This window comes from Cydia splendana, chromosome 1, assembly GCF_910591565.1.
Source record: "Cydia splendana chromosome 1, ilCydSple1.2, whole genome shotgun sequence".
Classification (NCBI taxonomy): Eukaryota; Metazoa; Arthropoda; class Insecta; order Lepidoptera; family Tortricidae; genus Cydia; species Cydia splendana.
This window is the reverse complement of record NC_085960.1, coordinates 29,563,722-29,845,111: the sequence shown is the minus strand read 5'-3', so window position 1 is coordinate 29,845,111 and position 281,390 is coordinate 29,563,722. Positions and strand designations below refer to the sequence as shown.

Genomic DNA, 281,390 nt, shown 5'->3' with positions numbered 1-281,390 from the left:
ACAATTAGTCCGACACGCATTTGTCTGATTTTTTATTTGTTTAACAACGGGATACAGCTGTTGTTTAACCCCTCGTGCTAAGCCGTGTATACCTAAGCTAGCGAAACATTCCAAAATTAAACCATCAGCATACTTTGCTACCGAGTGAAACACAAAATTTTTCACCACGCCTTAAGGCGTGCTTTTCCCGTACGAGCTAAGCGAACCAGTTTTTTGAATCCATCGGAAATATAAGAAACAATGTTTTAAAATTGTGAAAAAAATATATCTTATACTTAAGGATCTGGCAGATATGTTTTGGATCTCAAAAACATGATTAGAAAAACTTTGCTCGATAGAAAAAAATTCCAAAGTTACGCCTTTTTTTAACAATAAATCAATCTCAGAGCTACAATACAAACTTTTTTGACTTGTTTTTTACATAAATGTATAGGTAATAAGATAATCTAGATGATTTGGATCACTTTGTCTCGGTAACATCATTAAAATAATTTCTATGTTTCAATACCTACTAAATCCGCAACCGCCATCACTCGCGAACGCACTTACGCCGCCTTCAGTCGCGCGGCAGCGCTTGTAGAGGACGGACCTGCGTCAGTATGTTCCGCGCGGTCACGTGATTTTACCATTTACAAACAATGGGAAACAAAGCATATGAAACGTAAGAAAAAGTCACTAAGTGCTATAAAAACACACTTTCTGATAACAGAAGCATCTAATACTTTACGAGGTGCTCGAAAGCGCCTAGCTTTCCTACATCAACAGTTAAAATATTTCAGTATTTTCACTAGGTCAGCAACCAATTTCAATGTAGGTAAATAATATTATATTCCTAGATAATATAATTGTGAGTATGTAAGTATGATATATTTACAGTATCTCACCTTTACTGATATACCTACGTCCGATCTGCAAAATGATTATATTCCTTCGTGCTCTTTGACTCCTTTGAAAATCAGAAATTATTTATTTGGATTGATACAGTATGGGGATGTTACAATATATGTATAGTGTTACGCTTTTAGTATGAGGGTGCCGAAGGCGCCCGGCTTTGGATCGCATGCAACGCGCCACGCCCGTCAAGCGTGCAAATTCATCATCATAATCATAAAGTTAAATAAATATAAAATGTCAAATTGAAATAATTGAAAAAATTACCCTAATAGGCATATCGCAATACAATTATTTAAGAACTAAATACATATCACTAATTTTAATATTTGACCACGGTCGACATGAATTAAATATAATTGAGAGTTCAAAGTGCCTACAGGCAGTTCATCTTGCGCTTGGTTGTATTAGTCTTGTTCGAGAAACTGAACACGGTGAAAAATAGAGATAATACTCCTAAAAATACGTGTGATACCTCATTAGATTCGTCATAATGCCTAGAAAAATGCATTCGAAGCGTGTAGTAGCACACACAAAATATCAAAAGTTATAAGCAAAAAAAGGGGGAAAAAGTAGAGATCTTTAATTTCCCCAATATCTCAAAAAGTATTCATATTACGGTGCGAGATGGGTGGGGGGTGCTCGACCAAATGTCATAGAGGGCCCCAAGACAAAACAAACTGCATTTAAAATTTTTCAAAATGGCCGACTTTATTTTTTATTTTTTTCAAGTTGGTCCGAGCGCGCTGAGATTTGGCATGGCGAAAGATAGAGGCCTCTAGAATCCTATGAAAATAATTTTTTTTCGAAAAAATCTAAGATGGCGGAAATAATGGTCATTTTAATTTTGTATGGCAACTTTTAAACGGTGCGAGATGGGTGGGGGGTGCTCGACCAAATGTCATAGAGGGCCCCAAGACAAAACAAACTGAATTTAAAAAATTTCAAACAGGCCGACTTTTTTTTTAATTTTTTTCAAGTTGGTCCGAGCGCGCTGAGATTTGACATGCGGCGAGCTTGGAGGCCCAAAATTACCATGTGAAAAAAATTTTTTGGAAAAATCCAAAATGGCGGCGGACACGGGCCAAATTCAAATTTCCAAGTAGGTTAGGCGAGCCCGAAGGGCGAGCTTCAGGCTGGGAGGCCGAAGGCCGACCCCGCGGAGGGCCGTCAGGCCCGGAGCTTTATCTCGAATGTCCAAGCATTCTGCCCCCCCAGTAATTTTGGGCGAGGCCGAAGGCCGAACTGCGGGAATGACGAACAAAGCAAAATCCTATACAAAAAGTGTGTTAAGCGAGCCCGAAGGGCGAGCTTCAGGCAGGGAGGCCAAAGGCCGACCCCAGTGGATGGCCGAAGGCCCGGAGCCTCCACCCCGACTCCCAAAACGCGAGGCCGAAGGCCGAGCTGCGTGAATGCAGTTCCTCCAAACGTCCTACAAAGTCAACTTTCTTGATGAGCGGAGCCGGCGGGCCGAAGGCCCGACGGCGAAGCGTCAAGGCTCGAGAAGGCCGAAGGCCGAGCTCCGCGTTGGGCCGAAGGCCCGAAGCGTCACACGTGAGGAGGAAGTTGGAGCTGAAACACGACCCAATAGGAAAAGTTACGATTTCCCAAGCACGCGAGGCCGAAGGCCGAGCTGCGGGAATGAAGTTCTCGCATGCGGATCTTTTCTTTCTATCAAAAGTACAACTTTATTTATTTCTCCCTTTGGAAAACAAACTACTACACAACAATAACAACAGCAGGAATGGACTGCTACCAACAATGTGGGTTAGGTTAGGTTAGACTGCGACCCTCACAGGAACAGACTGCTACCAGAAAAGTGGGTTAGGTTAGGTTAGAAATGCGACCCTCACAGAAACGGATTGCTACCAGAAAAGTGGGTTAGGTTAGGTTAGAACTGCGACCCTCACAGGAACGGACTGCTACCAGAAAAGTGGGTTAGGTTAGGTTAGAAATGCGACCCTCACAGAAACGGACTGCTACCAGAAAAGTGGGTTAGGTTAGGTTAGAACTGCGACCCTCACAGGAACGGACTGCTACCAGAAAAGTGGGTTAGGTTAGGTTAGAACTGAGAACCCGACAGAAACGGACTGCTACCAGAAAAGTGGGTTAGGTTAATAGTTACAACAGCACAAACAACAGCAACAACAACACGTCAACAACAGCACCAACAGCAAACAACACGCGTACGGCGGGGCCCTCGGGCCCCGCGCACAGGGCAAAATCTAGTTAATATTATTAAAGAGGAGGATATTTCCAATACAACATTATATACTTGCAGGACTGTATCTCCATTATTTATACTTTTTATTCAACGCTGAACACAGTCCTCCACTCCTCATTTTCGGCGTGAAAAAGCGATTACGTAACATTCAATATAATTTTAAAGGTGTATAAAAAAAAATATAAAAAAAAACATTTAGTAAACTTTACTAAATCAGATTATTTGTGAAGGGTGCGGAATACGGGGTGTGATTACAGGGAGTTCAAAATAAGGCGGGTATAAGACAATTTTTTTTAATATTTTGTGTTATTCAGTCAGTTACGTGGTCTTTCACTATCGGCCTCATCTGAGAATTCAAAGTCGCTCAACGAGCTATGGAGAGGGCTATGCTCGGAGTTTCTCTGCGTGATCAAATCAGAAATGAGGAGATCCGTAGACGAACTAAAGTCACCGACATATACTGTGTGCATATTTATTTGCGTTATTTGACATCTGTCACTCACAACAGCAATACAACGTAAAATGTCTCGCACATCGAAATCACAAAGGAAAACAATTGCACTACGAACGTTTACGTTTAATCTTTTTTTTTATTTTATGGCTAGCCGGACACCACCTTTATGAATCGGTAGTCGTCTAAGTAAATCGATATGAATTTTTCATTTTTCTTTTAATAAAAATAAGGAAAAGGTGGATAATCAACTGTAAATATGGATATATTTATCGTCACCTAACAGACATCAAATTTGACATAGAAATAACATAAATAAACTTTAAAATAGATCCCCAGTTCGTTTAGATTTTGACGATGGGTGCGACCTACTCGGTCGGTGTATTAAATGCCTTGCGCGAAAACCATATAATTCTAGCTTTATTTAAATCGCAAATAAAAATTAATTATACGTCACAATTCGATACCTCAGTCTACGTGCCATCCAATCGTAATCGCTTGCTGTGACTATCGATTTGGGTTAGTTACATCTCTATACAGGATGTCCAGTAATTAATGGACAACCTTCTAACCATCGACAGGGCAGCTTAGGCTGGTCCAGAAAATGCACTTATAGGTCTAGTAAAAGTTTCGTGGTTTTCGAGATAATCGCACTTTTGTCTTTTTTACTAGTTAGCACCATACTTCACTTTAAACACCATCTAGGCCATATCTTTATTTGTAGAAATGTAAATAGCATGTGTGATACCATTTTAGAATCAGTATTAGATAAACTATTTTTAAGAAAGTTGGCCACTCTGTTCTCCATACATTTTTTTTTCACCACAAGCGACCAGACTTCTTGAAAATGTTATATATATATGGGCAGGCCACATTGCGCGCAGAGAAGATGGCCGATGGTGTCGAAAAGTGCTCGAGTGGAGACCACGGACTAGCAAGCGCAGCGTAGGACGTCCACCCACAAGATGGACAGACGACCTTGTTAAGGCCGTCGGAAGACGCTGGATGCGGGTCGCTTCCGACCGGAATGGAGGTCCAAGGGGAAGGCCTATGTTCAGCAGTGGACGTCTTATGGCTGAGATGATGATGATGAGTCAGTTACAACTTAATTAAAAAAATATATATATAATGTACTTAATAAAATGTAGGTACCATCGGTGCGCGAGTTTGACTCGCACTTAATTGAATTATTTTCTTGAAAACATTGTTTCGTTAAAATTGTGTGATCATTAAAATAGGTATAAAGTCGATAGGTATTGTAAACAATAATTTATTAAGTTAGGCAACAAAAGTATTGGAAATTGTGATAATGAGACCCACCAAAAACATTTTCATGTAAAATGTTGCCAAGAAGAAACCATAAGGCTTGCACTGACAAAAAGTTATCAGAAATTTACTTTGAAACTGTTTTTTTTTTGTTTTTAGAGCTTATAAATAAGTACTATTGATCAGTAACAACGTTTTAATTTCACGGCAGCGTTATTGAGTTAAAGGAATCTGTAAAGTAAAATTATTGATTAAGGTTAATAACCTTTATAAATAGAACCCTTAATTGACCGTCTCCTTTAAAATTGTTACTTTCCTTGAGGTACTTTAACTCGAACACGCTGCCATGAAATTAAAACGTTCTTTACTGATCAATAATAAGTACACATGTCTATATAAAAATAATAATTCTACATAAAATGATCAGAAATACGTAATGCAAAAAATACATACGTACATATACAATAAAAACTCTAAAACGTGACCATTTCCCGGTCTAGTTAAAATACTGCCATCATAAGATCATTATACTGTGACCCGTCTGCTATGTTTACCGTGCGCGACGCGCGCTCACGATCTCGGCGAGCGGGTCGCGGGACGCGCGGGCGGGGCTTCACGGTTTGCCGCGCACCTCACCCCCTCAGATTCGTTGATGAGTCGAATCATATCGCCTTAACGAATTAAAGACTAAATGTAAAATATTACAAATCAAATCCAAATGAACGCTATTAAATATTTATAATTCTAAATCATCACTTAAATGTTAAGTATACGTCAAATAATATCGAATGTTGATTATATGTAGGTACAGTCAGCAGCAGTACCATTACCATGAGTTTACAGTGACGGTGCTCGCTAGCGACTGCGTAAATGATTTCTATGGAGAATAGTACAGCGCCGTCGGCGGTCACTTATAGAACTAAAAATCGGCAGTATGAGTTCAACGCTAGCGATTACTTTTCGATAGGTATTTTACCTAGCTCGCTAGCGAGTAACGTTTGTAGCTGTTGCCTATAGAAATTGGTACCATGAGTCACATTTTTGACATACGCTATCGAGCAATACGTTATCGACTGTAGTAATCTATTTCACTGGCATATTGGAGCGTGAAAACTTATTAGAATTCGTGTTATAGTATATTTTCTTATCATTATTTATGTAAATAATGTCAGCAAGGCATTATTTGGCATGGGATATGTTAGCGAAAGCTGCATATGAAGACGAACGACATGAACAAGGAAAATATCAAGCCGATATGAGAAAAATATTAAGAAACCCACTTCAACACATAAGTGAGAATAATTTTATTAAAGAATATAGGCTCAGCAAGGAAGCTTTTGAGGATTTGTGTGATTTGTTAATAAATCATGCGGATTTGAAATCCACTCAAAGAGTGTCAGTGGAATCAAAGTTAAGTATAAATTCTATAAAAGTGTTAAGAACTTATACATTTTATTTGACATTTATGAGTGTTATTTTGTAATTAACCAACAAACTAACTCTTGCAGGTTTTATGTGCATTACTATTTTATGCACAAGGTAGTTACCAACGCATGACTGGCAAGGCACACCATTTTTCGCAGGAAGCAATGAGTGTTTACATTGAAGAGGTAACAGCCGCGTTGAACCACCCCAATATTCTAAAAATGTTTATACATTTTCCAACCACACGCGAAGAAAGAGATGACATTAGACAAAGGTAAAAATAGACGAATCACAACTTAAACTAGGTACTGACCTAATTTACCTATCTGGGGGCACGGCAGTGTCCCCGACAAGTCGAGCAAAACAAAGAGGCACGGCCGTACCATCTCTTTTCTCGAAGCGATTCAGGCCATTTTCGACGTCCTGTAATATTGTGCTGGCTGAAGCTAGAACCCTGAATTTTCAGTAATATATAGGGCTTAACATGCTTAAGATATATTCTCAAATACATTCAATATGTTCATATAGTAGTTTAAGAATGATTGTGCATCAAAGTTCCTTATTTTCGACACTGAAGCACTCACTCACGTAATATTCTTTCCTCTTATGACCACAATACAATACTTACAAACATTGACGTATTATATCTATGGACTGGCCTTACGGGCACTAAAAACCGGACAACTGCGAGTCGGACTCCCCATTCTTATTGCCCGTAAGGCCAGTCCTGAGATTTAAAACGTCAATGCCTACAAACCAATCTTCACATTTTAGTTTTTTCAATAAATATGGAATCCCAGGGGTGATAGGAAGCATTGACTGCAGCCACTTCAAGATATTTACACCCAAAAAGGAAGAAGAACACTTATATTTCTGTAGAAAGCATTATCACTCAACGAATGTACAAATGGTAAGTAGGTCTGTTTTTATCTGTATAGGTACCTAACCTACTCCTTAATAAATTTAGATTGACATGTTTATCTAAAAGCGATTTACTTACTACTCGTAATATTATATACAATATTAATTTTTCAGATATGTGATAACGATTGTAAAATTTTATCCATTAATGCTAAGTTTGGAGGTGCAGCCCATGATTCTTTCATATGGGAAAATAGTAATGTTAACAATTATATACAGTCCTTACACAGGCGTAATGAAATTGTCTGGCTTTTAGGTAAGACAATATATTTTGAGTATAATTTAAATTATGTTTCATTTAAAACAGCATTTATTTTTGTCCTTAATAAAAAATATTCCTATTTTACAGGTGATTCTGGTTACCCTCAACGGCCATGGCTGATGACACCATATTTGAACCCAACTCCCAACTCTGTTGAAGAAAATTTCAATGCAGCCCACACTTCTGCAAGAGTTGTCATTGAAAACACTTTTGGGCGATTGAAGAACCGTTGGCGCTGTGTACACCGAGATAGGAATTTACATTATAGGCCAGAAAAGTGCTCACAAATTATTATAGCATGTTCTGTGCTACACAACATTGCCTTAAAGTACAATGTTCCGGATCCCGAAGAGATACGTGAACAAGATCAAGGTACCTATTATATAAGAAAACAGTACTAATAAAAAGGGCCTTCGGGAGGGGATATAGGCTATACATAACTATGTATAGCCAGTATAGCCTATATCCCATCCCGAAGGTCCTTTTTATTAGTTCACTAGCTTTTTCCCGCGACTTCATCTGCATGGAATCAGTAATTTAGGTAGGTATTATTTTATCCAATCTGCGTTTTGTTGATTCCCCATACAAACTTCCACCCCCTTAAAGGATGATTTCTGGGATAAAAACTATTCTATATCCTTCCCCACAACTCAAACTATCACCATACCAAATTTCATTTAAATCGGTTCAGCGGTTATTTATTGCCCATACAAATTTCCACCCCCTTAAGGGGTTCTGAGATAAAAAGTATCCTATGTCCTTCCCCGGGAGCCAAACTACCCCTATACCAAATTTCATCTAAACCGGTTCAGCGGTTTAAGCGTGAAGAGGTAACAGACAGACAGACAGACACGCTTTCGCATTTATAATATTACTGGCTTTTGCCCGCGACTTCGTCTGCGTGGAATTAGTAATTTTGTTAGCTATTATTTTGTCCAAACTGCGTTTTGTTGATTCTCCATACAAATTTCGACCCCCCTTTTCGCCCCCTTAAAGGGTGATTTTTTGAATGAAAACTACCTTTTGTCCTTCCCCGGGATTCAAACAATCTCTATACCAAATTTCATCTAAATCGGTTCAACGGTTTAAGCGTGAAGAGGTAACAGACAGACAGACAGACTTCCTTTTATAATATTCGTATGGATAGTATGGATATACCTACTGGTGAAAGAATTTATGAAATCGGATAGGAACCTAGTTTAGGATAACATACAAAACTTCAAAATTACATTTTTATAATATTAGTGTATAAAATAAATAATTACCTATAGAAGAGCTCACTTTTTTCAGAATTTCATCGAGCGGAAGTGGTGTTGGAAAATGGAGGTGCTAGCGATTTATTAATGGGGAGAGCACTACGGGATCAGTTAGAAGACTTGCATCAAGGCGGTCATAGTATAATTGTTTAAGAGTGTAATGTTTGCAAATAGGTACCAAGTATCATTTGTTAAATAGGTAAAAGAAAAAATATACATACACATTTATAACATTTTTATTTTTTTTCCCAATGACTTACAATTCTATTTCCCAATACTAACAATTGACTAAAACAATCTAACCACCTTTCTTGCATCCTTATCTGTAAATCTTTTAACCTATTCCTCTCCCGCTCTGCCTCCATTTGGAAATTTCGCCATTCACAGTCAGACCTGACGAAGGCTTGCCTTGCCAAATCGGACTGTGTCTGGGTACGAGTACGAGAGGAGAATGTTGGCGTCGGACGTGTTCGCCGCCGCCGCGGCGTAGGTGGTAAGGGCGTATGGCTCTGCGAACGTGCTGCCTGCCTCCAGCAGCCACCCGCGGGGCCCGAGTCGCAGGCTCCTGCGCCTGTGTCATGCCGGCCTCACTCCTGTCTAAAGATACAAAGTAATGATAAATCAGTATTTATTGCACATACATACATTCATACCTATTATAAATTGCAGGTTAAAAGAACACCTCTGCAAGATTAGGCTTTAAGTGTGTTGTGGGCAATGGGCTATAATATTACTGAGCAGTACTTACACCTATAAAATGTGTCAATAAATGCAAAATTTATTATCTGCTTCTAAATGAGGTTTAGTAAATAAAACTCTACCTGGGCTGTTAACTATTTCAGGCTGCTCTCTGCCCGCCAAGTCTTGGTTATTCCTGTCCACAGGTAAGAGTGGAAAAACTGGGGGTTGAGCCGATGTCCCTGGCCGATTCCAATCTTCAACATCTGCAATAAAAAATAAAAACAATAAAATAAATACTTGGTAACAAAATTACAGCCAAAGAAAGATTGGTCTGTACAGTCAGCTGCAGAGAAAAGGTACCACCCCTGCATAGAAATTTGTATGAAAAGGTGCTAACTGCTAAGCTAATAGTATTGCTGACTGTACATTGATACTGGGCAATAGTATTCATACAAAAATATATATCCAATAATTGTTACACATAAAATCATTGTCATCATAAATGAAGAAAATATATTTGTGCCGCTACCCTTTCCAGGATACCGAGTCGGGACAACCAGCTTTCTAGGCAGAATCAATATCAGCTAGGCTATGGTGACTGTTAACTATGTATGTTGTTAGAATTTTTCTCAGGACATGCATTAAATTAATTCCATTGATCTTATTTTCATAGTAACAATGATACGGAAACTCACTGGAACAAGTTTGTTGAGCTAACTCATCATGTAGTATAAAAATAGATGGGCTGTCATCATCATCAAGTGTCGGTAGTACAGTCAATTCAGTTACTTCTTCCTGTAAAATATTTTAATTTAGGTATGACCATAGAGTAAGATTAAATAAAGAATAACAAACTCCCATAGGACAGCATTCTCTGTGAAGAGGATTAAGTATGGGAGTTCTTACTCTTTATTTTATTCTTAGGGTAACATTCCATTTCTGACCGCAGCTGCACTACTGGTACTTAACGCGTCGCTGTTACTGTCAATTTCCATAGTAAAATGAACAGTAGTGCAGCTGCGGTTGGAAATGGACTGTCACCTTAAGTCTAAGGCCTGAGTGGACGCTCGAGTGGGGCGTGCAGCGGGGCGGGGTGTGCGGCGTGCATGTTAGGTAAACAATTGCAACCGTATAGGAGCGGCCTTAGTACACGCTGCTCAAATTACTTGTGAGCCCGATGCCACGCTGCACACCCCGCCGAAATTGTTATTAAGCATGAAGTACCCATTACCCTACCTCCAGGCCAACCTCCGGAATTTCTACAATGCCTGTAGCTGCCCGTGTGCCTGTTATAGCCAGCACCCTCTGCTCTAGGTCACTTAATTTTAATTTACAAGCAGGACCACCACCAGTTCCTGCTCCAGCTCTGAATATCCGAGCAGCCTTTTTCTTCGTATTGTTCTTCAGGTCACTCCACACCTTCACACCCAACACACACACACACACACACACACACACACACACACACACTAAAGCTAATGGGTTATACACAAAACTTCCGTGAGACACAGACATATTAAATATATTAAAAACCTGACATTGACATTACCCCAAACCCGATATTAGTGACCCGTTTTTAATATATTTAATATGTTATACACATACCTTTCTCCACTTATCTGTATTTTTAGTGACGCCTGTCGCATCCGCGTTCAAAAGTTGTGTGAGCTCGGCCCACCGTCGTGTATTAAGTTCCTTTCCGTGTGGCCCATCATTTGGTTTGCTAAGGTCACCATGCCTGTAACACATGAGATGAGAGGGACCTTAAAATACTTTGCTAACCACTTGAAACTAAAATATTTCATCTATTATAAACTAGGGAGACTGTATAACTCAAATTAAAGTTAAAGTACATAGATACTTACTTTTGCATGTAGTCAACTAGAAGTTGAAATTGTGACGTACTAGTACGCATTTTTTTGAAGTGAAAACTTCTTTAGCGGCGCTAGGCACTTTTTTATTCACAGGAACACAATCAAAAACACAATTTACAAAAGCAACAACAGTCAACGGACGTCAAGCCAGTCAACTCAAACTTAAGTAGAGAACTGTCACATTGACAAAGTAACCAACACAAATACAAGATCCCACTAACACTTTACATAATAATACTGTGCCATGACGCTTTAAATTAGCACGGTTATGTTTATATTTTTTAAACGAATGCTTGGATACTTAGGTTTTTGCCCAATATCGTCCTACTCTGTCGTTTCAGTATAGTCAAAAAGAGATAGCTTTCTTTGCAGTGAAGTTAGGCACGTCACTCCAAGGTAATTCCCTATCGTAACGTTAACTACACGATGAATCGAGCTTACGTTAGCGAGTATAGTAAACGAGTAATTGACTCATGGTACCAGTTGTTTCGAAATCTACACGAACCGCGTTTAGGCGCTAGCGATTGTAGTAACGTAATGTAAGTTCTCGATAGCAACTCATGGTAATGGTACTGAAGTCTCTAAGCGGGCGAGGTGTTCAAAATTACCTTGACACGCTCTTATTCTCGTAACAATAAAGTCGCGTCTAGATCATTTTGAACACCTCGCCCGCTTAGAGACTTCTGCTGCTGACTGTACATATAAATAGGGTTATCACCAAAGCAATCATAGGTTGGTTGCCACTAGAAAATACTGCGATTACCTTCGCGTGAGTCACGAAACCGCCAATCTAAAAGAATTATGACGAATGCACTTCGTATTTTTCTTTACGTCAACGTTTTAATAAGCGTTTATGGTGCAGTGTATAGGTACTTAAACGTCTCTATTAAACATGAAAAAACAGTGAAGTCGATTCAGTTTAAACCATTTGATAGAGTTTTCACCTGGTTTTGATACGACCGTGGGTCGTGTCATCGGGTATCGTACGCACAATAAGTGTGCAGTACAGTCAAGTGTAAAAATATAGGTGTTATAAGAGCTATGGGACATATTTTTGAGATTATTTGTGCAGCCATATTTTTACACTTGACTGTACCTAGGTACCACCAGTTTTGCACTGACATAACCGCTATCGAGAACGTAACTTTCTTTCTATGCATCACGCTCATACTCGCATATTAATGTGAGCGAGATGTATAGAAAGTAAAGGCTACAAATATAATGACCACCAAAAAATACTTTGGTACCCTAAATAAAAAAATCATGCTTACCAAAAAAAAATACTGAACACCAAAAAAATAAGGCCTAAAAATACAAAAGTACCACCACTTTAATTACGACTGCACTTCAAATTGTATTCAAATACCAAATATATTGAATGATCACCAAAAAGCATTAATGATCACCAAATCTTGAAGACCAAATTAATGCGATATTTTCACCTAAATAAACCACTATGATTACCAAAAAATGTATACATATTACCAAATAAAGTAAACTGATGCCAAAATTACTAGCTCCTCCCGCTCAACCCCCCGTAGCCCGCACCGCATACCTACCTAACCTAATCTACTTTTCTAGTAGCATTTCGTTATGCTACTAGAAAAGTAAGTTAAACTGCTATCAGTTAAGTGGGTTAGGTTAGGTTAGCACTGCGACCCTTACAGAAACGAAATGGTACTAGAAAAGTAGGTTAGGTTAAGTTTCAACTGCTACCCATACAGATACGAAACGCTACTAGAAAAGTGGGTTAGGTTAGGTTTGAATTGCGACCCATACAGAAACGAAATGCTACTAGAAAAGTGGGTTAGGTTAGGTTTGAACTGCGACCCTTGCAGAAAAGAAATGCTACTAGAAAAGTGGGTTAGGTTAGGTTTGAACTGCGACCCTTACAGAAACAAAATGCTACTAGAAAAGTGGGTTAGGTTAGGTTAAAACTGCGACTGTTACAGAAATAAAATGCTACTAGAAAAAGTTGACGAAGTGGATTAATTAATTTAATAGGATAACGATTTATTAAATGTTTGCACATTTTTAATTAAAATGTGGTTACAATTCTTGTGATCATTTACTATTTTTTTACATTAAAATGGAGTTCTAATTTTGGTGGTCATTTACTATTTTTGGGTTTACAATGATTATTTTGGTGTCATTTTCTTTAATAGGATAGCAAGATTTAAAAATTTGGTTATCATTTCACATTAAAATGGGGTTTGAAATTTGGTAATCATTGACTATTTTTGGGTTAATAATGATTAGTTTGGTGTCATTTCCTTTAAAAGGATAGTAAAATGTAATAAAATTGGTAATCATTTCACATTAAAATGGTGTTATAATTTTGGTGATCATTCATGATTTTAGGGTGGTAAAATAGATTTTTTTGGTATTAAATTTTACTAAATCTGGTGATCAGTTAAATAGCAGCCGAAAGTAAATAACGTAGACGTTAGCGTATATATCAGTCTTGACACTGTCACTGTCAGTGACATGGTACGGGTACTTATCCAATCAGCGTACGCGAATAACGCTGATTGTTGCTAGCTAAATTCAATCTAGGGGCCTAGCCGAGATAACAATCGTTTATAGAAAACGCCAATCGATACTTAAAAAGTTAAAATGATGTAAGGAAGTTTGTAACTTTTCGTAGCATCTGTCATCTCGATATTTTTTTTCTTTTCGTTGTTTGTCATTTGTCCTCTTGGCTAGAGGCCTCTAGCGGTCGTCTGGTTAGGCATCTCGCTCACACTTATTGGTGCGCGTGAGATACATATTAAAACGACTCAAAGTCGTATCAAAACAAAACTAAAATCATATACAACGGAATCAGCCTCAGTAAAAACAAAGATATTTCAACAGTAATGTTGGTTTAATATGATTAAAATTCAAATACGTTAGGAATTCTTTCACCCACGCTCTTCAAAAGTCATGTTACTCCTCCAGTTAAATAACAATCTCACTATGTATTGTTAATTGTTACAGGACTACTATTAGTACAATGCACATCACATCATTCTGTATTCTTATCCACGTTTTTAACCAGACAATAAGTTTTGTTGAAAATTTTAAGAAATAATTATTTTTCAATACCTACTCCATTCATATAATTACTTACCTCAACCAAGTATTTAAAAGCTGTAAGAGCTTTTAAATCGGTCAGAAAAACCCATTCCATATAAACTAAACCACATAGATATCCATACTTAATATTATAAATGCGAAAGTGTGTCTGTCTGTCTGTTACCTCTTCACGCTTAAACCGCTGAACGGATTTAATTGAAATTTGGCATACAGATAGTTTGAATTCCTGGGAAGGTCATACTGCCGTATCCGAATTTCAAGATATTCACCAGAGACGACACGTACTAGATCCATTTTAGATACGTTATCGTTTAGATTTCAACTAGTTCTCTTTTGCAGCTCAATTCGGGCAACCAGTGTCACTTTTACGTCAGATAGTGTTAGATATCTATTAGATGTGAATTAGATCTCTAAGTCATATCTTGTGGAAATCGTTCAAGAGTATCTCCAGAATCGCATAAATGTCAAATTTGACAGGTTAGATCTTAAACATATCGTTATCGTATCTTGGTGACGTCTACAAGATATTATCTAGTAGATGTCTATTTCAAAATCCGAATCGGGCCCATAGGATAGTTTTTATGTCGGAAATCATCCCTAAAGAGAATGCGAAGGGGGGTGGAATTGAAAGACTTAATGAATTGCCTTATAATTGATGTAAGCAATGTTCAAATTGAATGATTGCTATTAAATTTTATCCAGGCGCTATACTTACTGTACCTAACTGATGTTACTGATTCCACGCAGACGAAGTCGCGGGCAAAAGCTATTATACCTATAAGCCCATTTCCATTTGCGTAGAGGTAAACACTTAACCAACGTTTTCTACAGAATCCTTAAGCCGACATGTAAAATATGTTTATTCAATCTGTCTACTCCCGAACTCCCGAACCCGAACTCAAATAGGGGCACATCTCAAGGGCTAACAGCATGTCCCCGTTACTGACCATCATTACTCTCTTTAATGCCGCCATAAATTGCGCTATCACCTTATTGAACTTCTACTCGTGTTGCATTTCATTATTAAAAAGTAAACTTCTCCGTGTATACTTAACTTAGGGTTGTCACTTATCAAATTGTCACATCGATTATCTTTGCTCGATAATTTCCAAGGGGTTATAATTGTGAAAATTACGGTATTGGTTTCTGAAATGACCGCCGTTTTTGATGATCAGGGTATTTAAGTGCACCTGACGAAATCCACGTGAGTGAATATTAGATTATTTAAATGACGAGCGATTAATTGACGTGAATGTGTTATCTTTTAATAGAACAGGCCAATTCGAACGTACGCTGACATTAGAATGATATTTTAATCATGATATTTAGTTATCGTTCGTCTCGCCCGCGCCAAATCATGTACGGACAAGTACGAGCAAAATGCACGATAACATGATTTAAATATCATTCCGATATCAGTGTACGTTCGTTTTGGCCTGGAAGTCTATATTAACATTTGTTTTTTATTTAATTCATAATTTTAGAAGCTTAGTCGCTGAGCAATTATGGCGCTCCATACGTTCGCGAAAATACAGTAGCATTAGGTATAAGATAATTATTATTGTCAGAGCGTGACTCCAGGAGGACGTATTGCAGCGTTACAGTTCATAGTTTGACGCCTGTATAAAATCAATTAGCAATTTTGAGCTACGTATTACTTGGTTGTAACGAAATTCATAAAGTTGCGTAAAAAGTAATCGTAACGCCCTCTATTGGCGTATTGTTGAACTAAGATGATAGGTAGAAGGCTTTGGAACGTCAAGAGGTTTCTCTTGGGTGAAGGTAGGCACGAGTTGGCAGTTTTGTCGTTATGTTGGTAGACCGGTCGAGCAGGTTTGCCAACTTGACTTCGAGGCGGGAGCGGTGAGGCTCCGCCGGCAGACTTGATTGAGCCGCGCTAGAGATCGGACGTTAGCCAACCTCGTGCCTAATTCGCCACGTTCCTGAAGGCTTATACCTGAAGGATTATTCTGAAAGCTTATAGAATCCAACATTCTTTAACCATTTAACTAAGTGTTTTATTCCAAGTGTTATTTTGATTTCTTACGTGTGATTAGAAGCTTACCTTTGTAAAATAAAGAGAAGAAGTGTTGTTTTGAAAAGATGTGTCCCGCCGAGTTTGTTGCCGGTCCCATATTGGGATACCCTTCTCCAATTGAGAAGGAATTAAATCTTCTCGGGTCAGAGGTGTACGGTTGGAGCCGGCCTAGCTTGATTTGAATAAAGACTTGAACGATTTTATGCGATCCTTTTATTTGAGTTTAATCCAAATACATTCCTATAGTGATTAGTAGGCACTAGTATGGTTAACAAGTCCGAAGTTAGCTGTGAAGTAATACATTGAGATACTACGTCCACCCACCATCCTGTGTACAACCCATGCTGCCTCCGTCATTATAATACTTAGTTAATACACAATTTATAAGTCTTATACAGTAATTTTGCTTGCTCTGGCTCAGTATTAGCCAGCACGACATTGCATAATCCAGTGTTAAAAGTTGCACGAAGAGGCCCCCCTCGTACACATTCCATCAAAAATATATTAACATTATCTGACTTACTTATGTGTCTTTTTATTTTGACTATTTATTAGTTTAATAAGTGCAAACATAAATAAATATCTGCATCGTTTTTAAATAACTATAAATGCTAACACTAGTTAGGTAGATACCTAGATCAAAACTAGAACTTAAACCGCGAGATAAGAATAGACCCTCCTTTAGACAGTAGCTGGTCTAAGTGTCGCCAGAATTACATTTAGGTAGGACTGCCAACTGTTCAAATACAATTAGTGCCTACCTAGGTACAGTCAGTATGAAAAGTAACGTATTAGACGTCAAAAGTATCAACCATTCTCTAAGAGCTTAAAAAAATAGATATATCTCTTTATATAGAACAATTAAACTGCTGCAGATACTTTTAATTGCGAAATGTATTTTCTATTTGGAAAAGTATTCGAGGATGGTAGAAAGCTTTTGGCGCGTCGTTTCATATGTAGGTACTATGTATTAATGTTGACAGTATTTTACTACATAATTTATGTGAGCCTGAAAGTAACCTGTTAGTAATCATTTTTTAAACAATTAACACATTCATTGCCACGAAGTGCTACGGGTTACGCTCGTAGCGCGTAGCCACGTTTTCACCGTATGGAGCGCGTAGTCGACGAACAGTGTACCCGACTGTCGGGTTATTGGGCCTGAATGTGTTAAGAAGAGACAGCACCTGTGCATTCAATATCAAGGAAAGAGACGTAGACGGTCTTCATCAGGTATTTGACTAAAGGCGCCCACTGATTAACAGTCCGCCGGACGGTATCGGCCTGTCAGTTAAAACAAAATTTTGACAGTTCCGAACAACTGACAGGCCGATACCGTCCGGCGGCTGTTAATCAGTGGGCCCCTTTTACAGTTTTTTTCGTGTTACATTTTAAAATTTTGGTTTCTAATATTATGTTAAACATTTTTTTTCCTTTAGTTATCCATTCCGTCTGCTTGTCACTGCCAATATTTTTTCTTTTCTTATATTTGTATTTTATAATTAATGTTCACAAAAGCCTCTTTAATAATTTACATAATAAGTATCGGAGATAAGATTACAAAGAAACAATATAATAGGTAACAGCGGAGGTAAAAGCTTTAACTCAGGAACATTATAAGTACATAGAAGAAGACTAAGGTTTGTCAAATCCCTATAAATGTGTAGTTTTTTTTTGAAGCATTATCTTTATTTGTACAAGTTGTATTTTATGGTTAAATAGAGTACTTTACTGTTTTAGTTTACTCATCATAAATTACCTGTAGTTTGAGACATGCATTAACAGACAAATACAGTTTCATATTTCTTTATTTAAATAAGCTAGTTTGATCATAGCTTTCTCTTTTATTGTATTCCACAAATACCTAACTGTGCCATTAACCTCTTAGATGTATGGTTTATGTCTATGTCTTATTTATGTTTTCTTTTTATATTATGTATTGTCTCGATTGTTTGTGCTTACGAATAAAACTATTCTATTCTATTATATCTGTAATTAATATAAATAAAAATTGTTATTGTAAAGTAAAAAGCATGTTTATTTTTACAGATTGCGCTTTATTTATACGGAGACAAATTCGATTATATACCTGCAGAATTTCCCCACTGTAAATAACCCATACCCAGTTAAATACTAAACACATTATATTCATTATAAATTATAAGTATAACCTATGGTCACTGTTGTTGATAGAAAGGTGACACACACACACGTCACACGTCACGTGACACGTCAAACATTTCAATCGAATGCTTTTAGTTTTTTTTTGTATATTTTCCGTAAATAAACATAGTGTTCAACCCTACGGCTGCGGTGAGGGTCAGCGGCCGCTCGGTCGAACCTCGTCAAATATTTAAACGCAAACTGAAACGAATCCAAATTTTCTCCTCCATGCATCGGTCGTGGCACTATTTTGAGTTCTATGAACTACTCTAAATTTAATGTGATTGTGAATGTGTCTGTATTGTAGGTACATTCTTTTGAAGAAATATTTATTTTGCACTACGTTTTATATAAATATTTCTAAAGCTACCCGATACCTTCGGAATAAGTCAGCCGTGTAGAGGAAAGGCGGCGTAAAGGTTTCTTATAGCATCGTATTATGTAGTGAGCGTTATGAAATCTGGGAATACAAAGTCTACACATCATCATTATAATAATGTGTGTCAATTTTTTTTTTATATAGGTAACTGTATATTATATATATCGTCGTCTAGTACCCACAACACAAGCCATATTGAGCTTACTGTGAGACTAGGCCGATCTGTGTAAAATTGTCCTATAATATTTATTTAATATGTATTTGTACCAAACTTATTTGGAAACCGGACTCATCCCAATAAAGCCTAGTTTACCCCCTGGGTTGGAAGATCAGATGGCAGTCGCTTTCATAAAAACTAGTGCCTACGCCAATTCTTGGGATTAGTTGCCGAGCGGAACCCAGGCTCCGATGAGCCGTGGCAAAATGGGAAACGTGGGACAACGCGAGGAAGATGATGATGTATTTGTACCAAATTAATTTGTTTTAAAAGCAAAACTGCACAATAAGTACTAACTGCCAAGACGATAGTGCTAACTGCTAAGTACTGCCAATTACTAACTGCCAAGACGATTCTATATGCCCACTTCATACATGAGTTTTCTTACTTAATAATATTATTATTAAGTTGTATGGGAGGTATGGTTAAACATATTGCTAATAAGTTTCAAACTTGCTTATAGTTTAATACTTATTAAGCTTAAATCTTACTATAAATAAGTTTTCGCAAAGCTCGGGTAAGACTTCTTATAAATAGGTTTTTATCTTTGTACCGAGTGAGCACTCTTATGCTTATTTCTCTATGCCTTTACGAAGTTTACAGTAACGAAGAAGGTACTAGGTACTAAGAGTAGGTACTGTTCTCAGTTAACAAACAAAGCATTATCTTAGTAGACAACTTGTGATGAATACGAGTGAGCCGACTTAGTGGCCAGACAATACAGTTTGCCCGACAGTGCGCAAACTTATGTGGGAAGATTGATTGAACACATTAACTAAGTACCTAAACTTCGAATATGTTATACACCAACAATAGTGTGTGTTGTGAGAATAATCACCTAAAGTTATATGTATGTCTTGATGTCTATGTACCATGGTATTTTTAATCCTTTACCAGTCTTAAAGGATATATATTCCCCACATACAGCACTTCAAACGTGTTCTATTTTCGATGAGTAAGACTGAGATTCGATTGTCATTTTTGAAACGTCAGCCTGGTGAAAGGTTAAGAATGTAACGTTTTATACCGCGTTACACTATTTCCGAATAAAAAAAAATACTTTGGAATTATGATACTTATGGATTACGTACTTGTTAATGGAATAAAAAAAATTAAGAAAACTCATATCGAATGTAGAAAATGCTTGTTGAGTTGTACATGCTACTTACATTAAATTGATCTTACTAGTGGCCACAATAATGAAACATCCAAAACGCTCAAGTAATGATTCATAATTGGATATATAGGTACTCATAAGATATTCATAATATTATATAGGTACCTGTAGTCAGCATCAAAAGTAGCGTAGCAGACTATGCGTCAAAAATATCTGCATTCATTCATTCTGTGATAGCCTAACAAAAAGAGATATAAAGTACAATAATTAAACTGTCGCAGAAACGCGAACTGAAGAGTTTTATTTCTATTTGGAAGAATATTCCAGCATGGCAGATACTTTTGGCTCGTTATTCCATACCCTATTATAGATGCTGACTGTACCTACTATACATCGTATATAGGTAATTTTTTTTTTTTTTTTTTTTTTTATTTAACAGAACACAAAGTACAGTGTTACCTATAATTAAAGTTTCGCCAAACTGTAAAACAGTTTGTTGGTTTGAATTGAGATCTTGGGATCCATAACAGGTTCAGAGACAATCAGGTGCTTAAGTTATCGTTTATCTCAAAGTTAAGCTTTTATCAGTGACCTCAAGCTATTTTCATCTAGATAATTCTAGGGTCTACCGTCTGTGAACAGCTAACTGATAAAATAAGCTAGGCATTACCTAGCCCGAAGCTATCTGGAATAGGTATACTATCTGCCATCGTCCTCAAGTACGTTCAAAAGATCAAGTTCCTGCAGATACTATACGGAGGCGGTGAAGGGATATAATAGTTTCAGTTGGAAAATCTTCAGTTAAACACCGAAGGCTCATTCTTTAAGAATATGTCTGAGGTTGCGTCTAATTTCCACGACTCTTTTCATACATTTTCTACGAGTCGCGGCAATTAGACCGCAAATCCGCAAACACACTTTTTGAGAATAACCACGAAATATTTGGAGAGTACATTTTATTGGTTGAATCGCGGCAAGCGTGGCCTACTTAAATGCCGAAGCCTCCAAAGGAACTGACAAAATACAGTATAAATTAATTACATTGACTTTCAGCCACAAATTTAAAAGCGATGACAAAACAAACTGAACTGTAGAGGATTGTTATTACAACCGTACAATTGTTGTTATAAATAAAATACAAATTGTTGTACGTACCTATATATTTCAACAAATGGGGTACTTTTCAACGTTTTACCATAACAACGATAGCTTAAAAGGTGAATATGTAGATAATAGTGCATAATTGTACAATGGGAAATGTCTGTTCTTTAGAAAATAACGACATCTGATCACACGTAAATGTAGGATTCGCGTTTTGGTGTTAGTTCCATCGTAAAACCCACATTGTTAACCTCGCCTAATACGTACATTTAAAATATATCCAGTACACTTACATATCTTACAATGTATGTATTACTTCCTTTTGAAAATACTATACTTAAGTTTTTATAGCGCAAAATATGTTAGCAAATGAATCCTAAACACTTTCTATATTATGTACAATAAAGTGTTAAAATATGGGTGCACACATCATACTCAAAAATATGTCCAATAGTTCTTATGTCAGAGAATAAAGAACTAACTATGGGACATATTTTTGAGAAGTTATATGCACCCATATTTTTACGCTTGACTGTACATAGCCGCGTGACAACCTGTGCACGGGAATTTTCACTTAACTGTGTACCATTAACGGCCGGTTAGCAATATAGCAATCGTCACACAACTGACGGTCAGTGTCAAATCCAATACATTTTGTCAGTAATGTGACGGTTAGACGTTACTGAAACACGACTTAAGTCGCGCTTTAAAGTAAGTTAAAATAAAAATGCCCGCACGAGTAAATCGTTAGAAATTAAATATAAACACACAACCGAAGCCAGTAATTAATAACGCCATTTGCTTATAAAATAGTCATACTTCCCACTACCAATTTCCAAAGAGACTTGAAGTAATGACTAAAACTAATACTTTACCCGTCTGTCGCTGCAGCGGAGCCCTATACTCTACATAAATTATCAAACTGCTGCTTTGAAGGTATAATTTCCAGTGCAACGGCTATAATTATTGCAAATGCAGCAAGTCAGCCATTGCCTCGAATCTAAATATTCTGCTTAATTAATCTAATTATTCCCGTTGAGGTTTTAACGCTTAGTATGTGAACTTGTTCTATTCACATTGAGAACGCCACTTGTGTTAAACGAATAGCAGTTTATTGAACTCTTTGACATAGTTAGCAGAACAAAAGATCTGGTTCTATTGTAAATTGTGACCTAAGTAATTTCGTGAATAGGTACTCTGCTGGGGATACATATGTAATTCATACAATACAGCATATGAGGTAACAAAAAATATAAATTTTAGGGGAAGTTGGTGCCGCTTGAATCGTAATTTTTTACCGGTATAATAAATATGAGAACAATAACTCAATAAAACAATAACTCTAGCGCCAGATCGATTAATTATCGATGTATAAAAGAAGACATAAATTACCCCGAAGGCAAGCATTTTTTATATGACTTGTTTACCTTTATTTTGCCGTAAAATTTTCTGCAGATTTTCTTATTACTTATTAGATATTTACTTCAAATAATTTTAGTTTTGATTAGTTAAGTTTCACCAAAAATTTAAAACATTAGTTTTGTTTCAAGAACAATTTGTTCATGTAATTTCATTTCACAGAATCATCGATCTGTAGAAAAGTCACTTCTTATAAATACGGCTCACCAATATTGATATACAGAATAGTCATTTATAATAGACGAATTTTATTTATTTAGTCGTTAATTTATCGCAATCTGCTTCTCTGGAAGGAATTCGTTTTTAAGGGTTGCCGTTCTAACCTAACCCACTTTTCTGGTAATTCAAAACTACATTACATTATCTTAGGTAATTCAAAATGAATACCTTGACATGTATAATTTAATTTTAATATTTTTAATGTATTGAAATGTTTCTATTTTATGTAAGGAATGATTTTATTGTTATTATTTAAGATTGGCAATATTATTAATTAATTAATTTTTAATGTTTTTATTTTTACTATTTGTTTCTATTTGTTAGCTAAGTTATTTTATTATATAAATTATCCTAAGGACATGTTTTTGTACGCCAATAGGCAAAACATAGTGATACCAAATTTATAATTTTTGACACCACTGTAACAGTTTTACCTATGTTTTACAAATAAACACTTTGACTTTGACTTTGACTCTGGCAACAGTTCGTTTTCTTGGGGGTCGCAGTTCTAACCTAACCTAACCCACAAGGGTTCGTTTTCTTAGAGGTTGCAGCTCTAAAGTAACCTAAACTCCTTTTTTATCAATTTCAATGAATACTACGAGTATGTGAAAGGTAATTTAGTAAAATAATAATTGTTGAAATTAATATTCTGTGAATTGTAGTGTCGCACAAATAATATTCAATGAATAATAATTCTACAGTCAGTCTTTTATTTTATTAAAAAAATCTTTGAATAAATATTCAGAATTTCAATCAAGTTACAAAATATGTTTCTTTGAAATGAATAATCGAAGAAACAGAATTAATTGTAACAAAAATATGCGATTCGATTATTCTATGAATAATTTACTGCATAATAAAATTCTGCAAAAAATTTGGCGGTGAAATAAGGGTACACCGTTTCTGAATATAACACTTTTTAGTAAGATAGATGGCTCTGCGCGTAGGTTAGATGCCGCTATCGATGTGTCGACGTAGTTTGCGTGTGTTGTGCTTGAAACATGTTTTATGTACGAGTTGGTCTCCAGAATTTTGTTACATAATGTGAATTTTTGTACCAGTAAGGATGCTTATTTGATAGAGTGTATAGATTAAGTTACCTAAAAATTTGTTTCCCAATATTTTATGTTCCATTCGCGTTTTTCCCAATTCTGTTTTTAACCGCTGAATTGTTTTTTTATCCAACTACCTCTAATGTGTAGTACATTTGCCAACCTCTTTGAAAGAATTGTATTGTAAATGTATACCTTATCTATTGTATACAGGGTGTTTCATCTAAGTAGGGTCTTTGTTCTTAAAAATGAATAGTTAAGCGTATTAATAGCTCTATGTATATTTAAGGATTACCCTATACATAGGTAACTATTATATGTAAATGCTGAAAATAGTGGTTTAATTTTTTCAAGTCGGTATATGTTAATTACGTAATCCAATCACTCTAAAATTAATGTGGTTTCCAATTTGTGGTTAATTAATTAAACACATAGTTTGTCCAATTAGCGAAGTTTTGTTCGTCAGTATGAGTTATGATCCTAAATAAACAGGTGCAAGTTCCCTTTGAACTTAGCGCGGCGGTTTGGCCCGAGCACAACATAACAAATAGTAACTATAATACTGTTTAAGAGATTTGAAGACCAATAAGATTATCATTACTTAGTGCTTGATATAAATATCAAGCATTTAATGATTTGCGAGACCTTGAATGTTTGGAATTATAGACATATTTAGGTTCTGTTAGGATCTTCGAATAATGACACATCATATAACACATAAGAGAAAGAAAAAATGTTTTTTAATGATTGATTTTTTTAATGATGAATTTAAGGGAATTTTAGTAAGTGTAATTGATATAATAAATATTATCTGGATAAATCTATTTTTCCAATATATAGGTACAAAATTGTATGCAACAAACAATAAACAGCCATAAAATAGAAAATACAAACTAAAATTAAAAACTCAGCTTAAAAATAAACTATAAACAGAAACCCCATCTCACCGTCTATTGGTAGCGTGCCCAGGAGGCTGGCAGCAATTGCCACGTTGTATGGCAATGCTGATCCGCTGCGCTACCTAGTATGTCCCAGCCCTCTGGTCACGCGTCAATTCAACATATATCTTATTTAGATCTGTGCTGGACCATATGCACCATATATATACCAGAACTTCTTGTTCTCCTACAAATCATCATATGTATTGAACTATGTAGGTACAAAAAAATTAACTTTAATATAAATCTTAATTAAATGATTGGTGCAATAAAGAATAATATCTGGGAGACCGAGCTTTGCTGGTTTTCCCAGAGATAAAACCTAGCTAAATCGATTTATCGCCCCCGAAAATCCCCGTATAGCAAATTTTATCGAAATCGTTAGAGCCGTTTCCGAGATCCCTGAAATATATATAAGTATAAATAAATAAACAGGAATTGCTCGTTTAAAGGTATTAGATTTACTTACTTTACTTACTTACGAGTAAATGGTATCTTTTAAAAAACACAGCTTCAATAGATATGCTTCTGTAAAGGCTGTTCTATATCGGTTCGAGTATCAATGATGAGTTTAATTAAATAAGGCATTCATTTGTAAGCTTCTTAGTTCACTGAATCGGAGATCTCAAAGAAGCCAGCCTTTTACGAATTGCAAATTTAATAACTCCGCTATCTTGGGAATTGGAATAAACAAAGCGGGTGTTGTTCGAACTATTCATGCCGAAAATTGAACTAAAAACAAGTGAGAGTTAAGTCTTTATGACGACAGAATTAATCCTGCTAATATTATGACTATTTACCGACGTTAAGAAAAAAAGAGCCATATTATTCGAATGATGTCTATGTAAACTGTATGTTTTGGGAATATCCTGTCCCTCAGCTCAAATTATAGTTTGAAGAACTTGAATCCTTGGATTCGTAAAAAATCGTGTCGGCTTATCTTGGGTCCATCCCATCTTGTCTTGTTACTTTTTGTACAATAACTGAATGTACTCCTATAAGTATAAAAGCATCCTAACCACTAGGTTAATAGGGGCAATGAGACTAAAGCAGAACACAGCTATGTGCTAGAGTGTAAAGTAGTATAGGTAACTCACAATTCACAACTGCAAGTAGTGGGTAGGTACTGTTTTATCGACCTAATCTTAATAATTCGAAGATGAAGCCTTTACATTTCCTCAGATTTTAAGATAAACGTTTAAAAAGGGACAGTAGCAATAACAAAGGTCTTTAAATCCTCGCCCAGGGCAAAATAGAAAAGCGGTACCGAATCGAACCATTCGGGCCGGAAAAAATTTGAAGGCTGTAATTTAGCCCGATGTTAATTCGCAGCCGATTCAAAGGCAGTGGCAGCCATTATTAAAAGCGTAAATTGTCAAACAGATGTAGCGAACGACTTTGGTCGCGTCCCGGCTGTTTTAAAACGCAATGAAATTTACCGGCCTGGTTTGGCTCTGCCTTTGGGGCAATTTTGGAACACAACCGTTATAATTGGGTGTAGTTTCAGAAACGTATATTAAAATTAAATTTATTATTTTTCAGTAAAACGGGTAGATACCTACCTGCTTTTTGTACTTAAATATTTACATACTTGTTTACAAATACGTGTTGTGGGAAAAACCTAAATTCCGTGATTATAAGGGCTGTAATGAAAATAGTTTCCTGCTATGAAAATTTGAGCCCTAAGGGGATTAAAAGGGGGTTGAAACTTTGCATCGGGAATATATATATATTTAATAAGGGACTTGTAACTTTTTAGAAAAACATACGACATTAGGAAATAAGAAAAGTGATTGCTGCCTTTTTGAAAATTCATTCCTTAAGGAAGTTTGAATGGAGCTGAGAATATTTTTCATCAACTAACCTTGGTAAACGGGCATATTATTGAAAATGCTTCCTTTAGGGAGTCTAGGGGGTTGAGTACATGTTGAAAGTTTGTACCGAGATTAAATATTTATTTGAGTGAGGGATTTGATACTCCGCAGCAAGCCATTGGGACATTAGCCTAACTGTTTTTTTGCTGCACAACCTATAACAACACAATAATAATCCAAGCGATCGAAGTCGCGGGCAACAGCTAGTTTAAATATTATCCCTGTTACTGCCCACACTGTATCTACTTATATACTCACACAAATACGCACTATAGCCGCAAAGCGAAGCCTATTCAAGCGATATTCTTAGCCCACAAACAGGACGAGACATATGCTTTTAGATGCTCTATAAATAGAGGCCGGAGCCTCCAGCCGCCGCCCAAGGGACCTCTGGTAATGACTGCTGTTTCATCTCTCCTCACGCCTCTAAGACATCTTGAGATGTATTTGAGAACGCTTTTTAGAGCACAGGTAGGTACTTAGTTTGAAATAAATTTTTATTGTGTAATTTTTTAGCAATTTTAGGTTATTTTCACTTTGTATCTCGAACTATAAGTATTACTTATTGAAAATTAGAATGCGATTGTAATTGTAACAAATAATGATGTCCCTCCCAATAGTACCCTATACTCCCTGTACTATTTACTAGGTATTTTTTAATGATCGGAACGTAAAGGAAAAACATTTCTGAACACTCTTTATTATGATGAAAAAAACTCATTCTGATTAAAACAAGAATTTTGATAATGATTATTATTTTAATTGCAAATAAAGTCACTATATAAAGCTTGCATTTTTTAAAGAAATGCTCGGTTATATGTACCTAAGTCTAATCTAGGCTAGCTACAATTTTTTGACTAGTGACTAGGCTTAACCTTGTTTTATAAAACAACCTCACAAAAACTCTCATGAGACCGGATATCATCCATTAGGACCCCGAAAATTGCCGCACTTAGTATTATATTCTGAATTAACTAAATACAGTATCTATTTTAAGACACCTCAGTACACTGAAACCTTCCATATTTGCCTTGGAGGATAGATTTGCCCACTCAAAGGCGGACAATTAGATTTAACAAATAAGACAGACTATTCGCCGATATTAACCCTAATTTTAGATTTGATTAATATGTACAATGTGCTTGATGGATAGGTATTTGAAGAGTGACTACATTTATACTCTGGGCAAAGTTAAATCCTATGTAGAAATAGAAGGATCAATTCCGGAAGCTTCCTCGGCATTTCTCCTTCAGACCGATTTAAACGTATATTTTGATATCAAAATGATATCATTTTGTTATTCGCGCGTGTATTTCGCACGTACATACTGTATTGGTGCGAGCGAGTCGGGCGAATGACAGCTAACTGGCCTCGTAGCCAACATGCCAATCGCTTACGCTCCGTAGCGAACGAAACGCAACTGTCACTGTTCCACTTATATGGAAGAGTGATAGAGAGATACAAAGCGTTTCGCTGTCGTAGCGCAAGCGATTGTCACCTTGGCTAGGCCCACTGATATGAAAATATAGTTTGATCATTGATGTCAGGTGCACGTTCGAATTAACCTGGTAGTCTATTATTATTTTCTAATGACGCACGTGTTTCGAAAATAAACAGCAAATGTCTATTTTAAACTTAAAACGGCAAATGTCACGTTATCGAAACTTAGTTTAAGAATAATAAAGTTCTCCGTATGCTCGACGTTTTCGTCAGCCTTGTACGTGAAGTTATACAAAACTTATGTTAATAAGTTTCATGTTGAATTCTCTTTATTTTAAACACGGCTAGCTTGCGATCCCAAAATAATTTTATTCGTGATATCGCATTGAGCCGTGCCATGATGGTTACCTATTCTGGTTATAATAACATGAATTTGATCTCGATTTGTTATCCAGGATATGATCTGTCAGTGGCAGAAGTGACATTTCTGGTTAAAGTAACGTCTTCGTATCCATAGTAAGTCCACATCAAATTGGAAAAGTTGAGTCAAGGAGAGGGGGTGTACGAAGCCGCGTACTTTAAAGATTGTGTAACCGCTGTAAAAATTATTTTTGATCCTTAGAACGGAAAATAAATAGCTTCACTGGGCTTCCTCGACTTACAAGTTCTTAATTGGTTATGAATATAAATTAGACAACACGATGAAAATGGCTTGAAAAACTATATCAATTGTTATTTTATTATGACTAATATCCACCCCGTTATGTAATTATGAAGTGTCATAGTACCTCATAATAGAATTTAATTGTATTTTATTTGTATTGTGACTAATATCGATAATTATGAATTTAAAATTGTAACGCCGAAACTAGGTTTTTTAAAACTCCGTCAACTTTGGCACAGTTTATTGATTTATGTTTATTTTTCATCATCATCAGGTACCCATACTTCAATAACACGGGTATTATATTTAACTCGACCTAACAATTGAATGACATATCAATATCATTTCCAGCCCATCGACACCCCATACTATGATAAATTAGGAACCAACATTGAGGCATAGAAATAATCTTATCGAATTAAAATGACTGCTGTTGCATTTTGGTAGCACATACCATACTTGCTTTCAACTTAGACGTATTATACTTACTTTTCTTTAGGTTGGTATGATCGGCACTAAAACATCAATAACGTCATTTTAAATTGTCGTGAACGCGAAAATGCATGTTTATTTTTTATTGTGATTTAGACAAAATAACTTTAGCTGTTATTTAAATGGGGGCCAAATCTTTAAGGAAATGTGAAGTTTGTGGTGAGCGTGTAAGAAGACTAACTACTGTCGTGTTTTTGGCCAGATTCCCACTTGATCCGAACAGGTCGGTAAACTGATGTTTGTATGCGATATTTTCATTTTTTACTTTGAGTCGTTAACATTTACTAATTTAACTAGTTTGAATTAGTTTTAGGCGTGTACAATCCATGATTAAAACGAAAATATGCTGTGAATAAAGTCTTTTTAAGTAAAAAAACTAAGTAACCTAAGACACGAATAGTGTACGACCAATTTATCGATAATCTCTTTATTTCAGATGTCGATTATGGGCACAGCTAACAGGAAATGAGGGTTTGGCGTATTTACCTATTCTACCTAAAGCTGAATGGAAACAAGTTCATTTGTGGAAATCATTCTCCATCCAGTGCCTTCAATAAAAAGGGAAACAGATTAAAAAATATTGTAATATGCCTTCTTGAATAATAAACTATGTTATTTGTATATGTTTTTTTTATTAATCCACGTGATTCTCAGAATGTATTGTTAAAGTAGTACAGTAAATACAGTAGCACGTATCGCACATTAATCGATATCGATAAACAGTTACTGGAAGTGTCGAGCTCTAGGGTTGTTTTTTTTTTGTGTTGGTAGTATTGACATGTACATTCGGTTTAAGGCTTGTTCGAGAGTGCCGACTCTTAAAACGTAGTGATTTAATTCTCTTTGATCATTTCGAACATCGTTCATCTGAGATCTGAAGCGGTATCATGGTCACATTTTTATCAGCTGTCCTGTCATGCCATGCGTCACTTTCGCACTTAGGTACATATTTGTTAGAACGTGACAGGCATGGTGATAAATGATAAAGAGCCGACCATCTTAGCCCTACAGGATAAGTTTAGTGTCAATCATGCAAACCGTTTTTTGAAGTCAAAAATGTACTATGAGCTTCGTCTATATATATTCCGTCTCCGTCGCTGTTAAAATGAAATAATTGAAATTAAAATAGTGTCAGCGCGCTCTCTTGTACCGATATATCTGACAGTGACTGTACCTACATCCACACTTGTACGTTGGTAAAGTGGACCATGTTTCAATTTCCTCTTCCATCGTCGGTACAGTTAACGGCCATTCTAAGCCTTATTGCAATGAGATAAGATCAAGCAATGGTCGGTAAAATGTTTGCTGTTAGTAGGTACATGCTCTCAATTCTGTACAGGGTGGGCCCTGATATACGAACAAGAATTTCAACGGGGGATTTTAAATTAAATTAGCTATTTGCAAATATTTTTAGGGTTCCTTACCTACAGGGTAAAAACGGGAGCCTATTACTAAGACTCCATTATCCGTCTGTCTGTCTGTCACCAGGCTGTGTCTCATGAACCGTGAAAGAGACTGTTAAAATTTTCACAGATGATGTATTTCTGTTGCCGCTATAACAACAAATAAGTACTGAAAAGTACGGAACCCTCGGTGGGCGAGTCCGACTCGCATTTGTCTGGTTTGTTTTAAATTCTCTGTACTAAACAATATATAACTTGAGTGGCATCAGTATCACACAAACGTTAGTTTTGGGTAGGTACGGTCTTGAAAAAGGTCTAAACATAAAATGTATTGTGTTTGTTAGAAAGGGACAAAAATTAACAAAGGTTTGCCGAGTTTTATTAAAGGGGGTTTAAAGTTATTTGTTTAAATATTTACTCCTATTACAAGCATCATCCTGTATGGGTACTTTTGCTAAAGTGGAAAATGAGGTTCCCAATGAAGTTCGATCACGTTCGCCGTCCAAACAAATGCTTGGATTAAATGTTGTCTGCCAGAGCTCCATCTGAACAAACTCGTTTACACAAAATTACACAATACATGGTATGTGCTGGTATTTTCCATTTACTTTTATGTGTAATATAAATTCCGTATACGATGTGTCGATTTCGCTCAACTTTTGCCGCTAGTTTACAATAAAGAATTTCTATTATTTTTATGTATTTTGGGATATCTTTTCGATTCGGATTGAATGGTTGACAATACATACTATAATTTTTAACTATCGAGATGTTCTGATGTTAGAGTCAGTCAGGTGTATAGTGGAACTCTTCGGCAGCTACTTGTATGCTTCCCTGCGGCGCGATTCGGGAAATGAATTAGAGATTCACTAGATATTAAATAGTACAGATATGTGACGTTCCTCGGCAAAAGGTACCTTATGGCGGCTGGAGCTTACGCTATTATTAACGCCGCTCCAATATTCAGCCGGGGCAATGGTACCTTTTGCCGTGGAACGTCATTTCACGTATTTCATATCTACTGAATCTCTAATTCATTTCCCGAATCGCGCCGCTAGTCTTCTTCTCTTCTTAGGTAGGGATCATTCGATTTATTTTGGCTAGTTCATTCTTTAGGGGCGTAATACCTACAGTCAGTAATATTAGCGTTTGTTTTTGGAAGAAACTTATTAAATTAATTCATTTCTGAATAATTTACCTTACGGAATCCAACGACTATTATGAAATTCTCACTCGAAGAGGTAAGATGATAGCTTTTTAATGGCGATATAAATACAGTGTCCGGTAATTAATGGGCAACCTTCTAACCACCGACAAGGGCACTTTAGGCTAGTCCAGCCTATAAATGGACTTATCTAGATGGACTTATCTAGTGTACATAATCAAACTATCACACAAATAGGTACAATACGGTTAGTATTGCAGGAGAACAAAGCGAGCTACTGCAGTCTACCCAAGGCACAGCGCAGGGCTCGCTAATCGGACCAACCGAGTACTTAATTTATGTCAACGATATGTGCAACATATTCAGGGAGGCCGCTGTGTACCAATTTGCTGATGATACTTCTCTAATAACAGCTGATACGGACATCTTAGAGGCACAACGCAGGATGCAGCGCGAATTTGATGTATTATGCAAATGGTCCCATGATGCAGGGTTAACCATCAACTACCAAAAAACCAAAATACTGCATATAAGGTCTCCCTACATTAAAACTGACATAGTACCCAAGATTATAGCACACAAACACTCTTGTCTAGGTCAGGTTCGAGTTGCAACTGTGAGCCCCTAGATATAGTAGAACAGCATACATACCTTGGACTAATTATAGATAATAAATTTAACTGGAGTCCGCACATTGACCATGTATGTAAGAGACTAGTTAAGAGCCGTATTCAGTAATCTAACAATACTTAAAAACAAAATAATACACTCCGCCTAATATACATGGCTATGGCTGACTCTGTAATAAATTATGGGATATCTATATCTATGGTAGAACCCACAAAACTCACCTACAAAGAATATATAGCCTACAGGTAAGAATCCTTAAATCCATTGTACCACTAAAAATCAAATATAAATATAAATCAAACATAATTATGAAAAGTTATTTCAGCATTGTAAAATAATAAATGTATATGATAAAGTGAAGCTAGCGATAATATAAGAATATAGACATAAACTGGGAAGTCTGAATAGGTATGATAGGCCAAATAACCTTAGAGTACTGATAAACAAAAAACATTTCAATATACCAAGTAGTAACAACTTTTATGGGCAAAGAGTCTGGTCGAGTTCTTTGCCACACATCCTAAATAGTCTTCCTAAACATATAATAGATAACTTAGAAGATTAGCCTCATAAGCTGAAAGTAATGTTAAAAAAGTACTGCTTGAACTGATTAAGTAGTTAAGTCAAAAGCAAATTTAAAATAGATACACATTATATTACATAAATTAGATTAAAATATAGTAAAAATAACGTCAATGATGTAACTAAAAGAAAACCTCTCACTTAGCTAATAATCTATTATAGTGTAGATTAGGTTAAATAAGTCCATAAATATTGTAAATTTTATTTATAACAAACAGTTTATTTGTTTTTTAACGTTTTTTCTCTTTTTTACATACTTCGCTTTAATCACCATCTAGTTTTATGGTTCGCGGAGAACGATATGTAATACCCTAATACCGGTTACACTCGGCTCTTGAAGACCCTCGGTTAGTACATCTTCATACGATACTCTTATTTGTTCTATCTTGCTTCGATATTTTCAATTGAACCGGTTAATTTCGTTCCACAAAACCGAAATCAACGAAAACGGTTTGAAAAATAAAACGGTCTCTCCCTGGGTCCAGTCCAGAAGTACCTCGGGTGACAGTTAATTATATTTGCCTACTATTGCCCATACAATAACTAGGATTTGATGTTGACTACATTTTAGGTTGTATCCCTATCTTAGCTAGACAATTTACGCCGATCCCAAGAATGTCGTCCCAACGTAATAAATGTTTACACTTTACAGCTCCCACGGTAAAAAGTGTAATATATTTATAAATAGATGTGCCTACTATTAGGTATATTGGAAATCCATTTGGCGTTGCGTACAAAAAACTCCATTTCCCTTTTAAGTGCTTAAATGAGTCGCGAGAATTCCACGGGCTGTAGGTAATCATTTGCCAGATATTCGGCGAATCATTATCCCTAATGACAGATCTTTTATTAATTGTTGTTTGGGGTAAAACAAAAATAGGTCAAATGGTTTAAAGTGCATTTCCCCCGTGTTCAGTTAATACATAAATACATATATAAGTAGACACGCGGCAGCGTGTCAAACCAAGTTCAAAACAAGAGAACTGGCGACGCAGCGGTCACGCAGCGGCCGTGTGTTATAATTACACGAAATTAAAATATGCTTCAAAATATTAAAAAGGTATTTAACTACTTATTTTAGGGACCCGGTACTGTTTACACACTGAAGGATTCAAATTTATATATTTTTTCATATCTCATGCTCTGAAAGTGGGTCGTTGTTGTTCTAAAAAGTGCGCATAAAGTGATACGTTTCTGCTCTAGCGCAGAAAAGTGGTGTACTCCTCTGCGTCCCCGTCCCACGAGCAACTTGGTGGAAACAAAATGGAAAAATAGTGTCTTTATTTTCCCGCTTGAAACAATCGGTGATTGCTCAATTTTACTAATATTTACTAATATGATGTAAGTAAATTATTAAAATTAATTATTCTTGATTTCTTATGTTGAATTGCATTTACTCGATTAAGGCGGGAATACACCAAAAATATTTTTTTTAAACCTTACACTTGCGTAAATGAGCAAAGGCAGAATCTTAAACAGCCACAGTTAAACGTTTGTACGTTATTAAATGGGGTTTTGAAGTTATTTAGCACTAAGTATATTCGTGAAAATAAAATTAAAATACAAGATTAAAATTGCTTATTTCACTCATCAATTGTTATTTAAAAAATATTTACTCCTCTTAAAATATTTTTAGTGCGGTAGTCTGTTACGGCTTTTAGAACGAAAAAGTAATAAATTAAAAAGTATGAGGCAATCCCGCTGATTTTCATACTACATATTTATTAATAATGAACAAATCATTTTAAAATACTGCAGTTTGTTAAAATATGTTTTTTTTCGTAAATATTGCAATCTAAATGTTTTTCGCTAGGGGTTATTTATCTTCACACATGTAAAGTCTCCGATTGCAATTTGCAAGTACCTAAGTAAGTTCTAAGGAAAAAAAAACAACGGGTTGCACTCCAGGAGTGCCGACAGAAGTGAGAACTCAATAATTAGTCCAAAATGTTTGCAGCACTATGTATAATTGACCCATCCTCCTTTCTATTGAAAAACTTTAGTTCCGAAATTGCTGGCCAGTGAACTTAAATTTGTAGCGTTAATTGTTTAAAATTCGAATAGAAATTGTAAAGTTACCTTGCAGACCTCGCATCTAAATATATTTGGTCATGATATTTTGAGTTTTATTCACCAGTACTAGAGTTCACTTTTATTAGCGATTTCATCAAGATGAGACTTTATTGAATTATTGAATTATATTGGAGTGATATAAAGTTAGAATGTAACTGTGAGATCCTCGTATTTCAGCCCGTACAAGATTAGAACATTGAGCTTTATTGCTTAATATAAAAGTCCAGTTTTAAATAATTGACCTGATTATGATACGTTATGACTAAAGTTCTTTGGTGAATAACATTGTCCGTCACACATGACATAAGTCACGCAAGCGCCCTGCGCCGCCTACATGAAACAGCCGGCTCAGGCATACATTTTCGCCGTGCGGTAGAAAGAGAGGAGAGACGCCTTCGCGTTACGCGTTACGCTGTACCGAGTTTATCATTTTTTCCCCACCTCAAAAAGTGCTCAGCGCCGCTAAAGAAGTTTTCACTTCAAAAAAAATCATGACCGTTAGTCTATTAGGTAAGTAGTTGATTTTGCAAAATTGTCTTGTCTTGTTTGGTTTCCTCGCATTCGATATGAAAAGTAGAGTGTTTAACTCGGGTGAAAGGCACCATTTCCGTCTCGGACTATTGGCGCTCTCACTGCGTTCGAGCGCCAAACTACCTCGACAGAAATGGGTGCCTTTCAACCCTTGGTTAACAATCTACTATTAATGAACATCTGCATCTACTGCTGAATCTTATATGCAGGTACATTATTAGGTACCTATGGTACGAGTAGTACCTACTTTCACACTAAAGCATCGTCTCACTTTAAACAAAAAAACCGAAATACAAAAACGTTTGCATCATAGTTTATAATTATAATTATCTACTACCGCGAATACCTTAGGTCAGGCTTTGCTTAAAATTTCCCTATAATGCGTACATTTGATATATTTCGTGCAAAATTCTTTTACGTAGGTATACATTTAAATCAGTACCGCTGGACTGTACGTACTCGTGTGTACACCCGCCACCCTGATTCTCACGTTTTTATTACTACACAGTACAAAGTGATATGAGTTTATTAAAAAATGTTGCATGCAGCGAGAAATCGTTTCAAAGGAGCGTTATTGACAGTATAAAATCAAATATATTTTTACCCAGAAATATACCTACTTAAAACATTTTGCAACAGGGAGGAACCTATATATTTAAATGGGTCAAAGATTCTGTACCTATTGATTTTGTCATAGGTAAATGTACTTTGTGTTGCGAAATACGGCTCTCTATAGCCGAGACCGGCATAAAAAGGGAAATAAAATCACATCGTCAATTAGTAAAATTACCGCCAATTTTTAAATAGGTACATATAGTGTGTAAAGCCATTTCCGTCAGTAGAAATAAGCGGCAAATTTAAAAATTGTAGGCATGAAGGCTTATCGTCCAATAGAAAATTTTTTCGCGCCTTGTTCTACTGACAAAGTTGTTTGAAAGACTATAGTTAAAAATTGAAATAGATGTCAATTACGAACGAAAAGGTGACCTAGGCTATCCGTGCCTTGGGCTGGGAATGGGGCTCTACTTTTAAGAGTCACACGCATCTAGCCGCAGCCATACAATCAATGTTACGCTCTCATTTTAAAATGACAATGTGAAATTTGACACAAATATTCAACTAACATTTTCTATATAATGTTGCACATTACATGAACATTTGAACATAGGTAAGTACTTTATAAAATAAATTAACTAAAACTAAACCTAACAAAAAAATAAAAATCCCTGAAAGCTACCTTCTAAGCCTAGGCCCCTCGGCAAGGTGCCCATCGCGCAGGCAGCATTCCCGCGCTGTATAGCAATGGCAATCCTTTGCGCGAGAAAGCTGCCCGCGCGAGAGTCCCCTGTTGTCTCTCTTAACCGCTTACCAAGCTCCTTAAGGAGCCCACGCGCTCCTCTACCCCACGGTCCGCGTGTCTCGACGCCAAAAGCTACGAACACGTAGTTGGCGCCGAGACACAACTAACATAAGTGTATACGTCTGGTACTAGTTTTCGTTGCTAGAAATTGTAATACAAAGAAATTAAAGCTCTATAATCTTTAAAAAAACATTTTTTACCAACATTATTTATTTACATTATTGATAAAACAGACAAATTGGAGAAGAAATACCCTGCTCAGCCAAGCATTGTTATTTTTAGACAAAATTCATCCTGTTGCTACAATGCCCCTTTCTTATGCAAGTCAGATTTCATTCCGGCTTATTTTACAAAAATACCAACTCTCGGAACGATAACAGCCAAGCCGGGATGTTATTATCCATTGCCGAGCGCTCTACTCAACCCATTTAAGGATTACTCACGCTAGACCGGGCCGGAGCTTCCGGCGCTTCTTTTTCTATGGAAAGCACCACGTGATCACCGATCAGCCGTCATAGAAAATTACATGTCGGACGCCTCGGCCCGGGCTCGCCCCGGTCTAGCGTAGCTTTATTAAGCGTTACTTGCACCATCCCATTAACCCGGGGTTAACCGGTTAATCCGTTTTAACCCAGTGTCAAATTGTACTGGTAACCATGGTTACTCCAGGTTTAACCGGTTAACCCCGGGTTAGTGAATGGTGCAAGTGGCGCTGTGCATAATTAATTATTTTCCATCGTACTTTCACGGAAACTGATTTCACGAACGTGTCTTGCTATTTCAGTCAGTCTCGATACAAAAACTACTGCCATTGACCGAACTAGCATGATAAATACGAACGTTTCCGAGAAAATACGGTGGAAAACAATTATGCATTACATCTGTAACACTTATCTACTAAATAGGTACTTACTTAAGAGGGTGCTAACACTGCTAACGCAAAATTGTAGTTTTTATATTGATTTTTTACACATAGTTGACGTTTAAAATAACACTGGCACTGCGTGGGCTATCAAAATCGCTGCAGACTTTTCTTGGTCTAACTCTATTTTGATGGTTAATGCTTTATTCGCGATCAATGGCAAATGTCATGAAAAATCATACAGAAACTAGACTAAGTACTTAATTATAATTTAACTTACGTCTTCTCTTAGGAGAAAATACGCGAGAACACATTTTTATTAAGTAGACTCGATATGTTCCGACGAGTCACGTTTCCAAAGACTCAAAATTAGATACTCCACTCACCCGCGCTCGCGCGAAATATGGGAATACATGGCCTTATCACAACAGGACGTTTCTTCCACTTAATGAAAGGATAACAGATTTCCCGCATAATCAATGAGCGGTATGGGCTATTCCCACCTGTTAGGTACTACCAATTTCTTGCCACTAGAGAAAACTGGGAAACTAGTTTTCGCAAAGTGCCTTGGTGAGTACTGGTTATAAATTGTTCAAATTGTTCGCGCCCGAGCTAGCTTAGTAACCATGATCTCCAATTACACATAGTCGCTACGCATCCCGCGATCTGCAGTTCTGGTTAGCCTGAGACCTCGCGGCTGCGCTCGCGCATGGTAACTAATATAATGTTCTCGCGTACTTACTTGTGTACACAACTTGTGGGCACAATAAATAAAAAATGTATACCTACCTACATATATATTTATTATGCAAGAACTCAATAAATTTGCACTTAATATTATATAACAAATAAAAATGTACTCGTCAAGATAATTAATTCTTAGTATAAGTATGTTAACTCAAAATTTCTTTAAACCTAAATATACCTACAGTGTGGAAAAAAATTATGGGCACTGGAGGGAAAGTACCTTACAACCCTAAAGGGGTCCGCCGGACGGTATCGGCCTGTCAGTTGTTCGGAGCTGTCAAAATTTTGTTCTTACTGACAGGCCGATACCGTCCGGCGGACTGTTAATCAGTGGGCCCCTTAAGTTAGCTCAAGGAAACAATATTTTATTTGTAAAAATAAACAACACTGCATTCACGATTTTTTTTAATTCGCTTGTATCGCCTGGGAATCTGTCCGACTAAAAATTTAACTACCTACCTATTGCAATTTCACATTACATTTCACTCTAGTCGATACAGTTCATGTTAATGTTAAAATTTCTCCAAGAAACATTAGGCCTTACACTCATCTGTCGTACAAAATATCCATAAAACCGCATATTTAGTATTTTTGGAATTTTTTGTCGGTTCGATTCCCGGACGAAGGAAGCTAATTTAAAACAATATTTGAATGCAGTTTTGTTTCTTTTGAATAATAAAAGAATGACCCGTAAAATAAGCTAACTTAAAGTTTTGAGGTACTTTCCCTCCAGGGTCCTTTAATTTTTTCCGCACTGTAGGTATAGTTAAGTATTTCAGTGAAAACTGCTTTTGACTTGACGACATACATAACATTACATAACCCAAAAAAAGCTCTGTTTTCCAAGTGAACATTATAAAATATAAAACGTCGGTTCTGGCACTTCTGGCGCTCGCCGGCCGCTGGCTGAAAATGGGGTTGGCCGGTGGAAGTTTTTAGCAGATGGCGCCATCATAGCTTGCCCCGTCAATCCCTAGAATTGTGTCAAATTTTTGTTTTTTTAATACCCTGGATGCCAGCTCTCTAAGCCAAATCTCATAGAAAAAGGGGCAAGCTATGATGGCGCCATCTAGGCAAACCTTTGACAGTTGCCAACCCCATTAGTTTTAACTAAGGAAAATGCGTTTTTCACTGAAAACGGATTTTATACGGTAGCAAATATATATTTAACGACTGATAACCATTTTTGGTATCAAGCAGATACGTCTGGAAGCGATCATTACTGCAAATTATTAGAATAAGGAAAAATTAAAAAATCTACGCTTGGGGCAAGATTCGACCTTGCGACATTTAGGAACACGCAACCGCTCTTACCAAGTGAGCGCAAACTGAGGCGTGCGAATTTTTCCAATCGTTATTTTTGCCTTAAGAGGCGTGTACCTGCCGTATAATTGGAGTAACCTTTACAGTTAAATGTCGTAAGGTACTTACTAGCTTCGACAGTTCAGCAACCAAGAACGTGAGCAACGACACTTTCAAAACATCAGGACGAATGAATAATTCCTTCCTCTAAGCCCCATTTCGTTAAAATAATCAACTGCGGTTTGTTTCTTAAAACCCCGAAACCTTGAAAATTACCATAAAACATTAACGAGATTGCCTCGAAACCATTCCCTTGCTAATGGAAACAATTTGTAAAATTATGCATGACGTGATTTTTCCTGGTATTTTATACAAAAAGACGGAGAAATAAGACTTATTAGTTGATTACTGGACCAAATTATTATTGTGGGTGCGGGTGGGTGGGTGTAATGTTTTTCGATCAGGCGCATTAAGGTTGATAAAAAAGTTTAATTTAGTATGATTAGGGAAAAGGTCAATTATTAAATATTTAACGTAATTGTACACATTCATTCCGACGAATTTTTCAGTTCGTGAGGTAATGGTTTGTTAATTTGTTGATTTTTAGGGTTCCGTACCCAAAGGGTAAAACGGGACCCTATTACTAAGACTTCGCTGTCCGTCCGTCCGTCCGTCTGTCACCAGGCTGTATCTCACGAACCGTGATAGCTAGACAGTTGAAAATTTCACAGATGATGTATTTCTGTTGCCGCTATAACAACAAATACTAAAAACAGAATAAAATAAAGATTTAAATGGGGCTCCCATACAACAAACGGGATTTTTGACCAAAGTTAAGCAACGTCGGGAGTGGTCAGTACTTGGATGGGTGACCGTTTTTCCTTTTTTTTTTTGTTTTTTTTTGTATGGTACGGAACCCTTCGTGCGCGAGTCCGACTCGCACTTGCCCGATTTTTTTATTTTATATCAGTTTATATTATGTGTATTTATGTTGTCGTTATGTATTAGGGCTTCAAAGTAGCCCGTTTCGGGCGCAGTAGCTCGAGAGGACTGTAATAGGCTTTTCTTTTTCATAATACATAGAATAGAAGGTCTCGCTCGGCCTAAGCCTGCAAGGCATCTGCAAGGCAACCTGCAAAGTCCTTTTGTTTCAATGCACATCATTCATTTTGTTTTTTTTAATGGCAGGATCATCATCATCATCATCTCAGCCAAAAGACGTCCACTGCTAAACATAGCCCCCCCCCCCCCCCCCCCCCGCCCCCGCCCCTTTGGCAGGATGGTTAACACATTTACTGCCAGCACGAGCTATGCGCTACGTTCGTAGCGGGAAAACACATATGTAGCGAAAAGCGCCTACGAACAATTAAGGGGGTGATTTTTGAATTTCGATCGCTCAATTTCGTCACTCGAAAATCGCAGGAAAACGGCGAAATGCTAATTTTGAAATACGAGCGATAGAAATTTGGAATCGAGTGGTATTGACCACTCGTTTTCAATTCTATTAGTAGAATTTAAATGCCTAGTAGTGGAGATATTATTGAACGAAATACGCAAAATCGAGCGATCGAAATTCCAAAAATCGGCCCCCAGGAAACCCGCCTAGCGGATTAGACTTGCCGAAATTAATTTCTTTTGTTACACATACATACGAAAGGTTCGAAATAGCGAGCTGTTTTTCCAATTCTTAAATAATTGTAGGCATTCCAAAAAGTGTTTTTAATATTTGGGTTTTACTCAGAAAAAATATTTATAAATTGCGCTCATGTGGTAGTACGCCTTCGTGATAACAGGTAAACGACAATAAAACCAAGCGTTATTTCGACATAGTTTATTTTATTGTTTATCATTTATTACTCTTACAATGTTTAATTTGGAATGGTATTATTTATTAGCTTAAAAATAAATAAAAATTAACATTACCTGACTTTAATGCACATGCAAAATGGACACACTAAGAAATTAAGGAACATTACATAGAGTAGATAAACGCGACTCTTTGGTACGAATCATGTTTTCAGACCGGAGGGTAAGCCAGCGTTCGTGGGGCGGTCTGACTACTCTATATCAGAATCAAGGTGGCTACCATGGTAAGAATAATCCCTTTAAACACCAGCCATCTCTTTCACACTATACAAGTCAAACTGAGACAGACGATGCGAGGGAATAAACTTAACATGCTAGTGTATCATACTACTGCGGCTATTATAATTCTTACAGTTCAACACAGTACTTTCTTAAATCTAAGTAAGTTAATTTCTCATTAAAATTGTTATTTGTACATAAAAATAATACAGTGCCAACAACCACGATAAACTATAATCAAGTTATAAATATAAGTAATGAATACAAAACAATACAAAATGTTACAGCGTCGACAACAGCCCGGAAGATCCCGGGATAAATATTTTTACACCTTAACTTAAATAAATACAAACAATTATTGCGCCAATTTCAAGTATGAAGAATCGAAGGCAGGAACAGTAACTATACCGCTATAGGAGAAGAATTTGAGATTGAGATAGAATGGAGAAAGAAAACAAAGGTATGTGCTTGAAAACAGAGAAGAGAGAAGACGACAGTTTAAACGATACAAGGTATACTATAATTATTAGAGTTATATCTTGAACTCTACGGCAATAGTACAATTGTGATCAAGGTGCAAGACAATTTATAAATCGACGCAATTCACAGGTACAAAACACTACTCCGAAGCCCAATCAAATGTTTAACTTTTAAGACCAGAATTTGAAAGCAGTTACACACGTATTAATGTAATTACTATGCCCGGCGCGTATACTAAATACCAATATCAACGCATAACCAGGCTCTCTAAAATAATCGGTACTATCGATTACAATAAATATGTTAGATTTCCAAACAATCTTCTAACTACCAGAAATCTTATGTTATTAAGTAGGTACTATAAAGACATACCGGTCGGGTCCCACATTTTCGTTATAAAACTATGACTCCTCGAACGATACCGGCAAGAATATAACAAGTCCAATGCCAGCGTCATTCCTTCACAAGTACACTTCTGTTGACGATCGCGCACTTAACATTTGCTCCGTACATGAGATTTTAGTCCGTGTAATACTGTATTTGAAGCATAAGACAGCGATACGTCTGTACCACTTCGTGTTCCTCATATCATAAAAGCTCTGTTTCGGGTATATCTGAATCTGTCAGCGACACTTAAAAACCGACGGTTGCCGTACTCGAACCACCCACTATATTTACTGTAACGTAATGTAGCTCTGACAGTCGCCAGGTGCTTTTTTACAGTTCATATGTATACAAAATACTCTAAAAACTCTTCTCGAGACGGCTCGTTCATTGTGTCTGTGAGTTTATACAAAACATCGAAAGCGCTTCTTACGTCTTTGTCTGTAGCTTTTGATCTGACGAAGAGCAATACATTAGACCCATTTGCGTATATCCTATTTTTACTAGGTCATCATAAGGTATGTATAGGTAGGTATTTAAGCATCTCTGGATTAAACTTTAAAAGCTGTAACGTGTCATCGTGTTAACGATTTTACGGATTTCTTATTGCGTTTAGTACTGACTGTAAGCCTTGCATTGGTACAAAAACTTCACAAGCGCCAGGTAACAGTCGACTCTGACTTAGGCCTATAGTCGCGACATAGTTGCAGTATATCACATCGGTTCGAGCGCTTAATATAATCACGTAGATGACCCGCCGCGGATTCTTATTATCGGCAGCGGCGAGTCCACGTCACCGGGTCGAAACACGTTCAAGAGCTAGCCAGTAAAGCATCCGTATAGCGTATCGTACGCTCAGGGCTGATACTGCGATGAATATTCACAAAAGCGCCGTCGTCCGCTCAATACTGGCGGTCATCGTAGATGTAGATAGCCTCGCCGGCGGACTCCTTGAGCGGCGGCGGCGGCGGCGGGAAGTCCAGGTCGCCGGGCCGGAACAGCTTGGAGGCGTTGGGCGCGGGCGACGCGGGCGCCGGCCCGGGCGAGCCGCCCGGCGAGCCGCCGCCGCGACGCTTCACGCCCGACGACGACAGCGGCGACCCCATACTGCGGAACGACGAGCGCCGCGCCAGTCTACAAATAGAACAATAATATCAAATCGTGTTCCATTTGCGATTTGTTAAGGGCTTCACATGTCATAAGCTATAGTTTGGCGGTAATTTAATAAATCTGACAATATAATTACATACTAAGTTTCAATAATGTTCGGATACTGACAATCATTTTATTTTTTGTACTGAACCACCAAAATCCTTTAAAAAGTTACCATACCTTACTATCAGTCTGCTTGTGCGCTACCTTAGGACATGTTTAGATGGTGCCTTGTGAAACAACAAAGTCTAGTTACCTAGAAGCCACCTCCTCAGGCGTCTCCTCGATTTCCAGCACCCAGCTGACGGAGTCGTGTTTCTCGACGACGCCCTTGACGGCGGGCAGCGCCGGCGCCGCCGCGTCGGGCGCGGGCGACGCGGGCGACGGCGGCGACTCGGGCGACGCCGAGCGCAGCGACGAGCCCGACGACGTGCGCGCGCGCACGCGCTCCATGTAGCCGCCGCCGGCGAGCAAGGATACCACCTGGAAGAAAACATTTAAAACTTACAATCACGTAAGACTAAGGGCCAGTTGAACCAACCATATTTGACAGACTGATCAACGGCAGCCGGCGCCCCCAGGCACTTTACTATGAAACTTTCCATACATACAAATTTAGCGAACTCTTTAACGATACGAACAGTTTGGTGCAACCGAGCCTAAAGCGATCACTTAACACTTGGAAACATCGGGCGAAAGATCACAAACATTTAATTATAAGGGCCAGTTGCACCAACCACAGTTAACAGACTGATCAACGTCATGCAGCAGAGATCTATGAAACTTCTCATACAATAAATTTTACCGAACACTTTAACGCTGACAGACGGTTTGGTGCAACCGACCCTAAGTGTGTTTACTAGGTAACACTAACCGATTAAAGATGACCGTTTTATTAATTTATTCGAGGTCGAAAGATAGAGACTGTCTTGAAACACTATCTTAATCGTCGACATTTCCTTTCCTCTGGATCGGAAGATCCGACACTAGTAATAACATAATACTAAAGACATAATACGAAATCTCACCTGCGACTTCTGCCTGAGCTTGTACCGGAGCTCCTCATTGAGCGCCGCGATCCTCGAGGCCTGATCCCTGTCCCTCGCGGCGGCGTCCCTGAGCCTCCTGTTGTCGTCGCGGAGGCGGTCGGCCTCGCGCTGGCGGGCGGCGGCGCGCTCGCGCAGCTCCTCGGCGGCGTGCCGCGCGGCGCGCGCCTCGCGCTCGGCCGTCGCGCGCCGCTCGCGCTCAGCGCCGAGCGAGGTGCGCGCGTCGCGGAGGGACGCCATCTCGGCTTGCTTCAGCTCGATTACGGCGCGGAGCGAGCGGACCTGGAGGTAGATGAGATCGTTTATTATTTCGGTGTACCATACCGCGCTGCCTGAGATACTCACAAAAAATCGACAGATAAATTTAATAGAATTCAATTCCAATTGAATTCATCTTACCTCAGCTGCCAACTCGTTAGCATCAGTGCTTAACTCCTCATTAGCGCTCAGCCTGAGCTCGCACTCCTCCACCTCGCAGCAGACGGGGTCGCAGGCGGCGTCGGTGAGGTTGCACACGGTGTTGCAGGCCGTGTTGCAGACGGCGCGCAGCGTGTCGGCGCGCTCGATCTCCGCCCGCGCCGCCTCCAGCTGCGCGCGCAGGGTGCGCTCTATCTCGCTGTGCGCGTGGAGCCGCGCCCTGCTCTCGGCGACTTCGCGCTTTAGGGAATCAATTGTGTCCTGCAAGCAACAACATAAAATGATTAGCCACAAATTTATGACACAAATGCGTCATCGATGGAATATTAAAAAGTCACAACAAGCACAAATGGTCTAAGAGTATCTTGTTAAGGAACCCCATATCATACATCGCTTAAAAAAACATTCGTGTATTGGCCAACTAAGCATAAGTAAGTTTGATATGAATAGGTCTTCGAGCAACACCGGCATCCGACACATCGGAAGGGAGGGCCCCAAGCGATATCTCACCGTACAAATCTTTCTGCCATTTTTCGCGGGGGGAAAGGTGCACACAGTCGCACTTCTCACACACTTACATACAAAATCCAATCTGTAATGACGACACAAATACATAGAATATGACACACGTCAAAGACAAATCTTGCAAACCTCGATCTTTTTTTGTGTACGGACGAGTGACAAGTGTCACAACACGCACACTAACACATTTTCGTTGAAGTATGTTATTGTATTCTGAGAGATGAGAAGTCGGATTTGTCGCTCCACCGATCCGCAATTTGTACTGAGCGAGCAAAATCGATAAATCCAACAATTACATGAGACTAAAATATAATAATTGTGTTTGAATGTAATTAAACGTATGATATGTAAAAAAAAATATTACATGTGAAATGTAACACTTTCTTTTTGTAAATTTGATGTCCCCGACCTCTTTTTATAACAAAAAACCGAGCAAACAGGCATTTTTGTGCAGCAGTGTTCACGCGCGCATCTGGACTCGGTCTAGTGAAAAATCCAAGTGCAACTAGTTTTATTACCCGCGCTGGATTAGATTGACGCGCTAATCTTGTACCTCGGCAGAGGGGAAATAGTGCGAGTGCCGCCTCCCTTCCGTGTTGCTCGAAGGAATAGGTAGATTTTTTTATGTTTTGCAAATAAATACCCAACAAATAGGTAATAATTTACCAGTTATATTGTACCTAAATCACAAGTATAATCTTTAACGGAGGGAACTTTACAAGAACTTTCAGGGCACTTTGAGCTAGGCAAAACTAGCATCGACATGAAAATCACAGCTAGGGTCTCTGCTGGAGCGCGTCAGTCCCCATTGCCACGGTTGCAGTCTCTAACAGACTACTGTAGGCTTAGAACAAGAACCCCGCGACATAGTCTACCCGTCTATTTAGAACTGGATTAATTAGAGAGGGACGGGTAGTCTATCTCGAGATATTGTCGCGGCGCTCCTGTGCTAATCCTACTGTCGCCAGGCAGTCTATGACTCACCTTTAGGCCTTTGATGTCGTTGGCGAGCGAGGCGACCTGGTCCACGTGCGCGGCCTGCAGGCGCGCGTTCGCCTCCTCCTTCGACGACACCTCCATTTCTAGCTCCGATATCTTGCCCAGGCATTCAGCGACTGCAAATTGAAATTTCCAGTCATATTAAAATTCATCCGAAGAATTGCTAGCTTCGATACTCAATAGAGCCTTCTTAATGCGGAAAATTACCATCGGTTACAATATACCTTTCGAAGCTTAAAAAAAACCGGACAAGTGAGAGTCGGTTTCGCCCACCGAGGGTTCCGTACTTTTTAGTATTTGTTGTTATAGCGGCAACAGAAATACATCATCTGTGAAAATTTCAACTGTCTAGCTATCACGGTTCGTGAGATACAGCCTGGTGACAGACGGACGGACGGACGGACAGCGGAGTCTTAGTAATAGGGTCCCGTTTTACCCTTTGGGTACGGAACCCTAAAAACTGCAAACACATCAAAGATTGGGGATGAATACGCATGAGCGTATGACGCTGCAAGCGTTAGCGTCGAGCGAAATCTCTCGGAGCCTTTTCATCTTGGCCAGTGGTGGGCAAACTTTCTTCATGGGGGGCCACTAAGTTAAGAAAATTTAAGTGGAGGGCCAGAATTGTAGCCAAAATTTATTTTGATTTGTGATAAATTGATAATCGTGGGCCAATGCCACACACTAATTATTTCATAGGACCGGCGGCGGGCCGGATAAAATCCATTCGCGGGCCGCAGATGGCGCGGGCCGTACTTTGCCCACCACTGATCTTGGCCGTCCATAAAGACTACGTACTTGTGTCGAGGTCCTTCTGCGCCCGCTGCTGGCGGTCGTGGTCAGCCCGCTCGGCGCTCGTGCGCTCCGCTGCCGCCACGCCCCGCCACCGCTCGGCCTCGAGTCGCCACGAGCCGCCATTTAGTGCGTCCAACTGGAAATGTTACCAGTTAACATATTAGTTTCATATTTATGGTATCCATACACCATATATGTATATTGTTTATGCAAGTAGATGCTATATCTTTTGATGAACTATAACACTACAGAATTTTGACAAAAAGAAAGAAGACAAAAGCATTTATTACGAACATATTACATAATTACATATGGACCCTGCAGCGTCACGTTCTTCATTTTCTTCATCATGTTCTTTTGAATTTTTCTGTTCTCCCATAAAATGTGACAAAGGACACAACAATTCTGAACTTACCCGAAACACTAAATACTGGACCAGCACGCCGAGCGCCTCGACGCCCTTGGCGGCGTGCGCGAGCGCTGCGGCCTGAGTCTCGCGCGGCGCGAGTGCGGGCGTGGCGCGCGCCGGCGTCGGCGCCCGCTTGCTGCGGGGCCCCACCGCCGCTGTCACGCGGGGCGGTTCTGTTGACAATGGAAAAAAATGATTTAATTTATTGCAAAATATTTTTTTTTTTTCAGAACTGTCAATTAAGAATTAGAGTTCGATTAACCAAAATACGCAAACAACACCGGCAATGCGTATTGTTGCGTTGGGATGCTTATATATAAGTAAATTTTTAGAACCTGTCATTTGTTTATTATCAGGTTATATGTTATATGTTGAAAATCAGGTTTTCGAAATAAGGGGTCATCCATTAATTACATCAAACGTTTAGGGGGAGGGAGGGTCAAGAAAATGTGACATGTTGTGACAAGGGGGAGGGGGGAGTCATAAACTTTGTGACGTCACTTTAACTTCATCAGTAACCGAAAATGTATTTAAATTATTTTATACGCTAATTATATTTTAAATAACAAGGTTTTGAAACGATAATCGTTTTTATTCGTTTAATTTTATTTCTTAATCAGTTTTGGGTTATAAAATTACTAATATGTGACGTCCCACGGTCAAAGGTACCTTATGGCGGGTATGGAGTTATGCATACCCCAGTAATCTACAATAAATAAGCTATCGATAACACAAAAGATCAACCTTCTAGGTTGCGTAGTTACAGAGATATGATTTTTTGAAAATAATGTTGTGAAATGAGCAACTTTACGATAGAGAAGTTTTAAGTTTAGCCGCCTAAAAAACTATGTTCCTGAAGTAAGTTACATAGTTGACTACAAATAATAATACCTTATATATCTGAGATTAAAAAAATATTGCGACTTGTTCTGTAATGCAAATAGAAACTTTTGATATCGACTGATTTATGTGTATACTAACCAATCTCTTGAAAATAAAGTTTTATTTCATTTTCACGATTGATTGCAATGAGCTCTCAAGATTTAAATTTTATCTATTAGAAAACGACACTGACAGACAGTTTAAGCAACAAACAATACCGATTTAGAGGTGAAAATGTATTTTCTGACTTTTTCATATAAAATCACAAAATTGAATAATTTTACTTTTAATGTCACACACAATCAATTTTTCTGAGCACATATGAAAGAAATTCTGTCATTCAAATGAAATAAATCCTAAAACCCCAACTAAATACTATATTTAACCCCTTATGCCACTTTAAACTTACATAACAATAACAGTATTTGCTCCATACATTTACGAAAAGGTACCTTATGGAAATAAATCTAATAATACATCACTAGTAAATATCAATCATATTACAGTTTATCTTTTATGAATAGAAAATATTAATTTACATTAAACTGCCCCAAATTTAATTAGTTCTTCGTCATAATAATCTTAAAAAAGACCAATAATTTGTATGTAATGAAAAGGTACCTTGTGATTAAGTTACATGATGAGGCATGATGATGATGGAACAGTTAGGATAAACTAATAATATTTTGGTAATGGTATAAATCGTCTATTTCTTATCAATAATATATTTCGGTTTCTATTGAAGATAAGCGGCATTGAGGTTCAATGACCTCAGATATTCCATAAGGTAATGCGTCGGGTATTGGCATTTTTCAGCAAACCAATGGCTGATTTACTGCATGCGACCAAACCAAATGAAGATTATTCTAGTTAAGAAAGACTTGACGAGAGTAACTTTGGTATAATAGCAGACTACTTGGATTTGTGATGTCGGTCTATGTACGGTCATAATATTTGCGAGGCGCCCCAACCAGAACTGAAATTATCAAATTAGTTTTGCAGAATGCTAATACAGGAAATTGGTAGAGAACTACCAAACTTCTTTTCCCGTATTGACTAGTTTTTTTGGGAATTTTCAATCTTTTTTCCATAAGGTACCTTTTCTACTAAACTCTGAGACGACATTACTAGGCTTATAACTAACTTATAACAAAAATAAAAACAGGTAAACAAACGTTACGCATTAAGGTTTCAGATCACACAATAAAAAAAAATTTAGCATTTTTTCACCTCTTTACAAAACATTTCATATCTCCGAAACTAGAAACCCTCATAAGGTACCTTTTCCTGTGGAACGTCACATATTTCTTTTGTCAAAAATATTTTGATAAAATATTAAATAAATATTTGCCGATTTCGTTGAAGAAATGTGACGTCACACCAGGGGGGAGGGGTTTGCCAAATGTGACCAAGTGTGACAAGGAGGGGGGAGGGGTAAAAAAACCTAGGAATTCGTGTGACGTAATTAATGGATGACCCCTAAGTAAGTTATAATATTGGCATGTCAAATCGCAACATTGACTTGTGACTGACTACAATAATAAAACTGTCCATACCTGTCTATGAATGCTGTTAAAAATTAAAGATATTTGTGTTAAATGAACGATGTTGTTGGTTTCACAATTAATTATCCTTTGTATACTCTATTTCTGTGCCTAAACCCTGTGTGTTACTGTTAATGAATTCATACATCAGATGTCATGACAATGTCAAAAGAAACACTAACGACAGGAAACGATAACGAAACAAAATATTAACACTACAATCTAAACAACAGATTACATTAGACTACATAATACGTTTTTTCCCATTCAGTCGTATCATTTGTCTTGGCGTGGGAACCGTTGCGCAATTTTCTAATACAAAGGAAACTAGCTTCCATGTATCTATTAACAGAAAGTAGAAAACACTAGGTTTCTTTCAAACAGCTAAGTTCCGCCCCTTTTATTAATTCCAGTATTTCTACTCTGTGCCTACCAACGACTACAATATCCATTTTATTTAATTTTTTTCAAATTACCCTTTCATATGTAGGTAGAGTTAGACCAAGATAAGTCTGCAACGATTTAGATTGCACACGCAGTGCAAGTGTTATATTAAACGTCAAACTTCTATGAAATTATGACGTAAAAATAACACTTGCACTGCGTATGCTATCAAAATAGTTTCAGACTTTTCTTGGTCAAACTATATATATATATGTGTTGGTCAAATATTGTGGGCTAACCTAACCATCTTCGGTTGTGCTGTATAGGGCAGGAAAAATCGTTCTAAAAAATTCAGATCCACGCCGATTCGCACACTCGGTAATAATTTTGTAATTCCCCGTTTGTGCAACATTCATTACGAGTCTAACTTTCTTTTCGTACGAGTATTTCTGTTATCGCCCGCATGTTCGTATTAGGGACTAGTTGATAATGAAGACCGTCAACCTATACTATAACAAAAATTCGTGTTTCTTGTCATCATTGTAGATACTGATACTGCAAACCTCATCACTCTTTTCTTCTCAGACCGATTTATTTGTACCTACATATATCGTTTTGAGATCCTCTTAACACAAAAATATTAGTTGAGATGCCAGAATTAACGATGACTTCCTTTGCTTCGAAATCCGTAGTAAAAGAACTCAACTGGTTGAAAAGTTGAAAACCCAATGGTTCAAAGGATGCTCCGCTACTGTAAGGTACCAAAGTTAATTATCTAAAAAGTTAATAAAGGAAATGAAGACATATACCTAGTTAAAAATATGATATAAGTGCTAAAAGAATCTTGCAAAATGGACCCATGGAACTGATTACTGATAGGTACCTACTGTTAGCGTGCAGATTCTTTCTGAAACAATTATGACGGGCGCAGCTTTGTATGAACATTACCAGTTTGTATAATCAACTTGTCTTTGCTTGTATGGTTAAATGATCTCATGTTACGCTCTGGTGAGCTGTAGATTTCCCCTTTTAAGAATGTCTTAGTAAACGTATTTGTTGTTAACTTTAACAAATTGGCCCGTTTGTATGCAGCGTGTAAATCCAATACGGGCAATAAATCAAACCAAACAGCCTACACGGGTTTGGTTTGGTGAATTAAGAAGTTTTTTTAATTTATACTTAATAATGATGACCCCGTAATAAAATTTACCGAGCTGCAAATAGCAAACATTACGAGACATAACATGACATTACGAGATACGAACTTTTGTGTTGCTTTACATTGCACGATTTGCACGCCGAATTATTTTTATGGTTAAAATTTTCATTGTGTTTCTAAGCAAAAGCTATCTCAATATACTTCTTAGGTCCTATATTAACCACCGTTTAAACGTTTGCCCCGTATTGAATTTACACACTGGATAAAGTATAGATTCGATAAACGATTATTTGGGTACCACGAAGCACTCTTTCAATAATGTATAAAAGAGTAATTTAAATTTAATTACCCTAAAGGGTAAAAGCAATCTCAGTAGTAGGCAACAATTAATCCGTTTTTAATGGTTCTAAAGAAAATAATGGCTTATACCATGTTTTGTCCAAGTTTTATCTTACACTAGAATATAAATTAAATGTGGATGATAAATTAAAAAATCATTCTTAGGGTTTCATCATTCATAGGTAGAAGTCCGAAATGAGCTCATCCGAAAACGCACAAAAGTGGTCGACGTGGGTCACAGAGTCGGCAGGGCCGACTAAAATGGGCCTGGGCAGGGCATATGTGCCGACTTCACGACGAACGGTGGAGTAAGTGCGTTTTGGAGTGGAGACCCCGGCTAGGCAGAAGAAGTGTAGGCAGACCACCCGCCCGTTGGACCGATGATATTAAGTCCACCAGTCTGGATAAGAGAGACCAACAACCGCTCAAAATGGAGAGAGATTGGAGGCGTATGCCCAACGGTGGGCGAACACACGCTGGAGAAGAAGAAGGTAGTATATAGTAGCGGCAGGTATTATCTAATTAGACAAGCCCATGGGATTCGAATTGTATAGATATCCCACAGCCCCACAGCAGCTGATCGGTAAAGTCAGAATGTATCTAGTGTAATGTTCTTATAAAAAATAAGGTTACAGATAGTTTCATACATCCATTCACGCCTGAAACACAGGGAATCCTAGTTCAGGCACATGTAAACTATCACTATTTTTAAGTCTTTGTTTTACATAAATGTAACCATGAAATACGTGTTTTTTAAATAAATTATTATGTTTATGTTTATACTTTTAGTCAAAAATATCTCGATTTTTTTCTGTGATTTTGGGGTACCCTCCTCGAAAAGGGTTCAGAAACATTACCTGTAGGTATGTAAAGGTGATTAAAGTCAGATCATGAATCGATTTCCTAACCATGGAGGGACATAATTTGGACAACGGAAACCACTCAGAACGTCAGGCCCTTCTGCGTAACACCTACGCCCACGGACCTCAAAAGCAGCTACCAAACATTCGCCTGTCAACACTGCGCGTAGTACAGATCCTAGAATTGGTATCATTTATACACATTCCTAGGTCAAAATATACTGGACTATCAAAACAGTGCTAGTGAATAGCCAAAGTAGTGAAATCGATGACAACATTACCATGCAGACCACGTAATAGGTACGCACACCTGTTAACGTGCGAGGAAATGTAACACGTACAATTTGTACAATTATCGGGCTGCTAAGGTTTATCTTGGGCGAACGTGGGTCGGAACAATGAAGCGAATAGTATGATATATGATATAATACGGCCCATTGAGATAACTTTTAAAGCGAAGTAATTTAGACAATTGGCAACACTTACACTAGGTACTTACTGCAACGCTTACAGTAAAAGGTGCCTCTAGTTTAGTAGACATCTATTTGAAATTTTCAAAATTAACCCGCTTTCGAAATTACTCCAATGCACCAGATTATACTCGAAGTGAACCATATATAGCTGAAACCGATGCTAGAAAGAATATAAAACACTGAATTCAAATGATAAAATTTGTGCTTAATTTTATTTCAACGCCGACCACACATTAGTGAAAAACTTTGTGTGGAGAGTGAAGATTGTGGTTATGCGTATATTAGGTAGACTACTAACTTTTTCATTTCCTTTTTACTAACAAAAAAAAACTTATAAATAAGACAAATTTTACCAGATTCTGCATTAGATCAATTAATTAATGGTAACATTTTCTATTGCTTACTGCATTTTGTATTCTCTAGCAGTTTTTCCTTTTAGTAGTTTGTTTTGTTGCGTTTAACACAAAAAATTATGGTCATAAGAATCGGTATTTTAGTTAAGTACTACCTTATCTATTTAGACATAAAATTAAACGAAACCTAACCCGATTCAATGAAAGCAGAAACTCTATTGACAGAGTTTATTAATTCAATACAACGTCTGCATTCATCCCATTGACGTCCACTGAAACCGAACACCGTAGAACCTAAACAGCTTATAAATGCCCTTCTGTCTGTGGCGTTTACGACGTTTTAACAATGGAGGAAATCGAAGCCCATTCACCCTGGGGCCTTATTTCTCGTATTGCATTTTAGTTATTTTATTAGCTCCCGAGCGGAACATACAATTTTTCACCACAACGCAAGGAAATTAAATACTAACTGTAAAATATTAAAATATCAAATTCAAATTAACGTATAATAATATTTTTTATTCAAAATGTTCAGTTAAAAGTCAATTCAGAGCCAACATGAGGAAAGAAACAACTAAAATATTGCATCAGATTACTTTGCCACTCTTGTGGATAAAAAGCAACATTCTCATCAGTTTTTGAAGTAAATATAATGGCTCCTCTACACGATGGGCCAGCGCCGGCCACTCCAAAGGACGCAGCCATGCGGTAGAATGAGATAGCAACATCACTTGCTCCCTCTAACGCAATATTGCGTCCTTTGGAGTGGCCGGCGCTGGCCCATCGTGTAGAGGAGCAATAAAGAAAGATGTGGTGAAAATATATTGATTGCGTCCTCTCGCTTGCTTTGTAATACAACCTCCTGTGTAGGAAGCTCCTCTTCGCCAAGAATGATATCTCTATTTTATTGTTCTTTTATGTCCGGCGTGACTGACGTCTTTGTCTTAGAATCTATTTTTGCTACAACTAACTATTGAATAGTAGTTTGTTGACACCACGACCACGCTGTATTTTTTATTTAATCAATCAATTTGTTACCTCGTCTAAGATCTAAACACGCGCTTTGCCTTCACATATAGGACCACAGGGTTTGCCGTGAAAAACGGAATTCGAAATTTTGTTATCTTCCCCTCTGTCGCTCGAATATACAAGAGTGATTTTGATATCTCTATCAAATAACGAAATTGGGATTCACGATTTTCGCAGTAGACCCTCAGTTATTTTTTTTAACTCCAAGAACCCTTGGTTTCCACCGCGGACGCTATCAAAGTATTAATAAACGTCAAGTAACGTTTATATTTACTGACTTGTAACAATGTTTACGTGTGCCCAACATTTTTGAACAACATGACATTTAGCGATCAAAAGGTTAAATTAGCATTGACATAGAGTTTCGGTTTCTGAATACAGCCGTATGTCGCTCCACGGTCCATCGAGCGGTAGCCGCCCATTTCCGCGCCACACTAAATGCACCATACAGAGCAAATATACCGTAAACAATTTAATATCAACCACTAAACGGATTTTATACTTTTTGTAATGGAGCGAGCCGCTACGGTGGGTTTTTATGGTTTCGGGACGACTGTGAGTCGCGGGTGTTCCGAGATTGTTTTGTTTTATTAGTTGCGCTGCGCTGTTTTTATTTATGGGAAAGTGTGATGGCTCCTCTACACGATGGGCCAGCGCCGGCCACTCCAAGGGACGTATTTATGCGTTAGAGGGAGCAAGTGATATTGCTATCTCATTCTACCGCATGACTGCGTCCCTTGGAGTGACCGGCGCTGGCCCATCGTGTAGAGGAGCCATGAAGTTTCCGCAATAGGCAGAATTCGTTCTTTTGTACGAGATAGTATTTAACGGCATGAAAGTCTCGTTTTTTAAATAGTTCTATAATAGTACATTACGATACAAGTGCGAAAAGTAGGAAATACGCAACGAGTGACGATAAATTAAAAGTATAAAAACACGACCGAAAAGTGTGTTTAAAACCGACACACGAGTTGCTAATTACCGTTTCGCACGTGTATTGTAGGTAAAACGTTTTACAGTACATATGGCCCGTTAAATTTTCGACATACGCACGTATAGTGCTAGTTACCGCACTAGGGCGGTAAAGTAGCACCATATGTACGGTAAACTAATTTAAAAAGTACCTATCCAAGTAATATAAGATTTTAAAAGTGTGAAATTAAATCAATTGACTGCAAAATAAATAATTTTACGACTTACGAGTATCAATGTTATTTAAGATTTAAACGATTAATTAAAAATTAAAAAACGATAAATTAAAAGTATAAAAACACGACCGAAAAGTGTGTTTAAAACCGACACACGAGTTGCTAATTACCGTTTCGCACGTGTATTGTAGGTAAAACGTTTTACAGTACATATGGCCCGTTAAATTTTCGACATACGCACGTATAGTGCTAGTTACCGCACTAGGGCGGTAAAGTAGCACCATATGTACGGTAAACTAATTTAAAAAGTACCTATCCAAGTAATATAAGATTTTAAAAGTGTGAAATTAAATCAATTGACTGCAAAATAAATAATTTTACGACTTACGAGTATCAATGTTATTTAAGATTTAAACGATTAAAGGCATCAAATGGAATTCGTAATTCGTATTTATTACATTTTAATGAGAGTCTCACAGGTCTCGATTTTAATTATCTCAAATAATCATTAACATAATTATGATTAAAATATTAGACTAGGTTAATAAAGTAGACTCTAATCACTACAGTATTTAAAGACAACACACAATATAATTTATTTCAGTAGCAAAGTTTATCAACCCGTTAATATTAATGAACGCATGTAACCGCATAAATAACCAATCGAAACGCACAAGAATTAGAAAACAATCACATGTCAACTCACACTTGTTGATAAACAGAAGTTTTCATTTCAATATGATTAAGATAGGCTCATGCGTGCGGGAATGTAATATTGTAATATCACGATGTTACTGTCAGATCTTAGTCACTTGTTTTTAAACCTTGTGTCCTTTTCTATAAGGTATACATTCCCACAGAATTAAGCGAGCTTTACTGCTGGTACCTAATTAGTGTAGTAACGCGGTAGCCATAAAGATGTTTATGCATGTTCTTTCATTTAAGATGTGTTGAATTTATACTGGGCTGGGCTTTTACGACTTTCCTTATAATTAGTAGGTATATGTTGTAAGACTAGTCTAACGCATACAACAAAGACGATAATATTCTATGGGTCTCAAGGAAACATCAACCCAAATTTGCCCCGGCTTGTTTTGTAAAATTGATACGTATAGCATTATTAGGGTTTCTGGTTTCTCGACCTTTTTTATTTCTCGAGGCACGGGAATTCTCGACCACGATTTCTCGAGTTTCTCGAGTATCTCGAGAAATTTTGAAAGTTTAAAAAACACTATTTTTTTTTGCTTTATTGCAAGTTAAGTCGTAGGTTAGATAAAAAATCAAACAAATGGTAATTTTATTGTTACTACAAATGATCAAAAATTCAACAACAAACGCAGGCGTCCGCGCCGGCGCGGCGATGTGATATACTATAGTGTATTTCATTAGTTATTTTTATTTAACAAAATGTATACAAACCACAATATAGTATTTTATTAGGCAATTAATTTAACTCGATGTGATATACTTACAGAAGTTTTAAGTGAAAATAACGAAGTATAAAGTTATAAACCTAAAACGAGACGAATTAATTTACACATAATAGTAGTTCAAAAGTTTCAAAACATGAGAATCAGCTGAATTCAGAACGATAGGCGACGGATCAAGGCAGTTTCCTATTTAGTTGGTTAACTAATAAATATTTGAAGTACCGAAAAATTTAAAAAAACATTGTTTACATTTATTTAACTACCCAAAGAAATACACTATAGACACACATCAAGTGTTATACGCGTGTTTTCTTTTTACTTATGACAAGAGATTTATTTCTCGAGTTCTCGAGGCATTAAGTCTTTTTATCCCGCCTCGCCGAAAGACAAATTTCTCGAGAATTCTCGAGCAGAAACCCTAAGCATTATACTATACTTCACAAACTAAACCTATATTACAAGTAACTACGTAAGATTTTAGCCATTTGAGTTTATGAAATTTGAAAAAAATTACAAACATATGCTGTAATATATGCTGTAATGTTTTGCCCAAAAAAACGGGCTAGCGTTATGTTATAATTATTGATTTATTTATTTATTTATTACTATTCGGAGATCCAACAGCTGTTAACATGTTAATAGGTGACATATTCATAATTACTTATAACTTATAAGACACGCAATTATGGTTTTCCAAATAGGTAAGATTGAGTGGTTTTTTTTGTGTGCGTTATTATTATTGCAAATGAATACACGAAGAACATTCTTGAGTTCATTTGACGTTTATGATGGTGGCGCTTCCGCACTCTGTCGCCTGTAAAATCGGTGCATAGTAAACTTGGAGTAACTCTGACATCTCACACACATTTCTATGTGGAGATCCATGCATGAGATGGAAAGCCACATATTATTATGTTGAGTGAAGAAGGAAATAATCGCGGATGATGTCTCAATAGTAATTTCGTGAATGGGCGGTCAGAGGGTCAGCGCGCGCGCGGGCGGCGCGTGGGCACCAATTGGTGCCGTTTGAGCGCTGAAGAGACGAATTAACACATCGCAGGGCTGCTAGCGTAAGATGATGCAGTCATTGGTCGGCTAACCACTAATTAATATAACAATCACATCTTTAGATTGCTAAATAAGTGTAGGGCGCTACATTATTGCAAATAGTCTTTTTTTTTCAGAAGTCTCTTGTAATATCCGAGTCCTCAGCTACCGCTTCGGAGTTCAGGGGCCGCCATTTCGATTTTATCTCCACTTCTCACCATTTTCGGCATTCTCTTTTGCAAGACAATCGGTGCGAATGTCGTCCTTCGCAACAGTAAAGCCAGCAAGCACGTTTTGCAAAACTAAGGTAAGTAGGTAATGTAATTTTCTGGAGTGGGTTACGATTAGGTAAATATGTCGTGACGCGCAGCCGCAGTTGCAAAGTATTGCTGGTACAGCAAAAACAGGAACACTTATTTATTTACGTGGGTATCAAAGCGTGTCTCCTTTGGTCATATTAATTTGACAGCTGTGACGGGAAACCTAGTTTCCTGCAAGTATATAGATTGTGTAAATGACTCTATGTTGAAACATTGTTATTCGTGCTAATTCATGTTTTAATATCCTGCCAGCCCTATGCGACGTTGCGCTTGCAGTCTATTCAGGCTATTGTTAGCCCTTTTTTACGAATTAGGAAATGCATCATTTCCTTACACAAATTGAGTGTACAATGCGTCAACAAACTCACGCAATACCTACTGAATAAATGTTATTTATATAGCCATCAGTATCGAGAAGTTCATAGAACTCGCTTTCTACTAATTGAGTATTTTTCAAACAGTTGAGCAGTTTTCCTACAGCTCATGAAGAATAAAAGTTAAATTAAATAGCTTCAGTCCAGTCTGTCTATAGCTATACACGCATATATTCATTGTTAGCCATCGAGTGGCTATCAGGGATGGTGCATTAATAGAGTTTTACAACGATCTACTAACAGTACTAACGTGCTTCATAGATTGCCCATTGTGGAAAGACTTTATAACTGCCACGCCACAGAAATGCATGGTTGGATAATTTGGATATCATACAATCAGGGTTATAAGAGTGATCCAGGAGAATGTAACCATGGCAACAAGTGAAAAGAAAAAGTTGATTTACCCGCATATTCCTTCTAAAAACGTAAATCACAAACGGTAATTTAATCGTAAGTAGATAAGTAGTGTCAGTTTCTCTACTGAATCATCACTTAATCTCACGGGGACATCCACCACGTAATGTTGCTTCTCGACTTGCATTACCTACTCTGATGACTGCAGGTCGTTACCATTATTACATTTACAGAAGCAAAACGTCGTATGTGTATTAGTGTTTTAAGCTTATGGTGCGATGACACGACGACAGAAAAATCCTTTCAATGAGCTCAAATCCCTATTAAAATGTCCATGTTTTCTCTATTTTATATCTCCGACACGACGGCGTTATATTTAAATTTATCGCGTACCTCTGTTTTTGTTTGTCTGTGGCATCATAAGTGTAATGATGACTCCCAAACGGATGAACCGATTTATGAACGAAAAATATTATAATAATTGCGAAAGAATGCGATGTGCGCGGGCGACGCATTCGAATATGCCTTCTCGTATTCGGAAATTACGAGTTTGCACCTTGTCCCGTTGTAATAAGGCTAAAAATGCACAGTTGTCTTTTTCGTTAATTATACTGGATGTCATTGAGGATGCCACACGTCTTGGCGCTTACGATCTTCAGCTGTGAAGACTATTCAACTGTTGAGTAGGGTAACGGGCATCGGGCGTGCAGCGAATAGCCGCTGTTGGAATAAGTTATTAACCATGCATGGATACCGTTGGCTTTGTTGGCCGTGTCCACTGAGGCTCGGAAGTCGCTGGGTATAAGAGTTTTGTTACTTTATCGCAGTCTTCTTCAACCTAGCGTTTTCCCGGCCTAGCGCCAGGGCCGCTTTCCCGCCCAAACTTCTCCACATTGCCCGGCATCCTCAGGTGTGAGATTGTTTTTCTTCTTTGTTACTTTATCGTAGTAATGCATAATATATATGCTACAGCAAGTTGTACGCCAATCAATAATAAGGCATTAAATTGTCGAGATTGCCACTTTTTAAGTCCCGCGGACAGATAATGTTGGTAATTTTACAATTAAAATGCATTTGAAGATGAATATAAGGGATCGTTTCATAAATGAGATTCATACCCGTAGTTGAAAGGGGAAATACTTATCATAATTAAATGACGAACGTGAATAAATCTACGTCTATGTCTACTATAATTGTCACTAAAAGTGTAGCAGTTATGCTTGTCTAAAAGCGCCATTTTTCACTTTTCTAATGATAATGAAAGCACACATTCAGTCACATTTGCTAACGATAAAGAGCCATCAACGACTAATCCTTTTATCTCAGATCGGCCATAATTCAAGCCGAAACTGGGTTAACCGACGCGATACTGATGTGCGGCCCTTCGCATTTTTTAGTCTATTAATTCTGTTGGCATGCAACTAGTTCGTATTAGAAATAGGCACAGAATACCAGAACTCTTTGACGCTTTCGATCAGAAAGACACGCTCCCTGAGTAAAGTAAAGTTGTAACTGCTTTTAAAAATCAAAACCTTAGTAATTTTCATGATAATTATTAAGGGCAGTAACTACATAAGTAAAGTGCATTGGGGTTAACTTAGAAAGTAATTTTGATAATTGATAATATATATTAAACTAGAAGCACTTTCTATCGTAGCTTCAGTAAGCAAGATGCCATGATAAGCTTTACAGTAGCGTAAACGTAGCCTAAAGTATGAAATCTTGAAGTTACCCCAATGCACCTTATATATGTCATAACTATACAACGCTATTACATTACACTCATACCCAACTAATATAAGATTAAGTAAGTAATCGATTTCAATGATCGTTAGTTATCTACTATAAATCAACCGCAATAATTCTCGCTTAACTTTTGCACATTTGACGAAATAGACAACATTCACACCACCAATATAGTTATTTAGCTCACATATTGATTGACAAACAGAACAAACACTGCTTCCTATTCCGAGAAAATGGCGAAACCACATGTCGGCAATATTCGACTTCAACCTGCTAATTTTGCTCAGCCTATTAGAAAGTCAACTGTAATTCTAACACCAATAAGGTTTTATTTCAATAACGTAATAGAGTAATTTACGATGTTTGGAAAGTAAAGCAAAATTCAATGCAAGTAACTAGTTGAAGATTCTAATAGAAATGTGGTTGTGGCCAATGTACACTGGCGTTCAAAAGTGCATGGAGATGTTTCAACCGAAATATTAAGGCATTACGGTCGATATCTATCCATGCACTTTTGAACGCCACTGTACACTTATGATTGTGACTGATCAAGAGATTGGTTAAATAGATACCTAGAAAATTCGCATTAGAACGATAGTAAGCTGCAGAGATGCTTGACCAGAGAATCAGATAGCTGTATAGAAGTTTATATTCGTTCGTTCGTTCGTGCACAAAGTTGTACATACTAAAAGACCTGAATACCTATTTAAAATAATTGCATGGGCAAAAGATCAACACCATTTTAATACGCGTAGCAAAATATTAAACAAGGCAGTCATTCCGAAACACAAAACTAAAGGATGTAGAGGCGGATTTAAAGTCAGTGCAGCAAAAATATGGAACAACCTGCCCCCACCTCTTCGACTTAACATGTCCCAAACATCGTTGAAAAATAAATTGAGAGCCGTGTTGCTTAATAGGCAAATTGACTTTACTCCATATTCGGTGTACCGACCTATATAACCTTATCAATTTAACTAGTAATGTCCATAAATAATTAAAATACCTACTTATTATTCTCTCTTTTTAAGCTAAATTTGCTCTTTACTTTTGTTTCGGTTAAGTTATTTTTTAATTTTATAAATAAATAAAATATAGTAATTCATATAGTATAAGTTAGTACTTAGCAGTCGCCTTGTGTCACCGCCTCAATTTCGGGCAGGCTGAAAATCAGCGCTGAAACCACGCAGTAAAAGGCGGGGCTTCCAGCACATTAGCTGAGACTGTCCAATTGTCACGTAATTTGAGCTTAGTTATAAATATACTGTCTAGGTTAAGTATTATTAATAGTAAAATAGTAATTAGTAAAATAATTGTAACCTAAAATCCTTGTTGTGGCAATAAATGCTTTATCTATCTATCTATCTATATCCAGTTCAGGGGGGTCAGATATCTTGATCTTTATCTGCTACTGATTACTCTGATTAGGTATGCGTACAAAATATCAAATTTATACAACACTTAAGCGTTTGGCGCTAATTTTATTATTTTCTATGCGACTAATTTCACAAATGACATTGCATGAGTAGTTTTAAAATAATCTGTAGGTACCTACTCTTCCCGTACGGAAATAGACTAAAACACTCGCTATGTGTCACTGTAGTGTATCTATAAGTAAATTTACTTTTGCGTGAACCTAAATACTCAGCGATAACAATGCGAATTTAAACTCCAGGCTTGTTTTTATCATATGCTTGTTAACAATTATTTAAAAATACGGAACTAATACATAATACCGGCAAATGATATTGGGCCCGATTCGGATTTTGAAATAGACATCTATTAGACATCACCAAGATACGATAACGATATGTTTAAGATCTAACCTGTCAAATTTGACATTTGCGCGATTCTGGAGATACTGTTGAACGATTTCCACAGGATATGACTTAGAGGTCTAATTCACATCTAATAGATATCTTACTCTATCTAACGTAAAAGTGACATTGGTTGTCCGAATTGCGCTGCAAAAGAGAACTAGTTGATATCTAACCTATAACGTATCTAGAATGGATCTAGTAAGTGTCGTCTCTTGTGAATATCTTGAAGTTCGAATACGGCAGATTGTCCGATTTGAACACGCGTTATTAAATTAAAATTTATGAACTTGCGCTAAATAATATCTTAGAACATGTTTGTGCCTTTGCAACGAATAGATCATTGTTATGTAGAAGAAAGAAGCACAAAAATTCATTTTTTTCCTAAAAGCTCACGATATCGTTAATCAGAAGGCCTAAGATGGCCGGCTCTTTATCATTTGTCACCATGCCCGTCACGTTCTAACAAGTATGTAAGTGCGAAAGTGACGCATGACATGACAGGTGATAAAAACGCGACCATGATACCGCTGCAGGTGGCTACATGACATATTTTCATAATCTAAGTGCATTTAGAATCGCCCTGCATGCTGGTGACATTTCCACTGTTCATATACTACCCTAGTGTCATGACTTGCCGTTACCGTTAACACACATCAAATTTGCCTCAAATTACTCAGAAAGTGCGTTGGTTTGAAAACATTGTAGCGTTCCGTAACTGTACGACGTAACCACATTACTGCGTTGTTTACCTGCCATAAAATTATATTACCTGCCTACTGATTAGGAAAATGTCAAGTTTCTAGAGACACTTTCAAACAGCGATAGTTAGCACAAAGAGTGTAACCTACATCAGCTTCTATTTTTGCATTTATTTCCCACAATAGTAAAGTATATTACCAATTACCATTTTACCGAGCGAAGAGCGAATTTAGCAAATGGCCTTCAAGGTGTTCTTTATAAGTTGTTTTTTTTATTACCGTCAAAAATCAGCTAAAATGTTTGTATGGAAATCTGCAAGGATAACATTGTAACATGGGTAAATAGTCAAAAATAATCGATTCTGTCTGACAACTACTGAACGAAGAAGACGACACGGACCTCCAATGCCATCTTTTGTTTATATTACGTAATAACCGCAATCATAATAAGCTAACCACTACATCAACCAAATATCCTGGACTCTCGTTCTAATAATACGCCCTAGCGCATAGAGTCACATCTAAATTTAGTTTTGTTTGTATGTCAGGGGGCCGCCGCAAGCCGTCCTATAAGGGTCACCCGACAGCAGTCAATAAGAGGAATCTTGAATCTTAATGATTTCATTATAACAGATTCCTAATATGCATCGGTGGTGTCTCCTGGGATTGTATATAAAATCCACACTTTAGACTTCATTAGCATGGATTTTATATAGCGCAATATATAAAATCCATGCTAATGAAGTCTTAGATAAGATTCTAACATATAAAAACGGTAACTGTAAAGCATTACCAGTTTTCACGATATTATACCTACATCATTCTAATTTCACTACTACAGTTTTATTCCGATGAAGAGTGTGAGCGTGCGAGTCTCCCAACATTGTTTAATCATATCGGAGTGGATCTACCTTTGTAAACATAATACAAATGTTACAGAGCTCAGTGATACAGGTTTACCGTAAATTAACCTGTGATTTCATACTATACGAGGGTTGCACTGAAAGTTATTAAAATACCCATACATTTTTTTTATCATACAACGGGGTTATATATTTTTCACCTCAGCAGCTCGAACAAGGGTACTTTGCTTCTTCAAAACAGTGAGCAAAATGCGATTTTGCTCACTGATTCAAGTGACCTTTATAGTCAAATGTCATTTCAACATGCGGGGTCTAATACAAGTTCGATATACTTGGGTTCTATTATCTCTGTCCCTCTAGGTATGTTCTCACTGCTTAGGGTGAAAATTTTTGTGTACTACACGAGATCAAAGTTATTTACATCTCGTGCGCTTTTGAATCCCTTACTACGCTCTATCTATTATATCTATTATAGAATCTTTCGCTTGCACGGGACTCAAAATAAGCACTCGAAGAAATATCAAACTTTGATCTCTTGTTGTACAAATAACTATTATAAGATGATATTCATGATATGAATCGACCTAGCACAGGGCTAATTTGGTTTGGCGACTTGTAGGGATTTTCTTACTTGTATCCAAATCTTATGCAGCTGAAAGAACTGATCTACTTTTTGTCAGTACACAAACATAACACTTAATACCGCGCAACTTCAGACGTTGTTATTAAAAGCCGCCATACGGCGCAACAAACACGCACTACATGATACTTGATTATTTACTATTAAGTAAATGATCAAAGGACTAGGTCACATTATCTACATATTTAACCATAAAGTCAAGGGAACGTCCTCTCTGATAAAAAAAAACGGAAAAGCGAGTGATACATTCATTTGCTGCAATTGACCTCTGCAATCTCCTTTTACAATATAACACAATGTTGCATTGAGAGCAGACCTTGTTTTCCCATTGATAGCTATTCATATACAGGGTTCTCCGTTAACCAGCGACAAAACAGAGGCCGTACCGCGAAAAACGAAAATAGAAATTTCTTTATCTGCCCGACTATCATTCGAATATGCGAGAGCGATAGGCAGATGAAATTTCAATTATCGTTTTTAAATAAAAAATGTACGCAGATGACCTAGCTTTATTAGGGGAGAACCGTGAACAGGTAGCGGAGGCAGCTAGTGTCCTGGAACGAGAGGCCTCTAGTTTAGGTCTCAGGATCAACCAAGCAAAAACTGAATAGCTCCACATGAAACGTTACAAGAATACACGCATCCAGCGTGATAGTCTTCATGTTGGGGGTACCGTCTACCGTGGAGTTGAGAAGTTTCGGTACCTGGGATGCACTGTTACCGACACAAACACCAGAGAGGGGAAGATCAACATACGCATCCAAAACGCCCTGCGGTGCAGTGCAGCCCTCCACAAAGTGTTGGTGTCCGGGCTTCTCAGCAAACATACAAAGTTACGGATATATAAAACCGTTATACGGCCTATCCTAATGTATGGCTGTGAGGCCTGGTCCCTAACACTAAAAGAAGAAAGTCAGCTCCTGGTAGCAGAGAGAAAAGTTTTTCGCAAGATCCTGGGACCTATTCAGAGAGATGACGGCACCTGGAGGATCCGGAAAAATGCCGAGATCGAGGAGTTAGTGGCCGAACCCAATATCGTCGGCGAAACGAAAGCGCACAGACTTTGCTGGTTCGGTCACTTACTCAGAATGGGAGAGGATCGGGCTGTCAAGAGGGCGTTCTTGGGACGACCGACTGGTAGCCGTCCGGTGGGTCGGCCCAGGTATCGCTGGGAAGATAGTGTGGCGGCGAATCTGCTTCAGCTTCGCGTCAGTAACTGGCAGGAAGTTGCGCAGGATCGGGACAGGTGGCACGCTCTCATTTCGGAGGCCAAGATTCTCTTTGGATCACTGAGCCAAAATAGTTAGTTGGTTAGTTAAATAAAAAATACCCCAAGCACTATGCTCTTCTCTTAGTTAAATTAGGGCACAATTAGGGTAAGTAGTCCGTATAGAAATAAATCTGTCTGTTTACAGAAAAAGCTTGTTTACGTATGTTTTCAGTTGCATTTAACTCGGGGTCTCGGGCAGATTACCAGTGAGAGCAAACATTTTTATTTTGTACAAATTAAACCGGGTACAGAATTACAGATACAACACATCGCTGTATACGCTACGTCAAGCCCCATTGTAGCCGACTTTAATTAAAGCAAAGCTGTCCCCGCATTCGGCACAATTAGAAGATATGATTCACATTGTTGTTGTCAGTTCTTTATGTCAGTCCTCGCGTACAAACAGCCGTCATAAAAGCCGACACATTTTTCATCTTTCCCTGTATTGAACAAAGGGTGCGCAAATACAACCCATAATCTGATCACAAAAAACTGTTAAGCAAATAAGAGTCTTACATGTTATTTGTTAAGGTTAATATTGGCCTTGTAAACTGCTTGCAGTTGAAACATACTTATTTCCAGATATTTAGCGATGTAAGAATGTTCTTTTTTACTTTCAACACTCAAGTCATAATGAGTAAAATTTAATGTTGGTTGTTGAGTAAGAAATGGGTCGTTAATTTAATAAGGCATATGACTAAACTGCCATTTGAAAGTGAAATGCAGTAACAAAACATAGGACTTACCATACAGGATGTATCTGAATAAATGGTGCAAATCGAAAATTTCTAACAATAGAACACTACTGAATTATCAATGCTTATCGAATTAGTTGTCGTGGCCAAATACGATTATTTTACTAAATCGCATTATGGCTTATGTAACTTGATCAATTGGCATAACTTCTTTACCTAATAGCAATATCGTCCCTGTTCAACTTGACTATTATTTCCAGCGACAACGTGCATATTCTTACTGCTTTCCCAAAGCGTAATGAAAATAAGGCGAGGGTCACTAACTAGTGAACATTACAGCCGATTGGATAGTAATTAAGTACTAATTATTTAACTACCGAACATGAACTGTCGTTAAGTCTTAATTGTCAATGATTTTAGTGCTGTGACCTTAATGGCCCAGATTTAATGACGGACATGTTCTTTGATAAAATTGACCTCTTTGTTTTATGTTTATCAAATGCTCCAAACGACTGTTAGTAGTTTGAAGGGTTATGTTATTGAGCATATGTTTGTATTGCACGTTTTTTATTTCTTTGGAAAAGTCTGCAGCCCACACAGTTCGTTAAATTTATAACGAATGAAATGACATTAGTTTAAGCCGTTCTGTATAATTAATTAATTATTCATGTAACGTCTTTTTCGCGTCATTAAATTACTCAAGAAATTTGGTGGGCGGAATGTTTTGTTTATTGTAAGTAGACAATTACTTATTTTTTCGAATGAAAATTATATTTTATATTCTGCCATTTTCTTCACGGTAATTCCCTTGCATTTCTTGTTAGACTAACAATGTAGTGAACAGTTGAACACTATAGTTTTACAATAAACTAAGGTGTATTTTCCAAGGCAACGAAGATGATCGCATCACTGTGTACTTTCAAACTTTCTCTTATCTAATGTGCGTTACCACAATCGTTTCTAGATAGCTATCTTTACCGTACTTAAGTGTACTGCTCCATTCCCGTTGTTCCCTGTTTATTATGTATTAAGCTCTCCAATTAGGTACGATTTTGTTTACTCAGGATATTCAGCCTTACCTTTGGTACGTGATCAGGAACCTCTGACTTTATAACTACATACATAGTTGATCGCCTTTATTATAGTAATTACCTGAAAAAAGACAAAAATAATATTATTATTTTTCCGTCGCAATCACCAACATTCAGAAACACCTTATTACTATTGTTTACAAGTTTTTTTATCACGTTTCCAATGACACACTGTATGCATAAAAGAGTATTTCAACTTTTTATTCGAGAGGTTTTTTTCTCAAATTATATCAAACTATATGAGCTTATAATAAAACATATATAATAGGAAAGGCATTGAATTAATAAGAGCAAGTTACCAATCTGCATCATTTAATCCGACATCTATTTGATAGATTGTTCTCATACAACAAACAGAGGCGATTGTATGTCCATTGTTTTGTGATTTCGGTAACAATAAACCAGTGTTTGCCGTTGCCTAAGGTTTGAATTCAACTCGTCTTCTTTTGTTTTCCTTTATCAGATGTACGAACTGTACGAAACAAGACAATTGCCTAATCATAACGCGTTTGAAGCCCGCTTTTTTTTAAACAGTTACTTCAGCGTACAACAAATGGGCCTAGATAAACCGAGGAAACTCTTCCAATATGTATTGTAGGGTGATTTGTAGTAATTTTTTTATAGTGATTGGTAAATTTGCTCTCGGAAAATACAATATTAAAACTGGAAATGCTTATGAAGACCATAAAATTATGGCATTTTAAGATGTTTTTATGTAGCCATTTTTTTGCTAAAGGTTCCTATCTTTCCCGGGTTTATTCTTTTTGTTATACTAATTATCGTATAATTATTATCACGATTACTATGCAATAACAACCCTTAATTGAGAAACCGTGTAACTCGTCAGGATGTCCTCACCGCACCGTAAAACCGCTCAATAAGTGCAGTGAAAATGCACTCCCACGTTTAAGCGAATGTTCATTGCACTCAGAAGCGTGAGCCGGTACGGACTTGGCAAAAATATCTACACAATTTTGAAACCAATTCTCTCACACATAGGCATCATAATGTTTAACAAGTCGATAAGCAGCTCAGTAACCAGTATTAATAAGATAATTAATTGACGATTGGTAATTTTTTCACTTCCCTAATTGCTAAAATTATTATTGATAAGACTACCGGTCGTTAATTTTTACATTTAATTTAGAAGTTATTTTTCTGGGGCTCTTCATCTTAACGAACTCCAAACTATACCTATACTTATACTAAGTAGTGTAAATACGGCACGAAAATATTTCTCAAACTAAGCGAAATTAATGTGATAATAAATATGAACGTACACCAGAAAGTGAAATATGGTAATAGAATAAAACCAATGAACATCCATACAATGCAATTTATTTGCGCTCACCTATATGAGCCGATTATTGAAGGGACTTCCATTTTATTTTAAGACTAGTTTATAATAACTCTACTACCTATTCTCTGTATTAAATGTTATAGAGCATCCTGGACATTGTACAGGCGGCCTCGAGACTTATGCCGAATGGCAGTTGTACGTGTTGGCACATCGCCAATGTTAGCGTTAAAACAAAAAAATACGTCGCGATTTCGTTTGATTGTGCTGTTGACATCACTATCACATGTGACCTTTGCTTTTGGACAAAAGCTCAAATATTATATGTTTTTACTTGTCAGGTACCTACACATCTAATTGAGTTACTATAGGAATGCGTTATAATAATTATTTCTTAAATCTGATGTTTTTTTCTTATAGTAAATACTGCTCATTGTTAAAATAGGAACTTAGTACATTTACGAGTATAAGACAGCAAGACCCTAATCAACATAATAATACTCTTCAGGTTTGACCATAGACTAATAATTAATAAAATAAGGGACATCCTGTACATCGTCGATATTTTATAATATAAAATCGAAAATAGATAATATAAAATTATCATGTCTAATGACTGACTATCAACAAAATTTGAGTAAAAACTAAAAAAGGGACAATAATCACAAATGTAAATACAACTTCCAAAAACTTTTGGATAATTTCTCAAGAATTAAAAGAAGCTTAAAAATTTTTATTTTTGAAACTTTCCGTCGTTCATCAGTGTCTGAGACTGGACCCAAGATTGCAATAAGTAGTCAAGTTCTAGCTGTTCAACAGCAAAAACTGTTGACAGGACCTTTAACATTTGCATTCATCGGACGTTATTGTAGGACAATGCAACATACGTCAAATAACACTCCTTAGACACTCGGACGCTCGATTGAGTACTTACCTTTATGTACTGGGGTTAGAACGCAAATACATTAAGACGAAAAATTAACAAACCAAATCTACTGCAGGAGCCTGAGCGTATCGTTTTGAGTTTGTTTAATTATTACATAGTAAGTCATGTCACGATAAATACCAATGATTATTGTAAAATGAAATGAATTAACAATACGAGACTCTTTTGAAAGACTCATAAAAGCTATCGGGACGACTGCAGTGAGGGTTTTCTACATGAAAAATATTCCACTGTCACAAAAATATTAACTATCGGGACGAATGCAGGTGAGGTTTTCTAGGTATATAAGAATATTCCACTGACACAAAAATAAAGAGCAAAAGAGTACTTATCTCTACTTTTTGCAATTCTTGCAGCCCAATGGCTTGACAGATTTTAAAGTGGAAGCTGAGGTCGTTATATTTATCTCAGTTTTCAAAGTTACTTAGACAATGTTTTTAATCTAACGTGTGTATTATTTACATTTATTTTAACTAACACTTGTAACGCAATTACAGTTACATCAACAAGACATCATTACTAAATCGTGTATGTAACCAGGCATAATGTGCAAATTTCAAATGATTTGCATCAAGCGTGCTCCGAGTAAGAGTTTCCATGAACTGTTGGTAATCGATTGATTTCGTCACGCAGAAACAATGGGTCGGCCAGCAATGCGGCAATTCCCGGCCTTGGACAAGGCAAGGTCGACCGGAAATATTCAAGTACAAGAGCCCTTCGCGAAAGTAAGGGATCAACGAATCTTGAGTCACTAGTCACTACCGTGATTGGTGCGAACACGGAAAGCTGCAGGGGTCTTAATAAAGCCGATTTTGTGACATGACGGTGCGTGATATCACCGGCGTCCGTTGCAGCGTTTTGTAAAACATTTAAGCAAAAATCCATTGATTGTGTAAAGGGGCCCACTGATTATCAGTCCGCCGGACAATATCGGCTTGTCAGTTAAACACAAATCGCTCGGCGAACTGGTAATCTGTGGGACCCTTTAGATGTGTAAAAAGACAGGTACTTAATCAAAAATTCAATTTCAGAGAGAACAATATAGGTAACAGGCTTCTATTACATTGTGTCTATATTTTGTTCTGGTTACTGGTTCTAATATATTAAATACAGTAAAGACAAATGTATACCTAAATAAGATATGAGCCAAGTACAAGTGCGTCGTAGTTTAATAATTAATAGTCAAAGGAAGTGATGGGAGCCAATTTAGTTCAAAACATTGCCAAGAGATATTTCTACACATCAGAAGGGTCGCCATGTCGCCAATAGCCAAAATTTATCACATACCATCGTAATTTAATTTATCATTGTCCCCACACTGGCTCAGAGCGGGTTGGTAGTTAATCATTTCACATACTTCAATTTTTTTTCGAGAATGAGTTTATTTAATGTGTGTGGCTGGTTTTCTTCAAAATGATTAGTAAATGTAATAAACTGTTTATGTATAACTATGAGATGATAAACACATTATTTGATATTAGATTAATCAAGTAGTAACCACATATTTTTTGTCAAAATAAGGTCATATATACAAACTAAACCAAATTCTAAATTTATGCTACGCATCCCGCCGCGGGAATCCCGCGAAAACTTATATCTCGACTTGATTAAAAGAACCCTATTTAAAGTTTATTAAAGTTACAATATGATTGATCTAATCTAAAGTCTAGATTCTAAAAAAATATCCAACGTTAGTGCGACAGACACGAGCTCGACCAATGAATGATATAGGTAGAATAAATCAACCCTTCACAGTCTCAAAATGGTCAACATCCATTGAAAGTTGCATTTTACCCACAAGAGTGGCAAAGTAATTTATCGCAAAATTTTCAGTTGTTTTGTTCATGTTGGCTGATAGAAATGACTTTTAAGTGATGATTTTGAATGATAAATATTTAATAATGTTCATTTGGATTTCATTTGTAATGTTTAACAGGTATTTTCCTCTCGATGGTATGGTGAAAAATGATGTACCTAGTTCACATTTTGTGTGTGTGGTGAAGAACTATATTACCGAAGTGTTATCGATGGAATAAGAAAGTTTATTATTTGCTCTTACCCCCTAAATGGGCCTAATGTATAATTGTTCAACACAAACCTTTGTATTTTATTTTACGGTGATGTCAATGCAACACAGCTCATCTCATCAAAAACCTAATCCATCTTACCTCATCCCATCTTTTAAATTATTTGAATCAGTGTAGTATGTAATTAGTACCTAAGCAATGCATATATAAACTTGCTTATATGCTTGCCCAATTAGAGCAGAATAAATCATAATCTTCATCGAAGCTGTTGTTTCATTATCGCCGTCCATACATCAGCAGACATCGTAAATTTTATAGCATTTTCGGTGCAGCGGAGTTGGTGTTAACGGAATTGGTACAAACAATTTCAACCCTAATAATTAATTAGCGTTAATTACGTTAATATTAGCCTCAATTTATCATTTCAGTTGGAATTATCTATACCAATTTCTGATGATATCTATACCAAAATGTACTATGTCTGTACATCAGCATGTCAAACCTGAATTAGCCGTAGGTTTTCTCTACCTAACCCTTTTTATTTACTCATAATGATTAGCGTGAATGCACAGAACATACCAACTTTCAGCATAATTAATTTACTTATTAATGCCTTAAACGGAAATCTAATGAATATGAAAAGCACATACGTACAATAATGTATGGCATACTTGCTTGCACATTTCTACATGCGATTGCGGTTCGACACGCGACGTTATGTGATAGTTTTATGCTGCATCCCCATTTGAGCAACGTCATATTCAGTTAGGCTCGGATATTTCGCACTTCAAATGTTTTGTCAGGAGATTATCTTACCTATAAGTACATATTGTAATTAGCTATAGCTGCGAGATTTGACCTATACCTACGTTGCTTAGCACCGCACCTATGGTTGTTTTGAGAGTGCTCAAATAGTGATGTAACTATGACTTATTTAACTGCTATAACCTACGCAATGAAATCAGTAATAAAATACTTCTTTATGGTCAAATATGGCATAATTACAGCTATTTCGTAGATTGCAATAACATATTCACGCAACTCAATGCGGTTATGATTTCCGGGAACTACAATTTCGTTATCATTTTGACAATCATTATTTTCTTCGGTACTTTGGGATACCTACTTCTGAAAGCCAGAGGGGGGTGGGGGGGCTTTGGAATATGTTAACGAAATCGAGTGGTCATTCGCACCTATAAATCTGGTATTGCAAGCAGATTTTAAGCTTACAGTCAAAATTTTCAGTTATCCCAAGGAATCTGTCATTCGGAAAACTCTACCCCCTTAATCATAAGCGCGCTACAAACCTTAATTAGCTAATAATCGTTTATTCTTATCTGTCATTTTGACTTATATATTTGTAAGAAAGGGATAAAACATAATTTAACTAAATCAGGCCCGTAAAGTTTTATGAATAAGGGGGTACCCCCTTTCTTTTTTCGTTAATCTTTAACCGCTCTATCAAACTGCTGTTTGCAGTCGCCAAACACAAACTCACCTCGTCCGTCCACAAACATTTGTAAAGGTCACCACACTGTTTCATAACTCACAACACGCCATGGTCTTCGCCACATTCAAACACCACATCACTAACACTCATGTTGCGCCAACGTTGGTCCCAACTCGTGTAAATCCAGAACGGCGCGTGCGTTGCCGCGGCCGACGCGTGAGCAACTGCCGTGCGATATTCCAATTTCAAACGAATGGACTTCATCAGCTGAAAACTTGTGGGTTTATTGAGATGTCCAGTTCTGGGAGCATAGTTGTGTTCAATTGGGGGGAAAATGCGCATTCTTGAAGCGTAATGGTTGATTGATAAAAGAAATGCGTTTTACTACAAGAGTTCTCAGTTTGAGTTCGTTGTGCGATTGCGGTACGAGTCTACTTGAAATCAACATCACTCGGATTTAAGTTTTCGTATTGATCCAAATATGTACGATAAATAAAATTGCAAAATATCGGCACAATAATAATATCCAACACATTCAAATATTTCTGCGACATTTTGAATGACACGCTATTTAAGATATTGTATTACAGTTGGTAATTTTTACAGTTTTTATATTGACAATGAATGTAGCATTTCCTTCAACACCAATTTAATTAACTTAAACTGTGAAAACAGTGAAAACTATTACCTGCACCACGCATGCAGTCGCATGCAAGGCAAATGAAAATGACCGTAATTTACATCTCGTAGCCGCCTCGCCTTTTAGACCAACTACTCCGCCTTTAAATTCAGGACTCTACTGCAATGAAAAAAAAGTTTATTTTGTGCCAGTAAAAGTAAAAACAAGTGCACTCATAAGCGTAACTTTTCCCTTTTGAACTTGGTTCAATGTACTGTTTGCGATGAGGAAAGTTTAGGACGGGTATGACAAGTGTCCAGCTACTGTATTGCCATCAGTTACCGCTTACCGCGTGCGGGCGTTCCCCCAAGAAACCATTATAGGTCTGACCTCAAAATACGCACACTTTGTATAGATCAGGAGGTCTCGCCAAGATAAGCAATGTGAATACCAACCGAGGGTTTAAACCGAAGTCAATGTAATCACTATGAAACTCGTATGGAGGTATAATGTCAGCTACGGCACGGTAAGACTCCGGAACTTGTAAGGCTAGACGCTTGTTTTTCCAGCTTTCTTACTGTCTTTCCCTTTCAGGGCGTGTTATGTGTGCTTTAGCTAGTCGCTGTTTATAGACTAAATGAATGGGGTTTTCTAGATAAGGAAATAATTAGAAAAATAAATGGGTACCTACAGTTTCTACGATCAACTTGATCAACTTTTAGATTCTAAGCTTTTATGGGAACAGCATTGATAAATTAAATTATAAAAGAGACATTTATATAATTTATGGCAAAGACAGTCTCGAAAAGTTAAAGCTTTATCACTGCCATATATCTTTGGTACATGTGGAATAGAGGCGCATTATTGTTTCTTCGTTTTGATACTCTTGGTCGACATTCGAGCGATCAGTAATTACGCCGTAAAACGTAACAACCAACTACACATTTATTTTATTGCGAATGAAAGTAGGCATTGCGCAACATACCATGAATGCTTGAATCGTAAGAAATTAAGATTTTAAACGAATATTTCGGGTAAAAATGATATTGTTTTTGCGAAATGTGTTTGCAACTGCTTTGGTAGCAAGTCTAGTAAATGTATCTAATACTACATCAACAAGGTATTGGTTAAATGAACGACAGTAGTGCCGCTGTTTGTTTAATAATTAAATATGTATATGACAATAAATTCAATATTATCTCAACATGATCTCAACCCTGTTAATCTTAGTCAAGACATACGGCCCGATTTGAATAATGCTTATAATGGCTCCTCTACACGATGGGCCAGCGCCGGCCACTCCAAGGGACGCAGCCATGCGGTAGAATGAGATAGCAATATCACTTGCTCCCTCTAACGCATAAATGGAGGAGCCATAAGATGTCACACCGACCGATATGATACTGATCTGTCAGTGACAAAAGTGACGTTTTTGCTTTTATCTATTGCTGAAAATTTGCTGCAGTTGGACCTTTGGGGTATTATGTTGTTAATAAACCACAACACAACGAGGAACAGGACTCAAAAACCTCGTACCCAAGAAATGTTTGACTACTTGTCAAACTTGACCTTAAACAGTTTATATTGTAACACAGGCCCCAAACCGTCTGCTTAACGCTAGTTTTCATTTACTAAATTCAGTGAAACGCCAAACCAATTTACCCCTTATCTTACTTATAACAAGATACATTTTCGCGCGACCAGATCAGGTAGGTATATACCAACTTATTCAGCAAGCGCTCCTTATCGCGTGTCACTAATAAGGCGTTGTGTGTGACAATTAGTCCCGTACCGGATACTACGTGACAAAAAGCGCGAGCATCCGCTAGTTACGCGGTCGTTAACAATAGGACATAACTCTCCACCACGCGGGCCCATTTTATCTGCGGCCTGGCTATTCGCTCTTGCGGATCTTTCGTGCTTCATGGCTTCCTACAAATCTCTTAATCCTTTAATTAAGTTGCCGTTATTGTACAATATGAAACTGGTCGATTGTCCACTTTAAATTAAATGTCTGTCATTTACATTTGGAAAATCAACAATTCTACGTTTTAAGTCCCAAAACAAGCCACAACGTTGCTAAAACTGGTATTAAAACCAATCAAATTTGCCTCAGAACCTTAGTCCGGGAATCTAATGAGTACCTACTGTATCTTTAGATTAGTGGGCATGAAACTGCAAAAATCCGAAGGAACTCATGTGCAGACTACTTTCTTTACACGTGTACTTACAGTAAGTACTGTTCTAATCCACTCGCGCGCAACCAAGCGCGCCGCCTGGCATTGATAACACGGCTAAACCCAAAAGCGGCGTGATTAATGACGTGACGCGGTAATACTTTGTATAGACATAATTGGGCAGGTTAATAAACTTTAACGCGCATGATAACGTCACTATGGTAAAGTGACGTTTCAACTTATAAAAGTTATAAATCAGTTAAGGAATTTATTACTTTTATGAGTTTTATGACATGGGAATTGGATTTATATCAATTTAATTATAATATTTTTAATTATATTTTGTCGGGAGTTGTAAATTTGTAAGGTTATTGTGCCATGTTCCCATCATAAAATGTACTCCATCATTTAAAGCCTGACAGCTAAACTTCTCTATGCAAATGTTTAGAAACCGAATAAAGTCAATGGCCCATTGTATGGAGATCAAAAGCTACTGAATCGTTCCCATGCAGATAATCTAGACTAGGTCTACCTTTATCGTTCAGGGTTTTCGGAAGTCCGCACGGTAAATTTTTGAGGCTGAGATCTTCAATCATCCAAAAAAGTATTCCATGTAATAAGCCTGTTAGACTATAGACGAAGTAGGAATTAACCTGGGATCTGAACATAATACTTAAACGGCCTAAACAGGCAATATATGTATTGGAATCCGACAATCAATCCTAATGGCGCACTGTGATATGCGATGCGATGAAGATTAGGAATTACATATTTGTATTTGTACCACGAGACATTTAGTAACGAGATAGTTAGTGAATTCCAAGTTCAACATGCCACTGCGAATTTCCATCCAATCACAGCGATGCGATTTACGTCTTTATGCTCACCCAAATAAAGAGATTACTCGAGCCAAAGAAACTCATGTATTTCCTTTTCAAGCTATAGATTTGTATCTCGCGTGTCAGGAATTGCGAGTAGGTACACTTATCTTTTTGTATCTAGTAAACTTCTCATTACACGGAATTCCGTTGATGTTTTACATCCATAATCATTAACCATTAGGCACATTCCCGATATATCGGCAAAGAGTTGACGCGTTAGTAGGAGTGGCTTACTGAGTAATATATATTATATCGAATGAACGATGTTTTTCATTCAGTTCGGACTTATTACAAGCGGACTTTTGACGAAATATAGAGTCTGGCTAGCCAAATTTTGTTGACAGATATTTCCTTGTTGCATCACCAATTGTCTATGCTTTTAAAAAAAGTTCAAAGTCTCTTGTCAATTTATGTCATTCATTCAAATTGTTCGCGGTTTATAAGGGCGTTTATTTTAAATAATATTAATAATTACTATATCGAGTGACATCCGCAACCTATTATTTAAGCTCGTAAATAATTACGACAATGTGCGAAGTCGACGTGAAGCGTTTTATAACGAAAAACTGCAATGTTTACAAGTCGGAAACAATTTCGTAGGTTGGTGCTCTATTAATATTTTGATACTTTAAGTACTAGTTCTAAACTTCTAACATTTCCCTATAACTTTGATTAAGTATGTCAATTTATTAATACCTGAATTTCATAAACAGGACAAGTGTGTAAAAAAAAACGGATAAACTAGAAGTTCTGGAAAATATCAATAAAATCAAAACATTGGAACGTAATCATATGTGTTTGTCGTTGACTATACTTTACATAGTGGTAGAAATTAATGTGAGCTGACTTTGAGTGCAGTCAACGTATATTTAACTTATTTCCTTAGGTACCTTACGTGTGCACAGAAAATAAAAAATATTTTCTAGTATCAAAACTATAATTCCTACTACACACAGTGTGACCAGCCCAAGATTTTTTGAATTTCCCGCCAAAACTTTGGGTAATATTTCAGTAGCCAGACTCTACATTATTTATTAAGTAAGTTGACGCAGCCTGTGTTGCTGATCACAAACTATGGTTTCTTCATTTTTGTCATTTGAAATAAAGATTCTAAGTCGGTATTACATGTATCATGATTCATGTTATACTCGTACGTGATAGGTACAAGTTCGTCTATAGAACAGTGAAAATTAAATGTCGTCAACTATAACAAAGTATTTTTATTTAATTGTGTACAAATAGCAAAAAGATTGTAGCTATTCAGAGGACTTTTTTTTATCAAAAGCTTTTTTGGACGAAAATTTAAGTTTCATAAACAAAACTGATGAGTAACCGAAGTTTCATACAGTTTAAAAGTCTAATCAAGTTCAGACATCCATTGGCTGCTTATCAAAACAGCCATAAACCTTAATGTTTGTACGTTATAGTGGTTCCAATGACTACTACTCCTTGTCGAACTCAAGCAAGGCTTTATAGCCTCTGTTCAGCATTCTAGGCGTTCCTGCATACGTGAGCGCAATGGTTTATGTTTAATTATCAGCATTGTCAACATCAACATGTTAGATTTATAGTGTAGTGGCGAGAATCACTATAGTTAAGATTCTAGTAGGTATTGCTTACAAAGAAGCCTTCGGATTCTAAATATGTCTTACGATAACACCTCCTAAAACCAAAGGTCAGAAGCAATGACTTAAAATAAAACTAAACTGCAGATGTAGGTCGAACCAACGTCTAAATCTATTTCAATCAGTAGTTGCTGATTGTAATTTATTTTAAATGTCTATATTCCTGCAATGTTATCAGGACATTAATAGAATTGACAATTAAACTCAATGCGAATTTAACTACAAATTATAGCCACCATTGAAGAGCTAGTATAACCTATAATGCTTCCTCAGATTCCCGCTCGACCCACATACCCACTTGCAAGTTATTAAAGGAAGATGAATCATTCTGTAGGTATCAGTTGACAAGTCAAATGTCACTTTCGAGTTATCCAACATTTGGCGCGCACCTGAGTGCAAACTGAAAATACCACACAAATAATAGAACGTACCTACTTCGCAACGAGCGTGGGACGGGGCAGTAATAAAATAACCTAATGGCTAAATATAAAGGTAGTTAACTGGAAACTTTCCCGGCTCAACTAATAATATCCGACCAGATTTCAGTTAGCCTTGGGACGGCTAAAAGTAATAAATAAGTAGGTACTAAAACTGAATTAGCAACAAATATAAAAACATTGATAACATGTTTATAAACGTCTACTCATTTAGGCAAAGAAAAGACAATATTATAATAAGTCTTGTGATATAAATTTGAGTATCAGCAAGTATGTATTCGTTATTTTTAAAGAATGAATTATTAAACATTCACAGAATGAAAGATGTAATATACCTCTGGATCTTTTATATAAATGTTTGTAATCTTATCTTACTAACGGTGAGGTTATCCCTATCAATTTAAATTCAAAGACCATTGAAAATGCCGGAAGAGCTTCTATTCTAAAAGTATCAATAGTGCCAGACATTGTAGCATTGACTAAGAACTTATTTTTGGCTAATCTACTACGAAAACACCAATAAACAGTATACTCTATCTCTTCAGAAACAGCGCTAGGAACTACAGTAGTTTACAAGTAGTATATTTAACCAAACACGCTTTCTAAATGACTAGCAGTTGAAAGTCATCATATAGGTCATGTTATCACCACAGAATCTCGTCTTGTTATTTTAGCGACGACATAGCCGAGCCACGCCGAATATTCTCCTTGCATGCCTACTGCAAGTAAATCAAACCCTTAAACAATCCACTGTAGCCTTGACATCTGGATCGAAATTATGTATTCTTAATCGGAGTCCGCAGTTATACTGGATACTGTAAGAGTTCAACTCGCCTGCGCTATGTGAGCAATCGGAATCCCCCAGTTTCCACTGAACTGTATCAACGCTAATCTATTTCTTTATTTTTAACCGAAAGTTACATCATAAAGCTTAGAGCAAACTGCTTTATTTATTGCGTCTATTGGCATCATTCCCCGCTTTATCGTCCACTGGAGAATTGATGACTATAGTCTTCTGTTTCCGCCTTCGCGAAAGAGTTTGGACTATTCGTTTATTGTCTTTGGGAACCATGTTTGTAATCTGTGAAACTGTTACTCTATACTGTTCTCTTTTAAAATTATTTCATATTCAATTTACTACGATGTTTGGTCTGTTTAATACTTTTGGTTATTTCATTCATGTTCTATCCGTTGTACATATTTAGTCCTCACATCTAGAGTAAACTACCTATGTACTATGTTTCAATCTAAGTAAAGATCTCGTTTGTTTAGCTGTTTTTTAAGCATAACTGTATGGTTGTAAACTTAATGGATTTTCAGTGATACCTATCACCTATCCGCAGTGGATTATTTATAAGATGCCTCAACCTGTGGAAGCCTGTGCCCACCAGTGGAATATATAAGGGGCTAAACATCATTTCAGAATGATGTACTTCCTTTTCGTTATAAAGTTAAGACTTTCTTAGACTTATGAAGCAATCCCCTAAACACCTAGGTCTAAAATAAACGCTAACCAGTAATTTACAATTTACAAAGTTCGCACATTAATAATACGCACCGACTACACCAGCGGATGTGTACGAATACCTAACACGAATGGCCTCGTCGGGCCCGTAACTCAGCCCCCTCAAAACTGAATTAAGGAAACTGGTGTAAACAATACCAGCGAACACGGAGTGCGATTGATCCAAATTAGAACTCATAACATGCGGTTCTTAGGAATTTGCTTTAATTCTAATGTCGGAGTCTCGTGAAAGAAAACAGATTATTACTCAGCGCTAACATAGTAAATTTCTCCCGTAGTAGTCACAAATCCCTAACAATTAAATAAGAAGCAGGCCGGACATATAATGCAAAACCACACGAGCTAGAATTACCACACCAATACCATAGTCGGATAGAGTTGAGTGTCGGGGCAGACCCCGAAGGGGATGCCGGGTCGGTCTTGATTTGACACTTTTAGTTCGGTCCAAATGTTGGCCCTAACTAAAAGTGAAAGGCCTTTTTACCCAGCAGTGGGACAATCTGGGCTAATACAAAAATTATCCTGAGTTTTCGGAATTTTTGTTTACTAGATTAGTGAACTGCATTTTAGGACACTAAAAGACATTGCATTTATTTTAACTTTTTAAACAGCAACGCTGTTCAAGATTTGAAAACACACAACAGATGAACGGTACCGAAACAATAAGACTTCCACAAGAAAAGGACCACCCTACCGTCGACAATATACAAATGCAGAGCTTCATCATAACAGCAAAGCTATTTGTAATAACTGCACATCTAAACCGGGGCGCCCATCAACTTACATGACTGGACATGTGGCAAAGAAAGCAAAACGCCGGGGCTAAACGATGTTGACATTATAGCATCATTCATAGTTAATGACAGGTTAAGGCGCATGTCGGTTACTGATCTAGAACATAGATGTATTTTAAGTAGAGATTTATGCGTCACCTTTATGATTCAAACTTATCGTGGTATTCAGAATTAAGTACCTGACGTGACGTTAGTCTTCTATGAAAATTAGGTACACTATGTTAGGGCGGAATTTATTTATTGTCGTTCTACTTTTCTCATTATTTATTCAAGAAAATGTCTGAACTGAACAATATGATCATCGGATAAGTACATATGTACCTAACGTACCTATTTTCATTTCTAAACCTATTGAGACTTCGTGAATAACTAAATGTAACATTGGTGGTGAATAACTATATTATCTCAAAAGAAACTACATTTTAAATAGCTAGGCTTTTTTTTTTTCAATTTTATTTGAGTTTTTCTGTCTTATGGTAAATTCCAAGCGGTTTATTTAAATGTTCTAAGAAAAGCGGAGAACTTTAACAGGCCATACGCTACGCGCTGCCAAGAAAGATTATTTATGAGCTTCAAAGTCCCGCAAAAAGCTCCTGAACGCCGTAAAACGCTTCAAGTTCATCCCAGACAATTAAGTCTAATGTCAGCCAAAAAAGGAAGAGACCCGTTTCCGATACAAAAACCCTTCAGTTTCCTCGCTTTCGTGGAACTAATGAAAGGTACGCAAATAGCGGACGGACGGACGGACGGACGGACGGACGGAACCGCGCGTCGACGCCCAGTGATGGATCAGTCGCTGATTAGACGCACTGTGCTGCACTTTTTTAACTAAGTTATATTTAAACAATAAGTCTAAATGTGGAGCGTCGCCTAATTCCGGTATTAAAGGATGTGTCTTCATCAGTGCTTTTACATTCATATTCAGATTATAATTTTCAATTTGCCTATCACCAATTTGCATCACCTAATGGGCCCTACGGAAGACCCGCGATGGCCGTATAGTTAGCGTTATGCTGAATTGGGTCCATTTCGTGATGCACACTTAACGATTTGTTCTTTTCTGGCTGTTGTTGTCTGTACATATTCATACATGTTTTGTGATCGTCATGAATACATGTACATATTTTATCTTTATCTTTTATCTTATCTTTATCTAGCGCTAAGTGCAGGCCACTATATACCACTGGTAATTGGTTGCTGTATGTACATATAGTTCGTTTTTTTTAGCATTAAAAAAAAGGTAAACAATCTTGATATGTCTTTTAATGGAAAAACACGTTTTAAAAATAAGTCGCGGCAAATATGTAACAATTATGAATCCAATACGATCATTTATATTCTTCTGTTTTCTTAAGTAATAGTTACTGATTTTTAATAAGCGTTTTTCAATTAAAAGACATTCAAGATCGCTTACCTTCTTTCTAATGGTAAAAAAAACGAACTATAGACGTAGAGAATGGAGACACATGGAGATACTCGTAGAACTATACCAAAATTAAAACAGATCACTTTGTATGGGCATTTATATTCTGTGACGAAAACCAAAAAAGAGGTTGACTTGACAACTGACATTGACAAAAAAACCGTGTAACACCGAATGCGTGATCTTTAAACCAACTCACGACAGCGACTTAATCGCATTCTGAATTGAACCTTATCCTATTGTTTTTAAGCTACATGTTACAGTGTCGTGTAAAGATGCAGGTCGCGTAATGAAATTGGTGGTTTGCAACGGTTTAATCTACTTATGAGCGAAAAAAGGTTTCGAATCATTTGAATTTTAAATTAAAATGCAGGTGACCTTTTTACACACTAATAGGGAGTAGTGAAATTTGCTCTTTCGTCTGTATACACTGACAAAAGAGTAAATACATAGATCTCGACAGGAAAGAGCACACTGGGGCAATAATAACTGAAATGGTCTATGGTCACGTTGTAACTACTCAACAGACAACTGGCATCAGCTGCTGATCTGGGAGCCTAGACAAGATGACAATCGTTGATAGAAAACTTGAATTAAAACTTAAATAATTTATGGAAATTGGAAATTAGTCACGTGGCTTTTTGTAGCTGTCATCCCGATATATTTTTTCTTTTCGTTTGGCGTTTGTAGATGTACGATTGTAATCTTGGCTGGACCACCTAGTGCTTGTAATAAAAAAATCAAAACAAAAATCTGAGATTTATATGCTCCGGCTCACTACTAAAAGAAGGTAAAAGAAAGGACAACATTATTAGTGAGTTTTAGGCTTCATTTTCAGACCAATGTATTACTATGATAACTACAAATGATTCTAATTTTATAAAATTACACTCGCATTGCAGTGATCTCATAAGAATGACTAAGCTGCATAATCTAGCTTTTATTTCCATCATCACTCTAATTGGTCATGAATCCCCACAATTATCCGTACAGCGCCATCTATCCACGTCAATTAGTACACGAACAACATTCGTGACTAAGTTGACTACACTCGAGAGAAAACAATACTTATTACTCAACCCGGATTAAAACGATCGAATGAGTTAATCCGCTAAAATAGTAAAGCCGGTATATCATCAGTCAAATTGTATATGTACCTACATATTTTTATACCCTGTGGTCGCGTCCCACTTCTGAAATATAAGGCCCTCCCCCTCCCATATAACACGTGTATAAACGTATAAAATAGCTACTGATGAAAAACAAAAGATAACAATCATGAATTATTAAGAATTTATAAAATTATGATTTCGTTGGTTGCCGTAAACATATGACGATCAAGTTAAATAAAGTTTACGTGTTTATTGGTTTCATCACGTTTGTTAAAGTTTTAAAATTGACACGATTTTGAAGCATAACATTTATATTTACATTTAGGGTAAGTAATTAATTCCAAATTAATTTTCACCTGAGTAATTGAGACTATACATCTATAAACAGCCTAAGCTTTATAAATAATTGTATCCTTTCTACATTTCTTAAACATTCCTGCTTAAAAAAGAACTTTACAAAATATAAATTTATTCCTAGTTTTACTATTTCAGGAATAAATTATTGTCATTTTTGAAAATACTAATATAACTTCATATGTAGGCATTTGTTTTTATTGCATATATTTATATTATTAGAGTACGTTACAGCATTATATCGAATTAAGCTAACAATTCAATAAATAGTCAGTAATATCGCGTTTGTGCCTGGTTTCTCACAACCCACATAAAAAATGTTTTATTACCGTTCGAATAGTTTACATTTCGAAGTTAACCATCAATACTTTCCTAGGACAAGACGATCGATTGAGACAGGCTCATTATGTTTTACGAGAGCAGATTGGGGTAAATAACGTCTTTATTATACACAATGTTCATTCCGGGAGACTGTAGAATGATTCATAGGTTTAAAAAAGAAATCTTGCTTTAGAATTTCGATAGTGAACCACAAAAAGGAGAAAAACGATGTAATAATAGATTGTATATCCACTCACTTGCTTTTGGTAACTGTAGCTACCAGCTGTCACCCTTATTTTATTATAATAATAGAGGTCACTGAAAAATATCAAGCATGTGAGTGGATATGTGCCCAATGCAAGCTAATAAATAATTACGGCCCCATTCGAACTTTAAGATACGTCAGTTAATAGATCTAGAAACGATATGGATTAGATATGTCAGTGTCAAATGTGACGTTTCTTCAAACAAAAACGTCACTTTTGACACTGACACATCTAATCCATATCGTTTCTAGATATATTAATTGACGTACGTATCTTAAAGTTCAAATCGGACAGTTAATGTCATGGTTGTACAGTCACCTGCAATAATATGTTACGCAACGAAGGCCGCAAAAATATCTGACACGATCTTATTTGTAGGGTCATAAGAGCGTGTCACATATTTTTGCGGCCTTCGAAGCGTAACATATTATTGCAGGTGACTGTACACATAGCTTACACGTATCATAGAGTTTTAAAAAGTGAATATTTTTGAAAAAATATAGAAATACGCAAGTTTAAAATTGTAAATGGTGGACGCCATTTTTAAACGTCGGCAAAGCGAGTCGCGAATGGTAACATTGCAAAAATACACGTTATCAGCAGGATACGAATAACGCGAGTCTAATGGGGGCCACTCGAGAATCTTTGATAACCCGCATCTGGCCACTCGTGCGCATACAGTGATGTATGGCACGCTTTCATGTTCAAATACCAAATTGTACGGAAATTCAAGTATCCATTTCAGACTTTGTAGTACTCTACACTCGTAGTTGGGATTTGACGTGGTTGCAACGAGGGAGAGGATCGGCGAAAGAATCAATCGACATATAAGCACAGGCATGGTGAAGTAATAAAATAGGGTACCTACCTAAAATGTGTAGTAATAGAGACAGACATGTTATAATTATGCTGTATGGGACCCAATACATTCCATGACTCTTCTCTTTCCGAACAGACTACAAGAAAAGGGGTGATTACATTAAGATTTTTCTATTTTATCTGTACCCATTTTAAGGCTGTTAACTAATCATCTTGAATCCTATCAGGTAGACCCAGAGAGGCTCTACCGCGAAAATCGAGAATCGAAATTTCGTTTTATCTGCATCTCCATCGCTCGAATATGCAAGAGTGATAGAGCGGCAGATAATGAAATTTCGATCTTCTTGGTAGACCCTTAAGTTATTTTGGATTTCCTATATACGCGGGCAGATTAAATATTGACATATTCTCAAGGTTGTACTTACCAAGTTTACTGCCCCGCGTTCAATGTCAATGTGGTAATAATATTTGTATGTAAACATTGAAGCTTAACTGCCGAACCCGTAATTTTAAAGCGGATATACAAAGTTTTGATGCTTCATAACATACAACATAACTAAAATGTAAATAATTTGATTTATTACATTATTAAATAGTTTATCGAATCTTTCATAATTTGCAATGAATAAATTCTGTCAGTATCAATAAACCATAGACTATTACTGTCGTTTAAAAAATAATCATGTTGCTCAATACATCGCAGAGGATATTTCTATATCTGTTTTTTCTTGACCTCCAATCAGGTCTACTGAAATACCGAAGCAGATTTTTTCTTGACAAAACACATACTTACATTTCTTTCTGACATACCTTTCTGACTAAGCAAACATCAGTGACGTAGCAAAACCATTGTTGGTGGACCTTACCTGTAACAAAAAAGTCAAATAATTATTGAAAGCCAATGAACAAGTTGGAACTGAAGCAAAACATAGATAACGTATTAGACTTATTATAACAATAGCTCATGCCATCCCGGGCCCCTATTTCACCAACGTGACAGGTCCGGCAATTGTCGACATCACTGTTACTGACGTCACAGGCCTCCATAGGCTACGGTACGCACGTCCATCAGACGGGCGGTGTGGTTGTTTGCCACCAACATGTTAATTTAAAAAAAAACTCCACTATATCGCCAGTTAATAAGTACTTATTTTGCGAAGCTAATGACAATTGTCACAAGAAATACGACAATTGTCACGAAATTCCGACACAGAACTCATTTGCTGTCAAGAATTACCGAAAGTTCTTTGAAATCTTGTGACAATTGTCATCATTATCATCATAACATCGCAAGAGAAATGCCTGTTTTTTGCCGATATAATAAAGTTTTTTTTAAATAATACAATGATGGTGACAAACAGGAATACGGCCCATGGATGCCTGTGACGTCAGCAACAATGAGACTTGTCGAATTGTCGCACCTGTCACGTTGGTGAAATAGGGGCCATCACATATACGGGTACAGTTTTAAATAACAACGATGTTACCACAAAGTCAAATCTTTCTAGCACACGCCACGATACACGAGTTGTCAGTAAACCTGAACGTGAACATGGTCTCAGAGACCTCGCGCAGTTCATATTTGAACACGGCCGTTCCGACAGCCTAGCCAATTGTTTGGAAAGCCGTACTCGCAACGGCTAATAAAAGCATCACAGTTTTTTTAGAACTAGGGTTCAATAGACTTATTATAACAATAGCTCATGCCATCCTGATCACATATACGGGTACAGTTTTAAATAACAACGATGTTACCACAAAGTCAAGTCCTTCTAGCACACGCCACGATAGGTACACGAGTTGTCAGTAAATACCTGAACATGGCCTCAGAGACCTCGCGCAGTTCATATTTGAACACTTATTTGAAAAGCGGTGCTCGCCACGGCTAATAAATCTTAATATAGCATTGTTTGAATGTTCACATTGTCTCCGTTGATGTTCCGTCTTCAATGACGTCGCGGTACGAAAGTAACCTCTGATTTGACGGCTGGAGGCTGTTTTTAGTACATTTTTGAAGTCAAGACAATGACCATATATTTAAGTACTTATAGTCTGTCAATCCATTTCCGTCAGCAGAAAAAAGCGGCATATTTAAATAATGTAGGCGCGAAGGGTAATCGTCCCATAGAAAATTTGGATTTTGCGCCTTTTCCTACTGACAAAGTTGTTTGACCGTCTATATTGAGATTTGCATGTAGGCAGAAAATGCTCCGTTACATTAGAGAAAACGTTGAAGAATGTGCCTAAATACCTATGTCAAAATTAGTGAGCTGCGAGCCTCCAAGATTCCGCAATAGGCTGTGCGCCAGGGTTTCCTGTTTCACTTCGAGTCCCCCTACGTGACTAAACTTGCCTTCTTTCAATTTGGTAATTAATATTGCTAAGCTTTTCGCGTCTTGCCTTCCTCTCTGTAACTCTTATTGTAGACCAAACAATTGCAAGAGATCTTTCCTCTCAGTCAATCGAAATCGATTACCGTTTAGTACTTTTGTTATGAATGATTACAATCTTTTATACGGGTATCAACACAATAGCCATCTTTTGTATGGCTATGATAATTATCTTTTCAACATTTTGCATGCCGATCAAACGAGCTAATAGACACAAACTGACCACTTGACCAGTCTTGCATAACGACGGGTCTGGTTGACCTACTGTTTGTCCCGCGTGTATTGCAAAACATAGTGATTGACATTTGCACGTACATATACACTAGCTAGACGTTCGACAAATTATCGGTTAAACTGTTCCGGTCTTTGTAAATTACTTTGAAAACTTTACCGTTTTTAGGGTTCCATATCAGAATTCTTTTACGGTTCTACCGTCTGTCTGACTTTTAAAGTTATTGTTGACATTTTGATACATGCATCGTTATCAGTCTGATTAATAATAAAAATTGTAAATATATTATTTTGGAGGAACGGCAGAAGGATAGGAGAACAAAAATAAAATTTGTCATCGAGTGAGACTCGACGCAGAAATGTTGGGAACTACGGCATTACACGCTTTTTTTGTAGTAGTATTAGCATTTTATATTTTGTACTAGTTTATATTATATAGTATTATTCCAAGCTTAACAACGTAACGGCTTAATAAAACAATATGGCTAATACAGTGTACCAACGTACGATGATTGTAATATTAGTTCTAATGACAGTGCGTAGGGCTGATATATGTTATCTGTGACTCTTAGCTTTTGCCTGTCAACTTGCGGCTAAATGAGAAACCTCTTTGTAAAACGAATATTAATTATAAACCTGTCAAGAAGAACATCGTCTTTATATTTAAAAGCAGCATAATAATCCCCAGAAGAGGCTCACAGGGTGGGCTTTCAATTCAGAAGCCGGGATATGTTGGAGCAGGTTGCTTTGAAACCGACGCCCGCTAGTTGGAAAAGACGCTATTTCTATAAATTGGGAGCCAGAGGTCTGATAATTCCAATTATTTTCATCTGTTTTCACCGTGTTTTGGCAGTCAGAGAAGTGATTACTCACTAACAAATCTGGGAGTTGGAGAGAGTAATATCCGTTTAAGAAAAACTAACCTATTTGAACAAACTTTACACTACTTACTGACGTCCACATAATAAAAGAATAAGATAACATAGCGTGTTTTGTGTCGTGAATGTACTAACAAGAGCATGTTTCATGTGTTTGTTTAGCTTTTGTTCGTGTGCGTAATTTCTTTTTTTTGGTTATTGAAATTCTTACAGTAATAGCTGTAATAGTACCAAGCGATTAATAGTATGTGTTTGGCTTCTCGTGAGCGTATTGATTGTGAATGGAAATCAGTTTTAAGGAAATTCTGGTACATAATTGTTACTTTTGAATTTCACTCTGAATTACTGGTTGTAACTATCATGTTATGTGTATGTGGATTTGTTTTCATATTGTCAGTTTAAACAGTAAAAGTGAAAAATGGGAAGATTCCATGGTTGTAGTAGAAAGTGTGACAGAAAAAGTAAGGAAAAGTCAAGTGCAAGGCAAGGTAGTATTATATCAAATATCAGTATGCTCCATAATATAGACAAGTGAGTAGTAGGTCTCTGGATATGGATTGTTGTAATAGTCATTCATCTCATTCACATAGATGGTAGCGAGGCCTGCCATCAGATATTTTCACATGGCATAGAAAATTATTATCATGATAAAATGGCATTAGGTAATAAGTGAGATAAAAATAAGAACAAGAATAAATTTTATTATCAATAAAAACACACAACAGAATATGTCAGGGGTCTTCAGGTCTCCACACTAGGCTACGCCTGTATCGAGGGGAACCAGTTACAGTTAAAATGATTGAACTAGTTACACAATAAAGTTACAATTACAAATAACAAACTTAAAGTGAAGCACGAAGCTGCTATGTGATATGCAAGAAACGATTTCAATTTCAATTTCACTTAAATACAAGTGAGAGAAAATATACAATCTTATTGCAAGGTATGGAAACTAAACTTAAAGTATTTTAACTACAATATCTTCTGTCTCGGCATAAGTAAGTGAATGTAAAAATTTAAATAAGAGTATTTTAGCTTCTATAATGGTAAATATTTAAGGTTGCAGTGTTTAAGCAAAGCGTTGTAAGTAGTCACTCTGACTCTTTCCCCAAAACGTTTCCCAAAGGCGGAACGGACTTCTGGAATTGGTAAGTTAAAGATGTGTTTATTAATTAAAGAATTATAGCAAGACAACAATTTTGAGAATTTGTGTGTGTGTAAAGAGATTGCCATTAAAAATTGCTGACATACAGTTAAGACCTTGGCTTTGGCGTAGAGATCTATGGTTGGAAATCAAAAGGGTTTTTTAAGCATCACTTTTAAAACAGAGCGTTCAGCCCTTTCAATTTCCAGCATAGAGGTATTTTTGCCGCACTTCCCGAAACTGTGATGCAGTAGCTAATCACAGACCGACAGAGCGCGGTGTAAACGAATTTAAGCACAGAATCATCGGCAGTGTTACGAAGCTTTTTAAAAATAAATATGGATTTTCTTATTCTAGCAGAGAGTTTGTGAATGTGGTTTTTGAAATTCAGTTTTTCATCTACTAATAGACCAAGATATTTTATTACATCAGTATTCTGTATTGAATCACAGTTACAGGAGTTAGAAATAGGGTAGTCTGTGCATGAATGGAATTTTATAATGGGGTGAAAAGTAAGCACTTAAATGTCAAAAACACTTTGGTCACTGAATAATTAATAGTACTACCGTACAGAAAGGAAACTTCCTACAAAACCGAAGTTTGACAGTGGTTCAGGGTCGAATCATGCCGTCCCTTTCTAATATATGGCACTATCCCTTTCGGCTATTTAGGGTTGTCAAAAAAAAGTGATTATCTTATCTGTGGTCGTGCACGCAAAAGGAAGTCAAGTGGTGCCAACCCTTATAATTGCTCGGAGCAATGCTGAGCCGAGCGGAGCCGAGTCTGACCGAAGTCAGGAGTTTCGCACCCCTGCTTTGGTTCAGAAATCACAAGTTTCGGCAAGTTTATACCACAAATATCACGGGATTCACTATAATAACACTTGTGCATAAAGTTTCTTTGATAATAATTCACTGACGTTGATATTTCTTGATCGAAACATTGTAGTTTTTTTTATATCAAAGTAAAAATGCGAGACGTAATTTTGGATGATGGCGGTAGCAGAGCCACCTAGCGAAAAAAAAGATATTCAGTAAAAAGGCTGGTTCAGGTAACATATAAAAAAAAAAAGGTAATAATTTCAAGTAAATTTATATTAGCAGGGTACAATACTAGGCATAAGTTGATTTTGAAAGCCTGAGCTATCAAGCATCCTGAGAGAAAGAGAGAAAGAGAGAGAGAACTGATGTTTGAAAATTTACACAAGGACCCGGTCAGTCCATGTCACCTTAATAACTTTATTGTGGGGTTTATGCAATTTGTTAGTTAACCATGTAGGTAGGAAAGTAGTGACCATAGAAGTAGACAATGTCAGAATGATAATTAAAGTTTTATTTATTACTGTAGTATGTTATAGAAAGTCGTTAAAATGATTGATGACTTATGTTTGTATGAAATTAGTAAAAATGTTTTCCTGTTCAAGTCCTGTAATGTTTATGTATAGACTGCAGTGTTGTACACGGTTACTCCTGATGGATTATGTACAATAGGGATGTTTCATGTACTTAAAATAAATTATTTCAAACCATGCATGAAATAAAGCACCAGATAATTATTAGAAAAACATAGATAGCAGCTATTTTTAAACACAATTTGTATTTCATAAATCGGATTGAAATATAAAAAGTAGGTGAGTTTACCGTGACGTCACTATATTTGTTTTCATATAAATTCCATACAAAAAAAAATCGTTTTGACAGTTCTAAAAAAAGAAGCTGATTTGACTAGTAGGAATGTAGCCTATTCATTGGGCTCACAAGCTAGTGCAGGCACTTTAGTCGCAGTCAGTTAGCGCCTTATGAAAGTAAATTATACTCTACAAATTATTAAAACACTGACTGTTGTGTACTCTATGTGTATGTGTCCTTTAGGATGATTTAGGAATATATAAACTTTAACCTTAAAGTAATAAATGGTTGAATTGCCATTTGCAGCACAGTTAGTAAATATGATTTCATACCTAGAGTTGCGCAATGATATAATTTTATGTCTGGTACAAGCTGATGTAGAACTTAATAGAAAGGGTACTAAACTAATAAACAAGGTGTTAAGGCTTACAAGAAAATTTTTGTGGGAGATAAGTATACTAGTATACATACATAGTGATTCAGAGTGAAAGCAGAGGGTAAATATGTTTACTATCAAAACAATTGATATATGTTAACAGTGTTAAAGATGTTATTAAATAAAAAATAACGATGATATATGTGAAAAGTAAGCTTGAGTCAGTCATTAACTATAGGAACTAAAAGACCGAAATAGTTCTTTTGACCGAGAGCAGAGCACTCTCTGTAGTGAATGAGAAGGCACAAGCCTAGTGAAAAGGTGTGATCATGATCAATTTGAGGTTTATTAATCATAATTTAAAATAAAGTAGTATTCATAGCTGTTGCAAAATTGAAATGCTTAGCAAACTAATATTTGTGATAATAACTTGGAATTTGGAATACAAGAGAGTCAAGAGACTGAAAAACTTAAATTATGCATGTGACTGTTTAAAATATTACCTATTTATCTTTGTGTTGAAATTGTGATGAGATCACTACAAGAGTAACAGTAATATGAATATAATGAAACTGTGAAAGATATATTCAATTCAATACAACTGGTTATGAAGTGAAACAGAGAAACTTATATTATTAAGAGATAGTTAAGTAGCCCAAGCTCTCTCGCGCATGAGAGGAGGCCTGTGCCCAGCAGTGGGACGTATATAGGCTGAAATGATGATGAATGATGAGTTAAGTACCTGACCAGTGAAGATGTTCCCTAATATTTATTTATTTTATATATAGGTACTTATCCATGATCATTTAAAAAAAAAGTGAGTTAGTGAATTTTGTGACCTTAAAGAGAAAAAAGTATTGTATAATAATTTGTAACACAAGAGTAATTATAAGAGCGAATTTATAAAGAATAATACATTTTGTGTCGTTAAAGAGAAAAAGGTATTGTATAATAATTTGTAACACGAGTAATTATAAGAGCGAATTTATAAAGAATAATACATTTTGTGTTGTTAAAGAGAAAAAGGTATTGTATAATAATTTGTAACACAGGAGTTATAAGAGCGAATTTATAAAGAATAATATAGCAATTTGGTAATATGCCAAACAATAAAGAGTGATTCAGTATAAAAGACATGCAATTATTAAATTTGAGTGAGCTATATATGGTACATACATTAACAGTGAGGCATTGCAGGTGAAGAGCTGCAATGATGTAGTCAATGAATAATAGTGAATCAATGATATGTAAATCCATTTATTTTTGTATTTAATGAGTAACAGTGAGGCAATGGCATGTATTATGTACCTATTGATATAGTAAATGAGTAACAGTGAAACCAATGACATATTAGTCCATGTATTGATGTAACGAGTGACAGTGAGTTAATGATATATGTGAATCCATGTATTTTTGTATAAAATGAGTAACAGTGAGTAACTGACATGAGTCCATGTATTGATATAGTAAATGAGTAACCAAGTCAATGACATGTAAGTCAATGTATTGATCTATTAAGTGAGTATCAGTGAGACAATGACATGTTAGTCCATGTTCCATGTATTGATGTAACAAATAACAGTGAGTCAATGATAAATGTGAATCCATGTATTTTGTATTCAATGAGTAACAGTGAATCTATGTAATGATGCATTAAGTGATTAACAGTGAATGACATGTGAATCCATGTAATGATGTATTAAGTATCAGTAAGTCAGTGACTAGTGAACCTATGTATTGATGTATTATATGAGTAACAGTGAGTCCTTGTAATGATGTATTGATTTAAAGTGAGTCAATGACATGTGAGTCCATTTATTAAGTATCAGTGAGTCAATGACATGTGAACCCATGTATTGATGTATTCAGTGAGTAACAGTGAGTCCATGTAATGATGCATTAAGTGATTTAAAGTGAGTCAATGACATGTGAATCCATGTATTAAGTATCAGTGAGTCATTGACATGTGAACCCATGTATCGATGTATTAAATGAGTAACAGTGAGTCAATGACATGTGCATCTGAATCCATGTATTGATGTCGTTTATAAGTAACAGTGAGTCAATAACATGTGAATGTATGTATTGATGTAACAGTGAGTCAATGACATGTAAAAGCATGCATTGATGTAGTTTGTAAGAAACAGTGAGTCAATAACATGTGAAGGCATGTATTGATGTAGTTTATAAGAGTGAGTCGTTGCAGGCATTGGAGGAATGCCTGTAGTGATATAGTTCATAAGTTGAGTAATATTGATTCTATTGTTCTGTTGTGCATTAAGTATGTATAATGTGGATTACTTATGTTTAACTCTTTAAAACGCAGAGACGCGTTGTACTCCAGGATTGGCCGAATATTAGCATTTTATATTTTGTACTAGTTTATATTATATAGTATTATTCCAAGCTTAACAACGTAACGGCTTAATAAAACAATATGGCTAATACAGTGTACCAACGTACGATGATTGTAATATTAGTTCTAATGACAGTGCGTAGGGCTGATATATGTTATCTGTGACTCTTAGCTTTTGCCTGTCAACTTGCGGCTAAATGAGAAACCTCTTTGTAAAACGAATATTAATTATAAACCTGTCAAGAAGAACATCGTCTTTATATTTAAAAGCAGCATAATAATCCCCAGAAGAGGCTCACAGGGTGGGCTTTCAGTAGTAAATATGGAAGAAATAGAAAAAAACGACAACGACCCGAATTAAAAAAAAATAGGTAATATTACATACATACTGTATCTATGTAATCGTTAAAATCAATAACAGCCACAGATCTTTATTTTTTTCGTATTTCTTCCGAGTGTAAATCACGACCCAGATTGTGCAACTCAGACTTATGTGGAACAATAAAAATCGGTGAAAAGATAAAAATGTAAAGAACACGAGCGATTATCGGTAAATACTCACGATGTAGTTGGGTTACGTCATTTCGTGATCGATTGGGTTTGTTTGAATGTGGTTAAGCTAAATCCACTCACCTTTTTTCGCTTTCATTTAAGACGGCGATGGTAAGCGGTATTAGTAAGATGACTTGTGTTTCCTTTCGTCTAAGCTAACTCTGCACCAAAGGATCTTCGCGTCTAGTTATACCTACATAAATTTTCATCATTATCATTATCGCTTCAACTTACAGATTGCAAGAGTACAATATAAATGGACGTTGCATTCTAAAAAAATGCAATATAAAATATATTTAAAACTTTCGCGTTTTGAACACATATTAACTCACATTTATAGACGGATCTATCGCGAATTTATTTTATTACCTTTATTTACGAAGCGAAACGTCGGTAAATGTGAGTTAGTAAAATGCAATATGTTTAAATGTAATGTTTGGGAAACGCAACACCTACCAAATCAATCGTCATGATGTGATCTACAGTTTTAGCCTAAACAGTGATACTATAGATATACATTGCCAAACGCAACACGGTATAAAATGTAGACAAAAAAAAAGTTAGCTCATTTATCTAGCTAGAAGGTGCAAAGCTGTAAGCATTTAAATTGACACCAATAAATAAATACGGGAACATCAAAACCAGCGGACAAGGCGTCGAAGCCAGAGACAAAGAAACTACATTAAAATTGGCTTCTCTAATTGGTCGGCGTTTGGACGGGATGGATTTAAAACTCCATATATTTAAATAGGAATATCTGTCGGTTCAAAGCGGAACAGAAGCACAATATAATTACGAGAAACAGTAGATTGACTATATATAGAACCACAGATTTAAGCATTAACAAGTGAATATCATAAAAAGTAAGAAACAGGATTCACGGTAAAACCTCCCGGTAAACCCTTGTAATTTAAAATCCTTGCTGTGACAATAAATGACTAAGTATCTATCTCTCTATCTACCACTCTATCTATAGGGTCATTGCGTCAGTTTACCGTCCAGTGCCTGTTTCCGTCCACTTGGCTTAGTTGCCACAAAGAATTGCGAATTCAAAAATTGCGTATAATTTTAATAGGTACATACATACGGCGGGAAGAAGTTGATAACTCGAGATATTTTATTGAAGAAATTTGAACTTAAAATAAAATTACATAAAGTTCATATTTCTTCAATTTTTTCTCGCCATTTATCAACTTCTTCTCGCCATGTATGAATAATCATATTATACACAATTCTTTGAATTCATATTAAAATTATACACAATTCTTTGTGGCAACTACGCCAAGTGGACTGAAACAGGCACTGGACGGTGAACTGACGCAATGACCCTATATAAAAATCGGAATTTTTGGATAGCTAAATTCTAAAGAGATTATAAAAAAACCGGGCAAGTGCGAGTCGGACTCGCGCACGAAGGGTTCCGTACCATAATGCAAAAAAAACAAAAACAAAAAAAAGCAAAAAAAAAAAACGGTCACCCATCCAAATACTGACCACTCCCGACGTTGCTTAACTTTGGTCAAAAATCACGTTTGTTGTATGGGAGCCCCATTTAAATCTTTATTTTATTCTGTTTTTAGTATTTGTTGTTATAGCGGCAACAGAAATACATCATCTGTGAAAATTTCAACTGTCTAGCTATCACGGTTCGTGAGATACAGCCTGGTGACAGACGGACGGACGGACGGACGGACGGACGGACGGACGGACAGCGAAGTCTTAGTAATAGGGTCCCGTTTTACCCTTTGGGTACGGAACCCTAAAAACTACTTAGGTACCTACCTATACCATTGCCAACTACTATAGTTCGTTTTTTAGCATTAGAAATAAGGTAAACAATCTTGATGTGTCTTTTAATTGAAAAACACATTTTAAAAATAAGTTACGGCAAATATGTAACATTTATGAATCTAATACGATCATTTATATTCTTCTGCTTTCATAAGTAATAGTTATTGATTTTTAAAAAGCGTTTTTCAATTAAAAGACATGTCAAGATCGCTTACCTTCTTTCAAGTTCTTTCTAATGCTAAAAAAAAACGAACTATAAATTGTGACTTTTTAATTTAACGGATGATAATAAGTAAAGGTCCTCGTCGAGAACCACTCACAGTACTTTTTGTGTATTCTAAAATTATTACATAGACTGCTATAGAATTTATAAGTAATAGAAAAGTGGTTTCATGTATTTGTATTACGATAAAATGCAATGATATGAAATCATGAGTTTTATAATACTACAAAATTCAATAACAGCTGATCGAATTGAAGAAACGAACGGTCAATTCTTACGGCGGCTTTGTTTCCGTCGCTTACCCGAAGAGTCAAGGTACTGAAACTGATTACGATCTCTGCACCGCGTCCCAAAGCGTAACAGAACCGTTAATGGGCGAGGAATCCGTCGTAGATCGAGCTTCCGCGGTTAGTTAAGGTTACAACCTCGGCTCTAAACATGTATACAATTTACCACCTTATGCCATTGGAATAAAGCATAAATGATTACATGTTTGTGACCGTGTGTACATATCTTATGAGGCAAAATGACATGTTTTAGTAAATAATTAGTGACGGATACGACCTTAAACAACTGAGAAGTAATAGCTTCATGGTCGGAAAAGGTTTTAATTATTATCTTCCAAGACGAACACGTTTTTTTTACGGAAACGGAGATAAAATTTAACGGTTATTTCTCCGTTTGTAATACAATAGTAACTAAGCAACTATTTTTTTGCCTTTTGCGTTGCACGGTAAGTGCGCTGTCAGGTTCAGAGTTTGCTGTTAGATAACATGGAAACAACAAAACACATTATTTTGGACTGCAAGCAGGTAGAAGTATATAGGAAGGGAAAGGTCTCCGAGTACATTAAAGGAGTCAGTTGGCAACTTGAAAACCTTGATATATAGATTTAGTGGAAGAGCTAGGTTGGTTAGTGTAGCGCTTCCTCGTTTTTAACGCAAAATAGACACAATGGTTGTTGATTTGCGGAAAAATAAAAAAATGCCCGGTAAAACTAATTGACTACTGTTATATGTACCTATATAATAGTTATTAATGTTATTATTGATCTTTGAACATTTATTACTAATATATTTTTTTATTCCCTAATTCCTAGCATATTTAGGTAAGTACCTGATTCTGATAAGAGTGATAAGAAATGGCTTCAGATTCCGGTGTCACGACCATACAAATAAAAGAGGCCAAAAACGTGCCGATCCGGACCGGTTTTTTTTTTTCATTTACGGTATAGTGTTAAGTATTTGGAATAATATTATTTGCTAAAGCTTAAGATTTTATGTAAGAGAAACCAAAGAAATTTATCAAAAATTTCGCAACCGTTAAATGGCGTGGACCTAACCACAAGATAACCCACACACATAATTAAGACTTTCACTGACGAGAATTCTCAGAACAATGTACATACTTACGTAGTCAGGACGAAAGGAAGCCGTAAATAATGCCACGGCCCGGCCTTTTCCGGACGAGCTTTGACAATTTCGACAATTCTGACAACGATGACAACTTAACGAGACAAACTTCATAAAGCGTTTTTATTGACCGAATGAACGGCTACTTTGTTTTCTTGGGCACAAAGTTATTATTATGATAAGTCTAAATTTAGAGTTTCAGTGAAATGTACAAAGAGTACGTTTGAGTTGTGATATTTTGATTAATTTGGTGACTAAGCTTAAAGGTTTATTTAATATTTGGGTTAATTAATTTTCGGAACAAGTTATTTTACCTTTTAACGAAAGAGAAAACAGTGAACCACTTTATAAAACTCACACAATTATTTCTGGCTAAAGTGAACCATAATCCAGCAGAGCAAGATATATTTTTCAGTAACAGTACTGAGACAGATAAGAGGTGTGAAAAGGAATTGCAAGCGTAATTGTTTAAATGTGGTAACGACGGATCCGGTTATCTTCACATGGTGTTCATTAACGTAATTAAACTGAAATCGAATACGTAAACCATATATGGAATGAAAAGATAATGTGACACTTGTTTTTATAACTTTTTTTAGTAGGTAATATACCTACTGATGCTGCGGCAATCGTTTGACAAAAATCAGAGCAAACGCGGTAAATAACTGATTTTCATCGATAAGTTCGATCATTATTATACGATGCTCCTTGTCCAAAAAGCGATTACGAGTTATTCGCTTTGCCGCCTGGTATGCGCATGGTAGGCGCTATAACTTTTAACCACCTCTTGGACAAGGATACAAGTACAATTCCTTACTTATCAGGACTATTAACGCGAACATCGAAAATCGAAAATATTCGAATGATAAAGGGATAATATGGACGAGCCTTCAATTCATTCCCATCAAAAAGAGTCCCCGTTAAAAGCTTAATTAACCGTTAAGAGGTTAATTTTATTAATTAGGCACTGATTCCTTATTCATTTATTTAGATCAATGGTATTTAAGGTTTACGGTTCGGTTCTTTTCGTTTTATAGAACGCCAATTTGGTAAGTATATGTACTACCAAAGACATATGTAACTTCGTATAAGATGAATAAAAAACCATAGAGACTCACTTAGAGATAAATTTAAGGAAATTGACATAATGACAGTGCACTGTCAATACATTTATGAGAATATTCTGTATGTACATAAAAATATTGTAAATTTTAGGAAAAATTGTGAAATTCATAATATTAATACTAGAAATAAACATAAGCTCGCAGTGCCCTTCACTCGGCTCCATAAAATTAAAAAAATCATTCATGGGTAATTGTGTAAGATTTTATAATAAACTTCCAAACCATATTACTGAATTATCTATTAATAAATTTAAGAATTATGTAAAGCGTAAACTTATTTCTAAAGCTTATTATACCACACAAGACTACATGAATGATATTACAACGTGGGATTAATTGTTATTCGAAATGATTATTTATTTATTAGGTATATTTGATTATTGATGAGGAAATGGATATTCCGATGTAATACTATCTACTTCTTTTGTTACTTATGCTTTTTTTTGACATTTAGATTTTATTCTAGAAATTCTAGACTAGTATTTTTTTATACAATCTTTTTAATGTTTGACGATCCTTTTGTGAAATTCTTAGTGTTAAATTTGATATGTATAATAATCCAATTTTATTATGGAATAATATTAACATCAATAAATTGCTCTGATAATTAGATTAAGATTAATTACGATTCATAAGAGCTTGTTGCTAGGCCTACATGAATAAAGTATATTTTTGATTTTGATTTTGATTTTTGAAAGTCTAAGGAAAAAACGTACCTCGGAAATCAAGAAAAGGTCATTCTCGGATAGATGGCGCACACACCTTTGGCCTATGCTCGGCTAGATGGCGTGACGACACCGTTTCATATTTAACAATTTTAACACATAGGTGATTGAACATGGGTCAAAATCATATAAAAATTATAAAATCATTTATCCATATATACATTTTTTGATAATTGTATACGTTTTCATTTTGAGTTTTAGTCGTGTGTCGATAGATGGCAGTAAATTTACTGTGACTACAAAATTTACTATGACAGGACCCCTCTATACTATCTATTCTCTTTGGTACTACTAATTCTCCTTTCAAAATATTGTTGCGTTGTTGTAATCTCACGATAGGATGCAATTATGTAAATAAGCGTTTCACACATTCATTAACTTTTACGACGTCCATTTCAAAACAATAAAGTTCAAATTAAATTTATTATTTTCGATTGAGCACATTAAGGATGCAATTTCCCAATGATTGTGGGCACAGCCCACGGCTGGGCATAACACACTTTCTTCCATTGAAAGAACAAACCACCCACGACCATTGATTTGGCACAAATTACGATTGTCTGCATGAGTAACCAAGGAAGAGAGCTAGCCAAGTCGTTGCAAATCGGAAAGTAAGGCATAGAGCAAATTTCACTCAATTTCATTTCAGCAAACTAAAAGTGATGTTGCTTATCCATACTAATGTATTGTTTGAACATTTATTGCTTTAATATTGTGCCAATGTGTGCGGGCAATGGGCCAATAATTTTGGCAATAGATTTTAAACGGCAATAATGTAAGTATCTTCCATATCCACAATCGATATGTTGATATTGTTGATGATTAAATAACACTTAATAGAAGTTTACGCCTTACAAATATGAGGTTCGAAGAGCAGAACTTGGCAATTTTTTTACATTGGCTTCTTCTGTGTGATACCGGTTTCAAAAATTAAGGCGGAAACTTTGGAGCTTCTCGCATTATGTAACATTGCAAATAAATGTTCTGGCACACGACACGTTACAGGATAATTTGCATACGCACTAATATATAGACATACATACATGTCAGTCACACTAGATATACCTTTCTAATTACTTAATCCAATCAGGCGACTTGTGAAGCAATTTTACGAGGATTTTATGGTGATTTGAGACTTGGCTCTAGTTTTATTGAGGATGTAAACATGTTTTTGAGCAGTAATTAAGTCATTAATCTTTTGGTTTCGATAGGAAACTTTTGATTTTGAAACTGATTACCAGTTTAAAACAGAATTACATAATTTCAACGTCAACGGAGATGCAGGCAAATATGCAGCCTACAAACCGCAGCGCCGGTAGCGCAGACCAGTCAAAGATAATTTATGTAAAAGCTCAAATATGCGCTCACAAATAAACTATATTCATATAATCAAACCGTCAAAAGCTTCAAATGCTGAAGACTTACAAGTTTTTGATAGACATGCTCGATGTAAACTTGCTTTATTTTTCTACTTGTGGAGCTCTGGACATGTGACAAATCTACCCATATGTACATGTGTAGATGTTTAGCTAATTCTTAATCGCACACCAATCAATCTACCATCTGCTAGCAACTGTTCACACATTCTCAGAAGCGGACAAAGGATCTTACGCTTGCAGAAACAATATACAGACCATCCAGACCATCCCACGGGATATACGGTTAATTAGGCCAGAAACAAATAAAGGATCGATAATGGAGTCAACAGTCAATGGAAGGGCTATGCCACCCACCGCGCGTTTATAAATGGCAATGCATCCGTACTGAGCAAGTACAATTGTGATAGGACTCTATTTTAAGGGACGTAAGGGTTGAGTGGGAGTGCTGTGATTGTGGGTTACTGTACTGTTTTGATACCATAACGGATTCAGTCAGGACGTATGGTTTAAACTATCAGAGTGGCGACCTTTTCTTGCAAAAAGAGGCGACTTTTTCTTGCAAAAAAAAGTCTAACTAATTTACATTCGTGACACACAAAAAAATGTTTATTTATATGAAGTCATTGTGTATGTGTTTATTTACGATCAATTCCCGTCCTGTTATTACTGCGATAATACCGTCTGCCATATTTCTGTTCATCCGATCTGATCTATCATCGTTAAATCGTTCGAAAATTATTATATTATGGGAAGTTTCATAGTTATCTTTTGAATGAAGATCATCAGTCCATCAACTTTGGTGGCGTGGGACTCAGACTCTTAGTTAGGTACTAAGACAGATGGAATAGAACTACAGACCTACATATATACATTATGAATACGTGTTCAAACTTCTTAGACTACTAATTAAATACATGACGTACAACCCAAATAGTGTCAAGTGTCTTTGGAACTGTTTAATCCCGGCTCGTAACAATCAAGTTCTCGGATTTTATGTCCTTTATCTAACATTAGCCGGTGCTTCTTTGGTGAGACATAATATCATGGAAGAAAACTGTCTAACCACAAGAAAACTTCGCTTTCCATGTGCATTGGAAGTTCTTATGACAGGTGATTACAAAAAAAAAAAAACCTAGCTACCAACGTCAAGTTTTGCGCCTTAGCCGGAATAAGAAAATACAATTAATTGTCTTTGGACAAAATTCAAGACAAAGAAGGAAATAGTGTAAGTACGGTTTGGTTTTTACCTCTGATTCGTCGATTGACAGGACTGATGCCCCATTTCAGCTCCTCGATTTCAGTGCAAATATTAAGTTCACTGAAGAATATCTTCTGCTGTATCTTCCTCCGGTTGTCCGGTTGGAAGAAAGAGACGAATTTGTGCAACGGACTCATTCTTCAATTGTTTATTTTAACGCCGCGCAGATTCAGATTCGGTTTGAAAAGAGAACAGTTTCGTAACGGTTGTTTTGAGGTCAATGATCGTGCGCTATAAATACTGCTATAATACTTAAATTTTCAATTGTAGTTTTTTGTCAAACACATTAAATTTACATTATTCGGAGTTACGATTGAAAAGTCGTTAATACACTAGTCTTTAGTTTCATTTTAGTGATAATTATCATAAACTTCTAACACTTAGTGATATTATTTAATAAATTATTGCTATTATTTCCAAAAAAATACTAAGCATTTTAATCTAAATACAACATATTTTCAACTTCCATATTTTTAAATTCATATTTGTATTTTTCAACCATTTTTTGTTTAAATAGAGCTATTATTTACTAGATTATCGGCCAAGTGCAAGCAGGTAGCGGCGCGGGCCCGCAAGCTATATTTCTGTCGCCGACCTGCGCGTGCGACAGTCGCGTCACTTTTGAGTTTAACTGCGCGCGTACTTTCCTCGCCCGGCCGGCACTTTCGTGCGCGGTGCGCGCCAAATGTCAAGCCGATTATGAGCTAAACTGTGCGATTATGAAAAAAAAAACATTAGAAGCGGCCAAGTGTGAGTCGGTTACGAAATTAGGATTCCGTAATACATTTATAATAAGTACAAAACATTCAGAACGGAACCGAAGCGGTTGTAAACTTATTAGACTTTTTATGTATAATAAAACGTAATAGGTAATAGAATATTAATAATCTAACGTAACTAGATAACTGTTACATCAATTAACAACTTGTCCTGTGGAGGTTCTTATATGTATTATTTTTTATTATTAGCCTGGTTGAGTGGAGGAAGCGAAGGAAGGCCTTTGCCCAGCAGTGGGACACTTATATGTATTATTATAGATATATTAGGAACATAATATATCATGTTCCTCAAGTTATTGTAGACGGATCAACGAATTAAAAAAAATGTTTTTGTCGGAAAGATTATAATTCCTCAGTTTTTCATTAAATCAGGATCTGATGATGGTGTCATGAGCCAGAAGGAACTCTACAAGTACAGACACAGTGATTTAGAAATGTTTCACAGTAACTCGTACATAATAGCTCTTCGAAGTACCATTTGGGGAACACTGCACACTGCTGATGAAGGCTAGAAAGGAACTCCTCACCTCAACGAAACGTATTTCACGTTTGGCTAACAATAAGATCAATGTGGAGAAGACGCCATCTAACATTTTTGATCGGGAAGATAGGGTAAGAATTCTCGTATTTGAATACTTTTACTCATAAACAGTTAGAAAGAAAGAGCTTCACTCCTTCTTTCTCCTTCTTTATGTGGAAAATATTATAATACGGATCACCAAAAATACAGCGAAAACTAAAAACTCGCATTACTTGACAAATTCAACGTACCGGTCTACTCGGCGCGAAAGTACAGCGGCCGAGCAAAAAACAAAAGGCATACGAATGTTGAATTTACGACGACATATAAGACTATTCAGAATTTAACGGTGGAATAATCAGACCAAAACGAAGCACTCGCGTTATATTCAGGTTTCTAAAAGAGTTTTACGTCTGCAAAATAGTTAAGTTGTAAAAGAAGTTAATATTTATACGTGTTTTCTACGTGTATGTGAGGTGTGCAATAAAGAGTATTGTATTGTATTGTAATATTTATAACAGTGAAGCAAATTGATTAACCTCTACTCTATACTTACTACATTATACATATGTACCTACTTAATCGAGCGTCGTCTAAGGGAATTAGAATAATATTTTCACCGCACCAGCTCGTACAGGCCCTTTATCCTTCAAAAACTGCGAACTTTCTTGTCCTGACCTTTGGCAAAACACATTAAAAGAAAGCCCAAGTCAGCAAGAGACCAGACAAGTAAATTTTATGCGTTATTGCATTAATAACCTCGTTGGCGCCTCGCTCATGGTTTGTAAACGGGGACCAATTAACAATTCCAATTATGGACTATGACACAGTGCAACACAGTCAAGATTTGACTTTCGCAACTATCACTGGCTAACAGTATTTCATCGCGTTTTATTTATATACACACATGCAAATCGTTTGTTTTGCAAGGCCTTGCATGGCTTGAATTGTTATCACTAATGTACCTACCTACTTGTATAATGTATAGGTACGGCACAGCCGCCCTCTTGTTGCACAATTATGTTGAGGTATACATAATAGTTCCTACGTTAGGCCAATTGCGGACTATATAGGCATTAGGTATAGCCAAACAGTTATATCGTCAGGTGACAAGCAAAACTCACTAATTACCACCACAAGTTCATAGCCATAGTGAACCATATTAGTACTAAAAGAAGGTCGATTTTTGTTTAAATTTTTTTTAGTAATTAGTGACATGCTTGTCACCTGACGATATGATTGTAATAGAGAGGTACAGTCAATCTAAGAAATAAATAAACGTGCCCCCTAGTTTGACAGCCGTAAAAGATGGCTCTATATTGTATCCCACTGCTGGGCAAAGGCATCCCCAGTACATAGAACCCTGTAATATTGGGCCAGCGACTCGTCACGCAACTTGCCTTTTAATATCAGCGCCATCTACAATGGGCGGTCGGAACTACTAAATAAGCTCTGCAATCGTCTGAGAAGCGGTCTGAAAGCGAGCGCGATAGTTTACCGATAAAGCACTAGATGGCGGCACAAGGCCGGTTTAGCATAACTGTTGATTAAAATTGATCGTTTCTTTGCGTACGAAAGTAAACCAAGCAATCCAAGTCAACCATTATTTAGGTGAAGGGATAGAATGTTTAATGGGAGATATGAATTGGCTATTACGATACCCTGAGTTAGAACTTTAATTTCAATGGAATCGAGTCGTTTGTTGTTCCTCTCGTGCTTTTCGAGAGGCATATGTATTGTATGTATCGAAAATGATGGGCAGTTTTCTGTGTAATGCGGTGTCCTTAATAGGTGGACTGATTATACGCAGACACTAGACAACGCAATGTGGCAATGGACGATATTCGACAGAATTCGACTAAAACCTCTACTCTCATCCAGTTTGAATTCTTAGCATCCTCTTTCATAAGACGAATGGGGTTGGCCAGTCGGAGTTTTTTACAGATGACTCCTGCATAGGTTTCTGTTAATCCTAATACGCAAGGTGTCCAATTCTTGTTTTTTTTTTATGGCCTGGATGCCCTTTAAGCCAAATCCCTTAGAACAAAACTAGAAACAGTGGAATCCTATGCTGACACCATCTATCGAAACCTTTGACAGTTCCCCAATGACGTACCTTTGTTGTTAGTCGGCAATGTATTCGGCCTCTGCGCTGGAGTGCGCCTCGCCGCGGGCTTGCGCGGCGACGGCGGCGGCGCAAGAGACGTGCGCGCACGCACCGCAACCGGTGAAGATGACAGCTTCGGAACGACGCCATTTTTCTTCGCTGGAAGAGGAAACGTTGAATGTTAGAGTAGTATAAGAATGAGGAACCAGGGAGTTAAGTACTAAATCCGAATCTAGAATGTAATCAGATATTGTCTCTGTCCAGACTTAGAACCACGAGAGCTTGGCTAGATTGTAATTAAAAGATGCATTGGTGTCACTGTCATGCTCTGTCATGTCATAAAATAGAAATATTTTCTCTCAATAACGAATAACGGATATATCACAAGTCCACTGCGTCGGGTGATATTCGAAATCACGGCCCTGGGTCACGTGTTCACTGCTTTACCAACTAAGCTATACCGAAGACAAAGTTAAAATAAATAAGGCAATTTACACAAATTGCAGTTATAACAAATGAACGTCTAATGCATTCACTGTAGGCAGGTATATTACGACCTCCCTTTAACAAACATCGCAATCAGTCAAGCTCAGACTAAATGCACCTCCACAAACCTTACTATACAGATACACCTACGAAAGACATTGAAAGCAACACTATAAAACCTAATCTGCCGACCTTAACACAAAAGAAGTAAGTGCGTATGAAGACCGTACACACTTAGACCGTTATTAAATAAGCAAATCAGTAATGCCGCCGTGAATGGCCCCGTACGATAATCGAACCAGTTGTAAACATTTCTTGACATGCAATTTTGCATTGTAACAGCATATGAATAAGGTGCTCCAAAGTGAGATAGCATCAACGTTTGACACACTTTTAAAGGACAACCCGAGGCATTGTCTGTAGTTAACAGTTTGCGTAAGTTGTTGCAAAATTACAGCAGCTTAGCAGGAGTTTGTTATAAGACACTTGAACAATCTCTTGTAACCCTTTTTGCATTGAGATAAGGTATATTAAATGTCTGCTAAGTATAGTTTCTTTTATTTACACACCTGGTTACATACAGTCATGATGGATCGATTTGGATCGATCGACGCTAATATCCGTGGCATAGTTCGCATCGTTATGGTTGGCATGTAGCTTGTAATTTGCATGCATGGATCAGGTACATGCATTATACAATTATACAAATTGTATCTAATATTTAGTTTCATAATAAAATTATAATAAAACAGCTGGGAGAATTTGTTATACTATTCCTCGGATGTCATTTGTCTGTCATCATGACCATCATTTTTAACAAGTATAAAGCGAGATTGACATAATAGGTGATAAAACTGATAAAATATTGCACACGATTATATGATGGACGGCGTTATACACGTGATAAAACAAAATCCCACGCGATTAAAAAAGACTTAAGTTTGACCCAACTATCGTTAGCACGATGTTATGTTATTCGACTGTCACATCCAGACTTTTTTCGAAAATAGATACGTTATGATGTCTTAAAATCAAACTCCTGATTGTCGCTAAAGCGGAACATGTGAGGAACTAAATATAGAGAGTGAAGTAAAAGTGTCGACCAGTTAGCAAGTGATATAGTGATAGATATCATACTAGACTACACTTCCTGGTCAGACGGCCGTACATTCGCTACCAACAGGCGTATAGCCCTAGGGCAGGTTTGACACAGCTAACACCAGCTTTGTTCAAGTTCTAGTACGGTTATCTATTTGATGGTGACTGACAAAGTAGCAAAATATATCGCAATACATCATTATTTGTAAGGTAACAATTGTGTGGTACAACATATTTTGTCACTGTCTATTTCATGCTGACTTCATCGTCTGTATCATATGATAACATGTCTGCCAGAGGCGCTAATCAAACCATTAAAGCCAACGACAAATCTGGTGTGAAGGAACAGCTGATATTATTTCAAAATTAACCCAAACACTAGTCTCATCCCATCCGGCAGAAAGTATGAAAATTAGCATATGTAAATGTAGCTTATCCAGGAAAATGGAAATGAAAACAAGTCGACGGAATTACATCGAAATACCTACATAACTTTACAGTACGAACATGACTTGCAAATAACTAAGTAAAAATAGAATTTGCCTCTTGAACCACAAACGTTTCGTTTTGCGCAAGTTGGTTTGACACTGAGTGTACCGAACATATTGACAGGTTCCGATCGAACGGCACGGCAGCTATTACTGCGCCACTTCCTACGGCACACAGGTCTTTGACTTTTGTTTCCACTTTCGACGTATGTAGTATCTATACTGAAGTTAGTATAGATACTACATACTTACCTTTATGTAAAGGTCTTGAAATATAGAGAGTATGCAGGAGATAAGTATTGTATATTTAAAATGGCACTGACTGTTGTTGTGTGTGTGGTATGTGGTATCTACATACACATAAATGCACGATACCATTGGCAAACGAATTTCCCAGACAAATTTATTTTGGTTTGCCTTCACATATGCATATATATATACTCGTATGCACGTGCGCTACTATTTACTACTTGTAGCTAGGGATATTAGTAAAACAAATGACATTAGAGAAAAGTAAAGATATTTTTGTAATAACCGAGATATCGTATTATTGTAATTATGAGTCGATGGGTCCTATTGTTCCTCGATATATATTTTTTTATAAACATACTTACATACAACAAGTAAAAATTATTGCTGATTGGTCGTGAAATGGCATACAAAACTAACCATATTATTAGGGACGGTTCGTCAAAACGTGTCATTTCCTCTTGTGTTGTCAACTTTACGGCTACCACCAGTTTTGACATTGACATAACGCTCACGTTTACGTAACTTACTTTCTATGCATCTCGCTCGTACTCGCATATGCGAGCAATAGTGCAAGCGAGATGTACAGAAAGTAAATTACGTAGACGTGAGCGTTATGTCAATGTTAAAACTGATGGTAGAGGCTCTTGTTACTAACAACGTTAAAATAGAATAGGTTTAGGAAACTTGAACCACAGGATTTCTTTAAATAACACATCTATCATTTATTATATTCTAGTAGACACCAGGGGCCAATTGCATAATTAAATGCAAGCTAATACTATTAGTGATTTTGTACATAAAATCACTAATAGTATTAGCTTGTATTTTATTACGAAATCAAACCCAGAGTAGGTATTACTTACAAAATAGAAAAGAAATTACGCTTTATTAACATCTACTTCGCCTGAATGTAAATAAAATGTAATCATACCCTCAGCTTAGGGCTTTGACCGAATCAAAATTAAAAACATATCCCTGCGATATATGCAAAATGTATCAAGTTTCATGTGATATTAATAATATCGCTGCGTGGAGCTATTTAGAATTTTAGACTATTAGCCTTCAGGACTATTTGGATTTATGAAAACCCATAAGCGAAATTCATCGCCATAGTTACAACGCAGGTTCTCAATACTTTCTACAAAACATTTTAGTGGCAATTTCTTTGATGTCGAATGTTCACCCTTGAAAATGAATAGTACAATTTAACCTTGAAACGGGAACAAAAACAGTGCGTGTCCAAAGTTACTAATACCAAGTTACTACAGTTCGGCGACTCCCTATTCGCGACCCTCCCCAATGTGTTGAGTCATCTTTTACGTAGGGGTGACTCAACTTAAGTACCTTTAACGGGCATTTTACCCGTAGCTTCCGATGTTCAAAACGTTCTGCTTTTCGGGGAGCTAAGTAGCGTATCAGTAAAAGGTTACCGTTATAAAATTAGTTATAAAAACATAGAAGTCTATAAGTACTTATAGACTTCTATGTTTTCATATTAACACATTCACCGCTGAGCTACGGTCGTAGCCGATAACATGGGTTTACCGGTATGTAGCGACAACGTGCCGTGATTAGCACGGAACGGGTTAAGTAGGTTTGATTGAAAAACTTCCACTTTTTTACAATACAAATTTTATGATTAAAGCGTTATAATTGTATTCGAAGAAATACGCCCGTTTTCCCAAATGTTTTTGATCCGTCTAGTATATTTGAGTAAGTATATGAATATATGAATGAACTCACCGATGGCTATTCCGTACCTATGTAGTTCTCGAGTATTCCCAGCTAGGAAGCAAGGCTGATCGTAATATATTATCAATTTTGAAGTTTGTAAATTTTTTGAGTAAATAACAAAACAGGGAACGCAGATTTGTTTAAGTGGTCTAAACTTCTAAAGGGATGACTCACCCTGGGCGGGCGGCTGCGGCGGGGTCGGGGGCGGGCGGGCAGGCGGGGGCGTCGGCGCTGCAACGCTGTCCCGCTTCTTGCCGTTTCCTGGAAAGAGAGAGCATGAGATGAATGGGGTGTTGAGTGACGTAAGGCTGTATCTCAGATACGAGTAGATTCTCGTCGATTTTTCGTACGTTTTTGTCGATTGTCGCAAAAATAGGAGCCAGATTTTACTAGAGAGATTACAAGTGACGTGTCTCATAACTTCAGCAAAAATTGACGCCCGATTATAATCGAGTTATCAGGATACGTGGCTACTACAAATAGCTTTAAACCTACTGTGAAAAGTGACATCATAGCCACCCATTATAGTTGTCACATTAAGGGCCAGTTGCACCAACCACATTTGACAGACTGATCAACGTCAGCCGGCGCGCCCCGGCGCTTTACTATGAAACTTTTCATACATAAAAAATTTGCGAACTCTTTAACGATACGAACAGTTTGGTGCAACAGACCCTAAAGCATGTAGTTGACATGTAGCCAGGCAAGTTTTTTAAACTTTGGCTCTTCTAATCTAACACCAAATGTTATAGCGAAATAGCAATATGGAAGCCAACAGTCATATGTGTCTTCTCAAGTCAAATTGGCCCCCCAGCGTTTAAATAACTAAACTCTATTCATGGTAACAATAACGCCATTTCTTTGATTGTTTCGCTGACTCGCCAAAACAGTTTTTAGACTTCGACATTACATTTGTAATGAATAATTGAATGTTTCTATGTTACGTCTATTATGCATTAAATAATAACACCCACATCGTGAAAGTGTAACATTGCCTACAAAAAAGCATTGTATAATAGAACCAAGTTAAAAAACAGCTCGAACAAACAATTAAAAACCTTACTACGTTGGCATAACAGGTTATCTGTGTGAATAAGTTTTTGCGTTGTGACATTGCGACATACTTAGTCAAGTATCTCAAATGTCGTGAAGAAGATATCGTGGGAAGACTATAGTTGCGCAAAGATAAGACAAAAACTACATGAAAACTGAAAAGCGTTTATCCAATTGATCTTCGTCTTTAGCAGCCTTACCGCCACTTGCACCATCCCGCTAACCCGGGGTTAAGCGGTTAAACAACGGTTTAACGGTCTGTTAACGAACAAAGTGTCAAATTGTATTGGTAGCCATGGTAACACCAGGTTTAACCGGTTAACCCCGGGTTAGTGAGATGGTGCAAGTGGCCCTTAAGGGTTTATGCCAACGTTCACTATGCTGACATCTTATTTTATGAGTTTTGGCATGATTTCCCTTCACTATATTCAGTTATTTCCAAGTTATATCACTAAATCTCAAACAAGCCACGTGCCCTGCTGGGATTAGAACCCGTAGGGCTTCAAAGCAGGCATGTGGTCACAACATACGAGTACCTATGTGTATGTGTTTTAACATTATTGTCTTTCACATGTTTATAAATCTATGTTGTTATGATGATGTACGTTTTATGAGTAATTGCATAGTATAATGTGTGTTTACAAATAAATTATTATCAATAAATGGACATTCTGCCTACTGCTATTTCAGGAACAGATTATTGCGAAGGCAGCGGATACAGTTTTACAATAGGGCGTTTAAAATTTAAATACCCCACTAGCGGTTTTAACAGTAGCGGCCCGAACTACACCATCGAGTCCAGGATGTATGGCAGTAATAATGCCTAGCGGCCAATCAATTAGGTACTTACTTTTTCTTGATTCAAGTACTTGTAAGTAAATAATCCACAATATAAAATGACTATAATGAGCCACAAACCACAGCAGTTGATACTAGTTTTGGTCATCAAATTTCGAGTCTAATTCATAAATATTCTAATAGTTCACTGACATAAATTAGTTCATTGTTCTAGACTTTAACAGAAAGGTCACCGTGTGAAGTGTGGTTAACCTCCGGAATCAGAGCTCGTCCATAATTAGAAGCTTAATAATAAATTCGGTTCATATTTCACATACATTCATTGAACTATGATTACTAAGCTGTTACTGACTATAGGTACTGACAAACTATACCTCTATTGTTTTCTAACACGCGGTCGTAACGTAAAGTAAAATGGTTTTTTTGCTGCTTTTATTTAACACCTTATACCTAGGTACTGTATTTCAATTTCAGACGCAAATGTACAGTTAGCAGCAGAAGTTGCTAAGCGGGCGAGGTGTTCAAAATGATCTTGACGTGACTTTATTGTTAAGAGAATAAGAGCGTGTCAAGGTAATTTTGAACACCTCGCCCGCTTAGCAACTTCTGCTGCTGACTGTACCTACCTACTAAAGGGTCTATTATTAAAATGAAAATGTTATGTATTTTTCAATATTATTTGAGGATATAGAAGCATGTTTTTTCAGGATAACACATATAAATAATGCCCAATTAACTCAATGGTTCAATTGGTTTATAAAGTGACATTCGGTGTTTGTGTAAACTTTAAAAATAAATTTGCATCCCGAATTTCATAATGTTAAGGCTAAACATACTCGTAGTTTCTTACAAAATCAAATATATCTAACATACCCATTCTACCTATAATTTATTTTACGACATATATAATGTTACCTACGTAAACTACGTATGTTTCATTGCATCGTCCACGAAAATGAAACCACAATATCTCGTATCTCTACGTTACGGTAATATGCAGTTTTTCCTCTAAAGAATAAAGTTGTTTTAGTAGTGAAACAGAAAGATAATACGATAAGAAAGTAGCCGATAAATCGCGATATTTTACTAAAACCCAGCTTAAAACAAAAAGACCATATCTACGATATCTTTGCCGTGTCTCCAAGCTCTATAAGTCCTTTTAAGTAAAAAACCTACCGGTTTAAGACGAAACAGGAGCTGAGTTTTAAATATTTTAAGTAAATATACCCGTCTCGCTAACGGAAGCGGCACCTAAAAGTAGTGCGATTAGGACAAGGCGAAAAATCCTGCGTAAAAATCTCAAAAATCGAGGTTTCGTACTCCTCTGTTTCCTCCTCCAAAACTTAAACAATCGTAACCAAATTTGGAAATCTAAATGATTATGAAATTATCTGTGTCGGACCGTTTTGCTTTTTTGGCTAATTGATATCAGTTTTGAATGCCACGACTCTCATTGCGGCATAGTCAATTAGGCCATTTTTGAAGGGCTCTAGCGCCTTAAAAAACAAAAATATCAAAAAAAGCAAAACGGTCCGACACAGATATTGACAATATTAATCTGTGTTGAAAAAATCATGGCTCTAGCTTAAAAACCCACAGAGGAAAACGAGGAGTACGTTTGTATGGAGAAATGACCACTCCCGTTGGCTCTTAAGGTCGAGAACTCGAGGTCTTTCAACCCGCTTGCGGTACCTAGCAGACTAACGTTTCCACAGAAAACTAGTCTTTCACCGAATTTCGTACTTAAGGCGGCTCTCTTGTATTGAATTCGATAAAGATCAAACAAGGCTTGAAAAGACGAGTTTTTTGTGAGTTATTTATCCACGTCAACCTTAAAAAACTAGCGAAAAAAGGTGACTTTTTGACGGTGAAAAAGCATGACGCATTTTATGAGAAACATTAGTAAGCTCGCAAACACGTTTTAAGTCTTAAGAAAACTGTCAAATGATTATACACGATGATTTTTAATCGGTGATCAGGAACCAATTTTTTTTATTCAGTTATCGATGACGATCACATTTAACTATGAAACCAACTGCGAAATCGCGAAAAAAAAATTTACTCTCTCATAGAAAATATCAACATCGGACCAGCCCTACTGTATGAAACAGGCAATTTTTTTTTGTGATTTCGAGGTTGGTTCCATAGTTAAATGTGATCGCCATCGATGACTGAATTAGAAAAATTGGTTCCTGATCACCGATTACATTTCTTGGTGTATTATCAAAGATCTTTATATTGTCAGAAGGTTTTTAAAAACAATTATATAAAATAATTAAACTTTAATTGCAGAACAGAAAAGCGTTCTGACTATAAAACAATATAGATATAACAATCCACTTATTATGTTTAATCATCTGTGGTTTTAGTCTCACCTTGAAGGATGTTTTTCGTTTCTACGGACACATTAAAGTTAATTGTGTTTACTTCGCAATAATATGTATAAGAGCTAAGACATTAAAATCTTGTGAGCTGTCTTAATTCACCTTTCTACGCGAATTGGTAGTGATAACAATTTTGTTGTCATCGTCAAAATAATACTTAACTATTATACCTACGCTAGAAAACGTCACTAATCGTAATAGTAACAAATCGAATTTCTAATTGATTTCACTATTGTTGCAATATTACAAAAGATACAAGCTTGAAATGTAACGATGAAAATATCAGAAGAATGTTAAATCCTTCAATATTTGTACCTACAGTAAGGCTGTTTAGGCTGAATACTTTATTAATCTATGTCTATCTGTAAACGCTTTTAAAAGAAGAGCATATTATCTCATCGCTCTACCTTTGAAATAATACAAGTTCAGTCATATAATTCAATCTAGAAAATAAACTGAAAAGTAATAGCTAAAGTGAGAAAATATTTTGCCTACAGTTGTTACTTCAGTATTTCCTCGAAATAGGTATTATTAGTCATTCATTATTTGCACATCAAATACTCACCTCTAGCACCAAAGGACCCGAACCTCTCTCTATTGACGGCCACCTTGTATTTCTTGTCACTCGGCACCGGCAGCTTGGACGGGTACTTCTCAGAATTAGCCCTGTAGAGCTTCTCTTTAGACCCGTGTGCACCCATTTTAACTTCTTTATCAACTCAGCGTCATCAAGCAGCCTTTCATCTTCAAAATCAAGGATCTTTGGAGCGCATCCATCATGTTAAATATATTTGTGCATTTTAAACTTTGTTCCTATCTAAACACTTTCACGACACTATTTTAAAACACTAATCAGTCTTCATTATCACAATCCTTGGTCAGCTTGCTTCCATTCCTATATGATTTCGTTAAATTATCAACACTGTCGTGTTAGTCCTTGTGTGGTGTCATACTTTGAGTTTACAAGTTTATCAAAATACGCATGACGGCGTGTAGATTAATTTTAGAGGGTCGTAAAGCGCACACGTGTTAGGCTATGGTCAACATAGCTGATTTAATTATTGCACCGGATTAGCCTTCTATTTCTGAACCTGCCTCGCCATTTACGGACCAGAATAACCGAAGCTAATACCTAACTGCAGATTGTGTATGCAGTCGCAATAGTCTTTATTTTGTGGGCGCAAAATGCATTAAGTTTTCAAGTGTCAGTTTTAAGAGGTTGTCTATCGCGGTCCAGCGTGGCAACGCGGCGAGCGTGATGGGCACCTTTGCGTCTGGAAGGGCGCGGGACGGGTTGTTTGATTGAGTTCTTGGGTGTGGCTTTATTTAGCTTAGTTTTAATTGAGTTTAAGTTTTCTCAAACCAACTAAATTGCCATTTGTACAGTCAGGAGGCAATTCAACGGTCGGATTACACGTTTTTAGGGTTCCGTACCCAAAGGGTAAAACGGGACCCTATTACTAAGACTTCGCTGTCCGTCCGTCCGTCCGTCCGTCCGTCCGTCCGTCCGTCCGTCCGTCCGTCCGTCCGTCCGTCCGTCCGTCTGTCACCAGGCTGTATCTCACGAACCGTGATAGCTAGACAGTTGAAATTTTCACAGATGATGTATTTCTGTTGCCGCTATAACAACAAATACTAAAAACAGAATAAAATAAAGATTTAAATGGGGCTCCCATACAACAAACGTGATTTTTGACCAAAGTTAAGCAACGTCGGGAGTGGTCAGTACTTGGATGGGTGACCGTTTTTTTTTTGCTTTTTTTTTTCGTTTTTTTTTTTTTGCATTATGGTACGGAACCCTTTGTGCACGAGTCCGACTCGCACTTGCCCGGTTTTTTACTCTATGCGTTATTAATCATTTTCGCTTAAACATTCGCTTTCAACGGCCAACTTTTTGTATTAGAAAGTACGAGATCAAGCTGCGTGTATGAAATGATAAAACCTATCACGCTACGGCGCAACGTCGGTTACGATTGAAGAAGCCTTATTTTTTATCTCAGATTCGGTTCGGTAGACGGTCTTAGACAATTATTTCTTAGCTAGGAGTTTATTCCATTAGCTAGCCATTCTAAAAAGTATCACTGTGTTCTCTTTAGTGCCATATCCGCTGAAAAGCGTTATTTTAGTAAAACAAAATATTTCGTAACAATACTTATATTTCAATCGAATTTGAAGAAAACTATTGTAAGTACCAAAAAAAACTAGTTAACATAATAGGAACCCTGTTCAAAGTTAACGCTTTGTGTTATCTAAACAACAAGTGATAAATTAAAATACAACAATTTTGTTTTAGTCTTATGACAAAATATGAAACACATAACATTGAAATGCACAATTTATTTCATAATACTCGAGCTCAACCAATTAGGGTTGTCACACCACAAAATGGAAGGTCGAAATAAATCGCCGCTACCAACCCTCAGCAAAACAAACACAATTTATCTTCCAATTTTATCCGTAATAGTACGTATTAGTCACTGCGGCAAGTGTTACCAGTTCTCTGGTGCTATTTCAGTAAAGTTTCAGGGTTAAATAACTTAATACTGGCTCAGATGTCCTCTGCATTTGCCACATGATGCGCTAAACACAAATAGAACTGCAAACTGCATAAACGCACATGCGATAAACGCGTACACGAATGCACTTATAGAAGAACACGCCCTAGTTCTTATTATAAAATCATTTTTCTAAAAACAGTACCTTTTTCGGGTTCCGTGTCGTAGAAAAAAATATATACACTTTAGGTTGACTTATATATACAGAATTTAATAAGTAATTAAATATGTTTGTCGATACAATTGTAACACGCAATCGTGTACCGATATATTATGTAGTTGTAGGCAATAATTAGTTCCAGAACGTTGAGTTTTAATTATTTCAGCGTTAGGTTATTTGTTATAAATTTTAATAATATTAAAATAAAAAGATATTTTGACTCAACACCCCACCATATATTAAGACCTAAACAAAACTAGTTATTCTCAACATGACTCATTCGTTGAGATATACCTACTTGGCTAAAGGTTCTGAGAACTCAAACAAAGTTGGCCAATTAGAACGTCTCATTTGCTAAGTGGTACTTATGTACATAGGTACCAACTTCAGTTCAGGTAGCTTTGCAAACAGTGCCCTAGAACTCCTAGAGACCTACTACTGTAGATACATATAATGTAGAAATTGTAAAATAAAACTTATCGACAGAGATACGTCTCTAGAATATACAATAATAAATATAGGTAAATACGTATAGTTACTTATAGGGGCATTATCTATGAAAAGGGACCTTATTGTCGATAGCGCTTACGCCGCACAGCGGCGTCGCGCGGCATTGTATCGATAATAATGGCGTAAGCGCCATCGACAATAAGGTCCCTTTTCATAGATAACGTCACGTATGATTATATTGTGATAAATCACAGATTTATAAGTATAATAGGTATTACTGCCGAGACGAAGGCTAGATTCGTATAATTGGGTCTTATAAACTCTTATACATATTATATCATTTACTGCCTTCATGGCAGTTGTAGGTACTTCATAATATGATAAGTCTAAGTCTAACCCGGCTAGTTAACCCTTAACTTGCCGACTTCATTGGTTAAACAAAACCAGTATTGGAGGGATCTGCCACTACACATAATTCTTACGAATCTCGAGTTTAAGTGACATGCTCAGTCACAAATGGAATCAGCACGTGTTTTATGTACTTACAGTCGACATCAAAGATATGTTTACATTTTTCGCCTTATTACAAAGGAGTAAGGTACAAAAGTGTAAACATATCTTTGACGTCGACTGTACATATACACCATCTTGAAGTAGCAAAAAGCCAAATAAATAAGTGTAGTCCTTGACAAGCAACTCTGCCAGTTTTTCAACTAGGTGCGGAATTTTTCATTGCATTACGTACTGAATCTAAATATAGAGATAACCTCAGCACACGTAACGTTAGGTGCGATGTCATCAAACTTAATGACACAAAATGAGCATTCGCGAATGTATTTGAACGATTTGATGCAGGAAAACACGCAAATACGTTATCATGATAGGTATTGTTAAATTGTTGTAATATTTAAATGAAACAGTTAATTATATGTGAGTACCTATTCATTTTATATATTATGTAGTATCAATACTCAGTAGATTAATAAGCAGTTTAAAAATAAAGTGCAGTTTATGGAGTTAAATAAAAATGATTAGCCATTTTAGCAAATAGGCATCTATTTTGAGTTGGTAATCAACTCGGAACTGTGTCAACGTGACCAGATTTGCCTGTGCCGTGCCACGTTACATACTTAATTTTTTTTACCCTTTTCCTCTTGTCTGTATATAAATAAGAATCCTGACCTATTTTTTGGTCATCTTATTGCAGTTTTTTTCGAAAACGACTATTTCTGGATTTTTTTTGTTAGATATGCAACGGGAAATGGTGTATGTAACAAACACATATGAAAGGTTAATCGGAAATCGGCCTGGCAAAGACCTTTTTCGTCTTTATGCTACGATAGAACCAGACTAGCGTATACGGCTTGTCAGATGGTAAGCGAAAACCGTATGATAGTACCACGGGCCTCACCAACGCTTTGCAGGTACACCATACACAGATTCACTTTAAAGTCGACGTCACACACCTCACTCAATGTAATTCTGTATATTTTTTAAACCCAAATCGATTATGAACTGTTGCGATTATCGACTCACCCATAAATCGGACGATGGACGCGTCCTGTTAACCACGGGAAACGACACTACATCTGCTCTATGCTCTATGGTTCAAAATGGCTGCCTATTGGGACGGCAAGGGTAGCCATGCGCATCTTCGAAAGATTGCTGGAATTTAATAGACTTCTCTTATGTTGTGACAGTTGATAATGTAAGCCCTTTTACTCGCAGAACGTGGGTAAGGTTAATAGAGCACAAACATCTGTATTGTTTTACATGTACCTATTGCAATTATTAAAATATTATTTTCGCGAGCATAATATCACGTTGTTTTTTGATAGCTCTGACAAATACGTAATCAGTTTTTCAGCAAGATAAAGTCTATCAATGGTCAATTAGGTGTGTTGCTATAACTCTCGCGTCGAATGATCACCAATTGTCCACATGAAATAATAGAAAATTTTGCAGTCGTAACATTTAAGTAATTGGTTTACTCAGCAGTTTGGACTTGAATTCCAATAAATAAATTATTACAACAACCTATTCGACCGCTGTTAACCTTTTGATTTAGTTAATCAATAATCATTATAATCAAATAAATAAACACATTCCCAATTCAGCATAATAAACGGTATACGACGAATCTAAACCCGTTCCAATAAGTAGGTTTATAAGCTATCCGAATACATTTCCATGTAACTTTCACAAAATCTCATAATACCCACTAATGCACAAAATAAATTTTGACGTTCCGCTCCAGTCATAAAGTCCTTTATCCTTAAAAAGTTCCTGTGTAGAACACAGGATTGCAAAACATTAAAAACAGAGTAGTCCCTTTGATTTCTAAATCTCCTATTTAACTTTTGTTTACTTTTCATATTTGAGCTTTACTACATTCAAATCAATGTCTCTTTTACAAAGGCAGACGTGTGTGAGATACGAGCTTGGCGAAATAAAGTGGATGCGTTTTGCGGCGCGCGGCGCACCTAATAATGGACTATGTTAATTTTAGAAGCGGTCTTTGTTGTATGTGACGTCACGCGCTGGAACTACGAACAGTAGCTGATGTTGACAGAAATACGACTGCAATAATATCGACGTTAAATATGTATAATTTTGAAATGAACTAAAAATTAAATTAAAACCGACATCATATAGTACTTAACTTACATCATTTTCTTAAGTTTAGTTTTGTAAAATCATGGTTTTTCCCGGCCAGGCTAGGCATCATGTCAATAGCATTCAATCAATTCTATAATATTTATTTAAAACTTAAAAAATACCGAATTGGCCTACATATTACTTAAGGCCAGTAGGTAGTTAAGGACTTTGTATATTTTATTATTTATTTGAAGCTGATAACCTTATTTAAAATACAGGTCATGAAATTTTTACAAGCAAATTGAATTGGTAAATACATATAGTGTTGACGCCCTCATTTCGTAATCAACCGACAAAACTAAAAACCAAAAAATTAAACCCAATTGCTAACCGGAACAGATAAATTAATAAAACACATACATATTACATATTAAGCTCGTTTTGAATTTGCCTTCAGTACCATCGTCGACACATCCAATTGACTTATCGTATACCTTATTACAGCGAGATAAAGTCTACCATTGGTCAATTAGGTGTGTTACTATAACTCTCGCGTCGAATGATGGTCCCAATATGTAATTGAAGAAATATGATTTCAACGTATTTTTATTAAGTTACTTAACCGTTCCATTTCTAAATTTAGTGTGCTAGACTTTCAAAAATATGTATAAAGGGGCCCACTGATTAACAGTCCGCCGGACGGTATTGGCCTGTCAGTTAGAACAAAATTTTGACAGTTCCGAACAACTGACAGGCCGATACCGTCCGGCGGACTGTTAATCAGTGGGCCCCTTTATGAATTGTCATAGGGACATTAGGGACCACCATTCAATGTGAGAGGTACCTATAGTATATAAGTATACTAGGTGGTAAGGGTAAGGGCAATGACCTTGACATTCGAATGACTTGATTGCTGATTGAATACTTAATGCATTTCCTCACATTAACTGCCCATAAAGGCTGGGAAAGTTGAACGATTAAGACAGAACTATAACGAATCGCGAATCGTAAAGTAGTTGTATGTGCAATTACCTACTTAAAACTTTATTGACATACACATGTGTATGTATTTAAATAAAATATACTTCCCGTCAATTATATGAGCCTGTTTACGATTCCATTTCGTTATTGTTTAAAGACTAAAGTTTTAGTGGCCAGAATCTGAATGTATAAAAGGGTTTGAAAAATATTCCAGTGAAATTAAACTTCAGCTCGGTTCACATTTTCATTTCCATATTGTGAAACCAAAATTAATCTATTTTAAATCTCTATTTAATATCTTTGTCGATTTTAAAACAATCCACGTATTAAGTAGTCGTTATCAATGCGCCCGTTGTTTGCAACGTGACATGAATACATATAAAATCGAACTAACTAAAACAAATATTTGAAATAAACACAAATAATCACAGAGACAGACAGATATTGCTAATATGTATTTGCATATCAGTTTTGTCTTTCTAAAAATTCTGTTCCGTTGTAATGTAACGTACAGACGTGTACCAAACATGCAAAGTGTAGTTTACCTCGTGAATCTCGTGATCCTCACAGCGTAAGGGGACATAAGTTCATATGGTATGGATTCGATCTAAAGTCTAAATACTGCACCTATGTGACTCCACCGCTTCTGGTCTACAGAATTGGGTCATGCCAATGCAACATTTTTGGCCAAATTTCGTAATAAACAAAACATCACGCGGGCACGGCGCCAATCGACAAATCACACGTTTTCAACACAATTTGCACCGTAACCTCAATACAGTAAGGTAACATTTGATTTGTAAACCGAATGGACTTACAACGTTTTTTTCTTGAAATTTTCGATGCAGAAGCCGTAAACGGAACAGGTGCCTGATTCTATCAGAAACGGATAATCCTTTTTAAAGAAAACCCAAAGCGTATTTTCTGTTCTTTGAACTTTAGGGAAACGTATTAGTAACGTAGCTTTCAGCCGTGCTCTAATGTTATTTAAAATGCTTTCAGTAAAATAAGTCATTAGATTAAAGTAACCAACTATAGGTATTAGTAATTACGGAGTTACATACATTTTTACATGTAATTTTATCCTAAATATATTGGACCAATAGGGAAAACTATTTTTATTTTCATTTATCAGACTATACCTATTCGAAATGTTATTAGATATAGTAGGTAGTTACCAGAATGAAAAAATAGTTTAATGAAAATGCATAGACAAGCCATTGTGCTTTTCCATCACTAAAACTTCACAGTTCACAGATTGACGAGCTTAGTTATGATACTTATGATGTTATGAATAGTTATGATACAAATCGCGGTACATACATATACCATACAACGCCTCAATTTACGTAGGTACGTATACCTTACCTCCTGTCCGCAATACATAGATCCCGAGTACTAAGTCGTGATACAACATAAGTATGTCATGTATACCTACGTGTACTGTTTGTGTGTTTGTATACGGCACGACGGTCGTAGCTCAAATTGACATCCGGTACGAATGTCAATCCGTTCATCCTCTTTACAGCTGTATCGTAAATAAAACAACAAAGCGTGGGTGGGTCGTGCACGTCGTAGTCAGTTCAGTACCTTAGTTGCTAAGCCGCCAAAGTAATGTGGTGTTCAAAATCATCTACACAGGTATTCCATCTAATCACTTAGATTAGATGAATACCTGTGTAGATCTACATGTTACATCAGTCGGGAGTGTCGAAAATATTTGCCCTTAGAAATAAAGGTGCGTTTAGATCATTTTTTACACCTTGTCTGTATCTGTACACACCTTAGTCAAAATATGTTGCCGGACCTTGGCCGTTTCACTAGTCACACGGGTGTAAGGTGCAAAATTTATTAACTATTCATTACTTTTCTGTTACTTATACGATAGGTATATTTAGTTAAGAAATTATAAAATAATAAATATAGATTTAAGAAATTATGTTAATTTAATTGTTGCTATTCTAGTTCAACATGTCTTTTTGTTTGTTTTGCTTTTATCGTCTTTGTATTCAAGAGTATGTATGTGGCAATAAATTATTATTATTTTTATTCTAGTTCTTGTAGTAACGAAACAGCCAAGCCACATATTTTGACTAAGGTGTAGAGTTTGTAAAGTTAGGGCTTGTAGAGTTAGGGTGTAAAGAGTTAGAAGCTTGGCTCTACATGAGATCTGATAACTTTTTGGCAGCGCGAGCCAGGTGTCGTCTTGGCAATGCAAATGTTTTTGGTGGGATCCTTTGTTATGATATTTATTACGATTTAGGTAGAGTCACAACTCATTGCACTACAGCGTCTACAGCCTACAGTACTATGTAAATAGCAGTGTGCCTCTATACCAAGTTAACACCTAATGCATGAGAAGACGCTAATTCCTACCAATGATACTATATCACAGGAACAGAAATAGTTTACAAACGCGCCGATTTAAACCACAAACTAAAGGATATCCATCAGCGGCCGTCATGTCGCATCGGTGTCGATCTCTGTCGCACGAGCACAAGGGGTATCCATTCTGAACTCGTTTCGACATCACCCGTCTATGTCAGTTCTACAAATATATGAGCGGCTCAAAAATAGGTGATCTGGCGGCGGTGGAAAAACACCAAGTTGCAGGCATTGGAGCTAACATTTAGCTATAAGAGGCACAGACGTACATAAGTAAACGTCCAAATTAATACGAAGGAAATCAACGTAATAAAAGTAACTCTTCTAAGACAGGTATTGCGCCCACCTTAACAAATAAGCAAGTGATTCCTAAAAGCAATTAACTCACAGTAAAGGACGATAAATAAATAATCCTTGGTCCTCCGTGCGCTGTATATCATTCTAACCTACGAAAACCGTGCCAAGACTTACATACAGTCCAATGAAATTTACAGCTTATTGCTTTGAGTTAGACCTGCAAACTGCTCATCATCAGAGTGACGCATATGCTATTTTAGGTCGCAATCTCCAAACCAGTTACATAGTTCATTTTACTAGAAACCTAATTGTCATGCAAATAGGGTAGCAAAATGCTAATCACCGTAATGGTAGTTGAGATGTTTTGATGAAACATGAAAATATTCGCAAGTTGATTTGTATGTCGGCTTACGTTGTCAGCGTCACGAATTACCGAGAAACACGTAAGGGTTATAGGACTTAAATAAGTTGAGTAACAGCTAACACAGCCTATAAAGTTTGTAAGGTTTTAGTTGATATTAATTGTCTGTGACTACTGATTAATTAATTTTGTTACCTAGCCAAAGTTGTATGCAATCACACAGAACAAATAATTACACTCACCTTACCTCCTGACTTATAGCGTAATGGGTAGCTTTCCCATCGCTTTAACTTACCTACACAGTTGGTAAATGGTTGCCATAAGGAAATAAATTTCGATAACTACTTAGTACTTATCGAAAACCAAATTTATTGACGTCACGTAATGTAATATTACACAGTCAAGCCGCGTAGCTATTACGACTGGGCTGGCTAGGCCCAGTCTATAGGCTGCATCGGAATTCAGACAATAACCCAGCTGGAAAGAGTTATGCAATGTTGTTATTAAGGTCAGGTGGAGCAAGGACCCCCGGGGGGTAAGTGCAACAAGTCTAAGAATGGTCGTAGAAGGATTAAAGGCACTTCAAACACTATGCGTGTCATCTTCAGCACTTGTGTGTCTAGTAGTTCAAGCACTAATATAAAATATAAATCAGATGGAATGGAAGTGCTTTTCAGACAGAGCTCTAACGGCTAGCTAGACGTTAATATTTTGGAAAAACCCTAAATCAGCGTGATTTAGGAATTTAAGACGCACGGTACAACAACATCTAGCGGACATCAAATATTAAAATATTAGGTCCTTACCTATGAAATTGGCGTTTTTGTTCATAGATATAAGTCTGATCCTAGTTTTTTTTTTTTTACAAAAGTACATACACAATTACAATAAAACTACAATATGATTTCGCCAAACTGCTTGACAGCAATTAATTGTTATTTTTTATTGTTAAGTGTTCAGAATTAAGCCTTGAAAATAGGTCTTTTCATGTGCTGTCGGTTCGAGTATTAAAATTACTTATATTTTTCTAATGGTACCAATTTTCAAGAAATGGAGATATTGAAAACATACCTTAAAGGTGTCAAAAATTACTGGAAAAATTTTGTTTGGTTTGAATTAGCCATCAAAAAAATATCCGCAAAATTAATTGTATGGAAATTCGTGTTTCGTTGAAATTCTCCGAACAAAACGCCAATTTCATAGGTAATGACCTAATATCTAATAGAGCTATTCAAAGTAAACACAATGTTCATATGCATCATCTTATCAGGTAAGGTAACGGCAGTAACTTATATCGCGAGATTCGCGTGACTTCATCAATGTTCGAAAGCTGGAACATCGTGTGATATTGTCGCAACGCTCAATAAATACTCTATGAACTTTTCAAAGCACTGAATGCCAATCCTAATACGGAAAGCGAATAAATCTCAGGAGCGATACAGATCGAATTGCAACCAATTGGCAAGTTTTTCAAGCCGTTCGCAAAAGGCGAGAGCGCCTGCGGCAAAAACGGGTAACGGAACATTGCACAGTTAGGAACCACCACCACTATTTTGTTCAAATGGCATATCAGTATCCGCTCATTTGACTTTTTGATTTGATCAGCAGTTTAATTGATACTTTAACAATATTAAAGTGAGCAATTATTTTGCACTTAGTTACTTATTTATGAGCTACATTTATAACTTGCATTACATAATATGGAGTTATCTTAAAGACTGTAATGGCCAGTGGCCACATTTGTAAAATGTCCTAATTATGCGTAATCTAAATACGTATACTTCATATAGCATATAGGATAGCAAAGCAACGATCATTTACAAAAGATGGCAAAGTCACGAGTTCTCTCTCTCGGTATACTCCCTATCGGTATTTGTTTGGTGGTGACAATCGTAATTGCTTATAAGATAGTCAGGGAATCCCATTAGAAAGACGCGTAACATCATTAACGCGCTAATGAGCTTATCAGGTTTCTTAAGTCTGAGAAACTTTCAGCGGTCGACAATTAACCGATTTTACACCTTGTTTTAAAAAGTTTAAGTTTCATTTTTTATAGAGAGTAATGATACGTTACAGTACCTTATAAGGCGATCGTGGGACTGGAAGAAAGTATTAGCAACGTTGCGAAAGTGAAGTAATTGGTGGTGGGCTGTGTTCCCATTGCTTACCAAGAGCAGGCGAGATAAAGGCTCAAGCAATTCAGTGTAATTTGTGACCTCCAGATACAAATAAATAAGTATAATTGTATTGGACAACGCTTAGTGCGCTACTGTGTCCTGACGACGACAATCAGAACATTTTTATCCAAAAAGCTTTTCTCTGTTATCTATTACGTACTTAGTTATTTTGTGTCCGAAATGCAGGTTCTACAAACAACTTTTGCTGACTCTTGTAGTTTTGGACTTGCATTTGAATTGAAGACCTTGTACACTAGTTCGCCAGAGTTTAATTAGTTAGTCTAACCGCGCTGAGCGATTGGAACTATTCTAGCTTTTTGCTAACCGTACGTCGCGGTGCATTCTCATCTATTATACACAGGATTATGTACTTGCTGTTGATAAACAAAAACAATATCAATTAACGCTTTACGCGTTACGAAATAGGAACTAATTTAGCATGGTGGCACCTTTTGTGACGGCAAAGATAATGTGGTGAGAGAGTAATCTAACTGTCATGTTTTTGCTTCGTTTTAAAGCTGGAATTAGTCACGTCTTGTAGAAGATAGTGCATTGTAATTAACTACCTGTTGTTAGCGAACTTTCCATCGTTATCTATGCACGTTATGTTTTTATTAGCATTATTTTGTGAGGATTGAATTATTAATTACGCTAGTTTTACATACTGTCGTGGAGAGACATGTTAATATATTATATATATACATAAATTTGGTCTGCACGTAAAACATCCTACAAAAAGAGTAGGGTACAGTCACAGACACAAACAGAGCCCTGAAATCATTAAGTACGCTATTTTTTACGCAGTTTTGTATAAGGAGCTAATTAAATTAAGTTAGTTAAGTAAGTTAATTAATAATATTTTTTTATTAAAATTAATGCAAAAGATAACAACAATCAAGAGTCAACAAGTTGATAGCAAGAACTTGTGCCTTGTACAGATTATTTTGATCTTTTCGTCAGTATAGCCACTTCTGATGACTAGTTACCATGTAACAATGCTTCAGAGCCGGTTTGTACGGATTCACCTGCGGTGCGCCGACCGGTTTGCAGTCAAAACCACAACGCAGGGGTCAACTAGCATTATTGGTAGTTCAGCTGACATTCCCGTTTTAATATGCTATTCTGCCTATTCTGTAACGCTTAAATCGCCATTTATAGATCTTATTTCGCTTAAGTATTAAGTTTTAGGATTAGCCAGTTATATTTGACGAAATATTGCATCGATTCGCTCTACATAAAACTTATTCAAGCGATCGGCAGATTCGTCAACTATACCTGTGTTAGCAATACTCGTAGTATGAGCTTTATTTGTATAAATTAAATACGAAAGTAATCGGCCAACGTTACGTTAAACTCCATCCTTTATCACAAGCAACTTTGTTGTTAACAAGATAGAGTTCAATTTCAAATCAAGGTGATCGAATATATGTACTTATACGGTGCGGGCATTATGTCAGGTGACTGGAAGCCGTTTACTTCTTATTGGTGTGAGACTAACCGGTGCGGTGTCGATTGCGGCCGAACACAATGAAAGTTGAAAAACAGTATTGTAACAGAAATAACAGAATCGATTGTCGTATCCACTGCTCAAGAGCACGATCTCGAACAACGTTGGCCTAAAGAATATTTACCTGCAATATCCACCTGACCCACCATAATATTTGCTACATGAGAAACAAACTTCACATTTAACAAGCCTGAAGAAGCTGGTCTTATTTGATAGGAAGAAAAGCATAACGCGGTAGATTTTCACGGCAAATGGGTGACTGTGTGCCTGAAAGGCGCGACAATTTGAGACTCGAATAGGCCAAAGATAAATATTTTTCCTATACTAAGACTGAAATTTGTACATAAATAATAAAAAAAGATTCGATACCTATACTCTGTATCTTTAGGTATTTAAATAAAAGTAAACAAAATCTACCCTCAAATGGCTTGTTAAGCCAGTTGAGGGTAGATGAAAACATTACACGATCAAGAAATGTATGTTAAAGTCAGGGTCAGGTATTTCAGTGACTGATCCAGGCAGTTTTGTAATTGGTCGGTTAGCCAATAAATGTTATAACTACCCGAAAATGTACAAATTGTTTGTTTACTTTTATTTAAATACCTAAAGATGCAGACTATAGTTCACAAAAGGTACACTGTGTTCATTTGTATTCGGTACAGTTAAAGTACTGGTTGGTATCACTACCTACAACCGGCGACCAACAGTGAATGCTCTCTTACCCTAATTAGGTGTTGCTACACTTTCCGATTCGATCTCGTCGATTATGACTTGATTCTGCAGTGCGTTATTGCAGTGAGAACTGGGTCCGTTTAACGACTTGACATACTGATTAGCAGGCTTTTAAAAAGTTTTAAAAACCGGGCAAGTGCGAGTCGGACTCGCGCACGAAAGGTACTAATACCATAAGAAAAAAAATGGCAAAAAAAAAACGGTCACCCATCCAAGTACTGACCTCGCCCGACGTTGCTTAACTTCGGTCAAAAGTCACGTTTGTTGTATGGGAGCCCCACTCCAATCTTTATTTTATTCTGTTTTTAGTATTTGTTGTTATAGCGGCAACAGAAATACATCATCTGTGAAAATTTCAACTGTTACTAGTTACTAGCTATCACGGTTCGTGAGATACAGCCTGGTGACAGACGGACGGACGGACGGACAGACGGACGGACGGACGGACAGCGGAGTCTTAGTAATAGGGTCCCGTTTTACCCTTTGGGTACGGAACCCTAAAAAAGGTTTTTCAACGTCACTTCAAGAGGTTAAAAGGGGTGATATCCACTTTGAGCCTAAATAAGGAAACAAGTACCAAATAAAACTCGGCGCTATAAAAATAGTTGTGACTTATGTTCTACAATCTACATAATCAAGCAAACGAAAAAACAAAATCAAGACAACCAGTAGAGCGAAAACCGCGATTGATCGATTTAAACTAGAGCTGACTCATACAATTTTATCACTTCGTATGATACTTTCAGACACTTTTTTATAACCACGGTGGTGATCGATTCTGACCACCTGTTTGTAAGCGGCGCCATAGTCTATACTTAAGCATTTGCCAGTCTAAAGGTGTCACACATAGAGTACTGATGTGTGTGTAAGATTATGGAAAGTGAAGAAGTTCTTGGAAAGTTTACTTTGGTAATGGAAAAAATCGTTTCACAAAAAATATTTGAAAAAACTTTGAAAAATTTCCTTGTTGAAAAATTCGCAATACTTATCTTATTGGAAACTTTCCGACGTCAGACTAGTATCTCAGAGTAGTTGTTAAACTTATTGAAATGCATATTAACGAACATAAAAACCGGCCAAGTGCGAGTCGGACTCGCGCACGAAGGGCTCAGTACCATTACGCAAAAAACGGCAAAAAAATCACGTTTGTTGTTGGAGCCCCACTTAAATATTTAATCAGGTCAGGTGGTGTTGTGGTCTGGTGGCGGTACAGTGGCGTCTTAGTATATAATAGAGTCCCGTCTTTACCCTTTCGCAAAGTGCCAGGATAACGCGAGTAAGATGATGACGATTAACAAACATAAAAAAACAGTGAATACACATCTGATGCATCTGGCATACAGTCGTAAACATAACATTGTAAACCACATCATAAGCTATAAACTATCATGGAGAAATGTACCACATCAAACGAAACACCAGTTCACTTTATAAAACTTCACATCTTTCTTCCACTACGTTTTGCAAAATTGAATCTTACACAGCATCTACAAGATTGTATTTCCAATGCAGAGCTTGATTAGATTTTGTTTTGAAATAATTATTTGTTAAAACGGAAAGAGCATGATTTGTATGGAATGAGTGCAAACATACGACCTTTTTCGTTTGCGTTTGTGATATGTGCGTCAGGCCCACGTTCGTAGAAACTCCCGCGACGGTTAAACAAACTCGTGGGATGGGAACTATCGCAACAAACGCACTGGATAAGGTACCTACATAATATTAATGTTATATACCCTTTCATATGTGTGCGGTGACCAAAAATCATGGGGTGAAACCTCGGTTGTGCTGTAAGTATAGGTAAAGCCTCGGTAAAGCAGAAAAAATCGTTCTCGATAAATATGCAAAAAGATGACCAAAAATTTGGTCATAATGCTTATCATATACAAACAAGAAGTTAATTTATTTACTTAGTAAGTATATTTTTTATTGTATAAGTACAATGAAAAAATCCAATAGTAAGATCAAAATTACTTATTAACCGAGCTATAGTTCGTTTTTTTTATTAGACTTCATTTATTACCTTCTTTCAAGTTCTTGAAAGAAGGTAAGCGATCTTGACATGTCTTTTAATTGAAAAACGCTTTTTAAAAATCAGTAACTATTACTTATGAAAGCAGAAGTATATAAATGCTCGTATTAGATTCATAATTTGTTACATATTTGCCGTAACTTATCTTTAAAATGTGTTTTTTTAATTAAAAGACACATCAAGATTGTTTACCTTATTTCTAATGCTAAAAAAACGAACTATAGTAATTAAAATACATTTAGAATGCCTGATGTGAGTATACTATAAGTATAAAATTAATTTAAATTACTTATTAATGAAGTAATTAAATGACCATTTCAAAGCCTTTCAATAGACAACTTTACGCAACACTTCTAAAAATTCTAGATAGACCTACTAGCAGTCTAGCAGTTTTAAAAACGATATAATATATACTACATACCTACAGACACTTGAATATACTATACATTAATAGGTACACTCATTTTTTATTGCCCCTAGAATTTCATTTCCATAATATTTTATAGGTACAATTTACAGCCACGTTAATTATAATTGTTTCTTATCTAAGTAAATGTCCCCTAATTCTATATTAACCTAGCAACTAATTGCACACTCACTCGATACTTTATTCCGTAGCCCTATTCAGAAGCCCTAAAAACCTCGATCGGTGTAATCTAGGGCAAACATTAGAACCGAAACTATTACCTCACACAATGTTTCTGTTGTGTCACGTCTGCGACTCTGCGTCTGTCATGCTTTTCAGGGTGCAGACAAACATTGAAAGCATGTAGGTCAAACGGACGACCAGCGTGTTGACATCGACTTATAACGTCGGGTGAGAATACGTTTGTGCCATACGCCACTTACATGGTTTGCAGGAGAGCGAAAACAAGCAAAAAAAAAACTTTTCGAAAAGTTTTCCATTTAGGAAATATTGAACGTATTTATCATTTAGGCCCATAAGTCTACTATTTATAGTACCAAACAAATGTTGTGAATACAGTGGTAATCATGAAATAAAAGCATTTTTATTATTGCCATATCCGTTTCTGATGAGTAAATGTTAAACGTATAATGTATGATATGACACAAAAGTTGTGGACACTTTTGTCATAATTTTCTGTTAACAGAGTGTAATTATCCTATAGTAAAATGCGGATATGGCCCAACATTTTTCAATAATAGTTTTTTTCATAAACCGATTAGTGTCAATTATAGTTACCGCTGATTATTTGTTATTTTAGGAATCACTAAAAAACTATTTTCTCAAAAATGGATATGGCCCAAACGTATTCTCAACCGACGATAAGTGTATTCAAATTTGAATCTGTTACAACTTACCCAGTTTTAGGTAAGTGGTACCACTCATATTGGTACTGTTCATAATTCTTAGATTCCGTTATCTATAGTCACGGAAGAAAAAATGAGCGCGCCGATGTCTATGGTACAGTGGACATTCATATAAAATAAATTACATTGTTTTTTCCAAATATATATGATGGTGAAGGAATTTTGTTCGTGTTATTTTTTTATCTTATTAGCTATAACCTTACCCAGCTAAAGAATTTTAAATCGGTACTTCAAATTTCTACAGGATCTGACAGATTGTAAATGTTTTGTATTTAGTTAGTTGACAATTATGATGCTATTACGAACACTGACGGCGACGATTCCAGCTCTGGACACTGGAGGCTTTGGTAATTTTTTCCCTTCATAGTTATATGACATTTATTTTCGGTTTATGATATATGCTACGGATAGACCACTACACACTTAACCAAGAACTTTTAAGACAAGTGCCCAAGTCAAATAACATGACTACAATGTAGTTATGCTATTCTTTAACATCGATTCAATTCAGGGTGCACACGAAACTTCTAAAGTAGGTCAAACGTTCGAACCGATTCGTGTTATGTTAACATCGGAACACAGTAAATGTATTAAAATTGCAATAAATATACAATTTTATTACATTTGAATTGGGACAGAGAATTGGTGGAATCAAAGTGGATTAATCTTTGAAGTACTCTGTCAAAACAACCATTTGTTGTTTCATGTGTAAATTAATGTCGTTTTTAATCGAATGTTAAATGACGGATTCTGCCAAGTGTTAGGTAGGAACGCTCGAAATATATTTTTTTACGAACATTTTTTGTGACCTGAATATATTAAGTAGGTACCTATATACATAGTTATATTACATTTGGTAGATATCATACAGACGCAGATTTCAACACACCATAAATGTAAAAATCTATCGTTTCCATTGTGAAAATTGTGGAAAGAATATTCGTTGAAATTTACAAAATGGGAAATGTTATATTTTTAAATAAACTTGTTAGAAACATTATTAACATAAATGAATACTAAAGATAACCGTACAAGGTACCAGTATTTGTCAATAGCCTTTTCCGAGTCGTGACGGAGTAGGCGATATCTCCTGAATTGGAATCGTCGTGGGACAAGCGTACGAAACTTATACTATCATGTTTCTACCGTAGTCCGGTCAACAAGGATTGTTTCTGACTGGACCCTATACTAGCACCTATTTTAACATTAATGACGGGGCCGATATCTCGACTGATGTTCTAAATTACGGCATCGTGTTTCTAACCTAACGATAATCCAATCAACAAGGATTGTTTCTGACTGGAGACTATGTTACCGGCGTTGGTCAATAGCGCCTGTTGAGCTGTTGTAACATTCGTAACGGGGCGACCGATAAATATCTCCGGAATTAGATTCGAAGCGGTGAAACAAGCATTCTACACTGCGGCAACCATATTTCAAACTATGCGCCAATCAAGAGGAGGTTTTATGTCCGATAAGTATTTTCCAAAGTTTACTGTATCAACATTTTGGCACTTTATCCGTAGTTTGCCTATACAATTTTTGAGTGTGTAATATTTAGCCAGGCCCCTGAAGAAAAGTTATGTCAACTTTATCGACAAAGTTTTATGCCGCATGGCTAGTAAATAAAATATAAGTACAAAGCAAAACCCAATTGAGAAGATAACGATGTTACATAAGGTTCATTATTTACTATACACACAAGTTTAATCTAATCTTCTCGATGACTAGACTAACTACATTCCACGTGAAAAAAAAACTTTATCTCGCTTATCACCTGACAATAGAAATCAAATGTTATCTCTACGTAAATCTTGACATTTTTGATATAAAGTAATATAAACCGAACGAACCAAGTTAAACGTTTTTAGTTTTCGCATACATTTATTTTTACTTATTAAATACAGACTTGAACGCTTTTATGATCGTGATTGGTAATTAAGACAATGTTTATATTTTTTTAAGAATGAAGTTGATTCAAGTGTTTTATTAGAATCTAAAAACAATAAATAATAATAGAAATCGTGAAAACATTTAAGTATGATTATTAAATATGAAGTTATATTTAATCAAATCATTTTATACATATATGACATATGACTGTCTCCAATCCAGAAAGCAAGTCATTTCGTATACAAAGTTTTAAGACGAAACGGGAGCTGAGTTAAAAGTCAATTTTGAGATTTCAAGCTGAATATACCCGTCGCTCTGACGGGGCGTGAGAGACTGTATTTGTGTGTGTAATGCACGCACACAGATGCGTACGCTTGCACCCGCGCGCGCCTCATTGCCGACAATTTGCAATGTTATTTTTCGTGCGTTACTGCCACGAGGCGTTCACTTATTACTTACTGTGTTGCGATTGAATTTTTTGACCCGGCTTACGTTTACGGAACTCGATAATCTTTCTACTACTGTGACTTGGCTTTGTTTACTTGACTTTGCTGATCAGCTTATTGTTTTGGACTCCGTGAGTTGTGGTTACCTATTGGACCGCACGCAATTCATCTACCTTTATTCAAGTAATTAAGCGTAATTAGCCGAAACCTTTATAAGAGTGTAATTCATAAGAAGTACATAAGATATAATTTATGTACTGGTTTGCTGTTAGTTTTTAATTGTATCACTTTACATATATGTTACTCAAATAACTAACACGGTTACACTGTTGTAAGAACATTATTTTTCAGGTAGGCCTTATTATACCTACTATAGGCCTTATTACCTCCTAGTACCTTAGTAGTAGTAGTACTACTACGGAAATTGATTCAAAGACTCAAGACTGACTTAAGTGGCAGTAGGGTGTAGGGTTTTTTCTAGGCTTAATGAGTTCGCTGAAGCTTATTTTTTATACTTACCGCACAGAACCACTAGTTTAACAGTATCAGCTCTAACCACATGTCACCATTTTGTCCTTTACGTAACAAACTCAGGGGCCCAGAATATCCGATGTACCTATCAAATCAAGGTTCTGTACCAAATAAGGCCCGGTTATTATAGTTCGTTATTTTTTAGCATTAGAAAGAAGGTAAACAATCATGACGTGTCTTTTTATTAATAATTATTGAAAAACGCTTTCAAAAATTAGTTTATATTACTTATGAAAGCAAAAGAATATAAAAAAGTATATGATTAATACATACATACATACATACATACAATCACGCCTATTTCCCGGAGGGGTAGGCAGAGACCACGGATTTCCACTTGCTACGATCCTGACATACCACTTTCGCTTCCTTCACATTCATAACATTCCTCATACACGCTCGCCGGTTTAGGGTGCTCTTGCTCATTAATATGATTAATATGATTTATAATTCTAACATATTTGCTATGACTTATTTTTCAATGGTAATTTTTAATAAGACATGTCAAAATCTGTTACCTTAATGCAAAAAAAACGAACTTTAAGCGTGCTAACTTTCAAAATTTCATTTTTTATAAGATAGTATAAGTAGATGGGCAAAAATTTTGCGTCCATGTCCAACAGTGAGTAAGTGATTGAGATACCTAAACATTTAACTTTATAATGTAAAATGATATAATTTACTAACCTACTCGTTTAATTTCAGGTAGGTTGAATAAGGAACCAAGTAACCATGGGGAGGAGCAGTATTTACTAACATTTTCTTTTTGGGTCTTCAGAGTGTATCGTTTCCTTTTTTTTGCACATATTACACTTAAATATATATTCTCTGTGTAAACCCTTACGTCTTTCAATGACAAAGGCAAGATCAGCAAATGTACAATTTGTATGATCGTGCCTGATATTTGAGATCACAGAAAACAAATATTTTAAATCCACTATTCTGCGACCTTCTAAAATTTTGTTTTATCATGATTCATGATCAAAAAGCTCGGATTCAATAGTCATATCAAACGTCGATTATGCAGTTGATGATGAGCTTGCATTTTCTACCATTGGTGCTGCAAATGCATCAACCGGTGGCGATAAACTTTGCCCTCTTGTAAAACAAATTACTATTGTGATTGTGTCCAGCAAAAGGCCAAAATTCGGTTTACTTTCCTGTTTAAAATATTACTAATTTATTCATATTTCAGATTAGGTACATAGGTAACTGTCTGAATGTTACAATGCCAGCTGGCAAATTCTATCACATTTGTTTGTTTGGTAGTCATGGTAACATTCACTTACATTGATATCCTTATTAAGATCTGTATCTTATTATCCAGACCTTAAAATATTGCCACCGTTGCCCTTTAAAAAAATACTGTTTAAATAATTGGCTACTCAAACAATGCTTCTATAGTATAAATAATGACTACACAAAAATGGGTAGTATTGTATATAATGCACGAAATAAGGCCCGATTCTTAAGCGGGTTTAAATTTTGAGGCCATGTCCGCTAATACTATAGACAAAATATCAAGTTTAATAAACACAAAAAAAAAACATTGATGGGCCTTATTTTATAATTTAGGCCTTACTTTGTAATTTAAAGTAGAGTTAGGCCAAGAAAAATCTATAGCGATTTTGATAGAACACGCAGTGCAAGTATTATTTCAAACGTCGCTTCTATGAAATTATGACATATAAATAACACTTGCACTGCGTGTGCTATCAAAATTGCTGTAGACTTTTCTTGGTCTGACTCTAAAATATTCTTTATTACACCACAAACATAAAAACAAATTTAAAAAAAAACCGGCGAAGTGCAAGTCGGACTCGCACACGAAGGGTTCCGTACCATTATTTATAAAAACGGTCACCCATCCAAGTACTGACCCCGCCCGACGTTGCTTAACTTCGGTCAAAAATCACGTTTGTTGTATGGGAGGCCCCACTAAAATTTTTATTTTATCCTGTTTTTAGTATTTGTTGTTATAGCGGCAACAGAAATAAATCATCTGTGAAAATTTCAACTGTCTAGCTATCACGGTTCGTGAGATACAGCCTGGTGACAGACGGACGGACGGACAGCGGAATCTTAGTAATAGGGTCCCGTGTTTTACCCTTTGGGTACGGAACCCTAAAACCGATTTACAAAGGTAGCAACAGGCGGTCTTATCGCAGTTAGTTCTTATTCTTCGTTTGTTTAGCATTAGAGTGAAGGTGACGTGTCTTTTTTAAGCATGCAATCGTATAATTATTTAGCTTTTTTTGTAATAGTTATGTACTTAGTGGTTAATATTAGGTCCTTACCTATGAAATTGGCGTTTTTGTTCATAGATATAAGTCTGATCCTAGTTTTTTTTTTTTTACAAAAGTACATACACAATTACAATAAAACTACAATATGATTTCGCCAAACTGCTTGACAGCAATTAATTGTTATTTTTTATTGTTAAGTGTTCAGAATTAAGCCTTGAAAATAGGTCTTTTCATGTGCTGTCGGTTCGAGTATTAAAATTACTTATATTTTTCTAATGGTACCAATTTTCAAGAAATGGAGATATTGAAAACATACCTTAAAGGTGTCAAAAATTACTGGAAAAATTTTGTTTGGTTTGAATTAGCCATCAAAAAAATATCCGCAAAATTAATTGTATGGAAATTCGTGTTTCGTTGAAATTCTCCGAACAAAACGCCAATTTCATAGGTAATGACCTAATATTAGTATTTACTATTTTTTTTTTTCAATAATGCTTAAAAACGAAGTATAGACATGACAACCAAATATTAACGCCATTGTAGGGCAGGATATACAGAACATGAATCATTAGTACTGTCACGCTCCGTGATTGTTGAGCCATTTAGGGTTCTAGCTAAATTGGACATTCCATAGAGCACGAGTAAGTATGGAACAACCAATTCAGCTAGGACCCTAAATTGCTCGACAATTACGAAGCGTGCCTGTAGGTACCTAAAAATTTTGTTAACCCATTTTAACCATGCAATAAAATATTTTTGATTTTGATTTCTAATTTGAAATATTAGAATCAAAAAGTTCATAATAGATTGTATATCATAACTACAAAAATGTGTTCCCTACTCTTAACCCAAAACCCCTTGTATCTTAGGATCTAGATATTTTCACACAAGACGGTTTATCGATAACTTCTTACATCACTAGATTATCGACATTAAATGTCGACTATTGCCCATCACTTTTCTGGCTGTGTACGTATTTAGAAACTTGACTCCGCCCCTAAAATTAGTGCGATAGGGACAACTGCAGCTGAGGCGAAAAATCCTGCGTAAAAATGACAAAAATCGAGGTTTCGTAGTCCTCTTTTTCCTCCCCCAAAACTTAACCAATCGTAACCAAATTTGGAAATCTAAATGATTATGAAATTATCTGTGTCGGACCGTTTTGCTTTTTTGGCTAATTGATATCAGTTTTGAATACCACGCCTCTCATTGCGGCATAGTCTATTAGGCCATTTTGGCCGTTTTTGAAGGGCTCTAGCGCCTTAAAAAACAAAAATATCAAAAAAAGCAAAACGGTCCGACACAGATATTGACAATATTAATCTGTGTTGAAAAAATCATTGCTCTAGCTTCAAAAACCACGGAGGAAAACGAGGACTACGTTTGTATGGAGGAATGACCACTCCTGTTGGCTCTTAAGGTTTTTCCCAATCGAACTCAGGGAAATGGGTTGCAATTAATGTGAGGAAACCATCCCAGCTATGAATTAATGGCATGCAGATATCATTCCTTTCTTTAGAATTTGTTCACCTTCGTAAAAGGGTCGTGACTGTAACCTAAGCTAAAAGCACGGTTATGGCACGGTTGCGTAGGAGGCGATGGGATGTCATTGTCATCGCCTGGCGACTACGGGCGAGCGTTTTATACGTACGATTTTCACCTATCACTCCTATGAAGTGGTTCAGATCGCAGGGCTTTATATCGTATTTAATGTACCTAAAGCGTCTAACAAAGCGTATACATTTCGGCGTTTTGCTCAACGCTTGGCAAACTCTAAACAAACCATCCAAACTTAGCTTCAATCAAATACAAGACACCAACGCCGTACACTGTGTCTACAGCGTCACAATTTACGGGAACTGTCTTCCCATACAATGCGATACGGCTTTAGGACAAAAGTGATGCTGTCAGCGTCGGGGTAATAGCTCGGAGGGTTTTTTGCCAGCTTTCAGGTGAGTAAAGCGCTCTGTAAGCTATGCGAGTACATCGAATGCGCTAGCGCGGGGTCAACGCATCAGCGTGTCAAACAAATCCCGCCGAGAATAACCCGCGCGGTGACTGCGGCGCTCCGTCTAGCTGGACCACGTCTGGACAATACGGACTTTACAGAATTAGACAACTCCTGTGAGACTCAAAAATGTGACCCCTTGAGAGCCAGGAGTAGTTGTATTGATTTGGAATTTAGGTCCCTTAGTTACTTAACATAAGTTCAGAACAGATAGTGGAATTTGTGCAAAAATTTGTACGCAGGGATATCTATAGCTATATAGTTCTAGTATTTCGGGAGGTTATAGTTGCAGCGGAACACTCACGTAGGTAATTATAATTAAGTTAGAGAAAAAAGTAGATGAAGCTCTTATTAACGATCTTTGGTAGCGGATCAAAATATGTGGAGCCTACATACATGTGTGTTGCACAGTAGAAGATCTAGAAGTACTTACTCGTGGTTTTACTTGAAGTAAAAGCAGCCAAATATACGTTCTCGTCAACCCAACGGATATCTTCGGCTAATATTGCCCTAACTCCATTTCAAGCTCATGAAGTATAGCGAATAATTCATGCGCTTGAAATGGAGTCAGTCAACGTTTAGTCAACAATAACCTAAAGTTTGTAAATCTATTTACTCCTTTCGGAGGAGATAGGTACGTACGAGGTTTGCAACTTTAGCCGACGATGTGTTAACCCTTTTCCAGGCCGCACCAATCTACAAGGTTTTCCCGAAAAACCCAAATATATTCCAATTAATCCAGCTTTGATGATTCATTTGAAGACAAGTAAAATTTCCCAAAAGTGCAATCTAATTTGAATCTTTGTTTCACTCCTATTTATCAGATCGCCTATTTCAAGTTAAACAGGATGATGAGACCTCTAAGCTCTTAGAAATAAAAGCTGGAGTGCCCCAGGGCTCAGTGTTGGGACCGGTGCTCTACACGATATACACGGCTGACCTACCACAAGTGGATGGGATCACCACGGCCACTTTTGCTGATGATACTGCCATACTTGCAAGTAGCAGGGATCCTGGTATCGCATCACTTAAGTTACAAAACGCGCTAGAGGATATAACAAAATGGTTGCAAAAATGGAGGATAAGAGCAAGTGCATCAAAATCTGTTCAAGTTACTTTCACGCTCAGGAAAGGAAACTGCCCCCCAGTTACTCTGGAAAACTCCACACTGCCCCACCATGACAGTGTCCGATACCTCGGCTTACATCTAGATCGACGGCTTACATGGCAACAACACATCAAAACAAAAAGAGAAGAACTAAGATTTAGATTTCGCGATTATTACTGGTTACTTGGAAGAAACAGTAAACTCTCCATAGACAACAAACTCCTAATCTACAAAACTATTCTTAAGCCAGCATCGATGTACGGCATACAACTTTGGGGCAGTGCCAGCAACTCCAACAACTCCAACATCGCAATAATACAAAGAATGCAAAATAACATACTGCGGTCCATAAGCAACGCTCCGTGGTTCACAACCAACTCAGAAATACATAAATACCTACAAATCAATACTGTGAAGGAAGAAATCCTTCACGCAACTAAAGCATATCACCATAGATTAAGACACCACCCAAACGACCTGGCAGCAAAACTAACAGACAAGGGATATGATAAAAGACTACAGAAAAGACATCTTCCCTCATACATAGACAATCCAAAATTGTCAAAGCGAAATGAGTAGAAGCCCTCGCTGGAGGACTCGCTCGTCATGATATAAAGCACTCAACCAATCTGCTTATAGTCTGGCTGATTGCAGATAAAACTAGAGAAAAAAAAATGAATCTTAAATCGGAATGCTAAAGTTGAAATTCTAGTGGCGCGTATGTGGTCGATAAATCGTACTATGCCTGGAAAAGGGTTAAACTGCCACTGCTACTGTTCTCGTTACCTAACGATCTAACCAATTACTAAATTTTAAGGATGATAACTTGAAAGTTAATGTATCTTTATGTAAAGCTTTGTACTTTGCCTATGAAAATAATTTATTTCTTTAGTCTCTAATAATTATTTAGCATAAAATTTTAACCATCGCAATAAAAGTCATGTTAATTAAAATTTACTGGCTTTAAAACAGTTTCTATTAACAGCTTTTATGCAAGAATTGCTGGTTTAATGGCATAGGACTACTTCGTCCGGTCGGCGGCACTAAAATACGGAAATAGCTTTAGATTCTAGACCTAGAATCCGGTTCTATTGGGTTTCGCAAGTGTAAATCCTTGCACACATTTATATTTAGAATAATCTACCTTCAAAACAAGGATGGTATTCCGACTCTCTTATTCATAAATATAGTAACAAAGGTGTGTTGCAACACTGTGTCTGGCACTATTTTAATTGAGGCAGACTGTATATCTTAGTATTCTGTTTCGACATTTCAGCCAATCATATGTCGATGTTGTCTACAGGACAGCTCACCAAATTGAGGTTTTATGGGAAAGTGGAGTCCGCAAACGATTGGGAAATAAGAATTAATTTAAGTCCTAAACTCATCTAAAAAAAACCATCAACACGATTACTAATCAAACTGTCTGTGTTTCAGTTTCGATTTCGGAATAAATATCATGTTTCGGCCGATGATTCGGTTTCGTTTCGGCAAAAAACTGCCGAATATTTTCAGTAGTGTCTGGCCGAAGTATCGGTTTCGGCAGCTTTCAGCATAAAAATCATGTTTCCGCCGAAGGTTTGATTTTGGCCGAAACTATAGCAAAACGGAACCTTCGGTTTCGGTCGGACAATACTAATCAAGTAATCAAGCAATACCCGGCCGTTCCTCGAATCGAACATTATCGCATGTTCGCGTGTACCATGGTGAAAGTGCACCGTAACTCACCACCATAACGGAAGCAAGACTTATCTGTCAATTATAGCCTTACACTTACGCCCTTCTTGTATTGAAGCTTGCAATTTGATTCGCAACAAACTCGTTATTGGATTCGTTAATTGATTTTGAGTTCAGTGCCCTTAGGGTACTGACAGTAATTGGAAGATAACCGTCAGTATTTATTTCCGGAAGTAGGAAATGTAGAGGTAAACGAAGAGGGGTATTGACTGACAAGTCAAATCAGCTTATTTTTTCGAACCAAGCTAGCTCTGCTAGACATCGAATTTTAGGGGGAAAAATTACTAAAATTACCTTTTGACAACATTTGACAGGTAGGGAGTTCCTATATCGATAAACTCAATTATCGATGCTTTTCTCATGTAGGTACTAGTGATTACTCCAAATTTTGCTTGTAAAAATATAAATGTACTGACACTACTGACTAACTTGACCGTTTTCAGGACTTAGAATTGAACAAAATATTGTATTGTTCAGTATTCGGGGTATTAGGCAAATTAAACCACTCATTAAATATGCCATGGTTACTCTGTCATATCACGATCCTGTTGACCTTACAGCTACCTATTACTAAAAACATTAGGCTCGCGTAGACTCACCTGAGTATCTAATAAAACAACGAAACAAATCAGTACAATTGTCAAGTTACTTATTTTGTTATTCTGTTTCACAATATTTCAATTCCTTGAAAAGTGCTAAGTGATTTGTTTAAGTCAACGTTGAAGATGTTTTCGCTATTGCACCTTATTACCATTGTCTTTATGCGCAAAATGCATATCTTTGCCTTCAATTGTACACAACTGACACCTAGCTTATGTTAAAAGGCTGCTGTATTTGCAAATAAACTGAACGGTGTCAATTTTCGCAAATACGAGCAGAACAAATATGTATTTTCGAATGGAATAGGCTATCTCACTTGTATTATTGAAATAAGTTATCACCATGTTTTAGTACCTCGAAAATTTCCATTGATTGTATTGAATGTATTGAGGTTCGAAGAATTGTGAGTGAGGAAGGCCTAGGTGCTCAAAAATATCTGAACACACACTCTAGCCCCTCGACAGTAGAGGCGGGTTCAGAAGTAGGTATCTGTGAGCACATTGGCCGCTCCGATACAGTACCGTCTTTACCATAAGGGCACACGGGGCCCGTGCCCAGGGCCCCCATCCTCAGGGGGCCCCGAAGGTAACAGTATATTTGATTACCCATAATAAATAGAATGGGGTCGAAAAGTGCCCGATGGGGTCGAAAAGTGCTCGAGTGGAGACCACGGACTAGCAAGCGCAGCGTAGGACGTCCACCCACAAGATGGACAGACGACCTTGTTAAGGCCGCCGGAGGACGCTGGATGCGGGTCGCTTCCAACCGGTACGAATGGAGGTCCAAGGGGGAGGCCTATGTTCAGCAGTGGACGTCTTGGCTGAGATGATGATGGTGATGATGTGATGAATAAATAGAAGATCATAGTAGAAAAATGTTAGTTTAATTAGCTTTCTTTACTTTCCAAAAGGGCCCCAAATTCTTATGTGCCCAGGGGCCCCAGCATAGTTTAAGATGGCCCTGCTCCGATATATCTGGTGTCGACTGTACAAAGTCAAATACCTCCAGCCACCACATTAATCGTGATGAGGTAAATGAGGGCCCACAGCGTTGCACGTTTTAATTGCCGTACACTCTGTTGCACAAGAAACTGGCATGTATTATGCACTTTCTATTTTGGTGTATTATTTTCTTTGACCAGTAATTAGATCCACGTTACATGGGTTTATGTAAGTGTTAGTAACTTATTAAAGTAACCGCGAATTATCGGGTTAGCTGCGAGTTAAGTTGTCTATAGAACAGTGTGATTAATTTTCCAAAATCTTCTCTGGGCTCTTTTATTTATCTCCCGTGCTCTTATGCCCTATTGCAGTAACGTCACTAAATATTTCAAGAGCGCAATGATGCACTAACAATGAGATTGAATTTAAATTAAATTCGAATTTAATTGAGTGCTATTAATTACTTGCACGGATAATTAATGGACTCTGAGTTGACTCTGAGCATAAAGTCGAGAACACCACAGGGTGCCATATTTGAGCTGTCAGTTTTTTTTAAAGATTTTGGACAACAGTTAAAATTTGAGAAGACACAATTTCAGTTTCCGTGTGGATGTACGGTACCTAAATAATTATCCTGTATGGATTGGTGTAACAACCGCTTGATTGAAACCTACAATATGTCAGTGTAATGAATTTAAATTTTAAGTATTAAATTTTCCTTGAACGTGTATAGTCTATTTTTTTAACTATGAAGTACTGCCCAGAATAGTATGGAACGCATTTGTTTCTTGCATATAAAATGTATTGTATAGTACTATATCCAGTCTTAACCAGAAATGACTTCAGTTATCATTGTTATCAACACCACAGAAACACTGAACGCCAAAATGACTTCAGTTATCAAAGCTTTTGGGAAAAGCCGCTTATATTTTCCAGTGTCTGTGTACTCAATGTTGTACCAACATAACCTACATTTCGCCGTACGTACGTGCTATACGTAATGCTAGCAAGAGGGTCCCTTAATGACGTCTGTATCAGGCGCTCCATTTGTCAAACAATTTGTATTGACATACCTATTGTGTGTTCAGTTATTTATTACGCATGCTTTACTCTACCATTTTTGAAATCGAATTTAATAACATCCGTAATGATGTTTATTTACAGGTGCGTTATTGTATTTTCAAAACAATATACATCTGACGACATTCCAGGTGAACGTGTGTCTTCCAACTCGCAAGTAAGTAATTAAAGGGTCGTTTATATGCACCTGACTTGCGTCAGATGGTTAAGTAAACAATTGTAAACTTTATCACAATGACAAAAGATACACGAATCATCGTTAAAAGTAAAGTATTATGTAAATATTAAAAATATACGGTTTAATTACAAGATAAAAATCTGAAAACTAGACTGCGGTGTGCATTAAATCTATTTAAAGCATGCTATGCAGATTAATTTACCCATTAAGGTTCGGTAACTATAGACTATTAAATTTAAAATTCAAATTTAATACGTAAAACTCAAAATTAGTTTGAAAACCTACAACCAGTTTTTAAGGGATCTCAATAGCAATAAATACCGACAACAAACTTAATTATACTCGCGTTAAATATTGGAAATCCCGAATGTGAGAGATATGTATGAGATAAATCTTAGGTCACACGTCTGAAAAGAAAGTTACCAACAATGGTGCCTATTGTTAGAAAAACAATAAAAACCAGTCCGCTAGACAAGTGCACGCCTAGACGTAGGCGTCTGCGTGTTTACCTTCCCATGGCATCCGATAAAACCAAAAAAAATACTGAACCTTAACTGTTTAACCAGTTGCTGCTCTTGCTAACAAAAGGAGACCGACAACCTCAACCTTATTTTAAAGTAACCGGCGTTCATACAAACCAAAAACATCCTAAAACGTGTGCGCTTTCAGTTAATTCAAAAACCTTTGAAAATTCGCTCGAAACTTAAATTATGACACCACACAAGAAAACATGAAAGAACCGAAACGCGCGCGGGCTATAGACACTTCACTGGCATATGACACATTTTCATTGAGAAAATGCGGTATGCAGTTAACCTATTTGGGGAAGGGATCCATTGATTTTTCTTAGTAACGTCACGAGCGCGGCGAACGGCGGCGCGCGCCGGCGGCTAGTCGGCGACTGGCGAGGCGAGAGGAAATGGCATGCCAGTCGCCATGCGGTGAGACTTGTCTGCCAGTTGACCTTCCGCATCGATTCGTGCTTGAGATAGCACAGCTGATTTGAGGATGCTAGGGCCTGGAGAGGATTGATTAGCGCTGAGGGCGCTTTTCCGCAAGGGAACTCGAAAGCGGTCAATCATGCCCGACTGCCCCAGGAGATGGCTGTCAGATTACTTTTGATAAAGATAAGTACCTAACAATACTTTTATTAGTCAGCTTTTTGAATAAGTATTTTCTTGTTAAGTATAAGAAAGTGACTCGTCCTCACAAATACATGCATAATACTTAATAGTCTTACAAAATTTTAATATTCAGTTTGGGTTCGTTAAAATCGTCCTAGTGTTAATTAGCTGTCTAAAATACAGGCAGCAATAATTTCTAGTACCTATCAGTATTTAAAAGTTTGCTATACTTATTTAGGTTTCTTATTAGGATTAGGTATTTGCTGCATTTGGTTTGTCGCTATTTAATTTTCCTCATAAATAAGTTGGAAATGCGTTATAATAATATGTGCTGTGAGTGTGACGTGAATGACTGTTTACATATTATCGAAAGAAGTGATGTAAGTAATGAATAGACATACCTATACTGGCTACTGCCACGATTCAACTCCTGCAGCTGAACGCCTGTTGAATATGCATTAGCAACATTCTTCAAAGCACATTGCTATTAATAAAGTAGCAGGCAATTAATTTCCTACTTACATTACATGAAATAATCCCGTTTCGTTTCTACGTTCATTTAATTTCGTACTTTACAAACTTTAGTTGATTACACAGACAATCGTAGCCAACATCGATATTCCTATAGATTTCTGCAAATTATTTCCGTATAATCTATATAAACAGGGTCATTTTTGGACCGTTAGCCATATTGTGCGAGGTGATTAGGTAGACCATACTGAACAACTTTTTCTATGGGACCAACTCCGAAATCACAAAATTTTTTTGGCCGTTTCATACATTTTGGTCGACTGGATGTCGACGTTACCTATGGGAAGGCCAAATTTTTTTTTGGGATTTCGGGGTTGGTCCCATAGAAAAAGTTGTTCAGTATGGTCTACCTAATCACCTCGCACAGTATCGCTAACGGTCCAAAAATAACCCTGTATGTAGTGCAAAGTATACTTAGGTACAAATGCATCTTGCGGATGAAAATTCGTGAGCGTATAAAAATACAGAAAAGAACGACTGTACGAGTTGACAAGTAATTTGTTTGACCTACGTATTTACTTAGATGCTAGTTTATCCACTTCAGCTGGTTTGCCTCTACCAAAAAGTCTTGACTACAATACGACTTTACAGAGATTTATGACTTTTTGACTTTCAACTGCAAATTGACGATGACCTAAGCGTGAAATGCACCTCGCCTCGCGATCGTAAGGTTGAATTCATTGATTAATAAATTACACATGTGTCGTGAGATGATGGGCTATTATAGGGATCAGATTTGAAAGGGTATTTAAGATAATCTTTTCATAATTATGTTGATTACAACGTGGTATCTGAATATGCTGATGTTAAGAAACGTATTGAACACAAACGGGCTCCTAAGATCTCATATAAACTTGTGCGAAATCTAAATATATTTGTTAAAGCGGTAATGCATTACGTACTTGAATTATAGTTTCAATGCAAAAATAGATACCTACGTGAGTATACATCTCAGGCTAATTGATAAAATGGTAGGAAAGAAATTAGAGTCAGAACAAGCTAACTCTACTTGGCATTTGCAATGACGATAAAGTGTAGCAATGTCTTCATTAATGTCAAATTTATATGAAAAAATGACGTTAATAATGACACTCCTTCACTTTGTTATATTCAAGTCAGTGCAAAGTTAGCTTAGCCGGACTCTACCTTCATTTGAACCTTACTAAACGAGATTCAAGCTACAGACTGGCAGAAGTAAAATAAATCTTTTTACTTTTAAAAACCACCAACAAAATTTTAAAAGCGCCATCTAGTGAATTAAAACCTATCCAAGAACCATCGTAAGTACCTAATATCACATTTTTTTACCGAAAACTGCACTCAAAACGGTTTTCCTTTCGGAGCTATGATTCCCACTTCCCACACCCTGTAGCTATTTAAAACACACGGTAACCCCCTTTTATACGCCGGAGGTCAAAAAGTTAAACAGAAAAGTATATCGCGATTTAGTTGACTTAAAATACATCGTAATACTTGCATCAACGTTGTCATATAACTTAAGCGCCTATGAATAGTTGTTTCTCCAGAGCACATCGCGAGAGAAATAAAACCGCAGGCGCTTTAGAATGTTCACACAAGATATTTAGTAATATTTACAAACTCGAGCGCCTACATAAATTACACTAAGCAGAAAGCGGAATCAGCTCATGTAGATTCTTAGTAAATTCTAAGCATAATAATATGCCATGGAATAATTCACATAAAGGAACAGCTAGTTCGATTCCAGCGTGTTCTATTTGAACAAACGGGAATTTAGTGAAGATTGTAGTAGCAGTTTCGTTTGATTAAATTGCATGCAAGAGCATGTGAATGTTTCGGACAGTTCCGTTAAATGCTCCTATTAAACCTTCGAACGCCATGCCTATCGTCCGCGGCGCGTCATCGTGAATCATGTCGCTTGTCGGAATGCACGAAGGTTGATATTGGGCTGTAGGTTAAGGAATGTTGAACAGTACTCACTGATCAGAGGGAAGCGGCTGGCCGGGTGCTTCCCCAGCGGCGTGCTGGCGCTGAGGTCGCTCTGCGAGCTGTGGAGGCTGCTCTTGCCGCTGCCGGCGGCCGAGCCGAGCTCCATGCGCATACGCATGTGGCGGCTGTAAAAAACGAATGGTCTAGTTAGTTGTGTTATGATTTATTTCGTGTGAATCTTAAGTAGGTTCACCCAAGCATTAATTGTTAACAGATGTGATAGATTGTTCTAAATGTCTGATTGGCAATCTGCAATAAATAAAGTCAATATAATTTACTGTAGAGGAAAATCGCCACATAAGGTGCGATCTTGTGGAACAAGGTTTCGATCGAGGTTCAACCTTACCATGATCTTGAACGCTATGTTGTGTAGTATCACTTCTGTCTACAATTTTTAAGGTTAATAGGGCTAATACAGCAGGGGCGGCCGCGACAGTATCTCGCCCGCGAGATAGACTGCTAACTACCAAGTATTTTTCTATCTATACACTAAGTAATAGTAAAGTTTGCTACATAAAGAATCTAATCAAAATGCTACAAATCCACCTGATGGGCATAACACGCCGTAATTCACATAACCCCTATATTTAGGAAAAATATTTATTTAAAAATTTCAAGAACACTTCAAGGCTTATCAATATAACTACACACTATTTCATGGTATAAAATCTACTCAAACTTAATTGTTTAATAGTAAAACTTATTTCAATTGAACAAAGTTGAAATTTCAATACCGTTGAAAAAGCATTGAGTTGATACCCATCAGCAGCAAGTTTGTTTTGACGACTAAAACATTTGAGTTTGATTGCAACACAATACTTGAAACACTATAAAAAACAAACGCATTAAGAGCGCTCTTACAAGAAAAGTCGAAATAATGCAAAATTGATGATACTAGTCGACGAAATTCAGGACTTTGCGCTCATTATTAGAAACAATGAGTACTTGTTCCAGTAAAAGCGTCTTCTTATCTTTATAAATATCGTTGTAAATATTAGAAAAAGGACTTATTAAATTAGTAATGATTTTTTTTCTGATGGTCGTTTCCGAAAAACCCCGTGAAGCACTGAATGGCGAGCTCTTATTAGGAAATGTTGAGAATTTTACTCTGCTAAACCTGGCTATTTTGTATTACTAATACCCTGTACTTTAGGCATATCAAACTATATTTTTCCTACATACCTTTGAGAAAGAGAAAATCAAAGTAAAACGAACTCGATTTTCTCTCCGAAACAAGTGTCAATTCCTACGAAAATCTACTTAATATCGAAGTCATTTTCATACTCAAGCAATCTGCAACGTTTGCTTATACTGTTGGTATACATTAGTGTTTATGAAATTCTACTATAATTTTTTGGCAATTTTTTGAAAACTACTCTATATTACCGATGACGCGCGCTGCGCCAGCTCAGTGCCGCGGCAGAGCTTGTAGAGGCAGGACGTGTGTCGGTCGGCTCCGCACATTTTCAACGGCGACGACGAGGTTTTTTATCATTGTGTGCGGCGGGCGCCGTGTAAAACGCTATACTGTGTGCGTGTAAACCGCAACGAGAGACTTTGATCCTAGCACTGTTTTTATAGTATTATAATGGTACAGTTTAATAAACTACCGGACAGGATTAAAAATATTTGAAACGACCTGACATTCTATATGTATTTATTTGACTCAAGATAGTACTCAGGGTCTGATGATGGAGCCGGAAGGTGGTCACCGGTACCAATCAACCATGCAACTAAACCACTTCGTGTTTGGGCTCGTTTGATTCGGCTCAACAAGATCTTTGACTTAAGATAGTACTCAGGGTCTGATGATGGAGCCGGAAGGTGGTCACCAGTACCAATCAACAATGCAACTAAACCACTTCGTGTTTAGGCTCGTTTTATTCGTCTCAACAGGATCTTTGACTTAAGATAGTACTCAGGGTCTGATGATGGAGCCGGAAGGTGGTCACCGGTACCAATCAACCATGCAACTAAACCACTTCGTGTTTGGGCTCGCTTGATTCGTCTCAACAAGATCTTTGGCACAAGATAATACTCAGGGTCTGATGATGGAGCCGGAAGGTGGTCACCGGTACCAATCAACCATGCAACTAAACCACTTCGTGTTTAGGCTCGTTTGATTCGTCTCAACAAGACCTTTGACACAAGTTAGTACTCAGGGTCTGATGATGGAGCTGGACTGTGGCCACGGGTACCAGTCTACCATGTAACTGAACCACTTCGTGTTTGGGCTCGTTTGATTCGTCGCAATAAGATGTTTGACACAAGATACTACTCAGGGTCTGATGATGGAGCCGGAAGGTGGTCACCGGTACCAATCAACCATGCAACTAAACCACTTCGTGTTTGGGCTCGTTTGATTCGTCTCAACAAGATCTTTGGCACAAGATAATACTCAGGGTCTGATGATGGAGCCGGAAGGTGGTCACCGGTACCAATCAACCATGCAACTAAACCACTTCGTGTTTAGGCTCGTTTGATTCGTCTCAACAAGACCTTTGACACAAGTTAGTACTCAGGGTCTGATGATGGAGCTGGACTGTGGCCACGGGTACCAGTCTACCATGTAACTGAACCACTTCGTGTTTGGGCTCGTTTGATTCGTCGCAATAAGATGTTTGACACAAGATACTACTCAGGGTCTGATGATGGAGCTGATAGACAGGTACCCGTCGCCACCTTCGCGCTCCATCATCAGACCCTGAGTACTACCTTGTGTCAAAGATCTTGTTGAGATGAATAAAACGTGCCTAAACACGAAGTGGTTTAGTTGCATGGTTGATTGGTACCGGTGACCACCTTCCGGCTCCAACATCAGACCCTGAGTACTATCTTGTGTCAAAGATCTTGTTGAAACGAATAAAACGAGCCTAAACACGAAGTGGTTTAGTTGCATGGTTGATTGGTACCGGTGACCACCTTCCAGCTCCATCATCAGACTCTGAGTATCACCTAGTGTCAAAGATCTTGTTGAGACGAATCAAACGATCCTAAACACGATGTGGTTTAGTTGCATGGTTGAGTGGTAATGGTACCTTCCAGCTCCATCATCAGACCCTGAGTACTGTCTTGTGTCAAAGATCTTGTTGAGACGAATCAAACAAGCCCAAACACGAAGTTGTTTAGTTACATGATAGACTGGTACCCGTGGCCACCTTCCAGCTCCATCATCAGACCCTGTGTATCTTCAGTGTCAAAGATCTTGTTGAGACGAATCAAACGAGCCTAATCATGTTACTACATGGTTGATTGGTATCCGTGACCACCTTAATCATCATCAGATCCTCAGTACCAGTTCGTTTTTAAACCCTCGTTGATACAAACTTTACAACCTATAGGTACCAAATGCAATGACGAAACATGTAAATAAGCGAGTAGGTACCTATAATTTCTTTCGAGTAATATACCTTCATAAGTACGAGTATGGGGCTATTCATAAATTACGTCGTTTCAAATGGGAGAAGTCGAGGGGGGGGGGGGGGGTCTGGACTTCGGATGATGGTAACATGACGTAGGAGGAAACAGATTCATCCGAAGCTTGATTTTTGGATGATTTGAGGGGTGGGGGGGGTCAAAAATCGTCAAAAATAGATGACGTAATTTATGAACAGCCCCTATGCACATTTGCACTGCATTTAGTATTTTCGTACTTACCAAATAACAGTTTTAGAACTTTAAAAGTTAAGTACAGTTAGTGTTGTTATGGTTGATTTCAATATGCTTCGCGAAGGATCAAGAATGTTTAATCCATCATTGTAGTGCGAGTGTGGTAGAAGGGATCGGCATACTGAGCTCGCACGGCCTGCCGCAGCGCGTAAAATACCTAAACTCGCTCAACGCCGAAATGTAATAGCGCTCTTAATTGTACCTCTTTGAAATCTAATTTAAGTCTTATGTATGACGCATTACGTCTCTGAATCGAACGAACTATGTTTAGTTTCGTATTTAATGTATGTTAAATATGAAAAACATGATCACATAGCAAGGTAAGGCAGATATATCAGTTTACGTACGGTCAGCCAAGAAAGTGGTTTACCACTTTTCGACTCTATTATCTGATTGATAGAGTCGAACAGTGGTAAACCACTTTCTTGACTGACTATACCTACTTAGTTAATGCTTATGTGAACATTAGCGTAAAGATTAGTTTCCTATTACGGCATCAAATTATTGTGTCATATTATGTTTGTGAGTTGTAAATTAATCCTGCGTAAGTATATTATTATATGAAGGAACAATAGGAATATACAAATACACATTTAACTATACGCAACGCAGTCAGATGTATATAACTGTGTAGTAAGTATATGTAATAAAACTATTAAAGAATATTAAATAATAATTACCTCTTAGGCTTAATGTTCGTGTTTGTAGACTTGGAGCTCAACATCCTACTAACACTGCAAGCAGTTTGAGATCTTTGCAAGGAGAAAGAACAGTCTACCTTCGACTTGATGTCTTTGAAAGATTTCATCTTGTAATCCGTTTTTATATCCAAAGAATTCTTCTTGGTAAGGCTTTCTCGTCGGTCCATCTTTTTCACAGTCTTCGGGCTACTTTGGACACTGTTATCGGCGTCCGTATTCCGATTAGCTAACATTGTTTTTAATTTGCTTGGCACATCACGTTTAGGCATTTTGTACTTTTTAAGTGTAAAGCTCCTCTTTTCGTCCTTGCTTTTAGCGTTCGATCTAACATCTTTCTCGCTGTTCAGAGAATTACGCTTGCTAGAGTTCTTAGGAGTCTTATCTTCCTCTACAGTCGGATTAAATGAGTCTTCGTTCGTACACTCTTTAGGAGTGCAATAAATATTGCTTTCTCCTGAATTAATGTTCTTTTGACTTAATTCAGATTGTGTTGATGGTGTCGAGCCCTCAGGAGACATGTCGTCGATGACATTTAAAAACACAGGTGACTGACGATGATTCTCGAAATCTGTGTAAACACCACTTGACTCCATGCATGAATCATCATTCCTGTTCACCATCAGAGGCGGGTTACCGTTGCTATTTTTACCACCATATAGAGCTCCGTCTATCACTTGTGCCTTTCTATCTCCCCGGTGCATGTGATCGTCGAGGCCATCTGCGTCACTTTCAGTGAAGAAGTCTGAATCGGTCATAGGATCTGGCCGCCTGGTGACAGGAACATTTTGCCATTCCATTTCTATGACATCTTCACGGGGCTCTATAGAATGGTCCGCAGTTCTGCTGACTGGCCTCGACATTTCCCCGTCGCCTTGATAACCATCCAAGCTCGTTATACTAGTTATACTGGTAATAAAGCTATTGGAAACTTTGGATGTTTCCATTGATTTCTGGTAGTCGTTCTTGTTGTCAGAATATGTCTGTGAATCATGCAATGTTGAGTTGGAGAATTGGGAGTTATAACTAATTTCGCCGTTAATGTCAGAGTTGTCTAGAGGCAAATCTTCAGGTGACGGTGTTTGTTCTATCCTTTGAACTACCAGACGGTTTTCAAGTTTACAGTCTAATGGTAGTTCTAGATTTACTGTAGTCTCAGCTATGGAACTGACTGGCTCTAAAATACTGCTGTGAATAGAAGGCATGAACTCATCATCTATCACATTTGGGATTAACTCGTCTTTGGCAATGTCTATTTGTTCCGTTGTACTTTCTTTAACCATGCTTGTCACTGAGTTATTGATTTTAGTCGTTAAGCAGTTAGTGTTTTGAGCAGATAAATTATCACAAGATTTCGATAATTTCTCGGATTTTACCGATTCTATGTTTCTTGATATGGGAGCAGTGCAGTCATTTCTTTCAAACTCATCATTTTGTATCGTCGAAACTGCTGAATTGCTGTCAGTCTTATCAGTTGATGGAGTATCACTACAATCAGGCGACACTTTACTTTCATTGTTATCACAGAATATAGGAAGTCCTTCCACAGTTGGAGAAAAGGCATTTTCTAGGTAGCAAATATCATCCATCTGATCTGGAGTTAAGATTCCCAAACTATCATCGAGTGAGTTTTCTTCATTAGTCCTATTAAGTGAATTATCATTGGGGCTCAAATTCGTATCATATATTCGAGGGTTTATCTGCGATTTGAGTTGCAGACAGAGGTCAGACCTTGAGTGAGTATTAAACGTTTTCGTAACAGGGAAGGTAATTTGATTTTCGCATGAGTATTCGAATTCTCTCATCGGTTTTTCGTCGAAATTTATAACGTTGGGAAGTCTTTCGGCACTTTTGTTAATTGAAACAGTCGAGTTCTTTAAGCTTTGCGTATGCAGCAGATCTTTTTCAATACTTTCTTTGAACGTGGATGGTTGAAGATCGAACAAGAGGCTGTAAGGGCCAGATTCGTCTTGTTCCTTTTCATCGACTAGTTGGGTGATACCATTAATCAGTCCTTTAGTTTCTTTGTCCACGTTTCTGTCCTGCTTTTTAGTTATTTCGTTCAACTTTTCCCTTAAATCTAATATTCGGGGGTTTTTCTCCAGTCCTTTATCTAAGCTCAAGCTCATTTTTGGAACTAGGTTCAGGTAGTTACTACAGAATAGTTCTTTGTTGTCCGCTTTAGTCCCCGCATCGATGTTTTTGGTCTTATCTGCTGTGTCGGCTTGTTTGTCCTTGGAGGGATTGATGACATCAATACTCTTCATGGAGTAGATGCCTCGGATGCGCAGCTTGCCATTTCTGTCGATGGGGATCTGCAACAAACAACAGGAATATGAATAAAGTGTTTTTCCTTGTCTATATTTAGTTTGTTCCATCAGATTTTAATCTTTTTATTAGCATAGAATTTAAAATTGTACATTTAATTGCTGCAAGATACAACCAGCAACAGCATGAAAATTACTAATCGTTAAACACATTAATCGAGCAATTAATCCGTCGTACAAGCCTAGGCCTCAATGGGCACCTACTGCCTTATTTTCGTTATTCGTCGCTTATATGCTATTAGTGTACAATTGTACATAGTTCGACCTCTACCTCTTCTTAATTTGGGACCAGATCCACCTGGACAAGTTTTTCTCCAGAATTTTTATTAAGTAATAACTCAAATGAATTATATAGTACGTTTTTATTGCAGTCTTATTTTTCACAAGACTTCTTTGTAATGAAGAAGTCTTAAACAATGCAAGGTTTTGAACGCAAAAACACTGGTAATTGCAATGAATAAGATAACTATGTACATAGCGAAATAATAATTTAATTAAAACCGTATTCTGTAGATACATCATCGTAGTAGTTTCCATTATAGTATGATGTCATTACTATAATTCACAAACGTGCAGAGCATAAGCATAATTAACTATGCTATAATTAGCGATCAGGGTCGCGTATATTATTTTATAAGAACTAGAGAGTAACCGTTTGTTTTAGAAGAAGGTGTATTATTTCTCAATCAAGTTTAAAAAGAGTAGGTACGATTGCCAAAAACCTAACTTTGAAAATGCTGGGTCTATTCACGTTTTGAATGTTTGGGCTTATAGTGGGATAAATAGTCGTTTTGTCTCAGGCGAAGCAGCTTGGCACGATTGTCAAGCTAATTCAAACGTTTGTCCCCTGTAAAGGGAGGGGGAAGGATAGCTTCAGCAGTCATTAACTTTAGGACCCAACGACCTTTCGTAACTCGTAATTAAGTATAAATAAATTGACCACAATATAGGTAAGTATTTAAGAAATCCACCGAAATGACGACAGAATTTGATTTTCTAAATCTACCCAACGTCATTATTTTCCCGGCGATGGCATTGATGGCGTGATGACTGGTGATAATATTAATACTGTGCCTAATAAACTATGGCCATACTCTGACATGTGAAGTTGAACAATGATATACAGCATCAACACTGTACGAATGTAGTTATAAAGGCTTTGAATGCAGGCACGCAGCCAGCGTGACCAGTGTGTCGTCATACATCGCTTGCCACTCCGCTCAATGCATTATGTATGGCTAAACCTCTTATATGGATGGCGAACCGGCGGCCCAAGACCAATATTACACACAGTTTTTTAACACCATATTTTACAAGTTTACGGATATAATAGTCACGTTATCGACGCGATAATGACAGGGAAAAACAGTTGCAAAACTTGCAAATAGTGACGTTTGCTCTTTGGCAAAGCATGTCGTTATCAGTATCACATTGATTAGTGCTAGGAAATGCTCCTGGGACTGAATTTCTATAGCGAGAACCGGGAATTCCCTGTTCTGGAACTGATTTTGTATAGAAAAGCAGTACTGGGAGCATATCCTATCGTTCACGAAAACTACAGCCGCTGGTAGCCTGGTAGCAAAGAATGGAATGCATTTGGTTTTCTTACAAATATGTAAAATCCCTCACCTTTCCCCGAAGTGACTTTATTTGGTATTTGGAAATTTTGGTAACATGTCCTACTATAGCCCTAATCTGAGGTTTAGGGAAACAATTTCCTGTTGTTACTTACACAATGGAATTTGAAACTATAGCAAAAATATTCAATTCTTTCTTCTATAAAACGTATATTTATAAGTTAACGTACTGCTTGTAACTATATTGTGCAGGCGGTAAGGAACCAAAAGATAATTGCACATAATTATAAGAAGGCTATAACTAGATCACTATAGACCGCATAACTCAATGCTCGTGGTCAGTAGGTAAGTAATAATAATGTCGTTACTTTAGCTTGTTTAAGAGAATTATTTGCCAACAAGTCAAGATCTTAAAAATAAATGTTAAAACTGAATTTTATGAAACATAAGTAAAATTTTCCCCTTAACAATGTAACCGTTTTAAAGTACATATATACTTTATGTTTACACGACACACCTGTAAATCTATATTTTTGGCTTCAAATCAACTTTTTTTTATTTTTTGGGCAGATTCGTTATAGCAAAGGCCTCATCTATTCTTTGGAACAGCGTGAGCGTCAAATAGGGCGCCGAAGTCTGTAAGTGTCCCAAAATGTACGGCGCCGTCTGGACGTCATATACTCGTTTATTGTACAAGCAATATGAATTAAATATTAAGCAAACCTCAGTGCCAAGATGCCAAGCAAAGCTCCGTGCCAGAGAAATAAGGTGAATATTTAAATTATAAATAAGAAACCAGATACGAGTAGGTATACCTTGACTTTCCAAGTAAATTTGTTTTTAACAAGTGTTAAGTGTTACACATAAAACATGAAAGAAATGACCGCTATCGTGTCAATTGACATGTCACCTTCGACATATCGATAATTAGATATCGAATTACGCCACTGTGTTTAAAGCCGAGCTTGAACTTTACACGAAATAAAAAGAATTAAAGTAGGTAAGTATTATTTAAATTTCTTATTTTGTCTCGAGTATGTACCTACACTACCTACATTCAATTGCCGAGAAAAGTTTTAACAAATTTCTAAGAAGTTTCCTTCCACACTATTTTGCTGTAGATTAGTTCATAATCAGTCCTGTACTTAATCATAAAAAAAATGTGTTGATTTTTTCCTAATTTATACCTAACTATTAGTAACATTAATTTAACAGATTTAAATTAGGTAATAAAACTAATGCACTTAGTAATTATGTAAAATCCTTGCACATATTACAATCAATGATATATGATATAGGTAGAGGGACCTACTTAATAAAAGTTATTGTACCTACGTGCAGCAGGCTTCGATATTTCGATATAATTGCGTGATGAATTGATTCAATTGATGATACACTATCAATTACCATAATAATTGTTATTTTTCTGACTGTATTATCGTTTAATGTTGTTAACTTTTCTTTATTTCTCACGCTATCTGTACTTTAGTGTAGTTTCGTGTTAAGATAATTTGAAATGCCATTTCAAATTTATTCATGTATTTATAGGTATTAATAATTGCAACCAGTTATTGTCGACTATAAGGAAACGAATAAAGGAAGTGTATTCATTCACGATTATGAAAACCAGTTAATACCTTTAATAGGACTGAGGTTTGCGGTAACGGGGAAAATTGCAATTTCGTTCGAAATTCAATTAAAGAAATGAGCACAGTGAGACAGATATATAAAGCGTTTCGTTCGCTACGGTCAGTGGGAAGACACTCCTCACTTCGGGCAAACTCGGCTCCGTTCGGCTCAGCATTGCTCGGAGCCATTATTAGGGTTGGCACCACTAGACTTCCTTTTGCGTGCACGATCACAGATAAGATAATGACTCGATTTTGACAACCCTAAATAGCCGAAAGGGATAGTGCCATACAACTAGAAAGGGATAGCATGATTCGTGCCCGAATCGCTGTCAAACTTCGGTTTTGTAGGAAGTGTCCTTTCTGTACGGTAGCCAACGATTGGCATCTTGGCTAGGTCCCCTGTTGTCTAAAATTTTCGTCACGATGTGGCATCGGTGCAAAGATTTCGATTAGACAGGCAGTCGGTAAAAAGAGCACGGAGAATTAACTCGAATATCTTTGTTCAGGTGTTACTGTTACTTAAATTTCGTAATTCTATGGCAATGTATGTTTATAAATAAAAAAGAAGAAGAGAAGAAGTCAGACAAATCCAAAGGGACATTGATATTTATACTTAATTAAGTATTGAACTTGTGGACCAATATAGTAATCAGTACAGTCAGCGTCGTATAGTAGGTAGCATCCAAAGTACTTATTCAAATAGTTCGGTACGCCATACATATTATTTAATTAGAATACTATATGACGCTGACTGTACTATAGTTGGGTGGTTTTACGGTAAAAAATAATGCGGGTAACCCCCATGTACGGCCGATATGAGGGAAAAACTTCACTACAAGCGAATGATAATAGGGTTTACCTACTTGTTGCTAATTTAATTTGCTAATATCGTCGTTGCGCTTTTCAAAGCTGATATGTGTTCGAATTTTGATTGACAAATAGTTACCTAGCAACAAAATACATAAGGTATTAATTCATTTGATTAAGATCTCGCACATATAAGATTTGGTAAGCGCAACGACGATATATAATAGGTAGGTCGAAAGCTGGCGCAGATTTTATATGAAAATGTTGACAATTCAGTACAGAACTGCCTCGTGCTACCTATAAGGAAAAATTTACAAATTCACCGCTTCGGACAAGACCAGGCCCCAATTTCACCACGGTGACAGGTGCGACAATTGTAAAATCACTGTTGCTGACGTCACAGGCATCCATGGGCTACGGTTACCACTTACCATAGGGCGGGCCGTATTCCTGTTTGCCACCATCATTGTATTATTTAAAAGAACTTTATTATATCGGAAAAAAACAGATATTTCTTTTGCGAAGTTTCTGACAATTGTCAAGATTTAGAAGAATTGTAGGTAATTCTTGACAGGTAATGAGGTGTATGTCGGAATTTCGTGACAATTGTAGTGTTTCTTGTGACAATTGTCATAAACTTAGCAAAAGAAATATCTGTTTATTTCCGATATAATAAAGTTTTTTTAAATAAAACAATGATGGTGGCAAACAGGAATACGGCCCGCCCGATGCTAAGCGGTAACCGTAGCCCATGGATGCCTGTGACGTCAGCAACAGTGATGTTTTACAATTGTCGCACCTGTCACCGTGGTGAAATTGGAGCCAGAACTTCCGACCTTTTGGAACACCTGTCCAATCGTTTTAACCAATCATGTCAATCAGTTAAGAGCGATTAGACCGGTCTTGTCACTCTTGCGGTGCATTTTTAAATTTTTCCTGTAATTTTCACAACACAACTCAACTAATAGTGACTAGAGCCTATGGTAGAGTTTCGTGATTAGTTTGGTATAGTACGAAGCCGCTTACCACGGTTCAAGGAGCGGCGCGGTCACGGGTGGTGCGTGCGCGCATAGGCAGCGACACCGTTCTCCAAAACGTACGCCACACAAAACATACACAATAACACATGTTACGTTTTTAAATGCCACGGGTATTTGGAGGGTACCGCTACCGAACATCACGGCTTAGTAAAATTTCATAATTTAATTGGTGTAAGTTCACACTTTTCTACAATCTAGAGTTATTTCAAGCCCTTATAAATCTTATAATTGACTACCGAGGTATTAGGAAAATGCGTAATGCTAATGGAGGCATGAAGTTATTAAGGAAACTTTTTACAATACAGAAGAATCAGAAAAAAACACACCACACGAATTTTTTAGGGTTCCGTACCCAAAAGGTAAAACGGGACCCTATTACTAAGACTTCGCTGTCCGTCCGTCCGTCCGTCCGTCCGTCTGTCCGTCCGTCCGTCCGTCCGTCCGTCTGTCTGTCACCAGGCTGTATCTCACGAACCGTGATAGCTAGACAGTTGAAATTTTCACAGATGATGTATTTCTGTTGCCGCTATAACAACAAATACTAAAAACAGAATAAAATAAAGATTTAAATGGGGCTCCCATACAACAAACGTGATTTTTGACCAAAGTTAAGCAACGTCGGGCGTGGTCAGTACTTGGATGGGTGACCGTTTTTTTTTTGCTTTTTTTTTCCGTTTTTTTTTTCATTATGGTACGGAACCCTTCGTGCGCGAGTCCGACTCGCACTTGCCCGGTTTTTTTTACTTGCTTCTGCTGGATACTTCGTCTGCATGGAATGATGATGATTAATAAAAACTACCGTTTGTCCTTTCCCTGGCCTTAAACTATCTCCACACCAAATTTCAGAGAAAGACAGTTGTTATAATATGTACTGGTAACAAAAGAATATTAAAAATACATCCTGTACCTACATTCTAAAAGCTGGCGCTAAAATCTGAACGTGTAGCGTGGGTTTTGTTAAAATGTTAACCGTAGACTCCGCTATCGTAAATATCTTCTCGCGCCGGCATATTCGGCCTTGGAATAGACGCAGATAACGATAAGCTAGGAAAATGGCTACAAGGCAACATTGCAACATACGAAGACCATATCTTAACTTAGAAAATCTTAGATTGATGAATTATGTCCCAACCAAATAGATTATTCTGCTGTACCTGTAAAATAGCAGATACAGTATAAACCTGCCTTTTGATGAGGTGGAGACGAGATGAGAATGATGAGATGGTTGTAATTCAGCGAAGCGGGGAAAAGATGTGGAGTACAACCTATGCTATTGGTTGATTTTCTTTATCTCCGCTCGTCTTCGCTTCAGTGAAAAGGCAGACTAAGCAGCAGAAGTAACAAAGCGAGCCAGTGGACCTAGCCGAGATAACAATCGTCGATGACAGAAAACGAAACGAAACGCTATCATTTCCATACATTATTTACGTTTACCTTAGCCTTTCGTTTCGTTTTCTGCAAACGATTGTCATCTTGGCTAGCCCCCAAAGTTTTTAAAATTATCTAAACAAATAGGTACACCTCTAATAAGTTGAACATGTAGGTACAGGTAAAATTTGACACCTCATACGTTTAACAACTGACTGAAGACAGATCTCGATATAATGTTAACCGTTTTCAATGCTCTATTAATAAAAATATTTTTTTATAAAAATGAGCTCTGACAGTTTGCGGGAACGTAACTTTTTATGGAGGTTAGCAATCTTTATTCTTTATCGTCTCTGTTTAACAAGCAACGTCAACGAAGCGCAACGGAGTGTGATTGATTGTTAATTTCGAAACGGACGTATCGTTAACACTATACGCAATAGGACCGATATATCACTTTATTGGAAAGTATACTATTGCTGATATTATTTAAGGCATAGATAGTATAATGAGTGTGTTTACGCGTTACGCGCGTATGATGTTTGACTTAGGGCACATTCACATTGAGAGTCACACAAACCTAGCCGCTAGCGAAGAAATTAGAGCGAGATTTACATACACTACTAGGGCCCGATTTTTGAATTTCGACCGCTCAATTTCGTGTATTTCGTTTCATAATATCTCCACTTCTAGACATTTAAATTCTAATAGAATTGAAAACGAGTGGTCAATACCACTCGATTCCCAATTTCTGTCGCTCGTGTTTTATGAATTAGCATTTCTCCGTTTTCCGCCGATTTTCGAGTGCCGAAATCAAGCGGTCGGAATTCAAAAATCGGCACCCTACTGTATTTTATTAGTACCTAAATGTACCTAAATTATTAATTTACAAAACCCCAGGAATCAATTGGAACTGGAATGGAAGGAACTGGGCTTCACCAACTTCTGGATCACTGGTCCCCAAGTTAAAAGTGTTAAAACCATCTTCATATAAAAATTTCTGGGGTGTTTCCTTACTTCAATCGCTTCACCATCACGCACAACTCGAGGATAATAATGGCATTCAGTGAAAACAATTTTCACCCTTTAAAATTGTTTTAATATGTTCAAAACGCGGTAAATGTTATAAGTGTGTAATGTGCCTTATCGACCAAGTTTGCACAACAATCAGAGCGAGTAGGCACGATCTGCAATACGTGGAATCGGTGATATTACCGAATGAATGAACTCCTGAACGGAACTGACGGTTTGCAGCCTGATTCCTCCACTTTCCACACATTTATAGTTCATAACTTGAACTAATTGCTAAGAAAATGGACTGTTCGCCAATTGTAGCGTTAAAAAAAAGTAATTACTGTGCAATAATTAAGGTTTTGGCAGGTTACGGCATAAAAATCATGTTTGAGCCGAAGGTTCGGTTTTAGCCGAAACTAGAGCAAAACCGAACCTTCGGTTTCAGATGAATCTAATAGTATTTTAACTGGATAAGGCATGATGGGATTGATGGGTGGGGGAAATGAGCGAGTGAGGGATAGTTTTATGTATCTTTCAGTAGGAGTAGCAGCGAAAGCGCTATTATTGTTTGTCCTTGTCACAGTCTCACATTTTTTTTTATTCCCCACCATAAATTAGTATGGGTTAAGGTGGGCAACAAATAAATTCGACCAATCATAGTGTCGCATTGCCTATGTTTTGTCCCTCACGGAGGCACGCGTATACCACTTCTATAGGATTCTACCTTTTATGTGCAGTGATGGTGGCATGGTCCATGACATTAAGTTCATCTTGGAGCAATACCTACCAAATTTCATGACAAATTGAAAATGAAACAGGTGTACCTAATCATTGTACCCATAATAGTAGTTGTTTTAAAAGTATGTGTTTAACTTCACCGATATGTAATCAGTTAACTATTTGCCTAGTTCACGCCCTGCAGATTAGATATGTGTTGTAAAATCGCATATAAACCGTTATATGACACGTTTTCTTTCTAATTCTACTACCTACCTAATTCCATTTCCCTTCAAAAGTAAGCCCTCTTTTCTGTAAAATAAAGGTAACATTTGAACGCAGTGCTAAAAGACAGAAAATGTTAGATAAGTAGGTACTTCATTTTTAGAATAATTGCAGTGTTAATGTTATCTTTATTGATATTCAATAATAAGGTAGCAAAATGTGTCAAAGAACGTATACCTATACGAATATTATTTATAATATGTATCATGATAACTGCCGTATAAACCGGTTTTTATATATGTAGATTCTTGTCAAAAGAAGTTTGTTGTCCGCTACCTTTTATATTACATGTTTATCAACAAAAATCGGTAGTTAAGAAAACATTGCAAAAAAAATCATTTAATTATACCTCTACATACTCGTACTAATTAATAAAAGTATCCTGATCGTTATTAGACCTTACACCTTTGCAATAACAGTGAACATCAACACTCAATTAAAACCTAAACGTAATGTATTACTATTGGGGTCCCTTTGTTTCCCATAAAGTTTTAAGTCATAATTTAGTGTTTGTCATATTATCGTTAGTCATAAAACTGAAACCGTTAAGTTTTCAGGATTTTCGTAAGGTTATTCTATAGATAGGTTAGGTTAGGTTAGGTTTGTTTTATGGCAATCCTGAAAAGTTACGCGTTTCTGAGAAAAACCAATTATGACTAACGAAAATTCGGACAAACAATACATTATGACTTAAAAGTCTTAAAACTATTTGGGAAACAATAGAGACCCATTACTATTACTTACTCGAATACAGAATACCTACGCTTTTTGACGTAAGGCGACAATATCTCCAGTACGGTTACCATCAGTTTCTCACTGACATAAACGCCGTCGAGAACGTAATTTACTTTCTATACATCCCGTTTGCACTAATATGCGAGTGCGAGCGAGATGTATAGACAGTAAATTACGTTCTCGACGGCGTTTATGTCAGTGATAAACTGATGGTAACCGTACGGTTCATCATAACACTACGTTAACAACTAGTGACGAAATCTCAAGTAACCTCGTATTTATGCGAGTCAGTATTTGTATTAATACCTACACAATACCCTTAAACGAACACCATCAGGGGCTTGAACTCGGTTAAACTCGAGTCTAGTTCAATATTTGTCTTTAGTTCATTTTAGTCAAGAAGCCTTCTAACTTTAGAACCGTCTTCGAAACTAACTAAGACAACTAAAGTACTAAATTCTTCATATGATAGTACCTACACCTATGTGTAACCTATGTTTAGACTTTCCATTTCTATGTACTAAATTTAAACCGTTTAAGCTTCTTTCATTCTTTAGAAGAAGTGTTTGGTTAAGTAATTTTATTGATACATGCAAATTTCATAATACAAGTTTTATCTTAGATATGTCTACCTAGCTGATTATGAAATAAAGATTAAGTATGTTTAACATGCAGATAACATGAGAACAATGACGACATATAACTGCAACTTGAGGAACAAATCAAATCATTTAAATTAAGTAGTCATGTAGTCATAGTCACACTACTTTGTATATTTTATAAATTATAAACTGCCACGTGAGGGCTTGGTCACTTTTTTTTAGTACATCACATCTATTTCAGTTTATGACACGAGGCATGAGCACAGAATAAATAATAGTATGTACTAGGTACAGAAGACTCACTCTCGATCGTTACGATCAGCACAGATATGGCCGCTAGGTGGCGACAGCGCCACGCGCGGCTTATGGCTTTCCCCAAAATTGGGGCGGAACGGATGTACTTTTAGCTACCTGTAGCAAAGCGACGAAATCGCGGAGTGAGCCACGCCTGGCATGAGGCATTATACCTATCAAATGAATGTTTCGATTTAGCATTCCTACCATATTTATCAATTCACTAATCGCATAAGTCAATATTAGATGATTGTTTGTTTAATGATCTGATCGTCATCAAATCATCATCACATCCCACGTAGATATTTAGACTTATTAGAGCAATGACTTTAATATGAACGATAAATACATAGATGGGTATAGAAATCTGTTCTAAATTGCAGTAATAGTACATTGTAGGAGAGGACGGAAAACCGCTAAAAGATGGACGAGTCGTTTGAGATATCTCTCTAATATTACGTCTAATAATACCTCTAATAATACGAGTCCATCTTTAGCGTTTCCGGCCGAGGCATTACATAGTGCTTTTCACGACTACTGCGAGGAAATAAGAAAACATTTGCATAACTATAAGTGCTATCCCGCGATTTCTCTGGTAGCAAATTACTAGCCACTGCCTGTGCTGTCTCTTGAATTTCGGTAGGCGTCAGCGTAAGAATATCATTTTCTCCACTAACACATTTTTATATCGAGCGTAGATACGTGTTTCTTGTATTTTTTAATCAAACACAATTTACACTATCCAATTCAGTTCGAACACAGACTTGATGACTTCCAGCCTCCCGAACAAGCCGGTTTCCGAAAAGGCTATAGTACCATAGACCACATCCATACGCTGCGGCAAGTTATACAGAAGACCGAAGAGTATAACTTGCCATTATGCTTAGCGTTTGTGGACTATGAGAAAGCCTTCGATTCGGTGGAAACATGGGCGGTGCTTGAGTCTCTTCAGCGATGCCATATTGACTATCGGTACATCGAAGTGTTGAAGTGTTTGTATAGTAACGCCACCATGTCGGTCCGAGTACAGGAGCAGAGCACGAGGGCGATTCCATTGCGAAGAGGCGTAAGGCAGGGAGACGTTATCTCTCCGAAACTGTTTACTGCCGTAATGGAAGACGCCTTCAAGCTCCTGGAATGGGAAGGACTTGGCATCAACATCAACGGCGAATACATCACTCACCTTCGGTTTGCCGACGATATCGTAGTCATGGCAAAGTCGATGGAGGAACTCAGCATGATGCTCGATGACCTCAACCGAGTTTCACAACGGGTGGGCTTGAAAATGAACATGGACAAGACGAAACTTATGTCAAATGCCAATGTTGTGCCCATCCCAGTCTCTGTTGGGAACTCGGTACTCGAAGTTGTTGACTCGTACATCTACCTAGGACAAGTAGTCCAATTAGGTAGGTCCAACTTCGAGAAAGAGGTCAACCGCCGAATCCAACTCGGTTGGGCAGCGTTCGGGAAACTACGTAATGTCTTTTCGTCCGACATACCTCAGTGCCTCAAGACGAGAGTCTTTAATCAGTGTGTGTTACCAGTGATGACTTACGGCTCCGAAACGTGGTCTTTCACTATCGGCCTCATCTCAAAACTCAAAGTCGCTCAACGAGCTATGGAGAGGGCTATGCTCGGAGTTTCTCTACGTGATCGAATCAGAAATGAGGAGATCCGTAGACGAACTAAAGTCACCGACATAGCCCACCGGATTAGCAAGCTGAAGTGGCAATGGGCAGGCCACATTGCACGCAGAGAAGATGGCCGATGGGGTCGAAAAGTGCTCGAGTGGAGACCACGGACTAGCAAGCGCAGCGTAGGACGTCCACCCACAAGATGGACAGACGATCTTGTTAAGGTCGCCGGAAGACGCTGGATGCGGGTCGCTTCCAACCGGCACGTATGGAGGTCCCAGGGGGAGGCCTATGTTCAGCAGTGGACGTCTTATGGCTGAGATGATGATGATGAATTCAGTAAGTATTTTCAGATCCCGCCTTTTTTACTTTTTTTATCACTTTTAAGAGGCGTTTTTCTGTTATTTGCTTCAAACCGACTCTAAACTTACAAGCGTTTTTGTTAAAAAAAACTACAAACAGCTTCAAAAGTAAAAAACGCCTATACGTGAACTGAATGGATAATTGTTAAAAAAAATGAACTAAATGGTTTTGACATTTCTTTGTTTTTAAACAAGAAATTGGTCCTATAAATAACCTAATTTTATTTTTGAAGGAAAAAGTTGCGCCAAAAAAGACCTTTTATTGATTTTTATGTTTTAAATGATACTCATTGCTGTAGCGAACCGTCATCAATGACAGATGATGATAACAATGAAACATTGTAGTAGTGGTGGTCCAGGTGCTACAGCTATTGCCTACTTTCCAGCTTGGTTTTAGACCATCTATTGCCACATTTCCGAACAGTGGCGTGAAAAAAATATATAACGTGTTGAATCTTTGAGTCTTTGTTTTTATTTTTGTTCGTTAAAGTCGTATATTTGTTTCACTAACAACAACAAACACTACGCAGTCTATATGGTAATTCGCCAGTAACTGGCCACTTTTAGTAACTGGCCGCCCTAAACTAAAAATGAATTCCATTCACCTATAAACATAATTCATTTTAGTATAAGGTTTCAATAAATGGCCAGCTTTCAATAACTGGCCACCTTATACTAAAATGAATTATATTTATAGGTGAATATAATTCATTTTTAGTTTAGGGCGGCCAGTTACTGGTGAATTACCCTACTACATACATATTTATATTTATGCACAAAAGTTCTGATCAAATATTAAATTTATTAATATGAAGTAGAGGAAGTACGTTCATTCATGTTTTTAAAGCTTACAAATAAATAAAATAAATACTTACGCGAATGTTTCCGACAAGGCTTAAGATTATCATAAATGAATTGCGATGGAATTTAATTATTATACAATTAATACTGTAAACTGCCCAAAGGTGGCTCTTATATCTTTGTAATAAAGTTTACGGATTGTCAGCTAGGTAACCGAGTACAAGATGGCGACGAGTGGAGAGGCCGAGTCTGTTTTAACAATTTGATATGATTTTCACCTCATTTTGATACAACAAGTATCGCTATGATATTCGCTAGCGCCTGCGAAAGCTAACTTAGAATGCATCTGCCTCTACTGACATTGGTGCAAGCGAGATGCAATGCGTTGAAATTGACGCAGTCGCTAGCGTTTAAGACCCGTAAAACTCATAATGAGATGGTGAGGGTACGGAGGGTACTGAAGTCAGCCGCAGTCGCATTAGCCACTAGCGCTTACTGCATTACTTTAAGCATCTCGCTCGCACTTATTGGTGTCCGCAAGATGCCTGATGACACGACTCAAGCTCGTATCAAGACCAAGCACCTTATCAAATTGTAAAAACAGAATAGACCCCTGAGTCTCAGGCGCCATATATTTTTTGCGATGCGTATTTGACCTTTTACTTACCGATCACGATTATCACGTCTCGTTTTCCGGTTCTTGGAATAATTAAATTTTGCAAATGCAAATGGAGCGGAATTTTATTCATGTATGACCTTTTTGCCAATAACATTGGTGTTAAAATTAAGAAGGTATTGATAGCGAGTATTTTAAATTTGTTTTCTACCTGTATCGAATGATGTAAGGAAACTAAACTTATCGCTAAGGATCGTCTTTCAGAGGAAGATATCGAAATATTTAAACCGCATTTTTTATTCAGTTTTAGTAGGCGTAGACGTAGGACGCAGTTTTTTTTATTCACCTAGCGACCCGCCCCGGCTTCGCACGGGTTACACAAAACCTTAATAAATTATGTACCTAAACCTTCCTCAAGAATCACTCTATTAATAGGTGAAACAAGCATGAAAATCCGTTCAGTATTTTATTTTTGAGTTAAATCTCGAACATACATACACACAAATAGACAGACGCGGCGGGGTACTTTGTTTTATAAGGTGTGGTGATTATGATTAGCAATTAAACGAATAATCACCAGGCCAAATATAATATAATGAATATACAATGAAATTTATGAAAGGTTTGTGATACTATAGCTGATTACAGGTTTCAATATGTATAAATAACGTAGGTTACCTATACTTATGCTTTTAAGGGACAATAAAATTACTCTGACTACCCCTTGGCATTCCGATTTTTATTATAATACGGGAATGAAGTATCTATCTGCCAAAGTTGTATATACCTAATCTGTGTCTTGACGATGAAAAGTCGTGGTCAATCCATTAGCATGGCAGCAGCAGACCGAATAAAATCAATACGTGTACACGTACAAAATCTAGGCCGCACAGAGCAAAAGCCCAGACAAAGTGAATTACAATTGGAAACGGTTTATCAAAGACGTTGAGGATTTGGGGCTAACCGTAAAGTTACTTAATCCACCAGATTTACCATCTTAAAACACAATTATAACAAATTTTGTCTCATCAATGAAATACAGTGACATTTTCCTTAGATTACTCGGATTTGGACAGGTTTCCTAGCAATATTTTCCTCTACATGCAACTGGTAAAATCAATTTGACTCAAATTACATTTCATTCCGAAAACCTTAGGGGGATTGGAAAATATACAATTTGGATTGGAACCCACAACCTCCTTTATTTTTCTGCTTTGCTTGCATTTAAATGTCTAACATAGGACTTTCATTTATTTTCATTTTCATTAAATATATAATCACACCAAATTAAAGTCTCAGTTAAATTCATCGTCTGCGCAGACCCTAACTGCTGAATACCTTCAACTCCTTTATGCGCTGAACGAACGTGAGTGCTCACACAATCTCATTCGTGATCATTCGATTCATTCGTTCAATGCTTTCAGTTCAGGTTCCTTTGAACCACCGACCTAGTTCTATTTGCCTAATCGCCAGAGCGATTAACTAAATTAGGGTTAGATTTGGTTGATAGATTTCGATTGCTGGGCACTAAGTAGTTCGAAACAAACGGCCTAATGGCACAATCTTGAGCAAATAGGCAACTGTGCCTAAATTTTCCTACATCGCACGCACCTGAACGAACATAAACTGAATGAAAGAGGATCACTAAGCATTCCGTTATTTAATTTGTCGCAGTTTATTTTTTTAACGAAACGTGGTGTTCCTTTTGTATTTTTCAACCGACGAAAAAAAAAAACGGAGGAGGTTCTCAAGTCGACGCGTATATTTTTTTTTTTTTTTTTTTATGTATGACCACGCATAACTTTTTACAGAGGTGTTCGATTTTGATAATTATTTTTTTATTGGAAAGGGTATACCCCGAAGTTGGTCCCATATAAATTTGGAAAAAAAAATCCAACGTTAAGGGTAGGAAAATAGGGGATGATTGATTTTTTCACTCACCGATTGTAACGTATGACCACGCATAACCTTTTACAGAGTAGTCGTAATAATAATAAAAATTTGGAAAAAAATCCTACCCTAAGGGTGGGAAAATAGGGGTAATTAGGGCGAGCGAAGCGAGCCCTATCACTAATCGACGAACTATGCATTCTTGTGGTACACTTTACGGAAAAACTACTGCACTGTTAGGTTTGAAATTTAACATAGTAATTTAAATTCATGCCTAGATGTGTTATCAAACATAAAAATATCATTTTATAAACCTAAAAAAATAAAATAAAGTAATAACACTTTGTATTACTACTAGCGACATCTGTTGGCAAAATGATGAATTAACATTCGTGCTAATGTTAATTATTTCTTTCTCTAACAGATGGCGTTAGTAATAAATAAATAAATAAATATTGGACATTCTTATACAAATTGACTACTTAAGAAGGTTTGTGTTGTGGGTATTCAGACAATACGATACCAAAGACATATCTAACTTCGTATAAGACGAATAAAGTCTAAGGAAAAAACGTGCCTCGGAACTGAAGCAAAAGTCATTCTCGAATAGATGGCGCACACACCTTTAGCCTATCCTCGGCTAGATGGCGTGACGACACCGTTTCATATTTAACAATTTTAACACATAGATATTAGTTGAATGAACATGGATCAAAATGATATAAAAATAATAAAATCATTTATCCATATATATACATTTTTTGATAACTTTATACGTTTTCATTTTGAGTTTTAGTCGTGTGTCGATAGATGGCAGTAAATTTACTGTGACTACAAAATTTACAATGACAGGACCCCTCTATACTATCTATTCTTTTTGACGATACCTATGTGGTGTTTTCAAGTTCAATAATGTCGATGGCGCTTACGCCATTAACAACGATGAATACCAAAGTGGGTACAATTTTGGATACAACCCACCTCGCTTCACTTGGTTTGATTCCCATTTTAGCACTTAAGTTTTTGTGAATACCTACTAGAACAATCAATCTTGCTGTATATTTACTGCGGAGGTCAATTTACTCGTATGTTTTGTGACGCTGACGATGTGATGATCAGTCATGTTGTGTTAGCAAACTTAAATCGGGTATTTTCAGTTCGAGATACAGTTTTGGCGCCATTCATTTATTACGTAAGACGATTTTGGGGTGGAGGGGGGTCGAACATATCTTATTTTTTCTTACAAGGGGTGGGAGGGGGTTTTCATAGTTCTTAAGTAAGATCACAAAGATGCGATATTTTTTTTAATTTCTATGAAATTATGACGTTTAAAATAATACTTCCACACTCTATGCTATCAAACACGGTGCAGAGTTCGCTTAAACGAGCTCAAGTACCTTTGTACAGGTCCAAATAAACATTCATAAAAATATATTTTTGAAAATAAATTATATTGGTGGCTGGACGGGGTCAGCCTATTCTTATTATTTCTTACATAGGGGTTGGAGGGGGTCAAAAGCTGGCAAAAATTGTCTTACGTAATTAATGAATGGCGCCTTTAGTGTTACTATTGCTTGGAACTGCTAAAATTATAAATAAAGATAAGCATAATTAATACAAACTTCAGTGACTTAGGGCCGATACAGACGGACTACAACCCGACTGCAACTTGTATGGGAACTGCACGCCAATCGAAACGTCGGCGTGCAGTTCAGCAAAATGACCCAGTACCCTGGCAGTACCTAGTGGAACTCAGGTTTGGTGTAACAAAGGCACATTATGGTTTGGTCATCCGACTCATCTTGATGAGCACTTAGGAGAGTTGTACCCAAGATAGAGCCGATGCCGAACCCTGGCAGTACCTAGTGGAGCTCGGGTTTGATGCAACATACATAGACACACGCTGTTTTGGATATCCGACTCGTCATGATGATCACTGGGTAGATCAGTACTTTCAGTACCCAAGATAGCTGATGCTGAACCCTGACAGTGCCTAATGGAGCTCGGGTTTTATACAACATAGGCACACGCTGTTTTGGTCATGCAACTCGTCTTGATGAGAACTTAGGAAAGTAGTACCCAATATAGAGCTGATGCTGAACCCTGGCTGAACCTAGTGGAACTCGATCAGGTTTGATGCAACATAGACACACGCTATTTTGGACATCCGACTCGTCATGATGAGCACTTGGGAGAACAGTACCCAAGATAGAACTCATGCTGAACCCTGGCAGTACCTAGTGGAACTCAGGTTTGTTGCAACATAGGCACACGCTGTTTTGGCCATCCGACTCGTCTTGATGAGCACTTAGGAGATTAGTACCCAAGATAGAGCTGATGATAAACCCTGGCTGTACCTAGTGGAACTCAGGTTTGGTGCAACATAGGCACACGCTGTTTTGGTCATCTGACACGTCTTAATGAGAACTTGGAAGAGCAGTACCCAAGATAGAGCTGATGCTGGACCCTGGCTGTACCTAGTGGAACTGTGTGTGTTAGTTTATGTGCGGAGCAGCGTGATTACCGCCAGTAGGTGTCCAGACGGGATGTAGGAAAGCCAGTTGGGTTCCTTACAAAAAGTACTGGGCGACCGTGTAGGATGTAAAGCCCCCTCCAGACTATGCGCGTGAATCGCGGGCGAAGCCGCGAACGCGAGTGTGGAGTCTAGTTCGCTGATATGCGAAATCGACTCCAGACTCGCGTTCGCGGCTTCGCGCCACGATTCGCGCACGAGTGTGGAGCGGGCTTAATGCACTTATGAAATTGTATATTACGTGTGGATGATATTGGCAATTTGATTTTGTCGTCTGGACACGTTTTTAAAGGACAAAGTAAAAGCTGTAACAGACAGGCGTACCTACCGGACAGCAACCGGTTCGGTACGTTAAGGTAGAAAACCTCCGCGAGCCCTTACAAAGATCTGCTTTTTGCTAGTTTATTTATATTACAGAACATAATAGTTAAAGTAGGATTATTAATATAACAGTTAATAGCTAAAGCAAGGTAGGTAGCTATTTTATAAAAGTAATCAAAAATTAAGCATGTAATAATTTGTATAAATTATAGCCACAGAAAATTATAAAATAAAAACTTTTTAACAAAAAAAATAACCGCCGAAAAAAAACTAAAAGGAAATAAAAAACCGGCACTAACACGAAACGAGTCGACCAAACAATAGCACACTGAAAAGAAAAAAATAATTATTTTGTCTTCAATAACGCAAGTGAATACCTAATTATGAACTATGTATATACATACTTCTGAAATCAATCACACAAATCTGCGTATTTATATATTTACAATCTGTTATTTTTGGAGTCGGTGCCAGCCTCAAACAAACTTGAGCACCTTAGTGAAGCACCTGCACCGACTCCAAAAATAACAGATTGTAAATATATAAATACGCAGATTTGTGTGATTGATTTCAGAAGTATGTATATACATAGTTCATAGGTATTCACTTGCGTTATTGAAGACAAAATAATTATTTTTTTCTTTTCAGTGTGCTATTGTTTGGTCGACTCGTTTCGTGTTAGTGCCGGTTTTTTATTTCCTTTTAGTTTTTTTTCGGCGGTTAGTTTTTTTGTTAAAAAGTTTTATTAATTTTTAGTTCAGAAACTAAATAAAATATGTAGTTAAGTATCTACATATGTCGGCTATTATGCCTTGATAGTGGAAACATTGTTACGATGGGGCCACAGGATATTGATAAGTATTTATTGTTAACAAGGTTTTTTTCAAATAAATATTATTCTTATTCTTATGACATATAAGTACTGAGACCGCGACGGTGCTCATGTGCCCAAGGAGGGTAGGTACTATTTCATATTTGTGCAACGATTTTTTGTTTATTAATCGTACAAATAATATTGATTATAGTAGTATACCCTATAATGGACACGGAACCAGTAATGGGACAAAAAAACACAATTCCTCTAAAATAAGTATATAAAAGTAGTTTATAAACACTGGATATATTTTTATCGTAAATAAGAGTCCTAGAGCTGATTATGTTTGAATTTTTATTAAATTCGGTTATTTTTTAAGAAATGTGCGTCAACCCAAAAGTTGTCGTGCCACTGAAAAAAAATATCACTAAAAATTCTTAACAACTTCGCTAAGAGAGGTGAGTTAATTTATTAAATTTTAATTAATTAATACTTGATGAAAACTAGAATGTGTTTTGTTAATTGCATTTACCATGAGATTAGGTATACAACACACTATGTTGTGACTCCACAGATGTAAAAAAATAGTGGTATTTGGCCCAATCCCATTATAGGAGCTGTAAAACTGCATACCTCCTATGATGGGACAATTGACATAATGATGCTTGCCATGCCATAATTTCATGTTTTAAACAATACAGAAGTAAAATGTAGTTACGAAATATGTCAACCAGGAGGTATTCTCGGACTTAGGATAAATTAATATCGTTTTTCCAAACTTTTATTTAACTTGCCTTGTTAGTTAGTGTGGGTCAAATCTTGGTAGCTGAATTTGACCCACTTTTCGATTTCCGATTCAGTTAAAATTTAGTATAAGTACGTAATTACGTATGCAAATCGGATGATAATGCAACATTATGATAACATGGACTTGATCTGATGATGGAGATAGGAGGTGGCCATGGGAACTTTATCGCAATAAACCCTAACTAATTGTGTTTGGGTATATTAGAATTATCTCGATGAATCTAATACAATAATAATTGGCTGTGGAAAGAAAAATACATTCAGCGATAAAAGCTTATACCAAAAATTGATTTTTTTGCTATAACTTATTCCCCATTTCAATATTTTATACTGATAGAGCAATGTCCATTATAGGGGGCCCATTACTGGATCCACGTCCATTACCGGGGGCCCATTACTGGAGCTTTGGTGTCCATAACTGGAGAAAAAAAGCATAGTTTTAATTTGTTAATTATGTGGAAACTCATTGCAGTATCTTTGATACAACACGCCTAAAACATGAAAGGCGGATAGGACTTTCATCTTTTAACACGCTAAGCGGAAGACCATTTACATGTACAAGGGAAATATCATAAATACTCCAAATTTCCTCTTAAATGTCCCATGACTGGTGCTGTTACTATACAAGCATTTACTCAGATAACCCAAATAAAAAGTAAATCTCATAAACTTTCGCTTATACACAGACGGACAGTACTTACATGACGAGTCAATATTTATTACCTTAGAGTTTACCTAATCACTCCCACAAATAGAAAACCACGTCTTTAACCATCAGGTGTTAAGTACATATACAATATTACGTGACTCGGCTTACTGGTAATACCTACCAATACCTACTTAGAAATTTGGACACGATAATATAGTTACATAATATATATTATCATATTAATCATATATTACACTCCCGTTTGAAAATATCGATAGGGGCAAACACGCCTATTCGAATTTCGAGATAATCACAAGATCTTAAGACGATTTAGAGATCAACTAGATCTACATTAGATATCGACTAGAGTGACTTGGATATCTAAGTCATAACTTGTCGAAATCGTTCATGAGGACCTCCAGAATCGCGGAAACGTCAAATTTGACATATCTATCTTACAAATATCTTTAAATTATCCGTATCGTAACTTGTTGAAGTCTAGTAGAAGTCTAATTCATTTTCCGAATCGAGCCGAAAGGGCCAAAAGTATTTATACGCGATCTAATTGCCCATATATTAAGGTAGTGTAATACATATTTTTAGCACGTTGTCCGTATTGATATTTTCAGACATGACTGTACATGTTATTCTGGTACAAACGGCAATACTATTTTAACTTCAGAACGAGTAACGATTGTTTTTTTTTTCGCAAAGTATGTAGGTATATCGAAAGTGCTTATCATACCATAAGTACAAATCACAACAACATTTTAAACTACTATTAAAGATAGTCGTATCAATTTTCATAATAACGACTAAATATTTCAAATAATTTAACTGATTTCGTCTGCAATTGTAGATAAATTTTAATGAATCGATCTTATTTCTCTGTAAGTAATTAACTAAAGCTACAAACAACTAGGGGCAGTTCTATAAACGCCTTTCATTAGTGTCTGACCGGAGTTTCGGTTTAGGCAGGTTTCGGCCGAAACCAGGGCAAAACCGAACTTTCGGTTTTAGTTTCGATTTTGGCAAAAAGTCGGTCGGATTAATCACTTGCTAAGCTACTTCTGCTGCTGACTGTACAGAAGTCGAATAGCGGTTGTTATGTTACAAAGAAGGTGCAAGAGAACCAGTATCCTTTCTTCTGATAACCTACCTGCTTCGTAAAAATATGTATTATTAAATATCGTAATTAACTTACAACATCTAATAGGTTTAGTTGGTCTTATTATCAGATTCACGTGCTACCATAATAAAAACCAACTAGATTGCAACATAACGTAAGAACTGTATGTTTTTCCTTAATCTTTGTAAACCTGTGACTACATAAAAATGTGTAGCAATTAGTAAAATGATTGTTATTGTAATTCCAAGGCTCACACGTAATATGCGCGTTAGTTACATGAATTTTGCCACCTGTGTTAACTTTAATTTATCACTAACTTAGTCAACAAAGTTTTATTATCACATGTTAAAAGTTAGTAAACTTTATCTTGACTTTAGTATCCGTATAAAATCTGCCGTTTTTTAAATCGATTCAAAATGTGTCACCCAGAAATACCAATCGATTGACACTTCAGGGATCAAAATCGATTTAGAACTTTTGAGGCTACGCTACGATGGAAAACACGTAGGTAAATGATAAGGATTGAGCATTCTTAAAGGGGCCCACAGATTACCAGTTCGCCGGACGATATCAGCCTGTCAGTTAAACGCAAAAGGTGACAGTTCCGAATAACTGACAATGACTAAAGCCTTTGCCGAATTCGGCTAAAAAGACAATGGCGACCTTTTGTGTCACGATTTAAATAAAACTGAACGCAGGTGAATTATTTTAGGCACATGGATGTATTAATAAGCAATCATTACATATCAAGATGTAGATCGTAGTAGCAGTAGGTACTGGACTATATTCATGCGATTTTACGGTATCGGAATTGTTATTCTGAGAAAGACGACTAAATATTCTTCGCAGGCAAACGGAGAAAGTTCTAAGTGCATTGCATTGGGCTTTCTCGGGACTTAGCGCGTTGCATTTTAAGACCACACCTGCATTTTATGAACACACCAACAACACACAAAATATTTCTATTTAAAATGTTTTTTTTTTTTCATTCTTAAATCATCTTTGACATGCCTACGAGACATTCAATAACAGTATTCAGTAATTCAAGAACACGAGCATAGATCATTCAATTTTACCCTAGTCATCTCTCGTGTCCAATGATGCCTATGAAAGTTCGTTTTTATAAGGATTTGCTGTTAGGTAAAATGTTTGTAGACATTTTTAGGAAGTTTAGCAATATAACGATTAAGTAATAAAAATAGGATAAAAATATATTTCTTTATTTATTTTTTAAATTAAGCCCATCCAAAAGAGACTTGAAGCAACTGCCATAGGGGTCATGATATGATTCGACGAAACGAGTATAGGTAATTACCGATCGGAGCCGCGACGAAAAATGAAAAATAATAATGAGAGTTACACCACGTATTACAGTCATAACTATCATCCAGTATCCAGTAGAGAACTATCAATGTATACAAGCAATTTTTAACGAATGAAGTACGTAGTTTAGAATAGAGTAAAAAAAATGATGTTATGGCTACCTGGAATTAACGTATCATACGAATGCAAAACAAAATCTGTTATTTCAGTGCAAGTGCGTTGATTTGTTTACGCGAACACCGCCATGAAAGTTGCGTAAGCATCTGAGAGCTATTTCAGAGAACCACGAATATAAATATTTTGAAAACTATGCCTGCTTGTTATGTTAGCACGTTAAACTGTTTAAATGGTGGTAACAATGTTTCTTTTTCTTCAATTTACTCGTAGATACTTTTCTAAACATATGCGTGTATTTTAAAATATTAACCTGGTTAAATATTGTCCTCCTTTTAACTTTAAAACTCACTTAATATCAATATATGAGCTTATTGTGTTGTGTTATTGGTTATATGCTTTTTTGAATAGGTGACCATGCAAATTGCCAGTAAACACGAAACTGGCTAAAAATATAATAACATAAATTACCAACACTTATTAAAATCTTGACGATCCAAGTTAAAATCAAAGTACTTAATTTAAATTTAACTTTTAATCCGTTTCAGCAACGTTCAAAATCGAAATCAATTCAATTTTGCTTAAATTCTTATACGCGTGAAACTATAATTGGTATAAATGTTGTTACAAAATATCGATCGTGATGAAAGCCAGTTTGGGAACGAACGCCATGCAAAAAAACCTTGGGTCTGTGGATGCGGAAACCAGAAATAACCGGTTGCTATAAAACAAGCAGGACTCTATCCTGTTATTTCATTCGGCACATCTAAACTCGTATACACCTCATTCATCAAACTAGCGAATCCGAAGCAGGTAGGGTGTGTACTAGGGTTGCCAGATGGTCGGGATTTGGCGGGATTCTCCCGATTTTTAGCATGTGTTCCCGATTCCCGACAAAGTGAAAATTGTCCCGAAAAACAGCTTCACGTAATAAAACAATAATTTCAAGTTCAGAACTGTCGTCGAGCAAGCGAGCGACCCGCGTGGCGAGACACTGTGCGGTGAGGGGCGAGGGGCGGGAGCGCGTGCAGTACGGCTACCACCAGTTTTGACATTGACAGAACGCTCACGTTTACGTAATTTACTTTTTGTACATCTCGCTTGCACTAATATGCCAGTACGAGCGAGATGCATAGAAAGTAAGTTACGTAAACGTGAGCGTTATGTCAATGTCAAAACTGGTGGTAGCCGTACAGAGCAGCTGACGTAGTGCCAATAATGTAAAATATCGTTGTTTTTAATACAATTACCTTAATGGGCTGTGCTCTGAGGAACTATTTGACATGATGCCAACGGCCACTTTCTATCACCGCACCGCTCGTCGTCGGCAGGGTGTTCATCCTCACACCCTAGAACCCAAATAGTCGCGTACTGTGCGATTTAAGAGGAATTTCCTCCCGCGGACGCTCCGGCTGTGGAATGAGCTCCCTTCCGAGGTTTTCCCGAGGGTCTACAGTATGGGGTTCTTCAAAAAAGGAGTGTACAGGTTTTAAAAGGTCGGCAACGCGCATGTAACACCTCTGGAGTTGCAGGCGTCCATAGGCTACGGTGACTGCTTACCATCAGGCGGGCCGTATGCTTGTTTGCCACCGAAGTGGTATAAAAAAATAGAATGTTTTTTTTTCCCGACTTAGGTCCCAAAATCCCGAAAAATTGATATTTTTTCCCGATAATAGCGCCTTTCGATCTGGCAACCCTAGTGTGTACAGTCGCCATCAGATAGGTATATCGGAGCGGCCAAGGTGCTCACAAATATCTGAACACGCCTCTATTGTAAGGGCGTTAGAATGCGCGTTCAGATATTGTGAACACCTTGGCCGCTCCGATATATCTGATGGCGACTGTACCTATACACACGAAATAACGATACAGACGTACACAACTACTCATACTGCAATTGTACTTGTACGTTCTTCCTGCTACGGTAATTGCTGTACATAAAAAAGGGTACAGCAATTCACGTGTTTTCTCATCAAAACCACGGCATACGACAGCAGGTCCATTGCCGTATCTCCCAATTCTCCCATACATGTTTCCGCACATTTAGGCATTTTTTTGTTACGGCATTTTTTTTTGCAACTCCCAAAATTTGACAGGAACAACACTGAAGTCATATCACTCATATCATATTCCGTCTTTAGTCGGGAAAAGATGAATACAACCTATCTATCTATGCTACCATTGCTACCTCATCATTATGATACCTAGTTTTGATAACGCGGCCAACTTCAAGTAACTGTGCACTTTTTGCTCAGGCCGTTAGCTCGCAAACGAAATTAGTTCTTAGACATACGGCTATATACAGCTTCCTTTCAAGAAAGACATATCTCGAGTATTTCTTATACAATGATGCGACTTTTTGCGGTTCTTAAAGCTATTGTAAAGGCTTTCGCACGCTCTTATATCCCAAATACCGAGGCGTTTTGTACTTCTAACGATAATTGATACTCAATGTCATTGTGATTTAAATGAACCACGTAATTTCTCATCCTATTAACTCTGTGAGGGCAATAAAAAGTAATGCTAATTAATAATATAACGAGGTAATATTGAAGAATATCTTTAGTGGCAATTGCTCACTAATTAACATTTTATATGTTTTCCAGATCAGGTTTTTTTAGAAACGTTTCGTTTAACAGAACTCTATTTTTAGCAGCAACAACTTTTTGCATCATACGATTGTCAAGAAAAATATGTTCAACATAAAAACACACCACTATTGTAATGTAAGGAAGTGGCTTGTCTGAGAGCAATTCGCTCATAAATATCATACACTTAATCACTTGTTGATTTATCTAAGCATATTACCAAACCAATAATTCACACAGAAATCAACACTTTGCTTAACAGCAAGGCCCTAATGGCTAGCTAGCATTGCAATCGCAGAGTCATTCTTATCGATTGTCAAGTTGTTTACTCGTGTGAACCAGAGGGCCTCGTTCGACGTGTTGCCTCTCTGTCGCACTTGTAAATTCGTACGTAAGTGTGGCAGGGAAGCAACACGTCGAACGTCGTACTACACGGCACAGGACCCTTAGTACAGGAGCGCTGTACGATAACGCAATTTGTTACGAATCTCGTACCGTATCGCCCAACATTTCTCGTTCCCAGCGCTCGCGTAACCTAATGGAATACTCTAAACAATAGCTGACTATACCTTAACCTTATTACGACGAGATAAGATATATCTGTGGTCAGTTAAAGTGCTGCTTTTAACACGCGGTCAGAACCGGACAAATGGCGAAACGCATATGTCGCAGCCGCGATGGCTTTGCGAAACATTTAGTCTTGGAAAATTGAATCAAATCTATTCAATTAAGCGGCAACACTATCGAATCGGTGAAATTATTAATTACTTACTGACTGGGTAGGTACCAGGGATGTTACGGAGCTCCGGTTCCGTTTCCGTTAAGGCGGAACTTCCGTTTGGTATTACACATCCGTTTCTGTTCCGGTTCCGTTATGTTTCAAACGGAAGTTATAACGGATGTCAATGCTTCGCGCGGCGGCGGCGTACATCAAAAACAAACAGGTTCATACCAGTCATTCGCTCATCGCCCCGCTTGCCACGTGCTACGCTAATTTGTTGTTTGTTTGTATACTTTGTTTTATTCGTGTTATTAAAATTAAAATCGTATGTGTTCTGTTGTGTACTGACTACTGACTGTGTGTAGTGTGTGTGGTGAATGTTAGTGTGTAAAAAAACGCACAATGAAGCCGAAATCAAGTTCGATTTGGAACTGTTTTGATGAAGTTAGTGGGGACACGGCTAAGTGTAAACTGTGTCTGAAGGTTTATTCTAGAAAGGGGAAAACGACTACATCGTTAAAAAGTCAGGCTCCGATTCTGGTTCCGATTCCGTTTTCGGTTCCGTTTCCGTTTTCGGTTCCGTTAAACTAAATTGAAAACATCTGTTTCCGTTTTCGGTTCCGATAAAACCACATCCGTTACATCCCTGGTAGGTACCTATCGATCTTTAGTAAGGCACTTCCCAAAGCACTCAAGACTAGTCAAGACTTTTTTTTATGTTTGATACGAAAATCTTCAATTCACGTCCGCAGATAATCTGATGAGATGGTGTATTTTTTTTTTTAATTTTTCTGAGATTCATTTTAGACGACAAAACGTGACGTGACCTATCTCAGCCAGCATCTTTAAGTACACCTTCAAATTGCCAAATCAAAGATCACGGTAAGTACTTGAATATACTATTCGAAAAACCACTAACCAGTTTATTTGTAAAACTATGGATCAATTTGGGCGCGCTTAATTGCCTGGGAACGTCTGTTCTAAAATAACGATTCTACCAAGAATATGTAGGTATGTATAAGTAAGCAGTTAGCTAATTCCTAATTAGGGGTTTCCTATTAATTCCACTCCAAAGCCGTTAGAATACCTAGCATTTACTGGGACTGGCATCCGGCCATTACTTGCATGGCTCGTTTTTACATCCCGCCTGATGATTACGGTCCAGTGACATAAAGCGATTTTTTAATCACTATACAAGCGTTGGGCAAACTTTTGAAAAAAGAGCTAATCGCAGAAATCACCAATTTTTGGAGTCTCCAAGAGCCGCAAATGCTGTTTTCTTATTGGCCTAAGAAAGTACAGTCAATAAGTATTAGGTATTTCTTTTTATTTGGTTTCGTTGCGGTTGAAGCGTTTTCACATTATCCGTCCGTTGTGATATCGGATATGACATACAGTCTTTAGATCTTTACATCATTTTTCTTTTGAACATTAAACTTTTTTCAATAAATAAAAAGATTTAATACGACACTTTTTAGAATTTTCCTTTTTTGTGATCATATCCGATCTCGACTACCGTAAGCAATATTTACACACACGTTGATGCGTATAGGTATAATATCGTGCACACATATAAGACACTGAAACGTGTCTAAAATTTCCGTGCCATGGCGTGTCCGCCCTGTTAGCTGGGTTAGTCACACACACAGACAAAACATCCTCGTCACACACCTTAAATCTCCACAGCCATTTGTTTTATTTTTTAAGCTGCCAACAAAAAAGCGATTGCCCGATTGTCCGAAACGCAATAATCACGACTCCGTTCCGCGTGCTGCCCTATCTACGAAAGTTATTCACTAAACCGACTGCAAGTAACGTGAATATCCCAATGCTGGTCACTGTCCCAATACTTGCAATCCAACGTTCCATTTTAAGGTGCTGTCAACACCCAATGTCCTTGAAATTGATGTTACTTAAGCATTTTTTTTTAAGAAAAACGATTTGTTATAATAAAGCAAACAAAATTAATTAATATTCATTATATTTCAAAGACCGTGGCCAAAGTTATGCCTTAATTTCAAAATAACAATCATGCTGATGCTGAAATAACATGAAAATAGAGCGAGTGTAGATTTGCCGTTCTTGAGAACGTTCTCCGTTTTGTTTGGGGAATGTTCTCGCACGAGAAGTAGGTAGTAGTAGAAGATATAATTTCAGCCTATATACGTCCCACTGCTGGGCACAGGCCTCCTCTCATGCGCGAGAGGGCTTGGGCTATTAGTCCCCACACTTGCACAATTAGTGTAGTAAAGGTAGTGGACCCCGCAGTAATTCCTCTGCCAGAAAAAACTTAACAGTATGATAAAGTATCAATAAATAAAAAGTATTGTATAAATTTCCAAAGAATAATAATAATATAATTAAAGTAAATACTTAAAGTCTTGACTTAATATCTTTTTACGGAAAAATGCTCCGTTCAAACTTTCTTCACCGGACATATTCATGTAACGTATTGCAACAATATATGAAATATCAAAAAAAAATATCCCAGCAGAAATACCAATAATAACAAAATATAATTATTTGGCATGTCTTGGACCGGAAAATTACTCCGTCTAATTTTTCCACCGGAATGCCATTTTATTGCAGTTTTATACCTACAAAATGAAAATCTAAAAAAATTACCATGTAACTGTACTATTTTCAGAAATTGCCTTTTTACTCGCTGTGGAAAATTTCTCCATCCATTTTATTTATTGAATTAAGTTCACAGTTGTCTTTCTATTCAACTATAAAAACATCCAAAAAATAACGAGCGTATTAAAAACTAAACATATGGGGAGCAGTGTGTAGGGAGCGGGGTGATTAGATATGAGCGCCGCGCCGGCGCGCCGCCGCCGCCGACAAAATTTACGCGCCGCCGCCGCCGACGCTGCGCTATCGGCGTGGCATCGGCGTGACCTTGTTAGATGCTACTACTTTCAGAATCAGATAATATATATTTTATCTAGTTTAGATCTTTAACGGCGCCAGTCTGAATAGCTTATAGACATTCAAAAGGTATTTTAGGTCCATATAATTCTAAAATATCGATGGTAAATTCAAACTTTTCTGTTTGGTAACCGCGCTACTAGTGTTAGAGCAACGAAATGACTAATTTTGCCAGCTGGCTAGCTCATCCGTCATTCACCGCGAATTCAATTATTGCAAGCATGGTTTAAATGTCTTAAAAAGGTGTAAAAGGGGGTTAATTTCAGATATTAAGCGTTTTCACGCCCAAAGGCCCGGCCGTTGGCTTGGCACGGAAGGCATCGGAAACGGAATCAGGTCTCATTTTAAGCTTGGCCATTGTTCAACTTTCAAGCTTTGCTCTCTCGCAGACCAATCTTTGGCCTCGCATCGCTCGCATAGAAGTAAGCCGCTATCTGAACCTCCAAGTTTTCGGCCCTGTTTGGAGCGTAACTTTTGGCCTCGCTTTTAAAATGCTTGGTTCTTCTCCAATCTTAGCTCCACTGCAGCACGGCCTTTGGCCTCGCACGAATGCACCTACAGGAGAGCCCCAGAGGTCTTTAACACTATGGCCACGGTCTTTATCGGCCTTCGGTCTTGCTTACACTGGACCAATTCCAAGCTCTGCCCTCTTGCAGCTTGGCCTTCGGCCTCGCACAGAAGCGCGCCGTAATCGGCACTCCGCGCATTCGGCCGTCAGCCAAGCTCACACTTGGCGTTCGATTCTAAGCTGTATGCTTACCTGCAGCTCAGCCTCTGGCCTCGGATGGGAAGGCGTCGGAATCTGGTCTTCGGTGTTAGGTGGAGCTCGGCCTTGGGCCTCACTTTTTGACATAAACTGGTTTGTTGGGTCGATATTGGTTAATAACGGAGCTTGATTTTCCTCACTTCGGTTCTTTGGACAGTCGACCAGATGTTTCCCTGATACAGTCAATCCGCTACTTTTTACTTAGCACAATAGATAAGGGCCTCGCAAAGATCTTCCGGCCAGGGCCTCGCCAAGATTAAGACCGCCTCTGATGCCGCTCGATACCGTTTATACTATATAAAACTTTTTTCGTACCTTTAATCCAATAAATTTTGCTTGCAATTGAAAAATGCACTTATTTTATAACTTTCTTACAGCAAAAACGTGTAAATTCGGTAAAAATTTGGTTTGAATTCTTTTTTCATTAATCAAAGGTGTTTCAAGGCCACGCCGCCGATTCGCCGCCGCCGCCGACCGATTTTGACCGGCGCGCCGCCGCCGGCTAAATGCCTATCGGCGCTCATATCTACGGGGTGTACAAGGGATGATATTTATTTTGGATATTTTGGATTTAAGTGACTACGTGACTACTTAGTAGGTACATATTTAAAAAGAAATCAGGCTGAGAAATTTTCCACTCTCAGTTTTTTACATAAATTAGGGTATGCATTTTTTTTTTTATTTTCTTACCCACTACGCCAAATTATATTCTAAGATCATATAAGAAGAAAAAAATTACAGAGCAATTTTTCGATGAAAATGAGCGACAAAAAAAAGCTTTTAATTTAAAAAAATATTGTCATGTTTGACAAAGTTTTAGATTTTTTTCTAGTATTACAAACTGATACAAATAACTTATTTGGTAAAATAATTTTGGACGGAGGAATTACTCAGTTCAATATATAAACAGATTTGTATTTTTACGTATAAATACCTAACTTAGGAGTGTTTTTTTTTTATATTTATATGTTAGTTTCGGCTCATACTATACAATAACCAAGCAAAATTTCATCGACTGAGAAATTAATGCATGGGTCTCCATACAACAACTTGCTTCATTTACTACACTACAATGCGGATTGGGAACTTCACATACACCTTTGAATTTCTTCGCAGATGTATGCAGGTTTCCTCACGATGTTTTCCTTCACCGAAAAGGTAGTGGTAAATATCAAATGATATTTCGTACATAAGTTCCGAAAAACTCATTGGTACGAGCCAGGATTTGAACCCGCGGCCTCCGGATCGAAAGTCGCACGTCATATTCACTCGGCCACCACCGCTATGGTTGTAGAAGAAGTAGACGGAAATCGTTCTCGAGAACAGCACATCATTACCAAACTGAAATGGAATTGGGCGGGGCATGTTGCCAAAGTTGATGACAGGTGAACCAAAATGTTAACGGAATGGTAATGGCGGCTACCGTACTACCGTAACTCGTTGAGTGGACGACATGGAAGGTTGCGGGTCACTTCTGGATGAGATTAGCTCAGGGCCGTGACAAATGGCGTTCTCGAAGAGAGGCCTAAGCTCATCAGCAGTGGGCGATAAAAGATGAAAAATGAAAATGATGATAATTATTTTGTATTTCACGGGCCTATAAACCCCGGTCTTTTGATAGACTTGCGTGGGGATATAGATCACACGTAGAGGCCCTTTGGAGAGCTTTAATGTCATCAATATTATTGTTATAATTTATCACCAATTATTTGTAACTATGCCCTATCGAAGGCCAGATTTAAACTGGTGAGCCTTTAATAGACCAACGATGGGCTTTATGAATAGCCGTCATGGGAACGGTTTCTGCTTGACCTTTCCTTTTTTTGTGGTAGCATTTTACGTTAATTTTATTAGGAGTTGCCGTAAAAATTCTATTGACTTATGTGCGGGAAGTACCTATTAGGGTTTTTCCACGCAATCAGGAAATCGTTATAAGTTTTAATTCAGATACAAACCAGATCCAGTACTGTATTTGATAATACAGTTAATCTCCCTTACATCTTATCGTCAAAACTAGGAGGAAACCTTTCATTTCGTAACCTACATTCCTACCTTTCGGTTATGTCTGAGTTTAATCTTCTATTTATAAAAAAATGCCATAGAATTATAACTTTCAAATAATAGACACGACCCAAAGGATGATATTCGAGTTAATGTTGTACCAAGCATTTGGACAATTGTTGTGTGGTTTTACAGTACTTAGGACTAATTTAGACGATGCGATAACTCGCATGCGAGTTCGCACGCCGTCTAAGGGCTGATTTAGACGGCGCGCGAACTCGCATGCGATTTTAGTTACATTGCGGACTGTAATTACATCCAATTCAATCAACCAATCAAACCCCGCAATGGTATGAAACTCGCATGCGAGTCCTCGCTTCGCCTAAATCAGCCTATTCAGCCCTTACTAAATTATATACGAATACGAATACCGTCAACACAATATACCTCTACAGAACAAGCAATATAGAACGTTAATGTCTTCAACACAAAGTCGTAAACTTGTAAAACTTGTTATTGTTACCAGAAGTGTTTCTTAAGTGGGTATAAGATTTGGCCAAAAAGAGCAACTTTGCTTTCAATAATAACATCTTTGCCAAGTGAAGGCTCTAACATCAGGCTCGCAAAAAATGCTGCGAAGATCATTCACACCGTTCTGCAACAAAATAATACTAGCAAATATAACACTCGAAACCCGTCTCGTGTCCGAGTACTGGTTTAGAAGACGAATTGATCGCGTGTACTTCGCTAAGATTGAGGAAATTCTGTTCAGTAAATAGTTTGAAGAACATGACTTCTTTTCTGTTAAATCTTTCCAAAAACGTAATTAAATATATTTCATTGAAAAAGTCAGTAAAAAGACACATAAATAACTTATTATGAACTAAATACATCTAGGTATGAATAATACTAAATTAAAACTAAAAACCCTAAATATATCTAAAATAAAACAAGGAATATAAAAAATACTGAATGAGGCCTTCCCGCGCTACCCCCGGCGCAAAGGTGCCCATCACACTCGCTGCATTACCGTGTTGAATTGCGATGGACAGCCTTTGCACCAGGAAAAACCCCAAAAAGGGACCTACCATCCTTACTTTTGAAATCTTTTGATTCATATACCCACCGCGTCTCTTTTAACAACTATTACCGGTGTCAACCTTGAACAATTTAAAGTATCAACTGGATTTAACCGAAAATGTTGACAAACGTTAAAGAGCTTCTGGATTATGTCATATCGTAGGTACCTAGCCTACGATATGACATAATCCAGAAGCTAACAAGCAGGAAGACATTCACAACGCTTCCCGAGTGCATGCCTCGACCTAACCAGTGTTTAAATAATTGCTAATTATACCTATAACTAACCTCTTGTCTGTATCAATAAGGATCCTGAGCGAATTTTTAAGTATTTTTTATATATTTTTGGCAACAATTTTTTACAGTTTTATACTGCACAAGTAGGCACAACACAACGATTTTGGACCATCACACACATACCATGAAACGTTAAAATCTACATCGGATCTGCCGAAGATTCTGATCTGGCACTGTTATGTAAACTAAGTACTTACTTACATCTCAAAATTGACGGTGTATTAAAAGGCTAAACGCAAGTTTTCGCAAATTTATTCTAATCAGATATTAATTGACAACGCAAAGTTATTACAGATATACAGGACAAGTTTTAAGACTTTTAAGAAAACTTTTTCAAGTAACAACACTCTTGGCTGCACTGCCTTCTAACCATTGCCTAAACTGAACTAATAATAATAAAAATTGTTAGTCAACATAGAACAATATGTGATATAGCATTGTTAAATGTAGGTAGCTACGCCGATATCTACTTATTTAGGTAGGCAGCAGATAGGGTTGCCAGATCGAAAGGCGCTATTATCGGGAAAACATCAATTTTTCGGGATTTTGGGACTTAGGTAAGTCGTTTGGTAAGTCGGGAAAAAAAAAACATTCAAATTAAAGTAATTGTATTAAAAACAACGATATTTTACATTATTGGCACTACGTCAGCTGCTCTGCCCATAGACGTTTTTATATAAATATAGTATAAATTCTTTGAGATCTTGAACATACAAAAAAAAATCGCGGCAGCGAGCGGCTCGACGCGGGTCGCTCGCTCGCTCGACGACAGTTCGGAACTTGAAATTATTGTTTTATAACGTGAAGCTGTTTTTCGGGACAATTTTCACTTTGTCGGGAATCGGGAACACATGCTAAAAATCGGGAGAATCCCGCCAAATCCCGACCATCTGGCAACCCTAGCAGCAGAGCAGAGCTCTAATTCAATTGAGTCCTAATTGGTGTTAACGGTGTAGACGTGTTTTGCCAATTTATCAGCGAAAAAAGTTAACGAATTGCGAGATAGAGAAATTAGTCGCTTTAGGTTTTTAAACTCAACCAGAAATATTCATTCAAAATATGGGTGTAGCAAACTTACCTATTCAAAAATATGTCCCATAGTTCTTAATTCGCTGACTATGGGACATATTTTTGAGATGATTTGGGCACCCATAATTTTACGGTTTACTTCCCTACTAAAGTACCTACCAACCTACCTACTTATCCTAGGATTTATTCACCTCGTTGGGTGGGATTCTATTCTACCTAACATCTGAACTTAATAAAGACGACACACGAGCGAAGTCCTTTTAATATATAACACTTTAAACTCTCGCGTTTTGTACACATATTTAATTACACAAACGGGTCTACCGCGATATAATTTCATTGTTTTTACCTTTAATTCCGACGTTTCAGCTGAGTTGCACCAGCTGTGGTCACGGAAAGACCCTTTTAATATGCCAGGGTTCTATTTAGGTAGTTTCTAATTATCCATTCATGTCAATTTAATTTTATATTCAGTTCAGACCATGTAAAAATATAGCTAAAGTTTCCGATTCTTCTCAAAAACTAACAATTCAATAAACATTACTAGGGAATGCAAATCGGTTATTTTCGGTTATTTTTTGTATGGAAATTATCGGTTATTAACCGAAACCGCGGTTATTTCCATACAAAAAATAACCGATTTGCATTCCCTAAACATTACCAATTTGAAACTATCATGTACCTACCTATATCGTTTTAGTCATATTTTAGTAGGTACCGGTCTACTATTATTTTGAATTTTTGACGGTTACGTACTAGGTTTTTTTTATACCCTCTTCTTTTTATCCAAACAACTACAATAAAGCCACAGCCATAATGCCCATAATGTTTAATTGCAAAATAGAATGGCAGTTTTCTAGTTCCTTGATATATGTAGATCTGCAGCTAGCAAACATAGCTGCCTACCTAACTTTAATATGTCGTGTGTGTCGTCCATTCATAGTAGATATAGGTATTAACCTACCCTACAACCCCTGCATACATGATTCTATTAGGCGCAGTGAGCATAGATTGGGAAACTGTTTGGCTTCTCCGTTTGACCCGTTAATTATCATCAAATTAACAAGTGCTTCCTTCAATGCCGAGGCAACATCCGAATGACTCGAGGAAACCCTTCAATCAAAAACAATCAAGAAAGATCGTTAAAACGGCCTAAGTATACCCGCAGCAGGGCTGAGTCTTGCTACCAATTACTTTCCATAAAATTGTATACCATTTTATCTACAAATCCGATGTTTGAAAATCGCAACGAATGGAAAACCAAAACTTAGCGCGTATTTAAAATCTGTCCTTGACTTGACAGTGATTTCCACCGCGCTATGACTTTTTTCTAAACTACTGAAATAATGGCTTACTCACCTTCGACATGATGAACTATTAAGCACTTCACTCCATACTAAATAGTCTATTATTGTTATACACATTCGAAATCCGGAATCATTGTCGGTACTGTGTAATACCGTCAAACGCGCGATCAATACTGAAGCGCCGCTGCCGGTACACGAGCGTTCGTGTACGCATGCGCGGCGATGACTGACGATGGCAAGGCGCATGTTCCACCGAACGGAAACTTAATCTGACCTTTCTTGAACCTTAATGCAATGTGTTAGGGCGTAGTATATGACTGTGTATCATCGTTTATATTATGATGCTATGGTTGTACATACGGTGTATGTACGATGACCTGTGTTCCGAAGCCACGTAAAGCAGTAAAGCACAATGACAATTGTCAGACTAGCATTGCTTCTGGATTTACATAGGAATAAGCAATGGCATGCACCTTTAAAAAACCACCGGCGGCGATAAGTAGGTAGGTATCTTACTACTTGACCCACCGAACTGACCGAACCGAAGTCCGGTAGGTATCCGGTAATGCGCACAAACACACACTTGTCCGTATCATCATCACTATATTCGAGGTTTACGAGATTTTAAGAACCAAACCATGTTAACCATGAGGCATCAGATGTTTTAACTTCAGTTTCATAAATTTTCATAGGCTCTAATTTTTTTATTTATTTTCATGCAGTTTTCATAAAACGTAGTGATTATATGTGACGTCCCACGGTCAAAGGTACCTTATGGCGGGTATGGAGTTATGCATACCCCAGTAATCTACAATAAATAAGCTATCGATAACACAAAAGATCAACCTTCTAGGTTGCGTAGTTACAGAGATATGATTTTTTGAAAATAATGTTGTGAAATTAGCAACTTTACGATAGAGAAGTTTTAAGTTTAGCCGCCTAAAAAACTATGTTCCTGAAGTAAGTTACATAGTTGACTACAAATAATAATACCTTATATAAGTGAGATTAAAAAAATATTGCGACTTGTTCTGTAATGCAAATAGAAACTTTTGATATCGACTGATTTATGTGTATACTAGCCAATCTCTTGAAAATAAAGTTTTATTTCATTTTCACGATTGATTGCAATGAGCTCTCAAGATTTAAATTCTATCTATTAGAAAACGACACTGACAGACAGTTTAAGCAAAAAACAATACCGATTTAGAGGTGAAAATGTATTTTCTGACTTTTTCATATAAAATCACAAAATTGAATATTTTTACTTTTAATGTGACACACAATCAATTTTTCTGAGCACATATGAAAGAAATTCTGTCATTCAAATGAAATAAATCCTAAAACCCCAACTAAATACTATATTTAACCCCTTATGCCACTTTAAACTTACATAACAATAACAGTATTTGCTCCATACATTTACGAAAAGGTACCTTATGGAAATAAATCTAATAATACATCACTACAAAATATCAATCATATTACAGTTTATCTTTTATGAATAGAAAATATTAATTTACATTAAACTGCCCCAAATTTAATTAGTTCTTCGTCATAATAATCTTAAAAAAGACCAATAATTTGTATGTAATGAAAAGGTACCTTGTGATTAAGTTACATGATGAGGCATGATGATGATGGAACAGTTAGGATAAACTAATAATATTTTGGGGTTAAGATGGTATAAATCGTCTATTTCTTATCAATAATATATTTCGGTTGCTATTGAAGATAAGCGGCATTGAGGTTCAATGACCTCAGATATTCCATAAGGTAATGCGTCGGGTATTGGCATTTTTCAGCAAACCAATGGCTGATTTACTGCATGCGACCAAACCAAATGAAGATTATTCTAGTTAAGAAAGACTTGACGAGAGTAACTTTGGTATAATAGCAGGCTACTTGGATTTGTGATGTCGGTCTATGTACGGTTATAATATTTGCGAGGCGCCCCAACCAGAACTGAAATTATCAAATTAGTTTTGCAGAATGCTAATACAGTTCTCTACCAAACTTCTTTTCCCGTATTGACTAGTTTTTTTGGGAATTTTCAATCTTTTTTCCATAAGGTACCTTTTCTACTAAACTCTGAGACGACATTACTAGGCTTATAACTAACTTATAACAAAAATAAAAACAGGTAAACAAACGTTACGCATTAAGGTTTCAGATCACACAATAAAAAAAAATTGAGCATTTTTTCACCTCTTTACAAAACATTTCATATCTCCGAAACTAGAAACCCTCATAAGGTACCTTTTCCCGTGGAACGTCACATATAAGTACGTGAACCTATACTGTTGGAGAGTTCGCGTTAGAAAATGCCTGCAATCGTCTAGTGCGCGATCGTCCATTGTGTTGTGAAACAAAACAAAAACATAAACAAATATGTACTTAAATTCAATCCTTTGCTTTAAATAAATAATCGATCTACTGTCTGAAAAGAGATCTTGCAACAAATCGCATACAATTTTTGATACAATGTCGAATAAAGTAGATGCAATAATCAATCGAACAAACGCTGCTTTGTGTAATATATAACATATATACTCTGGAAAACCTACTTTGTCAGTAGAAAAAAACGCGAATTCAAATTTTGTATCTACATTTATTTTTCAAATCTGCTGGCTTTTCTTACTTTGTACCTTTTGCTTAAAAACGACACAAATGCATGCGATATGTTGTAAAGTGGGTGGAGCTTAGGGCTTCCAAATACCGTACTTCTTTCAATACAGGTATTAACACCGAAACTGTCTTCATCAATACAGGGATCCCGGGATCCCGGTATTGACTATGAATCGTTGATTTTTTTTGAGTTTTATTAAAAAAAGGCTACCAATTACTAACCAATTAAATCTAAAGCTTATGTTAAGACCATTAGGGTCCAATCTTAGTTTATTCTGTGTTTGAATCATTAGTTTAAATCTAAATGCAACTGTGTATTATTGAACATTGTCATAAGTGCTTACTTATTGCGTAACTTATAATTTTTAAGTTAACTATTTATAAGTAGTCTTATAAGTGAAATTCCTGTAATTTCTTAGACAAAAATAAAGTTTCTATAAACCGAAAGGCTCCCTGAAACACAAGATATGTATGTCCTTAGCTTAGGATATTAAACAATAATCGCCATCTGCAATAATTATCATTTCCCCCTCCAGGTTGCCAATCATTTTATCCGCCTTGTTGACTTCACCAGTCACATTTTTAGTTCAACCTAATAAACCAGCCAACTATAATCAAATTTGCCACCAAGAATTCGTTTGCCACACTACAATTCCTTGCTCATTTCTTTTTACTATTTGATATAATTTAAAGAACTAATTACTTATATTAATATCGTATCCTGAACATCAGAATTCATCACCAAATATTTATCTAACGCATATGCACAGATCTGTTTCAATTAAATGATCTTCTTTAATTAAATGGGCAAGTAATCTTCTTGATACAGCCGAATTTAATCATTGTATTGGATTTTAAACGGTATAATCGGCACATTTTCCTTGTTCTTGAAAATACCGGGATCCCGGGATTCCGGTATTGGAAGCCTTGAGCTCCGGGCTGTAACCGCGAAAATCGAAGTTCTCAAATTGCGGGCATCTTTCTCTGTCATTCTATTTAATTAAATTCACTGGAGTAAAAGAGAAAGATCCCCGCAATTTGCGAATTTCGGTTTCCCGGTTTTCTAGAACCCTCCGGTCTCCGGAAACTATCCTACAGTCAGCAGCAGAAGTTGCTAAGCGGGCGAGGTGTTCAAAATTACCTTGACACGCTCTTATTGTCTTAATAATAAAGTCGCGTTAAAATCATTTTGAACATCTCACCCGCTTAGCAACTTCTGCTGCTGACTGTACATATTTGGCAGCACTAAAAATAATCTTGATTTTTTTACGCTTGCAACACTGGACTAAACGTCACTGTCAACGTCAAATCAAAACATCAAGTTGTTGCTTCTCGGCTAAGCCAGACGGCGATGAGTAAATATTTGTTTTTGGAAATTACAAATTAACCACCACGTAACAAATACAATTCAAGTGTATTTAGTGAAGATCACACGCAGTATATGGTGGACATTCATATGTTGAATGGTGCTGACAGCAGAAAACATGGAAGATTTACTGTCATACGGAGCAAACAAAAGTAACAAAAAGAAAGTGGAAACGGATAAAATACTGCCGTTTGTTATCCTCCCGCTTTTGCTGCTTTTATCCGCGTGGTCACGGGCGATGACTATAATCGTCATGGTAGCTATAGGTATGGGAGCCCTCTATGTTCATTCTAGGCCACGTCAGAAAAATAGGTAAGTACAAATTAATTGTTTATGTATTTTTTATGATTTTTTCTTATAAATATTTTTGTAGTTAACATTGATGTATTACATCACATGTACTTTCAACCTCATATATATGCGAGCCAAAGTTATAGTATATGAAAGGAAAGTATGACATTGGGTTATTTTATAAGCTAATCAGTATACCCATTCTCCTCCCACTCAAGTGAACAAAATTGCAAGGTGAATTCATTAGTACACATTACCACAGAATGAATAATAGTACTGGGTACAGAAGACTCACTCTCGAACAAAACGCGTCTGTTACGATCAGCACAGATATGGCCGCTAGGTGAAGACAGCGTCACGCACGGCATATGGCTTTCCCCAAAATTGGGGTGGAACAGATGTACTTTTAGCTACCTGTAGCTAAGCGACGAAATCGCGGAGTGAGCCACGACTGACATTACCCATATAGTTACTTCTGGGTATGAAATTTAAAACAACTTATCAAACCAGTAAAGTTTTATATCTTGTCTGAAGTCAAAGCTATTTCAGTCAACGTATGAATAGAAAATAAATGGTTAATTAGATCAGATTAAACATTACACAATTAGCCTTTGATTAACTCAAAGGTTTATGAATTTCTATCTTAATCAATAAAATTAAAATAAGAACAATTTTATTGTAATGCTAAATTGTTAGTATGTATTTGTACATTTGTTACGACCCTTATTGAAAATGAAATATGCTACTAACAATTTAGCATTACAACTGAATTTAAGTTTTTCATCTATTTTATTTAACCCCTTAATGGATGAGATCAGAAAACAATCCACAAATTGAAGTGCTTTGCACAACAATGTAGCAAAACTAATAATGTGAAGTAATTGAAGTGACTTCAATTCCAGGTCACCATTCTTCCTCTCCTGGACTCTCTCTTCCGGGATATACCTGTTCCTGATCTTTGAGTTTGGGGTGATGCGGCTGCTGGAGATCACACAATTAGAGAATTTCGTGTTTCTTTTACTTGTGGCGTGCACTTGTTACTTCTTCTACAAGATGAAGGCAATAGCCGACTTCGAACTGGCAACTGGGTCATCTAAGGGAAAGGAATATAGGTAAGCTCAATTGCAACTGTGAAGAGAAACCTGTGTGTGTGCGAATCAAATAAAAACAGATTAATTCATGCATGATAAAATTGATAAACCTGTATTAATATATTATTTAGTATAATGGAATAATAAGATAATCTTTTAAAATTATGCTTCACAGCCACTAATAAACTATTTAATATTAATAGGTTTATAAAAATTTCTTGATGTATAACTGAAAGTCAAAATTCAATTTTTAAAAATCCTTAATGCTATATCAAAAAAAATGTATTTTATGCCAAAAATGGCATTGTTGGAGATCAATCCATTGGGCTAGAAATCGGTCTATTCATTGGAGAGCAGCAATGCCACAGACAGACATTGGTGTTAAACATATAACACCTCTATCTTTGTGTCGAGGGTACAAAATGTAAATACCTTTTTTACTTTTGATTCCAGTCCAGTTTTGACTTCAGACTCACATTATTGCCAGATATGTCAAATTGAAGTCAATGAAAGGTTCTTCCATTCAATATGGTAAGTGTTGTATTGTAATTTAAAAAAATTCTACATGGGTTGTTTTAACTTTGGGAACAAATCAAATAATTTTATTGAATACATAAAATCAATTTTTAAATTTATATAATTACCTACCTATATTGTTTTTTCAGGTGGGATTGCTGTGTGCTTCGACCAAACTATATGTGCTACCTAGCGGGTCAAATATTCGCGTTCGCAACACTACTGTTCGGCACCAACCTGGCCCTTACCTCCATCTGCCAGCCGTTCATACTGATCGGCTCTATCCTGCTGCCTGAAGACTGCCAGGATGTGTACTATCAGATGGAGTAAGTTTAGTCACCTTCTACTGTAAATTTTACGTACAGTACATATCAAATTACATAGAAACGGACAGATAGTAAACATTGATTTAAACTTTCACGATTATTAAACATTATCAAACTGCACAACAGGACTTAATCGCGTATTTAAGTTTTAAGATTTACCTACGACGTTTCGAGGACGGCGTTGTCCCCGTGGTCTCGGAAAAGACTGGCTCAAGTTGACATCAATATCTTCTAGCCGCGCGAGTTTTTCGAACTACCCACACTTGGTCTTGTTTGAGCAAGTCTTCTCCGAGACCACAACGCCGTCCTCTAAAAGTCGAGGTAAATCTTAAAACTTAAATACGCGATTAAGTCCCGTTATGCAGTTTGATAATAGATAGTAAACATATCAAATAGGTAGGTATAGTAACAGCTAAATAGTATAGTAAACTTACTCCATCTGACTGTTACAGTCAGATGGAGTAAGTTTAGCCATCTCCTTGTAAGCGTTACGTATAAGTAGTTACGGGTAAAGGCTCTCTTCATTGTTCAAGAACTGATAAGAAAGTTGCACTTTGAAAGTTGTTTCTTTATGTTGGCTATTAGATGTTTTTTTTTTCTGTTTTGAACTGCCATCAGTCGGTAACAACTATAATCAGTTTTGCAGTATATAGGCGTTAATTTTGGATTTTGGAGACCATCGTCTCACTTAACCACTAATTTCATATTGCACAATGTGCTTCCTTTTAAGTCTTTGCACTGTTTCAGTCTTGTCCAGTAATTTTGAAGCCAGTGGGTTAGGATGCTTTGCCAGGCGCTCAATGTAATTCTTAGTGAATTTTTTGATCTCTTCCTTTATGGTGGGCATATTGAGATAGTCGTGTACTTCATCGTTACGAGTGAACCAGGGTGCATTGGCAATCACACGAAGGATGGCGTTCTGTGCTCTTTGAAGACACATTATGTTACTGTCGCTAGCAGTTCCCCATAGTTGGATCCCATAGGTTCAGATGGGTTTAATGATTGCGTTGTATAGGAGTAATTTATTGTCCACTGAGAGGGTTGAGTTTCGTCCCATTAGCCAGTAAAGATTTTTGTATTTTAGAATCATTTCGTTGCGTTTGTGTTTTATGTGGGTTTTCCATGTAAGGCGTCTATCCTATCCAGATGAAAACCTAGATACTTGATACACTCGCAGTGTGGCAGGATATCATTTCCAAGTTTTACGGGAGGGCAATCTCCTCTTGTTAAGCTAAAGGTGATATGGTTTGACTTATGAGCACTTGCTCTTACGCGCCATTTGGTTAACCAGAATTAAATTTTAAATGATAAATATTTAATAACGTTCATTTAGATTTGATTTTGTTTGATATTTTACGGTTAGAATTTTCCTCAAATTGGTGTGGTGAAAAATTTTGGTTTTCACTCGGCGGCAAAATTGTTCGGGTATCAATATTAGCACGAGCGCGAGCGGTTAAACAACAACTTTGCCAACTTTGTAAAACAAATAACTATTATTGGTAGCTATTTAGTTGAGATAGTGATCTTTATTAACTTGTTTCCAGTCTGGCGATATGTTTCGCATCGTCGGTGTACGGAGTGGGATACCTGCTCATCATCACGTTCGTACTGCTGCATCAACTGCTGGTTTACATACCTAAATACAGTGGTAAGTTTGTAAACAGAAGTCGAATTATATAAATTAAGCAACCCTGACTCGGCTCCAAAGTCAGCTCAGGTTAATAGGGAATATTACTAGAGATGCCCGGAATAGTGAATTTGGCCGAATACCGAATATTCGGCCCCTCTCTCGGCCGAATACCGAATATTCGGCGTGACATGCGAACATTTTGAGTCACAATTATTATAAAAACTGTTCGCCAACAAAGCACAACGTTTGCTAAGATATATTTTTATGTTAAACAGAATTAGTTAGAGTCAATCAAATCAGACCCATTATAAAAATAAAAACATTTTGTAATCAACAAATGCGCATAAATAGTACATTGTAGGAGAGGACGGAAAACCGCTAAAAGATGGACGAGTCGTTTGAGGGCCGACACGTTAGTGGAGGCCCTCTAATAATACGAGTCCATCTTTAGCGTTTCCGGCCGAGGCATTACATAGTGCTTTTCACGACTACTGCGAGGAAATAAGAAAACATTTGCATAACTATAAGTACTATCCCGCGATTTTTCTGGTAGCAAATTACTAGCCACTGCCTGTGCTGTCTCTTGAATTTCGGTAGGCGTCAGCGTAAGAATATCATTTTCTTCACTAACTCATTTTTATAGCGAGCGTTGATACGTGTTTCTTGTATTTTGTAATCAAACACAATTTACACTATCCAATTCAGTAAGTATTTTCAGATCCCGCCTTTTTTACATTTTTTATCACTTTTAAGAGGCGTTTTTCTGTTATTTGCTTCAAACCGACTCTAAACTTAGAAGCGTTTTTGTTAAAAAAAAACCACAAACAGCTTCAAAAGTAAAAAACGCCGTAAGCGTGAACTGAATGGATAATTGTTAAAAAAATTAAATTAATGGTTTTGACATTTCTTTTTTTTTTAACAAGAAATTGGTCCTATAAATAACCTAATTTTATTTTTGAAGGTAAAAGTTGCACCATAAAAGACCTTTTATTGATTTTTATGTTTTAAATGTTACTCATTGCTGTAGCGAACCGTCATCAATGACAGATGATGATAACAATGAAACATTGTAGTAGTGGTGGTTCAGGTGCTACAGCTATTTCCTACTTTCCAGCTTGGTTTTAGACCATCTATTGCCACATTTCCGAACAGTGGCGTGAAAAGTCATAAACGTACCTTCGTATTTAACTACTTTCCAAGAATACATTTTAAATATTTTATCTACACACATATCATAAACTCTCTATGATACCTTCAAAATCCGTAAATAAGCCCACATTACGATAAACTGTTTTGTTACAGCAAATTTCTTATCTGTGAAAATGTGGTAATAGCTTCATTACTATATCAAAATCGATTTGGTAATGACATTCAAATTTCGAACATCTCTGGAAAAAAAGGCAATTTGATTTGACCCCTATTCTAATATCAGTCGAGATGACGTTTTATTCGAAATCAAATGACAATTGCATACAATATTGACAAATCTCGCTTGTAAGTTGGTATCGGACGATATGGTAATTGACCCCGACTCTAGTTTGTCTTTGAATTAAAAAAAAAACTACGGATGCGTGACATGCGTGAAAAAAGTTTTCATTTGCCGCCATTTGACGTACAGTTTATCTTTTAATTAGTTTGTAAAAAATAATTTGTTTTGTTGTTTTTAAAGTAACTATAACAAAAGTTTCGTGTAAAATGTACGATAAAGATATTTCGGAGACGCCATCTCATATCCGCGAGTTCCGCCAGAGAGGAAAGTGCCCCAATGTCGGCTGTAATATGAGGTTAGTGAATATATCATAGAAAGTTTATAATATGTGTTGTGTGTAGATAAAGCAGTGTATGTAACTGTACATAATTAGGCATTAAAACACTCGTGTGATACTATTATGAAACTCATTTCATTCGTTTCATAAACCCACACTCGTATTTTAATGCCTTTCATTATGTAGCAGTCACATAAACTACTAAAATATGCCTATTAGTTGTAGGTTATTTTTTGTGTAATTTTTCATTTTAGGTAGGTGCAACAGATATTCGGTATTAGGCCGAATAGTAGGCACATTCGGCCGAATACCGAATATTCGGCAAAGTGGCCGATTAGGCCGTATACCGAATAGTTGCCGAATATTCGTGGCATCTCTAAATATTACGCATCACTCTGCGTAGAGGGCGTCACTAGCACAATCACAGGGCCTGCCGCGAGTCACGTGGGTTGGGAGTTCGGTTTCTGCCTCTATCACTCTTGTCTATTCGATCGATAGAGAGGTAGATAACGAAGTTTTGATTTTCACATTTCGCAGTAGGCCTGTAAACAAACCGCCTTGATGCATCAATGTCATAGTGAAAACTTGTCAAAAAACTGTTTCAGGCGTAGTTTGTATGTATAAGTTACTCTATGGTTTACTATGTGCACTAGTGCTGCACTTTGGCGGCAGAACATTGCAGTAATACTTCCTATTATATGGATAAAGTGTGGCACACCGATAAATGACACCAAACGCAAATAGCAGGGTGCAAATGCACAAACTCGCAAAACAGACTAGTCAATGTGTAAACAGCCCCCAATGTGCAGGCCAACCACACGTTACCCGCATTCCCCACTTATCCGTATTGCCCATTTAGATTTAGAATTTAGATAGATTTAGGTTGTTAAGCTCTAGTGTTTGACAATTGAGTTATCAGATTATCACAAAACCATCTATGGCGCCGTACGCCGCTACTTTAGGGTGGTATTTCACATTTTGCTTAATGAGAAAGTAAGACGCAATGCACACTGGACCCGGACATTGGACAGGTGGAATACCACCCTTAGCTGCCTATCACATTTTTCCAAACCTTTTTTAGAACTAATGTTCTAATATTAATATATATGAGGTATTTTTTCTGATTTCAGAACCCCAATGGCGGAAGATAGTCAACGTGTTGAATGTGTGAAAAGAACATAATATAATATAACTGAGAAGCAATTTACGAGACTGAATCGTGTATTTTTAGTTTACTGTAGTGGTATTAATGAATTTAAGTGTTCATTTCTGACTTACAAACGCAGTTTTGTGTCAAGAGAGTCGAGTCTTACGGCTTTATACAACTAGGTACGCTTTCCATAAGGGGCTGTCCATAAATTACGTCATCGCTTTGTGTCGATCCCCCCCCCCCTAAAATCATCCAAAAATCATGCTTCGAATGACCCCGTTTCCTCCTAGGTCATGCTACCATCATCCGATGTCCAGACCCCCCCCCCCCCTAATTTGAAATGACGTAATTTATGAATAGTCCCTAAGCGCTGAGGAGGCTATCCCCCTTATTCATAAACGCGCTACAAACCTCAGTTAGCTAATAATCTTTGTGTATCTGTCATTTTGACTTATGTATTTGTAAGAAGGGGATAAAACATAATCTAACTAAATTCGCACGTGTATCGTACAACGTTGTACAGTACATATGGCCCTTTAAATTTTAGACGTAGTTACGTAATGTGCTTATTATAACACTTGGTGTCGTAATGTAATACACCCCGTTATCTAATGCTCAGTTTGGGGGCAAGTGATGGGGCAGTTGCGATAATCAATGTCTGGAATTAATGTCTAGAGCATTCACAAAATAAGAATTTTATTTTGACAAACAACCCTTTATAGATAAATATGAATCGACTAATAATGTGAAGCAACATCACTATTTGCCCCCAAACTGAGCATTAGATAACGGGGTGTATAATGTAGCACCAGATGTACTGTAAGAGTGTCTAATAGGGAAGTGTACCAACAGCAATATATTATGAGTGATTGTAATAGCGTTCGCTCAAAATAAGACTAGTATTTATTTATGGCATTGTTCATAACCGTCATATTGACATTTCTGATTGTCAGAAAGATACAAAATTGGACAAATGTTTGTGAGAGGTTGCTAAGCTTTATTAATAAGGGGGTAAGTAATGTTTTAATGCAATGTTTAAAATATTGTAAGAGCAATATCTATAGGTAAATTATTTTATTATTTTTCCAAAATAATAATAATATGAGGACTTGAGAAGCGAAACTTGAAGGAATTCGTTTTATTTTTGGAATATGTAATTAGTTTTATAGAGCAGAGCTCGATCATTTTAGACATTGTTTTTTTTTTAAACTTGGTTTAACGGTTTGTTTATGTCACTGATACACTATAAATAATGCTAAGTCAATATTTAATAATAGAATCATAATAAAAATAAGTAGTTTTAAATTAGTATAGTAAATTATTAGCGAAACTTGCCACATAATTATCTGTCGCCTAACATCATATCACAAAAACGAACCGAATAACCGTAAAGTTCTTACAATAAAAGCCTTGTCAATTATATGTATAAAAATTTATATCCACTAAATTGGTTGTGTGTGGCTTAACCTCCTGAGACTTATGGGGCCCACTGATTAACAGTCCGCCGGACGGTGTCGGTCTATCAGTTGTTCGGAACTGTCAAAATTTTGTTCTAACTGACAGGCCTATACCGTCCGGCGGACTGTTAATCAGTGGGCCCCTTAAGATCTCGAGACGTTTTTTGAACAATTTAGTCATTTACATTTCGGAGAAATTAATTACTTTTGGGTAATCATGTTTTAGTTCTAAATTAAGTACCTACATCATTTTACAGGTTTCTATTAATAAATAATGGTAATAAATAATAATATTCACACTTATTTTATAGATAATGTTATTACATATAATAATGTAACATAGAGAGTGATTTCATTTAACTTGATTGGGATATCTTTCTCAATTGTTCTAAATGACTTGTAAATAAGTATTTATTATTCTATAGTTAGATTTAGAACTTTAACTGGGGGCCTAGCCGAGATGACAATACTTGATAGAAAACCCCAAACCAAACTTAAAATAATGTTTGGAAATAGGTATAGTTAGACCAAGAAAAGTCTGCAGCGATTTTAATAGCCCACGCAGTGCAAGTGTTATTTTAAACGTCAAACTTCTATGACATTATGAAGTCTAACACTAGTCATGTGACTTTTCGTAGCATCTGTCATCCCGATACATTTTAACTTTTCGTTTGGCGTTTGTCGATCTAGATTGTCAACCTGGCTAGGCCCCCTGGTCTTTATACCAGCGCTTTACAGTTCAATTTAGGCTTTATGTTTATAATGAGATATTTAGGTTTAAATAAGTACTGTTTAATTTGAAATTCCATGGTTAATCGGTCTAACAACTGCCTAACAAGAATAAAAATGCATAATAAAAACAGACGAAATGTATATATTTCATCACTAGGTACTTCGAAAAAATCTCGTATCTCGCACCGCTACTCAAAGTTAAAACGCAGTAACTCTGTATGCACCCCATACATATTTATCACATTTTTCTTTTCATTAACAGATCAAGATACGAGTATTTTTCAAAGCGGTCACGATTTGTATATACATATATATTATAGTTGTATATCGAGGAACCTATTAAGTGACCGTAGTAATGCAAAAAAGCCACCATTTTTTTATTTTTTCAATGTATATTGACCAAATTCACAAATTTAATTACACAAACGGGTCTACCGCGATATAATTTCATTATTTTTACCTTTAATTCCGACGTTTCAGCTGAGTTGCACCAGCTGTGGTCACGGAAAGACTGAAATTAAAGGTAAAAATAATGAAATTATATCGCGGTAGACCCGTTTGTGTAATTAAATATGTGTACAAAACGCGAGAGTTTAAAGTGACAAATTCACAAAGTTTTAAATACAGAAATAATAATGTTTGCATCATTTTGACATACACACTATATAGAAATGAAGTGGTCGGACTTTCTGCAGAACTACGGTCAAATTGCGTTTTGGGGCTATCTTTAGCACGTAAAAGAACTCCGCAGAAGTAAACATGAAGTTATTTGATGATTTCTGCTTGTTGCTACTTATTGCTAAAAAATCAAAGTATAATATAATACAGTTACCCTAATTCTATTTATTTTAAAACTATTTGTTTTCCGTATCTTACCTATAGTTTGTCAAAGGACTGTCTCATTTCAATCATAGACAGAGAGAATCATACTATCTTTGTCCTACACTAGTACTAGCACCCAAAAAAAAAGGACGAGTATAGTTTTCCTGTTTTTTACTGACTGACAAATTGGTCTGACCAACTATATATTATATTTTAGTAAAAGGCCAACTATATATTATATTTTAGTAAAACCTATATCCGTACTATCTAAAGGTTACGTTGTAATTGTAACACAATAGGGGCACATTGCTCGACTAGTATTACAATAATGTCCTAATATAATTATTCCTTCAGCTGGAGTAGGGCTTCGAGAACCCATTTCGAATAATTTTCTATACCTACCTATCGAAAAAATAATTCCGCATAATAATCGAACCTACTTACCGAATTTTACAAGAACCGGTTAAGAAATGCGACCAGTATATTATGAGAACAGCGGACATGCCTGTACGAAATCAATTTTGACCATGCTGAAACGGACACCTTCGCTTTCGCTCGGTCAATAAGTCAGTGACCATTGACGGTGGGGTCGAAGTATAGTAGTAGACTTCATAAATTCGTATACAATTTTTTACCTTTTTCAATTAATTAAGTTGTGGGGTTGGAAACACATATTGATCGTGAATTAGATAATTAATATAATTATGTGTAAATTTCTACAAGGCTCTTATTAGAATACGGCTTCACGATTAATAAATATACTGCACAAATAAGTTTTCATTATGTTACCTATATTTTGGTAGTTCTTTATAGGTATAATAACTAGTACTAATACATAATAATATAATCAAATATCCTGTTCGATTAATTAATTTATGGTTGTATCTAATGAACTTTTACAAATAACTATTATAATATAATTACCTTATTTATAATTTAACTATAATAACTTGAGTCTGATGTCTGTTCTCATGACTGTACTTATTATTAATGATTAAAATATGATAAATTTATAAATCATGCCTATTATTTTCAGTGTCAGTAACTAATAGGCAGAACCTACTTACTTACTTAGAAAACATGGATTACTTATTGACTGTTTGTTATATTACAGTAACCGTCAAAGATATGTTTACATTTTTCGCCTTATTACAAAGGAGTAACATGCAAAAGTGTCACTTTCATTTGCCATACCACAGAAGAAATAATAGTACTACCGTACAGAAAGGACACTTCCTACAAACCCGAAGTTTGACAGCGATTCAGGGTCGAATCATGCTATCTCTTTCTAATATATAGCACTGTCCCTTTCGGCTATTTAGGGTTGTCAAAATTCAAGTGATTATCTTATCTGTGGTCGTGCACGCACAAGGAAGTCAAGTGGTGCCAACCCTAATAATGGCTCGGAGCAATGCTGAGCCGAACGGAGCCGAGTTCGACCGAAGTCAGGAGTGTCTCCCCACTGGCCATACCACGGGTGCGAAACTTCTTCCTTCGGGCAAACTCGGCTCCGTTCGGCTCAGCATTGCTCCGAGTAATTATTAGGGTTGACACAACTTGACGTCCCTTTGCGTGCACGACCACAGATAAGATAATGGCTTGAATTTTGACAACCCTAAACAGCCGAAAGGGATAGTGCCATATATTAGAAAGGGACAGCATGATTCGACCCTGAACCACTGTCAAACTTCTGTTTTGTAGGAAGTTTCCTTTCTGCTTAAGCTTAATTTTGGAAGCGCTGACGGTTTGCACATTTAGATTAGATGTAGGCAGAACAGAAAAAAAAACGAGCTTAAAATTTGAATAATTTATAAGCATAAACATAAATTTCTTATCCTAACTATTCTACAAATTGCTAGTGCCAGATTTCTCGACCAATTCCAGCAGCGTGTGTAGAGAAGTATCGAACAGTTCACAGCGAATGGGCATCTCTAGGGAGTAGAATGGGTTCTTGAGTGCATAGTCTGAATACAGCTCATAGATGCGCTTGAGTACCGCCTCGCTGCCTGTCATACTTGGCTCCGTAACCAGTATGAACTTCACACCTGTAACATTTTAAGGGCTAAAGTCAATAACCTTATAAAAACTGGGCAAGTGCGAGTCGGACTCGCGTACAAAGGGTTCCGTACCATAATGAAAAAAAAAAAACGGAAAAAAATGCAAAAAAAAACCGTCACCCATCCAAGTACTGACCACGCCCGACGTTGCTTAACTTTGGTCAAAAATCACGTTTGTTGTATGGGAGCCCCATTGAAATCTTTATTTTATTCTGTTTTTAGTATTTGTTGTTATAGCGGCAACAGAAATACATCATCTGTGAAAATTTCAACTGTCTAGCTATCACGGTTCGTGAGATACAGCCTGGTGACAGACAGACGGACGGACGGACGGACAGCGAAGTCTTAGTAATAGGGTCCCGTTTTACCTATTGGGTACGGAACCCTAAAAAAGGCCTTTGTCAAGAATTATACAAGCCTTCATTGGTAGCGAGGTTAGTTTTAGGTTTTGACCAAGTTTAAGTCATTCCAGTATTGACTAAAAACTAAGGATTCATTTTAAATGGCCTCTGGGAAAGGTTCCATTTTAAATCCCATGATGTAGGTAAACAAAGGTGTTGCCAGGAATATATTTGCAGCATGGTATAATAATATACTCCGCCTGGTACTCTATTCCGAGATTCGCGTATGACCTAACTGACACGGGCCTACGTCATCATGCTGTTTACAGGTTCTCAAACTTTAAAATGTGGGAGAATTTTAACCAACGGCGAAAATTATTTTAACGGCATTAATTTTAAGTTCTTCATGTAGAAACATAGTAAAATAAAACAAATCTAATGTATTAAATTAAACTTTATTTATCTATACAAGACAAACGTTTGAAAAACTAATTCACAGTTACACATTAATTACCAAGCTTACGACGTGAAAAGTTTGGAAAACACTGCGACTGCTGACACTGAGCGAGAAGGAAATAACGATTAACACGCGTTCGACAAGGATGACGGTCAGGGCATGAAGTTATCTAGATCCGAATTGTCAAAATGTGACAGCGCTATCCTGTGTTGCCAGTAATGTAAACAGAATTACCCGGACGTCTGAAATTTCTTTCGTGAATCGGAAGATATTGCTAACGAATAATTAAAAATGACGTGTTATTGTAAAATTTAAGATAAAATACATATAAATGAAAATTATAAAATTATAAAGAAATATTTTAACTTATTAACCATAGGTATAATGTACCCATGTAACATGTTATGTTGAAAGAAAGTGGCAATGTTATTGTGACGTAGGCCCGTGTCACTCTGGGAATAGAAAACCATGTTTTATTAGACCATGATTTGCAGTATTCAAGATATTTATACTCTCCACATTGATGAGTAATCTTTGTTTACAATAAAAAACCGGGCAAGTGCGAGTCGGACTCGCGCACGAAGGGTTCCGTACCATAATGAAAAAAAAAATAAAAAAAAGCAAAAAATAACGGTCACCCATCCAAGTACTGACCACGCCCAACGTTACTTAACGTTGGTCAAAAATCACGTTTCTTGTATGGGAGCCCCATTTAAATCTTTATTTTATTCTGTTTTTAGTATTTGTTGTTATAGCGGCAACAGAAATACATCATCTGTGAAAATTTCAACTGTCTAGCTATCACGGTTCGTGAGATACAGCCTGGTGACAGACAGACGGACGGACGGACGGACGGACGGACAGCGAAGTCTTAGTAATAGGGTCCCGTTTTACCTTTTGGGTACGGAACCCTAAAAAGAAACTTTAATCAGAATAATATTTTTTAAATAGAGTCAGACCAAGAAAAGTCTGCAGCGGATTTGATAGCCCACGCAGTGCAAGTGTTATTTTAAACGTCAAACTTCTATACTCTAAATCATAATTAGATTCCCAAAAAAAGTAAGACAATGTTGCCACTTTTTACTAGCGCGTCTTGTATTTATGTAAAAATAAGTAAATAAAAGTACTTTTTTAAATCGTAGGAGTAAAATTACCAATAAATAAATTATCTTAGCGTATTTATTTATAAAAAGGAATTTACTACTATTATTTATAAATAGGAATTTACTATTTTACAAACAAATTATTGCAGTGGCAACATTGTCTTACTTTTTTTGGAATCTAATTATGATTTAGAGTTTATGAAATTATGACGTATAAATAACACTTGCACTGCGTGGGCTATCAAATCCGCTGCAGACTTTTCTTGGTCTAACTCTAAATAAAAAATGTAATTTGTTGCTGGCAACCTTTATTTGCTATACTTGGTCAAGCAGATCTTGTCAGTAGAAAAAGGCGGCAAATTTGAAAAATTTTGGTGCGAAGGGATATTGTCTCATAGACAATTTGAATTTCGCGCCTTTTTCTACGGACAAGATTTGCTTGACCATCTATAGTTAAAAAAGATAGTTTTATTTTGTACTAAGCAGAAATAGAAAAAGTTCTTATTGCTAGCTAACCTGTGAGAGTCTGGAAGCAAGAAAGCTTGAATGAGTCAGCAGTGAGGGACTCTATGCCTGAGCACTTAGGAACAGGGCTTAGCTGGCTCGCCAGTGCAAACAGCGGGTAGAACATACTAGCCAGCACAATTTTTTCATTTGTGGTGGCGCGAGGGCGGCCAAATTTTAGGCTTAGTGGGTAGTTTTCCTGAAAATTTAATATAGTTATTCACTTGATGATTTGGTTTAGCTATGACTTCTTTAATATTGACTTATTGGAGCTTGGGAGAACTAAACATGAGAATTATATATTTTTTTAGGTGTGGATGCATTATGTAGACCCAGGGCTTTGAAGCAGCAGCTGAGGATTAAACTAGGATAAACACTAAGAGAAGAATAGGAGATTACGTATATTATCTGCGTTGTGGCAATGAATAGGAGAAGAATAGGAGATTACGTATATTATCTGCGTTGTGGCAATGGACAGGTTGGATTATATATTATAATTTATATGTATATATTTAAAACTTTAACTTAGTTGATATTACCTTAGTTTCTATAATAGTGAAGACATCCCTGCCATCTTCTGTCGTCCTGCCAGTCACTGGAGACCCGTTTACAGAGAGTAGTACGTGTCCAACTGCAAAAAATCGCAAGGAAACAATCAATATAAAGGATGCGTTTAAAGTAGTTTTTACTGGTTTCTAGCACTATGATTCGTGAGGAGAACAACTTTAGTATCTGTGTTAATGGAGTAGTATTTAGGCTTACCGTTTATTCCGTCTCTTTGCCCAAATACTACTACTACTTTCTTATTTTCGTACTGCAGTTTGATATCCAGTGGAAACCCAAAGGTTTTCTCAGTTTCCACTCGTGGAATGTTGTGGTCGTAATTGTATATAAGTCCCCCGGACTTGCTTACGATGAACACACCGTATATCACCATAATTAATGACTTTAATTTAACTAAAACTTGTAATAAAATGCATTTATCATCAAAACACAACACCCACAAATGACACTTGACAGTACTAATCTCTGCTCGTTCTGAAATCACAATATTATTGACACGATTTTACTTTTATCTTAATTTTTGTACTAAAATTCTTAAAATATTGCCATATAATATACTACGTTGAAATAGTTATTTAAAAAATCTTTCTTGATATATAAGCATTACTGGGTCTGGTGCAAGTCTGGTGTCTGGTTCATATCATGGATTACGAATAACGTAGGATAATAAAGTTTTTGAACGCGTCGTTTTGACACTTGGCGACACAGTATTGCTAGTGTAAAAAATAAAAGCATTGCCAAACACGAAATAAATTATTTAAAATGTAGCCAATAGATGGCGTAAATCGTTATCCCAGTAGAAGTTAGACCAAGAAAAGCGATTTTGATAGCCCACGCAATGCAAGTGTTATTTATAAGTCATAATTTCATAGAAATTTAAAGTTTAAAATGACCCCTGCACTCCGTGGGCTATCAAAATCACTGCAGTCTTTTCTCGGTCTGACTCTACTTAAACCGGATTTGATGTATAATTGGCGGCCAACGGCCAAAACTATACCTACTGTAAAAATAAGTTATCAAATCTCAGCAAAAGCCAAGCCCGTAAGCCCTGATTTTGTCAACCCCCTATTTCATATACATATTCCCTAACTAAAGTTGGTCAAGCAGATCTTGTCAGTAGAAAAAGGCGGCAAATTTGAAAAATGTAGGCGCGAAGGGATATCGTCTCATAGAAAATTTGAATTTCGCGCCTTTTTCTACTGACAAGATTTGCTTTACCATCTATACATCTTATCCTGTGAATTTAAGCTATTTCACCAGTGCGCTGTTTATCAAAAGCTTGTAACTTGTAATACAAGTGGACGTCCCTTTTTGACAGCTTTTGTTAGAAAGGGACTTCCACTTGTACTACAAGTTACAAGCTTTTAATAAACAGGGCACTGGTGAAGCTATGAGGAGTAAGAGGGTTCGAAAATGAGACGAAACAGTTTGTGAAAAGGAGGTAGGGGGCTATTCATAAATTACGTCATTTCAAATTAGGGGGGGGGGGTCTGGACATAGGATGACGGTAGCATGAAGTAGGAGGAAATGGGGTCATTTGAAGCATGATTTTTGGATGATTATAGGGGGGGGGGGTCAAAAATCGTCAAAAATCGATGACGTAATTTATGGACAGCCCCTAGGTAGGAGTTTATATACGTAGTTACCTAGTCTTGACGGGGTACTGCCGTGCCGTGCCTCCAGAGCAGTGACGTCAAACAGTTCGTGTACAAAACTCTATTTAGGAGTTAAGTAATATTGCCAACGGTGTGCATATACCGGAAGATGCTTCCGCTGATAAGATGTTGATATTAAGCATTTGATCTGGGGATCACAGAGAGTGAAGTGACTCATCGCGTCAATAAGCTGCAATCTTATCAGCGCAATCAAAACACCCAGACCCAAATTGACAACTAATAACTAGGTATCAACATTATTAATTTAACTAATCTAATCTTTGGCTTGTGCTTTTTAACTAAACTGTAGGTAGGTACATCTGTACTAGGCATTAGGTACGTACCAGGTGCGTAACAGTAACATATTACATATTACTATGTTCCTAAATAGCTACTTTTGGCGCGTCGTTCTAAACGCTACTTTTAATGCTTTGTGATTGTGACTAGGTCCGAGGGGAACCCTTTAATTTGTCGGGGTTACAATACAACCTATCCCATGTAAGGGAATGCCCTTACATGGGATAGGTTGTACTTATAGCTAATGAGCTGAATATAATGAGTTCTCTGCCTCAGAGCTCGGGACGATCGGCATTTTTAACCGTTTGCTAGTCTTGCCGCTGCCACTCGGCACGTGGCTACGCAAACTGTGCGAGCTCGCTCTTTGCGGTTGAATCAGTCACTGGCGAGCCCGGTAATATAATATGTATTATTTAGGTATACGATAATAGGTTATTTGCAAACAGTGTGCGTAGAAGGGAAATGGTATTCTTCCGCTGATATGATGATAATGACGATGCTGCTGGTGCTATCTGTGATGTATGCTGATTTTATCTGGGGATAGTAATGATGAGAGTAGTGACTCACCTGTAATCTTATCACTTTATATATCTAACACCTGAGTTGAAAACATAGGTAATTATTTAACCTTTGTCATGTCATTATAAAGTAGAACTTGCAACTTAGGTACCTACGCGGTTATCAGGTTATCACTCTGATGCGAATTCGTACGTCGCTGTAATTATTCATTGAGAACATTGCAATTCAGGAAGATATGATGAGTTGAGTAGGTATAGATGGTCAAGCAAATCTTGTCAGTAGCTAAACGCGAGAAATTCAAATTTTCTATGAGACGACATCCCTTCGCGCCTACATTTTTCAAATTTACCGCCTTTTTCTACTGACAAGATCTGCTTGACCAACTATATCTTGTAGATCTAAAACATCTACCTAAGACCTAAGGACTGTTGTTATCATATATATATCGGGACGGCCAATTAAGGTACGCAAGAAGATCAGACCGGAACGCCTCTATTGTTAAATCTAATGCTACAGTGCGTGTTCAGATATTTTTGAGTACCACGGCCGCTCAGATTATAACTCTGATGGCGACTGTACCTACTGTACCTAGTCATCCAAATAGTATAAACTTTGGGTTAAACCGTCCGCGTATGACGCAAGTAACAAGGCTGCGAGATCGACTTTTAAATTGGTGACCAAATACAGATTATTAATATGTCTGTTCCTCCGATTCTTGCGGTTTGTAACGTCTGTGTTTCCGACCTTATGGCCTTCTCGAAGAATATAAAACATGCACTTAGAAAAAAGTATCATTAAACCGTCATCGTCAACTGTTAAGAGTATCACGAACCCGCTGCGACAAAGCCGCTTCCATACAATCCAAGTTACGATCTCATCAACGCGCTTAAATTACTTAATTAATTTTATAGTATTAATCGTACTTAATTAATTTTCTAGTGACAAGAGTTCCACGGTAACAAATTTATATGTTAATAATTAATAATAATTTCAGCCTAATATACGTCCCACTGCTGGGCACAGGCCTCCTCTCATGCGCGAGAGGGCTTTCTCAAGTTTACAAAGGAAAGATTGTCATATTTTTAATAAGACTCAAGGTAATTTTTAAATAGTAGGTACCTAAAAAATCAAATTTGCATGATGTAAATGTACATTTGTTATAGTTTCTTTTATTTATTAAAAGTACATTTAAACTATAACTACTACCTACTATTAGTTATATTTTGTGTTTTCGACATGTTGGAACGCGGATCTTGGATGATGCGCGAAACGGTCGCAGTTTATGCTAATTCAATGCGCTTATTTGCATAATAAGTTGATAATTAATTTAGGCTGCTATTTAACTGATCACCAGATTTAATAAAATTTAATGCCAAAAAAATCTATTTTACCACCCTAAAATCATGAGTGATCACCAAAATTATAACACCATTTTAATGTGAAATGATTACCAATTTTATTACATTTTACTATCCTTTTAAAGGAAATGACACCAAAATAATCATTATTAACCCAAAAATAGTCAATGATTACCAAATTTCAATCCCCATTTTAATGTGAAATGATAACCAAATTTTTACATCTTGCTATCCTATTAAAGAAAATGACACCAAAATAATCATTGTAAACCCAAAAATAGTAAATGACCACCAAAATTAGAACTCCATTTTAATGTAAAATGATAACCAAATTTTTAAATCTTGCTATCCTATTAAAGCAAATGGCTCCAAAATAATCATTGTAAACGCAAAAATAGTAAATGATCACAAAATTGTAACCACATTTTAATTAAAAATGTGCAATCATTTAATATATCGTTATCCTATTAAATTAATTAATTCACTTCGTCACCTTTTTCTAGTAGCATTTTATTTCTGTAACAGTCGCAGTTCTAACCTAACCTAACCCACTTTTCTAGTAGCATTTTGTTTCTGTAAGGCTCGCAGTTCAAACCTAACCTAACCCACTTTTCTAGTAGCATTTCTTTTCTGCAAGGGTCGCAGTTCAAACCTAACCTAACCCACTTTTCTAGTAGCATTTCGTTTCTGTATGGGTCGCAGTTCAAACCTAACCTAACCCACTTTTCTAGTAGCATTTCTTTTCTGTAAGGGTCGCAGTTCAAACCTAACCTAACCCACTTTTCTAGTAGCGTTTCGTATCTATATGGGTAGCAGTTGAAACTTAACCTAACCTACTTTTCTAGTACCATTTCGTTTCTGTAAGGGTCGCAGTGCTAACCTAACCTAACCCACTTAACTGATAGCAGTTTAACTTACTTTTCTAGTAGCATAACGAAATGCTACTAGAAAAGTAGATTAGGTTAGGTAGGTATGCGGTGCGGGCTACGGGGGGTTGAGCGGGAGGGGCTAGTAATTTTGGCATCAGTTTACTTTATTTGGTAATATGTATAAATTTTTTGGTAATCATAGTGGTTTATTTAGGTGAAAATATCGCATTAATTTGGTCTTCAAGATTTGGTGATCATTAATGATTTTTGGTGATCATTCAATATATTTGGTATTTGAATACAATTTGAAGTGCAGTCGTAATTAAAGTGGTGGTACTTTTGTATTTTTAGGCCTTATTTTTTTGGTGTTCAGTAATTTTTTTTGGTAAGCATGATTTTTTTATTTAGGGTACCAAAGTATTTTTTGGTGGTCATTATATTTGTAGCCATTAATTTATATATTATGTTCTGTATATAATAAATTTATATAAGGAACATAAATCAATAGTCCAAGAAAAGGATACCTACAATAAAAATTGCAACCTGTGCCCTGTTTATCAAAAGCGGAATACAATACAAGTGGAAGTCCCTTTCTAACAAAAGCTGTCCAAAAGGGACTTCCACTTGTATTACAAGTTACAAGCTTTTGATAAACAGGGCACAGGTCCTTAAAATTAAATGAACAGTTGATCACTTGTAATAGGTGTAGGGTACCTAACTAACTATAAGCTCGGTCCTTTCTTCAGAGCGACTCTCTTGAAAGTTACTTGATTACGTAATTTCAAGATCACCTTCCCGGTTGCAAGGACTTCTCATACTTTTTTGTTCTCATTCAATCTCAAGCTTTTTGTTAAGTATTAACTTATTATTTAATACAGTAGGGTAGTACATACTTGTGTACTTTCCAAGACTACACAATAGCCTGACCCAGGATTCTAACCCACGATCTCCGGCTTACAAGCAGGAGGTACCTACCTATACCTATGCATTTATTATTTTTATAAATTTAAGGTAAACAAATTGAAACTGTCTTTGAATACATAATTAAACGTCACAACATTAACCTGCATTTCGATTTTTATCTCCACAGCGTAGAGTTCATTTTTGTTTGTTGTCACAAGCTTTATCATAAAACTGAACACTTTACGACAGGTAAATACAATATACAAGGTACTATTACTATGTATATTTTACAAGTGGTCCCTAAGTGTTTCTAAAATGTAGATAATACTGCTCCCGTATGTCAATTTTTTTTTTGCGCGCAGTGTAAGCTCGCGGTGCGCTCGCGCAGACGGACTGTAGATACAATAGTTCCAAGAAAACGTTTTCCTCACACGACGCACACTGGTTCTGTCGGCACTCGGCAGCGTGCCTGGCAAAAAGTTCGCTCTGTTTCATATCTTACGAGAATAATAGAGGATAGGTAGAAGATATCATACTTTTTATTGCATAACTCAATAAAAGATAGGTACGGAAATATATATGGGTATAAGTATACCCTATGTGATAATACCTATTTTTTATCATGATGCTCAGTGCTCACACAAACAGGCAAATGCGGCTCGCCTGATGAAATGCACCACACACACCGATCACCATAGCTAACGCCTTCAATCCCAGACCAGACACGTGTTGCCTACCTGTCCACTTTTTTAATTACAGTAAAATTCGTTTAAAAAGATTCTGGAGGGACCATAAGAGCGCTCTTACAAGAAAAGTCGAAATAATGCAAAATTGATGATACTAGTCGACGAAATTCAGGACTTTGCGCTCATTATTAGAAACAATGAGTACTGGTTCCAGTAAAAGCGTCTTCTTATCTTTATAAATATCGTTGTAAATATTAGAAAAAGGACTTATTAAATTAGTAATGATTTTTTTTCTGATGGTCGTTTCCGAAAAACCCCGTGAAGCACTGAATGGCGAGCTCTTATTTGGAAATGTTGAGAATTTTACTCTGCTAAACCTGGCTATTTTGTATTACTAATACCCTGTACTTTAGGCATATCAAACTATATTTTTCCTACATACCTTTGAGAAAGAGAAAATCAAAGTAAAACGAACTCGATTTTCTCTCCGAAACAAGTGTCAATTCCTACGAAAATCTACTTAATATCGAAGTCATTTTCATACTCAAGCAATCTGCAACGTTTGCTTATACTGTTGGTATACATTAGTGTTTATGAAATTCTACTATAATTTTTTGGCAATTTTTTGAAAACTACTCTATATTACCGATGACGCGCGCTGCGCCAGCTCAGTGCCGCGGCAGAGCTTGTAGAGGCAGGACGTGTGTCGGTCGGCTCCGCACATTTTCAACAGCGACGACGAGGTTTTTTATCATTGTGTGCGGCGGGCGCCGTGTAAAACGCTATACTGTGTGCGTGTAAACCGCAACGAGAGACTTTGATCCTAGCACTGTTTTTATAGTATTATAATTTATAATGGTACAGTTTAATAAACTACCGGACAGGATTAAAAATATTTGAAACGACCTGACATTCTATATGTATTTATTTGACTCAAGATAGTACTCAGGGTCTGATGATGGAGCCGGAAGGTGGTCACCGGTACCAATCAACCATGCAACTAAACCACTTCGTGTTTAGGCTCGTTTTATTCATCTCAACAAGATCTTTGACACAAGATAGTACTCAGGGTCTGACGATGGAGCCGGAAGGTGGTCACCGGTACCAATCAACCATGCAACTAAACCACTTCGTGTTTGGGCTCGTTTGATTCGGCTCAACACGATCTTTGACTTAAGATAGTACTCAGGGTCTGATGATGGAGCCGGAAGGTGGTCACCAGTACCAATCAACAATGCAACTAAACCACTTCGTGTTTAGGCTCGTTTTATTCGTCTCAACAAGATCTTTGGCACAAGATAATACTCAGGGTCTGATGATGGAGCCGAAAGGTGGTCACCGGTACCAATCAACCATGCAACTAAACCACTTCGTGTTTAGGCTCGTTTGATTCGTCTCAACAAGATCTTTGACACAAGATAGTACTCAGGGTCTGATGATGGAGCCGGCAGGTGGTCACCGGTACCAATCAACCATGCCACTAAACCACTTCGTGTTTAGGCTCGTTTTATTCGTTTCTATAAGATCTTTGACACAAGATAGTACTCAGGGTCTGATGTTGGAGCCGGAAGGTGGTCACCGGTACCAATCAACCATGCAACTAAACCACTTCGTGTTTAGGCTCGTTTGATTCGTCTCAACAAGACCTTGGACACAAGATAGTACTCAGGATCTGATGATGGAGCTGGAAGGTGGCCACGGGTACCAGTCTACCATGTAACTGAACCACTTCGTGTTTGGGCTCGTTTGATTTGTCGCAACAAGATCTTTGACACAAGGTAGTACTGAGGGTCTGATGATGGATCCGGAAGGTGGTGACCGGTACCAATCAACCATGCAACTAAACCACTTCGTGTTTGGCTTCGTTCGATTCGTCGCAACAAGATCTTTGACACAAGTTAGTACTCAGGGTCTGATGATGGAGCTGGACTGTGGCCACGGGTACCAGTCTACCATGTAACTGAACCACTTCGTGTTTGGGCTCGTTTGATTTGTCGCAACAAGATGTTTGACACAAGGTAGTACTGAGGGTCTGATGATGGAGCTGGAAGGTGGTCACCGGTACCAATCAACCATGCAACTAAACCACTTCGTGTTTAGGCTCGTTTTATTCGTTTCAACAAGATCTTTGACACAAGATAGTACTCAGGGTCTGATGTTGGAGCCGGAAGGTGGTCACCGGTACCAATCAACCATGCAACTAAACCACTTCGTGTTTAGGCACGTTTTATTCATCTCAACAAGATCTTTGACACAAGGTAGTACTCAGGGTCTGATGATGGAGCGCGAAGGTGGCGACGGGTACCTGTCTATCATCATCAGCTCCATCATCAGACCCTGAGTAGTATCTTGTGTCAAACATCTTATTGCGACGAATCAAACGAGCCCAAACACGAAGTAGTTCAGTTACATGGTAGACTGGTACCCGTGGCCACAGTCCAGCTCCATCATCAGACCCTGAGTACTATCTTGTGTCAAAGATCTTGTCGAAACGAATAAAACGAGCCTAAACACGAAGTGGTTTAGTTGCATGGTTGATTGGTACCGGTGACCACCTTCCAGCTCCATCATCAGACTCTGAGTATCACCCAGTGTCAAAGATCTTGTTGAGACGAATCAAACGAGCCTAATCATGTTACTACATGGTTGATTGGTATCCGTGACCACCTTAATCATCATCAGATCCTCAGTACCAGTTCGTTTTTAAACCCTCGTTGATACAAACTTTACAACCTATAGGTACCAAATGCAATGACGAAACATGTAAATAAGCGAGTAGGTACCTATAATTTCTTTCGAGTAATATACCTTCATAAGTACGAGTGTGGGGCTATTCATAAATTACGTCGTTTCAAATGGGAGGAGTGGGGGGGGGGGGGTCTGGACATCGGATGATGGTAACATGACGTAGGAGGAAACAGATTCATCCGAAGCTTGTTTTTTGGATGATTTGAGGGGTGGGGAAGGTCAAAAATCGTCAAAAATAGATGACGTAATTTATGAACAGCCCCTATGTACATTTGCACTGCATTTAGTATTTTCGTACTTACCAAATAACAGTTTTAGAACTTTAAAAGTTAAGTACAGTTAGTGTTGTTATGGTTGATTTCAATATGCTTCGCGAAGGATCAAGAATGTTTAATCCATCATTGTAGTGCGAGTGTGGTAGAAGGGATCGGCATACTGAGCTCGCACGGCCTGCCGCAGCGCGTAAAATACCTAAACTCGCTCAACGCCGAAATGTAATAGCGCTCTTAAGCGGAAAGTGTATTAACCGTGATAAAATGTATGAAAACAAGTTGCGGAGGCCCGTGTAAAACGCGTAAGTATTACGGCGGAAATCGTACTCAACATGATCGTCCGTATTTGCAATTTAACTAATGTTTGAGATCTTATCTCATGTACTATGTATGTACCTATTAGTCACCATTTTGGCTTACAATTTAACCGTATCGCGAATGCACCAGCGTGCGCGTACGTCACGACGATGACGCGTCAACGTTACGCTATACGTGTGCTATACATAAAGCGGCGCGTAGCGGGCGCGCGTCTAGTCCTCGGCTACCATCCGCGGCGACAGCACCCTGGCGCCCCGCGATGCCTGCATGGAGCCCGCGCCCCCTGCGCCTGGGCAGGCGCCCTCGCTGCCCGCTACCCCTGAGCACCCCTCCTCGCCGGCGAATGACGACGACGAGGTGCTGGTGCCTACTGGTATGACGCGCTCTTCAACCCTTTCGAAAATTGACCATACGTGATGAGATTGGCGAATGGTGCTCCAATAAGATCTTAGTGGTGTTCGGTAGATTTTGTACTCCCTCTCGTTTATAAGCGAGACTTGTGCCCAGTAGGGGAGCAGTGGTGGTGGGTTCATCTGAACTGAAGCATTCGGCAACTCTTTAAGAGTCAATCAGATTTGTGATGAAAGTTTATCCATTAAGGATTCATGATTGCTTTATTCAACAACATAAAACAGCTGTGGTGAAGGCATCTGATGTATTCTATTAAGGATTTAGTGATGTGTGATGATGGATTTGACCAGTGTTTTAGTGCATTAATGAAACTCGGATTGTGTAGGTATGTGTTCAGTAAGTAAAGCACGGTGAAGGTTTTTGATGACAAACAATGATCTTGAGATGAATTAATGTACCTATTGATGGATGAATCATTTTGCGATGGACCGGCGGAAGATAGTAGCTAGGTCAAATTTAATCAATGAAATTAATAATTGCGATAGATTAAGATTAGGTACTCATAATTACATGAATTAGGTGACAAGTTATTCTGTCCTTAGTATTAACTTCAAAATAACCAATGAATTAATTGACCGAAGCGAAGCGAAGGTCTACGTTTTGACTCGGGCATTTTGCTTTCGTATGTCCGGATGTTCTCCTCTACAGGTCGCAATTCTTAACCGATTCTCGTGAAATTTTGTGACCGAATTTTATGACTAAATAAAATTTTTTTGTCAATCCGGTTTTTGGAAATTTTTAAAAATGGCGGAGTCGTGATACCTGGCGCCTAAACAAATAGTCGTATCGATATCATAAGACTTTTTTCTTTTTGAAACATGTTTACAGAGTTAATAGCAAAAAATGCAGAAAAAAATTATCGCTGGTTTAGGCGGTATTTAGATATTTAATTTTAACTAATTTTAATTTGAGAAGGAGTAGCTAAATTTCGTCAACCCATCTAAGAACTATTTGGCTCAGTTTGTAAACGTTCGCTTTTTCTGTTTGCACAGAGGGTCTGGGTTCGATCCCCAGTAATTGTATGCTGGGATATTATAACTTTTTGTATTTTTTTACACATAAATTTCGTATTGTTTTTCTTTAATTTACTATACACCGTGTTTTTATTGAATTCCGTTAACTTCGGGGTATAGTTAAGTACGTTTATAAGAACTAAATGGCATAATTAATTTTCAAAAAAAAAATTTTTTTTTGTTTTCTTTTTTGTTTTTTTTTGTTTAAAAAGTAATTAAATGTAGCATATAGCGTTGTTGTAACACGGGCATTACATTTAACTCAACCAAACAATTGAAATCTGTGACATATCAATGTCATTTCGTACATCAATCGACCGAGATTGTACTTAAGTTTAGTAGCAAATGTATGAACTCATTCTAAACACTAATCAATATGTAAGCCGGCCCTAAGGCAAGTGTACACGCTTGTAGAGGCCTTATAGTAAAAAAATAAATTATGGATTATCTCCGAAATGGACTTAATTAGAACATCGGTGTCTTTGAGAAAGTTACTTGATTTAAGCTCAGGAATGCACCCTTGAAATTAACGGAAATCAAAAAAAACACGGTGTATTTAAAGCTCTTAGCACCATGTTATTTCAAGCTCTGCTCGCGAGGTCTACAGCTCACAGAGCCACTAGTTTAGGTAGGTATATCTATACTTGGTCGCAAATCTTGTCAGTAGAAAAAGGCGCGAAATTCAAATTTTCTATGGGACGATAACCCTTCGCGCCTACAATTAAATTTGCCGCCTTTTTCTACTGACAAAATTTGCTTGCCCAACTATATCAAAGATCGAACATTATAGCTGATCTTTGGGTTTTGCAATAGCTTACGTATTAAGTAGTAAAATATTTAGCGTATACAAGAAGATAAAAAAACAATTACCTATTTACATGAAATGCATAATTTAACATTCAACATAGCGTCCAACATTCAACATTAAACCCGCCCTGCATTTTCTGGCTTTTCACTATGTAGATAAATATTTATTACTCGATTTGGTATTATTAATTAAACTAGTACTTCAAAATTTATTAAAAGTATCTAAATTAGATTACAATGTTAAATATATTGAGATTCAAAACTAATAATATCATATTTGCTGAAATAAGAACCCAAACGACGCCGGCGCATTTAGGCCTAACGCTCAGCGCAGCTCACCAATCTCACCATAACAAACCAAACCCGTAGTGTCTATGTCGGCGGCCGATCGTAAGATCAGGCATATCGTGAAATTCCTAGGCATATTGTGAAACGTGAAAATCTTTGACTCGTTCCCTGAGTCGACCGGGGCTCCTATTTCTGGGCAGTTTGCCCTTCGGGCATCTGAAGCAACCTAACGAACCTATCCTACCTATATATTGGTTTGATGTGACTATCGTCAAAACATTACACAGGAAGATTACGATCTGCCTGATCGTACGATCGGCCTACGACATCTACACTAATGAGGGACTATATAAACACATATAAAATGAGGGACACTATAATGAGGGAGTAAACACCTATAAAATAATATAAATAGATTCATGTAATACCTACAATCATAATCTTACTTCGTTTTTAGGGTTCCGTACCCAAAGGGTAAAACGGGACCCTATTACTAAGACTCCGATGTCCGTCCGTCCGTCTGTGACCAGGCTGTATCTCACGAACCGTGATAGCTAGACAGTTGAAATTTTCACAGATTTCTGTTGCCGCTATAACAACAAATACCTACTAAAAAGTACGGAACCCTCGGTGGGCGAGTCCGACTCGCACTTGTCCGGTTTTTTGCATTAGAATAAGGATAAGTACACAATCTTGACGTGTCTTTGTTACTGAAAAACACTTTAAAAAAATACTAAATATTGCTTAATTATGACACCAAAATAATGTAAATGATGATATATGCTACAAATTGTTACATATTTGCTGTAATCATCATCTTCAATTATTTTTCAAGTGTTTTCAATAAAAAGAAAAGTCAAGATTGTTTAGGTACGCTTCTTGTAATGCTAAAAATAACGAAGTATACCTAAGTGTTATAGACTTCAAATCGAATTGTTACAAAACGCATAAGGTCCACCGATGATACTGATATACAATTAACAGTGTGAGCGATGGTGCCGATGGTACTCAACCTTCTACAGTACTAATGTTTTTATGCCTCTATTTACAGCCAGGCCAATGTTAGGTTACCTGCTGGCTATCCAGCATATCTGCTGATAATGTCTGGTCTGGTGGCGGGAACATTTACGTATTTTATAAAATATGCACCAGAGTTTGGTGCTTATAAGAAATACTTATCTATCTGCAACAAATTGTCCTGGCAAATAGATAAGGTAAACGTAGGTACTAAGTGCTCGAAATGCTAATGCACTGGGCGTCTTGCTCACTTTTTTTCATGTACTCAAATATGACATCTATTTCAGTTATTATGTGTAGTAGTGTATCAGTGTGTGTTTATATTACAGATCCGGAAAAATGGGATGGACGCGACGTGCGACGCTGGGTTCGATGGGCGTCGCGCGCTTTCAGTGTAAGCGCCCCGCGAGCGCATCTACTGCCGGACTCAGGCGCAGCGCTGCTTGAGCTCACCGACCAGCAATGGCTGCAGGTTAGATCTCTCTCTCACTCCTTCTACCTCTCTCTTGACCAATGTAGACATACACGGATCCGATAAAAAGGGGACGATCGTGACATGCAGTGCTGGGTGCATTGGCGTCGCGCGCTTTTAGCTTAAGTATGCGCAAGCATTTGCCTACTCCCTGACTCCAGTGCAGCGCCGCTTGCACAAGCTTACCGATCAGCAGCGTCCACAAGACTGTCCCTTTAATGGCATAACGGTGACTTTAATGGTATACCTAACTTGAAGAACTAAGTACATACATTAAATCAGGCAAATGATAAAACATTGACACATATTTTGTATCTTGATGCTTTAATAAAACCTTGGTTGGTATTAATTCCACTCATATTTTTGTGTTTATTTATTACTAATTTGTGTTTATGTATGCTTGCAGGTGTGCTCCGGCAACGAGCAGTCCGCGCGGCTGCTGCGCGCGCATCTTCAGCACGCACGCTGCGCGGCCGCCGGCCTGCCGCCGCCGCCGCCCCTGCCCGACCACCAAGCGCCCAGCACCGTCGCCATACCCTACAGTAAGTGCCCTAAATGTGTGCCCCTGCCCGAACACTAGGCGCCCAGTATCGGCGCCATACCTTACAATATGCACCCTAGTCATGTGCAAGCAACGAGTAGTCCACGCGGCTGCCGCCGCTGTCGGCTTTGCCCGACCATACGGGACCTTTCAACACGGGACAAACAGCACTTTACTTAATTGTACGAGTAATATGTCCTGTTGACGGCCGTGAACCTGCCTACGAAACAGGAGGTCCCGGGTATGAATCCTGGTAAGGGTATTTGGGTATTGTGTGTTTATCACAATTATTTCCTGACCTGGGTTATAAATACGTTATAAATATATAACTATATAATGTGTTGTTTATATTCGTATCGTCATTTTAGTACTCGCAACTAAGCTTTATTAAGCTTACTGTGGGACTAGGTCGATTTTTGTAAAATTGTCCTATAATATGTAGGTAAGTAATATATTTACTTTTAGGGTTATATCTATGTATGTGCCAAATTGAATCTAAAACAGTTCAGCCGACGAAAAAGCAGCTTTATTTATTATTTGTGCTTTTCTTAAACTTGCCAAAGATAAATCTCATTATTCTAAAATTGTGTGTCATAAATATTTACATAACAAATATTACAATCAAATAAACTCCAAGATGAAGTGTGATGGGATTGACTGATTACTTGATTAGATTTGGCAAATGTATGACTAATACTGGGTATGACTGTACAGATAAGACTATATTTATACTCTAAATACTCGTATAGATATTAAAGATCCTGTAATCACGACTTAATAGCGGATTACAAATGATGGTTAATTTAACAAGTGTAATCTAAGATAACCGACTGATAGTTGTCTTACTTAATTACACACCATAGTTAGGTATCTTTTTACACATAGCTATCATTTCTTATAAGTTTGTTTCATATTTTTAAATAATAAGTGGAACTTATACCTTATGTATGAGTTCCACTGGGTGTTACCGGACCGGTAGGTCAAATCGTAAGCTCTTAAGGTAGGTAATTTAATTGTTGACCTTCTATTAATCGGGACCTACCTACTGACAGCGACACTATTATCATTTTCGCGTTGTCTCGGCTTTTTGCCACGGCTCATGGGAGCTTGGGTTCCGCATGGTAGCTAATCCCAAGATTAGCGTAGCCCTACTTTTTACGAAAGCGACCGCCATCTCTGATCTTTCAACCCAGTTCCCCTCTAGGGCCTTTAAGGCCTAGTTTTCCCTCTGGGTTGAAATTTGAACATTGGGATTAGTCCGGTTTCCTCACCGAAAAGTGGTACATTAGGTACCTACCTAAATATCAAAACATCACGGCCAACACTATTCAGTATATATGTATATTCAGTATTTATTTCTTTCAATATATGTTTTGTCAGAGGCGTATTTACAAATTTGGCGCCCCGGGCCATTTTGATTTGCCGCCCCCCTTCATCAGTGACGATAAAGTATTTTATTTAAGAAAAAAAACCTGCAACAATTGCCTTTGAGGTGTGAAATTAATAAAAACTAAACATTTACCATTTACTCACATAGGCATTTACATTGTTTTCCTATGTACAAATTGGTTGACAAAATCATCAATGACGCTGTCGTAATTTAAAACGTTTGTCAGCTCAGCTTCTATATTAAGAAGAGCTAAGCTATTCCCGCGCTCTTCGCTGATAGTCGTACGTAGATAATTTTTTATTCTTTTGAGTGCAGAAAGGTGACGTCACTAATGTCACTATTCTAGATACAGATTTATATGGGCCGTTTTTGTGACTCAATGAAGATGCGACCTCGTTATATTTGCCTGATCTGATCGGTGACCGGTGGGTACTGCTGGATTTTGGCCATTGAGAATCAAGGTGAGGCATTGGCAGTCAGGCTGGATATAGCTAAGGAGTTCGGTCGGGTCTGGCATCGAGTCTGCTCGAGGGACTATGTTATACAAATGGATCGCTAGCTTTTTTTCCGGTAGACGCATATGAGCCGGAAGCTGCTCCGATTGTGTGGACATTATCGCTGGCGTTGCACTAGGTTCTGTGCTGTCATTGCTGCATATCAATGATAATCATTGCTATGCAGACGACAGTAGTAGGGATGCGTATTACACAGGCCGTGCCATTATCCCTCATTCTGTGGTGCTGGAAAGACATGAAAAGTATTGTATTTGTATCTGATATCGAGAGCACTCTATCTATACTGGTTTCGGCATTGGATCGGAACAATTTAGTGAGATTCAATACCACGAAGACACAAGAACCGCCCAATGTAGTCAGATGGGTCACAAATAATGTAGGTACGTAAGTGAAAACGCGAGCGTAGCGAGCGCGAAATTTTTTCGAGAAAATAGTAGGAAAATTTTTAGGGTTCCTTACTTCAAAAAGAAAAATACGGAACCCATATAGGATCACTTTGTTGTCCGTCCGGCCGTCTGTCTGTCTCAATATAAAGGGTCTTGACATGACAGAGGGCGGCAAAATCGACAAATAATGCTTGTTATTTAAATTTTACAAATAAATAGGGGTGCGACAAAATTCTGGTCTACCCTATCTGAACAGCAAATAAAAAAATTTTGTGACCCAAATTTGCCGCCCCCTAAAATCTGCCGCACTAGGCTTCAGCCTACTCAGCCTAGTGGTAAATCCGGCACTGCGCCGTACTTATACTTCTTGAACGAAAATGTTGCTTAATTTAGGTACTTGTTGGTAGATATTGAAGCGTTTATTGTTGAAGCGTTCGTTTGTTTATTAATTTAAATGTCAATTAAAATATAATAAAAAATATAGCTAAGTTTGATTATAAAAGGCGCCCAGAAAAAGCCGCGAGGGGGCGGCTTCGCCGCCCCCCCGCGGCCTGCCGCCCCGGGCCATGGCCCCCTTGGCCCTAGGGTAAATACGCCCCTGTGTTTTGTTATTATACAATGTATTAGTTATGTGACTTTAGTAGTTTAAATAAGTAGATCAACCCATTTGAAAACTACTGTCAACATTATCAATATTATCATAGGTATTGTGATTTGTGACCTGAATCAATCTCTAGACCAGAAAAAATATGTACAACATACCTAAACAATTTATTACATTGTTACTTTTGCTATACTTACATAATAGGTACTTACTAATAAAAAAAAATCTGTAAAGTAGGTTTAAATATCAAAATAAGGAACCCTAAGAACATACAACCGAATTGAGAACCTCCTCCTTTTTTGAAATATTGAAGTCGGTTAAAAATGTTGGCAGCCGTTGTTCCTCCAGTCCGTAAAAGAACGCGGCAAACGGTTGAAGATACGCATCGCCTTCCTCACGAAAGCGCCATCTACCGGCGAGCGGCAGGGACCGCGGCGCCGCTCTCATGAATGGCCGTGAGTCACCATTCATCCCGTCCATTCATGAGTCAGGCTTCGTGGAACCACTACGAGCGTAATTACGCGCATGTGCGCCGGCGCTGACAGTTCTCATAGCGCGTACACAGCGTAACTAGGAGATCTGTAACAACTGTGCGTAATCGGAGATCTCTGTATACTGGTGCTTGTGAGGCGAATGCTCGCCTTTGATTGCCGATGGGATTAACGGTAATAGCTGGAGGCCTCGACCATACTTCGCTAAAAACTATTACAAAATTTGAATGAAAGTCCATTTTGTTCGTGATTCATAACGTTGTGTTACCTCGCCTGTGGCTAAAAATCTCACCGTACAAACGTAGATTGCTTAGGTAAGTACATATTATAAAATAATACACCGTCAAATTCCTACAATTTTGGCATTTTGCCGCGTAAATCAAGGAACAAAATGTCATATATTATAGGTACATTAGTTTAAAAAAACAAATATAATTTAGTTATTTTACAGAATAATCAATTATTATTAATTTAATTTATGTAGTAATTTTTATTACGTAATGTTTTAACTAATTATTTAATTTGATACTTGTTCCTTGTTAAATAAAGCACTTTTAACACAAATATAAGATTTAACTGTAAATGTGCAGTGACTTAATTATGCAATAGGTAGGAAAACTGTAATTTAATTACTAATTAAGCCAAAAGAAAGATATGTATTTTAATATAAAGCCTTTCCCAAGTAGCATGGAAGTGTCGGCAACATCAATATAGCAGCCAATTAAGAACTTAGAGTGATTTAAGGGACGTATAAGAGTGTCAGAAAAGATTTAAGCTGTATAAAAGGTACTTTACAGACATTATACAGCTCAAGCTGTATAAAATCATTATAAAGGATTCTGCGGAAGCATGGGGTGCTTTATCAGAATATAAACAATCTACTATAAAACTAAAAGTGTTGTGAGAGACTACAAGCTAATTCTATCGTAAAAGCTGTATACAGGCTGTATTGTAGTATCACTTGGCACTTTTAGCTGTACAAAAGTATCTGTCAACTCCGTTTTAAAACATTAAGTGTTGTGAAACACTACAAGCTAATTTTATCGTAAAAGCTGTATACAGGCTGTATTGTAGTATCACTTGGCACTTGTAGCTGTGCAAATGTATCTGTCAACTCCGTTTTAAAGCTATTTCTTATGGCGTAATCTTACTCTCCTATAAGAATAGTAGTTGTATAACTTCTGTCTGTAAGGGTATTATAAAACCAAATGAATAAATGGCAGCTATAGTACAGCTTTTTTCTGTATTACTGATAGAGTCGCTTATAACAATCTTTCGGCGTAATTTTACACTCGTATAAGTATAGTAGTGTAATGATTTCTGAAAATAAGTGTATTATAAAACTAAAGGAATATGTGACAGTTACAGTCTTCTTCTTCCTCGCGTTATCCCGGCATTTCGCCACGGCTCATGAGAGCCTGGGGTCCGCTTGACAACTAATCCCATGATTTGACGTAGGCACTAGTTTTAGTTTTTTAGTTTTTACGAATGTTTTTAATGAATGACAGTTACAGTACAGGTTTTTTATTTGTTATACGGATCTCTAAAGAGAATTATAACTTATGTACGGAGAACCGAAATACAGCCAAACGAATACAAATATTCTATTATAAAGCTGTTTTAATTACAAAAGCTGTAAAAGACACTCCATTTATTACACAGCACAGCTACTAAGATTATAATGCTCTCCAACTATCCTGTAGGCTGTTTAAAAATTGTCGCCATTTTACAATAAAAAAAAAACGTATTTGTAAATATAATTAAAGAAATACTTGCAAATATTTAGCAGACTAACGCCGTGTTATGATTACCAGCTAAAATAAATTGTTTAGCCTTAGAATTAATATTTATAAATATTTTTGATACTCTAACCTTAAAAACAAACAGTAACTTTACCGATTTTTAATATTTCCTTATGGTTTCTCTTTGTTATTTTGCAGGCGCGTAAATATTTTGCCAGAAAAGATACACAGGTTCACAATAAATAATAATCCGCACTTACCAATAATGTAAAATTCCATTCAAGTCCTGTATAATATTTACTTTTACTTTTACCATCCACTATAACACTTTATTGTCGCCATTACTATATTACGAAAGAACAAGATTAAGACATTTTAGTTTCTTAAATGATTATTATTCTCTTGTAATTATTTCTTATAACTCATTTAAAACTTATATTCTTATATCGTACTTATAAGAGATTATCTGTAGTGTTAAGGTTTCCTGTTACACCGAAATATAGCTGTAATGCAGCTATTATGCAGCTTCTGTATTGCTTATACAGCTACTCTACAGCTCTAATAACGCCAAAGGCTGTATAATTTGGGCCCTTTTTTTACTTATAAGGGCTGTATAAGCGCTTATACAGCCTTTGTACAGCCTAACTGTACAGCTTATAGTATACAAATAAACTTTAATACAGCTTATATACAGCTTGCAATGCTACTTGGGTTATGTAGGTACATTATATGGCAACTCAACTAGATTTACAAACGCTGCAATTTATAATATATACTGCTAATCAGAGTTATCAGACGCATATGGGTATCTATATTTAGAATGAATCAACAATACATAACTACATAAGTATAAGTAGGTACCCACCTCTCAAACTAACTGAATACTTTCGTCCCCATCGGTTGACAGATCGCAGTGATACATTGTTTTAAATTCTTTCCAATCCCTAATTGACCGAAGCGAAGCGAAGGTCTACGTTTTGACTCGGGCATTTTGCTTTCGTATGTCCGGATGTTCTCCTCTACAGGTCGCAATTCTTAACCGATTCTCGTGAAATTTTGTGACCGAATTTTATGACTAAATAAATTTTTTTTGTCAATCCGGTTTTTGGAAATTTTTAAAAATGGCGGAGTCGTGATACCTGGCGCCTAAACAAATAGTCGTATCGATATCATAAGACTTTTTTCTTTTTGAAACATGTTTACAGAGTTAATAGCAAAAAATGCAGAAAAAAATTATCGCTGGTTTAGGCGGTATTTAGATATTTAATTTTAACTAATTTTAATTTGAGAAGGAGTAGCTAAATTTCGTCAACCCATCTAAGAACTATTTGGCTCAGTTTGTAAACGTTCGCTTTTTCTGTTTGCACAGAGGGTCTGGGTTCGATCCCCAGTAATTGTATGCTGGGATATTATAACTTTTTGTATTTTTTTACACATAAATTTCGTATTGTTTTTCTTTAATTTACTATACACCGTGTTTTTATTGAATTCCGTTAACTTCGGGGTATAGTTAAGTACGTTTATAAGAACTAAATGGCATAGTTAATTTAAAAAAAAAAAATTTTTTTTTGTTTTCTTTTTTGTTTTTTTTTGTTTAAAAAGTAATTAAATGTAGCATATAGCGTTGTTGTAACACGGGCATTACATTTAACTCAACCAAACAATTGAAATCTGTGACATATCAATGTCATTTCGTACATCAATCGACCGAGATTGTACTTAAGTTTAGTAGCAAATGTATGAACTCATTCTAAACACTAATCAATATGTAAGCCGGCCCTAAGGCAAGTGTACACGCTTGTAGAGGCCTTATAGTAAAAAAATAAATTATGGATTATCTCCGAAATGGACTTAATTAGAACATCGGTGTCTTTGAGAAAGTTACTTGATTTAAGCTCAGGAATGCACCCTTGAAATTAACGGAAATCAAAAAAAACACGGTGTATTTAAAGCTCTTAGCACCATGTTATTTCAAGCTCTGCTCGCGAGGTCTACAGCTCACAGAGCCACTAGTTTATAAGAGCTTAAGATCAAACCTGCCGTCGGAAGCTGCCACTACGCATGGGGTTTCCCTCGATGCGTCAGCGGAGCGCACTTGCAGGCATGACGTTCCGTTCTACGAAAATTACGGAAGTAATCACTTCCGATTCTGATCTTCAGAGACACGTGACTCATCTGAAACTTCTCGGGTTAACTTGTGCAATTAATGACGAATTCTTGAAATTTGATTTGGAAAAGTTATTTACAGTACATATGGTCCTACTTTCCCGCACTAGTGCGGCAAAGAGCACTTTCCGTGCGTATGTCAAAAGTTTAAAGGGCCATATCTACTGTAAAACGTTGTACGATACACGTGCGAATAGGTAATTCGCAACTCGTGTCGAATTTATCGCCACTCGTTTCGAATTTCCTCTTTTCCGCATTTGTATCGTAAATAATTATTCCATGTGACACCTACTACTTTCGTATGACTTTATTGAGATTTGGTAAAATATTGGTATTCTAGCACTGACAATAGGTAAGTTTCTTTATGTGAAACCTATACGGTATACATTCGGTATTCGGTTATCAGAAATATAAGAGAAATGTATTCTTTTATATTACATTCCCTGGAGCCCAGGACCCGTTGCTTCCAAAAAATTAATGCAAAAATGCGTGACCTCTTTTTATTGGGAAGAGTTAGGAATGCAATTCGCCCGATGCATAGGCTGCCCATCACCAACTTAACTAAAAAACAATACAATTTACTGAAGAATTTAAGTGACATGTGCCCTTTTGGCTTTTATTATAAAACTGCGACCTTGCTCACGCGCTGGTCTGGTCACTGCCCGCTACTCTACAAAAGACACATATTGTGACAATTGATAGACCTTAATGCTATGGCAATACGAGTACATCATGGTCAGCTATTTTTGTTTCATGGTAGTGGTCATAGAAGGTCTTAAACGATTCGATCTTCAAGCTTACCTAGGACATTACGGAATTAGGAAACGGACATTAGGAAATTACGCTAACACAATTTTTGAATGGCTACAAGATCATAAATTAGATATCAACCTAAGCAAAACTAAGATCGTTCAGTTTAAACCATATCAAAAAAAAGAACTAGAAATAAACTTCAAACTAAATAACCAGACTATTGAACAAGTTGACCAGTTCAAACTTCTGGGCATAACCGTCAATAGTGGAATGGATTGGAAACCACATGTACAAAATATAAAGAATAAGCTATCTACATTCATATATGCACTTAAGAGCGCTATTACATTTCGGCGTTGAGCGAGTTTAGGTATTTTACGCGCTGCGGCAGGCCGTGCGAGCTCAGTACGCCGATCCCTTCTACCACACTCGCACTACAATGATGGATTAAACATTCTTGATCCTTCGCGAAGCATATTGAAATCAACCATAACAACACTAACTGTACTTAACTTTTAAAGTTCTAAAACTGTTATTTGGTAAGTACGAAAATACTAAATGCAGTGCAAATGTACATAGGGGCTGTTCATAAATTACGTCATCTATTTTTGACGATTTTTGACCCCCCCCCCCCACCCCTCAAATCATCCAAAAATCAAGCTTCGGATGAATCTGTTTCCTCCTACGTCATGTTACCATCATCCGATGTCCAGACCCCCCCACTCCTCCCATTTGAAACGACGTAATTTATGAATAGCCCCATACTTGTACTTATGAAGGTATATTACTCGAAAGAAATTATAGGTACCTACTCGCTTATTTACATGTTTCGTCATTGCATTTGGTACCTATAGGTTGTAAAGTTTGTATCAACGAGGGTTTAAAAACGAACTGGTACTGAGGATCTGATGATGATTAAGGTGGTCACGGATACCAATCAACCATGTAGTAACATGATTAGGCTCGTTTGATTCGTCTCAACAAGATCTTTGACACTGAAGATACACAGGGTCTGATGATGGAGCTTGAAGGTGGCCACGGGTACCAGTCTATCATGTAATTAAACAACTTCGTGTTTGGGCTCGTTTGATTCGTCTCAACAAGATCTTTGACACAAGACAGTACTCAGGGTCTGATGATGGAGCTGGAAGGTACCATTACCAATCAACCCTGCAACTAAACCACATCGTGTTTAGGATCGTTTGATTCGTCTCAACAAGATCTTTGACACTAGGTGATACTCAGAGTCTGATGATGGAGCTGGAAGGTGGTCACCGGTACCAATCAACCATGCAACTAAACCATTTCGTGTTTAGGCTCGTTTTATTCGTTTCAACAAGATCTTTGACACAAGATAGTACTCAGGGTCTGATGTTGGAGCCGGAAGGTGGTCACCGGTACCAATCAACCATGCAACTAAACCATTTCGTGTTTAGGCTCGTTTTATTCGTTTCAACAAGATCTTTGACACTAGGTGATACTCAGAGTCTGATGATGGAGCTGGAAGGTGGTCACCGGTACCAATCAACCATGCAACTAAACCATTTCGTGTTTAGGCTCGTTTTATTCGTTTCAACAAGATCTTTGACACAAGATAGTACTCAGGGTCTGATGTTGGAGCCGGAAGGTGGTCACCGGTACCAATCAACCATGCAACTAAACCATTTCGTGTTTAGGCACGTTTTATTCATCTCAACAAGATCTTTGACACAAGGTAGTACTCAGGGTCTGATGATGGAGCGCGAAGGTGGCGACGGGTACCTGTCTGTCATCATCAGCTCCATCATCAGACCCTGAGTAGTATCTTGTGTCAAACATCTTATTGCGACGAATCAAACGAGCCCAAACACGAAGTGGTTCAGTTACATGGTAGACTGGTACCCGTGGCCACAGTCCAGCTCCATCATCAGGCCCTGAGTACTAACTTGTGTCAAAGATCTTGTTGCGACGAATCGAACGAAGCCAAACACGAAGTGGTTTAGTTGCATGGTTGATTGGTACCGGTGACCACCTTCCGGATCCATCATCAGACCCTCAGTACTACCTTGTGTCAAAGATCTTGTTGCGACAAATCAAACGAGCCCAAACACGAAGTGGTTCAGTTACATGGTAGACTGGTACCTGTGGCCACAGTCCAGCTCCATCATCAGACCCTGAGTACTAACTTGTGTCAAAGATCTTGTTGCGACGAATCAAACGAGCCCAAACACGAAGTGGTTCAGTTACACGGTAGACTGGTACCCGTGGCCACCTTCCAGCTCCATCATCAGATCCTGAGTACTATCTTGTGTCCAAGGTCTTGTTGAGACGAATCAAACGAGCCTAAACACGAAGTGGTTTAGTTGCATGGTTGATTGGTACCGGTGACCACCTTCCGGCTCCAACATCAGACCCTGAGTACTATCTTGTGTCAAAGATCTTATAGAAACGAATAAAACGAGCCTAAAGACGAAGTGGTTTAGTGGCATGGTTGATTGGTACCGGTGACCACCTGCCGGCTCCATCATCAGACCCTGAGTACTATCTTGTGTCAAAGATCTTGTTGAGACGAATCAAACGAGCCTAAACACGAAGTGGTTTAGTTGCATGGTTGATTGGTACCGGTGACCACCTTCCGGCTCCATCATCAGACCCTGAGTATTATCTTGTGCCAAAGATCTTGTTGAGACGAATCAAACGAGCCCAAACACGAAGTGGTTTAGTTGCATGGTTGATTGGTACCGGTGACCACCTTCCGGCTCCATCATCAGACCCTGAGTACTATCTTAAGTCAAAGATCTTGTTGAGACGAATAAAACGAGCCTAAACACGAAGTGGTTTAGTTGCATTGTTGATTGGTACTGGTGACCACCTTCCGGCTCCATCATCAGACCCTGAGTACTATCTTAAGTCAAAGATCTTGTTGAGCCGAATCAAACGAGCCCAAACACGAAGTGGTTTAGTTGCATGGTTGATTGGTACCGGTGACCACCTTCCGGCTCCATCATCAGACCCTGAGTACTATCTTGTGTCAAAGATCTTGTTGAGATGAATAAAACGAGCCTAAACACGAAGTGGTTTAGTTGCATGGTTGATTGGTACCGGTGACCACCTTCCGGATCCATCATCAGACCCTCAGTACTACCTTGTGTCAAAGATCTTGTTGCGACAAATCAAACGAGCCCAAACACGAAGTGGTTCAGTTACATGGTAGACTGGTACCTGTGGCCACAGTCCAGCTCCATCATCAGACCCTGAGTACTAACTTGTGTCAAAGATCTTGTTGCGACGAATCAAACGAGCCCAAACACGAAGTGGTTCAGTTACACGGTAGACTGGTACCCGTGGCCACCTTCCAGCTCCATCATCAGATCCTGAGTACTATCTTGTGTCCAAGGTCTTGTTGAGACGAATCAAACGAGCCTAAACACGAAGTGGTTTAGTTGCATGGTTGATTGGTACCGGTGACCACCTTCCGGCTCCAACATCAGACCCTGAGTACTATCTTGTGTCAAAGATCTTATAGAAACGAATAAAACGAGCCTAAAGACGAAGTGGTTTAGTGGCATGGTTGATTGGTACCGGTGACCACCTGCCGGCTCCATCATCAGACCCTGAGTACTATCTTGTGTCAAAGATCTTGTTGAGACGAATCAAACGAGCCTAAACACGAAGTGGTTTAGTTGCATGGTTGATTGGTACCGGTGACCACCTTCCGGCTCCATCATCAGACCCTGAGTATTATCTTGTGCCAAAGATCTTGTTGAGACGAATCAAACGAGCCCAAACACGAAGTGGTTTAGTTGCATGGTTGATTGGTACCGGTGACCACCTTCCGGCTCCATCATCAGACCCTGAGTACTATCTTAAGTCAAAGATCTTGTTGAGACGAATAAAACGAGCCTAAACACGAAGTGGTTTAGTTGCATTGTTGATTGGTACTGGTGACCACCTTCCGGCTCCATCATCAGACCCTGAGTACTATCTTAAGTCAAAGATCTTGTTGAGCCGAATCAAACGAGCCCAAACACGAAGTGGTTTAGTTGCATGGTTGATTGGTACCGGTGACCACCTTCCGGCTCCATCATCAGACCCTGAGTACTATCTTGTGTCAAAGATCTTGTTGAGATGAATAAAACGAGCCTAAACACGAAGTGGTTTAGTTGCATGGTTGATTGGTACCGGTGACCACCTTCCGGCTCCATCATCAGACCCTGAGTACTATCTTGAGTCAAATAAATACATATAGAATGTCAGGTCGTTTCAACTATTTTTAATCCTGTCCGGTAGTTTATTAAACTGTACCATTATAAATTATAATACTATAAAAACGGTGCTAGGATCAAAGTCTCTCGTTGCGGTTTACACGCACACAGTATAGCGTTTTACACGGCGCCCGCCGCACACAATGATAAAAAACCTCGTCGTCGCCGTTGAAAATGTGCGGAGCCGACCGACACACGTCCTGCCTCTACAAGCTCTGCCGCGGCACTGAGCTGGCGCAGCGCGCGTCATCGGTAATATAGAGTAGTTTTCAAAAAAATGCCAAAAAATTATAGTAGAATTTCATAAACACTAATGTATACCAACAGTATAAGCAAACGTTGCAGATTGCTTGAGTATGAAAATGACTTCGATATTAAGTAGATTTTCGTAGGAATTGACACTTGTTTCGGAGAGAAAATCGAGTTCGTTTTACTTTGATTTTCTCTTTCTCAAAGGTATGTAGGAAAAATATAGTTTGATATGCCTAAAGTACAGGGTATTAGTAATACAAAATAGCCAGGTTTAGCAGAGTAAAATTCTCAACATTTCCAAATAAGAGCTCGCCATTCAGTGCTTCACGGGGTTTTTCGGAAACGACCATCAGAAAAAAAATCATTACTAATTTAATAACTCCTTTTTCTAATATTTACAACGATATTTATAAAGATAAGAAGATGCTTTTACTGGAACAAGTACTCATTGTTTCTAATAATGAGCGCAAAGTCCTGAATTTCGTCGACTAGTATCATCAATTTTGCATTATTTCGACTTTTCTTGTAAGAGCGCTCTTAATGTACTCAAAACTAATACAAATTTCGAAGCGTCGTTATCTGCATATTACGCATATGCCTACTCGTGGCTACGTTATGGACTTATCCTATGGGGTGAGAGCACTGATGCACACGATCTGTTTCTTCTACAGAAAAGATGTGTCCGAATTTTAGTAAATATTCGAAGGAGAGAAACAACTAGGCCACACTTTATTAAGCATAACCTCCTGACACTGCCTTCCCTCTACATTTTGGAAGCAATCATGTTCGTTAGGAAACATTATAATTTATTCGTGCAAAAGAAAGAGATATGTAATAATTATAATTCAAGGACAGGGTATCAGTTAGCGTTGCCAAAAGCGAACCTTGTTATTTTCAAAAAAAGTCCATATTACCGATGTGCCCAAATTTATAATAAAATACCCCCAAATATATTAAAACAAAATAACAATACCAGATTCAAAAATATAATAATGAAAATTTTAATACAGAAATGTTACTACTCAGTTGACGAGTTTTATAGAGATAATATTAATGAATTCGATATCACATATAATAATTGACCTTAGTCTGCATTGTTTTGTTATTTTGTTTTTGTCTAAAATTTATAAAGAGTGATGGAATTGATTTGTTGATATTTAAGTGATGAATTTTGCGGAATTTTATTTTTATTTTTTTATTTCGAATGACTACAATTTTTACGATTTTTTAATTTACTTTTTAGAATTTTGTGTAATTATATAATAATCTAGTGTAAATATAGCATGTACATACATCACAGACCAACCCCTATAGACCGAGCTTATAGGACGACTCGCGGTCACCGCCCGTATGGTGTATAGGTCAAATATAAGATTGTTCGCGCGCCGCTCCGATCAGTTGCGCCCAAGGTTACGACCTGTTGGCAGTGTGCACGAGTCTAAGAAAATAAATCGTAAAGTATTGAATTCATTGGGAAATCATGGGATATTGCAGCGTAAATGGTGTGGCAAGTCATCTAAGACATCTACTTACGAAACAGATGGAATAACATCCCACAGGAAAGTCAAATTCATTATTTCATTGAATAATGTTTCTTGTCCGCGGGGTTCATTTTATACTGGTCGTAAGCAGAGGCGAAGTATGTCCGTCCCTTTTCGTCAACTTGAAAATGCAATGCGCTATCCCTTTCCCTTTCGACTAGTGATGTGACGATGATGGTTTTTCAGTTGCGGAAACTTCGTGCTTCGTCATACCGTATTGTTGGAACAATAGACATAATATATAGGTAATATGTTGTGTAAGTTTTTTAGAATCCTCTAGGCCAGCGGAGCAGTTAGGCCGCATGTCACGAGATGGACCTGATGATGAACTTCAAAGAAGTGCGAGGGATCTCGGTGTTGGTTTGTGATAGACATTGTTGTATGGGTTTTTTAGAATCCTCTAGGTGAGCAGTTAGGTCTCGTGTCACGAGATGGACCTGATGATGAACTTCAAAGAAGTGCGAGGGAACTCGGTGTTGGTTTGTGATAGACATATGTTGTATGGGTTTTTTAGAATCTTCTAGGTGAGCAGTTAGGTCTCATGTCACGAGATGGACCTGATGATGAACTCCAAAGAAGTGCGAGGGATCTCGGTGTTGGTTTGTGATAGACATTGTTGTATGGGTTTTTTAGAATCCTCTAGGTGAGCAGTTAGGTCTCAGGTCACGAGATGGACCTGATGATGAACTTCAAAGAAGTGCGAGGGAACCCGGTGTTGGTATGTGATAGACATATGTTGTATGGGTTTTTTAGAATCCTCTAGGTGAGCAGTTAGGTCTCATGTCACGAGATGGACCTGATGATGAACTTCAAAGAAGTGCGAGAGAACTCTGAGTTGATTTGTAATAGGCATATGTTATTGGTCCATTTGAATATGTTTTCAATACAACCTTCTATGACCTTAATAAAACGGACAAAAGAAAATAATTGTATGAGATTTTGGCGACACTTTTTTCTCGTATCGAAAGAGATTGCGATTCTGAGTGGAAATAATATAAAAATTCTAAACTTTAAACAGAAATGCCCTAATATGTTAAGTAAAAATTTCAGTTACATTGTTAAATTACTTATTGAAATATTAAATTAATCAATATAATTATTAAGTAAGTTTACTCTAAGTATACTAAATTGGTAACAATTTTACTACAATAAATTTCGGTACCACTGGTAACAGTACCCACTACCTGTAATGAACATGTCCCATCCCTACGCTTACACGTGTCAGCGCGCCGTGTTTGGAACGACCAATCGCAACGCCGTGAGCACCCCTCCCGCACCTCACAGTTTGGTGATTTGCGTCGGGAACAAAATGGCCAATATTAGGTTTCTAGAGGCGGTGTTCTGTGACATACATACATCCTTGCTTTGCCCTAACAGGGCCCATGTGAAACTGTTTATAATATTGTGTAACATCTATATTACCATGGTCGCAATAAAGTATTATGAATATGAATATGACATTTGTAGCGATCACTTCAGGTATAGGTCATATATTAAGTATATTCCGATCACTTTAAGGTAAAGCGTCTGAGCAAAGCGTAGACACAAGCGTTCAAATGTGATCTTTGTTTCTGCAGGCTGTTATTTCGAAGTTTTGGCATAGATAGCCTGTTAATTGATTTTGCGGGTCATACTTACTTTTAACAGCTTTTATGTATGGGACTAACCCCAAAACAGCAAAAAATTACAGTATCATATCAATATTTTCAATATCTACATACCAACCTACTTTTTAAAAAGTGGTAGTGTAAGTAGTGTCCACAGTAAAAGTAGTTCAGCCTGATCTACATATTCACCTCGCTGAGTAGGTATGGTTAATCGTTGAAAATATATCCTGTACCTATTACCTATATTCTTGCTATTAGTCCTTCTGTACTGATATGGGAACCGCCAGGTTCATTAGTTGTGGGAATACGCTTGTTTTTTTTTTGCTTCGGCGGCGCGAGCGCATCGCATAGTGCGTCGCGTCTTGTTTGCAGCTCGTTTTCCTTATGCGCGACCTCATCAACGGTGCACTCCCGGCGTAAATGATGATGCTTTTATGAAAGAAAGAAAATACATTCCTTTAACGCCACAACATATTACATATACCGACTGCTATAGCCGTTTTTATCGCGTGACTAAGCTGACATATTGGATTGATTAAATTTACGTACAAGCAAGTTTACAAACTATTGGTTTGAACAAACTTGCCGGTTGGGATAGGAGCTAAAGGTTTGGTATTCGGAAGAAGAAGCATAGAATGGTATCATATAAAAGTAATAACGGATTGCATTAATTCGTAATAAAGGAATAGAGATACCTAAGTGTAAATAAATGTTGACCCCCATCTCCCATGGGACGCAAAAACGTCGGAAAGGGCCCAAAAACGGGGTAAGAGGTAATCTATAACAGAATCACCGGCTCATTATTGCCCTCTGTCCCTGGTCATGCTTAGGGCGAGGGTCATGGAGATTGAAAACAATCAAGATACGTTCCTTACGGATTATTTAGTTACTTAGGAACGTATGTTAGCAAGTTACAATTCTGTGCAACCCTCCCTCAGGTACCAAAAACTCAAGCGATAAAAGGGGGAATAAAAGAATTATCAAAAAAATATTGATTAATAAAAACTTCATAAATTAAATCGGCTACTATGAATCGGCCACTTACCTATATAGAAAATGTTGTACAATGTGATCTTTGATATAGGTATAAGTATTCGTCTTTACGAAAGAAGAATCACGACTCAATAATTCCGATTACGTTATAAAATGCCTGGACTTTGAATCGCATCGTGTCGCTCGCGTACCCTCAATAACAATACTTTAGATTTTATTGCATCTGCCAAAAAGTATCACCGGGCTAATAGGTGAATCACGGTCATAAAGCGCGTTGGTTAAGAAACGCCAGGCGCCGGGCCATCAGAAAATCTCGACCGACTAACATATATCATTACAACCAGCATTTCTGATCTCCGATTACGCATAGTTATTACGAATATCTAGGTCACGTAATATTAGACAAGAGCTCACATCGAGTAAAAACGTTGGCGAATGGATAACCGGATCCGGACGTGGTGCCAAGAATGCGCGGAACTTGAAGCGTGCCGAAACGTTATTAGCGCGTGTGTCAGGGGTCACTCGCTTCGAAATTTGGCAGATGAAATATGAAGGCCGAATTTCTATTTGAATGCGAGCAAATTAGTAGTTTAAATGTCCTACAGAATTTACGTAGGAAGACATTTTCTTTGCGTTTTTTGGCGGATACGACGGTGCTGCCAAGAATGCTCGGAACTTGGAGCGTGCCACGAAAAAACAAGATTATTGGGCCCTGTGTCACGGGGTCGCCGTTTTCTTTAAAATTTGGTTGACTAATTTCATTATTGGTAACGGTTTTTGGTTAAATAAGAAATGTCTAACTCTAAAACAAAACAAACACTCATATTACTAATGTCATATCTAAGTCGAAAAACTAAATCAATATACAGGTACTTATAAGTAAGTGTGTCTAGAACTATTTAAAGACGTACTGATATTCAAATCAACGAACATACAAACAAGTGCAGCTGCACCGCCTTGACCATACGAAAGAGCTTATCAAAGCACGTCTTGTGTACCTATGACAGTTCACCTCAGAGGAGTCAAAGGGCTCCCGTACACACCGATCAATCGCGGAAGTGACACTCTGTTCTCGGAAGTGTGAGTCAGGTTCCGGAACGTTGACTCAAGCTAGAACTCATCTCGTGAGTAATGGACACCCAGTTTTGGCAGCGGTTGGCGCCAACCACGACCACGTGGGGTTCTCAGAACTAACTAAAATTAAATATTGTTTACAAACTCGATTACGTGACACTGGGGTGAGCAGTTTTGTTTGCTCTCGCATAACTCGCATTAAGTTTATTGATATGAATCTGGTTACCGGAATGAACATTATTGACTTAAGCTGCATTAGTTCTTCTATTCCCCAATAGATGGCGCTCCTTCCAGATGTAGCCTCATGACTTATAATATTACGTTTGAAATTTTAAAGCATTATGTCCACAAACGGCTCAATGGCCACAAACGGTACTTCTGTAATTTTAACTTCTTAATAACGTAAAAAGTACATGAATTAAAAAATACCCAGGTTAATTTATCATAAAATAACTCTCGTATTTAAAAAAAAAACTATAAATGGAACTGTGTGTAGTTGTCTTTGTATGTATATATCTTAGCGAACAATGTAATAAATATACCTATTTTTGAACACCTTGTATATAGTACAGATATAATATTATATACTAACTTAGCAATTGCACTAAAGTTTGTTAATAAGTTTAAGTTGCAGGAAGATACGTAATTCATTGCCTATCAACCAGTCAGTCCCATAATATCACAATTTGAATCCCGCCCCCTAAATAAAATATCATATCACCCTCGAAACGAAACCGCTTGTCGTCAGAGCACCATTGACTTGCTAATGGGTCTTCCCCCAGTACCTACGGGACAAAAGAACTTATGTTAACGAAATAGACTAGGGTCTTAAACTCTTTCATAAAGGAACAGTGGTAACTCTGCACTATCGAGTTAAGCCATGGTGACATAAATTCATAAGGAGTTTCAATAACGTTTGTGCCATTTTAGAGTCAGAATCTGACGATGTTTCCGGAGATATGAATTTTTTGATGAAAATCTATTGAAAAACACCCCACTTTTAGGTTGGCATTTTTTATTCACAAAACTAAATTTAACCCCCGTGGCACGCTGGCACGGCAAATGGAATGCGTCGTTTGGCGTTCAAAGGGTTAAAAATTCCTAATTGTATTTTTTTTAATTATCTTTATTTTATACTCGTGCATTTTCTCTCGGAAACGGCAATTAAGAGTCGGAACTGGCTAATGAACAACATTAAGGATGACTCACGCTAGACCGGGCCGGGGCCGGACCGGACCTTCCGGCGATTAGTTTTCTATGGAAAGCACCAAGTGATCACCGATCAGCCGTCCTATAAAATGACATATCGGACGCCTCGGCCCGGGCCCGGCCCAGTCTGGCGTGAGTCATCCTCAAATGATGGCATACTTACTGTTTTGTAGAGTCGATTTAATTCTGTTAACAAAATTAAGCCAAGTTTATTAATGGGATACGAGTTGCAGGCACATCATGTTTCTGGAAAAATATACACGTTTGCCAATTATTAATATATTTTTTCTTCGGCATGGAACATTTATTTACATAAAAGCAGTGTTAGCGTAGGGTTTTGAAATGGGTTTGATCGCGGTTTGAAATTAATCTGCGACGCACGTGGCGGGTTTAATCTTAATCATTCGGTTAAAATACGGTGCGTTACCAGACGATTACTGTCCCGAGTATTTTTGTCATGTCTGTCTGGTTTGTTTCCTTTTTTTAACGGCTACCATGACAATCTCTATTGTAAGCAAGTTGTCGAGATACTCACATTACATCTATTTCTACGCTTCTGTCTAAATATTCACAAAGAGACAATTTTTTAGGGTTCCGTACCTCAAAAGGAAAAGACGGAACCCTTATAGGATCACTCGTGCGTCTGTCTGTCTGTCCGTCTGTCACAGGATATTTTCTCGGAAACTACTGGACCAATTAATTTGAAATTTGTTACACATATGAAAATTAGTGACCCAAAGATGGACATATTTTCTTTATAATTTTAAAATACATAGTTTCGAAGTTACATATTTAAGAAAATACCCAAAATATGACCATTCCCCCCAACCCCACCCCTTTATCTCGGAAACTACTGGGTCTAAAATTTTGAAAAAAATACACAAAATAGTTCTTTACCTATAGATGACAGGAAAACCTATTACAAATGTGCAGTCAAGCGTGAGTCGGACTTATGTACGGATCCCTAGAAACGCGAGTCCGACTCGCACTTGGCCGGTTTTTTTTTATTAAAAGGTAAGTGGGTTAGAACATAATGTAAAATAATTTTTAATTCTATGTTATTTTAATTAAAACCGAAAGATAGCCTCTGTTCCAGAAGCCTGAGTCTAATTTAGACTGCAATGTTGGCCGTTATAGGTTTCTGAATAGGGGATATTACTGCAATGTTCTGCCGCCAGAGTGCAGCACTACCGACTCAGTAAATTCATAGACTAACTTATACATACTGTGCCTTAAACTGTTTTTTGACAAGTTTTCACAGACATTAAAATATGACATTGATGCATCAAGGCGGTTTGTTAACAAGGGCCTACCGGTAGATAACGAAATTTCGATTTTCTTATTTTGCGGTAGGCCATGTGATTGACGTGACGTGTGATGTGTCAATGTAGTTTGTTTACTGAATGTGCCACAAAGGTGCCATCTACGCAGAGCTTTGCCTAATATTCCCTATTCTAAAGCTGTTTTTAAATTTCTTTTATTTTTGTAATTTTTTCTAATTGGGTACTCACTAGTCAACCGAGTAGGTAATTTATTGCCAATAAGGTGCTATAGGTATCTGAGTACTTATTATGTGTTTCATTCTAAGAAATGTAATTCGATCAATTCGTGCTAAACTTCAAGCAGTTTGTGACTGGCCATATGCCTATTACGTAATATTAAGCTCATTTATCAATATAAAACTTACATTTTAGCGGTGAAGGAAAGCTTCCGGGAGCTTCGTTGCCGGTCGTGGGTTTACGTTCTTGATTTTCATTGAAAGATCTAAACGATGGTAACTCGAAGCACTTGATTTCATAGTCTAGTCTTTATCATATGTATTCACGATTAAATTAATTGCTAATTAACTTAGTAAAAACAAAATAATAACAAGAATTTGCTTAGGAAAACAAATATTGTAAGGTTGTTTACATTGACTTTGACAGGTATAGGCGCGGTGACGTTCTGATATCGTTTTAAACCGCAAAATTCAAAAAGCGTGAGGTAGATAAAAGGTTACAATGATTAAATAATTAACTTCTATTATATGTTTAATACATTATTATAAAAATAAACATGAAATACCTCAGTACGGACGCAATATTTGGAATCATAAAGGGAAAGATGTTAACTCAAACATACTTTTGGTTGCTTTAGTGTGCGTAGGTATCGTTGAAAAATAGCTTCATCAGCATTAATAGATTATGAACGTTAAAGTGTAGGACATAAGGCTTATGTAAACAAAATAGGATTTAAATATTTGAATTTCGAATACTGTCGCCAGTTTTATGATCGTATTGTTCGGGTATGGTTCCGTTGGGTTCGGCAGATTATGAGCCTTAATGAGTGGGACATATGACTTAGTAAACAAACAAGGATTTAAGATCTTTACTTCTAAGAGGATCATGTCGCTATTTTTATGACTGCATTGATAGCCTCCACCTTGCTAACATTAAACGATTATGAGTATTAATATGCAGGGAATAGGCACTTTCGAATAGTAAACAAACGGGGATATATGACTCTTCTTCTTGAAGCGTTGAAACGTTTGTCGCCATTTGGATATTATATAAGGCTGAGCGGGCCTTGCTTACGGACTTATTCATTCTCTAATCTTTGGCTAGCAATGTCCCTGGCTTTGGGCGTACATAACGCTGGTGGGTGAAGTTTCTCTGCTACTTTTTCTGTGTTTGGGTTTACCTGGAATTATCCTAGTAAATTTAAGCTTGGAGATTGTGTGTCTGTGCTTGATTGTACGAAGATAATATCTATCTTTGTGGAATTAAGTTAGGACTATGGCGGAGTTTCTTTGCTTTCTTGTGTGTGGGTTTTATCGTGAAGTTTTCTGTGGGTACTGTGTTTCTGGGTTCAGCTTTGGGGGTACAATACCGTTACAAAGCGTGGATTCAGAATGGCAGTGTTTAAGGGAATTTCATGGTTTTGTTTTATTTTGCGTGGGGTTCTTTTTGTAAAAGTAAACTTAGATATTCTCATACCTTCCTAAAGAGTCTTTTTGCTATTTTTAAAGCCAGATCATTGTTTGGACTGACAGTTTGTCCAGCTAAGCATTCACTCCGCCTAACGGTGTCAAAGGATTGGATGGTTAGGAGTCTTTTGCTCCAAGTGTGAGAGAGCTTGGCATTCCCTTTTATACTTGCACAAGGGATGAGCATCTCACTGGTCTCAAAGTCCAGCTGTTTAGATGGATGTGGGGACGTCACGTGTGCGTCATCCGGAGTAATCTGGGCCCACTGAAGTCGGCAGTAATTGAGGCTAAGTCCCCGCTTAAATATATTTATCTATTTCGGTGCATTGGTACGTGCTTGTGCTGGTTGCAGGGCGGGACTCTGTCGTGATTGATATCATATCTCACAGTTTAGGTCGTGGCAGAGTTTCTCTTGTGATTGGTGCGGGTGTGTGCTAAGGGTATCGAGCGATTATATACACGGAATAGGGCGGCCTACTTCCTACCTCTTAGCCCGCGGGCGTAGGAAGGGGGGTCAAAAACACCGGCCTGTAGGTTGCCTTATCGGTTTCGCCTGCCGAACGATTACAGCTTCTCGTAGGGACAACACTTGTGTATATTACAAAGCATTAGGTCAATGGTAAGAACGAACTATGCTTTGAATATACTAGATTAGGGCCTACGTTTAGGTATAGGGTAGAATCACACACTAAATATGGGGCTTCTGTTAGGTTGGTATATATTTCTCCTTTTAAGGACTTCATATATGGTATCATTATTTTAAGTCATGCGGTAAGGTGGTTAATCGTCAAAATCTCCTAATATTTTAATTTATCTGGGTAAAAAGGTAATATTTCAATTTTATCTATCACAATTCTGGTCTTCTGGAGTAGAAATGAAGTACTGGGTATTGTAATCAGGTTTCTAAGGTATTTACAAAACAAATTCTTTAATATCAAGCTGGGTTTAGGAACACAGACTTTTCTGAGATAGAAAATCGAAGAAAGGATTGTTTTAGGGACCCTTTGGCAGGCAGAAGTAATCCAGAGGATGTTTCGAGCTAAATATATCTACTGGTCTTGATATTCTTAGTCTTATAAAGTTTAATTTTTAACAAATAAACTTAGTACTTCGTTTATACCTCTAAAAAATCAGATTTACTGTTTATACTCTTAGTTCTGGGAAATGGGATGAAAGGATTCGTATCCTTAGCTTTTGAATGTAAAAAAGATTAGTAATTTTGATGACTGATGGATACTTTGACACTTCTTTTCATCATCATCTAGGTGCGCTTATCTTCCGAAGTGTTGGTAAAAGCCCGTCTGGCTAACAAGTTAGGGTAGGTGTTCCGACTAACCTTGTTGACTGGACTAGGAGCCCCCAATCCTGCATCGAACGTGTGAGTAGCATCTTCGCAAGAAGCTGGTAGTTAATTATAATCTTGAAAAGTTAGGGTGTAAATGGGCTTATCCCAGGAATGCTACTTATATGTTATCCCGGAGGCTTAATAGGTGTGGCAGGTTTTTACCAACAAATATTTTTTATATTTATATTATCAATTATCGTATATGCTGCATATCTTCAATATCATTCTTGTTTTGGTTCTTTTAATGACACTTACATTACGCCATAAGACTCGTAATATTTCCTATTCTTATAATTAAATAAAAAGGTTTCATTCTATTTCTTAGCTACGTCATAAATTATTTTAGTATATTAAATATTCTTTAATTAAAATCTAGGTAGGTAATAATATCTAAAAACCGAGTCCAAAATTTAGCTTTACTCATTAAAGAATCTAGGTTTCCGCGGTTCACTTCGAGGGGGTCCTAACTGCTAGCTAGACGATCACGACAAGGCCAAATTATAGGGGTAATTATTAAGGGGGGGTTTATTATATGTATTTATTAAGGGGGGGGTTTATTATATGTATTTATTAAGGGGGTATTTATAGATATATATTTGGGGAGGGTTACATTTTGGAGCCAAAGTGACGCAGGATGTAGGTTACCTGGGGTTACTACGGTTTTTTAAGATATATCTATGTAAAAAGTAGCCTTTATGGCTTTTGTTACCGTGAAAGTGGAGTGGGTATGCTTATTTTTGGATTCGTATTCTGTTGTGTTTTAAATAAAAGTCATGAAACATTAATTTTATTACAAAAAAAAATGATCTGTCTAATTTTTCTTTTACTTTATTATTCTATTGTAGTAAGGGTTACTCTCTGTAGACGAAAACAACGTAATTTCAGTTAGCGTATTTATTACAACACTATGTACAATTACTGATAGTTTTTACGTAACGAAACTTCTGTAACTTCAGCAGGGGTATGCACTTATGCAGCCAACAAGCATTAGTCTTCTCCTAACATAATAAAATCGATCGGTAATTTGCATCTCCGACGTCACGATTCTACGTCGACACATCGTTAGCGTGTTCTATCTCGGAGGTGGCGCCATCTCTTGACGAGTTTGGTACTACATTTTTACTCGTTCACTGCTCGCCGTAATTAGGGTTTTCTTTTCATATTTTTCAGCTAAAGATGTGTGTCATCACAACTATAAATCCATCTTCTTGCGTCATTGATACCTGAAAAATAAAGTAACAAAATTAAAGTAGGTACATGTAGAATGTGTGTATGTCTATAACATTAGCTCTTATTACGGTTATCAGACTTATTTCTCTCGCGCCTTTATTGGGCTTGTTAAGAAATATAGTTCATCGCAGGTATCAATAACAATAATGAAATAAATAAATAAATATTTCCGGGTCAGTTTTTCACATATCCACAGCTGGTACTGCGGGTACTTGGCGGCGAGTACATACTTGTATGAATAAATACATACTTAGATACAAATAATGTCCATGATTCGAAGTAGCCGCGTCTTTGCCACGCAGCATACGTAGGAAGGGTTACTAAAATAGTCTAGGCGAAGATATCTAGTTGTGTAAGAAGTCATGCTTTAGTCTAAAGTTTTGGGGGCATGTAACAGTTCATTTACACGAAAGAATACTAAGGTACAGGGGGCGTATTCTGCGACTTTCTTATTTTCCCATCTTAAAAGTCGGCAACGCTTTTGCCACCCTCTGTTTTTGCGGGGTGTTGGTAACCATTTGCCTTCAGGCGAGTCATTTCATTTCATTTATTCGTTGTAAAATCATGTATATAAAATCAAAAACGTGTTAAATAATTAAATAAAATCAGTCATTCGTCTGCTTTTGCCTTCTATATCATAAAAAAATAATAGATGTACACATGCGTTGATTTAATTGTTAGATCTTTGTTAGACGGCTTGTTTACTGGTAAAATATCACTTTATAACCTACAGAACAAATAATAGGGACCGTGCGCTTTGGTGGGTCTGTCGTCTTGTGGGCTGAATCGGAAGCATGTGTACACATGTGGATTGCCAAGGCAGGTGCTGCCATCTACCGTTCTCGTCGGTACGTTTTCTTGTACAAGGTAGGTTTTGCCATTTCATAGAAGGCATAATCGACACGTTTGCGCCTCGCACCAAAAATCTGACGGCCTACCATAGCTTTGACTTTTGTACAATAGTATTAAGAAACAGATAATTCTGTTAGGTACAATTATCTTACTAAGTGTGGGTCTGGATAACCATCACACATGCTAGGAATAAGCTGTTGGTCACTGTATGCGATCATCATACATTAGCTACCATAAGATAGGAAAGACAAGCATGTATGTGTATGTATGAGCTTGGATTTGAATAGGCTATACTCAGGTTGAGTAATGTATGGTATGTTTGAAAATCAGTAATAGTACATCATACACTTATTATTAGAGATTTAGTGGAACATGCACATGTTAGAAAAGTTATGTACATACTTTTCGGTACGGAACCCTACTGTTTATTGTTTTGTCATTATTGGTTAAAGCCTCAGCGAGTTACCTTGTGTGGTCTCCTCACTCATTATCGAAGCAGCTCAAATAATTTCATTAAAATCGATTAGGATATGTAACGCGCGAAGCACCAGGACTGACCCTGTGCATACATTTGTACTATAAAGTGGGTATATTATCATAGGGTTGCTTAGGATTACAGTACTGTTCTACTGACGGTACTTCTCAATTGTGTGTGTGTGTGTTTACAGCCAAATAGTAGTATATAGTTGGTTAAGCTAACAGTAAGTACCTAAGAAGGTAAAACGTGGGTTTTGTCCTGTGGTTTTTCTGGGTGTAGCAGTAACAGCAGCCATTTTTACAGCAAAGTTCTTGAGATGAAGCCAGCAAACAGGGGTCTTCATGTATCAGTAGCAGTCAAGCGCCTTGGTAGTCTGAAATAAGTTAGACAAGTACATATTAGAAAATTCAGTTCAAATAATAGCTTTAGATTTTTAGGCAATATGTCAACATTTTTCTTAAGACATCCATTCACGGGGGCGCGATATTATTTTTAATGCTTGTGTAGTGTAATGAAATATGTGGACACTTCAACAAAACCAGCCTGGGTTTGTCACGTGCGCAATCATAATCATTTATTCGTCGCAATTCATGGTATTATTACAGATGTTTTCAGGTTAAATGAGTACAGCATCACATGTGCTCTCCCGAATTTCAACAATATTATCGTCAGTATATTGATATAGTAAAAATATGCAAAAGTAGGCAGTACTTCATATTTTTCAAATTCCAAAAAACTTTGAGAATCTTTGCAGGACATACTTCTATAGTTAAGTCACAAATAAGCTAGATTAAGTTTACTTAAGTCAACAGAATTAGAATAGGGTATGTAGGCTAAGCGCAGTTTTCAACTCACCACTCTGCCATCTCTGAACTCTCCGCTCAGGCATTTGAAACATTAGTGTCAGACATAAGTCACGAGTTGGTTAGTTTATAATAAGTTATGTATTTATATAATGAGATGAAATACCTTTCATAAATGGAAGCAGTCAGTCGAAGTACAGTGAAGGCACCTTGACACTCCGTGACAAAGTCAGCCTCCGGGTAACACTGAAACAGGAATTATGGAAAAGTTAGCTAAAGTAGGAAATCTACTTATAAGTCTCATTAACAGGGTTTATTATTTACTACAGGTAGAGTCTTCACAGTTAAGAAAACAGAAAAAATAAAAATCTTAAGTTTTTTTGTAGAACAAATGGAAAAATTTCAACTTATTTATTTTCTAAGTAGAATTAAGTCTACTATTGCTTTTATACTTACTAGGGTAGTGTCGAAACACTCGGAGGAGCCTTTGTAGGCAACAATGGGAATTTGCTTCGATCAGCTTAGATGTCACCGGGTAGCGGACAGCCATCAAGTTGCGTTTTGTTTGCTGAAAAATTAAACATACATTGTAAGTAATATAACTCACAGTTTAGGGGTCCAAGCACGTGTACAATACAATACTCTTTATTGCAGTCTCACATATTCGTTGTACATGTACTAGTCCAGGTTCGTAGGTTCTGCTTTTTCATAGCTACCTCACTTTGTAGGTACACAATAGTCAACACCTACCCTCATTGTCTACACATAACAGTAAGGTTTATTGCGACAACAGGAATAATTATGGCAGGTCCAGGTTTATGTTCACATATTTTTATTTAAGTTACCAGACAACTACGGGATCATTTTCAAGAGAAAAATACATATTCATCATCAGTTGTCATTAACATGTAAAGAAACCAGTTTATTTTTAGCTGACACTATCATATAGTTATGATTTTTATAATATATTGCATATCCAGGTTCGAGAAGCACTTATTTAAAAAAAAATTAGTCGAACCATCTTTTAGAACAACAACACTTAAAATTCCAAATACAGTAAGGGCAAGCCTAAGGGTATTTATATGGTAACAGGGTAGTTATACTTACTGTTAAGGGTCAGGAAATATTCTTAAAAATCAGCAAATGGAGTTTTCCACACCATAATTTCAACTTATTTCCTTCAATAACAGTTTTGTATATCACCAGGGAATCATTTTAATGCAGTTGTCAGCTTACTGAAACATCAAACATAGCTTTTAAATGTTATTGTAATACAAATATTGTAGTGGAGGACTAATATTATGTTAATTAGACAGAGTAAAACGAAAATCAAAGTAATTTTTTTTAAATACAGATTTTGCTTTGATCTCTTTCATTTATCAAAAAGAAATGTTTTTATGTTACTGAATAAAGAGTATAAAGAAGGAAATACAATCCACTAGGCGTCGGCATTATAAAGTAGAATGTTGAAAGTAAAGAAACTAATGCTAGCCATTTACAGATATGATCAGTCAGAAAAATAGATTTAATGATAGGTAAGTCAAATTGCGAACAATTATTTTCTGATTGGTGATATTCAAATGTATTTAACAGGGTCTCGATAGCAGTAACTTGTTTAAAGAAGAAACAAGAACATAACCTTACCTTGCTAGAAGGAATGATTCCCAACTTTGTATTTATTTCACTCGCACTGTCACACTGACACTGTCTGTACTTAGACACGTAAAATAAATAATTAAATAAGTACACTGGATCAGAAATACGGGCACTAAAGGTTCCTTGACCATTTAGATTGATGAAATAAGTAGAAGGAAATTCGTGGGATGATCTGTATTCCATTTTTCTTGGTCTTGTAGGTTCTTCGATAGATGGAAATCATTATGGACGCTCTCGGAGACTTTCTTTTTACCGTAGTATCTTTAAATTTAGCTCAGTGATATGATTTTGCCTTGATATTTGTTAAAGCATTTTTTTTGCAGGAAAAAATACAACTTTTAACGGAACTTAGGAGATTGACAGTTGGTAAAATTGCCATAGACAAAAATTTCATACAGCCAAATGTAGAAGTTGTAGGACATTCAGTCTAGAATAGCTTATGGTTTGGATCAATCAATAGATCGATTGTTTAGTTTTTCACATTGTTAAAATGCGTTTTATCATTCAAATCATTCTACATAAAAATAAAAACTTAAATGATAATATATAAGGGTTTTTGTTTCAATTTTTCATTATTCACGCAAATTATTGGAAACTTACTGAGTTCACTACAATTCATTCTATGGTAAACAAATGAATCCGACCAAATTACGTAGGCTATTTTGGTGTATTGTCAAAAATGTTAGAAAGTGTTTTTGAATTTCATCGCATTGCGAAAGCACGCGGAGGCCCGTTTGTAGAAACGAACTTACACGAACGATTTCGTCTGATATTAAGGATAAGTAATAAATAAATTGCCAATTTCATTTATGCAGTGAAAGATTAATTAGCATTGTTAATAAATCTTAAAAGTACATGTAGTTGTTTCTGTGGGAAAATCATTTATTTACATATATTTATATACTAGATTTACATTTAGGAAGTAAATAGATAACGATCGTAATGGTGGCGCTACTGTCACTAGGTGACAGAACGGGATAGTCTTACGTGTCTTTCAGTAGGGGTAGCAGCGAAAGCGCTGTTATTGTTTGTCCTTGTCACAGTCTCGTGCAGTTGCGTATGTTTTGTCTCTCACGGACGCACGCGTGTAGCACATCTATAGGGTCCTACTATTTAAGGCGGAAGATCATAGATATCGGAAGGTAATAGATAACAATCGTGATGGTGTCACGCTCTCTCAGACTCACAAAAACAATTATTGAAGAATTATAGTTAAGTTTATTCGTACATATTGCTATAGATAAAAGGATATATTCTAAAAACCAATAAAATAAAGTTCAATTCAGCGGGGTGCGCGGGGTTCAAGTTTTGTTATGAAAGACAGTTTTTTTACGCATACATTTTCGAGTTTGCCGCCTTTCCTACAGACAAACGTGGTTTGCCAAGTTTTTGTTTGCATCTTAGAATTTTAAGAAAAATACGTCTCTGAAACTTTGACAGTTCTTGGAATTTGTATACGCGGAGTAATTGTTGTTGTATTTTAAGAAATCGTAAAATGAGTCTGTAAATTAGTTTAATAATGGAATTCCTTATGTGAGACAAATAAGAATCATAGTGAGGTTTAGTGAAGTGCATATTAACGAACTGGAACCATGTTTCTGGTAAATTCGTGTTAAAATAAAATGTGTCGGAGTCGTAAACAAAATAACTTTGTTTTTGACGGAATATGTTATTAAGAAGTGATAATATAGAATGGACAATGTTTCGGACGAAAATAAATGTAGATGCTATCCCGGAGTAGGTTCAGAAAAAGTGCAAACGCGTATTCACGTGAAAATTGGGTTATTTTACGTGCATTTTGCGGCCGCAAGTAACGAGTGCATTTTGTAAACAAAACAAAATTATGTGTTTTCTTGTAGTAAATCTATGTTAAAATAGTGCAGTGAGTTAAGTCAGTGACGTGAAAAAGTGGTGGAAATAGTACTTATTATCAAGGAATGTGCATCTAACACGTAAGTAGAAAATTTTGTCGAACCTGGTACTTTATAGGTTATCTTAGTATAAAAAAAAAAATGTTATCGCTTGTTCACAGTATATACTGCATGTAGGATTTATATATAATCTTTCTAACGTTCCAAGGTTTTAATAAAATGCTCTTTTAATTTTTCTATCTACATGATTCTCGATTAATAGCGTTTGTCAAAGAATTTCGTGAAGTTTGGTTGTATTTATGTGTAGATAGATAGTTGCGTTCCTTTTTGAGCTTATAATAATGAAAAAAAGTTGTATTCAGTCATTATATGTGTAGGACGCTATAAAAATAAAAGAAATTCAAAAATGTGATTGTTAAATTTGTCAAATTTGTTAACACCCTGATAGTCTAACGGTCTCGACTGTGGGCTACAGTATGTGATTCAAATGTTAGAGGTCCGGGTTCGAATCCCGCATAGTGAAAGTGTTTTAATTTTTTATTTTTTTTGTTTGTGAATTGGTTTTAATAAATCAGACAATTTTGTAATTTTATTGCTCTAAATTTGATCATTCTATCTTTTTTTTATACAAGTTGTTTTGGATATTATGTAGTTTGATAATACAAACTGGAGATGGAGTTATGAATAAAAGTTTTACGGTCAGTAGTTTAAGACGTTTAAGAACATCTAGGTACCTACTTAGTTCCTAAGAGACCTAGATGTCTAACAGTATTATGATTCGAGTTTTGTGTTAGCTAAGTACCTATATTCCAATTGAGTGAGATAACGTACGTTTGAGGTCATCATCGGTTTCGACAACTGGTCCCAAGAATTGACGTAGACACTAGTTTGTGGTAGTTACAGTGTACAGTGAAATTTCGGGATAGCTTAATCACATTGCTTGCTGGTAACTGGATATTCGTGACAAGATGATTGTGCTGCCTATTTGTAGAAGATAGAAGAGGAATTCCTTAGCTACTAGTGTGATCAAGTAACAACAGTCGCGGCTACTTCCTACAATCGTTCTACGGACTGCGGACAATTTCAAGAAACAATATTTCGAATAGAAGAAAGAAGAGGAATTTAATGAACGTTCAATAGAAAAAAAATGTAATTTTAAAAACTTAACCATCATCATCATATCAACGTTTTATCGTTCGCTGCTGAGCATAGGCCTCTCTTCGAGTGCACCAATTTTAAAACTAAGTTATTATTATATTTTAATATGAGGTAGTTAAAATCAAATAAAATTAAGCCCAATGTTTTGTGAAGGGATAATATTGTTGTATGTTTGTAGGTAAATTTTTATTTGGTGTAATATAATTGTGACAGGTCGATGACCTTTAGGTTACTTAATGACGTTATTTGAGTATGTTTTGCAGCATATATGGTAGGTTGCTAATACTGCATCAGGCGACGGGGTCATTCGGCGCACACGTGACAGTGTACTGTCTACGCCAAGGTGAGAGCAGCTGGACTGATTTAGAGGGAAGCGGAGCGCGAGGCACGGGACATATTCATATTTATTCACAGGAGTGGATGGCGCCGTCTCACGAAGGCCTTCTGTACCAATGGGGTACCATAGGACAACATCATCATCATAAAATCATCATCATCATTATAAATGTCATAAGGAAGTGGTCAGAATTTTCACTCCAAATCAAAGTCTACTTTGATGCTTATTTATTCGGGAGTAATAGTATGTTTGCATTATTTTACGGGTCAATAGGTTAGTCATACAAAGGCAACATACAAGTAGAGTCAATACTTATGGGTTTTAAATTTATGAAACACGTTCCGGGTTTTAGTTCAGTTTTTTTTGTGGCTTATGTTCATTGAAACAAAGTTGCTTAGTATTAAGGGGATGACGTCAAAACGGCATGATAATTAACCGGTATATGATTATTGCGAAATAGTTTATTTTTTGGGCTCTTGGCAGAGCAATAATTAAACATTATATCAACTATCTGAGGTTGACAGTGGAATAGTTGAGCGCGTCTCAGAAATTTTTCATTATTTGAGTGTACAGTCAACAGTATTTTACGCTTGTTCTCTTCCTCGATTTCTCGTGAGTCATGACTGAGGGTCGCGACCATCTAAGGTCGGTATTTTGTTCACCCAAACCTATCATTCTACACAATGCCGTTCTGTTAGTAGGCGCTTGTGAAGATCCTTATTCCCTATCCTTATCTATTTTCGTTTAGTATCTCGCAATCTCGGGATCTCGCAAACGGCTCTAACGATTTCGGTGAGGTTTGCTATATTGGGATTTTCGGGGGCGAGGGCCGCGAGGGGGCGATCTGGCTGGGTCTTGTCGCTGGGGGGGCGCGTGTTTTTGACTTTTTGTAAGAGTTTTGTACGTTCGGTCTCCCAGATACTTAATCCTAATATTTGGTCAAAATAAATAGAGATAAATAAATAACAAATAAAATTAAAAATAATTCAACGGAAGTCCTGAAGTTAATATTTACGTTTTTTTTTAATCATCTAAGGCTAAAAATAATTAAAGGGTAGGCTGGGGATAGGTGCCAAGGGTTTTTTTTTTTTTACCATACAGGGATAAAATTAAAAGGTTAATAATGAATCAAAACGGGATAAGGGGTGATTTTATTTTGTTACTATTCTAAAAAAAAAATATACCTATATATTTTATTTTTTATTTTTGATTGCCTCTCAATAGTTTTGGCTGTCTGTTCAGATCGAAGCGGACCGGAGTATGAGGAAGGAAGTATGAAGACTTGAGTGTTCAAGCTTACAGTTATGAGTATGTTAGGATTTTTGTGTGAGATGTATATAAGACGATGGATGCCTAGTAGAGGAATGTACTTATGTGTTGTTAAGAATGGATCGGTACAGATAGACAAAGGCTAGAGGGTAATCAGACTAGATTTTTCGGAGTTTGCTGGGAAACAAAAGGTGGGGACGGGGAATACACAAATAGCCAGAAAATTTTTATCAGTAGGTTAGAATCCATTGGATTAAGACTCGTTCCAAGAGTATTATTTTGTGGCTATCACTCTACAAGGTAATAATACTCATACGAATTCTACACACCTTGTCTTGGCTGAGATATATCCGACATTCGACATATTTTCATGAGCTGTGAGCGTCTAGAAGGACGAGGCTCTACTTAAGAGTAAATTAAAATAATATTTTTTTGTTTTCATTACTATACGTAATTAGTTTTTATTACTTGATCAAATGGTTCTTAGGTTTAGGTCAAAATAATTTTGGTGTGCCATATTGAGGTACTTAATTGTGTCAATTTTAAGTTTGTTTAATAAAAAAAAAAAAAACACACCCAAACAAACTTAAAGGTCGGTATATTTTATTCAAGTATAAGACACGCACCAAGAAAACGTGGCTGAGGGTGATAGGGCAATGAAATTTAGTTTGAATTCTGACAATGGAGCTTGAAAGCTTCGTACTTATAAAAATTAAAGGTCTCTTCGTTTTGCTTGGGAGGTTTTTGCTGTCTCATCTTATGCTCTTCTACGGAAGTGCGCGGCGTAAAGGGTAGAGACAGGAGTAATACTCGGTGCACCGGGTTGAGCTGGCAAGGACGAGTTAACTATTAACTTATTAGATTCACAACCTAATATCTTTGGCGAAGCGAGGTTGCTGGGGAAAAAGTTGTCATGATTCATTGACAGAGTTCTGATGGCCTAATTTCGGAGCTGAGTCGCTAACAGTCATTTAGTATTGGAAAACACACCACATGTTTAAAAAGGGAGGGGAAATTATCCGACTAATCTAGGGGAAATTGAAGTTTTTTATAAATTCCTGAAGTAATTCATAAAACACTTAAATTGGGGGCGGCTGTGACTGGCCATATGCCTATTACGTAATATTAAGCTCATTTATCAATATAAAACTTACATTTTAGCGGTGAAGGAAAGCTTCCGGGAGCTTCGTTGCCGGTCGTGGGTTTACGTTCTTGATTTTCATTGAAAGATCTAAACGATGGTAACTCGAAGCACTTGATTTCATAGTCTAGTCTTTATCATATGTATTCACGATTAAATTAATTGCTAATTAACTTAGTAAAAACAAAATAATAACAAGAATTTGCTTAGGAAAACAAATATTGTAAGGTTGTTTACATTGACTTTGACAGGTATAGGCGCGGTGACGTTCTGATATCGTTTTAAACCGCAAAATTCAAAAAGCGTGAGGTAGATAAAAGGTTACAATGATTAAATAATTAACTTCTATTATATGTTTAATACATTATTATAAAAATAAACATGAAATACCTCAGTACGGACGCAATATTTGGAATCATAAAGGGAAAGATGTTAACTCAAACATACTTTTGGTTGCTTTAGTGTGCGTAGGTATCGTTGAAAAATAGCTTCATCAGCATTAATAGATTATGAACGTTAAAGTGTAGGACATAAGGCTTATGTAAACAAAATAGGATTTAAATATTTGAATTTCGAATACTGTCGCCAGTTTTATGATCGTATTGTTCGGGTATGGTTCCGTTGGGTTCGGCAGATTATGAGCCTTAATGAGTGGGACATATGACTTAGTAAACAAACAAGGATTTAAGATCTTTACTTCTAAGAGGATCATGTCGCTATTTTTATGACTGCATTGATAGCCTCCACCTTGCTAACATTAAACGATTATGAGTATTAATATGCAGGGAATAGGCACTTTCGAATAGTAAACAAACGGGGATATATGACTCTTCTTCTTGAAGCGTTGAAACGTTTGTCGCCATTTGGATATTATATAAGGCTGAGCGGGCCTTGCTTACGGACTTATTCATTCTCTAATCTTTGGCTAGCAATGTCCCTGGCTTTGGGCGTACATAACGCTGGTGGGTGAAGTTTCTCTGCTACTTTTTCTGTGTTTGGGTTTACCTGGAATTATCCTAGTAAATTTAAGCTTGGAGATTGTGTGTCTGTGCTTGATTGTACGAAGATAATATCTATCTTTGTGGAATTAAGTTAGGACTATGGCGGAGTTTCTTTGCTTTCTTGTGTGTGGGTTTTATCGTGAAGTTTTCTGTGGGTACTGTGTTTCTGGGTTCAGCTTTGGGGGTACAATACCGTTACAAAGCGTGGATTCAGAATGGCAGTGTTTAAGGGAATTTCATGGTTTTGTTTTATTTTGCGTGGGGTTCTTTTTGTAAAAGTAAACTTAGATATTCTCATACCTTCCTAAAGAGTCTTTTTGCTATTTTTAAAGCCAGATCATTGTTTGGACTGACAGTTTGTCCAGCTAAGCATTCACTCCGCCTAACGGTGTCAAAGGATTGGATGGTTAGGAGTCTTTTGCTCCAAGTGTGAGAGAGCTTGGCATTCCCTTTTATACTTGCACAAGGGATGAGCATCTCACTGGTCTCAAAGTCCAGCTGTTTAGATGGATGTGGGGACGTCACGTGTGCGTCATCCGGAGTAATCTGGGCCCACTGAAGTCGGCAGTAATTGAGGCTAAGTCCCCGCTTAAATATATTTATCTATTTCGGTGCATTGGTACGTGCTTGTGCTGGTTGCAGGGCGGGACTCTGTCGTGATTGATATCATATCTCACAGTTTAGGTCGTGGCAGAGTTTCTCTTGTGATTGGTGCGGGTGTGTGCTAAGGGTATCGAGCGATTATATACACGGAATAGGGCGGCCTACTTCCTACCTCTTAGCCCGCGGGCGTAGGAAGGGGGGTCAAAAACACCGGCCTGTAGGTTGCCTTATCGGTTTCGCCTGCCGAACGATTACAGCTTCTCGTAGGGACAACACTTGTGTATATTACAAAGCATTAGGTCAATGGTAAGAACGAACTATGCTTTGAATATACTAGATTAGGGCCTACGTTTAGGTATAGGGTAGAATCACACACTAAATATGGGGCTTCTGTTAGGTTGGTATATATTTCTCCTTTTAAGGACTTCATATATGGTATCATTATTTTAAGTCATGCGGTAAGGTGGTTAATCGTCAAAATCTCCTAATATTTTAATTTATCTGGGTAAAAAGGTAATATTTCAATTTTATCTATCACAATTCTGGTCTTCTGGAGTAGAAATGAAGTACTGGGTATTGTAATCAGGTTTCTAAGGTATTTACAAAACAAATTCTTTAATATCAAGCTGGGTTTAGGAACACAGACTTTTCTGAGATAGAAAATCGAAGAAAGGATTGTTTTAGGGACCCTTTGGCAGGCAGAAGTAATCCAGAGGATGTTTCGAGCTAAATATATCTACTGGTCTTGATATTCTTAGTCTTATAAAGTTTAATTTTTAACAAATAAACTTAGTACTTCGTTTATACCTCTAAAAAATCAGATTTACTGTTTATACTCTTAGTTCTGGGAAATGGGATGAAAGGATTCGTATCCTTAGCTTTTGAATGTAAAAAAGATTAGTAATTTTGATGACTGATGGATACTTTGACACTTCTTTTCATCATCATCTAGGTGCGCTTATCTTCCGAAGTGTTGGTAAAAGCCCGTCTGGCTAACAAGTTAGGGTAGGTGTTCCGACTAACCTTGTTGACTGGACTAGGAGCCCCCAATCCTGCATCGAACGTGTGAGTAGCATCTTCGCAAGAAGCTGGTAGTTAATTATAATCTTGAAAAGTTAGGGTGTAAATGGGCTTATCCCAGGAATGCTACTTATATGTTATCCCGGAGGCTTAATAGGTGTGGCAGGTTTTTACCAACAAATATTTTTTATATTTATATTATCAATTATCGTATATGCTGCATATCTTCAATATCATTCTTGTTTTGGTTCTTTTAATGACACTTACATTACGCCATAAGACTCGTAATATTTCCTATTCTTATAATTAAATAAAAAGGTTTCATTCTATTTCTTAGCTACGTCATAAATTATTTTAGTATATTAAATATTCTTTAATTAAAATCTAGGTAGGTAATAATATCTAAAAACCGAGTCCAAAATTTAGCTTTACTCATTAAAGAATCTAGGTTTCCGCGGTTCACTTCGAGGGGGTCCTAACTGCTAGCTAGACGATCACGACAAGGCCAAATTATAGGGGTAATTATTAAGGGGGGGTTTATTATATGTATTTATTAAGGGGGGGGGTTTATTATATGTATTTATTAAGGGGGTATTTATAGATATATATTTGGGGAGGGTTACAAGTTCTCAAATTTTCCTCTCCGTTCCGCCAAAGCGCGATCGGAAACGATTTATCTCATAATAAGAGGCCGGCAAGCTAAATAAAATTATTGGTCGGGACTGGACCTCCCAGAATAAACAAAATTGGCCGCTAAGCTTGTTGTTATGAAGGCGTCCGATTCATGTCGCCGACACACCATTGGCGACGGCTGTTATTGTCATGTGCCACTTTACATCCTCATACAAAAGGTTGTAACTACATTGAGACGCCTTTTTAAGGATGGCTCACGCTAGACCAGGGCTGGAGCGGAGCTTCCGGCGCTTCGTTTTCTATGGAAAGGACCACGTGATCGATCACCGATCAGCCGTCATAGAAAATGACATGTCGGCGCCTCGACCCGGACCCGGCCCGGTCTAGCATGAGTCATCCTTTATTCTACGGATCATCCAAGTGTCATCATAAGTGTCAAAACCCTAATAATTTGACTTGATCGAGAAGCCAATAACCGATGTTTTGCTTGCAGTCAGACATACTAAAATAAAATACATAGATCCTGTTTCAGCTAGTAAAACACGATAAATAAGTCTGGCCTTCATTTACACATATTTTTTGAGTATATATAAATAATAAATAAATAAATATTATAGGACATTCTTACACAGATTGACCAAGTCCCACGGTAAGCTCAAGAAGGCTTGTGTTGTGGGTACTCAGACAACTATATATATAATATATAAATACTTAAATACATAGAAAACGACCATGACCATGATATATAAATCAGATTATATTGAGAGAAGTTCAATATACATCGTTTAGTGAATAGATGGTGCGCAGGCGTCGAATTGGCGCGATCAGCGGCGCCGGCGCGGGTGGCTTTTCCAGGAACACCAAACACGTACTTCATCGAGGCGCCAAACACACTTAAGTAATTAAATGGTTCTTTATTCATTAATTTCATTATGTACCGTACGGGTATCAAAAATTTGTATTAGTCGTCTTTAGGCATTTTTCAGAGCGTTACAGAAAGGTTAACATTAATTTAAATGGCATTATAAAATAGAACCAAGACTTTTAATTGGTATTTTTGGGAAAATTTGACTATAATAAGAGCACTAGAATCAGGAATAGATGACAATCTTTATTATTTTCAACAGCTAAGCTAATCTCTGAGAGACAACTTTTTGGATTGTTTTGATTCCAAATGTGATTTAATCGGGTTGACACGTTAATTTTAATTTCGGAAAGAATATCTTAGTAACTAAGTAACTAAGGCTTAGTTCATCGCTGCTATGTTTGACATCACGCCGCCGTATGTACAGTCAGCAGGTGAAGTTCCTAAGCGGGCGAGGTGTTCAAAATTACCTAGACACGCTCTTATTCTCTTATCAATAAAGTCGCGTCAAGATCATTTTGAACACCTGGCCCGCTTAGCAACTTCTGCTGCTGCTGACTGTAAGTACTTACAAAAAAGATTGTCAAGCCATTTCCGTCAGTACCAAAAACTGGCAAATTAAAAAAAATATCACGAGGGGTTATTGTCCCATAGAAAATTTGATTTTCGCGCCTTTTTCTACTGACAAAGTTGTTTGACATTTACACCATTACAATGTCCGCAAAATAATTAATTGGTCAACATGCCATAAAAACCATTAAATCAATAAGTCTAAAACAAGACCACATTGCATATTTAAGATTCTTCGACAAGTGAATTAGACCTGTTCTTCCAACCATTGTACGTGGACCCTTTCCATCCTGCCTAGCTGGTCTAAATTGGATACACGGCCTCACTGGATGGTCTTGGCAACCGGCCAACTTACCTTGGCCCCGGTGACTGGGTGGGTGTCATATGTAGCTGGTGTCCGGTTAGGATGGGTGCGGACCGGATTCCAGGCTTTCTCCTCTGAATCATCTCGGAATGCGGACTTCTCAGGTTCTCACGGTTGTGATACTCGGTTGGATATACTGTTTTCAGGATCAAAGCTAGACAATTATGAAACGACCATAATCTTTATTACAAGCTTTTATTTCATAATAGGAGTCAATATTTTTTCTACTTTTTCTTGGCTTGTGACCATGGACAGTTTAAAAGTAAACTTGGATCATTTTTCAAATTTCATTGATACCTGTATAGAGTTAGACCAAGAAAAGTCTGCAACGATTTTGATAGCACACGCAGTGCAAGTTCATAGACGACGAAGTAACGCGGATTTGTTACTTATACTGACCATCGTGTCCAATGGATGGAAGCAGTTAGGTTAGTCACTGAATTATTGTACTTTTATTATGTATTCTCTCACGTGTTCTTCCGCCACATTACTGGACCCTGCAAAAAGCAACGTCTAGCATAAAAAACTTTCGTGATAAATTAGGCTATTTGTCAGCCTATGACTTGTTAATGTAATGACTGTATGACTAAACACGGCTGACCTCGGGTTTTCGACAGTCAGGCCTATTCGGATTTCGAGATAATCACAAGATCTTGAGACGATTTAGAGATCAACTAGATCTACATTAGATATCGACTAGATGTGACTTGGATATCTAAGTCATAACATTGTCGAAATCGTTCAAGAGGACCTCCAGAATCGCGGAAACGTCAAATTTGAACATATCTATCTTACAAATATCTTTAAATTATCCGTATCGTAACTTGTCGAAGTCTAGTAGAAATCTAATTCATTTTCCGAATCGAGCCGAGTGATGCTTTAGAATAATTTATTCATCAATTGTGCATTACAGGTAATGAATACAGGTGTCATAAACAAGTTTATCTACACACACATCATAAACTCTCTATGACGCCTTCAAAATCCGTAAATAATGGCCCACATTACGATAAACTGTTTTGTTACAGCAAATTTCTTATCTGTGAAAATGTGGTAATAGCTTCATTACTATATCAAAATCGATTTGGTAATGCATTCAAATTTCGAACACCTCTGAAAAAAAAAGCAATTTGATTTGACCCCTATTCTAATATCAGTCGAGAAGACGTTTTATTCGAAATCAAATGACAATTACATACAATATTGACAAAACCCGCATGTAAGTTGGTATCGGACGATATGGTAACCGACCCCGACTCTAGTTTGTCTCTGAATTTAAAAAAAACTACGGATGCGTGACATGCGTGAAAAAAGTTTTCTTTTGTCGCCATTTGACATACAGTTTATATTTTAATTAATTTGTAAGTAAAAAAATATTTGTTTTTGTTGTTTTTAAAGTAACTATAACAAAAGTTTCGTGTAAAATGTGCGATAAAGATATTTCGGTGACGCCAGCTCATATCCGCGAGTTCCGCCAGAGAGGAAAGTGCCCCAATGCCGGCTGTAATATGAGGTTAGTGAATATATCATAGAAAGTTTATAATATGTGTGTAGATAAAGCAGTGTATGTAACTGTACATAATTAGGCATTAAAACACTCGTGTGATACTATTATGAAACTCATTTCATTCGTTTCATAAACCCACACTCGTATTTTAATGCCTTTCATTATGTAGCAGTCACATAAACTACTATTGTTCTCTGTAATATTATGTCTTGCGACGTACAATGATCTTAGTTATCTAGCGCATGCAATATTACCTATTATTAGAAATGTCAATACATTTTATAATAATCAATAAATTGTAATTAATGGTTATAATAATTAATGAGTAATTTCTATAAGTCAATCATTAATTTGTGAAAGTGTCCATCATAAATTCATCTATATTGTAACAACATTTCTCTTTTAATCAATTTTTTAACCTAATCTCTCTTAATCCATTGATATAGAATAAGAACTGGATACCCAATCAGCCGCAAAAAATGGCCCCGCAAAAGTAACGTTAAAACAGATCACGCGTTACTTTTTCGTTTAGTCTTGTATGGACCGCTCAAATGTGAAGTTGTCAACAATGTCGTAAAAATATGCAAAAATAACAATGATAAAACAAGGAAAAAGCATGGAATGTATTTCTTTCGGTTAGTGCTTTGGATAGCATTACATAATTTATGTAATCTGGTGGTAATTTCATGGTTTTGAATAAATTATTTTGTTAGTACCAAAGAAGGGATGTGAAGGAACAAAAATCTAATGAGTCGATGTGAGGTTAATACTTTTTTATTTTTATATGGAATTCGTAACATATAATATTATGTTTAAATTCAAGATTTCCAAGAAAACCTATGCGACGTGCAGAGTGGACTGCTATTATAGCAAGAGATAGGGGTGATGCAGTTTTAAACAAAGGCAAAACGGCACTTGTGTGTTCAGCCCATTTCCTTGTTTCCGACATATACACGACCAGTAAGGTCATCGACTAACTGTAAATGCTAAACCTGTCTGAACACAGTGACAACCACAGGATTTTTTGATAAAGACCATAACCAATCAGTACCAGTAGCGACCTAAATGTCCCCGTGCACTATATTGCAAAGAACTAAAGCGCGAAGAGTATTATGTAGATCTAAAATACACAGTTATTTAATAAGTTGAATTTATTTCAAGGAAAATAGTATTTAAAGACGAATGCTTACTTATTAAAAATAAATTTGTTTTATGATAACTTACAAGGGTTGTTACCATGAATTAATTTTATTTGAACTCCCGATCAAATTAAATTTGTTTCATTTATTACTTTGATTTCTCTGTACAGTAATACCTATTAAAATGTACCAAAGGGACTCTATTCGTTCATTATTCTCGTTTGACGTTGTTTGACGTAAATACAATGGTGACGTTACGTTTAGTGCCATCGGACTTAAAAGTTTTAACAGTGTTGGTACTAATGTTTACAAATTTGACACTTAATGCTTACGACAGTAAGTTCTTTTCCGTACAAAATATTTATCTTGACTTAAAATTTACGTAAGCGTTTTTATCATCAATGCAAATTTTCCGCTAATGTCATTCTGACCCACATTTTGTTGACGTTTTTGTTCCGCTCTGTGTGTCTATTTCTAATATTAAGTCAGTGTCTTAATCTGATAAATTTGATAATTGTATTTTTCTCTACCTATACGGTTGGCAGCTTTTACAGCGGCGGTGTTCGGACTGCGTCTAACAGACTGCATATTACCTTTCTTCATTTCTGCTCAGTCGATTAACTGTCATCATCATTGTATCCACTTTTTGCCAACTTGTTGACAAACTGTCGTTTTTCCATATCATTGTTTGCTACGACCGCGGGTTCTCGCTGGTTTCCACTCTACTCGTACATTCCATTAGTTTTTTCTAGTTTAAATTATTGTTTTTTTAGGGGGCGCTTATTTGATATTTGGTACTCTTTTTACCCGACTACGGCAACGCAAAAGGAGGGTTATGATTTTGACCGGTATGTTTGTGGGTATGTATGTATGTATGTATGTATGTTCATCTGTTCCCTCATAACTTCTAAAGTACTCATTGAAATTTGACAAACGAGATGTCATTCGAATCGTCTTAATCGTCCGCTGGTTATAGGCTATATGACATCACAAAAAAATGAACACGGCGCCCTCTAGAGGTCATAAAGTCACGATTTCACGAACCAAAAAAATAAAAATAAGTAATGATGACGTGTTGTATATCATTTGAAAGAGCTCAATTAGCACATTTCAAATATAGCCCACAGGAGAGAAAAATATGCTGTTCGCGATAACACACTAGTTTTCTCTCCTGTGGGCAATAGTTAACAGCTTGTGGGCATGTAAGGAATGATTTTATCATAGTTCTCTAAATAAAAGGAGGACCTTTTCACGTGGATAAGGGTTAAATAAGAAAATTAACCTTTATAGCCCTTAACTCTTGTGTATGTCTACAGGAAAGACATAACACAGTGATCTGTTTGACCCATATACATGGTGTTTTTTAATGACCTGCAATATTTTATAACGTGAATAGGTATAGAAGTCCAGATCAGCAATTTTTTTTTCGAGATCGGGTTGGTCCCATGGTAAAAGTTGCCTTCATGCCAAAGGTTGTCGGGCGTAGCCCGATATATGCGACGATCTGCGTGCATTTCTGTACTGAGGACGCCCTCGCAAAAGTAATATAAAGTGACTTCAAATATTATTGTAAGTAACGAAATCCTGACCCCAAAATTAATTAAATAAAAAATAACTTAAAAAAGGACTTAACGGCCTACTGCACTCTGGGAAACCCTTAGAGCATTTAAGTAACTGGGGACGCCTTCGCTGTCATTTTCTGTACAAAACAGTCTGCCGATTTTTGCGGGGAGGGGCACGTCAAATGTATGCCTATTTCTACATGATTTGTATGTAACGTACAAATAGCCATGTCAGATAAACGTCAGTCCATAAAAAAGTTAAAGTAAAGTATGCTGTAAGGGGAAACCCCAAATGCAACTATTTCCAAGCCAATGCGTACGTAGAAACATTTGGTTGCCATGAGAGATGTCCAAATAAACTGATGCACAGTTTAGTCTTATGAATCATTGATGAATGACTAACCTGCGAAGTCAATGACAGAAGAGGATATTATGTAACTGTATTACGATGTTTTAAAGGGGTTACATAATAGTCTATCCTAGTGTAAGTAATAGACTTGTAATGACTTATTAAGGTCAACTGATTCATATGTATTTTGAAACGGACATTTTAAATCATATATTACACAGATTGCCTATGTAAATAGGTTGGTATGTATTCAAACTAGAGTCTGTGCGGAAAGAGAAGAGTTGTGGAATGTATGGGATTTCACGACTCTTATCTTTCCGCACAGACTAAATGCCATAATATATAACGACTTTTTAATTTTAACTAGCCACAATTATGCAGTGTTCAAATATAAGAAACAAATTAATATTGTGACAGTTTGCTACAATTGTGCAAATTTTATAGAACAAAGATTATAGAGTCTGCAGCGATTTTGATAGCCCACGCAGTGCATGTGTTATTTTAAACTTCAAACTTCTATGAAATTATGACGTATAAATAACACTTGCACTGCGTGGGCTATCACAATCACTGCAGACTTCTCTTGGTCTAACTATACTTGCTCCATACCCTTGTCCATAAATATGGTTTCTTTTTTGGATAATCTTTGAGATTTTTAGACAAGAGAGAAGTAGACAAATTGTTTGTAATTAATAATTACCTGTAGAGAAGCAAAGCAATAAGAACAAATTATTTTACAAATAAGTACCTAGGTATATCTTCGTCTAACATTCGTGTACGAAATCTAAAGTGTTACAGAGTGGTAATTGACACAGTTTGATAATTAGTTGCCCGATTATCTGACTGTAGTTAGGGGCATTTCATGACCTGTCACGTACAGTCACCTGCAATGTTATTGTTGCTCTTCGAAGGCCGTAAGTAAAAATATGTGACACGCTCTTAATTATCACTGTACAATAAGATCATGTCAGATATTTATGCGGCCTTCGAAGAGTAACATATTATTGCAGGTGACTGTACATACGAACGCATTTTATATTGTATGTATGCCATAGGATTTGGATTAGGTACCATGGATTAGGTAGTGTGCCATAATCATCGACTTTTGGAAAAATGGTTAAGCAATAACATTTTTCAAAAATCGATGATTATGGCACACTGAGAATTTTACACATCTTGAGAAAATTCGCGTTTGTACGTGACAAACGGTTTTATGGAATAATTCAGTAGGTACCTATATCACAGCAATGTCCGTTTTATAAGCCTGTCTATCAATGTTCCCTGGTACCACAATAATCTTTCGTTGTCAGAGGTTCTTGAGTGTCGAGAGCCGGGGCTAGAGTGGCTCTTGGTGGCTCGGAGGAGGCGCCCGGTGGGCGGGCCGCGTGGCCACAAGCCCCGCCTGGCGCCTGCCCCGCCTGCTTACCGTAAGATATGGCTTAAAAGATAAGACGGAGCGGGCAATTACAGGCCTATTCGGATTTCGAGATAATCACAAAATCTAGAGACGATTAGGGATCAACTAGATCAACATTAGATATCGACTAGATGTGACTTGGATATCTAAGTCATAACTTGTCGAAATCGTTCAAGAGGACCTCCAGAATCGCGGAAACGTCCAATTTGACATATCTATCTTATTTGCCATTCCTTCCACCGAAGCGGCGATAGAATTTTAAAAATATGTTTTTCATATGTTACCTAATAATATGACAATACATCCGCATTAACAATTTAATCATAGCACCTACGAGCCAGATGCATGAGGGAATGATGTCAAAATTTCGGCTTCTTTCTTCTAGTTTAGTTGGATAGTACGAGTAGTTGCAGACTGCAGAAAGTTCATACTGGTACCTATATGAAACAGGTTGATGGGTCAGAACCTGAACTTTTCTCTTAGGTTAATTCACCAAAAATAAAATATCTTCTTCTTCTTCCTAGCCTTATCCCATTTACTTAGGGTCGGCTCTCCTTATATGGCGTCGCCAGGAGCGTACCAAAAATAAAATATATCAAAAAAAATAATTACTTTGCCATTTGGTATTTTTTATTACATATACTTTAAAAATTATATCTTTGGAGTGGGAGCATAAGCGAAATGATACTGAGGTTACTGTAGATTCTGTAAGTGTAAAGCAACATCTCCAGCAACTCCTACTGAGTTCTGGGTTGACTGCTGAGTATTTATTTAGGTGAGGCCGCTATACCTACGTTACAGCCCAGCGGACCGCGCATGCCCAGGCTTTCCTCATGGACCGACTACGTATGCACAACTGGTTGTGCCATCAAAGATATGTATTCCTAATGGCACAACTACGCCCAACTGGCACAACTAAGCACAACTAATGTGCTCTCTAACCATTCTTTATAACACAACTACAGGCAAGACTCAAGAATAGGGGTTACTCGCGGATGGTCTAGAACGCAAAATGACTAGTGTAATATTTTGCCTATATCTACCCTTTATTAGTCTACATCGCGAACGGTCCAGAACGCAAAATGCCTACATCATTTTCGTCGTTTTATCTTTACGTTAGCGATGTCGACGGAGCCCCGCTATCGCGGGGCTCCTATTCTGTGCCGTTTGGCCTTCGGCCATTTGAAGATAACTAACGAACCTATAACCTACCCTATAGTGTTATAAAAAGTGGTCATTTTGCGTTCTAGATCGTCCGCGTCTATACCAAGAATAGTTGTGTATTTGGGAACTAAAATTAAATGACAGTAAACCAGTTGTGTCTCTGGGAAGGATTTAGAAAAAAAAATCCTTATGGCACAACTAGTCGTGCATACGTAGTTGGTCCATGAGGAAAGCCTGCGCATGCCAGCCCCCAAATTTTCATCTCATAAGTGTGAAATAGGAATATTGTTTACTCTTTTCGCGTACGTCTCCTAGAGTCAGACCAAGAAAAGTCTGCAGCGGATTTGATAGCCCACGCAGTGAACGTGTTATTTTAAACGTCAAACTTCATGACATTTTGACGTATAATATAACACTTACACTGCGTGGGCTATCCGCTGCAGACTTTTCTTGGTCCGACTCTAGCGACTTTAGTTAAGTAATTGTTCGTATGTTTAAGTAACTTCTCAGTTATAACTTACATAATTTTAACACAATTTAACCTTACCCGCTTTCTCTCGTGACTCGCGCCGCCGTTGCCAAATCCGTTCTAAACATTTTCTCGGAAGCGTCGGCCGCCATGTTTTTGTCTGTCTGCTTATCCACTTTAATAAAAACCCCAGCTCAATTATAGTATTTTTTTCGGTTCAGTCACGTATGTGATATATCGTCGATTAAACAGAATCCAGCAATTGAGCTGTTTGTAATTTATTTATAAGGGCATCGAGGTCTTTCGTCAGGTCAAATGAATCATAACCCGAATAAGTACGTTATTTAATTAAATTTGATGAACTTTTAAGTTCCCGAAAGAAATTTCGGGACCGGTGGATTTTTAAACTAATGAATCATATAAGTACTTCGTAATCTATAAAACTTTAAAAAATATTAGTGATGCTATAAAAATGGCTTCAGTGGCATGACTATAAGTAGGTATATTTAGATAGGTACTTACTTTTAAGTATTTGAGTAACACGAATAGTTTTGGTAAATTGAATCTGTTATAACTTATAACAAGAAGTTTGTAAAAAGAGTTTTTGGTCAGAATAGATTACCTACTTAAACAATTTCTTATCTTTTAAATTACAATTTTGAGTCATTTGATGAATGAAGACATACCTACATTTTCGACAAAGAAAACTTGGTGTTTTTGCATAGCGCCATTAATTCAATTCCAAAAGACCGTATCGCAACAAACAAAAGACAATCGCCGTGTCTACAGTTCGCGCCCCCGGGCCACAGATTACGTGACCTCTGTGCCCTGGGGCCGGGGCCGGGACCCCGACTGCGGAGCCCCGATATTGCCCCCGCATGCATAATGCATGCCGATGCGGTGCCATTCGGAGTTTATAAATCTGATCTAGATCATTGCGATTATCTACAGTCAAAGTACAGACCAGTTTACTCAATTTCTGCTTTTGAGCATGGCTGCGTTTTTTGCTCAAAAAAGACACAGATGTTTGGAGTTCAAATGGTATATTAAATATTGCTCATAGGTGCATAAAAAGAGTACATGACTGTAATGTCGAGGAGTAAGACTAGGTATCTATCTTATTCTTTAGAAACCTAGCTGTATATGTATTACTGGTATACATCTCATGGTGACTGGCGATCAGCGTCATATAAGTCCTTCGTCCTATAATAATAAAAGCGTGTTGTGCTGAATAATTATAGGTATTTGGTCACTTAGGCAATCATTATCTATTCGATATGGACTGTACTACCAATACCAATTAAATAAAAAAATAATCCAATGCCGGATATTCACCCATCTCTCCGCGGTTGGATTGATTACATAATTTGTGTTTTCCCTACACTTTCCATACTTGTGATGAAGATTGAGTAAGCCTCACCCCGGGAGGCCATCAAATAACGCGGGATTTCTGCACACCGGGACCCCGGGATCTACGGGATTAGCGGGATTACCACTACTTACCGCTGTCGCATGCATTATTCATTGCAACTTTATTTATTAAATGCGTCTAATACTTTATTTCTGTTTTTTTGGTTTGAATATTTAGTAAATACGGTGTAAATGTTTAATAACAATTTTAAAGGTTTTCGTAAGGTTTTCGTTAAGACATTTCGTCGTATCCATAACCGCGTTTTAAGCCTCATTAGCACACGAGTGGGCTTCTTTATCTGGCTTATGGGCGGGCGGGGGCGGCGCTTCCGTTTCCGTTTCCGTCACTTCGCGGCTTCCGGTCCCGCCGTGTGCACATCCGGTAGGAAAATTCATTTCTCATTTAACGGAATAACCATTTTTTAAAGGCAGTTTTTGTTTTCTAACGGTACTATAATAGAACTAAATTGTCATCAGTCTTTTCCAAATTTTAAGTCAAGAATATTGATGTAAAAACTTACATTTAATTTGCGTTAATATGTACTAAACCACCAAACATTTTGAGATTTTCCTTTTCATATTGTGTTTACTGTGGAATGGTTAATTGTTCTTGCAATCGTTAGTAAAGTGATTATGTGTGTATGTGTGAGTGAATTCAAAGACATTGTGTTACTTTGTGAATTTGTTACGGACTAAACAACATTGATCCACTCGTGTGATGATCGCACCATGCTGTGGCTTAGCGCTAGCGACCGCCGCTTACACCACCTGTACCATGGTAGGTCTCTCTGAAGGTGAAACATTACACTTTTTAGGGTTCCGTACCCAAAGGGTAAAAACGGGACTCTATTACTAAGACTCCGCTGTCCGTCTGTCCGTCTGTCCGTCTGTCCGTCCGTCCGTCCGTCCATCCGTCCGTCCGTCCGTCGTCCGTCTCGTAAGCTAAACAAACTTGATATGCCTATAAATGGATGCCTCTTTTCATCTCCTTTTACAGGGTTAAATTTTAATCACTAGCCATACGTCACACTGAACAACATTCATAAGGGGACCAATGCTGAAATCGTGATTTTCTTTTCAGTTTCATCCATTCCGGCTGATGTGATGCCGCGATGCCACTGATTTCTATGAAACAGAAATTTTTTTTTTGGTTATTTCGGCATTGGTCCTTAAAAGTTGTTCAGTATGACCTATAAACAGCCCGATTCGAACTTTAAGATACGTCAAATGTTACGACTAGTTACGATATGGATTAGATATGCTAGTGTAGTGGCTTTTCTTCAAACAAAAGCGTCACTTTTGACACTGACATATCTAATCCATATCGTATCTAGTCGTAATATTTGACGTATAATAGGGCCGAAGTTCGAATAATAGGGCCGAAAGTTGGCCGAAAGTCACTAGCATGGCTAGTGATTCCATTCTATATTATTTACAGTGAAACTTCCACTTGTTTTACATATAACATGATTTTGTTAACCTTTGTGGTGTGGTGATCAAAAACTGGGGGTTCAAACCTCGTTCGTGTTGTATAGAGTAGAAAAAATGGCTTTCGAAAAAAATGCAAAAAGATGAGTGATGCCTAAAAATTCGATCATTATACACAGACAAGAGTTTAACACAGGCGTCTGAATACTTAATAGTCCAGTTCAGGGATGTTGCGGATGCAGATTTATTGACATCCGCGGATGCGGATGCGGATATTTAAAGCCTCACATCCGCGGATGCGGATGAGGATGTCAAGATTTGGTACTTAAAAAACGTCATATATTACATTTTTAGCATTTTTTATTTAAAAACGAACCGTTTAGTATTTGAGCAAGATATATGTGCGTTTTATTTAATGAACAGTAACTTGGCCGACTTTTCGGGATCTAGACGATTTTGTTATATGTATATAATGACGAAATTACCCAGCACTTACGCCGGCGCCGCTGCTATAATACGTTCCTGTTACCGACTTGGTCGACATCCGCATCATGCGGATGCTCCGCATCGATTTTATGCGGATGCGGATGCAGATGCGGATGTTCCGCGGATGCGGATGCGGATGCGAATATTCGCAACATCCCTGGTCCAGTTCACAAGGTTTAATACAAGTTTTTGCGTGGCATGGGTAACAATAGTTGGTTAGGTAAACGTACTGGTGCTCGACGCGGTCCCAGTACATGTCATCTTGAAACTTAAGTCATTGTCAATAGAGGTGACAGCAAGGTGTCATCTACGGGGCATTAGCATGTCGAGCACTAGTACGTTTACATTACTCACTATATATGTTATTGTGTTAGATCCGTACGCGTCGCTGAGTTGTCGCGGCACCGGGTCCACTGCGGGCGGACAAGTGCAGCTCTGGCAGTTTCTCTTGGACGAGCTGGCGCAGGGCGCACCCGGAATCTGCTGGGAGGTGAGCTACATATAATGCATTATCTTTGTAAGGCCTGATGTACTCTTTAGGACGGCAAAATGTGGCATAGGGCACACGAATAAAATCACACCTTATTTCAGACACAAAAAAAAATGTATTAGGGTAATTCGCCAGTAACTGGCCGGTTTTAGTAACTGACCGCCCTAAACTAAAAAAGAATTCTATTCACCTATAAACAGAATTCATTTTAGTATAAGACGGCTAGTTATTGAAGGCTGGCCAGTTAGTGAAACCTTATATTAAAGTGAATTCTGTTTATAGGTGAACAAAATTCATTTGGTGGCCAGTTACTAAAACCGGCCTGTTACTAGCGAATTAACCTAATATTTAAGTAAACATTTTTAGAAACTAACGGCTCGATTCGGAAAATGAATTAAATTTCTACTAGACTTCAACAAGTTAGGATACGCATAATTCAAAGATATTTGTAAGATAGATATGTCAAATTTGACGTTTCCGCGATTCTGGAGGTCCTCTTGAACGATTTCGACAAGTTATGACTTAGATATCCAAGTCACATCTAGTCGATATCTAATGTAGATCTAGTTGATCTCTAAATCGTCTCAAGATCTTGTGATTATCTCGAAATCCGAATAGGCCTGTAGGTCATCAACTCATCACTTCATGTAGGTCATCATAGATATTTGAAAAGTCTATCAATGTGTTGGTTGTGTAGCCCTGCTACGACGTAGCAAAGGGCGCGTAGCTGGGCTACGTGCATGGTTGTTAGCATAATGTAATGCTAGTTAACGAAATTCGCATTTCATAAACGCAAAGTATGGTTTTCGATACGCTTTATCGAAACTGGATAGGTAATGCAGCGGAAAAAAATTGCGTTATAAATATTAGGTACTTAAGACGAAACAGGAGCTGGGTTTTAAATATTTTAGGTAAATATACCCGTCTCGCTAACGGAAGCGGCACCTAAAAGTAGTGCGATAAGGACAAGGCGAAAAATCCTGCGTAAAAATCTCAAAAATCGAGGTTTCGTACTCCTCTGTTTCCTCCTCCAAAACTTAACCAATCGTAACCAAATTTGGAAATCTAAATGATTATGAAATTATCTATGTCGGACCGTTTTGCTTTTTTGGCTAATTGATATCAGTTTTGAATGCCACGCCTCTCATTGCGGCATAGTCAATTAGGCCATTTTGGCCATTTTTGAAGGGCTCTAGCGCCTTAAAAAACAAAAACATCAAAAAAAGCAAAACGGTCCGACACAGATATTGACAATATTAATCTGTGTTGAAAAAATCATTGCTCTAGCTTCAAAAACCACGGAGGAAAACGAGGAGTACGTTTGTATGGAGAAATGACCACTCCTGTTGGCTCTTAAGTACTTAAATTAGCAAATTTTGTCTAGGCATCGACATAAAATATGTTAATTTTTTTTAAAGATGCTTGAAAAATATGTCAATAAAACTGTGGTTTAACATTAGTATTGTTATTGTATTGTCGTGCAGGGTTCTCCAACCGACGGCGAGTTCCGGCTGAGCGACCCGGACGAGGTGGCCCGCCGCTGGGGCCGGCGCAAGCAGAAGCCATCCATGAACTACGACAAGCTGTCGAGGGCTCTGCGCTACTACTACGACAAGAACATCATGAGCAAGGTGAGATTCAAGGCGTGTCCAGACGGGGACAATTTCTCGCCAATCGGATTAAATTGTCCGATCAAATCAGGCCGTGCGGACGCAAACGCTAATTTGGCTCGCCGAATTCAACCGCCGATTATGACCGATATTATCGATAAAATGGGGTGCGGACGCAAAATTACCAATTTGTGACGCTAGTATTCGCGTTTGGGGGCATTTCTTTAATTTAGAGCGCTCATTTAAAATTGGTGAAAGTGGCCAAATTGGCTTTTGCGTCCGCACCACCTGATTTAATTGGATAATTTAATCAGATTGACGAAAAATTGTTCTCGTCTGGACAGGCCTTCATACAACGATGGATGCGAAGAGAATCGACCTTATTTAACTTAATTATTTATGTACAGTCCAAAGTTTTAATTAAGGACCCATTTAGCACCTTGTCACAGTGACAATAGTATGAGGTCTCTAGCGACTTTTATATTGATTGTCAGTGTGAGAAGGTACGAAATGAGTCACAAATTAAAACTTTCGACCATACAAGTATACATGGGGCCCGATTTTTGAATTTCAACCGCTCGATTTCGTGTATTTCGTTCAAAATATCTCCACTACTAGGCATTTAAATTCTACTAAAAGAATTGAAAACTAGTGGTCAATACCACTTGATTCTCAATTTTTATCGCTCGTGTTTCAAAAATTAGCATTTCTCCGTTTTCCACCGATTTTCGAGTGCCGAAATCATTTTGATACTTTGCGTTTGATCTCAAGACGTCTTTAAATGAACAATAAGAATCCTAAATTAATTTGTTTCTTTATCACGTACCGTGTCAATAAAATACCCGAATGATTTCAAGCTCCTAAGTTTTTTTACTCTCAACATTTGTCTGGATTTTTTTAGGGTGTCTGTGAACTGAACGATCGAAAATAAACAAAAAGTTCCCGTCTTGTTGATAATTAATTAGCTTTTATGACGACTGCAGGTTTTAGCCGGTCCCTCCCAATTTTAAGCTCCGCCTCCGTACCTGGCTTAGTTTACAGAATGTGTTATGTCCCTCGAAGTTCCAAAGAACTTATGTCATTTCAGGTCATTTCAGCTTAGGACACTTATTACACCCTCCACTCCACTTGTAAATAATAGCGTCAAATAAAACGAATTCATTTGCATAAGTGAGTTAAAAGGAGCGCAGTTTGAAATGTAACGCGATCTCTTGGTGCGAGTATTTTTAAGTATTTCTTTATATGTTAATGGTGTTATTTTTTTTAATGTGATCCACACATAATTTGAATATTAAGTAAAAGATGCTAATAAATAAGACTAGAATAAGATAACCGAGTTATTCCGTAACAATACGAGTTCTTATTTGATCGGGCTGTTTTAAATCGTACCTACTAGAGTTAGACCAAGATAAGTCTGCAACGATATTGACAGCGCAGTGCAATTGTTATTTAAATACGTCATCATTTCATACTTGGTCTAACTCTATTATATTTCCAGTTTTATAATACACGTCACAATAGATAGTATTGACAAGAATTGCCTGTCGTAAATAATTAATAAATCCTGTACCTAGATATATTTAATTTGGTATGATAGTAAGACCCGAAGACGGACATTAGGCAGTGGCAGATTTTCCCTAAGGCCAAGTAGGCCCTAGGGCCTAGGGCGGAAAGATATTAGGGGCGGCAAATTGTGACAAAAAATTCGCTGATGATAACAATTTAAGAAATAACTCAAAATCTAGTCAATATGATGGGTGCTGAGAAAGGGGCGGCTACAGGGCCTGGGGCCTAAGGCGGTAAAGTCTGCAAATCAGCCACTGGATATAGGACAGTTATGTAGACGAAGTTGCGGGCAGAAGCTAGTATTCTATAAATCTGCATCTGAAGACAATTTCACCCCCTTGATCCTAATGGCATAGCAGCGATCGTCGCATTGTCACTGCTCCAGTTTGTAACTATTTTTAGGGTTCCGTAACTCAAAAGGAAAAAACGGAACCCTTATAGGATCACTCGTGCGTCTGTCTGTCCGTCCGTCTGTCACAGCCTATTTGCTCAAAAACTACTGGACCAATGAAGTTGAAATTTGGTACACATATGAAAGTCTGTGACCCAAAGACGGACATGTAATAAAAACAAATGAATTTTAAGCATAGGGGGCACTTTTAGGGGGAATATGAGAAAATTAAAAAATTAAGTTTTGCAAACCATATCGTGTTACATATTAAATGAAAGGGCTTATTTTGAGGATCTCAAATATATATTTTCTATAATTTTATATGAAATAGTTTAGAAGTTATTTAAGAAAATAGGCAAAAAATACGTCATAAAATTATTATGAGACGTAATCTTGCAGATATTGATCAACAAGCGCTCATTGCCGACTTAAGCAGTGTGTGTTGGAGGGACTTGTTAGATGCTGCAGCTGATGTTGACCAGAAGTTAGAGACTTTTAACAGCGTATTGCTTGCGGTTTTTGACAGGCATGCTCCTTTAAAACCCACACGTGTCAAACACTTTCCTGCCCCGTGGCTTACTTCAGACATTAGGGATCTAATGAAGAAAAGGAACAGAGCTCGTATAAGACTAAGACACGATCCCTCGGAACGTAATCACCGAACTTACACATCGCTTCGTAACCGCTGTAATAGGGCTTGCAGGGACGCTAGGCGCAAATACATACATCGTTCTATTGACGAATGTCCTCGCACTAAACTTTGGAGTTTTTTAAAATCACTTGGTGTTGGCAAGCCCAAACCCAATGCTATTGGGACTCTAGATCTTAACGCTCTTAATCAATATTTCAGTGCCTCCCCTGTTTGCCTTGATCCGACCGTCAAGCAAAGTTCTTTGGCCCTATTAGCCAATTCTCCACTCCCAGATATTTCTCTTTTTGATTTTGGTCCCATTACCTCGCAAGAAGTTATCTCAATTCTCAAGTCTATTAAAACTAAAGCCGTCGGTGATGATCATCTGAGCTTGGATATGCTTATGCTCGTGGCGGACTCAATTGCTCCTGTACTGTCGCATATAATAAATTTTTCTTTCTCCTCTGGTGTCTTTCCCTCATGCTGGAAAAACGCTCACATAATTCCACTTCCTAAAGTGTCTAATCCTTCCTCGTTTCCCCAATACCGACCTATTTCCATCTTACCAGTCCTTTCCAAGATAATTGAACACTTTGCTAATAGACGTCTCTCTTCTCATCTCAATAGACACAACCTTTTTAACCCTTTCCAATCTGGGTTCCGCCCCGGGCATAGCACCACCACTGCTCTTGTTAAAGTCACCGACGACATTCGCTTTAATATAGAAAATAAAAAGATCACCGTTTTGGTTCTCTTAGACTTTAGCAGCGCGTTCAATACAGTTGATTTCGACATTCTTCTAGCCTTTTTAAATCTTTTTAATGTTGCACCCACTTCATTGTCCTGGTTTCGCAGCTACCTCTTTGGGAGGCGTCAGAGGGTTCGAGTTGATGATAATCTTTCTGATTGGTGTGAACTTTCTTCTGGCGTCCCTCAGGGGGGTATTCTCTCTCCATTGCTTTTCTCCATTTTTATAAATAACATTACAAAGTCATTAAAATCATCTTACCACCTTTACGCAGACGATCTGCAAATTTATTCAGCTGCCAACCTTGATGATTTCGATTCCCTCGTAAACCAAAT

At 37.2% G+C, this 281,390-nt stretch overlaps 6 protein-coding genes across 6 annotated transcripts in view; 4 read left to right on the top strand and 2 right to left on the bottom strand.

The window, feature by feature from the left end:
- Positions 1 to 5,647: 5,647 nt before the first annotated feature.
- On the top strand, positions 5,648 to 8,849 carry LOC134798371 (putative nuclease HARBI1). Its single transcript, XM_063770788.1, has 5 exons — positions 5,648 to 6,531; positions 7,032 to 7,167; positions 7,293 to 7,434; positions 7,528 to 7,812; positions 8,731 to 8,849. The coding sequence occupies exons 1-5, from the start codon at positions 6,386 to 6,388 to the stop codon at positions 8,847 to 8,849; spliced, it is 828 nt and encodes a 275-aa protein (XP_063626858.1). The 5' UTR covers positions 5,648 to 6,385.
- Positions 8,850 to 41,916: 33,067 nt separating this feature from the next.
- LOC134792984 (microtubule-associated protein futsch) lies at positions 41,917 to 192,814 on the bottom strand. Its single transcript, XM_063764486.1, has 12 exons — positions 192,638 to 192,814; positions 154,455 to 156,787; positions 150,097 to 150,230; positions 112,087 to 112,173; positions 107,864 to 108,013; positions 48,396 to 48,562; positions 47,984 to 48,116; positions 47,171 to 47,301; positions 45,647 to 45,925; positions 45,230 to 45,529; positions 44,458 to 44,684; positions 41,917 to 44,183 (listed from the first exon to the last, which is right to left on the bottom strand). The coding sequence occupies exons 1-12, from the start codon at positions 192,644 to 192,646 to the stop codon at positions 43,952 to 43,954; spliced, it is 4,182 nt and encodes a 1,393-aa protein (XP_063620556.1). The 5' UTR covers positions 192,647 to 192,814; the 3' UTR covers positions 41,917 to 43,951.
- A 3,731-nt stretch (positions 192,815 to 196,545) lies between these two features.
- On the top strand, positions 196,546 to 203,577 carry LOC134792615 (palmitoyltransferase ZDHHC23-B). Its single transcript, XM_063763859.1, has 6 exons — positions 196,546 to 196,891; positions 197,773 to 197,982; positions 198,415 to 198,492; positions 198,627 to 198,803; positions 200,348 to 200,451; positions 203,330 to 203,577. The coding sequence occupies exons 1-6, from the start codon at positions 196,677 to 196,679 to the stop codon at positions 203,368 to 203,370; spliced, it is 825 nt and encodes a 274-aa protein (XP_063619929.1). The 5' UTR covers positions 196,546 to 196,676; the 3' UTR covers positions 203,371 to 203,577.
- Positions 203,578 to 208,152: 4,575 nt separating this feature from the next.
- LOC134803630 (trafficking protein particle complex subunit 4) lies at positions 208,153 to 211,834 on the bottom strand. Its single transcript, XM_063776445.1, has 4 exons — positions 211,585 to 211,834; positions 211,362 to 211,453; positions 210,835 to 211,021; positions 208,153 to 208,405 (listed from the first exon to the last, which is right to left on the bottom strand). The coding sequence occupies exons 1-4, from the start codon at positions 211,757 to 211,759 to the stop codon at positions 208,206 to 208,208; spliced, it is 654 nt and encodes a 217-aa protein (XP_063632515.1). The 5' UTR covers positions 211,760 to 211,834; the 3' UTR covers positions 208,153 to 208,205.
- Positions 211,835 to 221,168: 9,334 nt separating this feature from the next.
- Positions 221,169 to 225,599, top strand: LOC134791432 (DNA-binding protein D-ETS-6-like). Its single transcript, XM_063762494.1, has 3 exons — positions 221,169 to 221,384; positions 224,877 to 225,019; positions 225,426 to 225,599. Exons 1-3 carry the CDS (start codon positions 221,279 to 221,281, stop codon positions 225,597 to 225,599), a joined length of 423 nt encoding a protein of 140 aa, XP_063618564.1. The 5' UTR covers positions 221,169 to 221,278.
- A 50,085-nt stretch (positions 225,600 to 275,684) lies between these two features.
- The window catches only part of LOC134791333 (uncharacterized), an 8,312-nt gene continuing 2,606 nt past the window's right edge, over positions 275,685 to 281,390 (top strand). Inside the window, exons 1-3 of the mRNA XM_063762380.1 lie at positions 275,685 to 275,821; positions 275,994 to 276,109; positions 277,594 to 277,740. Of these exons, the coding sequence (XP_063618450.1) occupies positions 275,685 to 275,821; positions 275,994 to 276,109; positions 277,594 to 277,740 (400 nt within the window). The remainder of the gene's footprint in view (positions 275,822 to 275,993; positions 276,110 to 277,593; positions 277,741 to 281,390) is intronic.

Bases quoted from the DNA above. Each gene is read 5' to 3' on its own strand.
- LOC134798371 (XM_063770788.1), top strand. From the start codon at position 6,386: ATGACTGGCAAGGCACACCATTTTTCGCAGGAAGCAATGAGTGTTTAC. The intron at 7,435-7,527 runs GTAAGACAATAT...CCTATTTTACAG, and splicing joins TGAAATTGTCTGGCTTTTAG to GTGATTCTGGTTACCCTCAA. The intron at 7,813-8,730 runs GTACCTATTATA...CACTTTTTTCAG, and splicing joins GATACGTGAACAAGATCAAG to AATTTCATCGAGCGGAAGTG.
- LOC134792984 (XM_063764486.1), bottom strand. The intron at 48,117-48,395 runs GTAAGTTCAGAA...TAACATTTCCAG, and splicing joins TCCAGTATTTAGTGTTTCGG to TTGGACGCACTAAATGGCGG. The intron at 47,302-47,983 runs GTACGTAGTCTT...TTCAATTTGCAG, and splicing joins GCAGAAGGACCTCGACACAA to TCGCTGAATGCCTGGGCAAG.
- LOC134792615 (XM_063763859.1), top strand. From the start codon at position 196,677: ATGGTGCTGACAGCAGAAAACATGGAAGATTTACTGTCATACGGAGCA. The intron at 196,892-197,772 runs GTAAGTACAAAT...CTTCAATTCCAG, and splicing joins AGGCCACGTCAGAAAAATAG to GTCACCATTCTTCCTCTCCT. The intron at 200,452-203,329 runs GTAAGTTTGTAA...TTCTGATTTCAG, and splicing joins TTACATACCTAAATACAGTG to AACCCCAATGGCGGAAGATA.
- LOC134803630 (XM_063776445.1), bottom strand. From the start codon at position 211,759: ATGGTGATATACGGTGTGTTCATCGTAAGCAAGTCCGGGGGACTTATA. The intron at 211,454-211,584 runs GTAAGCCTAAAT...GATTTTTTGCAG, and splicing joins GCAAAGAGACGGAATAAACG to TTGGACACGTACTACTCTCT. The intron at 211,022-211,361 runs GTAATATCAACT...TTAAATTTTCAG, and splicing joins TCACTATTATAGAAACTAAG to GAAAACTACCCACTAAGCCT.
- LOC134791432 (XM_063762494.1), top strand. From the start codon at position 221,279: ATGGAGCCCGCGCCCCCTGCGCCTGGGCAGGCGCCCTCGCTGCCCGCT. The intron at 221,385-224,876 runs GTATGACGCGCT...TTTATATTACAG, and splicing joins CGAGGTGCTGGTGCCTACTG to ATCCGGAAAAATGGGATGGA. The intron at 225,020-225,425 runs GTTAGATCTCTC...GTATGCTTGCAG, and splicing joins CCGACCAGCAATGGCTGCAG to GTGTGCTCCGGCAACGAGCA.